At 47.3% G+C, this 288,358-nt stretch overlaps 2 protein-coding genes across 3 annotated transcripts; both read left to right on the top strand.

Annotated features, from left to right (window-relative positions):
- Positions 1 to 9,909: 9,909 nt before the first annotated feature.
- LOC143340224 (homeobox protein abdominal-A homolog) lies at positions 9,910 to 53,284 on the top strand. Of its 2 annotated transcripts, XM_076761914.1 has the most exons (4): positions 9,910 to 12,759; positions 21,280 to 21,312; positions 51,909 to 51,935; positions 52,050 to 53,284. In XM_076761914.1, the coding sequence occupies exons 1-4, from the start codon at positions 12,006 to 12,008 to the stop codon at positions 52,448 to 52,450; spliced, it is 1,215 nt and encodes a 404-aa protein (XP_076618029.1). In that variant the 5' UTR covers positions 9,910 to 12,005; the 3' UTR covers positions 52,451 to 53,284. The 2 variants fall into 2 exon arrangements, with proteins under 2 accessions (XP_076618029.1, XP_076618030.1); XM_076761915.1 differs by lacking the exon at positions 51,909 to 51,935.
- Positions 53,285 to 173,155: 119,871 nt separating this feature from the next.
- Ubx (ultrabithorax) lies at positions 173,156 to 281,264 on the top strand. The gene is made up of 2 exons (XM_076761916.1): positions 173,156 to 173,834; positions 280,904 to 281,264. Exons 1-2 carry the CDS (start codon positions 173,156 to 173,158, stop codon positions 281,218 to 281,220), a joined length of 996 nt encoding a protein of 331 aa, XP_076618031.1. The 3' UTR covers positions 281,221 to 281,264.
- Positions 281,265 to 288,358: the final 7,094 nt, after the last annotated feature.

The raw sequence follows: 288,358 nt of genomic DNA, 5'->3' as shown, positions 1-288,358 counted from the left end.
GGAGCTCGAAGGACGAAGAGATCGTTTGAATTTTTTCCTCGACGCGTTGCAAAGGTCTCGGGGGGTTCTTAAGCGAGGAAGCATGTGGTTAAAGCGAGGGGAAAACCTCTGCGCCATGTGCACAATGAGCATAATGCACCTAAAGATTCATGCATTCCTCGAAGGACACGGTAGCCGCTACTTGCGGTCAAGAACAGTGGAAACGACCCTCCAAGGCCAACTGCACAACCCTTACGTAGGTCGAGTTTCCTTCCATTCGACCCTTAATCGCGCTGCTTGAAAAATTGCAGTCTCCTCTCCTACTAAAATGCTTACACACCGCATGTATCCAGCTTGAAAATCCTAAAGTACTCGCACCAAATTAAAAATCACGAAAAGGGACCGTTGAATATGGCGCTCGCGTGCGGATTTTGTGTGTCGCCGCGTCGATGCGCCATGAAAGATGGCTCCAGGGCTCTCGACGATGACCCCTCGCGCGAGACAGTGGCTCGTAACGTTTTTTTATTAAGCAGTTAAAATTTTATGAACGCTTTGGTCGGTGCCGAGCTACCGTGCGTCCGCCTGCATTGTCGGGCGAGCTGGACACGCGTGATTCGATCCGACAACGAGAGATGTCACGAGTTACGCTCTCCTCGAATGGCCCCTCCTCCTCCGGTCGCAATCTGTCTTCGTGTCGTTCACTTCGAAACTTCGAGCGAATTGCACGCGAAGCACGCACCTTCTACGACCGCGATATTTTGCGTGACGCGTCTCCGCGATGGAGCTATCCACCTTACACCGAGAACCTTTACCTATTTCAACGTCCAATCGAGAAACAAGCTTGGGTAAAATCGAATTTTCTATCGCGCAAGAAAAGACTTTTCTCGTTGAAATAACTCTACAAAGTTCTGCTGTTTATCCCTCGTAAAATAGATCGTAAATGTCTACGGAACGTAGTTTTACAGAAGCGGAACAAATGTCAGGCTTTTTAATTAACTAAGTAGGTTACTCAGTCGCCTTTGTTTCGCAATAGGTGTGAGAAATTAGATGCAACAGTCGCAAACGTGCAGACGGAAGAATTTTAATTGCCAGTTCGTTTCGTTCGCGTCTCCCACGAGCATTGTTGAAATTGTTGGTCGCTTGATTTACGTTTTCCGCGTTGCGTGACCGGGAGCGATTCGTTAGGTTAATCGACACTGCGTGCGATCGCCCTGGCGAGATTTCAGGGAACTAGGTGTCTCCGACGGTATCCCGGAAGGTTGCTGGAAACCCACGGGGAATGGGGTAAGGGAGGGTTCGCCAATCGGTCTCTGTCTGATCGGTCGGTTCTGCAGAGGGGTTTGCGATGCGCTCGAAACAGGGTAGTAGCCAACGTTCGACCACCCCTCGTCAGATGACGCCACCGGATCGCACGGGGGTTCGAGATTTTCGCGGATTCCCGTGACCTCCATTGACCAGGATTATCGTTCCTTCCTGCCGACGCTTCGAAAACTTTGCTCGAGTTTTAAGGCCCTGGAAGAATCGTAGGCGAGAGAATAGCGAGCTTGCAGGGGAGGAAATTATTTAGACTCACCCTCGAGATACTTTATGAGGTCGCTAATCGGTCGTCGAGATCTGGTCTACCTTTTGCACCTAACCAGCTCGACCTTGGGAGTCAACGAACCAAGATTCGGACACGTTCGCACGTGTTCGATCGCGTGTAACGTTCTTTTGTTATTCGGAATGGGTGTGCTCGGATCTCGTAGTCATCGGCGGTAATGCTCGGCCTTCGATGGGCATTATTAAAAGCAATCGACCGATTGGCTAATTTCAACCGTGAAAGGGAATTACAAGGGCGATCGACGCTAATGAAGGACTGAATAATGTACGAAATTTACACGGGTACGTCTCGTTTTAATTAATACGCGCGGGGCAATTCCGAAACGGTATGCGATACGAATTCCTCGCGGTCGAGATTTCTTGATCCGCAGGTTGATTTAATCTGCCTTCTACGGCGAAGCCTCGTGAATCCCAAGGTCGACTTCGTTCTGCACCTTGCGAAATACGCTCGGAGGCGGGCAGCACTCTATTCGAATTACGAATATGACGAGCAGGAGCAATGTTTAACCGACGCAACGATATCCTCGCTAATTTTAATTTAATTCCCAATGGGGCAGGACTCTCCCGAGCATAATTTCAAACGAATTACTTTAAAATTATAAAGGAATATGTTATTATATCGAATATTGATTAAATAAGAATATCGTGCAACCGTTCTGAAGTCTCGAGAGCAACCTAACAATATTGGTTGCGAATATTTCGAAATCGGAGCTGAAAGTGCTTGCAACGAACTAGACATCTCGTATAGTAATCGAGGTTTTTCGGTATTTATTAAACGTAGAACCGATAAAAAGTGTACCTTAAACTTTTCATCCGGATAAGAATGGAGCCTATCTCCCAACAGACCGAGTCGAATTCCGACGAAGTACGAAGCCCCGGAATCGAAGGCTCGCCGTTTATATCGTACGAAACGGAAGCTGGAGAAAAAAAAATGGGAGTGTACGACGTCGTTTCGCGAGTCGAAACATCAATAACCACTTCTAACGGCGACTCGGTGCGTTATCGCGTTCGAAGTCGAGGGACGCGAGGTTAAAGATGGCGGCGGTTGGTCCCTCGGGGGGGACCAAGTTTCGATTAATAAAATTTGCGGCGCGCGACCGTTCAATTTACGGACCCCGCGTCCTTGTAAATTTCCCGATAGAGCGAGTTTTCGGTTCCGAATGTCGCCCCGATACCCCGTGGGCACGTTATCGCGTCGAAAACGCAAATCGCCCAGGGCCCGGAATGCGCCCGCCTTTCTCTTTTTCTCCGCCAGACAAAACACCATAATGGCGCGCGACATGCTCGACCGGCACCGGGCTTCGCCATTTTCTGAGATAATATTTCCTCCGACCAGTTCCCGTGGATTCCACCTGGGATACCTGCGAGAATCAGAAACCCTCGAGACGATCCTTAAGGGTTCTAATTAACTTTGCCAGATGGTCAGCGAATGTTTGGAAAACTGTGTAGCAAGTATATTTGTACGATAGTAAAATTGTAAAGAGGGCTAGGCTGTGTTGACATTCTCGTTCCAGTGCATAAGAGCTGGTAGAAACGAAACGTCTAGACTTAACGACTAACGAGGATTTAGAAAATCAAATTACGGCCAATACGGTGGCCTTAAGCTTAAAATACGAGCGTGGAGAAGATGAAGCCAGGAGGGCGCGAGCAGAATATAAGGGAAGATGAAACAAAGTCCCCGGTAAGGCACGTCGAGGGTGGAGGAGGAAGGAAAAAGGAGATCGGGAGAAGCGAACCGGAACGTTCTCCGGAGCAAGAAATCGGGAAACGTTGGCCGGTTTAACCGGCAGTCAGTGGTAAAAGTAAAGTGGGGGTGTACCCACGCGTGTGCTCGCTTCCCGGCCGGGCACATTTTATGTTTTGATGGCGCAATAAACCGCCGTAAAGCAGCAGTAAAACGCATCGAGTCACAAGTCCGCCCGGTCTGTCTTTCCCTCCCCTTCTCGTTGCCCGGTTCCCTCTGTCTTCCTCTTCGCTAATGTCGTTAAGTGGCTCCTCTCGCTGTCTCTCGTACACTTGTCCCTGGTTCCGGACCTTCCGCCACGTCATTACGTCACTAAGCGTCGCGTCGCGTCAGTTCGACCGTCGCGTGCTTGGCACATCCTCTGTTTACCGTCTCGGTTTGACTGAAACCTTTTCTTTCGAACGGCTCGCGAGTTCGCGCTTCCGCGGTTCCACGATCGGATTGCGCACGCAACGACGCGACGCCATGCTGGACCCAGCGGCCGCGCATGCGCGACCAGAGTAACGCTGGGCTAGCCACGAGGTACGTAAAAATTGGTGCAATGTGAATCGAAAATGATTGAAAAAGGTGATTTTGATCGCGCGATGCTTTGTAAAGGTAAACTTACTAGACATTGATAATCGTACTGGACACGCTCACTGCCAGATCAAACCCGTGCAACATTCTGCAAGACTACAATCTTGATTTCAGACCATCGACAACTGTCTAACCTAAAACGTGTTCCTGTTCCCTCGACGTCTCGACTTGAGAATTCATTTTTCCCGTTATGTAGCTGAGAATCCTGTCTCCCGTGCATGGGTAACGTAGCAATCAATGTGTTAATAACGAATTTTCCGCGTGAATGTCGAACGCGAAAGAATAAACTTGTCCGGTTTGCAAATTGTTGGTTGGAAATTTTCGACGCTCGAACGCGAGATAATTGTGAATACGTTTTAACGGAATGCCGGGAAAGTTCTGCAAGTTAGTCGCGTGCTCTTTTTGTCGGAACGTACCGCGTCTAATCGCCGATGAGAAACAAAAGCGTCGACGTCGCCGTTGGAACCGCATTCCCGGGCGGTTCTGTCGGAAAAATAATCGCGCCGCGGTCGGCGTCGCGGACTTCATTAAACGGAAAAACGATTAGCGTTGCGCGGAACGGCGAAGCCCAGGGAACGTTTCTACGTTTACGGCTTCGAGAAAAACTCGCGTTCGTAATAACCTTAAAAACGGGTGCCATAACCAGTGCCGTGTTTCTGGTGGGTCCGCGCTCGTCGCGTACTTCTTCGCGTAGAATCTACGATTATCCGGGCGACTTACGCAATTCCCTCGTATTTTCCCCGGGACGGGGAAAAAGTGTGCCAGCCGCGACTCTGGCCAATTAAATCGCGCGGAAAGTCGCGGCGAGTTTCGTATCTTTACGATCGAAGACGCGATATTTCTTTCAGGGAACCTGGACCTCGTTGGTTAGGGTTATTATCCGGGATCCTGATCACTCGAATCGGTGTATACGTTTATTATTTTCTATTTAATATGAGTTAGTCAGGCAACGCGTTAAAATCGCGGAGCGAAAGTCTCTCCAGCTTCCTCGTTTCGACGTTATTATTCATCAGAGACCCAGCGGTGTTGTTTTTAAGCAAACTGGACAACGCTATGGCGGCGGTTGATATTCTTCGATAGAACGCGGAGAATTATTATTACCGCCCCGGTTATGTCGGCGCGTTCCGAGAATTGGCCGACCAATCGCCGGAGTGCACCGTAATCACCGTATTCGTGCATCACGGTTTCACCAGTACTTTCTCGGAAGCGCTAATAAAATTGTTCGTAATGACAGGCCGTGCGTCCCTGAACGCGAGCTCGGCTCAGCCTCGACGGTCTTCGTGCGGCTTTTACAGCGCGAGGTTTGTTTAACAAATTACGCCCCATTTTTCCGCGGCGCGACGAGTGGAAACGTCTTTCGAAAGAAAACCTCGGTGCACGCGCGATCGCGGAGTTTCGCCTCGTTTTCTCGAACCGCCATTATTTTTCGTGGACCCGGAAACCTGCACTCGCCAGTTCGTTTTTCGTATACTACATTGAACCTTTTGGTATCTACGATCCCGACAATATTTCTCGAGTTAGAAGTTTCGTTTCAATGGCGTAGTATTCTTGTAAAAAAATTCGCGAACCCAGCGTTTGCTTTGTCTTCGCCAAGATGGCTCCCCGAGGGTTAATGGAGGTTAAGTTCCAGAAAAGTGCCCGAGTGGCGCCTCGCCATTTACGCAATTATAGATATCCTCGTTTCAATTTTACCATTCTATATACAGGGTGTATTCAAATTGTGTAGAAGTTTGTTACTCACGTTGTTCGACGCCACCGGGTTCCTCCGCTTGCGTCCTCGTCGAAAGTTGGAGGCGAACTTTGCACCTTGCTCGTGGCTGGACTCGAGGGAATCGGTAATCCTGTAGATACGGACAGAGAAAACGTCACGGGATTGCCTCTTATCTGTGCCTCGTCGGCGTTTTAGGGCCAATCTTTCTCCGCCGCCGCGTCCTCGCGATTTCTTCACCCTTCGATCGCGGCGTTTCGCTTTATCGCCCGAAACGAGAGAATTCTGGCGACTGTCGAATCGAAGATCGAGCGATTCGATCCCTTAAAGCGTACCTACGTCGATACTGGCGTTAATTTTTTGACACCATCACCATTTTTCAAGAATTTATTTAATACGATATTTATGTAACTTTGTAAAATGCACATGCACCGAGGAACATAATACAGATAGACGCAGTTTATAAAACGTATACGGAAGAAATGGGTCGTAAAAGAACAGATGTTGGGTATGAGAATATTTACCAGTAATAATACCGGTAAAATAATGATATATTGGTATTTTTGTGAACCGGTACGACGTCAAACCGGTATTTTCTTGCCTCGTTTTCTATAAGGGTTTTCTTGACGTAACGGAAAGGTAGTTTGCGTTTCGGTACAACTTGTTATCCTCAAAAAGTCGAAGAGTATTATTATTTTTTAATCTATTCTTTATCGTTCAACATATACCAGAAATTGTAGAAATTTGTGTTCTTGTAGCAAGACTGAAAGTTTCCAAACCAGAGTTCTTATATTGTTCCAAAAGTGTAAATAATGAATTTGTAATTATTTATTCGGATACAGGATTTTGTAGGTGGTACACAGTAATTGTTTATTCGATAAACGAGAAGTTTGAAAATGGACGGAACCGTTGTAGGTAAAATACCCACGAAGCCCTGGGGAATTTCCTCGCTAGGTAAACAGGTTTCGCGCTAGACAAAGCGAGTCGGTAAAACAGTCCGCAAGAGTAAAGCGGACCGTGACCTTGATCCGTAATCTGTCGTTACGCGCATTGCTTTTTAATTGTGCGTTTAATTGGCGGTACGTATACGACAGCTTAAACGGCATGTAAGCTGTACATTATGATTAGATAAACGCCCGACAAAAAGTGACGCGTAACAACTATTTGCATAATGGATGAGAAAGAAATCTACTCAGTTTTATTATCCTTTTACGGTTTACATTAATATATCCTACAACTTAACGCGCGTAATAGTTTATTCGTGCAAAAAGAGCTAGCCGGTAAACGTCGTCGACCCGTTTCCATCCTTCGTTTCTGTTGCTCGCGCCGATTTTATTCGTCCCAATTAATTTGCAACTCGTAGAGCAGCATCGGAACATAAGTGCACCGATTAATATTCAACGACAGTCGCTAATACGAGACGCGTGGCGGTAGACAATCGATACGTAAGAAATCCTACGGTGAAACCGTAATCGTGTGCTTTGAGAGTTTGCTACTTTCGCTTCTTGGCAATTAATCGAACGTTTCGAATTCCTGCCTAATAAACCGTAGAACGCGCGCAACGAGCAGTGAAAAGTGATCTGGGTTAACGTTGGATCTAGAAAACGTCGATCGAGAATTTCAGTTACATTAGAAACTACATAGAATAAAATTATGCCGTTCCAGATTTCCATATCTGATCGGTTTGGTATTGGGAAATATTATTTCTTGAGCTTTTTAAAGTATTATTGTTCCTTAGGAAGCTCTGATTTACACGATGGAAAATCACTGTGGCTGATCGTGTAAAGGTATATATCTAAGAATTCAAGTTTTATGAATAATATTTCGAAACGTGGTAATATCGTTGGGACGATATTTCCCATTTCCCTCGTCCATTCACTGTGAACATAGATTACGACAAGTCTGAAGTAACAATATTTCGTAATACCGCCTACGCGTACGTCAATATATCGACAGGGCTTCGATAGTATCGAATAATTACCGGTGGTTTCAATATATTGCATTAATCCACGATATCATCCCTGGACTATTACTGCCAATATTCTTTATTGCACAATAATACCGGTCGTGGGTGGGTGCCCTAACACGTTCACTATCAACATGTTGCTCAGGGATGTCTCGACAAATGTCACCTACGCGATTAAATGATCAAATACCACTACGCAGTCGTATTATTTATCCAACGTATATAATCGAATACTGTGCAAATGGACCAGTGTCCGTCTAAATAAATAAAATGGGAAGTTTGGCACCGCGGTCGCTAAATTTGAGAAGAGTCGGGCGAGGATGCCGGTACAAAGAGCGCGGCTCGGTTATTCCCTTTATCTCCTCGAAGATGGCGCGCTAGGTGCCTCCAGTTCTGATCGCCAGGGCGTCACCCCGGCTCACCCCCAGCCCGGAGCGATCCTGCAGGACCACCGCCCAATTCCTCTTCCCCCCCAAGTCGTTCCCGTTCCCTCGGGCCGCGAGATCATGCTCGGGGTAGCCCTGGAACGAGAACCTTCGCTCGAGAATTCCACGACACGTTCGTAGGGCTCCAGCAGAACCAGACCACCTCTTTATCCTCCGCGCATCTTTCCCGTGGTCCACGCATACCAACCGGCCTCCCGGCTCTCCGTCTTTGTCCGTGCCACGGACGCAATTTACACCCCGTGGTGCTCAAGACAGGTATACGTACTCCGCGTAGCGTGGCCGCGATCAGGACGACCGTGGACCATTCTGGCCCAGGACGCGTCAGGATCGTTCCTGTAATTGGACGGGCCCGTGTTTCGACACTCCGTCGACGACAGCCTTTGTCTCGAAGTCTGATCGGTCGCTTGCGTAATTATGGGATCGCGCTGGATCGTCCGTGGATCGACGATCGTACATCACCGGCTCTCGGGTTTATTGGACGCCGGCTTAGCCTCGAGGGGGACGATTGGATCGCGGCACGAGGAACCTCCGACAGAAATATGGGAGAAACGAGCCTGTTTCGGCGGTAGCTGGCCCTAATTAACGATATCGTCGATTGCCTCTAGCTTTGGGCACCTCCGGAATATTGCTTCTCCTAGACGATCTTAACAAACGTTCGATTCTTTTGGCAAAGCGATTCAACGGAGCGATAGATGAAGCCTTGTTCAGGGGATTCGCGAAAATCAGTGCGACGGTAATTAACGCTAGCGTGTTAATCGGCGATATCGTAAATCCCAAGAAGACTTCCCCCCTCGGGGTCGTAAATTATTCGTTGGCCCCCTGGGCGAAAGCAATTGTCGGTCGCGGAATATCTTCGTCGCCGCGGGGCAATAAACGGGGGGCGGTTGGTCGTCAAAACATCGTACAGTTTCCAGTCCCTTATCTTCCTCTTGTGAATCAGTTCCCGCGGCTGGCAGCAGATTAAACGAGTTCACGTGTCCCCCGTGTATAAAAAAGGGTATAACCATCCGGTGTTGTTTAGGTCGTTTTCTGTATCGTTCCATCTATCGAACCGCCCTGGCAACAAAGGTCGGCCCGGAGGCATTTCTCCTTTTGTACAACCGAGTTGCCACGTCTCGGGGTATCATCGGGCCAGGCGGTGTCTTTAAGGATCGAGTGGCTTCGAACGGGACACGGAGAGAGGTGGGACATTCATCTCCATAGATTAGGTTCCGGAGGTACCATTCGTATTTCGACGCACCAGCCCATTTTTAGGATACCTGCGAGGCCACGCCTGGCTCGTCCTGGGCCCAACATCTCCAGGAATTAAAGGATCTCGCGGGGATCATTTGTAATCAACGCGATAAATTACGGATCTCCGAATAAGTCGGTGGTCCGAGTCACCTGGACCCCGTGAGAGTCCGGGGTAGGTTCGAGTTTGCATATTTAACCCTGGACCAGTGTCTCTCATATTGTGGGGGAGGGGAACCTTTGCGGGGAAGGGGTCTCGGAATCGAGAGGAAATTTTTAATTTAGAAAGATTTCGTTTTATTAACTCCTTGCACTCCTAAGCTTGTCTGGAAACCTGGTGGCGTTCTGTGACCACTGTTACCGTTTATTAAAATCTGTCGATCGTCAAGATACGTAGCTCGTTGCAATTTTTAACCGGAGAACCGAACGCTTAACGCGTACTCTCTCTCGAACGGCTAACAAGGTCTTTATTTATGTTGTGTTTCAGGAGGGGAGAGAGTCGTCCAAGGTAAGTACGACAGCGTGGGTCAGAATGTATCCTGAAACCGATCGTCGTTAACCGGTTAATCGACGGGTTGTATCGTCCAAACAGTAGGTAATAAATCGTAAAATTAATCGAACCCTGAAATCTCGATTCCCTCGTCGTTAAAGTCCTCGTAAAATTCGCGAGACGAAGGAGCTGCCGGTTTGAGGGCGATCTGGCCGTTTACCGCGTAGCGTCGCGCTCTCAGCGATCGAGAGCAAGCATAAGTCGCGTTATATTTAAACATAGTAAGAGTAAGGAAACCCGCGATGGGAACGGAAGAAGAGGAATCAATTCGAAGCCTTCCGCGATGCAGGGAGACGGTCGCTGGAGCGATCGAGGACCTTTCCCGCCCCTGCACCTTTCCACCCTCGCGAGGCTTGCCCCTTCCCCGGGCCCCATCGACGGTGCCACCACTCTCAGAACGCTGGAATGCCGGCGCTATCCCGAGCGGGACGAGTTCAGTGGTTTCCAAGAGTCGAGCAGACGACGCGAAACGGGGGAGAGGCGAGAGAGACTCGCGGTTCCGACGGAATCGGAATCGAGAACGGTAGAGGAGCGCCATCTGGATCGTTGTTTCGATCGATCGAATCGCGAGGGTCGAGAGCACAGGGCGGGAAGCAAAAGAACGAAAGAAACGGGGAGTAGATAAGGCGAAAATTGGGAGACCCGGAGGAGAACGTACGCCGTCGGACCCGAAATCGGGAGCCGCGGGTGCGATTAGCAAGATCGATACGAAACTGCGAACCGGGAGAATTGCTGCGCGTTTACGAGCTGGCCGAAAGAGACGCGAGGGAGAAGACCGAGAAGTGTAAAAACAAAGGAGAAGGAAGCGACTCGTCGAGGGGGGGAGTGAGAGAGAGAGAGAGCGAGAGAGAGAAAAGAAAAAAAAAGCGAAGAAACGCGTGCGAGAGGCTAACGTTCGAAAAACCACGGTTGGCGAGGAGAAAGAGAGGAGCGGAGATTAGAGGAAAACAGAGGGAACGAGTATTCGCGCGAGACGCTCGAAGGCTGGCGAGCGAGGCTGTGTTGTGCAGAGGTTATAGGCAACGTGGCGGGCCAGGAGTGCACTGGCGAGAGAGAACACGAAGAGGAGAGAACCCGTGGACACGGACGAGGCTCGAGAGCGTGGCGTGGTGAAGCGAGAGCGGCCAAGAGGCGCCCTGAGCTGAAAAGAAACGAGAGAGAGAGCTCGAAGCATAGGCAGCAGCGAAGATCAGAGCGAGGCGAGCCGACCCGGAGAGAGAGAGCCATTCATCTTGGCGCGCCTAGGCGGCGCGCGATTGGTCCACCGCGGATAAGGGAGCGGCGCGATTGGTCGGCTCTGTTTACCAGCTGGTACCCCGGCGCGGCGCGCTCGAGGATCGTAGAAGAGAGGGGGGAACAGAACGGAGAGACAAGCGGCGCCATTATTGTAAGGGGTTACATTTAGCTGGCCGTGGGTTGTAGTACGCGGCGTTCGGGATAGGGGGCTATAGTACCTTCATGCATGGCCCATAAAGGATTCGTCGACTATCCGAGAAGTACGCAAGAAACGGCTTCTAACACCTGACAGGGGCCACGCTCTTCTCTTCTCTTCTCTCTCCGCGTGCCGTCGCCTCGTTCGCCGTCGCAGCCCAATTTCCTTCGCTGGGACCGCTGCGTTGGATCAGCTGGGTGGGCCCGAGGAACGACGAAAGACCCGCTGCTTTATCGCCGTGCGTCGTCGCCCCGATGTGGAAGGAATCGTAATTACCATAAAGGAATCGTAACGAGAGCCCCGGTCCGGTGGATCCTCGGGAGCCGAACGACGCGATGCTCTGAGAGACTCGGCCACAGACGAACGTTCCGCGGTGTGTCGTCCGCCGTCCGCCGTCGCGATCCGTCGCGGTGCCTCGCGGACCATCATCATATCCCTCGCGTCCGCTCTCGGTTCCTGTGATAATGTGTCAAGTTGCGTAAGTGGCGATCGAAATAGTGGGGGTCAAAGGTAAACGGATAACCGAAGGGAAAGGCCCAGGAGACGGGACATTGTGAAAGAAGGGTGCGGAAAAAGAGCTCGGAGGAATCGGTGTCGTCGGAATCGGACGAGTAAAAAACCCCGGTGCGAACGGTGAGTGCGCGAAAGATGAGGCAGCAGCTGGCGCGCTCGCCAGCGGCACGGTGTCGGTGTTGAGACACTCGACCCGGTCTCCGTGTCCGGGCGTGTCATCGGCATCGAGGCACCGAGAGATCGGCAACCGGTGACAGCCGATATGAGTTCGAAATTCATAATCGATAGTATGCTACCTAAGTACCATCAGCAGTTCCATCATCAACAGTTGTTCACGAGCGCGAACCCAGGCACGATCCAAGCGTGCACCACGAGCCCCGCCACCGCCAGTCTAGAGTCCAGTTTATCCGCGGCTGCGGTCGCGGCCGCGGCAGTGAATTACGCGCAACAGCACAATTCTCCGAGCCCTACCGGCTCCAGTCCCCAGCACTCGGGCAGCTCAGCGTCTACCTCACCGGCGGCACGCACCACCTCTAGCATGTATCCGTACGTATCGGCGGCGGCGGCGCATCATCATCATCAGCAGCAGCAAGCGGTCGCGGCGGCGGCCTTCGGTGCCACGTCCAGCATGGTGCCGGGGTTCGGTTCCACCGCGGCCTCGAGCGCCGCGTTGGCCGCGGCCGCGGCCGTCGACGCCGCAACCGCCGGCGACAAGTCCTGCCGCTACACCGCCAGCCTCGCGGGAAACGTCGCTCCATCTTCCGCGGACCCGATGGTCAACTACACCCTCAGCCATCATCACCAGAACGGCGCCACACCGGGCAGTTTGGTATCCTCCGCATCTGCATCATCCGCCGTCTCAGCGGCGTCCGCCTCCATGGCTGCCGCCGCGCAATTCTATCATCAGGCCGCCGCCGCGTCGGCCGTCGTCGATCCCTTGACGTCCTGCCAACAACCCACCACCGGACAGCCCGGCATCTCGGACATACCGCGGTACCCGTGGATGTCCATCACCGGTGAGTCCACCTTCGATCTTTGCATTTGCACGGAGCCAAACACTCACTAGTGACGCTGATACTTGACGCGATACATGTTTAATATTGTCAGTATTATCGGAGCTACAGACTTGAACCCATTGCTAAAACAACAATGCATCGTTTCGACGCTTCGAAATGGCGGGATTAAAGCCCGAATATAACGTATGAATTAGCGTATAGGCATTTGTTTCGGCTACGATTCGATATACCAGGTGGTGAGCAGAGTCTGGAGCAGAAGACAACAAGTTTTGGGAAGAATTCATCTAAGTATCGATGAATTCTTCCTAAAAATTGTTGTCTTGATTCGTTTTAATCAGATACCTATACGCTAATTCCTACATTGTGTTCTGGCCTTAATCCCGCCATTTCGATGCATCGAAATGATTCATTGTTGTTGTAGCAATGGGTTTAAGTCCGTAGCTCTCGTAATATTGGAAAATAGAATAATAATTCAACGTCGAATCAGTTATTCGTTTAAATCCATCCCTAGTATCACTGCCTGCATAGTCTGCCGACAGCGTAAAACCATTGTTTGTATCGAAACTTGTATCGCGACAAGTATCAACGTCAGTATACCGCTTTACAAACTGAATTCTGCATAAAGAACCCCGTTTAACCCTTCAGTGGACTCTCAATCTCAACTGGATTACTTTACTTAGTATTGATTTTTACGAAATTGGTAAATTGAAACCAACCTTCCTTTAAAGCATTTATTATTATCGATAATTGCTCAAAGCGTCTCCAAAAATCCACTTAAGGGTTAAATAGATTCTAATCCTCTGATTTTGATCCAATATTTGTGCAAACAGCCTAAAATTCGTCGAAGTTTGCTGGAATTTTAAACTTTCTCTTGTCTCGTGATAAATCTCCAGCAAACTTCGATTCTCCGATGTTTACATCGTGGTCACTTCTTGGGAAATGGACTCTCGAATGGCCAGTCAAATGTGGATAGACTAGCTGGAAATTCTAAACTCGGATTTTTTTCCTTTTCAATGCCCTCGAGCGACGGACCTTGGTTGTTGTGATCTAGCTTAACACGTTTGCTGCGCTAACTTTTTCGTGGATTTTAACGTTTCACGTTTAACATGGCACGGGACGAGCATGTTCCGTAATTTCAACTACACGTCTGTAATCTTGCAAGAAGCATCGAGTCCATAGACTTGTTATAGAGATTCTTAACATCCTTTCACGAAGCAAAGCTCGCAGCAAACGTTTTACGCTGCTTGTTTACCCCTGCGTCCCATTTTGTTCCTCGTAGATACATCCAGCTTCCCCGTAGTCGAAACCGGGATAAAATTCTAGTATCATCGAGCAACTAGAATATTGTTTAACGGCAAACGTACACGCTTGTGTCACTTGTGTCAGGGTCGATTAGATTAGGTCGTATCTATGAGAACATAGATTATCATTCAGCTGGAAAATAAGCATTTTTGGGGGATTTGTCCCTAAAAAACGGTACGATCGAAACGCTTGAGGTGTTCACCATTTACTTTGCATAAAACTATTCGATAATAATAGTTTTAAATTGAGCTAACTAAACAAATATGCCTCCAATCTGCACCACGAAGACTTCAAAACTACCCATAGCGTTGGCCTAAAAGTTCATTGTTAGTTTGTCTGCTCGTAGAGAGACTGAAATCTAATATTTTCTTCATTTTTTCGCTCCAAATTATAATACTCGTCTCATATTATAGAAATCATAATATTTTAGCTATCTTTATTACACGGTTCGTCATTATTATATCTCAGTCTTCTCTAAAATCTTTGTTCCGAACAATAAGTTATGGACACGAAAGAATTTTTATTCTTTTTTTAAGTCTTTCTGCTACTCTTCGAACAGACGGTACTTTGTCTATTATACCGTCGTAAATTTCGCACACCGATGTATTTTTCATGTCTCTATCGGTATTTCCAGCTCTGAAAATAAATTGGGGCTACTTAAAACACTGTAACCACATGTTCATTTCACCTTTAAATACCGTAATTAGTTGAACCCATTTATAATATAAAGTTTCGTATCTTCGAACGGCCTCATTAATCAACGTGAAGTTTGCATTTCACTGTGGAGCCTTGAAACAATGAATAACGTCCTCTAATGCCTACCTTCCCACACGCACACTGTCGCTAAAAGCTTGTGCAAGAACCTTATTACAACTCATCCTGATTAGGCTATGCAAATAGCCAGTGTCGCAAAAATTTCGCTGTATCAAGTTGCCCCTATATCTACTTAACCCATTTTCCTCCATACCGTTAACACAGAAATTCATAATCCGCGTGTTTATGATTTTCTTATAACGCCTACTATTTCTCTCCAATCCGGGTGAAATTTCGGTTAGGTGCTCTTCGTGCTCCGACGGAAAGTGTGAGCAACTTAGAATGCTGCATTAGGATCCAATGGACCCCAGTTTATATTCCTGCGTTTATATCTTTCGTAGACGTTTCGACATTCAGATAGTGATTTCCATTTCTTTCACGACGGTGTCAACGCGCTTAAAAACGGAGCGTGGTTAATTTGCGGAAATATAAGCTATAAAGCAGGTCACAAGGCTTGAAACGAGGATTCTTTATCAAATGACACTCGTGCCCCGTTCACCCTACGTGCAATAAAGCTCTAACCCAATAAAAGAAATTTTAAATCCAAGTAACTCGCGATTCAGCCATGTCGCGGCTACGACAAAGTAAATACCGACGCGAAATGTTTAAAAATCGCCAATTTGCGTAAGGACGTACTTCAATGCGTATCTTGGCCGTTGGTCACGCTCGACGGGAAAACGGAGATAGCGGTTTGAAAAAAAAAAATATTTAACTCGTTACTTTTAATCTCGGTCTATCGTACGCGATCGTTAAATGCTCCGTTTGCGTTTCCTCTTTCCGAACGGAAGATGGGAAATGGCCGATACGCTAGCCCGGGAGAGATAGATCCGGCGAACCGTCCGTGGCGTTTTAATATGGCGCTAAATTGGCCGTCGAGAAGGGTGAAATCAATAATAGAATTAACGTTATCGGCGATCGGCCATTCGTACGTCATTTCGATCGTTGTTACGCTATCGACACGCATTCGCGTCGGATGTTGTTCTTAATAATGCACGAGAGATAACGATAACGCCTGTAGGTTGCACGAAACGCACGATTAAAAAGTAACAAACTCGTCGTTTCTTCGGTGCGTTATTTGCAAGTCAAACTTCGTTTCCAGGAATAAATTAATGGCGTGGTAAATTGCTGTTCGGTGCTCCCCGCTGCGGATTTATCGGTACAATATTATCGTGCGATCGGAATCGTGCAAAACACGCGAACGGAGATTCGCGACTATTTATGCAGAAATTAGAATCCTCTTGTTGTCGCGTTTCGTAGTCCTTGAAAGAGCATTTCTACAAAAAGTATAAAATGAAACGCAGGAATAGTCTGGGATGGAGCACCTTGGATCGAAAACTGACCTACGGTGTTTAACAATTTTCTGAATTCCCCTGTCTACTTAAAACGCAGTCGTTCGTTAGATTACATTGAATTTCCTTTGTAAATTAATACCCATTAACGGATTCTTAAAACGGACGCGTACAGGCGAGCGGAGCCGCGGGCAAAAGCTATTAAGGCTGCTGGGAAATAAATGGCCGATTGAAACATGCTCGGATTTACCACGCTATGGCAACAGTTGTTGTACCCCTTTGTTTTCATGCGGCGATAAAGTCTAGTCTTCGCGGAATAAAATACCTTCCTTATTTTAGTATACCATGTTGTCCAAACAAAGTGTTGCAACTTGCTTTCTCGGAAGCCAGCAAAGATATTGACTCCATTTTTCTTAGTTAAACGGACCAGGTTAATTTCATGTCGAACTTTACTCTTCCATCGCTCCTGTAAAATTCGCACGAGGCAATTACACAAAGGGGGGCATTAATAATCATCTCAAGCCTTCTCACGAAGCTTCATTTGTTCCTCGATTAACACAACGTCTCAATTGATACGTCACGGAAGAAAATTTAATTTCGTCCCGTTCTAAGGTTCCAAGTTCAATAGTTAACGCCGACTGACGTCCATTTCGAATCGCGAGTGATCATTCCCGCTCAAAAGCGTTCGTTTGCTTACACGATCCGTTATAGATATCCGTCGAGTACGCGGTTGGAAAATAAACGGTTTTCGTTTCGCGTGCCGCGAGGGACGGCTAAATGAATTTTCCGCGACGAGCGTTTGTTCGTCCGATCTAACACAAGTTCCGACACGGTGAACAGCGATCCCGATTGGCGATTCTCGTCGATGTTGGGGATGTTCAATTTACGGGAACAATGGGCAAGCGTGCTCGAGGCGCGATAGGAGGCCTGAAACCTCGCGCCGTTTCCGCGACGAGCCGTGTTCCCTCCGTGTTTCGCATAATGCATTCCTCGCCGCGCTTGTACACGCTCGGCGCCTTTGTCCGCGGGGGCATTAGCGCGAACAAAGTGCCCGACGGCGTTTAACGCGTGTATTTTGCGCGAAACGAGCGTCAACGGCGACCTGTCGTCGCGCGAAAACCGCCTCGAGTATTTTTGAAGACGACCCGCGACACATCGGTTAACCATTGTTTTTCGGAGCCCGTTGTTCCTCGCGGCGACGATAAATTTCACACCCCCCGTCCCTGCCTCGCGTCGAGAATTTCGCGAAAGAAACGCGCTCAAGGTTTCTCGGGGGCCTGGAAGATACACAAAACCGAAATAATTGCATTTGCTACACGACAGAGCTTCGTTGCTACGGGATACGTCTCTCTTTTTTATTGTTATGCGTTTTACTAGTCCCCCGCCGTATCAGTTACGAGTTAATTAAAAACAATCGTCTGCTTTTCATTTTTCAATTATATATTTTGGGGTGTGGAAACGTCCCACGATATTAGTTACGTTTTCGCGAATACACGGCTAAATGTTGAGCTTGAATATCGTTTTGTTTTGCACGAAATTATTAAGATAAAGCGGGGTCAGGAATGAATTGTTCCTTGCAATTACGCGAAGGTCATCTTCGCGAAAGGCATTAGCAATGCAATAATCAGTAATCAGTGTTTACCGAATCGTAAACGACGAGTAAATTTAACGTGACGTATGTAAATATTTTTTTTTAACGAGTAGATAAAACTAAAAACTCCACTCAAGAATTTAATTAGAACATAGAAAATTTACCACGTCGCCGATGAAGGATTAAAAATATGAATTGTAGAATAAACGCCACCGGTAAATTGCTGCGCGTCGGTTTTGCTAGTTAGTTATTATTTAAATAAAATTTCGCCGGCATCTCACGGTTCAAACGCGAGTTAAAAATAAGTCGTTAACGCAAAATGAAATTTGTTTACGCGTGGCTTCGTTCCCGAGATATTCGAGTTTGAAAGTGAGGTATGCGGCGCACTCGACCATATCCTTCGTAATGTATGTCTTTTTAATCCATGCTAGTTACTTACGTCTGGTTTTATAAACATTGACGGTGGCATAATGTATTTCTTATCGGCCTTACTACCTTAATTAATTCTTAATTTCCAACATGTTATTACGATAACACGACGCAACTAAATATCGCCGAGTACAATTTCTTAATAGTTACTTCTCAAATAAATGAGTTACATTATTCGACGGTGGAACCCGCATATATGAGGCGATAAAACCTCCTACTATCGAGTAAAAAAATCTTATAGCCGCTGGGAAAATAAAAAATGGTGAATTCATTATGTTCAATTGGTAACTGCCTGTTTATTTATACAGATATGACTCTGTACGCAATAACAAGGAAAATATTTTTAGCGTATTTTCTGCTGTTAGACTCGTATTAATTTCGTGCCAGTATCAATCTTTTCGAACGCAAGTGCAAACGGTAAATCACAATCAGACTTCCCAAATTCGATCTCCTTCGATCGAAAGACAGATCTTTCGTCGCGGGGAATCATTTCTTCGTAACATCGTACGCGATAAACAGGATGCTCGAGGATTTCAAAGCTCGTCTCGAGAAATTCTCGTGGCAAGTGACTTCAGAATCTCGACCCAGGCTAACCCTCGTAGGTACCCGAGTGTCTCGGATACTCTCGCACCCTAAGACGTTCACCCTTCTGTATTCAAAATGTCAAATATGTGCGAAACTTTTGTCCAGGAACGGATACCGAATAAAACCAACGTAGTTAAATTTTCCAATTTTTATTCGACCCTTGAGCAGCGTTGGGGGAAGAAAATTAAATCGTCATTTATTACAACTGAAATCCTGGACGCTTGGTAACTTTGTTAATAGCGAAAGTGTTATAATATCGAGTATTTCATGGAACAATGGTAATAGTCCAATAACGATGATCGTACGATTTCGCGCGTACGACGTCCTCTAATAATTCGCTCCAACTATAACGATCTCATCGACCGACCGCTAGACGGGCGTCGAAACGAACGGCCGCCTTAAAATATCGCGTTGCATCCGGGGCTAACGCGGGAATATCCACGCGATCCGCGAATTAACGTCAGTTCTAGCCGATTTTAAATTACCAAGACGACGAAATTTTCGTCTCGGTCGCCCGGCGACGATACGGCCGTTCGAATATATCGCGATGAAGCCGTAATCGTCGAGTATGCAAATTATTTACCGTGGACCGTTCCGCTATCAACGCCATGCCGTGATGCTCCTATAAACGTATTAAACTGCTGAGCTTTCACGCGTTTTTTACCATTGACTCGAGACGAAAGAGAGATCCACGGTTATGTCTGCGAATAACGACGCGACTCTAGGCGTTCGAGGATCCAGGGTTACCGAATGCGTTTCGATCGTACGTCTTCGATTTATTTATTACCCGTATCGCGATAGAGATCGCGAGCTTAATTGTTTGCGTTCGATGATCTCGAGGCTACCATCGAACTGATTTCGATGGATTTACACGCTTTGGCTAGCATAAATTTTTTGTTAGAGAGATACTTAATTTGCTGTACAGGATATTAGCAATTGGTATATGCATATCCTGATAGATTGTTAGGTTTTAATGGCTTCACGGTTCAATTTGTTCGATGGAGAACATGTTAATTGCTGGCTTCCTTAGCGATATCTCATACGAGACTATAGTCGTACTATATGCTCACGAAAGTCGATCATCTTTAAATATTTTGGAATTAAAACGATACGTATATTTTTCTAATATTAATCTTAATCCCAAATCGTAGCAAGGTTTCTAAAATCGTGCCAGTGCGATTTATGAATTTACGCTAAACGCGTTCGCTGCCACGCATCTGGCTTATCACGTACATAGGTTATGTGACACGCATCTAGCTTATCACGTTATTTATGTAACACTTTATTTCTCATTTGAAACCGCCGTCACGGATGCGTAACATCGATGATTTATCGCTCTACGCAAAGAATTCGAATCTATTTTAAATTATTAGAGAGATAACGCAAGAAAAATCGAAAGAAAGTTATTTGTATTCCCTTCTTTTCGATCCGTTTAACAGAGAGGACTGGTTTTACTCGCTCTGCAACGAACGCGAGTTCACCTGGTCCACCTTCGTTAGACTATACCCCGCGAGCTTGAGTCCTTTTTTCCTCCGCGACGCGACCTTATCGGGCACCGTTCGCGAGAAGCGTCTATTCGTGATTCAATAAAGTCCTTATCTGGTTTACGAGTGCGTAAGAATAACTTTTACGATCCGGGAAACCTCCGCGCTATTGCTCTTGTCGCGGTAGTCGCGGTGTGATTTATCGGGACAAATGTTCGTCCATAGTCGGATAACGCCGCGATCGAGCCATTATGGTCGCTAACTCCTGGCAGCGCGGATGACCAGGAAAATTTGAGCACGGTAGCTGGCGTCGATGACGACTTGCTTCGCCATTTTACGAGACCTCCACGAAAACCTTCTGTTGACCCAAATAACGTTTAAAGTGTAGACGACAGGGGCTGGCCAAAACGTTCGAAATATTTGGATACCATCTTTGGGAATGGATTTAATAAATAATGACTCTTACGAGTGACTAACGGATGCCAAGCGCTAGAACCAAGATGGAGGTCGCAAGATGTTTCTCTCCGTTTCGAAACGGTTTGGTGTCTTTGATCGGGCGCGTTTCTTGTCGGGCGTCGCGATTACAGGAGATAGACGTCAGCCTAATCCGGCGACGTTTCTGTTTAATCGAGGGAGAACGGGTGGGGGGGAGGGCGAGGGATTAAGTCCCGTTACGCTCGAACGTTCCACGATCCGTTCGTCTAATCCTCGTTCCCAGGCTGGATAGAAGTTACAGCGAGAGCTTTGCGTGTCGGTCCGCCGCGAATTTCCTACTTTCTAATTGCGTATCCGGTGGAATAAGTTTCGACGCGCCTCCCCTCCTCCCCCGTTGCTCGATTTTTCTCTCCCTCCTTGCAACCGATGCTCCCTTGATGCGCTCCTTGGGTTTGTTCGCGTGTTGGGTAGTTCGTCCGTAGCCGCGTGCATGTTTCACGTACCGGGGTTAAAGAGCTCGATAATATCCGTATCGGATCGATTCGCCACGAACACTCTCTCTAATTACGATTCTTTCTATTTTTACTTGCAGATTGGATGAGCCCCTTCGACAGAGTCGTGTGCGGTGAGTATTATCTTGTTGCCGCTGGCGACGTTGCTGTTAGCTGAAACCTATCGCCTGGAAATTTTTTTCGTTTCGAGCATCGATATTTGGAGACGAGGTTTTTTCGCCTTATTTCGCGATCGCCGCCGATGTAGTCCGCGAGAACTGGCGGGAAATACAAACTGACTTCGCGTGGTGAGTAAAAAACAAAGAATTTTCTGCGAAACAAATCGCTATTCTGTACTTTCGAGCGTCCTTGAAAGAGTTAAAAATTTAATGTATGCGCGAAGATCGTCGGTTCGAAGCGGTCGTAGAAGTAAAAGGGACTCTCGAGTTCCCCGGGCGTGTGTGCAGCCCGCACATGTGGCAGCCATACTTTCGAGCGTAAAAGCCAGTTTCATTCACGGGGCGTAATCGTACGAGACGGTCGCTAGTTTTTCGTGGCTCCTATTTCGCTCGACGATCGAATTCCCGGCTTGGCGACGAAGTAGAAACTATCGAATGTAGCAGCGTAACGAGACGACGTTCGGTTATTTTTTTTAGCGATCGTACGAAGGTCGAGGAACGAGTTCCCAGAGTCCGCGGGAAGATTCGGTTGTAAAAGTTTGAAGTTCGGCCCGGGAGTTTGGCGATAAAAGCGCGCCGTCGTTAAACTTTACTTACAATTTCATCCGACGATATACCGGTTGAAATAAGTCGCTTTAGAGCTAATTCGCGCGCCTATTTCTCGTTCGAGGACCCGTCGATGACCCCGCTCTTGCTTTCGCCGCGATGGCGCCGTTCGCGGATTCATTGCTGCGTAAAACAAAAAAACAAAAAAAAAAGAAAAAGTGTCCTTGGTCGGATTGCGTCCCGAACCCACGTGGCTGGAATTGTGTCGGAGAAAAGTCAAGGCCACGAGTTCGAGTTCGAGTTCGGTCGTTTACTCGAATCCTGTGTGCCGGGTAGCACGTGCTACCATAACCCGTACCCTATTCGTTTATGTTGGTTGCGCATGCAAGAAGGACATGTATACGGCCAACTACACCTGTCGTCGCAGTGATAATGTTGCCCGCAAATTATCACCGCGACTATCTTTTATACGGCCTATTACGGCCTGACAATGACGCAGTAAACAGCGATTAGGTGAAATTAAAACCTCGCTCGTCGGACTTATCGCGATGGTTTGTTTACATTGGGCGGATCATAATTTCAAATAAGAGGAAGTCGCTGTGCGCGATGGGAACAGTTAACCGGGTATTTACACCGCCAGCAATTCGAAACGAAACACAATCGGGACGAGGGTTGCTCTATAGTTTGCTTACCAGGCATTTTAGTATAATAGAACAGGCAATCGCGAAAGAAGCGTTTTTTCGTTTACGAATCGATCGATCGTTTGCTTTTGTTTGATGGTAGGTGATTGGAGTTTACTTTAAAGGGCGGTTGAAATTCGAGGTCAGGTCGATATGGCGGACGAATCGGTGTTTTCGAAACATGGAGGCGTGCAAGGAGTTCCTGGCACCGTCTCGACGGTTCGTACATGCGCGTAACAAACGCAACTATAATGCGTTTCTGGCTGCGTCAGCCGAAATACCTGTGGGAATGTGTTGCACGAAGACCTCCAGGATGTTTGACTAATTGTAATCAAAGTTATGTGCGCGAATCAACGTTAGCCCCGCGGATGGGCGATGCATTATGCATACGGTGCTCGTTCACTGCGTATTCCTTTTTGCCCTGATCTCTTTTGCATCGATAATCGCGACGCGAAAACATCGCCACACTTTCAACAACGACGTACAGTCCAGGGATCCTCAACAGCCATATCCATCCCTCGATAAATCACCAGCGAAACATTTCAAAAGAAAACAAGTGGGATGTTAAAAATTTTTGTTGAAAAGGTTTGAGAGATTCTAGAGGCCAAAATAAGAAGAAAATCAAGGATACTAATTTGCTGATTGAAGCTTCCTTAAAAAGTTATAGAAACATTTCCGGCCACACAGTATATTTTCGGTAAAGAATTTTTTTCTCGAAAGTACGTAGGATTTCGAGGGTACGTGTATTCACAAAAAATGATTGCAATTGGCCCCCCTAGCTAAAAATAATTTTTTTAGAACGATTTGAAATTTTTTTTTTTCGCCGAGAAATTTAGGCACCTACCCCCTGTCGATTTTTCTTAAAAATTCGTTTTTCATTTTTAATAATTTTGTTTGACGTCCAACAGAAAAATTTTCTAACACTTTTTTGTAGGTACCCATGAGCTCTACTTCAGAAAAAGTTTCATTGAAATATATTCACTACTGTAGGAAATATGGCTGTTTGAAAATTGGACCATTTTTGTTGGGGTTTTCTCATATTCCGGGGTCAAAGACCAATTTTTTGAATATTTTTGCAATTTGTACATATTCTACATTAAAGTACGCGTAGTTTGCTTTTTTAAACATTAAAATCGTCCTATCCGTTCAGGAGTTATGGTGTTTTAAAGATTCGCATGAAATTTCAGGGAATGATTTCTGGCCAGAAATTATATTTTCGGTAATGAATTTTTTTCTCGAAAGTCGATAGGATTTCGAGGGTATGTCTATTCACCAAAAATGATTGTAATTGACCCCCCTAGCTAAAAATAATTTTTTTAGAACGATTTGAAATTTTTTTTTTTCGCCGAAAAATTGAGGCACCTACCCCCTGTCGATTTTTCTTAAAAATTCGTTTTTCGAAAAAAAAGAAAAGTTGTCTAATACTTTTTGGAGGTACCCATGAGCACTATTTCAGAAAAAGTTTCATTGAAATATATTCACTATTGTAGGAGTTATGGCTGTTTGAAAATTGGACCATTTTTATGGGGTTTTTCTCGTTTTGCGGGGTCAAGGACCAACTTTTCGAATATTTTTGCAATTTGTACATATTCTACATTAAAGTACACGTAGTTTGCTTTTTTAAACATCAAAATCGTCCTATCCGTTCAGGAGTTATGGTGTTTTAAAGATTCGCATGAAATTTCAGGGAACGATTTCTGGCCAGAAATTATATTTTCGGTAATGAATTTTTTTCTCGAAAGTCGATAGGAATTCGTGGGTATGTCTATTGACCAAAAATGACTGTAATTGACCCCCCTAGCTAAAAATAATTTTTTTAGAACGATTTGAAATTTTTTTTTTTCGCCGAAAAATTGAGGCACCTACCCCCTGTCGATTTTTCTTAAAAATTCGTTTTTCGAAAAAAAAGAAAAGTTGTCTAATACTTTTTGGAGGTACCCATGAGCTCTACTTCAGAAAAAGTTTCATTGAAATATATTCACTATTGTAGGAGTTATGGCTGTTTGAAAATTGGACCATTTTTATGGGGTTTTTCTCGTTTTGCGGGGTCAAGGACCAACTTTTCGAATATTTTTGCAATTTGTACATATTCTACATTAAAGTACACATAGTTTGCTTTTTTAAACATTAAAGTCGTCCTATCCGTTCAGGAGTTATGGTGTTTTAAAGATTCGCATGAAATTTCAGGGAACGATTTCTGGCCAGAAATTATATTTTCGGTAATGAATTTTTTTCTCGAAAGTCGATAGGAATTCGGGGGTATGTCTATTGACCAAAAATGACTGTAATTGACCCCCCTAGCTAAAAATAATTTTTTTAGAACGATTTGAAATTTTTTAATTTTGTCGAAAAATTTCACACCTATTCGAATTTTTTTCTCGAAGGTGGTTAGGATTTCGAGGGTATGTCTATTCACCAAAAATAATTATAATTGACCCCCCTAGCTAAAAATAATTTTTTCAGAATGATTTGAAATTTTTTTATAACTTTTTAACGAAGCCTCAGTGAAGAATTTGATATACTTGATTTTCGTCTTATTTTGGCCTCTAGAATCTCCCATAAAAATTTTTCCTAGGGGTGGCCGAACATCCTCTATAATCGCTTCAAAGCAGTATCTTTGCATTCCCTTAAAAAATTAAATTTTCCCCGATCCAGAAATGAGAAACACTGACATGGTGTTTGTAAAATGACTAGCTCGGGATACTTGTAAATCTTTGCGCGCGTTGTTTTATGGTCAGAGTAACGAGCAGGATAAGGTGGTCTATTCGCGTACGCGTTTTCGATTTCGAGCGTCGATCGATGGAAACGTGCTCGGGGCCCTGGAGAGTGGTCGATGGTTTTTCCCAGGAAGCGTGTCGTCGGTTCTCCAAATTTTAATATATCGATGGAAAGGGCCGGTTTTGGAATTCCGCGGCGCTCCGTTCGCGCTACGCTATAAAGTAATGCAAGATTAGCACTTTGAATTCAACTCAAGCGCGTCATTCTTTCTCCGCCACTGGCTGGCAATATCCGTCGCCGTGTCTACGGGCGTAATCTATCGCCGGTACGTGAACGTACTGCACCGTCGAGTTTTCAGATTGGCATCGGCGACTGGGTGGCTTCGAAGACCGCGGCCGATAGAATGGCCGTGCACGGTCTCGCCGTAGGATTCCAATTGGAGCGAAAATTATATACATTTTCGCCCGGGGAACGCCAGCGACACGGTATAATATAGAAAAGTGCCACGGTTGCGAAATTAGCTCCTCGATTCTTGAGAGATTCTGACTTCGACCTCTTCCGAGAGAGACTCGATCAATTTCCACGGTAAATAATACAATAAATTGCTCCTTCGACGAATAAGGAATTCCAAAATACGAAGTTCGAAGGTGTTTGAGAGCGTACGATAAACTTTTGTTACTTTGGGAACATTTAGTTGTAAAAGTACGAAAGAAGTACTTACGTACGTTTAGCGATACAATATTAACCGGGAGATACGCGTATCTAATCTTTCACTCTCGGTATGCAAACGCACTGCATTTTGAGGTCAGGGATCGGCGTTCTGCCCGATGGCTTCGCGGATATTATTCCGCGAGTCCGTTTCAGTAGGAGTCGCTCCGTTTGGATCGGTACCAAATTTTCGTAACTTATAATTTACGTGGAATCTGGTAACAGAGACGGGCCAAATGCTCGAATAAAAATTTTCGCGCTACGAACGAAAGATACTCCCCAAATATAAAATAAAAATTTAAATCGTTTAATAATCTCTTCTTTCGAAGTCGAATAGAATTCGTTGTGAGTTTTGTTGCGGGGAGGGATTAATGGTAAGTCGAAATAGCTCCTGCAACAAAAGGAGAAAAACCAGCGGAGCAAAATAGGATAATGGGAATCCATAGAACGGGTTACGTAACTCAGTCCCGTGACGTTTCTCTTTCCATTCTCCGACGGCAGCGAATGTTTGGCGCATTCGCGACAGAGTTCAGTGGCCAGTAAACGTCTAGCCGGGTTTTGTGTACGCTCGGCTATCACGAGATAATGTATAATTTATAAACAGTTCGATCTGCTGGCAGCAGTGCGCCGGCGAACATTCTTGTTGGCTTACTCAGGACTGTTCCAGGAGCGTTCCGTGCTCCACCACCCTTTGATTAACCCCCGCTGGTGTACTGCGTCGTTCCTGGAAACGTTTACCTCCTGTAACCGGGCAAAAAGGAACGGTAATGGTCGAATCTTCGAAATTACAGACAGAATTCGTTCCTTTCTACCTTATCGTAAAACATTGGCGGAACAAAATGTCCGTCGGTCGTGGCACTATTAGCCGCTCGATTTAGATATACGATCGCATTCTACATGGACGACGTAGGGCGAATGCTAAATGTTCCTAAAATCTCGCTACGGGACACGTTGGACGAATCGATTATTCATCGTGAAAGCAACTGGCAATAAAATGGACTTCGAAGTGTATTGTGATCAGAGATAGGCATATTTAAAAATCTAAAAATTGCCTTTTCCTCTGATATTTGCAAAAATTTTACAAAAATCTAAGTGACCCGTCTGCAACCCCCCTAATGGTCCACGATTTCTCAACAAGAAAAATTGGTAACCATTAGATCTTCATCGAGTCTAAGAATAATCGAGCCAGCGTGTATGCCTTTTATGTACCTTCTGGTCCCCAAAGCGCATAGTGACGAAGGGTGCAATAAAAAGGAAAGCGATCGAGGGTTGCCCCAAACGATACTATGGAGGTTCCGGGGTGGCGTGTAACGCGATTTTCGCTGGCCAGCTAGCGCGATAATGCCGCAACGGTACGGGCCAGTTTAATCTATCTCTGGTTCGCGAACGTTCTGCATTTTGATGTTAGGGCTCAGCGGCTTGGGTACGTTGGATTTCGGTGTGTACACGGGGGCTAGCACGAGATAATGTATAATTTATAATCAGACCGTTTCTCTGGCAACACTGCGCCACTGCACGGACTGAATCTTCCGCCCCCAAAAGCCCGCCAACCCCTCATTAGCATTCGATGATGGCTGCCGCGTCCTGCAGCGTCCGTATTATCCCATTTCATCGTTCCAGCCCTCCCCTACCTGGGCTTCTGCTCGTTTCCACCCGCCCTCGTCTCCCACTGTGTCTCTCTTCCTCGTCCCCCGTCTCTATTTCACACCTATCCCGTCTCTCTCGAGCCTGGTGCCATCAGGTACCCGACATTTTCCCCAAAAGACGACGCACGAACTTTGGGAAACTGATTGTTTCTTCCAGCTAGTGGGAAACTTGGACATTCCACTGCACCATGCGTCCTTCCATTTTGCATCAGAGGGTGCTTTTCAAACTTCTTCGAAATATTGTTAACGTTCTGATATTTTCGAGCACTACAAAAACAGTTAACGCTCCCCCCCCCAAGTGGTTTTCAATGTTTCTTTCGGTGAAGAGTTCACCCCTTCGTGGCCCAGGAAAGGAGAGTGTGGAGGCCAAGGGTAGGGAAGTTTTTGAGGGTGATCTTGCAAGATGATCGCGTCGAAGGTCGTCGCCGGGAAGCCCCGCTTCCGGGTAGGCCTTGGGAGAAGTCGGAGCCAGGTCAGAATCGTGTTGTCACCGAGATTATTGAAACTGCAGTTTTATGGGCCTTAAAAGCAGTTTAATTGCTGTTATATAAGTGTTTATGCGCCGGCGGGTTTGGCCTCCGCCTGCGCCACCCCGAAACGTTTATTTTATGGTCATACGGCGGCCGTGGCGGCACGTACCCCGTTTCGTCGCGTGCCGAAGCCATCATACCGATCAAATCCTCGGGACGACTGGGCCGATTCTAAATGTCACCGTAGATTCACGCTTCTGCCTGTTTCAAAATAAATATCTGCCCTCTCTGTCTCTTCTCCCCGGTGGAGGAGCTCGTGACACGGGTTATTTTCGGTCGCTCGAGGCAATTTCTGCGGAGACGCGAGACACCCACGCACCATCCATCCTTTCTTTTCTTTCCTCGCCCCCTCCCCCTTCTCGAGTCCCGGTCTCTCGCGAATATTTTCTTTATAATTGGCTTCGTTAACTGGTCGACCGGTAGATACTTTATCCATTTTTTCTCTCTCTCTTTTCTCTTTTTTTTTTTCTTCGTTTTACGCTTGTAAATTTCCGACGATAAGCGAACCGGTATCGTCGACGCGCTATCAACCCGTTCGCCGGCGAAGTACTATAGCGGAAGTGCATTCGAGAGAGTCGTTTGCAAATACGACGTGCCTTAACGGCGCACGAACCGGCCGTTTCGCCGTTTTCATTCACTCCCGTACCCGGCGACATGTTTATTTTGAGCGATTTCCTTCGCCCCGGAATCCTACGGATCGGCAACCGCACGTACGGCGCTCCTCCAGCCCCGACACGCTTTTATTCCCCCCCGATGATGATATGCAAACGATTGCGTCGCGTGCTCCGTTACACGTCGTTACGGATTTAAGAAACATCCATAGTCACGGTGCTGCGCGACCGGACAGAATAGAGCGATCGATTTGGCGAACGGTCGCTCCGGAATTTCTACAAACGCGATAAGACCCTGTAACAACGCCAGGGACGTTTCGTTTCAAACAGAGACTTTAACTCGACCTGCGCCTCGAATAGAAATTTCAGATCGTGCTTAATTTCCAGCCTTTTTTCACCCAATTAGCGATAACTTATCGAAACGGTATGCAATTCTTCATACGTCGTTGGCTCGACATAAATATTCGGGACAATTTTATTGTTTTTGTTAAAATAAGTGAAAAATAAACACAAAACGGCGGGAGATATAATCGTTCGCTCGGTTGCGTCTGACAGTAATTAAACGGATACATTATTTTCGCAAAGTGTGAAAAACAGGCCAATTAATATTAGCCCGACACTCGCTTCGGTGATATTATTGCAGGGAAATCGTAAAATGGCGTAAAGTGTACTGATTACGGTAACTGCGAACGTTAAGTGAACAACGTCACTATCTGTGCTCTTCTTTATGTAAAGTGCTTGTATTTGTCTTACGTACGCTAAAATTTATTCTGAATGTATACTAAATACGTTTGAAGGAATATTGTCGAAATACAACTATTTATTATCCATTAGCTAAAGAATTCTAATCATATTTTTCGATATCTCGCGGTTGTTACGCGAGCTGGTACGCGGAAGAACTTTTAACCTCGATGTTCGCGAGTTCTATTAAGAAAATAACAATTACCCATAAATAATGAACACTTCCACCGGTAGCGGATCGGTAAATCGAAGGTTAAATAAAATATTTATGAGTTGAACAAAGAATAAAGATTCGATGACTATCTACGCGAGCGTATAACGATCCTGTTAAGTTCATAGTTGCCGTCCATCTTTCAGACGATAAGATTAAACGCGCAACGTTCACGCTACGATTCTTCCGTCTCGGTTCAGACGCACGGAACTCGCTCCCGGGAGTCGTGATTCATTTTCTTATTCCTTTATCGCGAGATACTGCGCTGCGTTTCGGCGAACGTTTCGCGAATAATCGCGCGATAGGGCCGATGGCGTGCAAAAATGGAAAAGTTTCCACGCACCGGGGGGGGCAGCCTGCACTCGACTACATAACCAGCACGCGAAATTTCACCGGGGGACTTTGAATTTCACAAGGTCGACTTTCCTTCAGCCCTTTTTATGGTTCTGCCTCTATCCGTAGGATCGGTTTTTTCCTAACCCGGCGCAAACTTTCACCGCACCCTTTGTAGACAGTCGCGCGCCCCGCGTCCCTTAAGAAGCAATAAAGGCTTTACCCCATTCACGGGACGAGGAAAAAACCAGCCAAAATAGTCGATGCCTCTCAACGACGTTCGTAAATCATGACGTTTCTCCGGCAAGTGAAAGTAAAGGCTTTCGACGGTCGTGTCCATCCCCAAAAAATCTTGGCGAAATTCTTTACCCCTGGCGGGTTACAAACGGTTCGACGTCAACGTTAGATTAGACTTTCGTTCATCGCGAGCTATTTCTATGTTAAGAGTAATCGAAATTACCACTTTGGGAGCGAAAGGTCTCGTTTCAGTTATCCGGGGGGGATGGTTGTTTCGGTTATCCGGTGGTTGTGGGAAGAGACGCATAGGTGGGCGGACGTCGTGCGAAAACGCGATCCTGGAGCTTTGTCTGGAGTACCAGCGGCCGTCGAGTAGCCGCGCACGAGCGTTCTAATTTATAAACTCGTCCAACGAACAGATTACCAGGGGGAGTAGTCGGCGGCGCGCGTCGCGGCTGATCGTATATTCAGCGGTGCCATTTGCGCAAGCCGAGGGAGGGTCTGAAAAATCGAACCGTAGGTGAGCGCCACGACCGAGAGAAACACGGACTCGGCGTATCCTGGCGTTCCACCGGTACCGATAATTATCGGCAAAGGGGACGGCGCTGGGGGGACGAGGGGGGGGCCACGATTTATCGTAATTACACCGTCGGCGCTATCTGTTTCTCGATAGCTCGCGTGTTCGCCATTTTGTATTCGCGGTGCCCGCGAAGACGCGACGACCGTGATATTTCGCGTCCGTCCGCCATTTCGTCTCTCTGGATTTGACCAGTCTGCCAGAAAAAACGTACGTAATCGAATTAACACCTGCGAACCGTGCGATACTAAGGAACGATACTCGCGGGAGTACCTAAAAATGGTAGACAATGAAACGATGAAATTGCAACTTTATTGACAGAAGCAAATGCGTCTGGCGATAGCAGTATTGTGTTCCCCAAATCGACTGTTTACTTCGATGTTGGAATAATTGTTATCGCTACTTGGATCGTGCACGGTTGCCTAAATAGCGTGGAGAGGCCTACGAAACCGAAGAAAATTGCCCGACCACCGGGTCCTAAACAACGAACGTAGACCAAGATCCGATAAGGCTCGGTTCAAACGGTAAAAGGTCAACCTGGAAACAACGGACAAAGATAAAGCCGAGTGGAACGTGTGTCGATTGATAATAAATTCTGGAATAGATCTTGACTTACGGTGTTCCGCAAAAACGGAAAAATTTGCAACATTTCAAGTGTCTTGCAATCGCCCGAGAAGCCTAAAATGGCCTCTGGATCTGCGGTGAGCGGTTGGAAAATGTCACTGCACGGATAGAATAATATGACAATAGATCCCACCTTTCATAGTCGTACAGTTGCATATTGCAGACTGTAGTTTGCAGATAGTAAAGATCACCGGGGGTCGATTAAAGGAACGAACGTGTCCGTTGCAGCGACCTTTCGCGATTTCGGCCAGGTAGAGACGTTCCACGGGCTGAATTATGGTCCAAAGTCGGAGGCGTTCGCAGCTCGCGAAATTGCAAAAGGCTTGAGCCATTGTACAATGGGAGCGCGGTTAGGGTAAAATAGTGCGCTCGGCGCGGCTGTTCGGGCCGGCTCCTACGCTGCTAACAGGATTTCGTTGAAATACGATTATGCCCAGGGTGGAACGGGGATTGAGATAGCGGAACGACCGTTCTAATGAAAACTTAGGTTTAGAGGTTGGATCCACGCGGTGACTTGCATACCAATGCCGGCCAGGGAAATTCACGAGGCCGCCCACGCTCGAATTACCAGAAAAATAATCATGCACGCGGGCCAATTCGGAGCAGAGAGCGGGCCATAATTGCGCTTGTTTTGCGTCGCGAGATTCTTCATTCACGATCCTCTGCGTTTTACAACATTTCCAGCCCTTCGAGGCCCAGAAATTAAAACTAAACTAGTCAAAAAATTCCTGTTTACCTCAGAAGTGGTTTATCAAACGATCGCGAGATTTATTCTCCCGTGAGTCTTCCAAGAAATTAATCTCAGTTTCATAAAATTCTGTCGATTACAATGGGTAGCTGCTGAAGTGCAAAACAATTGCACAGCGAAAGGGTAAATGGCGATGCAAAGTGTTGCTAGATTTAACCTAGTACGACACGAACGTTCTCGGCGCATCTGCATACTTAGAAATGCATCCTTTTCAGAGATCCGAGTTACGAAATATTCTCCATTTATATCTGTCCAAGTTCGAATGTAAAATTAATTTTATTCGCCACTCCAAGTGCATACTAGAATTCAATCTTTCCTCCGTGAACTTTGGTTCCGTATTTTGTGGACAGGAAAAAAGAGTATCGTGTTTCAATTTATGTTTACTGTTATTAGAACGTATGCACGCGTCGCCTGGAGTTCGACAACGTTCGAAACCGATCTTTCCAACGTTGATCTTATCACAGGAATGTGCATTGCATGTGATACATAGTTGATGTGATAAAGTGTACTTTCTCTCGAGTTCGTTAAACCCGTCCATAAGTTCTGTTCTGTTGGGTAATTGTATTCCTGCAGTGTTTCTCTGTTCTTGGCTTCCTTAAAAGTTTTTATATTCCACCCTGACCCTCGTTAGAAATGTATTTATTCTAAATTAACCAGCGTTATCTCGTAACAGGAAATAGCATAGTCGAAACGCCCCAATATTTCAATCTCGCAGAGTTAAACTGTCGCCTCGAAGATAATTTTGAAACTGTACGTTGCTAATATATTTTTTAATCGATATAAATGTTAATCTTGGAGGCAACAAAGTTATTAGCTTGCCTGTTGGTGGCAAGACACCCTGTGTACACGAAAGTTGAACAGTTTCCTCGGCGGAGGGTTGTCTCTCGTTTGGGAGGACGTTGTTCGATGGCGCTCGACTAACTGTCGGATGCAGCAATTCCTCGAGATCCAGTTGCTAATTCGAGAAAACTTGTCTCCATCGACGGGGAATACATGTACAAAAGGAAATTCTCGCCTTTTCGAGGGAACGGGCCGGGTCACTATTTCCTCCAGAACCCCCATCTCGCGATTAGCTAAAAGTTCCCCTCTAACAAACATCTCGTTCCGAGTTTTCGAGTCGGATATCCTATTCTTCCGAGTCGCTGCTAGTCGAAACTTGTCTTCATCTCTATGCCCGAAAGTTTAAACTTTAGCGCGGTGTTTAAGAGAAAAATTGCTTCTCCCGACCCGAAACTTGGAACGTCCTTGCCCGTTTCTCGTTCATGCTCGAATGCACGACGATGGAACCGGAGGCGAAGTTTCTTGATTCAAAATGGAGATGGGGGAGGACGTTTTACATTTTACTCTAACCGTTGCCGAGCGAAAGGGACGGAGGAGGGGGCGGAGGAACGACGACGACGACGACGTCGTTGTTTTTTCCTCGATCCTGAAATCGACTACGAAATTTTCCCTTTTGAAAATGTAATCGTTTTTAGTGGTCGTCGCCGTTAGAAAACCGATCCTCCGGGGCCATAAAATTTATACACAGACTTCAACGTAACAAACGCGTTCGATTTCCACCTTTCTTCGTTACGTGGGCCCGATCGGGTGAGTTTCGAAAAATCAAATCCGTAGAAAGAAGGGCCAAAGGGGTCCTGCTGACAGATACGGAGGCGCGTGACGGCCGTTAAAACTTGGAGAATGTCACTTGGCAGATATAACACGGACAGAGTGTTATTTTCACGGTCGATAAAATTTTATGACAAGGATAGAACGATCCGGTGAAATATGTGACGAATAAGGATGTGCGAAGATCGTTAAATATCGCTGGAATCTCTCCACGTGCTGCGACAAAGCCTCCGGAACCGATCTCCGGATGATCCACGGTTATACAAACGTGAAATTTCACGGAAACGATTAACTCGATTCGGTATTAACGTTCCTCAACCCTTAAACATAAACTGGGGTAGCAGATTACAGTCCCGTGAGTTCTTTTAACTTCTCGAACGTCGCGTATGTTTCTTGCAAGTTCGTTTCCCACGACTGCCCGGAAACCTGATCCCCTAACTGTTTCGAGCAATTAAAATTCACTGGCGTCGTGGCGTTCACCCGTGACGAGCTAACAATGCAACAAAAGGACAGAGGCTATCGCTCTGAAAATTTATTCTCCGCGTTGTGCCGGTGTCTACCGTACCAGTGGATAGTAAATCAATCTGTTATCTTATTAAAGTGTCTCAAATATTACAAATTATAGTCTGGTTAAAAATCCACCCTCGCTCGTCTAAAGTGTCATCGAGGCTCTGTGCTCGGAGCAAGGGGACCTAGAACGGGTCAAAACGGACCCGCGTGGGCGTGGATCGTGCAATAAAGAGTAAATCGCGAGGCGTTCTCGCAGAACGGTAACGTTCAGCGGAAGGAACAGGATCGTCGTTAGGAAAACGTACCGCTGACACGCGGAACGACGTTGTCCGGGGCGAGAAAACGTGCTCACCGGACGGGGGACGCGATCTCGGGCTAGGGTGGATCCTAAGGCGATGGCTCTCGATGGCTGTGTTACTCCCGTAGCCGGTGCGCCACGGCGAGCGTAGCCGCGTCGGTGGAGAACGACCCCCCGGCGGGTACTATCGTAACAAATGTGCCCGTTTGCATAACACGACGACGAGCAATTCGGGTAGGTTTGACGGTGCGCGATATAGACCTTTAGCCGGCGCGAGCTAGACGAGGAGAGTATCACTGCGGACGAAGCGGGGCTGACCGTGGCTAAGGGAGAAAGAGAGAAACCTTGGAGGGTTGGAAGCTGGAGGAGCTCTCGTGTTCCTGTCCCCGGGGACTCGCCCGGTATAATCTATGTCTCCGGACGGCCAATACCGAACGGAGGGACTGCGTCGAGATCGCTCCTCCCCGATCCCCAGGTAGATTTACTACCGATCGGAATTACGATGTTTACGTTCGCGTAACGATCGAGGCTTGATTTACGCCGTCCGGAGGCCGTACGGTCTCTAATTGTCGGCGGGTAGTTAACGATTATCGACTCCCGCCGACCCCGGGATCGTTCGATAGGGGCTCGGAACGCGCGTACTCGTTTTTTTCCTTCTCTCCGGTCGTTGCCGGGAAGCTCGTGCACGAGAAAGCAAAGGAGGGACGCAAACACGGGACTCGTATCCCCCAGGACGTCGGGTATAATCTTGCGCTCTGAGACGATTGCCTCCGAATGGGGAATTGTCGTGTTGTTACGCGACCGTTCCACCCCCTCACGGTGTAAAATAACTTTGCCGCCACGGTCGGAGGGGAGTAATTTTTAATGGCTGGAAGATCGAGGGACCAATTAACATCGTCGATAACGCCAACAATGACGATCTTAAACGGGCTGTAGCGACGAATACGATCGAAATTAAACGAAGCTGAATCGTTCGGCAGATACGCGTGATCGTCGAGGGAAATATCTTTGGTTACCGATAGCCTGTCGAAATTTTTCGAGCCCACTGTGCGCCGACGTATCCACGCGCCGTGCTCTTTCACGGTACACCCCTGATACAGCTTATCACGACTTTTATCCCTCGATAAAAACTAAAGGCTCCATTTCCAGCTTTTGTACCGTCCCGCGGCTCCGACGGAGGATATTACGCCTCTTCTCTTTATACTTACGTACGCGAACAACCCGGCTGGTAGTCGTGTGCACACTGTCGCATGCAGGGTGTTCCCCGGGTTCGTGTGCGCGCCCGGAGAGCTCGATGCACGACGCACACGGACGCGCTGTCGTTGTCGTGCGCTTCGCAGACATATTCGGTGCTGCACGTTGGTCGTGGAAATTGCTTTCGGACTCCTCGCGTCGATAGTGATGGGTTCGAGGGGGGGAAAAAGGCAAACGAAACGCTGGAATTCCGCGTACCCGGTTAATTGGGACATAATTAAAGGTCCCGGTATCGCTTAAGGGCCCCTAAAAGTGACAATTCTTTGCTTCTGCGCTCAAACGCGACCCGATATTTAGCGGTGCTCCAAAATCGCGTCCGTAAAATTAATTCCTTCCTGCACTGTCGGTTTAACGAGCCTCCTCGCCGGAGGAAATTATAACTTCGTCGCGATTCGGTACCGTTTAATTCAATTTAAGCTGCGGAAAATAAGATCTAATGGACGATACGAACGTATTAGCGTCGCCATTAGGCTCCGTTAAGTCCTCTAGCGTGGTCCTATACACACGACGAACCCTGAAGAAGAGAAATGTATTTCAAATAATGTTGCAACCTCTTCTTAATCCTCGTTGCAATTCGAGCGAAATTCCGTCAGCCTCCAACGCGATAATGCAATGGCGTTCACTTCATTGTAGCGCGTTTCTGCTGGTCGTCAGCCGTAGCAGTTCTCTCCCGTGGAGGCGAGGTACGAAATCGAAAATCGGATCGTACCCATCGCCCGCGCCGAGCCAATACACGCCCGCGGCGAGTCGGTGTTCCCCTCGAGCCCTCACGGGCACAGAGAAACCGTGCGAGCGTGTGTGGCTCTCGTGGTCGTCGAACGTCGGGCGAGGGGGGACCCTGGCGGGGGAGTGGAGTCTCGTCGGGGGAGGGTGGAATCGTTACTAGGACCGGGCGAGGAGCGCGCATGCGCGGGGGATTCCCCTTTGTGCGCGGCGTGCCCGAGAAGAGCGCGAGAGCGAACCAAGAGCGACGAGGACGGACCGATAGCGGTCTCCACGGGGTGTGTGGGGTGCATCGGGGGCAGCTACAGCTCCCGGAGGAATTCGCCTATCTTGCGACTTTTATTACGCGTATGTTTGCCTAGCGAAGTCTTCTTCGTCGGGTGCAGTCAGCCAGTCTTGAGAGGATCGTGTGCAGATTTCCTTTGGACGATACGGCCGATCGTCGAATTAGGAAGACACGGTTCCGATGATTTCCTGCTACCCTCGGGGGCCATTTTTCCCCAACGTTCAAACTTCGATTCTTAGCCGGGAGTTAGGTTAATTAGAGCGTGAAGTTAACGGAAGATGAGATGTACGCAACCTTGAGAGACTCTCACGGATCATTTGCAACGTCTAATGTCCGGTAATTTGGTTCGAATTAAGTTGTTCGTATTGGCCTCACGCTCTCCTCGGAGGGAATTTTCGGTCTCTGTCATCGACCGTTCCGAAGACACGTGGGCGGACTATAAAGTGGCGAAGTTCGACGTCTACGAGAAATGGCGCTCGACGGAGCCGAGAGAGAAAAAAAAGGGGATCTCGCGATTCGATTCCGATTCTCCTCCGGTGATGCAGCGGCGAGGAGACAGATAAATGGTCGCGATAAAACCGCACCCTCGGTATTATTTGTATCAGATTTACGGGTGGATCTTTTTCTTGGTCGATCGTCCTCCCGGGGTCTATCGTCGACGTACGGTCCAGGCGCGGATTATCTGTTTAGCGACACGGTGGACGGCGTGCTCGCCTTGAACCCAATAACGGCGTTATTAGCCGCAATGAACTCGGGTGACCTTCAATTAGAAGCAAAATATATGTAGATAGAACGAGAGGAGGCAGATGCTTAAACTGGGTCTGCTACCGCTCGCGTTGATTGATAAATCAACCGAAAGAGACGTTGCAGGTGTCCGACATTTTTCCTCGGGAGGGAACCTTGGACGAGTATATTTAAACTGCTCCATAATCTTTTCCCAACGTTCCTTCGACCCGCGATCCGGTCGATTCGATAGAGCGATCAGGGTCTCGACCAATATGTACATCCCTGGACGAGGATTCGAGAGGGTAAGAGGCTGGCAAACACATTTCCTCGTCGAAGGTTAAACACCTCGGGGCTGTAAATTCCGAAATATCCGGAAGATTTCGCAAGGCGGTGTTCGGCCAGGAAAACGACAGTTGGGGGCTGAGATGGGGGTAGCGTAGGACGTAGAGAAGGGTGCCGAAAGGGACTAATGTCGTAAAGCCGCAACGTGCTCTGATTAAACATTACGCGGGCCTCAACGTTTTCGCGCCGCTGACGATGCCCACCGGCAAGATCTTATCCTTTCGATCGGTTCTTTCAATAAGGGGAACGATTCTTGTCGCTGTATATTTCGCTGGCTCCCTAATTAGTATGGATTAGGCGTGATCCGATGGGTGTTCGTATTGGCGCCACACGCCGTCGAGATCAGAGAGTCGCCATTGGCCTTCGCGCCATCGGCTCCGGACGGTTACGTTCGTCGAATGTAAAACGCGATTAGGCGCTCGAAACGTCGATCGATCGACTTTTTTATTTCTCGGTTTTTAAAGCAAAGATCGACGATTTTAAATGCAGAACTTTCTGTGCGAGCGAACGTTATTTACCGTAGATAAGAGGCGCCATTAAGAACGTACGGATATGTAATAGAAACACGTTTGTGACTAAGCGGACAGCGCGACACTCGGGAATAGTAAAAACGGTGTTCCTTTCGCGCCGAGAAACGAGCCTCGCAAGGTCGTGTTCGCAAAAGAGCCAACGTCTTTGTTAACAAAACGATAAATCATCCGGTTGTCGACGTAAACCAGAAATTCGCTAACAGAAACTTCGTGTAATAATTTTTATTATGCGGACTCGAGAATGCAAATGTATGCGCGTATAAATATAGCTGCGTGGCTATTTGGAAACCGTAAAAGGGAGTTTTCGTTGGATAGAAGTTCTTTGTTATTTTGTATAATATATATATTGTTTCTGTCTCGTAAAAAAGGAATTATCGAGGAGAAATAGTGCGGTAATAAATAAATTGCCGCGGAGAAATTGTGAAAAGCGCGACGGGATAAAAGCTTTGGCAGTACGTTTAAATGTAGGTCAGGAAATTTCGTGCATCGGGTGGAAGGGAATTATGGTTGGAGGCGGGCGCGCAGAAGAAAGAGGCAAGATACTTGAAATTTACGAGTGAAATAGACGGTGGATTGGAATAGATTTATGTGATCGGTAACGAGTGGAACGGACATTAATAGAATGGCGCGGAGGTGTGGTATGAATGAGATTACGGAGATACGGCAGTAAACGGGTGGATATTGTTTCCGAGACGAGACAACGCGAATGGAGGATCCATCTTTGTCTCAGCGTACAGCCAAGACGATTTTAACGGAGAGACCGTATTTACGAGCATGGCAGGAGCAACGGTGACACGAGTTTTGAATACATTGGATACAGAAGGCGAAGCGAGAAGATAGACGAGGGACCGTATATTATATCACAATGATCAAACCGAGAGAAATGACAAGTGATTGGCAGAGGGGTTTCTGCTCGTAGAACGAGACACGAGTGATATAAAACGGCTCGGGAACGAGAACAAGATGTTTCCGTATGATTTATTGGACGAATACCGATGCTGTGGGACGCGAGATAGATCGGGGCAGTTTTTCCACGCGATACCGCTGGCCAATAACGAGGAGGGGCTGTTTGGAGAGATTGAACTTTAAACCATGCGTGAAAGATCAATTTGAAGCGTTCGCTGCGTCTAATTTGTCTTCGTGAATAATTCGATAAGTTATCTGTGACTGCTGGAGATGTCAATAGACTGCAATAGTTGTGTTATTGAGAAAGTAATTAAAATTAAAATTCTGCATCGGATGCAGGCGTTTGGTCCTTGCTGTATTTGGGGCACGTTCGCCGTGTAATTCGAGCAACATTTTAAATAACAATCAAAACGACGCGCGGGCAGTGGCGGACATAAAACGCGGCGCACGGTCGTGTTCCGGGGTTCCGTTGACGAGCAATAATTTCCTCGGGGCGTCTGTACCTCCTCGGAACTTATTCCGTGTCTCGTCGAGTATCTTTCGGAAGCCGTGGCGGCTCTACGTCGGATGTTCTAAATTGCACGGGCACGACTTTTATTAGCGGAAAGAGGCAACCGTGGCATTTGCATGTAATGGTGCAAGGAACGGGAGGACCAGACCGTGAGGAAGAATGTTGGAAAATATTGGGGGGCGCGAAGGAGGGTCGCGAAAAGGGGAAGACGGTCGGGGAGGGAATGTAAGGCCGTAATTAGAGTTTTAGGGGTTCCATGGGGTAGTTGTTCGCGCTGCTGGCCCGTTACAGCCGTGGGCGTACGAGGGTGGCCTCCCTTACGACTCTTACGAGGGGCTGAATGTTTGCCAACGGCGTTCTAATACGTCATTCTTTATTGCAAAATTAAAATTTAATCCACGGGACCGCGTAGCGCGGGATTACGCGTATTTTCGGATTGGCGTGTTGCCGACCGGTTTATTTTCGCGTGGACCCGGTCGCCAACCGCTGCTCCGCGATACTTTTCGAAGAGTTACGCGAGCCCCGTGACACGCAATTAGCGCGTGTACTCTTTCCGCGGTAAAAAATGACTCGGGAGGTGGGGGGAGGAAATATTCCGATAGTATTTTCGGCGGGAAAGTAGCCGAAAGTTATTGCTCCGAGAGACCTACGCGTTGGGCGACACGTATTTCTTCCTTACGTGACATCCGATAGAAAATAAATACGTTGCGCATGGTAATTCGAGCATAACTGCTCGAGATTAGAGAAACGAAAGAAAGAGGAATGCTACTGCATCGTTCGCGTACAGGTTTCCCGCTTTTCCAATGAAATACGAGCCAATGTCCCCCCACGGGAGGGGAAAAGAAACGAAGAACGGATCATCTTTCTTCGGCGCGTCGTCGTAAACAACAATAATTTCTCCGGCGATACGGGACGAAACAAAGAAAGGTACGAAGAGTTCTTTTCTCGAGAAACCGTGTAACGGGGCGCGCTCGTGCCGCGGGTCGAGGCCCTCTCTTATAAATTTCACTCCCAAGGTGACTTTACAATTTCGTGGGAGATTAGAGCTCCTATTGCCGGCAGTGGAGGTAGGAGGAATAGCTGCACAGTCGGCCGCCATGTAGATACGATTCCACACACCGTGAAAGGCACCGCCATGTCGCGCATCTGGGTAGACCCGATCTCTCCGGGATTCTGCTGGCATAGTGTGCGTAGGATGTCCCGACAGGCTGTGGGGACGTGTGCGCGCGCGAGGCAGATACACGCCAGATAATGGGAGGCACCCTTATGGATGACGTTTGGGTTCCACCGGGAACAATGGAGCGAACTTCCCCCTCTCACCATCCATCCTTGTCGGAATCCTTTATTACTACCCGGTGTATATACGAACGGTGTACCCTCATATACAATTCACCCTCCTCCTTCCGCGCCCTTCCACGGTGTGCGTGTGTGCTCGCAACGAGCTGTCCAACCAATCGGGATTTAAGCCTATTGGCTGCCCCTGATGGAAGCTGTGCCCTGCCTACGCACTCGCGCGCCTGACGAACGAGTGCGCCAACACCTGTACGCTCGTTTCGTCGTTTGGGCCTTGTTTCTCGCGCCTTTATGCCCCGGGGCCATCAACGACACCCACGTCGACGCTCACGACCCAGAACGTCCGGAAGCGTTGGCTCGGAAAGAAGGCTCGCGTCGTTTTCCGACCGATATTTAAATTTGGAGTCCATTGTTTTTTCCAAACTCGATGATCGTCGGGTCTGAATTCCGCCCAAGAGCGTACGGTGCATTTTCCAATATTCGTTTTTACGGACCGTTTCGTTGGGACGACTTTTAGGTGCAAATGGACGAGTCCACTTTCGCGAGATCGTCGCGTTCGGTTCTATCTTTTGTCGTATTCCCTCCCATAAATAGCCGGAGGATGCTCGACCCTCGGATGGCTCTCGGAGCACAAATCTCGTCGCGTCGATGACGCGAACGCGCGCGACAATTCGAAAGAAGTCTCCTTTATCGTCGCCCACGCGTTGCGTCGCCATTATTCCTGCGTGGCGCTCGCCGCTGTCTAGACCACTGACTCTTAACCTCCCGATGCCCACAGATAAGCTTTTATTGGTTCAATATAAAACAATTATGTAATTCCGATTGAAACAGCGGCAGGAGTTTATCTTACGTTGGTCGGGAATTTTGCCCAGACGCGATTCCCGATAAGCCAGCAGATTATTGAAATAAATTACGAGAACAAAATACAGAAATATTCTAAATTAGTTTCCATTTAAATTAGCTGCAGAATATACTCGACTACATTAAAAATTTATCCCCGGTAGGATCGCATCCCCCCACTTTAGAAACACTATGGAAGACAGTAGACGTGTAGTTAGTGTTCTTTTTCGATGGAACTTCTATCGTTGTCACAATGATCGTACCATTTCTAGCCCTTTGACTACTAAAGGCGCTCAATCAATCGGTTCAACGATTAAAATTGACCGTAGTCAGAGGGTTAAAGCCCTGTTTTTCTGTCTCTGGAACCACAGATCGCACTCCCCCACTTTAGAAACACTATGGAAGACAGTAGACGTGTAGTTTGTGTTCTTTTTCTATGGAACTTCTATCGTTGTCACGATCGTACCATTTCTAGCCCTTTGACTACTAAAGGCGCTCAGTCAATCGGTTCAACGATTAAAATTGACCGTAGTCGAAGGGTTAAAGCCCTGTTTTTCTGTCTCTGGAGCCACAGATCGCACCCCCCCCCCCACTTTAGAAACACTATGGAAGACAGTAGACGTGTAGTTTGTGTTCTTTTTCTATGGAACTTCTATCGTTGTCACGATCGTACCATTTCTAGCCCTTTGACTACTAAAGGCGCTCAGTCAATCGGTTCAACGATTAAAATTGACCGTAGTCGAAGGGTTAAAGCCCTGTTTTTCTGTCTCTGGAGCCACAGATCGCACCCCCCCACTTTAGAAACACTATGGAAGACAGTAGACGTGTAGTTAGTGTTCTTTTTCTATGGAACTTCTATCGTTGTCACAATGATCGTACCATTTCTAGCCCTTTGACTACTAAAGGCGCTCAGTCAATCGGCCCAACGATTAAAATTGACCGTAGTCAGAGGGTTAAAGCCCTGTTTTTCTGTCTCTGGAGCCACAGATCGCAGAACCCTGATCTTTGGGAGCGCGTTTGAGGAGTAGCGCGAGTTAAGATGCGTCGACAGTAGAATCTCGGAGACTGTACGGTCCCAAGCAGCCCCGGCGCTGACTTTAACTTTTAATCACGTCGTCGTTCGTCCGCCTTCTAAAAAAAGCCACCGGTATGACCGACGGCTAATGTATTCGTATACGTGACATCATATAGCAGATATGCCTGCTATCCGGGCGTCGTTGGTGGAATTCCATAGACAATGTCTCCGGGGAGAGACGTGCGGGGGTGGGGGCAGAATCGCATGAACGAAAAAGCAGCAGCGCCTAGTTCGACAACGGTCGCAAATCGTGTGCGCGCCGCGGCGGTTTCGAACACGAAGACGCTGCTGGCGTCCCTCTTTGTTCGAGCGGTGCCCGCGCGGCCGGATCCATTCATAAATATTTCAAAACGGCTTAATTTCGCGGCACTGCGGGCGAATAAAATCTCGAGCCGGTGAAAAATGTAGACAGCTACTCCGCGAGGAGGGGGGGGAGAAACGGGAGAAGATACGGCCCAGCCACGACCCACGAATCGCTTGATCGCCGTCTCGGGTCACTGCAGCCTCCGCTAGAACGACTCCGGGCCGAACCAGAGGGGATCGAGCGAGACGGAGACGGAGATACCGGGAGACCCAGAGAGCGGGAAAAATGTTCGCGATAACTCCACCGCCATTCGTTTCTCTCTCTACCCGTGGCAATTCCAGGCTCCGCGCCGACCGAGCGCGATTTATCCGGCTAATCCCTCCGCACTTTTCGTGCCCGACTTGCCGCCTTTCGTCCCCGCAGGTATCTAGGGTGGCTAGACGATAACCCGCCTCCGTTCGCCGATCGCTACGATCCCCTGGAACCGATTAAACCCCCTTTCTCGCAACCACCGCCCCCCGATAAACGCTCTTCGGACACTCTTTCGTAAGGAGGCCATTTTACGACATTGTCCGCTGTTTCGGTGCGTAGATTACATCGATTCGACATTGTGTACGTGGTGTACTAGTTATTCTCTGTAACATTTAATCTTGGGAATTAATTTTGTCAACTCCTTGGTGGCAGTCAGTGTGTTAAGCAAAGAATAATCAAAGAGAAGCCCCTTTTAAAACTACCCTTCAAAGTTACATGAAAGTATCCCAAGATCGTGTTCCGTAGAGATGGTCGATGGATTCCCAGGGAGAGATCACCGGTATTTCGAGTGGTTGCGTGGAAATCGAGAAGGAATCCCGTAATGGCGGAAAACTCGCGTACGGGACCGCGGGTATGGTTGGAAAAGCGTCGGTTCTCGCATTCCTGGTCGGGAACGGTCGCGTCCGACATGAGATACCGGTGAGCGAGATTCATTTATGGTAATTTTATGCGCGGCGCTGATCGCTGGCGATTATTGTAATCGGTACACGAATGGGCTCGCCGATTAGATCTGACCGTTAATTTAAGCGTGACTCGGTGTGTAACGACGGTGGCTCGGGGCGGACATGTTTCACGGAGCCGCGCTGGTCGAGAGCGCCTTCGATACGTTTCAATTGCGCGCACGGTCGGTTTCAAGTGACGTACGGCCGTGTTCGTTGCCCGGCGGCGTGCGTTATAAAATTCCGCGATTTATACGCGGTTAGAGCGTATAAGAATCGGGCTTAGGTATCGGGTTTGAACTGGTCGCGTTCAACGAACGCGGAACTGCCTCCGCCGCGGTCGAAACGCGCTCTCGCGGTCTCCGCTATCCAATTACTCGCGTCTCGCCCCGGTACGATCGCGGACCGCTGGAATTCCAAGGAAACTTTAATGGATCCCGATCTCATTAGTAGTCGGTCCGATCAGCCGGTGCGCGCTACGAATTACGCGCAACTTTCGTGACTCATCCGGACTTTATTCCGCGAAACACGCGGTTGCTTTTAGCCGCGACGCGATGAGGTCGACCGGCGAGAGGGAACGGGCGGGCAAAAAGCGAGCAAACGGAAAACGCCGGGATGTGTATATGGGGGCGGCGGAGGTGTCGCGGGCAACGAGACGGCGTTACCGCCCGCGAACACCCGGCCGTTCGTGTTTTCGGTGAAATGATAACTCAGGGACGCGTAAATAATGCCGAATAAAACCGACAAGGTAAGTGGAAACGTACGACGAATAAAACTCGGGACGCGAATTTACCGCGCGATCGAAGCCGTTTCGGCTGTCGGTGCCCGTATCCCGTTTCCATTTCAAACCGTTCGCCTCCCTGACGTCGCTCCGTTGCTCCTTTCAACGCCAGTACCGGACGGTCTATTTCCAGCCAGCCCGATTGAAGTGGACGTAAACTGTGTACAATGTACTCCGACTTATATATTAATCGATTTACGTCACGCATGTGTGGTCCCCGCGAAAGAGCGTCCGAGTTGCGAAACGGGGTTGACGGGGGTGGGACGCGATCCAGACGCGGATGTTCCGATATTTATCGCGTCCTGGTAGCTGGAACCGTAAACTATACGCTTTGTCATCCTCGAACTGTCCTCAAAAATTACCGTTGTGTTTTCGAGCAGAGGCACGTGGATCCGGGCCGCTGTAGATAATTGCAAGAATGGCCCAAAATAGTTATTTCGGGTATTATTGGGGACCATGAACGTAACAACGTTTCGATTATATTCAAGATGTATGTTTACTTTAATTAGTCTGGTCATCGTCAGATAAGGAAGTTATTTCGAGCAAAAATGGAGTGTAGAAATGCCCTTTGGGGAATCGTCATTGAACCAGACGGGCCCTCGTGGCCTGAGTCCCATTCAGAACTCCGCGAAGCAACGTCCCCTCGTAAATGGCGCCGGAAACGGGAAGAAGGAAGGGGGAAAAGTTCGTGTAACGAAACAAAGACCCAGTGATACCCAACGGATGGTGAAAAAGCGTTGACCGATAACCGCGAAGTGGCCCGATAACGCGTCGAGCGAATGGAGCGACTTAAAATGGCCGTTAAAAGTCGCGTTATTGTTTGCGACCACGTTTCGTAGCTCGTTCGGAAGAACCGAAATCGCATGGAGGCGCGCGGTTGACGTTTAATTGCCCGCCTAGATTTACGACAACCTCGGCCCTATTGCCTCCGCTATTGCGGTACAGCGGAGGACTCTCTCCCTGCCATTTTAGTTGGACTGTCCACGCCACTCGAACCAAACGCCCGGTTACCTCCACCCTTCGGGCCCCCTCGCCCCATCACCGTCATTTTCCGATTGTAAATCGTAATCGCGTTCACGGCCTGTGTTTTGACAGCGTCCATTGCCCCCGTAACCCACCGGGACCGTTTCTAACATTATTCTTTTTACGACCCTCAACGACCGCCATGTCGAACGGAAGGGTTAACGTTGTACGAAAGGGTTCGCGATTACATAACCGGTATATTTAAAAGTGATATTCCACGAAATTACCACAGTGATTTAGACTTCGTAAACATAATTTTAATTACTCTATCGGCCATATGTTAAGTGCATGGATGATGGAGTAACGCATAAGCCGAGGCACGTGGTTGGGATTAATTATTATTTTTGCACGGCACACCGTACCTTTCTCTTGGTGATTGTGAATTCTCGGTACCTGCGTAATTCGTGCCGATTTCTACGCGTTTTTCGCGGGGCTGCGCAATCCCGGTTTCTTGCGTCAGGAGATATTCGAACGTATTTCGTCACCGTTCGTTATATTTTTCTCGCGCCGGGGAGGGAATAAAAGTATAACGATCGACGAGTATCGCTGGGATGGGAAGGCGTTGGTATCGTTTTGCTCGATTTTGACATCGACGCGATATAGGTTTGATGGCCCTGATGGTCAACCTGACGCTGACATTAACCGTCGCGGAAGCGATTTATTGCTTCCCCGGTTGTCGTGTGGGGGACGAAGGGTATGGAAAGAAACCGTGGATCCCTGGATACGACGATGGCGTGACGTTAACGTGGGGTGTGTCAGGAAAAAGGAAAAAAAAGAAGATACACCGTAGGAACTTTCTTGATATCCTCGATATTCTCATTTGCTATTATTTACGGGCTCTAATTTCTACGTGCACTACCGTGTTATAGATGCGGCAATAATAGAACATCCTTATTGCGCCAAATAAACCAAGAATAAGTGCATACAATGATCGAACGAACGAGAAAGATAAGGAAGTAATGGAGCAAAAACGGGGCACAATTAAGTGCCGTTACGAGTCTGACATTCAACAGTTTTAATTGCCATTTATCCGTATCTGCCAGTTTAAAATAATTGACATTTATGCCGCGGTAATGATTATTTTACGTCGCCGCGATTAAATTCTTCGACTCTGTCTTTTATCCGGATTGAGCAATTAAAGAAAGAAACGACGACCAAAAGTAGGCAATAAACCTTGTTCGTTCGTTGGAAAATTTTCAGCCGATAGCCACCGTTGAATCCTGCCAGAAAATACAATTTAAACTCAAAAGTAAACGCGTGAAAATTATTTCGAAACTCGCGGTTCCTCCGTCGGGAGAATCCTCGAGTTCGGTGCAACGCGATCCTCCGGGTTTTCCCTTATATTCGTCGCTCGCGGAGATAAGTTCCCTCTAATCTGGGATAATCGAAGCCTCGGAAGTTCGATTCCGCAGATTTCGAATAAATTCGCGAAGTTAGAAGGCGTCGTGGCGCATTGATAGAGAATGTCGGGGTCGGGGGGTGGCGCCTCGAGGAAAGGGGGGTGAGCAAACTTCCGCAATATCCCCGTCTGCGCGAGGAACGGCGAAAGCCGCGTGCGGCGACCGAAAGCGGATATTAAACTTAATATATAGCCGCAATTAGGCGCAGGCCTTCGCCCTTATCGTTTACAGGCTGCCGTGTTGCGCCACCGTGTCACTCTCCCGCCCTCGAGCAAACGGACCGCCGGGTGTCAACCATAAGCTCCCTTTGTCCCTAAATCACTGCCAACCGCTAATTAGCCGGAATTCTTAAACGGGAAATTGCAAGCAGCGAATCCACGTCGACGCGCTCGTTTCATCCTCCCCTCGCGCGTTCGCGCGGGCTTTTTAATTGGGTTCGAACGGACACGCGACCGCCATCGAAACGCGTACGCGCGAAAACAATTTACCCCGGCTCGCGGGCACGATACGTTACGTAAAAACAATTTTATTTACGACGCTCAATCGGTTTTATTAATTATCAATCGGTAATGGAGAATCAATTTATCGTGTTATTCGCAAAACATCGAACGTTCGCGATAAACAGGACGCAACGAACGACGGTGTAACGGTAGCGCCCGGAGGTTATCTGTCGCGAGACTCGTAGACGCATATTACACGCTTCTGTCGTCAGTTTTTTTAATCGCCGTTGCTCGGGGTTATCGGCGATTTTCGATCGAGGGTTATCGTCCCCGGCGGTCTCTGAAAATAACCAACTAATAAATTCGTATAAAGAATCCTTTACTCCGCGATGCGAGCGCTCCGAACGAAGAGCACGGTCGATGCCTTTTTTTTTTAGAAAACGCAAATACGTTTAGTATTGACCGTCACTCTTCCTATCTTCTTCCCCCCTCCCAACGGTTTGCATAATGCGAGATTTTCTTCAGCGGTCTCTCGTATTTTTACACGTCGATCATCGTTATTTCCAACATTCATTCCTGGCGAGCGCGCGTCATGCTAAGCAGACACGTTTCTTACACCCGTAGCCACGAGGAAAAAAAAGAACGCGACAAAGAAACGGAGAAATATTCGAAGGAGAGGAGAAGGTACATAAATTAAGCGTTCCCCGAGAGGAGGCTCGCCGGATGTTAACCCCGTCCGTCGAAATCCTGCTCGGACAGCTCCCTCCGGAGTAGGGCGCGGTGAAAAGGAGCGTCGGTTATCTATAAATTCCGCGCGGACATTAGTCTGATCCGACGAAATTGTTGATAATGCTCGCGCCAGCGGCGGTTGGATGGGCCACGGATATTTATGGCGACGCAATCGCTGGGAGAACCCGTAGGGCCACGGGAGGATGCAACCAAGGGTTTTCTGGCTGCTTGACTCGCCCCTGGCGTGATGTGCCGCCAGCAGGATGGAATGGTTTTCCCTCCGGTTGCCAAGGTAACCTATGGCCCACCCTTCCCAAGTTCAGCAACCACCCTGTTGGCGGTGTGGCTGCACCAACGTACGCGAGTCGAACTCACGCACACGGTTGCACGGTGAAACCACGTTGGCCCCGACCCTCGCACACCGATCCCACGGCTGTTCCCTCGTGTCTCGCGCACCACCACACCCATAAACCGGAGATACGTGCAACCGACAGGCGCACAAACACACAGACGCGACGGAGAGTCGATGAATCGTGGACCTCGCTGCTGCGAACGGCCATGCTGAATTCAATATCAGCATTCCCCGCGTTCCCTCCGAACATTTTTTTGCTCGGTTTTGAACGATGAGGACCGGATGGCGTACCCGAAAGCCTCCCTGCGCTCGCGAATCGCCCGTTCGCGGGAAACCAGAGGAAAATGGCCGAGCGCGCTCGAAGGCCGCTCGAGAATTCGCTTTTCGGGGATTTGCGTGCGCGAATTTACCCGGGAAATCGTTTCTGTTTATTTCGCCGCGCCGACTGTGGAATGAAAATGGAGTTTCTTTCCGGGCCAAAGCGAGAACGATTCGCTTTGAATATTGCAGAGCTCTGTTCCGGGGATTTTTAACGCCTAAATTTGCTGCATCGAATTTTATTTAACGTCTTTAAAGTTTAAATAGAAAATATTCTAATCTTCTTCGCGCGCATTGCCGCCATTTTGCGTCTCGCTCGAGGCCTTCGCGAACTGCTTCCTATTATTTATAGTAGGGAAGGCGCCAAGGTGGTATTCCGGTGCGCGAGACCGCGTGGAACACAAAATCTCGCTATCTTTTATTGGTCGGTAGCACGTATTTGCTTCATCACGAGGCAATAATATGGCCACTCAGCGTCTTCGTGAGAATGATGGTATTATGGCTGTCCGCTCATTGCACCGGAGGAACCGGTTTCTTAGCGACGAACCGAAAATACGAGTCCCCTCTCCCCCTACGAATGTGCGCCGGCAGCCAAAAGTAGAATAACGCTCGAGCCAATTGCGAAAATTGCCGTTGAGAAACGTATCTTTCGTCTTTGTTACAATTTGCTGCCGCCCCCTTTTGTTGTACGGACCGTATAAACGGTCAGCCACCATTTTAAATCATTCGCGACGCAACAGAAACGTCTTTTATCGCACAGTTAACACGTTCGCCGCCATGTTGATCATCGGTGACCGACGTTGGTCGCTTCTATTGAAATATTAATAACATTACGGCGATTTACGTCTGCCAGATTGCGACTACAATTGACGATAATATCGTCTTGTAGAATAGGATACACCAGGTGTCCCTCAACGATCGAAAATTACTCGAAAACGGGGAGCAACGATCTCTTGGTTTGTTTTCGGTTGCATTACGTACTCTGCGTTTATGGTGCAAAAACTGAAGTCACAATTTTAAAGGTCGTTAGGTACGTGTTGCGAATTTTGAAGAGATCGCAGGTCTAGGTACCACGAACGAGCTTCGAAATGGCTAGAAAGCAGCGCTTCCAGGTAAAAGCCAGATGACAAGCACGAGTTTTTACCTGGTTAGTGCGCCAACGCGGTTCGATAGCTACCTAAACACCATAAAAAATTCAGCGTACCCTGAGCGCACCCCATTTTACGACTTTTTGACTCGGTCGGAGAAAGTTAGAGGAGCAAAAGGTATTCGAAGAAAGGGTTCGATTCTCGGACAATGAGCCACGAGACTTTTCGGGAAAACTTTCCTTTTTTTTTCTCTCGTTTTGCTCTTCCGCCTTTACCTCCTTCAACCCCTGCAATAAACCGGCCATCCGAAAGCGCTGTTCTCTTTTTTTTCGTCCCCCTTCCGGAAAGAGAAAGCGAGGAGAGAGTTAAGATTTGTGACTCGACGAACGAAACGCAGGTCATTCTGCGGGAACACGGAAAAACTGAACTTTTTGCGTAACGAAAAAGCAACTCCCATAATCGGGTACCCTCATTCTGTCCGCCGAAAGGGCCGCCAGCGAAATCGCCGGATTCCTGTTCGTCGAACGAACGGTGAAATACGCGACAGTTTTACGCGCGTCGTTCGCTTCTTGCGATAAAATTAACGAACTCGATGCGCTAATTATTAATTAAGAATCGACTACACGCCGCTGCACAACGATCGTGCAATTAATAATTCAAATTAATAATTTCAGCGCTTAACCCTCGGGATACGGACCCGACTTCGGTTCTAAAAAAATAAAAAAAAACAATTCTGCACGCGTTCGTTAGCGTTCGTATCGTTTCGTTTCAAAAAGTATAATTTTCGAATCTTCCGTATTAGCGAATAAAACTCGTCTTCAAGGATCGAAGTATGCGTCAGCAACCAAAAATTTATTTTCGAACGTATCCATGGCTACCAATTGTCGTTTAGTCAGCCGACCCTTTGCACTCCTTTGCGCGCTTACACGGTAAGTCAACAGTCAACTTCTTTCGATAGGTTTTCAGTGAACGCGTTACCATTTTTCTTTTTCCTTTCACACATTACAAAAGTGTTAATACACGGGACGCCCCGTTGGAAACGATCTTCGCCAATGTCTTCGCCGTTTTAAATAACTGGACGGAGCTTTGCTCACGGAGGTCGCATAATTTCTGGGTGACACGATGAGGCCACAGTGATTTCTTTAAATTAAAATTGTGCCTCTGAGCAATACAAAGACTACTGTCGCCGTGTCTGTGGCTTCCCAGAAACGTGATCTTGCGATCAAGGTATCTTGCTAGGATTCAAAACGGCGAGGTGGCAGGTTGTTTCCATCGTGGCAGCCCGTATTGGAGATGCTGAATTGTAACGGATATCCTTTTATTTGTCACGTAGTTGTCCAGGACCCGTACGAAACGCATGGTAAGTGATCGACGCGTCGAATTGACTGTGGGTAGTGCAAAGGGTTGAAAAGGCAAGATCGTGTCCTACATGAAAAAACTAACCTAGGCAAATCTGCGTTTCTGACGTTTCCAGGGCCGAACGGCTGTCCGAGGCGTAGGGGTCGGCAGACCTACACGCGGTTCCAGACCCTGGAGCTGGAGAAGGAGTTCCACTTCAACCACTACCTGACGCGACGGCGACGAATAGAGATCGCCCACGCCCTGTGCCTGACGGAACGGCAGATCAAGATCTGGTTCCAGAACCGGCGGATGAAGCTGAAGAAGGAGCTCAGGGCAGTGAAGGAGATCAACGAGCAGGCCAGGCGGGAACGCGAGGAGCAGGACATGATGAAGAAGCAGCAGGCGGAGAAGCAGGCGAAGATGCAGCAGGACCAGCAGAGCGCCGCCCTCCAGCATCAGCAGCAGCATCACGTGACCGGGCTGGACAAGACGCAGAGCGATCTTCTGAAGGCGGTCAGTAAGGTGCCCACATAGGAGACTTTGCTGGGCCGGTTGTCTTTCTTTTAAAGAAGAAACGAGAGACTGGACGCGGCGGGCATCGACGCGAAGCGGTAAGGGTCCGCCAATCCGGGGAGGACCTTAACGAAAGAAGCCGTGCTCCTCTTCTTCCTCTTCTCGAGCCGACCCAGGACACCGCGGGGACTCCCCGTGGTCTTTCACGAACGAGGAGAACGGCGTTTTCGCGTAGGAGGCATCGCCGAGTGATCTCTGTTCTCTTTTATCCGTTTTGCACCGGGGGTGAAAAGAAAACGGGAAGAAACTTTCCGCGCTGTTTGGGAGAAGGACTCTGGGGTACAGTGAACACGATAAGGGTAACAAAGGGAGGAGGAGGCGAGGACGGCGAGAGAAACGCGTAGCCGCGCGTCGTACGGTGTTTCCGTAGCTCGTCCGTCTCTTTCGTCTTTTTCTTTTGTTTTTTGTTTCTCTGACGGAAGGAACAAAGGGGAGAAGAGCAAAAAGAAAAGAAAAAAAATGCACGGAAACGCAAGTAATCGTATAGACCGTTAGACAACCCGTAGTAGAAACGCGAAGCGTAGAAGGAAAAGCGATGCACACCCTCGAAACTACGTACTTATTTGGCTGGGCCAAAGGAGGACCTAGCCTGCGACTGATTCCTAGAACCTATAATGTATAATTGTTTAATCGGGCGCTGCGCGACGAGTCATCGCGATTGCCGGCCGACCAGCGACACCAACCAACAAACAACAAACAACCAAGACGAGCAGTTGGCGACCACGATAAAACTGCCAAGCACACGCGAGAGAACCGACGGCCTAGAATTAGTTTAAACGAGCGGAAGCAGAAGGATTACAACGACCCGGGCCTGTCGCCGACGGGACGATCAATTAATAACGACGGAGAAGAGCAATTAAAGCGAGGCTGTCGAAGAATTCGTCTAATTGCGCCGAACGATCGAGGGGGGAGACGAGCCCGTCGTCTCCGTCGCAAGGACGAAGCGTCGCGACCCCAACCAACCCCCCCCCCGGATCATTCCGAAAAACTACCTAAACCCATCCCAGAAGCATCCTTGGAGAGTCGTGTATCGTCGAACGGATTTTTTCCCTCGAGATAGAACCAAGATGGCGTCGCCGTAGCGGTTAACTGCTCGCGCAGCTGTTCGCGACGCTCCTCGTTGGAAGGACGAATGTATCTCTCGAGCGATCGCGGATATACGCATACCTTGTTCGGATACCGAGGCACGGATCGCCCGGGCAAAACAGCTGCTGGGGCACACGCACGGGAACACACACGCGCGCGCTCGAAACGCTGGCCAACTTCTTTTGCCCGGGAGGAATTTAGTGGTACAAATCGATGATGCCATTCGCCGAGCTCTCCTTTTACAGAGTTAATTAGCCGTGGTTTACGCTCGCGATTACCTCTCTCCGTGACTTCGCGTTGCAATTAGGCGAATTAACCGTCGCTACCGAGAATATCTCTCGGCGTTCCCGACGTCCGTACGAACCGCGCGGGAGTTTCGCCGCGCTGACGCAAACGTAACTTTTGCGCGTTTCGCGGCTGAACCTGTTGCGGACCGTTCTCTTATTTTTATCCTTGTTTTTTTTTTTTTCTTCGTTCTTCCCGTGACCCCGAAAGGCACGAGAACCGTACAGGGTGTCCGGAAGCGATCGTGGGTACCACCGACGAGGAAGAGATTCGTCCTTAAACGAGGCAAGTTAAAAGATACGAAATTTCTACGATCGGTTGTGTGGTTTTCCGGGACGATTGAAAGCGTGGGGTAATTGAAAAGGTAAGAACACAGTTTTCGTCAATTATTTCTGAGAGAAGCAGTTTTATTTCTGTACAGATCGAATATTTTTAGAAAAATCTATTAGTATTTACAAGAGTAGTATATTTTTGGGACGATCTAGATACATCGAGTTGAAGAGGATATTTTTCTTTAAACGTAACATTCTGTAGCTGCGTTATGATATTACTGTCTTATAAATTTTGAAATTCGAGTCACCTTTCTCGTAAAATACACAACCAATCCGGAAGAAGCTACTCGATTCTACCTGTCGCCAGCTCACCTGTTCGAACACCCTGTACGCTTGCTCCGATTGGCATCTTCGAAATTTTGAGTTACATTCTGCAGGTACTTTGAATCTTTTCGATATCAGATATCGTCGAACCGCCAAAAGGAGCAAGTAACCGTTTGCTAAAACTGTTTCGATGAACGGAACAGGGGGGCGTTTCGGAAACGTTTTTGGAGTACGATCGGTTCGGGACAGACTGACTCGTCGACGAGCATCTGCATTCGTTTTATATCGCTTCAGTTAGATCTCAGAGGATATCGCGCAAGGTATCGCTAAGGCTTTTACTAATACAAGATAACTTGTATAGAAAGCAGTACGTTTTCCATATTATCTAAGATAATTTATCGAAACGCCATCCGAGGATGTTATCCTTAGTTGCATCGCGTTACGATCCACGATCGTCCACGGGGGAACTCGGAACGCGACGTTCGTTGATAGAAATTTATTTTCCCCATTTGTTTTCCCATTCTATTATATTTTTTTTTTTTCTCTCTGATTAATGTTATTTGCTCACTTCGCGGGTGGTATGTTAATTATTTCTTCTGTTAATTTTACGTAGTGTTAACATAGTTTATATCGAGACGAACGAGATCGCCGAACGGTCGACGATTTTTATCCGTTTCGAATGAATGATTTTTTCCCCGTTCCGTGTTCGATCGTTTACGATTCTATTGTTTCGTTGCCCGCCAGGGGAAAAAGGAACGAAAACAGCAGCGCGAGAGAACGAACGACAGAAACTGCAGACTCTCGTACAAACAAAGACACATCACCGGACGAGTATCTCACTCTTAGTACATTAAATACGTAATTTGGTGTCAGGGTAGACCTTTTTCCATAGATATAGAAGCCGTTGTTGCTATTACTTACGGTAGAATTCGTAAACAAAGCGAGGAGGACGCGTGAGGGATAGAAAAAAGAAAAAAGCAGAAAGGAAATTCTTCAGATTATATAAATTATTACCTAATTATTTTTTGTCTCCTCCCCGTCAACGCGATTCGTACAAAGCATTCCGGACCACCGTACTCGAGGATTCTCGGATTCGCGGCGTTAGAAATATATTTTATGGTTAAGTTTTACGTCGATGCTTCGTGCTTTGGGTCTTCCATGGGTTTTAGAGGGGAAATTATCGATTCCGGGGAACAGTTTCCGTCAAAGACGGATCCGTCCCGCGATTTAATATTCATTGTTGAGCGTGTTTTTTTTGCCCGGTTGCTCGTGATTTTTTTGTTTTAATGGTGAATCGTTAAGTTTTATCGGAACTCGTTCGCCGAGGATTATTTTAATGAACGTTCGAGGGAGTGTTGCAGCGGGAAGATCGCGAAAAATCGTTGAAATATCGCGGAAACATATACGTAACTCGAGCCAAGAGAGAAGAATTCATATTCCCACGATGGCGGGGAATCCGTTGTACGAATCGTCCAGTGACTATCTATTTACGACATGTAAAATCATAGTGTACACAATACCATATTATATATATATATATATTATTAAAAATAACGAGTATATTATATATAGAAATATATATATATATGAACAAACGGGGAAAAGAATCTGTTGCACCGTGCTCTAAGGACAAAGAAACAAATGATTTTGATAGTAGCGTCGTAAGAAATTTAGGATACGTATGACGTACGTAATTAAAACGATTTAAAAAAACGAGGATAGCGAAACGTGGACGGAAGGAAACGCTAACTGAAACAGTGAAACTAAAAAATAAGACTTTGTTTACGTTTAAACGGGGGATTAAAAGGGGAGAATTTTTAGGCCAGCAGCTAAACTAAATAGTAAAGAGAAAAAAAAAAATGAATAATAGACACGTCCGTAATCATGGCGAGATAGCGTCGTTTTAGGGAAAATCTTATAAGGGGAAGGAAAAGTAAAAAGTGGATAGAAATTCATATTAATACTGTACCGCTAATTAACTAAAGTACTATTATAAATAATATTCCCGTACGTAAAGTTTAACGATTAAGCTACCGAGCATGCGAGTCTACGGACGAGATGTACTCGCGTAAAGATTTCCTCATCCCGATCCAAACCCCCCCACCCTTCCTCGTCCGACATAGCAATGTACCGGTGCATACCGTAATCGTAACGATGTTTTAACGTGTAACGAGCAAGATAAATCGAAGCAGAGAAAGAAAATAGAAATACACGAACGACGTAGAGTATATAATATATTACAAGTGCGTAAGGTACAAGCGTAGGGTACGATTTTGGCAGGATGATCGACGTTTCGAGGGAACAACTCGGAAAAATATATAGTTGCATCGACGCTGTTCGACGAACAAAGAAATTGGAGAATATTTAATTCATGAAAGGGATGCATGAGTCGTTAATTTTTGTTTTTCTTTTGTAGAATTCTCTATATCGACGGACTCCAAGTTCGTCTCGTTACAGTGACGTTCGAAATGTCATTTTCAATTCTTTATACTTTCCCCTTTTTTACGATTCTGAGGACTTCAGACGCGAGTCGTGCCATTTTGGAGCAGCCAAAAACGGTGTTGTTTAAATTTAAAATTTCCCCGATCTCCGAGAGTCCTGTTAATTTTATTTCGTTCGAAGGTTGTTTAAATGCTCACTGAATGTTCAAAGTCTGAGAAAACAAGCACTCCCGGAGGACTCGCGTCGCGAGACCTCAGATGGTGTAATTTCCCCGACGCGTTCGGGAGAAAATTGAAACGTATCGTACTTGGCAAGCTTCGCTTCTAATGTTCGTTCTATCATCGTACTTCGAGAGCTTCGTTTCTCATCGTGGATCGCGTACGCGTGTTTTTCCGTCTCGATCGACGCGACAACTATATCTTCTTCGGAGAAGAACCGTACGCAAGCCCAGGTATACACCCGATCGTGACACGAAACGAAAAGAAAACCGTGAAGAACGTCGACGAACAGTCGTACATCGGTTCCGTTCCACGTAATCTCAGTTATCGAATTTTAAAGGAACGATTTCCGTCGTTCCATCGAACGAGAGACGCGTGATCGCGCCTGAAACTTCTTCGGCTCAATGTATACGTAAAAATAAAAAAAAAAAAAAGAAAACGAAAGGAAAACGAGGGGAAATTAAGCGAGATGAAGAGAGAGAGAGAGAGAGAAAGAGAGAGAAAGTTTTAAGGGAAGAAACGCACGTGACGCGATGAGTCCCGAGAATCGGTGTAACTATTTGTAGAAAAGCTTTACGCGTGACTCTATTATACGAATTATTATTATTATCATTAAAATAGTATCGTCGACATTATTTTTATTATGTTTAATTATATAGCGTAGTTACGGTCTTTTTCATGTTAAATCTTCTCGCGTAACGCGGTCCGTTTCTAAACGAAAACAAACGAAAACAAACTACACAGACGCGCACACGGCAGCCAGGAAACGGGCCGGCGGAAGTGGCGGCGCCGATACGTCCGACAAATTAGAGATATACGTAATGCGTGAAACTGCTAATTAATTATCAACGATCAACGATCGAGGAGTTTGTACAGTGCTCGCTGAGGTGTGAGGTGATTCGTAGCGGTCGTGTTATATACGTACGTATGCATTAAGTCTTAATCGTTAGTGACTGCGGTTCGAATGAGAACGAAAGAAGAACTTTGGGGAGAAGAAACGATCAAGTTGAATGCGAGAGGCCCATTCGCGCGAGCTTTTCTTCGGGGAAAAGTGGCGTCGTCGGGTGTCGACTCGACCGAACGACCCAACGGACGATTTGGGAACCGTGGCGTTTCCGTTTCTTCCTTTCCTTTTCTCTTCGAGCTCCACGTTCCATTTTGTATCTACTCGAACGATGCGTCGCGACCACAGATGGCCCCTCGTCTCAAACATTCCGAGCGATGGACGAACTTTCACGCGTTATTTTCCCCGTTAACTATCTAATTAGGAGCTCTTTTTTTTAATGTTTGTGCTCACGATGCATTAAATTTCAGTATAATTTTATTAGCGTGAAGATTTTACGATGAGTGCCTCGTTTCTTGCATCGACTTAAGGGTTGTTTCAGAACTATCTCTGTTACTGTTTAGAGTGTGTCGAAAAGTCGATAAAAATTCCATAGCAATTCCAGAACAGCCCCCCCCGGACACCTCTACATGAAAAATGGAAAAATTGTTATATCGTTCGTCGCTCGTTTAAATATTCTGCCCATCTCTGGCCACGACCACTCGCTCGATCGTTGTTTCCAGTTATAATTTCATCGACGCGTATGGTTGAACGTTTATTGCGTGTCAACCGACTGTTTGCATCGCGTCCGCGTTTCCACTTTCGAGGAACGATCGACGTCGATGGAGTTTCGTGTGTTTTTTTGTTCGTTTTTGCACGCGGCCGGGGTCGCCAGTTTGTTACGGGAACGCGATCGTTTCTCTTTGTTGGTTTGATGGGATCGAAGAAAATCGGGTCGTTGCTCGGAGCTCGCCGCGTTCCCAAATCATTCGAGCGAGTCGAAGCGGATCGGCGCGCGGGACGAAACGAATTTTAAACTAAAAGAAAAGGAAAACGGAGGAAAAAAAAAGAAAAAACAAATGTGCGGGCGCCGTCCACATACGAAGCTTCACGTCGGCTTTACCATTAAGCTATGGCATCTACATTGTTATAGAATATTATTCCAAATAATTGACGCGTAATCATATCATATTAACGTTCATAACGCTTCCTCGTGCTCTCACCCGACCCCCTCCTTAAACATCCCTCCTTTCTTCCCTTTTTCCCCGACGTCCAAACGATTTACTCGCTCTATTCTTACCATTATTATAAATGTATCATATTGAATTTAAATAATATCGATTAGGTCTATACGTATACATATATACATATAGGTTACTGAGAAAAGGAAACGCGAGAAAAGGAAACAACAAAGCAACACGAACGAAACGTCGACGTAATAATGCGTTAGTAGTACAACTTTGCCCGACTTGCCAAACTCGCGTAACCACGAAATAATACATTTACTCGTCTCGTATCGACGGACACACACACACAACACGGGAAACGTGCGTGTGGGGCGCGGTGCTCTCGACACACACACAGACGCGCGCGCGAGCGTGCACGCCAAGACTTCTCTTATCCGAATTAAGGAAATAACGTTAAAACGAACACTGGTAGAGTGTGGCTCAAGCGTTGCTCGAAACGATACTTTTTTTTTTTTTTATTGGTGTGTCGGATTGATTATGAGAGAGCAACCCGCCATTTATGAGCGACGAGCAGACAGAGAGTGAGAGAGTTTGATCGATATCGTGCGAGTGGAAGCGAGAAAGAGAACGTATGCGTGTGAAAGGGAATATCAGCACTAATCGCGCCGTACTACATTACATATATTCCTAAGGAAATTAAACGAAAATTAAAGTTAGATCTATTCTTGGATGCGTACCGATCGATAAAAATTTTACGAGAAAAATGAACGAAAGGCGTTATTTAATAAGCGATAGGCACCGGAATCCATCTCGCGGGACGCAGCATCGACGATGCGAAATAAAGTAGGGGTAAAAACGGAGGAATTTGTTATATTTTCTTTTTTTGCGTGTAAATCTGATTGTTTATTTATGAACTGTTTATTTTACATATTTTTTCGTATATTTGTTTTTTGTTAATTGCGAAGAAAGAGAGAGTGATTAGAGGTACAGGCGAGTGTCTGTCTTCGTTTTTGCGATACGAGCGATTATCGTTTGCACGGTCTCGAAATTATGGTCGGGTCGAAGGAAGAATCGACTTGGTCATCGATCGAAACAGGATTCGATAGTTTCCATACAGAACTAGAACTATTTACCATCTAATTTCACAGTTATCATCTTCTATGTTTCAACCGGAGCACAAAAATTTTTATTCCACTTCCCAAACGGGTAGAAAAATATTGTTTTTTTTTTAATTAAATCACTGCCAAAGTACGAGAAATCTTTCTCCGGCCCGACTGCACGTATGTATAGATATTTAAACGTTGCGAAATCGAAAGACGACGATCCCGTCGCGGAAAAGTTAATTGTCAAACGATCGATCATCGGATCTCTGTTCTTTGGTGCCATAAGGAAAGTAGCGCGCACGATTCGATCGCCTTTCGAGATTAAAAGCGGAAAAAGGGTGCGTCTGGTTGTAATATAATTATTTTCTATTATACGGTATTTTCTACTTTGCGCGTTAGTGGATTTTCGAATCGGTGTTCGCGTGCGTTACGCTTAGAAACGGAATCGGTAGCGGCGAGACGAGGGACTCGACGGTCGCGGAAACGTCTTTTTATTATTGTTTTCCTTTTTTCCCCGGACGCGAGTATCCCTGGAAGCTCTCGTCCCTCGGTGACGTTCGCTTACAACCGATTCCGGTTGTCGATAGGCTGGTCAAGCGTGTTGGTGGTCTACAACTCTAAGTGTTGTTTCTTTTATTGGCAGCTGTCCCATTTTTTCGCACGTGCGTCGAATACTATTATTTTTACGACTGTTCTCTACGGTAGTTCCCCGCTCGCGAGCAACACAGCACCAGTATCCTGCCGGTTAGTTTCTTAGCGGGTCGATGACGCCTCGAGAATTCCACGCTCGAGCGAGGAGGGGGTGGCTTTCACCCCCGATTTGCTTTACCCGGTGTTTCCGCGCGAACGCGGAGTATCCCGCGGTACCCAGTGAAACGATCGTGCGGTTCTCGAAGCTCCGTTTTGTTAAGTTCGCCCGTCCCCTATTATTGTTCAGCGCCGATTCGCGGGTTACTTAAGAATATTGTTTATCGTTTCGACGCGATCGAGCGAACAGTGGTTTTTGTTATTAGAAAAGTAAGTCGAACCGAACGATAATTAAGAAAACAAAAAAAACGAGAAAAACAACAAAAAATACGAAGAATAACTAAAAAAAAAAAAAGCCACGTAGAGCCGGGTTTGTGCACATGTCGTATATTCTCTTTTCGAACGCTCGGACTCTTCGACGCGACGTACTGTGATCGTTATATTGTTTTTTCCCCCCCCTAACTCCCCGCGCAAAAACGGAAGCCATTCGTTCCTCGTTTTTGTCCCCGTCTTTTTGCAAAAGCAGCGCGACTCGAACTTTTCACGCACGGCGTTTTGTTCAGTTTCGTTCGTCGGAAGGATTCGTGCGCGCGCGCGTGTCCACGCGCCCTCATTGTGCAACCGTAACGATACATACGTACACAGAAACACACGTACACGTTGCCGTGAAAGAGGAAGGGAATGAAGAAAAAAAAAAAAAAAAAAAAATGAATAACGAAATATCGAATCCGAGAATTTAGGTCTTAATTATTGTCTCTTTGCTGTACCTACATTAAACGAATGGAAAGCCGTGTATTACTTCAAGAGTTTCTTCGATGTAAATATTAACACTACGTAAAAGGTTAAACGTTTTGCTCAGCGGGCGCGGAGCCGCGGCGAACGATCGATCGTGTTCGATCGATCGACCGGCCATCGGGAGGAGCCGCGGCTCGTCGTTAGCCGCTGGATGATACCTAATTAATGTAATAACTATAACGATAAGAGAGCGTAGCTGTCCTTCAATACCTACCTACCACGTTAAGTAATAAAAGTAACGGAATAATGGAGTCTCTCATGTCTACTGACTACTTCAAGATTAGTATTATATACCCGTACGATGAGAGGCGACGACGACGAGGGTGGCGATTGACGACGACGACGACTACGACGACGGGCGAAAAGGTAATCCATTGACAATGAATGTAAATGTATCCATTTTCGAAACTTGATGTAGAATTATACTCATAAGCTATATCTATGATATACAAACGAAATAAAAGCGTATAGTAAATTACGGACGCGTCGATCTCACTTTCTTCCGTGCGCTCCTTCGTCCCCCAAGCTGCTTAAAACCTTCCCTCATACTTTTTCGAGCATTAAAAGACACATGTTTCCAAATTCTCAGACATTTAAAACGATCGTTTGTTTGTTTTCAAAAATAACCATTTATCCCATTTTGCTTACAGAAACAAAACTCTTATCCTATCGCTGCTTCCTGTCCATCGCATTACCAAAAATCCTAAAAATGCTCCAATAGAGAAGCGTGTGTACCGTAACGAGGAAGCAACAGAGTAGAAATGGAGGATCCTGTCGAGAAAAGAGTGAGTTTCCATGGGGTTAGATACGAAATTTCGAACGGTTCGCGATCTTTGTCGACTCTACGGGGCTAATTCGAGTAGTATCGAAGTTTACGTCTCGATAACTCGTTCGCAGCCACTGGGGTATTATACGCCGAGGGGCTACGGGTCGCAGCCCTCGCAAAACTCACCCCATCCCGGCGCGTTTTCGCCACTTTTACGCTCGGAGGGGCGGAACATTGAAATGGAGGCATCGAGTGGTCGCGTATGGCTGCAGATATTCCGAAATAACCGTATCGGTTTATGCGCCATGGTTCCCCAGGTTCTCTTCCGATGCGCCAGTCACCCATTTGCCTTGCAATCCCGATGTCCATTCGATGATCTTAACCTGTACTGTTCGCCACTCGGTCTGCACGCTCGCCGCTGAATCCTTCGGGGAATTTTCTACGCTCTCATCCCGGCCATTCGACGCTGATAGCGATAGGGTTGCCACCTCCGCGATTTCCTCCGTCTCCAGTTCGCAGAAATTCGATACGAACAACACGGAACAAATGCAATTTCAATTCAAACAATTCTTTACCAAGGAATCTCCCTCAAGAATATTTCTCATAAGCAACGTGTTTCCACCAGTTACGGCAACAAACAAATATTTATCGAGGTCCCCGTACGACCCTTCACGCTAAGGGTTAATTGCAGTCGTTTATTCGAAACGAATGTTTTAGGTCGCCTATCTCTTTTCCAGGCTCGCATTTCGCGTATAAACGACGCAACCGTTCGAACAAAGAACGAAAAGGGAAGGAGGTTCGAAAAATTTATATAACGCGGAAAGTTTCGAAAGAAGGAAATTCGTTGCAATATGAAACAGACACGGTGAAATCCCGTTTTCCCATTTTCCCGGTGGATACGATCCGGAAACGAGAATGCTCTCGAGTACCAATCGCGCGAGGATCGGAGTCTTCCTTTTTCCGTTCGGAACCGTACGTCTAAAAATCGACCGAGAACTCGAGATCCACTCTGAGCTTTTTCGCCAGCTCGTAAGACGTCGAGGGGGGAAAAAAGACTACGGACGCAAACGGCACGAAAACAACCGCAAAATTACCGTGTAGAACGTGTAGTGTGTAACGTGGACGGGTAGTTTGCTAAAATTTACGGCTTTCGAGTATCGTTGGCAAAGGACTCGTAAACGCTATATAATCGAGTGTAAATGTTTTTGCTTTCGCGTTACAGTTCGCCAGTGATGGAGGGTGGCTGGGAACAGAGCCGGTACAGTCAAACGATTCATTTGCCGACGAGCCTTCGAGTTCTATCGATGATAAATTCTCGATCTCGCAAGAAATACAAAATTGATACAATTAAAAATCGAGCAAATTAATGTAGATACAAAGTTCATTAGCGTTCGTGCATAACCGGTCGATGACGTTATATTCGAACACAATGTTCCCCGATATAAAATAATGGAAAATTTTCAGCGTTTCTAATTGGTGCGTAGAAGTTAATGTACTGTAAAATGTCAGGACATGCAATACGAGGTTAATTTCTCTAGAAAAAATATGTTTGCAAACGATTTGTTCTCGATCTCGCGGTCTCCAATCGATCGTGACAGTTCTGATTTGTCGGTAATATTAATTTAAATGGGACAGAAAACACGAGATAAATAATCTGATATTCGTGTTGCAATTTACTGGAGGGATCTAGATTTCAAAATGCAGGCGAAATTAGAGAAGGCTTACTATAATTGTACAGCTCATCGAGGTCAGATTTAGAAACAGCTATCCCCCTTTTGCACTCTGTTAAAACGTGTTTAGTGTTGCAACGGACTTTTACTCGGATGTTTTTTCATCGAAAACCGAGGGTCAGGGAGTAAAATAAATAATATTATAACAGACACGGAAGTCTGTACCCCTGAAAAGTGAAATCGTGAATATTTCCCGACACGCGCGAAAGGATCCAGCTTCCATCGAGCGTTTCTCGACGTTCCCATGGTCTATCCAACTATGTCCATAGTAATGTTGCGTTTTACTCCGTGTCTGGCGATTAAAATATCGGTTGTTTCGGTGGCGTGGGATTGCTCGATTCAAAAACCGAACTAACGGAATCCGCGGATGGGGGGGGGGGGCTGCAGCCGAAGAATTCCGTGAATCACAGGCAGAAAGAAAATCATTTCTAATTGTATCGAATTATAATTTTCCGCGAACAGGTTCCGCGGTATGCGCGAAACGCGCTCATTATCTTTGCCAGCGCGGCCGGGAGCGCTCGCTCCTGCTATCGGTGGATATAATTTCCCATTTCCAATTATCTGTATCTCGTCAACTGTATCCTACGTTCTCTGCCTACGTGTGCCCGAACCACCGACGGAAACCGAGTTGACACCCACCCTTATCGCGCGTATATATCGAGGATCTTACGTTACGGGGGATTTATCTAACGCGCCTAGACGCCGCGTGTAAATTCTCGTCTAGCCAAATCAACATGGGAAAAAAGAAGCGGTTTAACTGGTGCGCCGATTAAGGGTGTCGCGACGGCCGGGGACGCTGGATTAATAAAACGCGGAATTTACGAGCCGCGTTCGGCAAGTTTAGTTTCGCGTCTTCGTCCGCCACCGAAGAATCCCTCTGTAACGACCAGCCTAATCGAGAACGTAACGGTCAGCCGCGATAAGGACCGTTCCCCGACGCAAAAATTCATATTCGCGTGGATTTCCCCACGGAGCTCGAATCGGCGTATTAATTACCATCGATGCTGTTTTACGAACTCCCGAGAACTCTAAATTCTGGCAAAATTGAACAGACTTGGTGCATTTTTGCGTTATACTAATTAATCTGAAAATGAAGTTAGATTTTCGAGCAACGTAAAATGTTAGGAAAATTCTTGCAACGCATTGTAGCAACCGCGATGGCTGCCCCCCTATCAGGAACGTAATAAAATCCTGAAGAATGTCGCGGTAACTCATGGGATCAGACGCGAAATTGCGTTCCAGGGCCCCGGAATCTTGTTTTCCACGGTGTAGAGGAGGCTGGACCAGGTCGAGGGCTGACGATCCTGTGGCTCGCGTCTCCTTTTGTCCTTCCACGAGGGTCCAGGACGTTCCCGCGCGGCGAACGGCATTGGCAATCTGCGAGACCTGGTGTAAGCCGCGCGGATGGAATATTAATTCGTGGGGTTAGGGTTACCCGAGAGCCTCCTCACCCGTCTAGCTACCCGACCATACATCCACGTCGCCGCGAAAATATATATGCTGCCGGCGTGCCAGCCTTCTATCCCGTTTTTCCTTGCCCGGGCTTATTGGTTCCGTCGGCCAGGCGACGAGGAAGCCTCGGACGAAAGGTGTCGAGCTCCCTCGGGGACTTTAACCGAAACGTATAAATGGATGGGAGGCTGGGAGGCGACCCAACATGCTTACTATTACGCCACCATAACGCGTGCTCCTGATGGATCCTCCGCCATACTTTCTTTTCTTTCCTTTCCGGGGCAGAGTTTACTTAGGAACATTGTATACTGGGACTGACCGTTAGTGAACATGATTTTGTGTACTAGGGCCAAGGAGTAGAGTCAGCAAACGAAAACAAACGTCCCTGAATGTGGCTCGTAAGTGCCTCCACAACGCTGAGCACTCTTTTTTTCACTGACTCGTGCCATTGACCCGAGTATAGACACAAATCTAATCGAAGGTGCGCAGCTGTTAGAAATATCGAAGGAACGTAGAACAGTAGTGATTTTTAGGAGAACATTTGAGAAACGTCTGTGCACAGTAGCAAACTGAAAGAGCAAGTGACACAGAACTTTTACTTTTCTGCTACGTTGACTCATTAGTAACCTGACATTGCCGGTCACGTATCGGCGTTCACGTTGGGACTTAGATAGCATTTCCACGAGCGGGGGGCGCCTACGTGACACGTACGGGAACAGATTTCCGCGACTATGTAACTCCCTGTATCTTGGGCCCCCAGAACATCAGCACCTCTTTCGAGACGAAATTAAAAAATTTCAAATCGTTCTAAAAACAATATTTTTAGCTAGCGGGGTCAATTACAGACATTTTTGGTGAATAGACATACCCTCGAAATCCTAACCAGTTTCGAGAAAAAAATTCATTACCGAAATTATCATTTCTGGCCAGAAATTGTTCCCTGAAATTTCATGCGAATTTTTAAAACGCCATAACTTCTGAACGGATTGGACGATTTTAATGTTTAAAAAAGCAAACTACGCGTATTTTAGTGTAGAATATGTAGAAATTACAAAAATATTCGAAAAGTTGCTCCTTGACCTCGCAAAATAAGAAAAATGGTCCCCATAAAAATGGTCCAATATTCAAACAGTCATAATTCCTACAATTGTGAATATATTTCAATGAAATTTTTTTCTGAAATAGTGCTCATGGGTACCTACAAAAAAGTATTAGACAACTTTTCTTTTTTTTCGAAAAACGAATTTTTAAGAAAAATCGACAGGGGGTAGGTGCCTCAATTTTTCGCCGAAAAAAAAAAATTTCAAATCGTTCTAAAAAAAATATTTTTAACTAGGGGGGTCAATTACAATCATTTTTGGTGAATAGACATACCCTCGAAATCCTACCCACTTTCGAGAAAAAAATTCGAGTAGGAGTGAAATTTTTCGACAAAATTAAAAAATTTCAAATCGTTCTAAAAAAAATATTTTTAGCTAGGGGGGTCAATTTCAGACATTTTTGGTGAATAGACATACCCTCGAAATCCTAACCAGTTTCGAGAAAAAAATTCATTACCGAAATTATCATTTCTGGCCAGAAATCGTTCCCTGAAATTTCCGTGCGAATCTTTAAAACGCCATAACTTCTGAACGGATTGGACGATTTTAATGTTTAAAAAAGCAAACTACGCGTATTTTAGTGTAGAATATGTAGAAATCACAAAAATATTCGAAAAATTGGTCCTTGACCTCGCAAAATAAGAAAAATGGTCCCCATAAAAATGGTCCAATATTCAAACAGTCATAATTCCTACAATTGTGAATATATTTCAATGAAATTTTTTTCTGAAATAGTGCTCATGGGTACCTACAAAAAAGTATTAGACAACTTTTCTTTTTTTTCGAAAAACGAATTTTTAAGAAAAATCGACAGGGGGTAGGTGCCTCAATTTTTCGCCGAAAAAAAAAAATTTCAAATCGTTCTAAAAAAAATATTTTTAACTAGGGGGGTCAATTACAATCATTTTTGGTGAATAGACATACCCTCGAAATCCTACCCACTTTCGAGAAAAAAATTCGAGAAGGAGTGAAATTTTTCGACAAAATTAAAAAATTTCAAATCGTTCTAAAAAAAATATTTTTAGCTAGGGGGGTCAATTTCAGACATTTTTGGTGAATAGACATACCCTCGAAATCCTAACCAGTTTCGAGAAAAAAATTCATTACCGAAATTATCATTTCTGGCCAGAAATCGTTCCCTGAAATTTCCGTGCGAATCTTTAAAACGCCATAACTTCTGAACGGATTGGACGATTTTAATGTTTAAAAAAGCAAACTACGCGTATTTTAGTGTAGAATATGTAGAAATTACAAAAATATTCGAAAAGTTGGTCCTTGACCTCGCAAAATAAGAAAAATTGTCCCCATAAAAATTATCCAATTTTCAAACAGCCATAACTTTTACAATAGTGAATATATTTCAATGAAATTTTTTTCTGAAATAGTGCTCATGGGTACCTACAAAAAAGTATTAGACAACTTTTCTTTTTTTTCGAAAAATAAATTTTTAAGAAAAATCGACAGGGGGTAGGTGCCTCAATTTTTCGACGAAAAAAAAAAATTTCAAATCGTTCTAAAAAAAATACTTTTAGCTAGGGGGGTCAATTACAGACATTTTTGGTGAATAGACATACCCTCGAAATCCTAACCAGTTTCGAGAAAAAAATTCATTACCGAAATTATCATTTCTGGCCAGAAATCGTTCCCCGAAATTTCATGCGAATCTTTAAAACGCCATAACTTCTGAACGGATTGGACGATTTTAATGTTTAAAAAAGCAAACTACGCGTATTTTAGTGTAGAATATGTAGAAATCACAAAAATATTCGAAAAATTGGTCCTTGACCTCGCAAAATAAGAAAAATGGTCCCCATAAAAATGGTCCAATATTCAAACAGTCATAATTCCTACAATTGTGAATATATTTCAATGAAATTTTTTTCTGAAATAGTGCTCATGGGTACCTACAAAAAAGTATTAGACAACTTTTCTTTTTTTTCGAAAAACGAATTTTTAAGAAAAATCGACAGGGGGTAGGTGCCTCAATTTTTCGCCGAAAAAAAAAAATTTCAAATCGTTCTAAAAAAAATATTTTTAACTAGGGGGGTCAATTACAATCATTTTTGGTGAATAGACATACCCTCGAAATCCTACCCACTTTCGAGAAAAAAATTCGAGTAGGAGTGAAATTTTTCGACAAAATTAAAAAATTTCAAATCGTTCTAAAAAAAATATTTTTAGCTAGGGGGGTCAATTTCAGACATTTTTGGTGAATAGACATACCCTCGAAATCCTAACCAGTTTCGAGAAAAAAATTCATTACCGAAATTATCATTTCTGGCCAGAAATCGTTCCCTGAAATTTCCGTGCGAATCTTTAAAACGCCATAACTTCTGAACGGATTGGACGATTTTAATGTTTAAAAAAGCAAACTACGCGTATTTTAGTGTAGAATATGTAGAAATTACAAAAATATTCGAAAAGTTGGTCCTTGACCTCGCAAAATAAGAAAAATTGTCCCCATAAAAATTATCCAATTTTCAAACAGCCATAACTTTTACAATAGTGAATATATTTCAATGAAACTTTTTTCTGAAATAGTGCTCATGGGTATCTACAAAAAAGTATTAGACAACTTTTCTTTTTTTTCGAAAAATGAATTTTTAAGAAAAATCGACAGGGGGTAGGTGCCTCAATTTTTCGGCGAAAAAAAAAAATTTCAAATCGTTCTAAAAAAAATATTTTTAGCTAGGGGGGTCAATTTCAATCATTTTTGGTGAATAGACATACCTTCGAAATCCTAACCAGTTTCGAGAAAAAAATTCATTACCGAAATTATCATTTCTGGCCAGAAATCGTTCCCTGAAATTTCATGCGAATCTTTAAAACGCCATAACTTCTGAACGGATTGGACGATTTTAATGTTTAAAAAAGCAAACTACGCGTATTTTAGTGTAGAATATGTAGAAATCACAAAAATATTCGAAAAATTGGTCCTTGACCTCGCAAAATAAGAAAAATGGTCCCCATAAAAATGGTCCAATATTCAAACAGTCATAATTCCTACAATTGTGAATATATTTCAATGAAATTTTTTTCTGAAATAGTGCTCATGGGTACCTACAAAAAAGTATTAGACAACTTTTCTTTTTTTTCGAAAAATGAATTTTTAAGAAAAATCGACAGGGGGTAGGTGCCTCAATTTTTCGACGAAAAAAAAAAATTTCAAATCGTTCTAAAAAAAATATTTTTAGCTAGGGGGGTCAATTACAATCATTTTTGGTGAATAGACATACCCTCGAAATCCTACCCACTTTCGAGAAAAAAATTCGAGTAGGAGTGAAATTTTTCGACAAAATTAAAAAATTTCAAATCGTTCTAAAAAAAATATTTTTAGCTAGAGGGGTCAATTTCAATCATTTTTGGTGAATAGACATACCCCCGAAATCCTACCCACTTTTGAGAAAAAAATTCCTTACCAAAAACATGTGAAATGTGATGCGTATGTTTAAAAAATCATAACTTCTGAATGAATCGAAGGATTTTAATGTTCTGTGAATGTTCGAATAGTTGTTCCTTGACCCCGTAAACTAGCCAGGAAGGGAATAGATTTGACTAAGTGTCCAGTGTTGTACACCTGATGGATTCCTCTGGTCAGGTTCAATTCAAGAGGCTATTTCAAAGTCTCCTTTTTCGGAGCGGGTTATTCGTGACGCGGTGGCTCGCGGGGCGTGGCTCAATTACCGTAAACGACGCTGTTGCGCGGATTATTAAAGAAATCGGCGACCTGGCGTCGTTACCCGCCTTATTACGCAAAGTAACGAACGGCGTAGCCGGTTTAAGGGATAAAATAAAAGGCACCCGCGCCCACCGAGCACTCGTATATCGTTCCGGCTGCTGACACAGGCGCTCCACGCAGATAGCGGATCGCGGAACATGTCCACCCCCGCGTTATTCGCGTCTATTCGATCTATATCGCGTTGTTAAGTCCAGATTGTCCGATCGCGCAATCCACGCCGTACACGAGCGGGATGACTCGCGTAAATTTTTTAGAAATACCCCATCCCAAATTCGTAAAATCCGTATCTCTCGATCGTGACAAATACTGCAAACAAAGGTCTTCCGTCTGATCTGCCACTGTTTGCTGAGTCCTCGTCGGTACATAGAATTGTACAAGCAATCCTGAAAAGTTTAGTAACACGAAGGAATAGTTTTTTAATAAGCTTTCATCGAGATAGTCATTTATTTTCGAAAATATTCGAGCGATGACCGAGTCCGATACGAGTCGCGATGGTAGATCTCGAAGAGACGGCCTGGATTCGGCCAAATTCGTTTATCGTCGCCGTTAATTCCACGATCGGGGAAGGCGAGGGGTGTAACCGCGGCTCACGGACAGATTTACCGTCGCGGTTAGTTCTTCTCGCGACCTTATCTGTGGCATTCGCTGCGATCCCGCGGCTCTGCGTGACCTCTTTCACAACAAGTCGACGATCTTCCAGTGAATTTGAGGATCCCTCGGTTGGGTTTGCCGCGACGGATCTCGAGACGACGACGAAACTTCCACGCGAGGGACTTTTACGAAGCCACGAGGACCGTGAAACGCGAGGGCCACGCACTTTCCCGACGGGGTAAGTCGAATTTAAAGTACGATTATAGGATCGCAGGCGCGACAATTTTTGGAGGGTGGATTTTTTAACGCTTTCGTTACGAAGATTATCAGGTTCTACTGTCCTTCGATCGTGCAAGCTTCCAGAAATCAGGAATGTCCAACGATAATCCTAAATATTTCTCCCCAAAGTGTAATAAAGTCGAAAGTTAAAAGCCCAGCGAAATATCAATCAGGGGCCGGTGTAGTCGCTTCTGAAAGTCGCAATCTCGGCGATTTCGCGAGAGAAGAAAGGCTCCGAGGGTTCTCGGGGCCAGCAGTTTCGGAGAATTACTCAAAAGTTCGGAGGCGGGCCGTAATTCAAGAGCTGCATACCCGTAAGTGGTACGCGCGCGGTCGAGTTCTTATCGCGGCCGTTTCGTAAGGTCCTCCTTTCGGTCCCCGGGGGACTAATTGAGATCGTATCTTTTTACTCTTTATGGTGTTTCGGTGGTCGCGGGCGATGCAAATCGGCGGGACATTTAGGCGGGTTTCGCGAGATCGGGAACAGGGTAGCCCAAGCGCGTTTGCTCCATTTGTTCGATCGTCGAAGACCAAGAGACTCGGACGCGGCGGCCAGCTTAAATGATTTCCCATTCGTACGTAAACACCTGCATTAACGCGACGGCTTAATAGCTATAATAGTCACCTAAATACGGATTATCAATTTACCCATAATACCGTGGAACGATCATCGATACATATTACCCGCGTAAACGGAATTTACGCCGACCGTTCGTTATTTACTTAACTCCGTTTGTTCGCCGCGCGCTTTCCGCGAGGCAGTAAAATCGCTTTGCGGCCAGCAGGGCTCAGCGACTCGCGAAAATTTTATTCACCCGTGCAATTCTATGCAATCGATGCCCCGTCAACCGGCTGGCATCGATAACGTTATCGATAAACATCGAAATATCCTCGATAAATACCTGTAATGTCGAGATATCGTCGACGCGGTATCGTGTTTTCGCAAGCGGGGCACTCGGAGACCTCGAAATACATTATTAAAATATACAAAACAGCCTCCTTTCGTCATTAGTGTTCCTTTTCAGCAGTTGGTTAGACGTTAATAAAACTGTCAAAAATACAAAAATGCGAACATGCATGAACGTATTTAAAAAATAATGAAATTCCATCGAAATGTAAACAAGTGTCAAGAGTACCAGCGACTAGATGTATTTCAAAATAAAATTAACCTGGGTTGGATAGTAGGTCGCAAAAGTTTACTGAGAGTAAACTGTTCGATCCTCGGTTTTTGACTTTATAAAAAAGTAGCGAGATAAAAGGTTGCCTGGTCTTCGTCACGTTTAGTCGAGATTTACTCTGGAACAGATTAGACGGGGTAGCTAAACAAAGAAGATAGGAAAATATTGCAGCTCAGGGCAGGGTTCATAAGTGCATTTAGCTGTACCTCGCCTCTATACCGTATCTCTAACCAAGTTACCATATCTTCTTACATTATTCACCATATTTACCATCGCTGCTTCTTGCTCGATTTTTGTTGATAAATAGTCTCCCACTGAACGTGAAATTGATCAGCATTTGCCGTTTAAGAAATCGTAGAAGTGAAATTCTGTAAGTTTGAGAGATCTTTGGCTGTAAGAGGGAAAAGAGTATTTCTGGGAAAGAATGGCGAGCTTGGAAGCGTGCGAACTACCCTTTGAAACAATTTGAATCGTTCCCCTCGACGGGCTCGAGAAAGTTACCGGTGACGGGACGGTGCGAAAGTGTGGTCATAAAAATTTCACGTTTTTAAAAAGACAGGGTTGAAGAAAGGCCCTTCGATCTCCGGGGCAGACTTTCCTTTTTTCCCCCGGTGCACGGGTCTTGCGTTTACACAACGGGAATGTTTTTCGACCAATGGCGGACGTCTTTCGGTGCGCCAAAGGGGCTATCTGATCGTGAAAAAAAGTTTCTCCTGTCAGTCTCGGATTAATCGTTCGAACAGCTCGTGCTTTCGAAACGATTTCGCTAACAGCGTTTTCGCGTGTGCTCCGCGATTCACGTGCGTGTGCTCGAATAGAAATAACCAATAAACCATAGCGATCGTGCGACGAATGTGAAAGTGGTGCGGCACCCGTACGATGACGATTAAGATACCGATACTTAAAAGAAGAACTATGTCAATCGTACGGGCGCTTAAAATGTAATCGTAGGATCACCTATTCGAACGACTTTATCGCCCAATAAAGCATCCGAAGCTTTAAAACCGTCACTATGGTGTGTACAGTGTGTTTTATGGAATACTTGACTTTCGATCACACGGTCGCCCAAGGACTTTTGTATTCTTTTACGATTTCTACCGAACAGTTAAGTTTCTACGTATAATTTGTTTCATTCATAAAAGTAATTTTACGGTCGCCCCGTGTTTTTGAGAACATAAAGTAAAGCGAAGTAACGGCCTAGCTGTTAACGGTGATTTTAATTAGTATGAGATTCAGTAGCGATCTTTATCGTTTACGTATTTCGTAACTTTCAATTTAATACGCGTGTACGGAGTGTGTTGTACGGGACTACCGATGGGGCTCGTCGATAAGGTTGATTCAGCAAACCTTGTCTTAATTTCGTACTCTAAAAATCTTTGAGAACGTTGCCCCTCGATGGTTCTAACCTTCCAGGTACCTGTCGTAATTCTTTCGATTAGTATTAACGCGTCGCTGCCGCGAAAGGACGATAAATAAATTAGATAAACGTATGGAATTTGATTGGAAACGGAATTTTTATTCGTGTACTTTTTTTTAGAAAAGAAAGGATCTGCTATTGAAACTCGAATTTTCGTGTAATATTAATGATTAAAAAATTTACGGAATCCTTAGTATACTTCATATTTTAAGTAGCGGAACATCGAGGTATTGATTTCACCCCCGTTATGGCGGCCGTCGCTCGCTAACAACGGAGGATGCGTCCCTCCTCTAATTTTACTTCCCCTTCGTGCGATCGTAATTCAAAACATAAATTACACTACACCGCGTAAAAATATTTCAAATATTAAACCTTAGCTTATAATTTAGAACTCGATCTACCGTACGACGTTGGATTTATTATTCCATCAGACTCCTCTCGTGCATAATCTGCCTTTATTTTCGTATAAAAACCTCTTCTCCGGAAACAAATATTTTATTGGCCCGATAAAAGATCCGTACGAGATAATATATCGCTTGCAGGAGTAAACAGTGTCCTTTTGTTTCACAGACACAGCCATCTGCTATTATTTGCCGCGATAAGATAGCCCGAATTGAAAATATATTTAGAAAAATTTAACGTGGCAATACATTAGGTCTGTCCTCGAGGGGTTTTAAGTGTCTTCTGCCTATTTCTTCCCCCCCGGGATCGGAGTGATCGCACTTTATCACTCATCCGACGAGCATAGGAGAATCTCCATTATCCATACGTACATCTTTGAACGGAACATTCTCGATCCCCGGTTCTCGGTCGACCGTCCCAAGTATGCGTCTTTTTTCTCTACCCTCTCAGGACGCGAAGATGTCACGGACAGATTCGGTTTCCTCTCCGGGAGAACATCACGGGTTCCGACGGAGCTTCTCCAGAGACCATCCTACCACCGTCTCTCGTAACTCATTGGCGGAATCCATCGGAAAGGCTCCGCATTGTCCGCGTAACGTGCTCTCGAAACAGCGTCGCGCAGTAAATCACGATTCGGCGAAGTGCAGCGCGCGATCTCTTAGAAGTTCGCCAGACGCGTTACGAAGCGGAGGATTCGTGGCCGCGACAGCGCGTTTCCTCTGACGTTTCGCAGACCCGTTCTCCGGAGGTCGAACAAAAAAGGGGTGCCGGAGTATCGAGCGACGGGGGAGGCTTCATCCCTGCCTGCTCGTAGCTAACAATTTACGCGTTGCTACTTTGGTCTTCGTTCCTTTTTTTCGTGCAATTTTCCCGGCCTCTTGGCAGGCCGGCGTCGGTGCGTTCGAACAGATAGAAAGCTTAGATTGCCTTTAACGAGCCCGTTTCGCGGGCACACGCGACTACAAAGTCGCCAACGCGAGGCGTCTCCACTCTCCCGCGACGAGTCGCAAATTCTTCGCCGCGAGGCGCATAATTGGCCTGTGGCCGGTCGAGTAAATTGCACGCGGCCAGATTACGGCCGACGGGTTTCGAAACGCGGGCCAAATGCCGTCCGCGTACATTTTCTGCGAATATTTCCCGAGATTCTTTCGATTTCATCCCCCCCAATCGAGCACATTGTTCCTAAATTGCGATCTAATACCTAAATTCTAGCTTTCCTTGGCCTCCCCTGATCACGAATTCGAAGTCTTCGGTAAAGTATGGTCGGGTCATTCTTGACCCACGCTGAAATTGCTCACTCGAGACACCAAGAAAAAAGTTTCACGTTAGATTTTAATGAAAATATTCACGGTGGATATTCGTGGTTGGAGAGGACGCGCGGTTGCCGAAAAGAATATTTTTCTTAAAATATTCACGCCCTCAAAGCAGTGCATAATGTGCGTGAAGTATTGGTTCGTATCGTCGCCACTAAAGGAGATAATTAGGTGGGCTGTTTCGTTTCGAACACCTTCTGCTCGGGGTCGACCGACTTTTATGCGAAAATTATTCCAGTGTTTTTAATAGGTTGAAAAATAATTAACTGTATTTGCATCTTCAAACTTATCGCCGCTTAATTGATAGAATATAAGGGAAATTTTGATAATTTCTTGATACCGTGAGCCTTTTCCTGCTCATGGAACGTGATATTACGCTAACGTTTCGTTTAATAACTTATCTAGCCAAGGATCAATGCGTAGTTTGTCTTTGCGTAGTCTTCGAGCCCATTAAAAGGTTAAATGCTCGACCATTCGAGCGCCCTAAAATTCCTGTAATATCGGTTTTCTCGTTGCTCGAAGTCGGGGACGTTTTTTAAGCGAACCGCCTCGCTAAAAGTAGAAAGTCGACGACTCGTTCGCGAAAGATCACTCGCGTTTCTTGATCTGCCCGCGTATTAATTAAACGGAGCAATGCAATCGTCTAATTAACGAAACCGCCTGTCGCGTTGCGAAATCGAAGGCGAACAGGCGAAACCACGTGTCCACGGTAATCGACATTTCTTCCTGCCGTTTCGCGAATGGCGAAACCCATCGACGGACGTCGAAACGGCGCAACCGCCGAGCTCCATCGCCTAAACGGCATAATGGCAATAACGATAATAATTGCAACGTGTAACACGAGACGACGATTAGCTCGGTAGGTACAAGCTTACGCTTTATAATCGTACGGCGTCCTTTCACGGAACATAAATATTTACTACCGGCGATAAACGATCGCTTCAAGATCCATAAACAACCATGAATCAAAGCCCGCGGCTCGTAGCCACCATATGATTAATATCGCCGTGTTAATAACTGTATTAAAACATCGTTCCAGAGATGACAGAGCGTGTCTCTGTTCGCCAATTACTGTCAGGTGTTTACGGATGAATCTATCAGCGAAGAATTCGCAACATTTACAAAGGGGGACGCCATTGTGATCAAATTTTTGCTTGAAATTTTGACGAAACGTGCATTTAGTTGATAGAGTATAACCAGAGACTCGTAAGTGACTGTTTGAAATAGCAATATTAAACCTTCGATCCATAGATGACAGAAGCTCTTCGTAGCTACGCACGGGACACGATTCACACGCCCCCGCCGCGATATATTCCATTATTGCGAACATTAGCGGTGCAACCGTTGTTCGTAAGATCGACTTAAATGCCACGGTCGCCATCAACGTCAGTCACAAAGCGTAAAAACGGAGATTACCAACCTGGACCTCGCCCATCGCGCTCACGCTACTACTAATTCTTTTAATTTACGTACGGTTCCTGCGGTTCAGCATACAATGCGCAATAAAGACGGCGTTACTGGTATCGTAAATACCGTTCCCTCCGTCGGGGGAGGAAAAAAAAGAAACGTCGAACGCGTACGGGGAACGGTTCGCTACAGAGTGTAAAGATAAATCAGGCATAAAGAGAAAAAAACACCGAGACCGAATACGCGATACGTTTCCCTTCCAATTCCGTTGGCGTGCGATGAAAAATTAATCTTTCGTTGCATTTTTTTATGCGTTTCGTAGATCCGCGTGTACGTAACAAACGTAATCGCCAGGCGTCGCGAATCTTTAAGGGCGCCCTGCGACACAGCGTCCGGTAGAATTCGTTTCTATCGCCCCCCCCCTCTCCCCCCTCTGGGCGATTGCATCATATTTTTTTATTCGATTGTAAAACAAACGCCGGGCGATAATCGCACGAAGACACGCGCGGTATCTTAATATGCTCGCAAATAATACGTAATACGGTTTATGCCCATAATCAACGTTCCATAATGGCACTTAAGCATCCACTTGTTGATACCATTTACGGCCATTGTGCGCCGTTACATGTGTAAAACGGTCACATCGACGCCGTACCAGCACGCACTCGGTAACTATGTTAACGTTAATACCGTGCACGCACGCACGCCGATTTACTAACTCAAAACACGCTCCGAAAAAACGATCGAAAATCTCGGGCTGGTCCCTTTTTGATTCATAGTGATCTGCCGAAGAAGGTAGCTATTCTGGGAGGAAATCTGGATAGCGAATTAACACCTTCGGTAGCAGCCAAAAATTTTATTTCACTATGGTGCAGCTACGAGAATCGAGAGTTTTGGAAGATCCCACAGACTCCAGTGTTCCGTGTTCCGAAATTGCTCGATAAAATCCGACAATAATTAATCTGGTAACGCAGACACGGAATCGTTAGAGGAGGCATTAGGATCGCGATAAAGCGAGGTTGAGGGTCCCCGATGTTAGGTGGAAGGATAATTTACATAGATTCGACTGGCGGGCAGATCCCTATCTCTTCCAGAACGTAATAACACGCCGGGGCAAGTTCTGTCATACCGCGAACGATAAGGGCGGGAGTTAAGAAAAGAGCATTACTTTCGTAGTAAACACACGAATATTTCTGGAACAATGGAAAACTACCGTCGCGATTCTGATCGTTCGGGACTCTTTGGCGAACCGAACCTCCCCCCCGCGCAGGGGTGGGGGATAGAAATGTTTTGCAGCTTTCGAACTTATCTCTCTGTTTTCTCCCGCACCGCCCCCGCCGCGACGTTTCCCAGACGACGGTCTCTCGGGTCCGAGCGTTTTGTCACGATTGGCAATTTCTCAAGGAATTTGCTTATCGGTGCCCGGGAAGAAGGATCGAGCGACGATTAACGTCGAAACACGAAACGAGAATCTCGTTCCTCCCCTTTGGATCGCTAAAGAGTACATCCAGGGAACATTGCGTCGAACAGCGTAGGTGAAGCAACGACGGCACGGTAAATTTATTCATCCGCGTGTGAGGAAGTGTCACGGTCGTAAAAGCTGAGAAAGTCACGCAGATAACGTGTGCTCCGTGCTTGAACCGCGGTTGCTCGCGCCTGGTAGTCGAGGATAGTCGAAACAGTAAAAAGGACAATATTTCACGAACGTCGCGATGACGCAAACTTATTTGTTCCTCCGTCAGCCCCGGGAAGCGTCTACTTCGAAACGTAACAGGATCCGTAGGCCAACGTTAACTCGAACTGCAACATCCCGGCCATAATTGGACCGTTATGGCCGACGTTCTGTATGCCTGAAAGATAAGACTAGTCTGGAGAGAAGGGTCTGTGTGTAATGGAAGCCTTAACTGCAACGTCTAGATAGGCGCACTTGGACCCAACGCCGCGCGTGGCTTATGTCTGCGAGAACACTTTGACGCCAACAGGTTAACACTTTGCAGCCTGCGAGGCGAGCATCGCTGCGCTCCAATACGCGGTGTGCTCGACATTTGAAAGCAAAGGTAGAAAAAATCCATCGAGATTGCATAATTGAGCGAGTAATAAAGCAGCGAAGGGCTCTGGGGTTCTAGCTTTCGGGTAATGGATCGTCGAAGCGTGAAATGATTATTTCGAGGGACATCGGAGTTGTAAGCGTGAACATTTGGGTATTTGTTTGAGTCGCGTCGCCTAAATAGATTCCGATGAAGAGGCGAGCCGGGCGATGGCGTATTGATCTTTTTAGTGGCGTGCCGTCTCCACAGACGCAATCCAACTGCCGGTGCAGACTAAAGGTCTACATTTCCCCCGAGAGACGAACGCTGGCTTCGCTGTTCCTATAACACACAATTTGGCCAGGGAATATTGCGTCCGCGACTCCACCCGCGCGTCCCAATAGCGAGAGTGCACCCCGATAAAACACAAAGTTCGCATTTGTCCTCTTGTCGTTGGACGCGAGAACTGGTCCCGTTTCACTGCCAAGCCGATTCCCCCGAATCTTCCCTGGCAACCGCTCTCGTGGCTTTTTTCATAATTCCTGCTTTTAACCACTAACTTTGCCCGAACTTTCCGCGGTACCCATTCGATATTTCCGCATGGCGTTACTCGTATTTGAGCACAGCAACATTAGTGTTCTTCAGATTTATACGACAGTCTGAAGGCAAGTAAAACGTAGTTTTCAACCTTGGTATCCAACGACGATTAATCAGCACACTGTCATGTCTGCTATTAAGCGTCCACTTGCCTGTCAGGTGATTTATCCTCGCACCTTAATTGCGTATTCGTGTCGAGATCTATCGATACACCGAAACGTCTCCTTGTCCTTAATGCCGAAGAAACGATGGAGTATAAAACATTGCTGTTCTCAGACTACCGAACCCCTTAAAATAAGATAGGCACAATGGAGAGAAGGAGGTGTAGATCGTTGAGAATTCCCCAAATAGTTCACGAACGTTACCATGTATCGTGAATGCTAATAGTTTGGCGACAGTTCGCGGACGAACTGTCGACTCGAACGATTAACGGGTTGCATACTGCACGGGCCACGGAGAAAGGCTGGAACGGGGGGAAAAAAACAAACAGTCGGAGAAGAGTGGAGCACCGAGTGCACGGTTTTCGAGGGAGGCGGAAGGAAGGCGGCCGTCGGACGTCGTCGCAGCTCTCGGCTAGCGCCACTCCGTCTAGCCCGACGTCTACGCTCTGTCAACTGTTTTATATTTAATCCGGGCCGCTTTAGCGAGCGGTAAACAAACACTGTATCGCATAAGCGCCGCTCGAATTAGCCTCAATACCATTTCAAACGGCCGACTCGCATTTATGAAGATGACCGGGGATACGCTGGCCCGCCAGAGACAGAGATCTCTGGGTACGTGGAAAGCGATGGAACGCTGGACGAGAGGGGCGGGAGGGGGCGCGCTGGTAGCGCCACCGTCCGCTGGGTGGGGGTCGGAGAAGCGTTGGAGGGGAGGTGTGGAGGAGATAGTCGAATAGTAGAGGGGCGAACCGCCAGAGGGATCCGACGGGGACGCGAACAACGTCACGAAACGCTTTGGCACCGCCTACCAGCGTACGATGGGCGGGAATCTCGCGAGGATTTATGACCCTCGAACCGGGCGGCATCTAGTGGCGGCGCTGGGAACTTGGCCAACTCGAACGGTGGCCATTACGCTGTCACGATTGGCTGCGTACGCGGCACAACGCGAATCAGACAACGGTTTAAATATGGATTTTTTTTTTCGGCAACGAAATCGCGGCGACCGTGGCGCATAAATCAGGATTGATTTTCGAGGAGAATCGGCGGACGTCGGGCCGCGACAACCCCGACACCACCCTTTCAGCCGCGCACTTGTTTCCGGCGGTAAATCTATATTTGGCTAATCGAACCGACGCGAGAACCTGCACACCACGCTGTTTCCGTTGCCTCCTCGGGCGTCCTTTAACGAGGGTCGGATCCGTCACCTTTTACTCGTTTCTTTGGCCCAACTTTTCAGGGGGTTGTACGTCCTCAATCTTTTAAAGATCATCAGAATTCCCCTATCCTCGGACGAGTCGATTAATTTGCATCTATAACAATTAGACATAATGTTGATAGCCTTCCCGAAACAGGCAATCGAGCAAATTGAAAGACTCAAATGTCCTATCCGTGTACTGTTCAAACGATTAAATTAATTACAAGCTGATATATACGTACAAATTAAATTCAGAAGTAGACAATATCAATTTTATGAACACGCAGGCGCACGTATGAATATTTAGAACACTTGCTCCAAAGAAATGCAATCGTTAAGGAATCGGTAGCTAAGCCGCTCTTACGGTCGATGCTTAAACTATACGGAGGTGACCTACTTAAGCGGTAAAATACTCTCTGTAATGTCTACAGAGCTTAACAGTCGTACCACAGGGTTCAATATCAGAATCATAAAATTACTAGCTTCGTGAAAATATTGTTAACACAGCGAATCTGATTATTCGACTTGCTCGATCTTACCAGACACGTCGTCTAGCGTGATTTCTCGCGTATGTATGATGGCAGACATTGCTAACAATCGCCTCCTAAATATCCCTAGAATGCTCGTTAGGTATCTGCGTGAATACCCTAACGACAGAGTGCCGTTACTCTTTTGGAATTTGATTTATATCGATGGAATATTTACGCTATCATTTTTCTTCGTCGGAAACATTACGCGTCGGATGTATGCATAATTGGCGATGACGAATTTATAGACTTGTTGAGAGTAAAAAAATTAATTGGTCGAGTGTAAAGTTTGTCAATAAGTAATGGTCCGGCGATTACTCGAGGCGCAATTCGAAGATAGACAATAGCGACAAAAGTGACGTTTTAAAAGGAAAATTTCTGACAGGAACATAAGATCACGAGACGTCGGTCGTCGCGGGACAGGCCACACCGCGGGCGGTTACGTCGGTTTACGGCTGTTTTAACGAGCGCTGTTGCACGCGACTCAGCACTAAACCAGCCTTACAAAACGCAGCCACACTAGTTTAACGTTTTACGGTCGAATTTATTATCTGTTACCTCCTTATATGACGGTACAATAACAATAATTGTCAGTTTTAATTCGATCGTAAATCAGCGGTAAAGAATTCGCACCGTTTCGCGCGGACCACACGACGACGAAGAATATTGGGCCATCTGTCGTCACGTTACTGAAATACTTTCTCCCCGCGTATCTGTCCGCGCTGCTTGACCGTGCCAGCCTTTGTTCCGTGTTAACCCAGACCGATCGTAGATGGTGCTGGTAGCGGCCGAATGCTGTTCACTGGTATTACCCGCGTTTTACGATTGCTCTTATGCTTCTGTTACTGCGTTTTATGTTATTTCTTACACTTGCCTTTGTACGCTTGTCCGTGCGCGCTCGATAAAAACTCGGTTTCCAAAACAAATCGTTTTCTTGTGCTCAAACTGTATGCACGAATCGTTAACTCGTGCTCGAAGCATTTATCGATTTGCCACCTTCGAACTATTACGCGACTCATTGGTGTCGCGATCAATTAAGTCAGAAAATAGAAATTAACTTTTCGAATCGCGTCTGGTTTCGTTTAAAAATGTTTATTATAATAACGTCGACGAATTATGGTTGAACCCACCGCTTACCATCTCAGTAGTTACTAGCTGTCGATGGCTTCCTTAATCTATGGTGTCCTGCTTTCGATTTCTTTTGTGAGGTGGCGCCACTGAATGTTGCGGTACATAGTGATTTTTTTATTTGCGTCGTTTAGAATTCTAGTGACATTATGCCCGTAATCGATACTCGATCGGAATTTGCATCGCGAGCATTCGAAACTAGTAATTCGAGGTAGATTCCGCGCGTAGAGTATTCTCGGTTACTCGGATATTTTAATTACACCCGAGGAGAAATAATTATTGATTTATCGCGACGGTAATACATGCCCCTGTGTTACGATAATGGCGTACCGTTGAGATAAAAGACCCAGTCGACAAAAAAGTAGAAACGTGGGGCAGTTAAACCAGAGGCATGACGAATGTCGAGAGGTGCGAAAAGTTAATCCAGTTCAATGGTCCTTTTGATTTTTACGAGCGGTAACGGTAAGTGGGGTCTCGTGCCGTTCTCATCAACACACAGAGTCCACGGTGTTTCTATGGGTGGCGGCGCTGTAAAGACGAGACGAGTCAAACGTATCTGGCAATGTCATCAGTTACATTTATGAGGCCGTCAAGGATAAAGTGAGCACCTTGAGGTTGCATCATCGTCACTTTAAATCCCGTTTACCCGCTCGTAAAAGACTTTGACGACTTTGCCGGAGAGCTGCCGGTACAGCACGGGCAAGTTGCCTGCCATAAAGTCAAGAAAAGAGCTCCCCCTGCGTCACCCTGCCGCCCTGCTCCTGAGCTTAGACCGAAACCGAGACGGAAAAGGGCTCGACATTTACTTATCCACTTTCCAATAATCGTCCCTCGTTATTTCGAAGTCACAACACGGAGGTAATGCCGATTCACCGCCCGTTTATTCCTCCACTGACGTTTCGGGGCTTTATGGGCTTGCAATTGTGGTACTACATCCTCAGAAGCAGTGATTTTTATCGGTCGCGGGCGGGGAAACTTTATTTAGCCTCGCGTTTATTTACTAGGTTATTGGGATATCTGAGTAATAACAGTTGGCGACATTGATGTATAGTAGACTGGGATAAATGAAACAAACAATTATCATTGTTAAATGTTTTTATTGCACGTTTGTTTAAGAATCGTTACGTACACAGCGGCTATATTATTCGTTTTCTCCGTCGAAAGGGTATTTTTATCAATAAATGCGGGGTCTAGTATTTCCTAACCTCAACTAACGTCGTTCCACTATCTATAGGGACGCAGTATTCGTTACTGGTTCAGCGAGCTCGTTCATGAATTGGAAATGCCGTACAGTGGCAGCGAAAGAAGTCATAAAACGAATAAAATCGCTGTGTATCGGAATATCATCGTATCGGTACCGTAGCGGCGCGTATGCCAAGCCAGTGCACTGTGTAAGTCAGTGGAAACATTTTCCCCGTTTACGTTCGAACGCCTTGCAAGCGTGTTAAACTCTTAGTTATATCATTTACCGGTGCGTTCTTAAACGAAACGATCCTAAAATTTAATCTGTATTCCGTAAAAGAAAACCGATGGTCAGGCGAGAGGTAAATTGCACGAGTCGAAGGATCGTGGGCGTAATTGAAATTATTCCGTGAAACCCAGGACGCTTAACGCTTAACGCTGTCGCGTAAAAGGCGCTCGAGTCGGGTTAATACATTTTCTTCCGGTGCTCAACGTGTGAGGTACACGATTCCTTTTTACGAGCTCTCTTAAAAGGCCGGGGGTATCCGTGATTGTCGTCGATGGTTCTCTTCGTCCCTGAATCGGGCCGCAGCCAACCTCCGAAACAGCGCTACGCGGGCACACAATGAAGCAATATCCCGAGATGCGTCACGGTAGCGCCGCGCGATCCTAGGGACATTTTTCCACGGCTTATTCAGCGTCTCCATTCGCCGATGCGTTACGAGCTGTTTATTAGACGCGTCGACAAAAGGATACTCGAGACATCGATTGTTCGAACTTTCCCACAGCCGACAGAGGGAAAGCGCAGAAAGTTCTGACCTGCTCTCTCCCCCCCCCCCACTCGACCTCGTCGGCTTTCGTCGCGTAAATCTTGCCCGCGACGTCTCATAGATGGCACGCTCTACGATTTTCTTTTTCGCCCCGTGGAACGGTTGCGTGGCGCGTTATTAAGGTCAGCCACCTGCCGCTCGATGGAGCTCACTTCAGGGATGAACACTATTATAACCCTCCGCGCTATATCTATACATAACCGGGCCAGGGTAGGTAAAAAAGGAACAGAAGAAAAAGTAAGATAGAAAGGAGCGGCCGCGGGAGAAGAAGAAGAAGAGGAACAGGAAGAGGGTTGCAGCGGGGGTTTGGTCTGGCTGAACAAAGAAAATAAGAGATGCGGAACGACGACGCGGCTGGTTTCTCCGCGCACGGGACGGAGAGAGAGGAGAGAGTCCCGGGACTCCTGGAGCCAAGAGAACAGAATAAAGGAAAAGCGAGAAAAATGTGTCTAACGTGGCAGAGGCAATTCTTCAGCCGGAGTTGCCGCCTTAATGTTCGCCGGAGAAAGGCGATTGGTTCTCGAGAAGAGCCCGTGGGAAAGATGGCCGCCATTTCCCTCCAACCACCCGTGGAAGTGTCCCCCCTTCTCTGTCGTCCTGTCCCGTCTCTCTTCCACTTTCCCGCGTCCGTGCGGCAACCTACGAAAGAAACCCCGTTCGAGGAATAAAGGGGGAGAACACGCTCGGAGACTCTTATTCTTATTAACTGTTTAATCTTTCCGCGTGACGTACGAGACGCATTAAGCTGCGCGCGGATCTTGTTTATATTTCGCCGGAGCGCCACACGAGGACGCCGCATCTTCGTTACGCTGAATTCAAGGGGGCACCGTGGTCTACCCTTTCCTTTTTACTTGCGACCCCGTCTCATAAAAATCTATCCTACCTTTTGAATAGGAAAATGGCGGCCACGACCCTCTGTTGGCGTAATTTTATCTTGTCCCTAATGTCGTCCTTCGTCCGTGGCCACCATCGACATCGCGGTCCCGTTGAAATTTTTTTTTCGTCACCGGGGGTAAAGAGTTGGAACAGGGACGAGGTCGCTAAAGAGACAGAATCGATCTATTTCGAGGGAGGTTTCGCGGCGGAAAGAGTGACAAGAGTAGGGGGCCACGGTGCGAGGGTGCAGCGTAGATAGCGGTGAGTTACATCTCTCAATTATTTGATAATGCCGCCGACACCGAGCCAGGGGGGAGCTCGTTAGAACTTAAAATGAGCTCCGCCGTAATCTTCTCAATGTTTATACTTGGTCCGTAAATCTACGCGAATCTCGGAGCGGGCATCGTCGTAGCAACGTCGGGAGGAACAATAGATGATACAAACTTCCCGAAGAGTGGCTCTCCTGGACCTCGTTTAAACATTTTTACGCGAGAACGGCCGAGCACGTCGCGATCCCGTAGCGTTTCAGTAAAAAAAAAGAAAAAAAACCACGCGGAAACCCGGAGCGTGTTCGTTGTTCTAACTGCATCTTAATTATCGTTCGTTTCGTTGTTTCTTTCGCGGGATAAACGAAAGCAACGCGCGCCGACGTACGGCCGCCATTACGAGCCACCGTGTATTCGTATTTATCGCTCTATTAGAGCATCCCGGCGGGGTTCGCGATAAATCCACTTTGACGCAGATTGCCTCGTAACAGGCGCGCGTAACTTACGCTTTTATACTTTCCTCGCGTGTCTCCGCTATCGGCTCGTAAAATCGAATCGTACTCGGCGAATCCGCGGCGTCTGCTCTCGCGAGGAACGTCGAGCAAACAAACGTAAATCCCTTCGAACGAGAGGTGGTTCTTCGTTTCGAACTCCATACATCGTAGCGAGAACGTCAGAGTGTGCTAGAAGGGGGTGCAGGTGCAGAAACGTCGTTAATGGACGAGGAACAGAGGGGCACGTGGCAGTAGGCATCCCTCGAATTGAAAAATAATTGAATTATTTCATTTATTCGTTTTTTAGCTTATCGAATACTTTTGACGTACTGTAGGTCGTAGTCTGAGCGTCTATCTTGAATCGTGACATGTTCATTTCGTCCAATGGCGAAGATGAAACGAACAAAGCAATTTAGATCTCTTCTAAGATGGGAATCGCGCCGCTCGGATGGTAGCTGGTCAGATCACTATGCACAAGGTAGCTGTGATCAAGATAAGTTGCACCTCAGCAGGCCTCGAGTCCGTGTAGTTTGGTAAAAGTCTTTCTAGTAATGGAGGAGATCGCTTCAGGATAGATGTAGAGAAGGGAATAATTATCCGTGCTTGCATAGATGCGTTCAATGCTCTCGGGAACCTGATCTAGCCTGGAGACGAGACAATCCGAGAGGTGTGACTATGGGGGCTTCGAAATGCTTGTGAACGTCTAGAGAGATAGCTTCTGAACCTATTAACGGGTGGACTTGGAGAGATCTAGGGGCCAGGGCTCGGTGACGAATGGCGAGGAACGCATTAGACCTTAGGAAAGTCGGATGGGAACAGCCGCTGTCGCCATTATGCCATTTATGGCCTCTCTAACACCGTTCATCGTGGGGCAGGCTGGACTATAGGGGTGTCGTAGGGACTTTAGTTCTTCTTTCTTGACCAAAGAAGTCTGGGTTGGACGATTTTGAAAAGTTTGATCGAATGATTTCTGGAGATTCTCGACCTACTGTTAGTGCATTATAGTAACCGAGGGGGTGTTTGTATTTTGGAGAGTGAACACAATAAAATAGTAGTAGGTCTTAGATCATTTGCATATCGGTACGATAATATTAGATATCGATGCTCGTGTCTAGGGGTTGAAACTACCTCGAAAATTGCGAATGAAAAATATGAACGAAATAGCGTTAAAAGACATTGTTGCCTCTCTGAGTAACATCGATCTGTTCTACTGAATATTTAAGAAAAAATTGTAAAGGGCAGCCCAGTGAATTCGAAGCTAAAGAATAAGTTTTTGAAGAGAACCCTGCCACGATGGGAGATAGGAGAGCGACGGTTAGATATTTGAAAAGATAGTTTGCAGCGACGGTTTCGGTACGAAGCGTGGAAGCGTGTCGATTTACGCCGGTTCGAAATCAAAAATGAGGTTCGCGACCGGTCGGGTTGGCGCAGATAGGTCGTACGAACGACTCTATTAACGATAGTCGTCGAGATTACTTCCCAGCGGTCCTTGTTCCGCGCGTCTGTCGGCCATAAATAGAGCGGTGGCATTCCCGGATAAAAGGAGAGGAGAAAAGGATTCGAACGGGCGAAACAACGACCGTGTCGTACAAACCTGTCGGTCCCGGTGTCCTCGGTGGACGAGGGACACGAGGGGCGAGGGTTCGCCAGAGAAGGTAGGGATGGTACGGGTAAGAAGATAGGATTAGTTGTTGGAAGAGAACGCGGAGGTCAGAGGCTGGGTACATCTAGATTAAGATGCGTCAGAGAAAGAGCCCCGGGGTAGGACAAAGGGGGAAGAGATGGACAAAGGGGGGAGCGGAGAAAGGGAAGCTCTCGGGGTCCCCTTGCGAGGCCAAGTGACGAACGACATCGCGGGACCTTGAATGTCTTTTGGTTGTCCAATGGCTCCCTCTCGATGATCTCGCCGGTTTCCGGGGGGCGAGGAGGACGGGGTGGAGAGGAGGACCGTGGACCCGCGTGACGTACGAGCGCACGGGACCACCCCTGGCGATCAAATCCCGCGTCTTCCAGACGGTTTCACACAAAAATCATATTTATCGCGTCGCCTACCTGCGGCCAACGTCGCGTCACCCTGTTCCACCTTTATGGCGGGCGCCGCGGAGAGGAGGAGACCTTCTTTTAATCTTAGACTATCGCCCGGTTACGGCCGGCTGGAGTAATTGCCTCGCAAGCCCGAATTTATTGCAAAGTAGAAACTCGCTCTCGGCTTAACCTCCCGAAGGGGGTATGAATGTATAATGATCTTGAACTGATACGAATTGCCGGGAGCGACGGGGGGACGTGGGAATCCGGTCTCGCTCGCACTCGCTTGGCGATCCACGGCTTCGAATCGTCGATTTTATCGTCCGGGGGGGTTATCTTTACGCGAATTCGGGAGTCGGGAAGGTGCGCGTCTTGTTTGGCTCCGATAATTGTCTGCTCGAACGCGTACGGAACCGGGGGCGGAGAAGAAAACTCGGGGCGAGCAGTTTATCGGACGGGAAAGGAGAAAGAGGAAAGTAAAGACTATCGAGCCTATTACCAGGAACTCGTGAAACAATAATCGATTGTTATTGACGCCCTACTCCGTCCACGGATCGATAGGAAAGGGCGGCTTGGTACCCCGTCGACCGCGAAACGACGGTTACGTCATCGTTACTCCTTTTTATTTACAAGTTTTCCCGCCCTCCTCGGCCCCGGTAACGGCGATAGATGTGTTGCGCGGAGGAGGGTCGAAAATAGACACGGGGGTTCGCCCGCTAGACCAGGGCGATTCCGAGGGACGTACAACGCCGTTCCCATAACTCAAATCCGACTCAATTTCCCGAGGAAGAAAGTTCGACGCTGGGAAGCTCCAGTCGCCGATCGGTTTATTAACCGATTATTGCGATACCCCGACGATCCGTTTCGTCTATAGCTGGCGATAAAAATTTCTCTGCCCTCCCGTTAATCGTCTATTGTTGCAACGTGCTCTTCGAAGCCGCGAAAAATGTTGGAAAAATAGTACGTTACGTTTCGGAGCAAATTATAATCCCGAATTTTATGTTATTACAAGTTTTTGATGTCAAGTTTCACAATCACGAGGCTACTCGCTATTCATCGAGTCTATTCCTTGCACGGAGAAATTTAAACAGAATTAAATGTAATGGCTAATGAACGTAAGTTGCTAGGATCGACACCGAAAGGGTTGGAAACGCCACAGATTCTGGGTGGACTGAGGCTCGCGAGGATTGGGGTTGTCCAGGTGGCAGAAGGAATCAAAACGCGAGGAATTCTAGAACCGCGACATCGAAGTCGGCGTATCGCGTGGCCATTAGCGGCCGGGGGTAAATGAGAAATGCCAGCAATGCCGGAGGCGCATTAAGAGGGCTATGGGGAACGGCGTCGTAATGAATTAAGGGAAATCAGAAATTGCTTTAAATAGCACCGTAAAAATAAAGTTTATTTAAAGAAGGGTAAAACGGGGAAAGACGCGTGGGAGGGTCTGGAGAGAAACGAGAAGGGGAGTGCAAGAAGGGGTGCTAAGTCGACGGCGGAACGTGTAGCAAGGAAATTGCCGAGAAACGCGTATTAAAATTGCTGGATTTAGTAGGGAGATAAGCCGTGGCGGGGGCTACGAGCCAAAGGAAAAGAAAAACTCTCTTTTACTTGCGCACCGGCATTACCGTCGCCTCTCCGTTGTCGTTATCCAAAGCTTAAAGCTTAGACCGCGCCATCATCCTCCACCGACGCCTCAGCCGCCCCCGACGACGACGCCGACGTCGACTCTTACAACTCTTTACTTCCACCCTTCAACGTACGCGACATTTAATTTACCGTTTCTTTTTTTCTTTCACTCTCGCGCTACTCCTCTCGATTGGCACGTTTTCCCTCGTCCACGTTTGCTTTTCCATTCGGGATAGGGGATGATCGACGCACAGTGAGACAACTAAAATTAGATGTTTCCCGAGAGTTCTTGAATTTATTATAATACAATAGTTACATTACATAACAGGTTTAGTGAAACAAGAAATGAAAAGCGATTCTCGTGGATAATTCTGCGAACAAAGCCCATGGGAATTGCTTATCAGGATTTAGAATAGGAATTAGTGTGTCTTAGAAAAATGTCTTGAGAGTTTCTATAGTCGAGATCAGTAAAGCTTCGTTAGAACCATTTTATTCTCCGGGTACGTTCAGACGAATGGAGTTCCACTAGAGTTTATAGAACATGCTTAGGAAACCAATAGCTCGATAAGTATTAAAGCCTGCCTCGTCTGCCCCTGTAGCACGACGCGCCGTTGTGCGAGCGTGGAGGACGTTAGTCGCGGACCCCTCGATCACTATGTCTCCATCGAGTATTGGAAATAAAAGTCGCAGTCCATTCGGCGGGTATTCGATTCTATGAAAACGAAGGCGATCTTTCGATTTTCGTCGATTCCGTTAACGTCTTAATAGATTTGCAAACACTTTAGCGCGGATGAATAATTCGCTTAATTATCGAAGCAATACCTGTCCGTTGAAATAAAGGTGTCGCTTCGAGTCTCACGATTGATTTATTCCCACTTGCTCGATCGAACCACCGTTTCAAGAATAACTTTGAAAAGGAAAAGGAACGAAGGAGACAGCGAGACGATTAAAAAGTTGTTCGATATTCGATCGGGCGCGTCGATGGAACAAGATCCCCCCATCGATCGTTGGAAAGCATAAAACGGGTCTTTACACGGTGCCAAAAGTCCGAACAGGTTCCCCGATTCATCCTTTTCCTCTCCCCGGTCGTCGACTATATGTATCTTGTCGGTCATTATATCGTTTTCCCGTCTTCGAATCAACAAGAAGATCGTCGGTGTCGTCGTGTGCAGCTATACGACACGCCGTATAGCCTCATCGGAGGCAATAATCCACCGGGGGGGAATCCCCCTTGCACCGTCGTGCCCACTCAAACGGTCGTAGACCGCGCTTTTATGCCGTCGTAAAAGCGCAGTAACAATTAATAAGTATCTCGTAAAAGCGATTGTCGTTGACACCTTTTTGAATGACAGGGGCGGGATGGGTGGAGGAAGGAGCGACGAGGACGCCCGAACAAGAATCGAGAGAGACGGAGAGAAGGCAAAATGTCGGCGAGAGTTCTCTGTTTCGCAAAGGCAGCGGTCGACGACGTAAAGTAGGTGGCCCCGTGATTGGCCATAAATTTCGTTTACGCTTTGAGCCGTTACTTTTAATCAGGCAGTTACGCGCGCTGTCGTACGAGCTACCTATCAGACCCGTGACGTTTTAACGTTCCCTGTCTCTCGAAGCCGGCGCTCGCCGACGCCGGCGTCCGCGCGCCACGAGACAAGGACCCGGCACGAATAAACGAGTTTTACGATTTCGGCCGTTCTGGCCCTCGGCTGCCGCTTTTCGTCCGTCCAGTCGATGTCCACCGCGATAGCCAACATTTCTCGATGAACGCGTCTCGTCGACGAACTCATTATCGCGATTTAATCGCCGGATTCCTCCGCGGTGATTTACGGTGTTCTCCAGTTCGACCAGCGTGGCGCAATTAACCGTGACACGTGATTGCTACTCGGAAAATGACCGTTGTGAACAGTCCAGCCGTCTTTGTTTTTGACACTCAAGACTCGACGAAATTCACTGTAGAGTTTTACAATTCAGATCGCATATTTTTGGGCCAAGTTTCGCTGATTTAATTTCCTTGGGGGAATCTTCGGGGTCCATGAATATTCGGCCATTTTGGCGGAAGCGGATTTAACCCGTACGCGCTTGCGTTACGCAACAAACACAATTCCTGCCGGCAGGCATTGCCGGGCGTTTCGCCAGTCGCGAAAGGGCGCGGGAGAGCAGACTAGATAATAATGCGCGAACCGGATATAGGGAAACGGTAGCCGCAAAGCCACGGTCAGGTTCGCGTCGTTGCCTTAATTAAGTTACACGCCGCTCGCATTGTTCCCGGGCGTATAAATGTCACTGCGAAAGAGGGGAGAATGATATTAATTAGTTTCAATAGCGGCTTCTCTCGCGTTCGCGAAACCACGCTGCCGGGCTCACTCTCGTATTTTTACTCGCGAAATACGCCCCGCTGCTCGCAACCCGTTCCTTATTCTCTCCACCCTCCGTACACCGCGAGGGGAAACGAATTTCCAAAGCATCGGGCTCGTTCAGACTGTTTGGACATCCCTGGAACCGTCAATTTGACGCAGAATCTTCTAAACTAAATTTAAAACACGACTTTTCTCGCTAAATAATGTATTTTATCATCAGTGACTGGTGGCGATTCTTTGAAGCCCAAGTGTGAATGCTATATAAACCTTGCTGAATGCATAGAATACCCTCTCCGCTGATCTCCAGGTCGTTGGGGGTGGTTTTCGGGCGATCGATTTTTCGAATATTTTCAACGTTGCGGCTAAGCCACGGCCGTAAACGTAATTTTTAATTATTGTTAACGCCTTTAAATACGCGGCGACCGGAATCGCGTTAAATATTGGCGCGAAATTTCGAAATATTTACGGAGATAAGAACCGCGAACGAGCCTCCCCCGGGGTGGAATTCATGGCCCCGCGATTAACTATACGTTAGCGGAGGAAATGATATTCGTCGATTTCCGTTTTAACGTCAGAACAATCGAACGCCGCCTGTTATCACGGTTATCGTTCCGGGTGGCGCGATTCCGCGTCGACGGGGGATGTATGTCCGCGCGGCTTCCATTTTCCGGGAATTAAATATTTACGGGGGCTCTCGCGTAGCTTCGAATTCACAATTTCTTCTCTTCTATTCCGCGCGAATTCATCGTTCCTATAACGTTTCATTAATGCATTAACGACGATCTTTCTTCGTTAAATTAAAAACAATGTCCGAGTAAACGGAGGGTCGGGGACGTTGCAGCTTTATCGAGAACCCCCAAAAGTAAACGGATGAAGCTGTTGGAAAGGTCAATTAATTACTCCGGGATCGAATGTGATTTCGGATCGAAGCAGCGTTCGATGTCGACGTTTCCAGGGGGTATAAACGAGGTGCGTATAGAGACAGGAGGGACGGGGCATCCTCGGGTGGCGCTAAGCCAGCTTTCTCGTGGCCCGACGGACGCGGAGGGGTTGGAGATACGTGGCTCGGGAGGACGGAGGGCAGAGCAATAGCCTTTACGACTCACCCATAGTATCGAACGATCTATCCGACCATTAAGATAGTCTCGAAACGATTCGGTAACCTTTGGGTCCGTGGAAAGCGATACGCTATCAAGTTGGTAGCCCGGTGGCGCGGCGTTTCGTGAACGTATAGGAAAGCCGCCCTTTTGCCTCTTGTCGTCCGTCCTTTCACCCACCGCCATTTTGTCTTCTTCCTTGCATGCCGTGACGCCCGATAGGATTACTTACTGTCGCTCTTCTCGATAGACTCGTCCCTTATCTGCTTCACCTCGCGATTCTATCGCCTCCGTGGCCATCTTGATTCCTCAGCAATTCGTCAACGACGTTCGAGGGTAATTATCGTCGCCTTTACGCGGTTTCCGGCCCCCCTCGTGGGCGTCGTCGATAGTTCCTGTAACAGATCCGTAATCGATAACAATTACCCAGCTATCGGTCGACTTTGAATTTTTCATCGGGTATAGATCAAAATTTGTAGGAAAAAGCTCTAAGGTAAGGCCATGTCAGCAGACCTTCGAGGCGATTCGATCGCTATACTGTCCTCGTGTCCAGGGATGAAGCGCTTAAAACAGCCCACCCGGATAATTTCTTTATTCCTCGAGATGAAACAAATGTTTCGGACAGATATTGTCGTGCTCCTCTAAGAAATAGCAGAATGACTCCGCTTATTGAAAATTTTATACTGTTTTAATAGGAGGGAAAGATTCGATAGTTTCGCTAGGGAAATCGAATAACCAGACCAAGGTATACTCTAATTAAACGCCTTTCATTTCGCCACGCCATTCATGGAGATTTCGTTTCCTCGGTAAATGTTGATCAGGAGAATCATTAGAAGCGCTATCAGATCGAGGCTAATACGGCAGTAGATTGTGGCACATTCGTGTACCTAGTCTTTGCCCATTACAACCCCCGTAGGACAGCGCCTCGAGGAAATAGAAACACATTTGTCAGGATTTTCCCTCCTCGAACGCCCTCCGGAATAAACCCGCAATTTCGAACTTTTTAATAGAGCAGACGATAGTCTATGGACTCGTTCTGGTTTTCGAAACGCATCTTCCCCAAATTCAATAGAACCATCGCGAGGGAGATCGAACATCATTCTTGAGAACCGTCTTCATTAAAAGGGGGAAAGGGCCGATTCTCGAAGAAAGCGATCGTTTATCCTCTTCATGAATATTATCCGTCTGCGAGCTGCTGCGGTTCTTTTCCCCAAAATATACACAAACACAGCGAACCGTGTGTCCCATAAATCGGACACGTCGGCCACAGGGGCAGCTTGACCTTTCCACTATTTTTCATTTCTCTTTTTACCAAGAAAATAATTCCTTTTAGTTACTCCGTGGAAATCGTACGTCTCAATTCCGTGCACGTTTTCTTGCGATAATGGTTGGCATGGATTTATTTTCCCTTTACAACAGGCTTAGAGGGAGCAGTTAAAACTCTCAGCAGAGCCTAGTTATTAATTAGATCATTTGGTTTAGTTCTTTCAACTCTTCTCGCGTTGTCATTATCGTTGAGATTTGGCACACTGTTTTACGTAGGCTTTTTAAAATATTTGCGACCAGTTATAATAAACCGAATAATTCGAGGTTCCTCCAGGTGGTTTGACCCATCGGATGGGTCATCGGGGGCGGTCCCCCAGGGGGGTTGATCAGGACCATTTAACGGAACGTCGGTAGAGAGGCGCGATTCGAAACTAGAAACGGGCAGATAAAATATAAAACGCAATATAAGAGCGTTCGGTTAAGAGGCGGCGGTAAAAAGACGTCGGTCGAAGGGTGTGGGTGTCATGCATATACATCGAAGGGAATGGAGAGCGTCATGCGCCAGAGGAAGCGGGGACAGGGCTTGCGCGGCAGCGTCGCCGGAAGCCCCGTGTTTGACGGGGGGGTTTCCCCTGCATGGGAAAAGGGGGGGATGGTTCCGTGAGTTTCTAGGATGGTTTCAGAGCGTGGAGAAGGGGTGGAATGGAATGGAATGGAATGGAGTCGAGCGTAGTGGCCCGTAGGGCGGCGAGGGGGTTGTCGAGGGGCCGAGGGGTCCGGAGATTGATAACGCAATTCCAAGACTGCCATTACCCCCGTCCACCAAACTCGCTCCAGCGCTTCTATCTTTTTTGCTTTTCTGCCTCCCTCTCGGTCTCTCTCCCCCTCTCGCCTCCTCGTTCCGCCAGCGACCGGGTACCGGCGAGTTTTAGAAATGTTAACTCCATAAATGCCACGCCGTTCCTTTCTTCTTCGTTTATGTTTTTTTTTTCCCTCCTCTCCTTTCTTTGGCCAAGATGGAGGCTGGAACGACCGACACGCAGCCTCGAATACGGGGGATTCGGTTACAGTAACGCGAAACTGAGTGACCCCGCGATTAGTACGCGCGATCTTGACTCTCGAATCGCGTTCGAACAGACCCAGGGACAGAGTCCGCGTAATTATTTATCGAACAGTTTGTTACGTTTAACGCTCTCCCGAGAACGGTTTCGTATTTCCCCGGTGAAGGGGTAATTTTTGCGCGCGGAAGCTCCCCCGGAAAGGAAACGTTGAGGAACGAAGGTCGTTGGAAAAAGCCGGGCTGATCTTAATTCTAAAGACGAAAGGGGAATACCTGCGCGGGAGGTCGAGGAGTCGCGGAGATTGATAATCCAATTTCGAGACTCCCATTATCTCCGCCCACTAGCTCGCTTCCAGACCTTCCAGATCCTACGGAGGTTCTTTCAGGATTTCCCTCGCTTTTGACTTTTTCCTTCTATAAGAGTTGATGAATTTTATGAATAGTCCTCTCCTTCCACGTACCGGGGGAAATGGAACGTTTGATCGAAGATTCTCGGAAAAAATTCGCTCAGATCGCCGGTTACGTTGAACGCTTTGCATGTACGATTTCTCAAGCCCGCCCTGGACGGGGTGGAAACGCGAGGCGTTCTGTAATTCGTGTTACAATCGAAAATGGGGCGATATCGCGAACGTGGAATAAAGTATCTGACCGCGAATTTTATTCCTTTAGACGAAAAATTATTTCTCCCGTGCCGTAAATTCGGAAAGTAACGTCGAATTGCTTGTTAACTTTTTTATCGCGGTAACAAACACTCGAAGGGTTGTGAGTTTCGATTGAACGTCGAAGTTCGGGGCTGGAAATAAAAGGGGTTGACCGAACGATTCCCGGGCGAAGATGTCCCCGCCCCCGGAATGACCGACGAGCCACCAACAGCGGCGGGAGTAAAATAAAAATACCCTGGAGAATTATGCGGCGCGTGAAAGCATGAGATTCGCGTTTAAAAATTGCAAACAATTCTGCGACCGAGTATCTTTCACCCGGAATGGTATTTCCTCGGGGCTGCTGGCTGGTTGCCGTCGGCGTTATCCCGGCGAAACCCCCACCAGGCCAGTATTTCCTCGGCAGGAAAGCTCGCGTTTTCGCCTCGCTTCCCAAATCCCGCCAGGGAAGTTTTCAGACGCAGACTGCGCGTTCGCCGTGTGCGAGGACGGTGCTGGCTTTCCGAAAAATAACATTATAACTATAATTGTACGCGGGGAATGCCGACCGTGGATCATCTTTATTCCCTCGACATGCACCCCCGCGGGCCACGGGGTCGCTGGTATTTGTTTAACACTAAACCTACCACGAATGGTCAAATGAAAGTTTCGTTTAGAATTTCTAAAGTGTAATATTACTTTAGCAGTATTTAACTTCACGACTTTTCTTATAGTATACGTACAATTACAACCGGTCATCTGATATAGCAAATATGAAAGGAGAAAAGCTTCAGTTTTCACTTAAAACTGTCTAACAACGCGTATTAATAATACTAAAACTTTAGACGCGTGCAGTTCCGAAGCTACTAGGGTTTTATTAATTATTGAACCACTGTTAGAAGGGGCAAAGCCTCCCCTTCAAAGTGGCTTTTGGTTTTTGTCGATCCGACTTTCCGTTTTCGAGATATCGTAATTTAAGTGAAAGGGTAATTTCTCAATTTCCACTATGATCACCGTCTCCGCCCTAGAAAAGGCTACTAACGCGCATTAAAAATACTAAAACTTTGGACGCGTGCAGTTCCGAAACTACTAGGACTTTTTAATTATTGAACCACCGTTGGAAGTGGCAAAGCCTCCCCTTCAAAATGGCTTTTGGTTTTTGACGATCGGACTTTCCGTTTTCGAGATATCGTAATTTATGTAAGTAGGTAATTTTTAGAAAATCCTCTTATGGCGCTTCCCGTGTTACGGCGGCCACTAACGCGCATTGAAATTACTAAAAACTTTAATTACCTGCAGTTTCGAAATTATTAGCATTTTCTCCATGATCGAGCCGCCGTTGGCAGCGGCAAAGCTTCCTCTTCAAAATGGCTTTTGGATTTTGTCGATCGGACTTTTCGTTTTCGAGATATCGTAAGTTATGTAAAAGTGTATTTTTCTTAATTTGACTATCGCTGTCTTCGTCTGACGCGTCGCGTCGTACCTCCTTGTCGCACGTTAGACGTGACTCTCGTGACCTAGTTCCGGGCGTAGTATTTCCAAGAATTTACTACGCGCTGTTTACTATTGTCACGCGCGCGTAATCAATGAACTCGCGAGCGCACTACAAAACGTAAACAAACTGCATCTCCGAAACTAGCCGTCGCATCGATGCGAAATTAAAATCGCTATATCTCCGGAACTAATAAAGCTATCGACTCTCACGAACGCTCATTTTAAAGGGCATTTCATCCCCTATCCAACGAACATAACTACAATTATAATTTATTTTTTTTTCTATGTTTATTTTGCAATTTACTTTGACACCATCGACTTGAAACAAAAATCGCTATATCTTCGGAACTAATAAAGCTATCGACTCTCACGAACGCTCATTTTAAAGGGCATTTCATCCCCTATCCAATGCACATAACTACTTTTACAATTTATTTTTTCTTCTATGTTTATTTTGCAATTTACTTTGACACCATCGACTTGAAACGAAAATCGCTATATCTCCGGAACTAATAAAGCTATCGACTCTCACAAACGCTCATTTTAAAGGGCATTTCATCCCCTATCCAACGAACATAACTACTTTTACAATTTATTTTGTCCTCTATGTTTATTTTGCAATTTATTTTGACATTACATACTCAAAGAAGTTTCAACAATTCCTATTGATTATATACGACCAATATGCGACAAAACTGAATTATTTATTAAAAAAAATTCATTTCCAAGGGCGTTTTACCTCCTATGTGTACGTAGTACGTATGCACGTGTTAGGAAAAAGTATGCCACATGAAAGAGGGAGATAATAATCTGAATTTAACAAATGTATCGATAGATTATGGGAGTAGAAATTAAAGTACGATTACAGGTTGCTTGCGGGGGTCGTAAAGGGCGGGGAAGCACGTTCGAGGCGCAACTGAACAACAAAAATCCAAGGAAAACGAACGAGTGGAGAGACGGAGAAGTTTACCGTGGAAATGGTCGCGCATTGAGTAGAAGATAGGAAAGTGTTAATCCTACCGAGCAACTTTGCCCCTGTAGGGAACTTGCACGCTTATGCCGAGAGGATTTCCATCCAATAAATTTGGAGCTTTGTATAAGCTTTCCACGCTTGAGTTTAAATCCCGGCGTCGGTGCGGGCTTACGTGCCGCTGTGTAGAGATAGCTATATATCTGTAAAGAGGAAAACCCTCTTTCCCTCTGCTCCGCGCCAGACGATTTCAAAAAGACGTGCGAAAATTATTGAACACTTTCCGAAAGCTCGACGCCATTACAGTTCTGCGGGCGTTAGTGCCGGTAAGCCGCTAAAAATATTAAATCGATACGCCGTCTTCCGCGATTTTTGTCGCTCGTTTTATACGTATTATATCTAGTACAGCCTAGCGTTACGAAACACTCGAACTTTCTATCCTTAGGTATCTTATTTTACTAAATAATTTTGTTACGATTACAGAATCGGTTGTAATCGTAATTTAGGCGGGTGTTGCGAGTCCCTGAAGTTTTCTTAAACCTTGTACTGGACCAAACGGTTATAGAAACGACCGGAAAACCAATTTTCAACGTTGTAAGTTACAAATACGGGGATACAATACCAGAAAAGCAAAGATTTCGGTGCTTTCCGAAATATCGTTTACATATTCTCAAAACGGTTCTCCTCGTCTCGCCAGGGGCGCAATAAGGGTTAATATGTATCCGAGGGGACGTTACGGGAGTTCGTTTCTCCGTGTCCGCCTTGTCCTTCTTCCCTGCGAACTTTCCACGCCGGAGGCCCAAGATTAGAAACTTTTTATATGAACTCACGTGCCTTCTACCCCTCATGGTCACCTTCAACCCCTCGTACGCTTTAACCGTATTGCCCAGACGTGACAGATGTAAAACGTTTTATTGCAGTCAAGTACCCTTTCCTCGTTCTCTCGAATCACGCATCCTCTCGAACTGTCCTCGTGCATATCGAATGAAACGGCTCGTGTAAAAACAATTATGTAACCATCTTGCATCTCGCCATTGCCCAATCGTCACGCAAGAATTACGTTCGAGTGAGAAACATGGTGAAATATGGTGAAATTCAATCGTTGAAATTCACCTTAGTGTCGAAGCAATTCGGAGCCAATAGGATGGACGGTGGGCCTACGGTGACTTTTGACCCCGTCGTCCCAGACAATGAGACGTTAGGAAAGGTTCCGATGGCGGGGCGCGAGATCGACGAACGTATGTAAACAAGGGATCGAATATAGACGAGAAAACAGTGCGCGAGAGGACCCGGGAACGAATTCCCATGCGGGAGTAAGATATTGGTTTTCACCCGGCTCGTTTCAGCGCTCGTAACGTTTGATAAAAATGCGTGTTACGCGTTCCGGGCCAGACCCAGCTCGGACCGAAAGGGCGCCAAGGGAATCGTACGCGAAGAGATCACGAGAATTCTCCCTCTGGCTGGTCCCTGTTCAGGTATTTGCGCATGAGAGGGTGACGGCCAGGTCTGGCCCTATAAATACCTATACGCGGGGATATCGCCACCTCCGGCAGATTTTTCGGATACCGCGAGAAGGAAAAACCGACCTTCCATTGGTCACTTTCCATTTGTCCGCTGGTCCTCGTTGTTCTCGGATTTTACGTATTTTTACGACGATAATGACGTCGACTATCGGCGAAAGTTTATGTTAAAATTGCGCGGGGCCTCGAGCTATCGCGTAGAAGCGTTTCGAGAGGGTAGAAGGAAACTTTCATTGTTGTTCGCGAGCGGATTATTAAACGTTGGACAGAGGGGAAGAAGTTCTGTCGCTTATGATCCGTTTTCCTCATTTTCTCCGGCTGGAATCGCTTCCGTAGTGCTGTCGCGAGATTCAGGGCGTAGTAATCTAGACGGCGGACGGAAGCCATTTTGGTTGCGCATACTGATGTGCAGCGGGCGATCATTACCCTGTTCCTTATTGTAAAAATTGTACGATGAACGCGTCGGGGTTTCTCGTGTCGTGCATCCTTATACCGTTCTTCGACACGGCTTTTAATTTTTATAATACGTCTCGGGAACGATTATGTCTCATTTACTTGAAACGCCGGCGCACGCTCGGCAAAGCAAACAGACCGATCTCGCTCGTCGCCATTGCCTTGTGACACGTAAACTCGTCGCTGATACGCGGTAACGAGCCTATTCTCTTAATAAAACCGCAAATTATCGCGTTCGGATTAATATGGCGCTAATTAAATCTCGCTCCTCCGAAGGCTACGGTTCTCAATATGGGCGTAACAAGGAGGCGTGGGTGTCAGAACACCCTACTGTTCAGGTTGGCTACTCCTCGTGCATACAGTATCGTATAAGCGAAGAGTCTAACTATCAGTTAACCGGTAGATTATTTTACCATCCCTCGAAAGCAGTACGATTAGCAATCAATTCCATTGTAAATTAATTTATTCCCTAAAAATAGCTACAAGCTACAGGTCTCCCTGCAAGTTCTTTCTTTTCCGATCCTAACAACGTATCTCGAGTTTTGCGCTTCGAAGGTGCATTAATCCGATCGACGGTAGAAATACAGTCGTACGTTTTATCAAATTAAGGTTAACGCGGCGAGTCGTTCTCCGCTACGCGTTCCAGAAGTTCCAGCAAGATTTTAACGAGCTCCGGTCGATCGGAACTCGAGGCGTTCCCTAATGAGTCGATTTTATAGTCGCCGTTCTAGTCGGAGAAAAACAGGACCAATTAATTACTGGGTCCCCCGGTTTCTCCGTGGCTTCTTTTATCCGGATTTATCGAGCCACCCTGAACCTTAACGGAACGAACTAGCGTCGGAGTATCGGTGGTTGTAAAAATTTATACGAATTTCGCGATTTATCGTACGGTATTCCCGGAACGGTTGACTCTCAGCCACGAAACGCGAATTTGCATTGCTCTTTCTTTTAATCGATGGTGAAACGCGTTTAGCCCGAACTCGATTAGGCACGGATTTATCCAGGTTTAATTGATATTCGCGAAGATTATGGCACGGTGGGCGTCCCGGGCGGGAAATGGTGGTATTCGGTGGAATATGAAATTTCCCGCAGGGAACGTAACCGGGTTGCAACAAGCGGCAATGATAGCCGTGGCAGTACGGTGGGATCACGAGGAGCCTCTTGGTCTAAGCGGCTGGATCGGGAGCAGAAGGTGGATGGGGAACGGCCCGATAAACACCGCATTACTCCACTGGAAGAGCATTTCTCGCGCCAACATACGGCCTACGAACGTAAGCTCGGTCACCTATCGGCCGGGTCGATCTAGATTAGGACACTTAACCGTAACAAATTTGAATCTGATTACTCGGAGCGAGATTGGGCGGACTTTACCCGGGAATTACGTCGCTAAACAACCGGGGGCCGTTTCGTGCATCTATTCCCTGAATATTTTCCAGACTCGTTCGACGATTCGTAGAGTGTTTTGCGAGTATCGTTAAACGAATGCTTCGAATCGTTATAATTCTACGCCACGCGATTTTTCAGGGAACCAAACTGCCCGACCTCGACGATTCTGCTTATCGTGCCTTTGCAATTGTAACGATAATTAGCGCGATAGCGTGGAACGCAAAACGTCCGAGCGTAGGGGAACAGATGAATCTTCGAACGGAAACGCCGCACGCTGATCAGTTTAACGGATCGAAGTGCTCGAACGCCACAAATCCGCAGCCCTCCATATGCATATTTTCACAATATCGCACCGGTGCCGTGTTGCCTCAGGATAGGTACACGTAGATCCCTCATAAGGGAGATATCGTTTCCGAATCAAATGACCCATTCCGTTTTAGTGGCGCCATTTAGCCGACATCTATGCGCCTCTGGCCATCAGACACGAGCTAACGTTACACGACAAACACAGAAAGTCTCGCCAACGGGCTTTCGGGGCTATCCCTCGGTAATACCGGGCGTCCATCGCGACCACGACCATTATATCTCTCCGCCAGAGCAATTAACAGTCTCTCGTTGATCATCTGGGGGACCATTCGTTTCGGATTTTATCGCGATCGCGTTGCTTATTCGTTGATTCCACCACTCGTCGCGCAACTCGACCGACTTTAAATCGCGACACCACGTTGTCACCACTCTGAATCCTATTTGTCTCTTGCAATAGGGTTCTGCTCTCTCCGGGGGTGGTAAAACAATGTATTCTGATTTGTCATAAAGGAGCTCTAGATACGCTTCTTCCACTTTGATTTATAATTAGAAATGGTTTCAGACTATCAACAATCTATAGAGTAGAGACTTTAAATTGCAACACCACGTTGTCACCTCTCTGAATCTTATTTGTCTCTTGCAATAGGGTTTTGTTCTCTCTGGGGGTGGTAAAACAATGTACTCTGATTTGTCATAAAGGAGCTCTAGATACGCATCTTCCACTTTGATTTATAATTAGAAATGGTTCCAAACTATCACCAATCTATAGAGTAGCAACTTTAAATCGCAACACAACGACTCCAGACTGTATTTGTCTCTTTCAATAGGGTTGTAATGAACATACTCTGATTTTTCATAGAGTGTTCTCTAGATTCATTTCTTCCACTTTGATTCGTAATTAAAAATAGTTTCAAACTATCAGAAATCTGTAGGGAGTTGGTTCGACCATCCCGGGCGCCCTTTGCACTAAGTTAGCGTGCCCTTCTTGGAAAATAAGAGGAGGTCGGCCGACGGGTGTGTAGCAGCATCTGGGACCACATCCAGCGCCTTGGGATGAGACGGTTAGGGGCAGATCGGTGGGGGTGAAACACGTGTTCGATGTTCCGGGCGGACTCTAGAATCTCCGTGGGGGTGTTGGATGGGCGGTGGTGGGTGGCAGAAAAATAACACGAGGCGAGGGCACCGGATGGAGTACGTAAGACGTCGTTACGCGCATCCGGCGCCCCAGCAGAATTCGAATCCGAACTCGAACTCGGCAACTGGAACGCGACGGCGAGCCTTCGGTCCGGGCTCTGTTTCCTACGAATGGCTTGCGAGGACACCTTATAAAAAAGTCTAAATCATCCCCCCGGCGAGGATATTAATGCTCTTTACGCCTGTAGATTCTCATTTATTCCCGTAGCGAGCTAGCGGGCCGCCGCCTTTCCAATCTGGCAACCTACCAAATTGGAAAGCGCCGCAGTTGCGAACTTTTCCCTCCGCGGTAGACTTGGCCCGACTTCGAAGCCAGCCAGGAATATGTATTACAGCAAAGTAATCCAATCCCGGTGAATGTTACCGTGGCTTCCATTGATTCATCGAACAATCTGCGAGAGAGCGCTTAGAGTACTTCCCCCGCCACGGTGAAATTAGATGATTTTCGGTTATACCGATTCGCTAGCTTGCGGAAACTGACCGGTCCCCGAGTAGAATCGAACCTCTCGATACTTTGAAACGAAGCGTCAACGATCTTAAAAAATACGTGAATAATCCTCCTACCGTTTAATCTAAAAAGTCTGAAACGACGGCCATTTTGGGAATTAAGCAGACCGGTAAACTTAACCTACGAGAGGACCCACGATGGCGCCACGTAGACGAGAGGTTTATCGAAGTTGGATTTCGCTGGGTGCGCGTTTTCTTCTCGCGTTTCGGTTACTTATTGAACGACGCGCTCCGGGAAGCTCTACGTCAGATATCGCGACGATCCATCGATCACCGGGAAAGGGTTCCCCTCGCGCGGGCTCCCGGCTGGCGGTGATCCAAATTGAAAAATACATTCACGACGTTTTCTTTGGCCTTGTCGGTGCAGGCGCGAGCCAGGATCTCCGGAGGGTACCGAGGGCGAGGGGGAACCGAATGATATAATAGATCGTGGAAAATGCGGGTTGAAAGTTAGGGGTTCAAGGGGCTCTCCGGTATAGCGGTGCCACGTCGGAAGGTGGGGGTGGATTTATAATGAAAGCCGTGGAGTTGGACTTGGATTTGCGAGGGTACTAGAGCCCTCCCAGCCTAGCCAGCCCAGCCAAAGAGGCAACCGCCCATCCAAAGAGCCAGTGATCCACGGCGAACCAGCCAGCCGGCAAGCCAGAGGGAACTGGGCACGGCTACCAGCGCTCAACAAGGAATCCAATCGCCACGTGATCTGTATAATAGCCGTGCTAAACCTTCCTACCCTCGACCTTCTCTACCGCCCCCGTTTGCAATCCCACGGGTGGAATTGCAAATAACAAACGTTTGCCTATCACGGACCGCCGCCTCTCTTTCCACCCCCCTAGCGTCGCGCGCGCCCCCCCCCTAACAAAAGGCTTGACGAGGGCAGACCCCGGCCGCGAAACACGGAACGAACCCCCGTAAATCCGCACAGGTTCACCGCTGCACCTGCAACCACGAGATGGCTACAGCTTAATTAACCTACGACGCGAGGCACTAGACCGAGAAGGGGTTTAACGAGCTATCACGGGATCGGTCGCTACGCGCGTGCAAATTTTGTAACGGGGAATTAGCTGAGAAACTGTCCTCTCCTCGAACCAGCGCACACAGGTTATTTTCGAGCCTCCGAAATAGGGACCGTCGAAGAGTAGTCCTCGTGGTTTTTGATTAGCTCGCGGCACTGTCAAAGGATCCGATCGGTGTTCGTCGCATAGCGTCCACGCGGCGGGGGCGGAGTAGTCGCGACGCGTTATAAACGTAAGCGTTGATGAGAGGACGGGTACATTCGTGAACCGAGACTAGGATGTGCTCCAGCAGTCCCTCAGTGGCTCGTTAAGGCATTTGCATTTCATTTGGTCCCTCTCCTACTGCCCCTCATCCCTTGGAGCCTCAGCGGCGGCAGCCCCTCTTCTCCCGTATAAATATTAATGCAACATCCTCCTCTCTCGGGTAGTTTTTGTTCCTCTTCTGTCCCGAAGTGCGGCGCCCTCCTTCCGCCGAGTACTTTGAATGCTGATGCGCTCGCGAAGCCTCCGCCGACGTCCTTTCTTCTCCTCTTCTCTGCTCGTCCCGGACGCGCGCGCGGCCCACGTTCTTTTAATGAAATACGATTTACGAATATTTCCGTGCCGGCTACCGAAAAAACGAAACGACGGAAACGTTCGTCGTTCGGCTGTTTCGGATCGCGGGCTCGGTTCGATGGCCCTGAAACGATCGTTATTTTCCACGAGCCCCCGGGCTCCGTGTACGCGACATAATTGCGAGCATTGGTTACGGGAGACTTTTCTTTACGAAACGACGCACGGAAAATTGTCCAGACGCTGCCGGGGAAACTCTTACGGTACTCCGTAACTCGTGCAATTCGATTACACGATCTCCCCCCTACGAGTTATGGAATCTTGAATAATATATTACGTTCTGCAAGCAGTCTTCCAGTTTAAATTAAGTAACCTTTATTATAACGTCCGTGTCGGGTCAAATCTAACCCGAATCTATTCATCGAAGGCTCATAGATCTATGTTTGAAAGTTAGTCTACGATCGTGATTAGAAATGCTTCGACGTTCCTGTTGTAACTTCCTAAAAACAGTGTGTGGCCATTGACGCGTTAGTGTTGCAAATAAAACATTGTTAAGATCAGAAAATGACGCCTAGGTTTCCAACAAGCAGAGTCATCGAACATCGTTGATCCCACCTTATTTATTTATAAAGAAAAGCCCCCCGTTGTAGGGTTAATATCAATGGAAGCGACGGGAGAGAAAGATACCGAGGAATGAAGGCTGAGAAAAAAGGTGCAATTAAAATGTGCAAGGCGGCGCGTTCCTTAAATCCAAGACGGTATTAGAATGCGAGGACAGGTCGAGTTTCCGTATTTTCGCGTTCGGATTTCCGGGCGTCCTGGGTGAATTTCTTGGAGGCACGTGACGGGGCGGGGGTAGGTCGAAGGAGAAAACGAGAAAGAGCCAGAGCGGAGAGAGGACACGGTTTGTGGAAGTACGGAGACAGTAAATATATACGGAATAGCCAGGAGGGGTAGGTATATGCAGGGCGGTAACGTGGTAAGATGGGCCTCTGCATTGCTGGCATGATTGCCTCTATGGCACATCGAGGCAATCCCCGCGGCTACGTGCCCGACATACATCCGCTTCCATCTTACTTTCTTTTTCTTTTCCCCTTTTTCCCCTCGTAGCCTCTTCCCGACTACCCAGTCTCCTCTCTGCACCGCGGTTTTCGCCGCTCGCTGGATCTCGAATATGCAACTGCACCCGAGGCCATTTTGTTTCATCCATATACGACAGAGTTAATTACACTGTTTGGCAAATTTTCTGGACCCCCTGATCGCGTTGCTTTTGAATTATAGACCCGATCACAAAGAAAAACAACCCTTCCAACGGAGATATGGAAAGCGTTGATGGTCCATTTGATAGTTTCATTCTGGCTGGAAGGTTGTCTTGTCATTCGTAAGGGTGGTACTCCTGCGTCTGTGTAAAAAAGACTCTTACTTTTAATGCATCGTCCACTAAGAAGTCTCTTACTCTTGATAGCAACTTTTTCCAGCGAGCACCGAGCATAAAGATGCGCGTTTGAGGTACCCCCGAGTAGTTGCACCCTTTTCTCGGAACTAAACGAACGTCTTTACTTCGCGCGATGAATTTTTTGCGGGCTTAAATGTTCTCTAAAATTGAAAATCGAAAGGTTCGACGACGACGAGAGAAACGTATCGGCGATGGTAAATGTAAAATCTGTCCTTGGTTGAAAATGGCGTCTCGACGAATCTCGAGAATCGTGCGATCGCGAATGGAAAATTGCGGCAGATTACCGCGGACCTTTTTCCCCCGGCTGGGATCGTAGCGTGCATCGCGTTGCAGACGATTTACATTTCCACGCGGAGTCTGATCCAAAAGAAAAGAGAGTTTACAGGCGACCTCGAGCACATTCTCACGAATTCACCGGTGAAAATAGCTCCCTCACGTTTTGCCGTAGATATCGCCTAAGGTGGTCGAATGGATGGCACCTTAAATTAGCATTAGACTACGTATCCGTAGTTACGATCGGGTAATTTACCTTCCGCGGCCATTGCGTGCCACCTACGTCACCAACTAGTAAGCCGAGCAGACCGCCGGGATTCGTTTTCCCTTTGCAATGAAGATCTAGCCGCGCGTTTAGATGCCCCAGCGAACACACGCCGCCTCGTAGACTTGATTTATTTTATTCCCGCTGTCCGTTTACTCCGTACGCAACAACAAGCAAACGAAAACTGCCCACGGTGTCGTCGAATCCATTTTATCTATCGAAATAGTTGCGTTTCGTTCTGGTCGAGATAAATTCTTGGGTCGAAATTTTTCGGCGAAATTGAAAAATTTCAAATCGTTCTAAAAAAATTATTTTTAGCTAGGGGGATCAATTACAGTCATTTTCGGTGAATTGACATACCCTCGAAATCCTAACCAGTTTCGAGAAAAAAATTCGAGTAGGTGTGAAATTTTTCGACGAAATTGAAAAATTTCAAATCGTTCTACAAAAATTATTTTTAGTTAGGGGGGTCAATTACAATCATTTTTTGTCAATAGACATACCCTCGAAATCCTACGCACTTTTGAGAAAAAAAATTCATTACCGAAAATACAATGTCTGACTATGACTGTCTGTTACCCTGAAAGTTCATGCGTATATTTAAAAAATCATAACTCCTGAACGGATTGGACAATTTTAATGTTTAAAAAAGCAAACTACGCGTATTTTAATGTAGAATATGTAGGAATTCTAAAAATGTTCGAAAAGTTGGTCCTTAACCCCGTAGAGTGAGAAAACCCCCATAAATGTAGTCCAATTTTCAAACGACCATTACTCCTACAATAGTGCATATATTTCATTGAAATTTTGAGGGGAAGTAGAGTTCATAGATACCTACAAAAGAATATGTGACAACTTTTCTGTACAACGTCGAACAAAATTACTAAAAATGAAAAACGAATTTTTAAGAAACATCGACAGGGTGCAGAAACTTTTCAACGAAATTGAATAGTTTCAAATCATTCTGTAAAAATTATTTTTGGTCGTTGGGGTCATACCTGGTCTGTGATTCTGTATTATCGACCACCTCTTCGATAAGTACCATCCGTCGGTTCGTTCCAATTATCGAATAGCGAATCATGCGCGTGCAATCAGCCATTTTGCGAAGCTAAGATGCGACGTCAGTCTCGAGAGTCGAGATACCGTCGACGAAAGATACGCGTCCTTCGATCAAAATTGATCCGAGACAAGTGTGGGAGGTGAGTAAATCCGCCTAATTGAATCCTCCTGGCGAGAGTGGATGAGAGATTGCGATTAATCGGTAGGCTTTTCGCGTCGGGCGATTCGATTATCGTTAATGAAAGGGCCGATAAAGCATATCGGTTCGGCTCGAGACGAAGGAAACTACGATATGATCCGTAGCGACGTCGTATCGTCGGCGGATTCGGTGGGTTGGCATTAGTGAGTCGCGAGGGTGATTCCAGGGAAGCTCTATGGTAAAAGCTGCCGGCACGAGGCGGCGGTAGCTCACCGGCGTTTCATTAGCGGAAGATGCTCCCCGCGGGGGCGTGCAGAGAGAGACAGAGGGGTTGGCGGGGGCAGAGAGAGAGACGCTAACGCCTGGCTCCGAGCTCGAAGAAGAAGGTGGAACGGGGTGGTCGGAGGCGGGAAAGCGAGATTAGAATCCCGTGCATGGTTGGAGGCGCATATATCGGTCAATAACTCACGTCCAACGGCGTGTATCTTCCTCCTGGATAGCTTTTCCTTATTCGCTCGATCTCGAAAATTGTGATAAAGTCGTTACGAGACCAGGGGCGAATCCATCCTGAAACTAATGAAGCTTCAGACCCCGAGAACTTCTTTGCTCGAACCCCGCCCCCTGTGTCGGGCCCACAATTTATTAAAAATGCAGCGTAAACTAGCGGTGAAACAACGGTTATTAAATCTCGAATGGAACGATCATTTCTATGTCTATAAACTGTGAAATTGTTTCCATGTTCTGTCACTTTTAAATAAAAATTGAGTTTGCTTCTTCGTGAAACACTTCGGAGGAAGTCTCGAAGTAGAACAAGTAAGCTTCAGGCCCCGATAAGTCTGGATCCGCCACTGTACGGGATCGTTTAATTTATCCCCCTTAATGGCCGCCTCGTTGTGGCCACCGAGGCGTTATTAATTACCGTCGAAGTTGTTTCGTACGAAGAAGAGTTTATCGATGCTTATCGAGCACAGTTTGTAATACTTTTAACGGTGGCCAAGTGTCCTCCTCGATAACTAAAGTTGGCTCGCGTTTAATCGAACCGCTCGCGAGATGACTATAACTATCGATCGTCTTAAGCGCGAAGTATATTACTCCGAAGAATTATGGCGGAGCTCTGGGGAAACTGTCTAATAACGGGAATAGAAAAATACAACTCGAAGAAGAACCAACGGACAATCATTTATTAATCTAGAGGGCGACATAGTTGCAAAAATTAAAAGAATTGAATTTTTCAGTACACATCGTAGCAATTCGCTACGTTAGTATAAAATGTATACGTTTAATAATTTTTAGATACGCGTTATTGCGTTTCTCCAACATTCGTGGCTCGACGATGAATATTTTCATAGCAATAAATATTCTATTCAAAATTAATAAGTGGAACGTTAGCCACCCGGAATTAGTTGCTACTAAATAATAATCAGCTTATTTAAATGCGATGCATAATCCAACCGTAACAAGCACAATTTAGGGCAAGGATTGCAAGGGTTGCAAATGCACTTTTTGTGAAAGATTAAATATTTTTAATATCCTCAAGCGTTAATTTCGTGGTGTAAAATTGCAATTAATTTTAAACCGGTTCCTTCAGATATCATCGAGTGAACTCGACTCTCTCTTGAGTTTTATTAATCAAACGACTTCGCGTGAGGGTAGATCGGATCCATCAGCGGTTTCTGCGCGAAATTGGGTAGGCTGCGGGTATAGCGAAGCAATTTAATCGGTGCACGACGGTACGGCGCCAATATGACATTTACATTCGCGCGAAGCGAGCAGACAGAAGAGAAACGCGACAGTCGAGATACGTCAGCAAAATCGCCACCGGCCGAGAGGCAGTCCGCTTTGATGGGGTTCCACGGTCGCCGGTTCGGTCGTTTCGCAGTAGCATAAATGAGAGGTGAGATTAAACCGGGGGTGACGTATGGGTACGCGTTGGCCCCACGAACGCCCGCGCTGCCGGCCATATTTTTTTCCCTTTTTTTCGTTCCTCTTTTTCGAGCCCGCGATTTTTTCCTGTTACGCGACCCCTCGCGCGCCCGGTAATGGAAGAAACATAGAGGGATCACGGATTTGAATGAACACGTTAAAACGCGGAAACAAAGAGCAACGACGGAGGGTGAGCGCGCGGTCGAACGACGGGAACGAGGGGAGGGGGGGGTGGAGCCGGAGAAAATGGGGAACGCGGGAGCCACGAAGCGATAAATAACGCGTTACAGGGGCATGCAAAAATAAACATGCGGCCAAGGAAGGTGGGAGCGAACGTTATGAGGCGATTCTACTTGCAACCGTGCAGAAAATTTCGCCAAGGAGGAATCGTACCGTGGATGGGGTAGCGGGCTCGCTGACGTTTAAACTATTTAAAGGGTTGTTTCACGGGCAGCTGTTGAAAACGTTGAATTAAAGTCTCTCCGATGTATTTAAATTCTAACTCTTTGGTATAGGACTTGAGCTTTTCAGGGAATAATATCGCGAGGGTTGTGCTTGAAATTAATTCCAGTCGACGAAGTGGTATTTTTCGTGTGCCGAAAGAAGGGAAAAAGGATCGTTTGCCTTGGCGTGGAACTCGAGGCGAGCGGTTGTAACTGGTCACGGGGATCAAGGATACCGGAGCAAGTACTCGAGCGGAGTCAGAAGAGGGTAGACAACGAGAGGACCGCATCGTTTGGTCAGAGGGTGTTCGTATATATGCCAACACGTGGGATTAACTTGTATCCCGTAAAGCCGCCCGCCGCCAGCATACAAAGGTGGCTCGTAAGTCTCTTCGGATACCTGGCTAACGAAAATTACGATCTTACTAGCACGAGATTCTACTGTACCGGGGCATTAGTTTCCTCGGCGTGTATCCTCGTTCCCCCCGGTTGCGTTTTCTCCTCGCCTACGCCTTTGGTACGCCTACCAGACGGTCCGTGGCGGCCGGTCGGCCTCTATCTTGCGACTTTTTCCTCGCCTCGTGTTCCCCGGCAATAACTCTACCCGGTCGCGTCGATATTTCAGTGGAAGCTATGACGAAGATCACGGGGAACAGCGGGGGGTTTGTTTCTCGTAGGCAGAGCGAGATGGTATCGGGACGCCCGGCATAGAAATAATTGCCCCCGCGGACGAAAGAGTCGGCGAAATATGGACGGGGGTTGAGAAAAGGGCGAGAAGCGTTCGCGGAGCTCTCGTAATTACAAACGGATTCCTTGGATTTCTGGCGCTAAATCACCGTGGAAAAACACGTTTCGTTATCGATGACTAAAGCGGCGTTCGCGATGTCGTGCCGCGGCCATATTGATTTTTACTGTCGGAATCTCCGGTGGTACGAGAGACGATACGATAAAGCCGCGATACGAATAGAAGAAACCGTTCGAAACTGGATAGGTTCGATCCTATGAAATTCGTAGCCAATCGGGCTGTCCAATAAATGCAGATAGACGCGTTAGGTACCTGTCCCGGTCGAAAGAAGGGAGGTGGAGGGTTCCTTTTTTTTTACTCTCTCCTCCGGGAAGAGAGAATTTAGCGTCGCCATTATGCAGAACGGGTTGTATTGGCAGAGCCTCAATCCCAATTCCCAGGGATAGCTAGCCGGTCGAATGGCAAAGCCAAACAAACCTTATTTATGTCTCAATTAAAGCCGGGAATGGGATGCACCCTCGATGGAGCGGCTCCAGACAATAAAGCAGTCGAAAGAGGGAGGTGGGGCATGGAGGAGAAGGAAGGAAGAGGAGGAGGAGGAGGTGGGGCAGGAGTAAGAGCAGAAGAATGGGGGCGGAGGGGTCAGGAGAGACGGGAAGAGGCGGTGGAAGGTGAGGAGGCGCAAGAGAGGGACAGAGGGCCAGCAAAAGGGATCGGGGATGGAGACGGAAAACTGTGGATCGTTGAACGCCGACCTCTGGACTCTGAACTTTCCGGGACTGCGGGAGGCACGAGGAGAGCAACAGAGAGAGAGGGTGGGTGGGTAGGAAAGGGACGAGGGACACCATTGGTTTTAGCCTCCGGATTCTGCGTATATCCGAAACTGAACTAAATACCAGGGGGACACCGAGGTACCGAGGAGATAACGAGCGAACTCGTGAAACGACCATAGATCAGCCGGCTTAATTATCTCCACGCATCGCTGCCTACCCCTTCTAATCGCCGGCCTACACCCACGCCCGTACGAAAGCCAAGTCCCTTTCCCGCTGGCCGTCGAACGCGACAATCCTTCGGTCACCCTCGGAATAATTTAATCTATGCATGGACCGCGCGAGTCCTCCTCCGCGGACGCCTCGTTGCAGCGAGGGGTTCGCACGAACTCGAAACGATTCGTCAGGGATCGTTGTTTCTTTTACTGAAACAAAAAAAAAAAAAAAAAAAAAACGAAAGGAAGGAACACGGTCGTTCGCCATTAATTTCCCGCGAAGACGATATTCGTACTTTTTTCGTAAACGCGCAACGTATCCACGGTCCGAGTTTTAAAACGAGTCCCGTCGACGATTTGAATATTTCATGCTTATCAACTATGCATCACGTACACTGTCTCGCCGCGTCTGTTTACAAGAGTATCACGAGGAATCTTAAGTTTATTCCCACTTCGGCTGTATGTTTGTACGCAATAAGATATGTTGATATTCCGCCCGTCTAACTCCTTCTTTTCCTCCATCATCCCCCTCGGCAACCGATCCCGAGGCAACACCAACCCTCGTTCCTTTTTATCTCCGCAAAGTTTCCACCCCATCAGGCTCACCCTCGTAACCCCCACACCTCCTTCGTCCTCCCACCCTCTACGTCGGTTCCTCTTTCCGCTACCGGGCACGAACCACCCTCAACCCATTCCCTGCCAACCCCTACCTCCTACGAAGCGCCACGGCAGTCATGGCGGCAGTTACGGAATCAATAAAAGTGGTGCTCATGCGCCTCAACTGCCGTCGCTACTGCCGTCCGCCGCCACCTCTCAGCCCCCCCGTTCCATCTTCCCACCCTCCTTCGGAGCTTCCCAGTGACGGTACTGCCGATTCACCCGCAACCCTCCCCTTTCGCTACCGCCGGACCACTCTCTGTCTCGATCCTTCTTGCTACCCTCTGCTTTATCTCTCTTTCTCTCTCAGTCTGTCTCTCTTGGCTCCCGACACGCACCACGACGCCCTTCCACCACCGTGGATTTCGTTCTTCGCCCTCGCCACCCCCCTCGGCTCTTTGAATCGCGCCAACTCCAACCTCTCTCCTCCTCGTCGTATCCATCCTTTCCGAAACTACACCTAAAACTATACACACCGACTATCCTCCCTGTACCGGGTGTCCCGATAGCAATTTTTGTTCTTCTTCTTCCCTCCCGCGGCGGATTTACTCGCGGTCGTAGGGCGGGGGGAGGCAGTAAATCGTTCCCGCGTTACACCGGCGAGTGTACTGAATTTTGATCGCTCGCGAGCTCGGAACGTCCATCTTCGCACGCTGTACGGTATCGATATTATGTTTTCGTTGCGTACCATTCGAGACTCTTTCGATTCCCTAGCTTATGGAGAAATTCGATCTCCTTAATTCGATAGAGAGCTTGGCGAAAGGAGCGTAGAAGCGTACAATTCTGCTGAGCTTTCAGAGGGCTAAAAACATAGAATATTTAAAGATATCGACTTTAGTCTGGCAGGAACGATAAACAGATACCTGCTCGCGAAATTTCAAATCGATCGATGGGGCAATTTCCGAGATATCGTGTCGACGGGGGTCGGGAAAATCGGGTCTAAAGTTCAAGGGGTGTCTTTTAGATAAACTTTTTCTTCGAATACAAATCTGAAAGGGTCAAGTAATCCTCGAAACGAATGCAATCCCAATGGAACAACCAGAAAAAGAAGGTATCGCAAATATTAGTGGTTGCCCAGAAATACTCGTTCGATAAATCTGTCGATTTCCAGGGCCCTCTGTTATTTTTTTTTTTTTACATAATCGAGTACGAACGGCAATTTGTAACGAAAGCGATCTCTCCCGTTGCAATTTTATCGCCGGCGCATCGTATGATAAACGACGCCCGATTATTTATACGGCGAATAAATATTTTTCGTTTCGGAGTAAAGCACATCGCAGGAAATCTGAAATAAATAAAAAGCGAAAAAAATACCGCGAGCGATTTCACCGAACAGACCTGTCGCGAGGAAGCAGATAAATTCGACGTTCGCCGATATATCGTAAAACATTTTCCAGAAGCAATAATAATAATGCCTTTATTACACGGTGAAAAAGAAAATCGAGTTTCGCGAGATTCTTTGCAACATGGCGGCTGGTTTGAACGACCATTTGCTTCGACAGTTCACTCTAAAACTGTTTACCATCCACCAGGAGCACGTGACTCCCAAAATTAAAATTAATTTATTTCCATGGAGATCTAAATGCCACAAAACTTCCACGGTGGCAGGATCAACGATAGTGCTCTAATTACTCTGCGATTCATGTCCTCCGGTATTGTAGATTGCCCGATACACACATCTTGCTTTAGTTTCCCACACAAGACGTCCATTAACGTAAAGTTCGAGTCAGACAAGCGAACGGAACGTGTTAATGTACCATTATATTAAATTCAGCGATCACAGAAATTCTCAACCGGGAATAAATTCCGCGTTCAACTTCAACTTCAAAGGTCGTTTCCATTCGAGTTCCCCAACCGGAGAAGACGTTCAGCCTCTCTGGATATTATTTAATAAATATTGAAAAAAATGAAATGCGAATAAAGTGGTCCAGCCGCGAAATGGAAACGAGCCAGAACGCAGAGACACGAACGTCCATAAATCCAACCGTGTTTCGGCGAACGTAACAACAGGGTTTCCGGTGGTTCGATCGTAGCGTGCGGTTGATCGAAGCGTCCCACCGCTAATTTCGCGGGTATCTGATTAATTAACCGGTAGAACGGCGCGCAGCCCTGGTCAGGGTGATTAATCATTTTCCGGCCGGTCCGGTAAACAAGGCAGTCCTGCGGCGGTTAGTAGCTTTTCCGCTCGCAGGATACCGGATTTTCGGGAGGGGGTGGACGGGGGTGGACTACCCGGGCACGTAATGGCGGAATAATGTTTCGCATAAACTGCGGCTAGAGTCGTGCGTGTACTGTGTGCCGGTGCATGGTCTACGTTTTGCCGCCGCGAAAACAAACGCCATACGTTGTAACGCGTACACACCTCGTTAGAGTCGCGTCATACGTTACGATCGGAATCGATTCGTCGCCAGCGGGATCGGTACTGCGCGTCTGACCGCCAACTCACCCCTTTTTCTGCCTCCAAACGGGTGCAAATCGCGGCAAACGTCTTCGTACATAAGCATGAATTATTTCGCAATAATCGCGAGCTTTATATTTATTTTCGTTATACCGGTTTCGAGGATTTGGGAGCGCAATTTAAGAAGGCGACGGAGCAGGTTTCGAAACGCAGCCCGCGTCTCGTGCAATTTTTCATAGCGCAACCGCGTTGAATAAACAATTTATCGCTCCCCGTTAGACTCCAGCGATTCGGTGGTGTTTAATTGGCCGCGACACGGCAGCCCGTGGACTTTCGTGTATTAATGCGACTCGTTACGCGCGCAATCTTGCTCCTCAATATGATCATCCATGACGCGAAACGTACAGGTGGATAATGGGGAATAATTTCGCGCGGCTCTGGCCGATGTAAATTTTCGAAGGCGATACGATCTTCATCGCGCGGCATGGCCGTCGCAATTAGCGTTTAATTGAAAAATTTCTGTAACGAGCGCCCATAGAAAGATACGCACTGCCCTCGCCCTTGTCTCGCCGAAGGATCTTTCTAGATCAGTGATTCTTAGCCTGCGGTCCACGGGCGGATTTTTCGAGGAAACGATAGATTAGATCGAGATACAGAAATAATACACGAATCGACAGGAAATATTATAATTATTATTGTATTCTAGGTCCAGGCAAACAGAATGTTTGAAACTACTTGTATACCATAGAAAGTGATGGTAAACTACCCCTGTCAAACCTCGGCAATATTTAGGTAGAATAAAAATCTTGAAGGCAGTGGATTAATCAGTGATGAACGCGATCGTAATCCTGCAGGGTGGTCGCATCGAAAGAAGCGTTTGAACGAGTTTGCACGGAGGCCCCTGCATTATTTATGAATCACGTGGTTAAGTAGAACGCCAGATTTCAGCTGTTCGAGCGCGGAAGAGCGTTTATCGTCCCGGATAGGATGGGATAGGCGGTTTCGACGGTGGCACGCGGCTAGTGGCGCAACTTGCCTCTCAAGCAGGGATCCCTGAGAGTTGCCCCAAAGGTTAAAACACCATATCGCACACCGTACAGACACCCCGAGCACACGTACTCGGGGTTGGATCGGCCACGCACACCGTCGCGTCCTCTACAACCAATACAGACGTGCTTACCATACTTTGGTACGGCTGCATCGGCCATTGGTTGCTGCAGCTATGGCCTATTTCGCCTCGAGAGTACGACCCATTCAACGCGAAAGGATCGTTCGTTTCGACCTACCTCCACTCGTTGGGTTCCGAGTATTCTTTTGTACCCTCGACGACCGAAAAACTTCTGGATCGCTTGTAAGCGTCCCGCGACGACCAACCCCTTTCGACGATTGTTTTCGATCGGCCGACCATTTCATTGGGTGGGTGCGTTACGGGGTGTGGGACGGTTCGTTGATTAGCTCCAGATTTTTATCTTTCCTTTTCGCGTACCGCGTGGAACTTTTTAAACGTCCAGATGGCCCCGGGGGTTGAAACCGGACAGGTGGAAACGTCTAGTATTTTAGTTAGAATATTCCGAGGGCGTTGGAAAGGGAATTTACGCTATCGTATCGTTTCTGCGTTGGACAGATACCCCGCTAATCAACCGTCGCGATAGAGGAATGATCGACGAGTCGAAGATACGAGTAACTAGTCGACGCCACGTTAATCGAGACACCGTGGTTTTTAAAGAGTTCGAAAGAGTCAATTAAGTCCGTCTGGCGCGATTTCGATTAGACGGTAGCCGATATCCTCGCGTTTTCTCCCCAATTAATCATCGTACCGGATATATTTCGCAATTTCCCCCCCGTGAAAAGATGCATCGCGTTCTTATCGAGACGTCAGATAATAGATCGTTCGCTCTCGCGTATGATTTATGGTGGAAATTTATTAATAGCGCGAATCGCGATAAACGACCGACATTCCCACGTTATCGCGACGCTAAAATAATTCTTATCGCGGCCGGTGATGTTAACGTCGCTAACTATAATAACACCGGGCTACTTTACCGTCGCGAGAACACCTTACGACCAGAAAACAACCAAAAGCCTTAACCGTTGTTGGGAAAAAAATTACGAAACTACCCCCGGGGGTGATAAAACCTGTCGAGCCACGGTTCACCGTTATTTAAAGTTCTGAAACTCAGGACCGAAATTCCTTAACCCTTTGCACTCGATTCTCCCCTCGGCAGAGACATCTTGAATCTAGCAAAAAATTCAGTCAAAAGGTCTACTCCCTGGACTCAGTTACAACGATAGCTTGTTTATCGAATATTTGTCGGTTCTTTTGGTAGTGTAATACAATGTTTGGAGATCGGTGGACCTATTGTTATCTGCGTTGGGTTGAAAAAAGGAGAGTTTTCTAGCAGAAAATGGATCGAACGTTGAGAAGAGGAAGGCAAAGTGGTTTGGAATCGGGGAACGGGGCAGGTCCTCCGCAGCGTGGCTCGGCCATGTCCTTTTGTCCCGGGACGCCACAATACAAGAGCGAACTGGCGATAACAGGGGCAGACATATTAGTCTCGCCGCGGCGAGGCCGTAAGATGTAGAACGTCCCTTCTTATGCAAACCACTCTCTCCATCGAGGCGACGGTATAAAAAATATCAACGACGACCCGTTATCGAGAAACTTCTCTTTATACGCGCACCTAAAACGCGTATACTCCTTTTTACCTACTACGTGTACATACGTACGTTCTTGCCCGGGCGAGCAGAGGTGGTGTAGGGGGCCGCTAATGTCCGCCGTTACTCACGATTCTCATTTGCAAGATTGCCTATACATCTCGTGGCATCCTACCACGACCGTCCTTCTATACAGGTTCATTTCGGTGTGTAGGTACATATAACGGGTGTATCGAGCGTTAAAGCTTCGCGAGGATATTTAGATACGCGTCAAGCGAACCACGAGTCGCGTAAATATCCGAGGGCTGGAGAATTATACCCCTCCGTACAGGTGTTTGAAACTTGACCGACGAATTACGAACTTACGCGAAAATCTTTCTTCTCCCCCCCTGCGCCACCTTTCGATGACGTGCCAAGGGAACGCGCGATTAGTTATTAGAGACGACAGGATTTATTTCAACGAGTACATAGTCGAATGCAAATTGCAATCGTTTCTTAGACGCTTGAATTTGCTTTTTAATTGCTCGAAAGGGAGACATTTGTTTCACGTTTCTATCGGAAGAAAGAAAAGGCAAAAAGGACACGGAATATATAACACCCTGGTCGTGTCGAATGGTCGAGGTTCAGCAACAGCTGTTTTACAACCTAACCCTAATACTAACCCTAATCACGTGGTCCCCTTGTAAGTGATGTTCACGATGTGAAAGAAACCCGTCCATTCGCCCATAAAATGTGTTTTCCTGATAGTAACGTTATTAACCCTCTGCAACGCAAATTATGGTACGAACGAAATTATGTGACAGGATCACTGATGGACTGCGGTAAATTGGAAGGCAAATTTTAATTAACGCGAACTTTCAATCGTGTAAATTGTAACATGGCTGCTGGAGATAAATTTCACTCTATCTTTATAGAAGGTGAAACAATATATTGCAACGATTCTAGTCCCAGAATTCTGCCCGGTACATTTTGTTTTTTACGAAAACGGCGTCACGGAAGCGTACGGCCTTGCCTATCGTCACCTTTTTTCCGACCTTCGGAGGAATCCTCGGCCGACAAACGGCTATCGTAAAACGACCAGCGCAGAAGTCAACCTCGGGTCGCTTAAATTGCTGTAAAAAAGTGGCACGGGTGGCGGACGGTTGCCATCGGTGACAACAATGCAAGAAGGGAATCGCCGTTACGTGGGCAGAGCAGCCCTTTTGTCCGACCCTGTAACCTTCCTGCTTACGAACAATGACTCGCTGACCCTTTAAGTTTAACTCTGTCTTTGCGATCTGCCTCACGGACAACGGTTTTTTTCTCTCCCCCGACCTTGGAAGAGTTCCTGGGGGAAGCGCGGAAGACTGATTTACGACCCTTCCGTCGCCCCCAGGACTCTGTGGCCTGCTAGAAAATTGCCTTCCAGCGCGGAAAGTAGCCAAAAGGAAACTCTAAACGAGTTAACGGTGTAAAGTTAATTGTGTGGGACCAGAAATCGATTCTAGATCGCTCGTTCCGTGACTTCCCCTTTTGGTTCGAAGCAAACTGTTTCTATTTCTGAGTCTTTCCCCCCCCCGGTTAACGCGTCCCCGGAATTCGAGATGCAACTCGTACCGCGATAAACGTTGGAACGGGCCCTAAAACGTTTTCCAGTTCGTCGTATTCCCATGCATGTTTTACCACCTGGACGTCGACCATTCCGCGATGTTCCTCCGTCGTTAGTTCCTTTTCAGCCCCGCGACCCAGGATGCCCGTACACGCGCGGGCACCAGCAATTCCACAGCAACGCGTTCAGAAGAGAATAGCTACCAATTATAGCGGCTGCCTTATAATTACTCCGGTGTCTGGCAGTAAGACGGCCCGTGCAAAATAGTCGCTCTAGATCAGCCGCAACAAGGCCTGGCACACGCATAGACTGCCGCGCTCGGCTTAATGGGAAGCTTGCTTCTGGAATAACGTACTGTTTCACGTGGGTGTTACAAGATCCTTGTACACCGACGTAGGTGTAACGTTACGTTCGCCGTTCGTTAGCTTCTTGCCCTCCCCTGCCACCCCCCCCCCCAACCGCGTAACTCTAAATTTGGTAACGGCGGCGGCTCTTCCGAGAAGCAATTACGGATCGTGCATGACGATTCCGTCGGAATTAATTCGTCAGACCGCTGAACCAGAGGTCTGAAATTAATTGTTTCAGTAGCTACGAATTCGTGGACCACCCGCAATTTTAACGTTCGGTGATCGTGTTCGTTTTAAACACCCTGTATGGGAGGTTGATCGTGATACTTCGCAGGTCGTCCGAGCGGGGGAGTTTTTTTTCGTTTGATTTTAGCGAGTATCACGCGCCTCGCGAGAAGGTGGCGCGCAATTAGCGTCCACGGTAGCGGTTAAGCGGCATTTTCGATGCCCGTCACGTAGCTTATTAGCAGGATATTTACGATCGGAATTTTTTATTGCCGTTAAGGGCGATGACTGAAAATTATTATTATATCGGGGATGGCGGATACGCGCGTCGTGCGTGCAGGGCGGCTCGATCTACGCATAGGGGAAGACGGTGAGGAAGGGGGGGGGGGACAGTAACGAGGCGCCGCGAATGGCGATAGATTAAATTAAGATTGCGCGACAGCCTCTTGCGAGATCAGCCAATTATGAATTAATTACGCTGCACGGTAGTTCTATGGTTTTTAATATCCGATTATGTCTTAACAGCGCGTCGACGAAACTTTTCACGCAGCCTAGCCGCCTCCTCTGTTTACGGTCTACGACTTCGTTATACAACAGATTAATTTAATATAGAATTTTACCTTTTTTTTTTTTTACTTCCCCGCCCTTTTCGCCGACCAATTCTCATCGTCGTGGTAATTATCGTGATATCTCGTAATTAAATAAGACAGGAGACCCCTCCTTTTGCAGTCGAATTAATTACTGGATGGCAGAAAAGCGAATCTTGTCAACCGTAGGAGATCGCAGATAACGATGAAACTTGTTTTTCGTAAATAGGGGACAAATTGACACGGGTACGAACCAGTGAAATAAATTTATTCCCTGCAAACGTTACTGCTCACTTAGTTTTGGAGTAGAATTTTTGTTTTGTGCAACAAGTAATATTTTCGAAAGCAACGGGGATTTTATCGAATATTTTGAACGCGGTGTTCTACATAATGCGAACAATGGTCGATGGTGCATACTTCGTTTGTTTCTACAGGACATAAAACAGACAATTGTCGGCTGTCAGACGCATGCGACGTTGGTCTCTGACGAGAATTGGCGCAGCACAAATACGTGATATATGGTAGCAAACGTGTTAACAAACATTCCATCGTATAAACATACATACACAAGTCTTTCTCTTGGTAGTTCAAACCGTGAGATTTTAACACGAAATTTCATTCGATTATGTGGATCTTTATTTCCTCTATTGTGGATCGAAAAGTAAAACTACCTCGAAAAGGGAGGATGATACTTCTTTTACAGCGGTCGTCGCTTTCGAGAAAATCGATTTCGAAGTACGGGTGCGTACGCGCTTGCCCAAATGTCGACTTCACGAATCTCCCTTTGTTGTCTGTATTGTACAAGGCCTATTACTATAGAGCCTACAGTAAGGGTGGGTCAGTGGGAATCATTTGGTCTAGGCCTCAAACTTCAGGGGTCTAAATTAATATAGAAACTTTGGTCCTTCCATAATCAGATCATTTCCTAATAGTAGGAAATTCGGTAATTGTTTTCTGATTCTCTACAGATAAATAGAGTCATTTTTCCAGCTGTAATGGAAATGTCACCGCACAGGACTCAATTATACAAACTCGATTGGCCTTTTATTGCATTCCCTCGCGATGCTTACGAGGTACCAAAAATTCTGTACCGTTTTCTTTGAACGTCCTGTAGAAACGCGACATTAACGAAACTCGTTCCGCGGAATACCGGATCGATTTATATTTTATAAATTGCGCGCGCGCAATTAATTCGAAACGCGTCACGCAACGAGAATGACTCTCGGTGCGTGGAACGGTGCAAAAAGCGCGCGCCGCGTGCCAGTAAATCAGCCTTCGGTAGGCGTAATTGCCGGGCACGGGAATAATTTCGATTGGTCGACGATTTTCATTCTTCTTCGACGCGCCGTTCGTTTCGAACGGAATCGAATTAACCGTGAAAGGTTATCGCGAGCGCCGCTAGATGCCGGCACAGTTACCAGCCATCGAGAGCCTTCTAGAGAGGATTCCCCGGTCGTTCGACGCCTCTAAAATTATCCATAGCTTCTTTTTTCTCCCGTCCTATCGACCTATACAGGGAAAGTTACCCAACCAACGCCATATCGCGTAAATTCAATCTCCTCGCCGATGTCTCTACGAAAAACTATTCCTTTCGTACATTTCGATACTCGTAACCTGGCTCGTCGCTTGGGCGGGAAATTGGTACTCGTTTTGAAAGTGGTATTTCGACTCGAAATCATTTTAATTTCTACCACAAGGTGTTTCCATTGCCTCGAAGTAATGACTAGCATCGAGGAAACGGTTAACAAAAAGGTAGTTCGTAATCGTCGATAAAACGGTGGGCTTTATTTCACCGTGGATGCCAATTTCCGTCGAGGAAAGCGACCTGGCAGGTTGTGAGGGGCCGCTGGTCGGCGATCCTTCAGCATTGTGGCAGAAACCTATCGAGCCCAACCCCTAACGAGCCCAGACTGTATTAGTTTCAAGGTCGAATCGCGGTCCAGAAATACTCGAGATCGTTATTTGCAGTCCATTAAGAGCAGGAGGTCTTTACCGGAGTCTGGTGCAGGGATTCCAAGGGCCGGGAGGGCAGCCACGATACGAAGTCAGTTCGTTCAATCGTACGAGCAATCTTTACGCGCAATTCACGGCAGAAAAAAAGGGAGAACGGGCGGGTTAGAGGAGGAGGAGGAGGAGGGGGAAACAGGAAAGGAACGAAGGCGATGATCTTTCTCCTTCATTTTGCTCTCCTCGGCTCTCGCTATACACGTCGTCCGGCTATCTATCCCTTCCGCGATTCTCGTTTGTAAGGCATTCTAGTTCGTTTTCTCTTTTGTCCCCGTTCCACGGTACGTTGGCAGAGCCACGGCAAAGCCAGGGAGTGGTTGTCCTCCCACGGTCTCCTCGGCTACGAGTTTTCGTTCGGTTAGAGGAGTCGGCGGGCGCCCATTGCCCGTCACTATCCCCAGTTTCCGCGCCATTTCTCCGTAACGCGCGCCATTTCCTCCCTTCTCTCGTACCCCCCCTGGCGCCCTTAATCTATCCCTCTCGGTCCCTCCTCGTTCACCTTTCAACCGCGATCCCGCTCCCGTTTCCCGGTTCGTCCCTTTCTGTTTTTCTTTCTCCTCTTTCGCCCACCCCTTGATGTTTGTTCTTTATTTCGGTTATTTGGCCCGCGCAAATACCACCCGTACCTCTCGCGCCGCCAGACCCGGGAATAAAATTTTCGGAAACGTAAACGTCCCGCGAGAAACGCGACTCCGGGGAAACGTTCTGACATCGAATTCCTCGCGACTGTCGACTGGGAGAACGATAGAAAAAATACAAACTATAAAGCAGTTTTAAATCTTGCGTGCGGAAAGGACACTTTCGGTATTGGAAACAATTCTTGGAGTGCAGAGGATTAATGTACTTTGGGTATAGCGTTATCCTGGCGACCAAACACTTCTATTTTAGATTTCCCGCGCCACTTCTGTTTCGTATGCGCGCGGCGAGGCGATCCATCACCGGGGTTTGTCGATTCGTTAAACGTTCGCGCGTGTCGCAGGGGCCTGGGAAAGAAGCTCGAAAGAAGTGGAAACGACAGGAGATCCGAGGGAGTCTTTGGTCGTTTCTTAGCTCGGGGGGACTCGCGTTTTGATCCCCGGTGTTGGCGAACGGTGTTCTCGCGTTCACGATTTTAATCAACGCGTCGGATCAAACCCGTGGCGCCCATGGTGCCCATGGACTATAATTTTGCGGTAAACGGTGCGACCGCCGGCTTAAGAACAGAGAACCGACGCGACGAACCCGTCGTTCTCCGCTCGGATACGCCCATTTTAAATACGATTACGTTCCACGTATCGGCTTTTCTTTGTACACGGTGGATTCTAACGTGTGGGACCCGGTTCGATGGCAGTGTCGGGGACCAAAAAGTAATGAAAAATTGATCGTATAAACGCGGGTACATGCCCTAGTGGATCTTGTTCCCGAGTTATAGCCATTTTCGTTCTGTCTTACCATAACGCGCGGTTGCTCGCCTTCGCGGGAACTGCTCGAAATGGCCACCTTCGAAACCATACTTACGAGACTCTGTACGCCTCGTACAGCTTATCTTTCAAATTTCGCTAGACACTGTTAGAACTCCCAGTAATTCGCAGAATTGGTGAAGAAATATAGAGTTACACAACATTGTCAGCTTCGAAAAATGTTTGCAACACGTACGTTGAGGCTCGTCGAGCGTTTCATCGAGGAAGATCGCTTTCCAAAGGGGCCCGTTTCGCGTTAAATTCGGCCTCCGGTCGTCGCGATCGCGACAATATTATTGGCGAGCCTAAAACCGCAGACCGCGAATGTGTCGACTGAAATATCGGCGGACGGGGGATCGGCGTTACGGATCTATTCGTACGGATTCATCTGGCAGTCGTCCAGGTTTTTCGTCGACCTAGGGCACCCCTGTACGCGTCGAGGTAGCGTTGACAGGGGCGGCGATAAAAATAAATATCAGAACAGTCGGTCGGACTGACGAAAAACCAGAGAAGGGTGGACGGATCGTAGCTGACGCGGCACGTCGTCGCTCGTCGATAGAAACGGGGACCCCGGAGGGCGTCCAGCTTCCGGTCGGAGAAATGGCTTCACCTCTCCCCCTTTCGTTCGCCTTTTCCGTAACCGACGATCGAGCCAGCGCGCGAGTGGCCAACGTCGAGGCGTTTCCATCCCTTCCCGATAAGTCGACGCCGAAGATAGGGTACGGTATTGAATTAACGATCTCCATCGGATACCGGAAGGAAATTCCCAATGGCCCCGGCTGGCACGTACGGGCAACCAGTGTTACCTTTTTCGCGTTATTTACAAAACGCTCGATCATTAACCCTTCAATGCACGGTGCCTCCAAAATGAAGTCTTTAACTTCTAATTGAAGTATTAACCGTAGTGCAAGTTTCACTTTTGGCTGTATGCCATGGTACCTTGGTCCATTCAAACGGAAAAGAAAAATATTAAAAAAGTATTCATGGAGAACCTGTGAGGGGTTCCAATAATCGACACGCGAATCAGAAAGTCACTTAAATTGCTATGCAAGACATTTCCGTCGTGCAACTATAATTCTACAGACAGTCCATTAAAACGAAAAAGAAATATATTAAAAAAGTACCATTTTTGTACTCTTCTAACAAAGTAACATTCATAGAGAACCTGTGAGAGGTTTCGATAATCGACACGTGAATCAGAAAGTCACTTAGATTGCTATGCAAGACATTTCCGTCGTCCAACTATAATTCTACAGACAGTTCATTCAAACGAAAAAGAAATATATTAAAAAAGTACCATTTTCGACCTCTTCTAACAAAGTAACATTCATGGAGAACCTGTGAGAGGTTTCGATAATTGACACGCGAATCAGAAAGTCACTTAAATTGCTATGCAAGACATTTCCATCGTCCAGCTATAATTCTACAGACAGTCCATTCAAACGAAATAGAAATATATTAAAAAAGTACCATTTTCGACCTCTTCTAACAAAGTAACATTCATGGAGAACCTGTGAGAGGTTTCGATAATCGACACGCGAATCAGAAAGTCACTTAAATTGCTGTGCAAGACATTTCCGTCGTCCAACTATAATTCTACAGACAGTCCATTAAAACGAAAAAGAAATATATTAAAAAGGTACCATTTTTCAACTCTTCTAACAAAGTAACATTCATGGAGAACCTGTGAGAGGTTCCAATAATTGACACGCGAATCAGAAAGACATTTCCGTCGTCCAACTATAATTCTACAGAAAGTCCATTAAAACGAAAAAGAAAAATATTAAAAAAGTACCATTTTTGGCCTCTTCTAACAAAGTAACATTCATGGAGAACCTGTGAGAGGTTTCGATAATTGACACGTGAATCAGAAAGTCACTTAGATTGCTATGCAAGACATTTCCGTCGTCCAACTATAATTCTACGGAAAGTCCATTAAAACGAAAAAGAAAAATATTAAAAAAGTACCATTTTTGGCCTCTTCTAACAAAGTAACATTCATGGAGAACCTGTGAGAGGTTCCAATAATTGACACGTGAATCAAAAAGACATTTCCGTCGTCCAACTATAATTCTACAGAAAGTCCATTCAAACGAAATAGAAATATATTAAAAAAGTACCATTTTTGGCCTCTTCTAATAAAGTAACATTCATGGAGAACCTGTGAGAGGTTCCAATAATTGACACGTGAATCAAAAAGACATTTCCGTCGTCCAACTATAATTCTACAGAAAGTGCATTAAAACGAAAAAGAAAAATATTAAAAAAGTACCATTTTTGGCCTCTTCTAACAAAGTAACATTCATGGAGAACCTGTGAGAGGTTCCAATAATTGACACGTGAATCAGAAAGTCACTTAGATTGCTATGCAAGACATTTCCGTCGTCCAACTATAATTCTACGGAAAGTCCACCTTTAATTAAAATCGGAAAACGCGGTAAAACTCGCCTAACATTCCACGGTTTCGTTATCTTCTTGGCGCGGTGCTCCAACGTTTAATCACGAAGTTAGATTAGCAAGCGCGAATTTCGAAAAGTTTTAACCGTGGCATTTTTCTTTCCCCTGGTCGTATCGGTTTCTCTGCCGGCGAAGGGCGCGGCGAATAATAGGACATTAGATAGATGGATAGATAGGTGTTACGGGGAGGGAGAAAGTGAAAACGATATCGGAATTTCAAGCTCGGACGGTATTAATGCAAAGCGGAGATTCGTTTTTCGTCCCGACAATACTTTCAGAGACCGTTTCGGCGGTTCGGGTAAAATCACGAACCTTTCAAGACGTCGTTACGTAGCTACGTGCCTTGCAACTTCAGACGCCTAATTCTCCTTATGATCCTGCACTATTTCGTAAACCGCAGTCGTTGTACTCCCGGGGACGATCGTGCAACCCGGGATTCTGCGGAACATCTGCGCCAAACCGGGGGATTCGACGCCAAAATTGCATTTCTTACGTCGCGGACGGGGATTCCCCCGATTCGACGACAACGCGAAATTACTAATTTCCCCGTTGTTAAATCCCACCTTTGAATTTCCACGCGCGAACGCCGCCTAAACGACGAAGCAACAGGATACGGACCGCGTCGATAGGCAACCAACAATTAAGGATTTTTTCGCTGGACTTTACGACCTGTGTTCAATTCAAATCTCTCGAAATACGCTTTGACAAAATTTGATTTCCCATTTGCGTGCTGTTCGTTCCCACGGTTCGATTTTTGATAAAAATTTCGAAGAACGAGTTCCTAGGGTCTGCGACGCGGCTCCGGAGCGTTTGTTGCGGATGAAAAGAGGAGGGAAAGGGGCGAGTGGGGCCCCCTCCACGCAGAGGTCCCACTTTGGGCCCCTTAAGCGGCCAACAGGTCGGCCTTGAATGGTCGACCCTACTCCCGCCAAGCCCCCATTACCATCATGGCTGGTGCTAAAGCTTCTCCATCAGCCACTTCTATATTACTAATATTATTCTGGTAGTTATGTAACGAGTCAACCAAACAGATTCTGACGAATACAGACGTAATCGAAATTCAAATGACGTCTTCATAACCGCGTTTAGACGTTCCGTTCGTGATAAAATAATCGCCAGGAGGGAACTGGAATACTGGAACGAAAGGGTTGGTAAATTTCGAGTAGACGTTGAAATATTTCGTCGCTTATTTACAAGTGCGCGCCGGCACGACGAACGGGGATCTCGACGCGCAGAATATTCGGCTAGAAAAATAAAATGAATCGCAGCGGCGATCCTGAATCATGCTTTATGCTCGAAATGCTTCGGATATTTTTGTGGACGTAGGTTCTGGACGCGTCGGCGGATCGAAAGTGCTCTCCGTTCGAGATTCGCAGCGTTGAACGTTTCAGAAGTCCTCCTCGATGTTAGATCTTGATACCCCACAGATTAATAGCGTCGCTATTGAATGGCCGCGCTGGTTTCGAGATGAAGATATGCACGCAGGTGTACTCATTATCTCGAGCCAGTATTTAATGTACACCGAATAGCAACGACGTGACCGTGATCGGAGATATTGCCCGCAATTCTGCATAGCAATCGGGGTTTCTTTCGGACGCTTGAATGGGAAACAGGAAGATCGATAGCGCGAAATGCAATGGACGGCCTCGCGCGTGCTGGTTTCGAGCGAACCGAACGTTTCGATGATCCAATAAATAGTCGAAAATAATATCGTCGTGTCCATTATCGTTCCCAGTTAGCGATTTCCGAATATTTTCGGTGCCCCCTCGTATCGATTCGCTGAGAACTCGAGCAGAACCTATCCGACGGATGCAGACGCAGCGGTTCAATCCGTACGATGGATCCCGCGAATAGAAAAAAAGTACGGTTCGATATTTTCTATTTAGTTGTTTTGCGTGGTCCGATGAGATATGGATTTGATCACGGAAAGTGCTACTTCGAAACGTTACGTTCTATTGTTATGACGGTTTCTACGGACGGTCGATCGCCGGAATACTTTGCTGATCAAGCAAAATCCTCCGCGAAGGTGAATATCGTTCCCGCGAATGTGAAATTTCATATCGCTATCCGTGGTAACTTGGGTCCATTTTTCAGCGAAACGATCCGCCCCTGCTGGGATTCCTGCCCCAACTTAAATTCGTTAACACCGGATCATCGATATTACTGTCGGAGTCAGGTTTCTACGATTTTGACGAACAACGATCCGCTTTGCGAAACGTGGAAACAAAGTTTGCAGATAAAATTTCCAACGAAGATGCCCAATTATTCAATTTAGTTGTCCTCGCTGAACATTATCAGACACGTTTTAAAAAATCTCCGGAGCAATTTAGTAAAATGGTGAGCACGATTTCGAAGTGCCTAAAATGCATGGTTGTTAAATGGCCGCCACGCGTACAACGAGAGATGTACGCGGCTTAAATATAAAAATAACGAAACGAAAACGGAAAAAATTGTTAAAGACACGGTATGGTGAATTTATTACGTTCGATATGACGCAGTTAATAATAATTTATCGTAGCGCGTAATCGATTTCCAATAACCACTGTGGAATTCAAGCTTTCACCGTACAAAGGCGCATAAAGAAGATAATATCACCGACATGGTGTTATAATAAGGTGGTATGTATATAATTTTGTTATCGATATCGAAACAGGTGTTCGTTATCCTTATGCGATCGAAATCCAACGGAAGCCTCTTCGCTGGCATAATGTTTATCTGGAAACCATTTTGCTAAACCACTCGGCCAGCGTGCTGATTTGCAGTCGTTAATTATATGAATTTTCGTCTCTACGATGTCAAATTCGAGGATAAATCGACGTTACGAACGATTAAACCTTGTTATACGTGTTTATATTTCACTTTGAGCGAATATTTAATGCGCCGGTGCTCTTCTGAATATCTAATTCGTGGGTTGTGGTTTAAAAACTTATCGTCGAACTCAAGGGAAGTATTGTAATTACGAAAATAACGCCGAAACGCCGAGTCTCTGGAAACGATTTTCGATTTCTCGAGATAGTAACGCGATTTTATTATAATACCGAAGGTTCCTACGTAGATTAGATTCGTCTTTGCCAGCAATCGTGCCACGCTGTTTTTTTAAAAACAGCAACGACGCGTTAAATCGAATTTTATTTCTTCGCTCGAACAACGGTGGAACGTTTCGCTAGGTCCACCCTGTATATATGTAGAATGGAGACTAGACATGTATATAGATATGTGCGGTATCTCTACTGCACGGCCAATGGGGTTTGAATGGCCGTGATAAAATGGTATGGCTTCCGAATGTTGACTAAACTGCATCCATTGCAGGTAGAAAACCAACTGGAAAATAACAACACGGTTTGACGAATGATCCACTATAATTTGCGCAGTTCTACTAGGATTAAAAAATAGTATTTTTACAGTATTATTCCCTAGGAATCGAATGCGAAAGCATCGATCGAGCCGCGTTAATTGGGCGGCGATTATTTTTCAACGAATTCGCGAAACGAAACGCAAAGTCTTTCGTTCCGTTCGCCGAACGGAGATTTAAAACCGAGATTCCGAGCGCCATTTCGTTCGAGCTCGTACCATAAAATGTTACATAACCTCGGTGCACCGAGAACCATCCAACATCGTGGCTACATTCGGCAGGCACCGAGAAAGAAACCGTAACTTCTTGCGACCTAAATCAACCACTTCTCGGTAACATTGGAGCATCGCAAAGGAAATACGCTCCGATCGTATCTCTATCACGTAATCTCCATAAAGAATAGATCTCCGGGTGCTCCTAAGAAGAACTTGACCGGAGGAGCATCGGAGCCCTTTTCTTTATCGCGAAGGGGTCAAGCATTGTTGTATTCGTAAGTTGTGGGAAGCTTTACGTAAGAATTTCCACTCGCAAGAACTACCTTGGGAGAATTTCTTCCACGTCGTTTCTGAATTTCAAAATGCCAATAACTTGACATTCATACCTTTCGTATATTTAGTTAGACGATGAACCGCAGGCTACGTTCATGAATCGTTCGATGAATACGCGATGAAACGATCCACGATTCGAAAACCGCTGCTAACGTCCACGGTCCAAAGACCTTTCGATTTCAGATCCAATCTATTCATAATCTTGGCGTCGTCAGATAGATTATAGGTTGCTTATTCCAGCATAGGAATTTAGAACCAAATCAAGCGCATTTCTGAAACTGGGAACTGCAAGTTTCATTTATGAATCGTTACTGAATGGTGAACTTGCCTGTTTCTGAATTTTGTTGAAGGACAAACGACACGAATCACCGAGCAATTCTGCGATGGTGAAGTTTGATTTCAAAGAGTACGTCGCTAACTCTAAGGGCTTTGGTCCCTTCCAAGTAAAGTTAATTTCAAAGTTCGCGGTCTTCTTTCTTAAATTACAGACCCGGAGGGCGAGGCGATCCATTGGCAGGGACGATGGGGGCCAGCGTTTTACCATTTTTGCTACATCGAAAGACACTTTCGTGCGAGAGAGGATCACGCGACAGGCCCGTGGTTCGGCCTCGCCCCTGAAAATGGAAGAAAGAACCCGCTGTAAACACGAGACGATGGAAAATCGGTCCGACCGCCGTGTTATTAAACGTTAACTGGACGTCGAGGAAGGTATCGGATCGCGTTTTTCTGCAGTGGCCGAGATATTAAGAAAATGAAGGCCGCTCGAGGGAGAAAAAGAGGCAGAAAATCGAGGAGAGAAAAGGATGAAGCGGCACTTAGCAGCCCAAGAGGCAAAGTGGCGAAGGATAGAGCAAAGAGACGCTGGAGTCGGGGGTTCGAAGCACGTCGTCGCTATTACGCGGTGAGTAGGTAATTTGCAGATCGGCGATCGTCGATCGGCGAACAACTCGGCGAGACCGATCGCGGATTAATCAAAGACCATCATCGCGCCACGAGGAACCGGGGAGGGGCGAGCAAAGGCAGAGAAAGAATTTCATTTTCAATCGCACCGTTTATCCTTCGACACGCAAAGACGATTGCTGCTCGAGTCGCGATCGAAACATTGCCTCCATAATCGCGCGGGAAGCCTAATTAAAGCAAACAAAAAGTAAACCCCGTCGCTGACAGTAAAGGAAACGCATGCAACTCGTATCAATTACAAAACAAAAATCAACAGAAAATTGTTCCTCGGTGAAACTGTGAAGATTATATAGTTGGTCGATCCTTCTAATTTTCAGATCTGGTGAGCCAACCTCGCGTTTCTTCCACGCGAAACGTCTCTAAATCACGTCTTTCGATTCGTGTTATTTCATCTTGTTTCTGCCGGGCAAATAACACGCCGTCCACCGGGGAATAATTTTCCAAAAAACTGGTCCACAGTTTACAATCGTTCGCGGAGCTCCTCGTTTCGAAATTTGCGCGAACACCTAATAAGCATGAGCCCATTCTTACGATATCGATACATTTTGCAGTCCATGCGTAATTAGGGGCAGGTTACGTGGTAGTTTCTCTATTTTTATAATCGTTTTTCTGCGAATCATCGAAGGAAGCTGGACTGGTAAATGAAATTCGAGAGTCCGGCGACGATTAAAGCTAATACTGTTTGTCAAACGCAGGCCAATCCGGTGGGGAACGAACATCAGGAATTTACATCCCCGATGCTGTTCCGAATATGCGTCGCCCCGTTATCGGCTTATTGTCGGTGGTCCGAAGTATGAGTTAAATCCGCGCGTTCACTTCGCGCCGCGGTTATTTATGCGTCGTTAATGCCGCGAATGTTTGTAGCGCGCTTAACGAGGCGTTATTCAGCCGTAATGACGGAAATTGAAGCGACCGTTTGCAAAGTACGATTACGGTTACCGTCGGAGTTACGAGGAACCAGGAAATTTTATAACTGTTCGCGTTTCTATGTTTGTAGCGCCAAACACGCGACTTCCCCCGAAAATATCACAGCACCCGCAGTACTCCAAAAAGCTCTAACACGATATTAAGACGTTGTCCCAATATATCATTTACTCCTGATAAATCTCTCGGTGGAAGAAGCACTATTCGAAATCTATGTGCTAAAAATAATCGATGGCATCAGAGCTGGTGAACCATCATCGTTAATCAGAAACATTATTATCAACGGAACAGCATGGTTTCGTATCTAACCTAGCATCATAGCATCAACACTACTAGAATTCCAAAAAGTATTTGGCTCTGTTTACTTTTTAACTACGTTATGGGCAGATTGATAAAGGGTAAATTCAGCACTGTGCTCCAACTGCTATCGACTCGACAACTACGGTTCGAGTCATGGTGGTTTTTGGAGGGGCGCGTATATTGGAGTATTTAGTGGCCAGAGGATGACCTCAGGTCTCCAGCTGGATGAGTAAGAGCGAATGCAGACTCTAAATGGGAAAGCGAGCACAGGGACGAAAAATACTCTGGAAGAACACGAACCGAGGATTATCAGTGGAGGAGTCGAGTGACTCATGGCCGCCGGAAGAACGATGACCCAACGGAAAGGCTAGATGGGGATCTTGGAAGAGGAATCTCGACGGGCGCGCGGAGATTTCGCGACAAGTCGAATTTCGAAATAAAGGAAAAGGCTGCAGAGAGACGACGGATAAGTTTATCTCGCTCGCGGTGTTACTTCCTACGCTGGAGTAGGAGCGCGTGGGGCCACGCACAATCAGGACAAAGCAGATACTCGTAAATATGCAGATGACGGGAGATAATCCAGATCTATGGCGGCCCAGATGAATCACGCGTAGGATTAAGTTTGTGTTTTCTTCGGCGATGCTCGTTTCGTGGCTCGCCTCTGACGGTCGTCTCGGCTCGGCTCGGCTCGGAACACGCACACGCACACGCACACACGGTTACACGAAGATAGAAACACACGCGAGCAGACTGGGAACGGGAGAAGGAAGCCCGAAGGAAAAAGGAACGGAGGGAGAAAGAAGGAGTGTAAAGTTAACTTAAGCAAAGGACAAGACGAAGAGGGGTTTCCCCTCGAGAGGAGATGTATGTCGGTACGGTGAACCCTGTAGGATGCAACGGGCCAGAGCATGGAAGATAGGGAGGGACGTGTAAGGGGGACCAAGGGGTTGGAGGGGGAAGATGGATGTCCTCGACCCCCAAATCCCCCAGCCTCCAGCGAACCCCCTCTCTCCAGCTTTCCTTATCTTTGCCAGCCGTTCATCCCGGACCCTCCAAACTCAAGGAGCGGCGGCCATAATGCCTGGATGCACCACCATCCCTGCCGGGCGTATTCTCTCTTTCTCTCGGACCCGTTACGTTAACGCTCTCTATTCCCTTCCTCCAATTTAAGTCTTAATAAGGCACGCGGCAACTCTGTTCTAATCCTCGCTGCCTCGACGTCTTATTATCGTCGTAGATCAAACCCCTGGCAGGAACAACGCTATCCCAATTGCGTACGCAAAATTGCCCCGCGATACTTTATGCGCTGCACCTGACTACGCGATGTGCCGGATGTCTTTGGCAGAGTATCGACGGCCAAATTTACCCCCGGTGACGTTTTATTAATCCGACCAGCTGCCAGCTAATGCAACATTCTATTATTCCTACTTTTTAACAGCTTTATGCTAGCTCATTACGATTGCTTTCCTTACGATTCATCCACCCAAGAATGAGTTATCTTAAAAAATTAGGAAATATTTCTTAGTTCCCAAGATACTAGTAGAAATTGCATACCAGGAGGAATTTGCATACGTCTCTGAGCGAATCCATCATCGGTTCAGCGGATCGATTTCGGGCGTTAGGCACGCGCAAAGTCCCGAAACTGGCCTCGGATGAAATATGGCGGTAAATTTGTCGTATCCTTTAATTTTATGGGCCATATGAATCCATTATCCAAAGTGGTGGCGTTCGCGTTAGCGGCGCAACCCCGAGCAAGGCGGCTTCTGGTATTGTGACGTCAGTTTATAGCCTCGTAAACTAACCGGCGGTACGCGGCATTAGAAAATAACCGGGGACGGTGTTTTCGCTACCGTCGTACCCCGGGTCCTGCTGTAAAACCATAGTACGACGCTGACCTAACCAAAGGATCTCGAGGAACGCACGAGAAATGGAAAAACTGCCTACGACCCTGCGGAAACTTTTTCCGTTCGTTAAAAGTTGCTTAACTTTAATCGACGTGCCGTGACGAAGACGTTAAAAAGTTGAGGGCTCCGAGAAAAACGTGAAAGTTAGGGGGTTCAACAGGTTGTAAAGTTTTCGCGAGACTAGAAATTGTTGGACGCGTCGTTGGAGTACGTTTTTGCTACGAACGGAGGAACGCCGTCTTCGACTGCCTTTTCACCGGGTCCATCGTAATGGTGCTCACAGTTCTCCGATTACACAGAAGAAGAAGAAGGAAGGTGTACGTACACGTACACGGGGGATCACGTGAAGGATAAATGGGGAGTGGATAACGAAGGTACAAGAGTACGAGAACGAAGTAAGTGCCCCCAACCCCCTGTAACATAGCGCTTTAGGACGGAGGGAGCGCCATGAGCGATGTCCTGTCGGTCCACCGCTTGCACGTAGGCCACTCTCGGAGTACGTACACTTATATGTATACACGGTACGTATACGCAGGTACGTAACCTACAGTGCGTTCCAAAGTTTCGCCTCTTAACGATATGGCTCGCGTGACCGACGCCGCGAAACATCACGCTTCGCGATGTTGGAGGAAGATCGATGGAGTTTCGCGGCAGTAGATCTGCTATGGATAACCCTACAGCGGGCGTTAACGAACCGTGGGTACTTTCGGAAGATGGATTTTATTCCGCAACGCTCAGGGTAACGCGAAACGCGGGGAATTACAAAATGGGTGGCCACTGGAACGAAATCCTGCAGGAACGGCAGACTAATTGGCAGCTGGAAGGGGTGGTGCGTTTGGTGCGCCCGGAGGACCACGTTGACCCCCAACTTTGGCGAGAACGGAGGATATAAGTCACGTGGGTACGTGTAGCGTCGCGCACTTCCTGGTGGGGTCGGATCATCGATATGCAGCCTCGATTCGCAGGGACGGTCGCCTCGTAGGAAGGAGAGGACGCTCTCGAGACACCCTGTACATAAGCGGCGCGCGTATATACCGATAGGTTTCTCTCGCGTATGCAAATCAGCCAACGTTAGGTACGTATTCATGGGATCTTATCCGCGTGCACGTGTACAGGGTGAATGATCTCCCAGCAAGCTACCCCTGCGAAAGGAGGAGAGAAATTCAAATCTTCTAGACTCTCGCGGCGCACGGAGAGAAGAAGCGAGCGTATCCGGTCGGAATTATGGCAGAGGCTGGTACGCGAACAGCCCCGACGGCTCGCGGGGGCCCCGCGGATATATATATTTGTCAAGAAAAAGGAAACGTTAACTGCTAACGAGGAAAAAAAGACGCGCGTAGCGCGGTAGGTGGAATACTGAAGAAAACGCGGGCTACCCGCTTCGTTCCCGATCGTCTTTTGTATGGCCGAACACGTAATCGTCTCATTTACGTATAATTGCAATAACGATGCGCCCGTACGTGTACTGAATTATCTCTTTATCGTATCGTGCTTCGAGCGAACGTCCCATTCGAATAAGTGGCCGGAGCCGCGTCGCGGGCCCGAAAGGGTTGATGAAAGCTTTCGTTCGCGCATAAAGATAACGCGACGCTGACGCGAAAGGCGACGTATTAATTCGTATAGATCGCGACGGTGGTCTTCCGGGGTGAAACGAGCCTTGAAATTGCTCTTAAATGGTGCAACCGCGGATGAGAAAAGTTCCGTTTCTATGAATTTAATCGTTCGATTGTAAAAAAATTGGCAACATCGAGCCGTCTTGGGCTTCCCTGGTGCGTACGTGGCCCCTTAAGGAGCCCCGAGCGGCGAGGAATTTAAGTCGTCGTCGGACTAATTCGTCTTCGAGCGAGTTCCAGCGAATCGGTCTTCGGGGGTTAGTTCTTTCGCTGACGCCGCGGGAAATTATGGGACGCGTCTTTCTTATAAATCCACGGTGTACTATTATTCTCGAGGCGTCTTTGGCCTCGCCGCGCGGACTATATAAGCGTACGTCGTATGTAAATAACCGTCAACGGCGTTAAAGGGGTTGCGCGATCGATGCGATCCGATTGAAATAAAGTCGAGCCGGCTACTCAATCGGATCCGGCTCCGGGGGGATCCGCGACAAGCCCGACGGATTCCGGAGTTGCGAAATAGAGAAACACGGTATGGGATGCAAAACGCTGTTCGTAAAGCGTTACTCTTGTTATCGGGTCAGCCTATTTCTCGTGAACGGTCATTGTCAAACACGGGGCGAGTCCTCTACTCGGGCCATTCCTATCGCGTCGTTCTCGTGCAACGTACACCGAACGGCGACAATTACAAACGAGCGAGATCTCCGGACGGACAACGCCCGGGACGATCGACATACACGCCATAGGTACAACACGCGTGATATCGTGACAACGCATAAAAAACCTAACCAACTATGGCGCGTCGTGGCGTGGTGTGGCGTGGCAGGGCTAAGTGCGAGATACATCACGGCCACCTTCCCGGGCACTTCGGGTTCTCTCGTTCCGTTCTTCCCCTTCCCTCAGCCGCCCCTTTTCGCACTGACTCCCTTTCGGTTTGGTCTTGGATAACGCCAACAACACCGCCGTAGATAAAGGGTCTTCTGATCGTAAAACACTCTCGTTAAGAATATGATCCGGGCTTACCTTCGACCATCGCGGACACGAGCACCAACACAGCTCGCCGGGGCCCGAGCGTTCGAGTTCGAGAACGGCGCAAAGGAACACACCGGAGTCGCCAGGACGAGAATTACGATCGCTACTGCCCCTCTTAGATACTGCGGCGCATATCTACCACCTCGTATAACCTCGTACACCTCGTCAGCGTATAACGAACCACCGTAAACAGCGACGAGCAACCACCAAGCCGCTATATACCAAACGCCTCCATACGTTTTCGCGGTCGCTGTCCCAGACGGATGAGCCTGCCCCGCTGGATTTATTCCCGAGGACGGCCATCGCGAATCGATTATTTATCAGATGGAGGAGAACGCCCCGGGGTTGTTGGTACTGCACGCTCCGGAGCGTGTACGTCTTCGCCGGGACTCTAAAGATAGAGACGTTTTTTTCCCCCCTTCGCCCCCCCTCCTCCTCTCTCCTTGGGGGTTTTCCAAATCGAAGTAATTTCGCGTGTCGCGGGCCCCGCGGTGCGTGCTCGGATCGCCGGCCTCTCGCCTTTCTTTTTCGCCCCGCCGCGGCGAAGAAATTGATCGCCGTTTCATTTACAATTTAAATCGCGCGCCAAGAAACGGACGAACGCGTTTCGGCCATTAAATCTCCGGGCGTTTTATCGAACGACTCCGGCAAAACGATCGAAACGAAATAAAGTTATAATAATTACCATAAAGTATTAGCGGCCTCGCGTTGCCGCGCGAACGATCCGATGGAATTTTATCGAATTATTGAATCTCGGGACGAGCCGTGGCCCCGGGACACGATACCGATAAGGTGGAAGCGCGAATCCAACGGAGATCGATGGACCAACGAAAGAATCACGATCTTTATCGAGTGATGATGGAGTGTCGGTGATTTATCGCGTAGCTCGAAGCGTCCACGCTGCGATATCGATTTCCCGCGAACGTCCCACCTGTTAAATCAAAATCGGTGCTCGCGATCGTTCCGCAAACGTACAACTTTTCCTTGGAACAAGTAACCTTCGATTTAAATTTCAAGCTACGTGGTTTCCAATTATCTGACGGCGAAGGTGTCGAAGGGTGCTCGGTGACGGCGTCAAGATGGCGTCGTGAAATCGGGAAAACGCGTTGGTAGCGGATCCGCGAGCGAACGAGCAACGACAAAGGTAACGCAACGAAGCAAGGTCGCGTATTTCATCGTCCAGTGCTCATTGGCGCATAACATCCACCATATAACCCCGCAGTGTCGAGATTTACAATCGCGAGCGGGCGAATGCGTGCAGGAATGCTCGAGGTTCGCGTCCCGCGCGCGCGAAAGAGCCTCTAGCATCGGGGCTGGTTGCGCGCCGCCATGGTGGCTTGAATTATTCATTCCGGGGGCCGCTGCGTTTGTTGCTGGTACCATATCAGACCTCCGCGTCACATTAACCTAAGACACCCGGCGTTGTTTCACGTAGTATCAGCAATTAGATTTCGCGGATAATACCGCGGGGCTGTGATAACCGAGTTTACTGTACGCTTCGTTGGAATCTCTTTGAGGTACAGTTTTGACGACCAACCGTACGTGCCGGTCGTTTGTAAACCACCAGTCTTCAACCCCTTCTCGCTCTCGCGTATGCACCGGGAACGTTAAAAAATTTTAACGTCCATTTATATGTTCGCGGAATAACCAGGATCGCCGGACAGCCCCATGAATATTTATCGTACGCCCGAATATACTTCAACGATTCCCGCGGATGCACCTTATCCCCGATGAGCTACGATTTCGAGGCTGCAGGGCCACGTTAAAAGCGTGCAAACACTCCAAGAAATGGCGGACATTTTCCTGTGTCGACTTCCATACGACTCCAAGTTTCGGTTTTTCCACGTCGGAATCGCGCCTGACACTTTACACGTGACCAACAGAGCCGAATAAAACATGTCTGCGACTTGTATATTCCACGCGACGAGCAATCGACGAAAAAGAGTTCCAACCATTATTTTTCGTGGACGCAGGAGGGTGTTTGTTCGGTTTTGGCGCCCGGCTGCAGGTACCAGCGCGCGTACAAAGCAGTCCTCGTCGGAGTCTTGTATTTTTGTGCGCTGCGTGACCGTGTACGATCGACTAGGGCTCGAAGGGAGCCGCAGGGAGGCGAAATGCAACTGCATGCTGCCGGGGCACGAGTGATTAATGCATTCGGTCAACGTAGGCCAGACACGACGAAAGCCACGAACTCGGTTTACCTGCACACCCATGATTTTCTCTCTTTCATCTTCTTGGGAATCTCAGCCGTGCTTCCACGTATACAGGCGTCTCGGGAGAGGCGCGTATATGCGTCTACAATCTGATTTCTGGACGTTCTTACGTGACGCTGGGGAGGCGCGCTCCGGAGACCGTTCGAGGCGACAAAAGAGCGACGGAAAACGGTTTTCGGGCAGCTTTCGGGGGGACCTGGCTCCACGGAAAAGTTGCTTTAATCGAACGTTCGAGATAAATAAAAGATTTTTTCGAGTAACGGCGTTCGACACGAATTACGCGCGACCCGGGCGTCGTGATTCCATAACGAGAACTTACGACGTATTTACGCCGCTTTCTTCCGCTCGAGAGTATCCGTGCACTTCCAGCGCGTCTCGATAAAATTTCCCGCGAGAAACGTACATCCCGGCGATGTCTATCCCGGTATAATTTTATACAAAGTTAACTCCGGCTGAGTAACGATTACAGCACTCGGAAGTTTACCGCGCGACACGTAGGCGGAAGATTTACAAATGCAGGTAAAAGTTTCGCTAGATATACGCGCGACGAGGTACTCGAAAGCATAGAGAGGACAAGAGAGAGAGAGAGAAGCTACAGCGTATAGGTCAGGGAACCATACAGTCGGCCAAAGTGGCCGTCGAGTGACGTTTCCACGAGCATCACGGAGCCGCCTCGGAGTTCGTAAAATGCAGAAACTGATGGCCGTTACGGTGACGGTAAGAGGGACGAAATGTTAACGAGCCATCGGTATCTGTAGCTTAAACTCCCAAGAATCACTTCTCGCGTGTGCTTACGGTTACATTCTGTATACATAACGTCGTAATTAACAAGCTTGTAATTGCCGATTCCGGTAGCGAGAGCGCTATTTTAATATTATTATAACGACAGAAGTGAAATCCCAGCCGATAGCGTCTCAATTAAGAGGCATTAGCCGGTCCGGGGACGAGCAAACGCTGCAGGCTAGGAACCGATAAGAAATCCGTATGAAACCGCGATTTAACCAGTTGCGTTAATTTGCATAGATAACGACGCGGTTCGAACAGGTGCGCCAAGATTGGTATTACGTCGCGATGGAAATTATATCGAGTACGCGTAGCCATTCCGTACGTAGCATCGACGCGGAACGGGAATTTAAGCTAATTTCTGTTGTTGCGTTTAAGAATTCCGAGGCGGTTTGATCCATCGTCCGATACACCGCCATTGCCCGATAATGCTAATCGACTGTGCGTTCAGAGTGACGCTATTACTTCCTAATATCGGTGCAACCGTACATCCGGCCACCCAAGGAGAACCGAATTGCTACGAAGAATGTCAAGTGCACGTACAAGAGATCTGACTAAGAGAGACACCTGATTATCCGACGATTTACACGCGCGCGGCGTGTTCGAAATGGCGATTTTCTCACGAATCAAAGGGCCGTTCGGATTAAAGAGTGGCGTCACGTTTGACACGGTTCCCGCATCAAAGAAACGGTGGCAATTCCGGGCGAACGGGTCTGGAAATGAGTCAGACAGCAGTCTTCGTCCCGGAGCACTTGTACTCCGTATTCGACGATTACGCGCGCGTTAATTATAGCGAGATCGAATCATCGACCGAAAACAACTCGAAAATTCGAGTAACAAACGCAACCACGCTTCCAGCGTTTTGGTTCGAGTACCGTTTGATTGGTTAACTATTTAAATATTCATTTATCCTGCGGAAAATTGGCGAAAAAATGCACGAGGAAGTTCGAGTTAGGATTACGCGACGGCGATACGCGAGTTGTAAAAGAACAAGAACAGTGGAGTTCGCGTCATCGTCGACGGACGTTAAAATACTCCGGAGTAGCGGAAACTGCTGCAACCATCCACGTGTAAATTCTCTTTCGCGGCGGAGGAGGAAGGGAGAACAAGTTGGTCGGACAACGCTTGTTATTAGCGTTTTAATTGGGTCCAGTCTCTTATCCTGCAATATTCCAGGAATAGGGGCTCGTACCTGCTACCCATATGGTTGCCCTAATCCGCAGCCACCGGCGATCCCAAAACTACTGGTAACGAGACACGTGTGGGCAAATTCATACTATTTCCCCGGCAACTTTTCAGAATTACGAGCCAATGGGAAATCGTGGTAATGAAAACCTTGAACGCCGTCGCGACGCTCCTGCGAACTCGAAGGAAACGACTGCTTACGAATATTTCGCGGTAAATGTTTAGAACGACTAGAAAGATTTTTAAAAGAAATCGCGAGCTGTCTTATTTCGCGGATTAATTAATCTTTATTGGGTAAACATTTGCTCGATTCGAAGGAAGAGTTAACGTATCTTTGAACGTTTTCGTTTGTTTGCAAAATACAGACGCTAATCTGGCGCATTAACGATAACGGTGACTACGCGGTGGGCCTAAAAACCGCTTTACAGTGGCGTTTCTCGCGAGTTCAAAATGGCGAACTGGTCCGACTGGTCCCCCGTTCGATTTTTCTTTATTTCGGGCTCATTCAACTTGTCCCCCTCGTTCCGGCGAAAAGTCGGCCCGGCGAAGCTTTTCAACGCGGCCGGATCGAAAGACGATTCCTGGCGCTCTATTTATACAATTAATTGGTTTCCACCCCGGATAACGTTTTCATTCGGTTCGTCGGGGCTCAGAAGTCGTAGGTAAATTTCAATTTAATTGACACTGATTTAACGGCCTCGTTGTATTAATTTTAGGCGGAACTGTCGCTACAAAATGGTCAGAAGTTACGAGGATGCCGCGGCACGTAATTTCACGCTCTTAGCAAATTCTGGCGACTATGCATTTTGCGAAACGTCGACACATTTACGAGGGTGAGCATCCAGCGGCAAAAGCGTGCGTGCTAACCGTGTGTCTATAAATAAACGGTGAAATGCGGCAAACGGTCGGCTTTAATTGGAAGGTTCGAACGCACGCAATGTTTGTTGCGATAGGTTTCGTTCAGGAATGCAATTAAAATGGTGATCTCATCGAATCGTAAAAAAAACCGTTTCACGGGACGAAGAAAACCTCGCTCGCGGCCGCGAAATCGCCGAATTGTCAATCTTACGCGCGATCGATCCAAAAGTCATCCCCCTTTGTCATCCATCGTTAGCGTTCAAGGATCAACGAAGCAACGTATCGTGTGAATTCATACTTCGATCACGATTGGAAAGTTTCGGTTCTCTGGCACGATAAAATGTCTAGTTTGTTACTTAACTATTCGTTTGAAGTTTTTCTCAAAATATCAAAATTATCTGAGAACGTTACATTAACGCGAACAGTGTCCAACGTTGGATTTCGACATTCAAAGTCACTGACGCGTCATTGGAAATTATGCCAAGCCGCAGACAAGGGAGTAAATAATACACTTTTCAGAAATATTGATGACGGTAATACGCGTCACATTATTTACTCTGCGGTCGTTTCTCATTTCTCACGAAAAATACGTATGCACAGTTGGCTTGAGATCAGAATGAAGATTTGATTAGATCAGAAACTACGTAGGTTTTCGTACTCTCTAGGAGATTCTCCTCCATTTCGAATTCCTCGAAGACAAGTTGCAGACTGGGATTTTTAGGGTTGACTCGCGACGTTTGGGCTCGCATTTGGGATTCGTGGCGTAAAGCAGGCGGAGAGCAAGTGCGTGTACCGGCGGGAGGAAGAGGAATAGGGAACACAGCGTGCATTGGCGTCGCAGATACGGGGATCGATGTCGCAGCATCGGGTGTCGGAGATCGTGCACGATCGCCGAGCGCACCGTCGCGTTTTACGAACGATCCTCGTGAAACTTGTACACGAAAAAAAAAAAATACGATAAAACGAGAAAAGCTAGGCGCGAAAAATATTTTCGGCGCCAGTGATCGCCCGGGGAGGGGGGCCGTATAGTATCCGTAAAGTGAGGAGAGCGCGTACAGAGGGTTATAGAGAGAGGAACCGCGGCGAGAGAGTGCGGAGAGACAGAAATTGAGGGGCACACCCGCTCCCTGCGGCCATCGTCAATCAGAATTCCGCGAATTAGCGTTAACGGGCCGTTATTGCCGCGTCCATTTGGCTAGTGTACAGTTTGGGTCGTGGATATGAGCCCATAGATTCCCCATATTCTACGCCGTATGGGGCGATGGTGCTGCCGCGCATAGCCCACCGGAATCCGGTTAGTTACTACCGCATGTTATGGACCGCCGCGCGCTATTCCCTCTCGTCGTCCCGTTTCCCGTCGCCCTCCCTCGATTCCCTCCCGGTTTCTCCTCTTCCTGTCTCTTTCTCGCCCCGTGTATCCGTGGAAAGCTCCACCCTGCCGACGGGCACAATGCGAATGGCCGCGGCCTCTCCGCCACTGGCTTTATGCATCTATCGATACCTATTTACCCATTCGCGCAGGAGCAACGCTTCCTATTTCCATGGATAAATGCGTGGAACCCGGGCTACCTACGATCCACGGTTGCGTGCCGCTAAGCCATCGTTGAAACTCTTTCGAATCTACGTTGGGGTGGAGGGAGGCACGATTTCGACCGTGGTCCCGCCGGAAACGCTTCGATCTAGGTTATACGGCCCGATTCGTGCGCGAAACAACGCGTCCGTTTCGAAGATTACGCGTACCTCGCGTTTAGATTGACCGCCACGCCTGCGTTTAGATTGACTTCATGAAACATGCACATGGTCGCATTCGGTATGAATGATTTTACAAATAACGCAGCGAACGCCCCCGGGCGGTTTATACTGGTCGAACATTCGGCGCGTCGCTAATGCGATGGAAATGATTACTATTTATGCGGTGACTGCGAGCGTTACGTTACATTGTAATTCCGTTGCATTAGAGTGAATTATTTATCGGTACTGCGGACGCGAATGCATTAGCGGCTGTTGCCAAGTGCCGGGAAGAAAAAGAGGACCCGGGACCGGAGAGGGTGGGATGGGAGGGGTGGTGGACGAGCTATCCCCGAATCGAAATTCTCGCCCTCCTAGCTCTGCCTTCGCAACCTACATTCTATTGTTCGGGTTCCATATACGGGCATCGCCTTCGATCGTTAAAATTAATTCTACCCGTCGATCATTATTTTATTTCCCCCTCTCCCCCTCCCTCAAATGAACGCGTTTACTTTTCTACCGTTTACGAGAAAGTGCAACCCCACTCGAAGCTATTCGGAACAGGGTCACGAGAAAAATGATATTGCAAGGGTTTCGTAGGATTTTTCAAAGTGTCTGTAAATTGGTTTCGAAGTATCTCGGATCAAAATACATGCTTTCTGTTCGAGAATTTGGGCTAAAATAGTGGACATTGCAACTTGTGACGTAAATACGGAGCGTGAGATCGCGCGTAACGGCGGAAACAACCAGTTTTCGATAAATGGAGGCGCGCGCGTTTCTTCTCCGAATATCGGGTTGCAGAAGAAAACCGAGATAGCGATTCTTTGTTCGCCGGGAGAGAAATTGCGCAATGAAACAGGAGCCAGCGCGCAACGGACGTCCAAAAGAAACCATCTGCGTCCCGCTGGGAGTCGTCGGCAATCTTAAGCGATCATTGCCTTGTTTAAACTTTTATGCAACGAGTTACTCTAGCCGCCGATAATTCCCGTCACGTCCTCGAGCTCGTATGATCTGCACCGTATGCGCGTCAGTCTCGCGTGGATGTCTCAATCCGACGTAACGGGCCGAGGGTTCAAGGCAATTTGCAACGGCACGTACGCGAGAAGAAAAAGCGATCGTATTGTACATCGGGACATTCTTCGGGCGAGAATGGCACGAAGAAAGACGCGAATAAATTCACGATTGCCGCGGAGGATCTAATTACCTGACGCGCACGAGCGCGTCGGAGGCTACCTGCGACCGTGATCGTAAAAGACTTAACAATCTTACCTAAGTGCCGTCGCTCTGCCGCCGGAAATCGAGGATACACATACTGGAGGAAAAGAAAAAAGGAAAAATTCACGCGACGAACGACCAACCGAGTCAGCGTCGGAAAGTAAACTCCGGAACCAGCGAGCCACGGGCCCCCCACTTTTTTAAAATCGAGCTTTTTACCTGACCTCATGAAAATTGCCTTGGGAATCGGTGTGACGGTCCACGCAATTTCCTTAAACAGCCGGATATTCTCCTGTCGCTCAAGGACTCGCAAAGGTCCGTGTTTTATGTACCCCCAGCCTTCCGCGTCGTTCTTTTCTCTCTGTCTGCGTCTCCGTTCGACGTGGCCACAAAAAGACCTTAAAAAAGCGTTCGTAACCCAGCAGCTAGGAGGGCAGTTACGAAATTGCAAGGAATTTCAAGGCTGCTCGTAAAAACCTCGGGAAAGAATAGCCCGGGTGCCGCGTTTCCTGCAATAGTGCGGCTTTTTTCTCCACGGCTGTCGTCGAGGCTGAAAGAGGCGAGGGTAGGATGGGTCCGAGGTCTCTCAAGGGTTGTTAAAAACGGGCGCTTTGGCTAAAAAAGCATTTAACGGGGTGACAGAGAGGGTGTTTATGGCAGGAGTACCCATAAAGGGTCATAGCCGACGAGGGGTCCGAGGGGGGTGGGACGGTAAAAAGGCAAACCTGCAAGGTCGTTGCGCTTCGACTCGTTGAAATCAGACGCCTCACGATTCGCTTGACCTCGTAAACCCTCGAAATTCCAGCTTTAAGAGTAAAACTTGTTGTTTCTTAACAGTCCAAACGATCCTCCGGACTTCCCTCGCTGACTTTTTCGCGTTCGAATTACAAATGCCAGCGTCGCTCGTTTCGCCCGTGATGTATAATATTGTAGAACACTGTTTATCGCGGGAATTAAACTGTTACGCGTCGTAGAAACGTTGATTATCGCGTACGAGCCGGTTATGGTTACGTTTAACGCGTTCTCCAAACGCGAGGAGTAATATGGCCGACTTGTTTCGACATCCCCTTATCGCGAAGTTCGGAGCAACCTTCGACGTTCGTAGAAATCGAGCTCTTTTTCTGCAGATCGACGATTTAGAGAAGTCAGTGCATATATTCGTTGTATGATATTTATACAACACAAAGAATTAGCTGAGAGTTTGCAACATGTAGAAACGTAAATTTAATAATATACAATATGTGCCATCGATGACGTGCAGTATTGAGTTTCATTATTTCCATACTGTTCGTGTGGATAACAGCACCCTCCCATTATCAAGTAGCAGTTTATATCGATAAATATTCGCCTCTTCGAGTAGTTAAAACATCAGCAAGCATACTCATTAATAGTTTAAAATATAGTTTATTCCATCATCGAGAATCTGAGATCAGAACTCAAATACAAATGCAAATCCCATGAAAATAACATTGTTTGCCATCAGATCCTACAAAGCAACGCGAAAGAGTGTTCTTTTAACGTTACGAAAGCGTAGACGCCGGTTACTTGGGCGACGAGGACGATTCGTGGAAAAAGATTGCCACGTTTTTTCGTAAAAAAGGACTGTGACAAAAGATCGGTTTATGACAAGGATACTCGTAAAGGGTCACAGCCGGATAACAGGTAAAGTCTACAAGACCAATCCGTCGGAAGTGGCCATGCCGAGCCGTCGGATCCCGCCTGTGACTGAAACTAACCGTTTATGCTCGGCTTGACCTCGTAAACCCTACAATTGCCCATTTTGGGGTTTCTGCTTTTTTTTCCCTCCCGTGTCCCTCATTGAAGCTAGACGATTTTTTTTCCTTCGTTGTCAAGGACAGGGTCCGTTTGACGATGAGCAGAACCCGTGGGGTTAAGCGAACTAGAGTTTAGTTCGGCTCTGGCCAACGCGGCTCTAACACCATCCTCGCGTCTGCTCTGACAGAAAAAGTGTCCATCGTGATCCGTGATATCGTTAGAATCGGTGTTTTCGGTGTGATTTCAACGCTAGGAGTTCCTATTGCTTCTCCAAAGTGCTCAGACTTTTAGGGGTAAGTTCTCTCAAGTTCTCTAAAAGATGCAACGTGAATCTCGAAGGTTGGTAGCAAATTTTAGGGTTGCCATGCTCCATCGATTGAAACGTGGAAGTCGATTCTCGCGGATGGTAACACTCGGTAAACTCACTTTACCGCTCCAATAACCGAGCGTGTCTCGGAATATTCTGGAAGGACAGTTTGAACTTTGAGAGTGGCAGCGCGGAGATAACGTGTTATTATCAATGACGTATGGTCGTCGACGAAACGACGCCGTTGTCGATCGTTCGCATCCGTGAAAAGTGTCCCACGGATGCGGAGACGATTATGGCCTCGCGTGGTAACGTTCGATGCATACGTTGATAATGGCAAACGATGGTAAAAAGCAAAACCTGTAAATGCACTTGCAAAAAAAATCAGAAAATCATTGGAATTACAGACAACGCTTCTGGGTTCGTTTGCTAAAATTGCACGTAACATCTTGATTATTAATGTTTAAATTTCAGTAGATTCTCTTGTAAAGGTGCTCTGTTGTAATTAGGAGTGGCAATTACTGTCGTAGAAGCGTGTCGAAGACTGCATAAAGCAGAACCCCTGACGAAAGCATGTTTGTACACGGCAGAAGTAGGTATAGCAGGACCGTTGGCGTTGAGGCAGGTCAAGAACTCGTTGCCATATCAATATACTTAAGTGAAATGATACGAGGCAGTCGTAAAACCCGACAGTAATGACGCATTAGGGGGTTGCCGGGCCGATTTAGTTGGCTATCAAACAAAAGGCAACTTTTACTGAATCCTGCCGAGGCGGAGGCGCGCGTTTTAAAAGGTTCGGTCGAAAGAGAGCGCGCCCGGCCATTTATACCTGACGTTTTATGCGTTTTATAGGTGCGACGTGCGTCTCGTGTGCCAAACGGCGCATAAAAGCGCAACCAGATTGCTCGTTCGCCTCGTTACCGCGTTACGGATTATTCTTAAAATTTCACGCTTCCAAGTCGACTGCTGAAACCATCAACCGACGATTTCGCGATTAATTTCAATGGCGGAGGAAAAAGTTCTTCGCTCGCGTTCACGTCATTCTATCTGTTTATTCGATACGACTGCAACCGGTATATTCTAACGACTCTGAGACGCGTTAAATTATTCGCGTATTTTATTAGACACGATTTTAACGATTTCGAATAAATTTCTGCCCCTAAGTGCTTCCACAAGTTGCTGCCAACAGGAGTTAAGTGATATTAAATTATCGGATGATCGCGATATTAATGGTCTTAGAAATTGACGGCTGCAGCCACATACCGTGAATAATTACGTACTTCCCGGTACTCTAATTCTATTTCACTTTTTCTCGTCGTTAATAATATATAAATGGAGAGTTTCCTATCGGTGCTAATTTGTACGCAAATCAAGATTGGAAATTATAGATTGATCTTCAAGACGTTTATTATTCTATATTAAAACTTACATCCAGAATAAATTAATTTGTTGTGTATCTTTCTGCTACATAATCTAAATGGTACAATTAAACAACCGGTTTCCTAAATTATACCTGTCCAATGAATATCAAATTTATGTAACGATAAAAAATGCGGCCAAGAAGCATAACTAAAACCAATATAAAATAATAACGATCAGCGAACGTGTATTTATACTAATTAACGCCACTTCGGGACATTAATAAATTCTGTGTGTTTTCTGATACTTCGCAATTTTGATGAACCCATAATGCAGATTTCAAGCACGACATATCCTTGTAGTGGTAGAATTTAGAAATTGAAAAACGTAATCCACTAAACCTGATATAAAATAAACGTAAAATATTACATACGAGATATTAAAACCGACTTTCTAACGAAGTCCCTTGTATCGCTTCGTTCTTTTTTAACGTCAATTTCGTCGACAGTGAGAAGAAAAGTTACTATCGCGGTAGCAAAGCGTTATGCACATCTCGCCGTAAAAATGTTTACACCAATGTTGTACTGACAACTATAATAGCGGTGCGCCACATACTTCTCCGGAGGAAAAAGGATGATGAATATTTAGTACGATAGCAACAATAGATTATCAACGCCGTAAAGCGTGACCCGGATAATGTTTCGAGCAGCATTCGGAATCATAAATACGACCACGGTATAACGCGAGTAAACGTGCTTTTCCTCTGGAACGAAAAAATAGTTTCAATGCACGGAGACGCCGGAACAACTGGCCTTCGTAAACCTGGCAATTATGCACGCGTGTATCACGAGGTGCTACGCAATCTGTTCTTATTAGTACCGGCTACTGGCAAAAAATCTTGCAAAATCATTAAAATCCCTGATTAGATATACTTTTTAAAGGCAGACAGCCACCTCGGATCTCATTACGTTCACGCACGCGGTCGGAGTATCGACCGTACGCGACGAGAACTTCTCGGATTTATGGTCGTTTCCGCGCGCGCGAAAAGGAAAGACAGAAGGGCGAAAGCAGCGGTCGAGATTGATGGGATCAATATGCAGTAAGTCTGAACAACGCGTTCGGGGCTAATGGCGGAGACGCGACCGGGAAAAATTGCAGCGTACTTCTGGCGGACAGAAATACTTCTATCTCCAGGGTGCAGTAACGATTATAACTGCGTCGAGTCGTACGTGGAAAAGAATTTAGTATTTACTCGCTTCGACGGCCCAAAGTGCGCCATCCCCCGGAATATTCTAACGCTTAACAATTTTCATTCGACCCCTAAAAAACACCGGCAGAAGCGTGAATAAATAGAAACGATTATCACGACGGATACACGATGGAAGTTTTATTAAAATGGGCCCGCGATCGTGGCAAATCATTCCCGGCGCTATTAATAGTGTCTTTGGGAAATAAAATTTTCGGTTCGCCGAGCGGCTCCGGCTGGATATATAACTCCGTTGCATCGTTTATTAATTGCTCGAAATGCGCGTCAAATTAGTTGTGCCTGTAAACGATACGTCACGTATTCAATTTACAACGATGGCGCCCGCGATGGAATAAATTAAAGCCATCGCGATAGTATCGTTCGCATAATAAATGCCGCGTTATCGAGCGCATACATCCGAGATATTAGCCCGATGTATATAGGCGAAACCGAACCGATTAATCGACGAAATTTTTCAGCGAGCTCGCGACGCGACGGCGGATTAATGAATTTATAAAATATAGATGCCATATTGAAAATCGTACATGTAATAACCCAGTGGGATTGATGCTCGGCACGCCAATTATGCGGCAGAAGTTGCAGAAAATTCACGGTGCTTTAACGGGGACGATAAAACTCGGGGCGGGTAAGGTGGAACAGGGGTGGCCAGCGTTCTTAATCCTTTAAGTTCTACGCACAGATTTATAGAAACGGGGGAGAACGCTGCATTTGCGCGCGACGTTATTTTTCTTTCGCTTTTGGGGAAATAAATTACTAATATGCGACGTTCAAGTCGAGCAAAATAAGGTAGTATTTGTTTGTTGAGGGGTTAAAAGCGCGTCCGTTGAAAATGAGGCATACGACGATCGAATATGAGGACGAAGGAGAAACGAATTCTCCGGTGAAAAGGATATTGCGGGGCGAGAGATTAAAGCACGCTTCGAATTCGAATCTATAAGTGTTTTGCTCCTCCGGGAATCGGGCGGCGGCACGTGTCAAAGGGTGGAAGAAGAAGAAGAAATTCAGCGACGCGGGAATAATGCGCAAGCGCGGACTGCGACGGAGCTACTCGGCGGGCGCGTGCGCGAGAGAGACGGATCTAACAGGCAAGATGGCTGCCGTACTCCCCCCAATCGGGTCTCCCACCGCGTCGTGCCGGTTGGCGCGCCTGTCTCGAAGGGAACCGAGCCGACTCGCACACCGCCGACCAGAAACGGGTACATACAATCGCATACTGTTTCGTCTACACTTACCCCAAATATTTTTAAACTTCTTCGTCTCTTTTCTCCCTCTTTTTCTTCGCGCGACGACCCTCGCCGCTCCGGCTTTTCGGCGGTTTCGGTGACTCCCGGCGCGCGTACGCAAAGCTTTCGGTGATCCTCCGTCATCCTTTCTCGTCGTCGTCGTCGATTTTCCCCGAAAAGGCACGCACGAAAATGTATCGTCGCGCGTCGCCGGCGACGCTCGCGGCGCGCTGCGCTGCTCAGACTCCGAGGGGTAGAGGACGCGACATAGAGAAGGGGAATGGCGACAAGGGCGGGTTGCGAGAAACGTATCATGGCAAGAGGGGAACGCCGAAATTTCGAATATCTTCCGTTCGTGCGGTAGAAATAACGCGACCGGGCTCCACGTTCCAAAATCTTAACGTCCAACAGCTTAGGAGAAACGCTTTGAGTAAGGATATCACGTGACTCCAATAAGGAATGTTCTCGCAGAACCAAGCAATTGTAGTTAAATTGTAGTTGTTGACTTAGGGAAGTATCCATAAGTTCTAAGTTTTTCGATCCTGCAGGAAGTATCGGCGAGTCCCGGAAGTCGGGTCTCGCAATAGAGGGCCGCGTGCAGAACGACGCAATATCGATCGTTAAGGCTATCGCCGAAACGATGGGTTCGCTCGTCTCGCGAAGGCTCGCGGAAGATTTCCTAAATCGCGGCGGCGGTAACCGAGATTCTCTACCTGAGAGTCAAAGAGGCGGTCTGAGGATAGGCAAAACTAAGGATAGGTGGAGGAGAAGATCACCGGGTGCAAGAAGGACGACGCGGCGGAGGCTGCGACAGATGGACCGTGCGCGGAACGTGGAAGGAGAATCCTAAGATGGCTGCCGTGCGGGCACGGTGGACGCGTCGCGTGCAACGGCAACGTGGGTGAGCTAACGGGTGCCCGAAGTGGAAGTGCAAGCCGTAACTCGGTGATTTTTCTCGGGAGTGAATTCCATTCTTGTCGACGAGTTTCGTTAAAAACGTTTTCGTAAACCGGCAGAAACGTAGCTCAGCGCACGGCCACGCCCTTGGCACGGGCAGCCATCTTGCGTGTCAGCTGAGCGCGATGCACCACGGTAGTCAGTGTTGCAACCTTAGCAACCATCGCGCGATTTACAACGCTAGCACGTCTTGCCAACATAGGCTCACGCTACTTCCCAGGTACTTTTATCATATTTTCACTCTTTTCTATCCCCGATTAAGCCTAATTCTACACTTATATCGAGGATTGCGGTAATATCTTGTAGTTTCGACGCTGAGATAGATGTCGTTTGTTGCGCGCGACCCTTAAGGAAACATGGAGTAGGTACTACTATGTACAAAATGTTTTCTATATTTAAGATTTCAATCTCGAAATTATTTCTAGCTTAAAAGCGCATTAGAGGATGAACCCATACGAGCGGGAAAATGGAACAATGAAATATTTGAACGCTAAAAATAACGAATGTATACGAAATAAAGCTCCCGCCGCTACAGATGTTTTTCCCTTAGCAGTTTTTATGCGCTCTGTACTTTTGCAAGTTTCTTTTTATGCTTTCTCTGGATATCGCGCTGGCCAACCGACTGCGTCGCTAATGCTTTGTAATGTAACTTTACCCTGTCGTCGATTATGCTGCACCGACCGTTGTCGCGCCGGAACAATAGCAAAAATATATTTATTAGGATTGCCCGTAGAATTTATTCGCCGACCGACTACAACGGCATTTCACAGACTATTTCTTCGATTGTATTTTTAAACCGTTTCTTTATCCTTATGGCGCGAGCGGCGTAGTTTTTAAAAATAAACGCGTTTGCGCGCTTTCATTTTTTGGTGAAACAGAAGCAAATAAGCACGGCATTAAGCCGGATTACGTTTGTTGATTTATCCATTTATTTTCACCGGCACAAGAGAAGCCCGATATCATCGCATTTTAGCAGACCACGAAACATATCCACTTACACTTCATTGCCTATCAAGCTGAGAGTACTTTAGCTTGAGTTTCATGCTGCCTCTCGTCTCCGTGGAACTTATAAACGTGTTATATATCAGATAAATGTTTTCCCCTCGAGTAGCCACCGTCGTGTTTGCTTACAAGTAGCAGAAAGTAAGCCTAGTAAATATTCCCCGATCGCAGATAAACTCATCGGTAAAATTCCGGTAAAATTACCGATTTTACGATACTTATCTTGCCTGCGCGAGAATTTCACACGGTTTTTTATCATTTTTGTGCGCGAATACAATGTAATGGCAACAAAGTAACAGTTACGGTCGATGTGCCTTGCATTCACCACGAAGGAACGTGTTCCTCTAAAAAAAAAAGACTGCTACACGATATAAATTAGAATTTGAACGTTTCCGCGATCGTCCTGAGTCACGGAAATTGCGTTAGCGGGCAATATCGTCAGAAAAACCGGCTAGAATTGCTTCATCCGAGCACGAACTATCTCTTACGGTGAATTTGTATATTAATCGACGGCCAGGTATGTACAACGCGAACAAGAAAAAGAATTGAAAGGGCTTGGCCGTGGTAGACTACCCACAGGGTCGACGAAGCGTACAGACCTGGGAGAGACTTCTGAAATTCGTTTCATAGTGAAATAGCAATTTGTCAAAGTACGCGTAGGAAGGAATAAAATTGGCTAATGGGAGCCGGATCTTCGCCTGCCTGGCGACTACTTTAACCAATTAAGCTATCTAGGCTGTTGACGAATCTCTCCCGAACCGCCTACGCAAATAACGCAACGTGAAATATTCGATTGATTTATACGAAAGTGGACGGCAAACCTGGTGAGAAAAACAGGTCGTTCGCAGTTAAATGTAACGAGTTATAAATGACATAGGGAAAAGTATGCAAAATGGCGCTTCTCTAGGTGGAAGTAACAGGAAGTCGAAACAGAAGGAACGAGAGGAAGGAAAGGGAGGTTAGTGTCAGCGGAGGCATGATGTTTTTGCCGTTTCTACGTGCAGCTTGAAGCTTCTCTCTCCCTCCCTCTCGTTTTGGCTCAATCCGGCGTACTCTCTCAGCACTTCTTTAGATCAAGCACATTCCTGAGGCTCTTCTTGGCCCCGATGAACCCACTTGATGAAAAGCTTACCAGCCCACGTCGCCACTCTTATGTATACCGCGTACCTCGGCACGACCCTGTCCAAGCCTACGCGCAGGATATCTAGGAGCATTGGTCTACCCCGATAATCCACGACTTCTGTTTCGCGATCCTATCTCACCTCTATTGTTTCTATGATCGCATGTACAGTTAACCGTAGAAGTCGTCTGTAATATTACAAAGTCTAAACCGGACGGTTCCGCGATATGCATCGCGTTGGTTCTTCAGAACCGAGAAACGAAACGCTTTGAATTTCCGTCGATAGTTTTCTACGGGATTTTATATATCGTCGTTTCGAAATCCTGCTACCTCGGAAACAATGCCCTTTGATATCGGAATCGCGTTACGAATTAAGGGCGCAAGCGGCGGGCTTCGCGCTGATATAATTTCCGATTAGAATTGTTATCGCGCGATGTGCGTGCACAGAAGTGCCGCCGACTCGTCGGTCGTCTCGCATTCCAATTTATTTCGTGTATCTTATCGGCGAAGTCGTCGTTTTTCAGCGTACGAGCGCCGTCGCGAATACAACTTTAATTCATAACTTTCTGTTCCGATAATACGACGGCGTCGAATTGGATAAAACGAATCGAGTATCAAAATTTTCAAGAATCGAACGATATTTAAAATTCCAAGGCTCGACTACCCCTGCTCGCTCGGTTTAGCATGCTCGGTAAAGCGAAAAGCTATCGATGTCTTAGAAATTTCCGCGGCCGCCATCGATGCGTGCAGGCGTTTCTGCAGCCCGGTACGTTATTCACACACGCACCGGAAGTTCGTTTACTCACCGACCTATCTCGCTAATCTGAAACGTTCAAACGTCAGTCACTTCTTGTTAGCGCCTAGGGTTATCGTGTATAACGCCGTTAACGTGCACATCATAATGCTACCGCATTAAGCAGGTAGGGACCGGGCAACGTGAAATAATTACGAGAAGTATCAGAGTTTGCGCCGGGTATCAGCGATGTTCTTTTCATTTAGTCCCGTTCTCGTTTCACTTTCGTACGCTGGGGCAATTTTGAGTAATTGGACGATGTGGCTGGCTGGCGTTCGCTGTACGAATAAGAAGCTCGCGATACTTGGGAACTGTCCTGCCAGTCTATAATACCGGTCAAACCTGTATTGTGCATCCCTGGGCGTCGAAAGTGAAATTATTAGTGATTGCCTTTTTACGTCGAGCGTACAATAAGGTCGTTTATGGCCGGGCTTGCTTCCCTTTTATTGCTTTTGACGGAAATATACCGCGTTGAATGGCCGTTGTACCGAGCTTCCCCACCGGGAGCTTTACCTGTTATGAAATTTCTAGTGACCAGAGTAAAGAGAAGTCGTAATGTCGCCGATTTGCATGGCAGATTAGGGAAATTAGGTGGGCGTGCCACCTGGTGGTAGTTCTGTCCAAACAGTGCGGCACGCCTATTTACCTTTGCTTGGCTTACCTACCTGCTTGCACTTACTTAAGACCATCAAAGACATGATTATACGATATCTCGTATTTGCCCTCACGATTGAGGTCACAAGCGTCCTGGTTGGATGTGTTCTCTTGTAATCCGCGATACGCTCTTATTGTCTTCTAAACGCGATATCATAGAAAGAATTATCAGGAACGTTTCTATTAAACTTTCGAACGTACCAAAGGATCGCGTACAACAACAGATACTGGCCGGCCTGTAACACGAAAAAAGTTTCGTGCCGGACCGTACACACGATGTGAGATAAGGCTCCCATAATTTAAGTCGACTTCAGTTACAGCTCGTAACGGTAAAAAACGGCATACACGACGGAATGAAATACGAGCGTCTGTATGCAACGTTGTAAAAGCTTTTCACTCTGAGGCTATCGACTTCGCCGGATGATCCGTCCTTTTTTGGGATAGAATTTGCGATTAGGGTCGAACTATGGCCCGGCTAAGCTTGTTTAATGGATAAGAAGTATCTTCGAATAGTCTGGACGGTCGTGTTGCTTGTTCGTCCGAAAACATCGTCGTTCTTATTACTGCGCCGTGGCGGTGCAAGGGAAAGTGATGGCGCCCCGTAAAAATGCAACGCGCCAGAAAAGTGCGCAGCTAATCGCGAGAAATATCGAGGCACTTGATAACTCCGTCCGCGATCGCGCAGGGATACAGAAACGCGTAATAACGAAGCGTTTACAGAGCCAACCGCGGCGATTTCATTATCCCTACGGTTCAGCAATTTACGGACCATTACGGCAAAGTCCTACAGGCTATACTGGGCACGAGATAGCCACGTCGTACCATCCATTATTCATCACCCACTTCTCTGGCCTCCGTACAGTCTCGCCCGTTGACTTGCGCGCCCTCGCCTGCATTCTCCCCTTAAATCTTCCGTTGCGACACAGATTTTTTTGCATTACCGCTCCTTTTAATTAGCCGCTGATGCCGCTATTGTTAAGACTCGGATTTTTGCTCCGCGGGATTTTAAGCCGCGTTCGACTATATCTCGCTGCTTATCATTTTATTCGACTCGGTTATCTCAATACGTTACGGCGTAAACTCTCGCGTTGCACAAGGAAATATTTAATTCATGAGATACGCGGGCGTCAGACGACTTTCTCGCGGTCGAACTCTAAATATTTTGGCGATTTTTTCGTTCGTTTTTTAATTTTTTTTTCCTCCCCGCCCTCCACACCGTGTTTCCGTTCGAAGATTAACGAAAACGCGATAAATATTGTTTAACGACGCAGATACAACAGAGTTCGATTAAAGATAAAATGTCACAGGGGTTTTTTAGCTAATTTATTTTTTTTAGGAAACATTCTGTTTTGCAGTCATATGTTTTGTCTCCGTAGTGATAGTTTATTTTGCTCTCGCGTGTGCAATATATCGTTGGAGAACCTGGCTGACGTCTGCGAACGGAATGTCAGGTTTTTAGATGTCCCGCCATACTAGATTTTTCTAACCAACCTTGTCCTTGATGGCGATGAAAGGAATGCCGGGCAGGAAAACCCGCAACTATTTTGGGGGCGGGGTTGTTAGGGTAGCAGGTATTTTTTGTACAAACCTCCGGGTCACTCCCCCGTTCCCTCTAGCGATTTTACTTCTTCCTCGTTTTATTAACAAATTTCGCATAGTTCGTAATTACTTTTTATTACTTTTATGCAATAGAATGTCGAAAAGATACACATTTTAGCAATAAGTGAATTTTAAATTGATGTAATGAGAATATTTTCTATATTCTTTAACTTTTTTTTGTTTCTAAAACACTCTGGATATTATTTTTAATACGAGTAAATAGACAGTGGCCTGGCGATTAATTTGATAAAATAGTTTTTGCAGAGTTTAGTTCAACTACAAAGTTAACGAAGCCGACCCGAGAGTTATTTTAAAGGCGGAGTTGTCAGTGGAGGCATCTCGGCTACAAAGACCCGAAGTCCTCCCCTTTTCTTTCAAACGCGTCCCCTTCCTAGAACGTCCTTAAATCCAGTCCTCGCCCCATCTAACCGACCACCATGAAGAAGATCATGATGGTGGACCCGAAACGATCATTCCAAAGAAAGACACTCGCTCAAATTCGGCACGGGTCGCTCTAATAAAGACACTTTTCATTTTTTTGTTTCCCTTGCTTTGTCCTTCAAAGCCGCTGACTGCACATTTGTTACAATTTCGTACCGCAACGGTACAGTTATTGTCTTCTAAAAAGTTATTTCCTTTCATTTTGAAATATCGCTCGTTTCCCGGGCATAAAGGGTGACTAGCGAGACGAGTTAACGCGTATTAAATAGTTACTTTACGCATCGAATATTCGGTATTGAAATTACGATCTTTATTTAAAAGCATACGATGTGTATCAATTATATCTTTTATTAACATGCAAAATCGTGGAGATAAAATACATTTCCAGATATTTACATATCTATGTTCTTCATCTGACGCTTCTATCTTGCACGCGATTGGCGGAGACGAAGTTGCTTTGAGAACGCGGTGACGAATGGCTAGTTACTTTTTTATTCACTGCAGAGATGCCAGATTCAGCACCCGGTGCCCTACTCACACATACCAGATCACGCGTACGTGAGCTCGTAGAGTTTCGGAAAGTCGACAAAGGCAAACTGACACATGCCCTCTTTCTCGATTATTCCGAAGCTGCCCGAAGTAATTTCAGACCGCCTCATGGGAGTCGAGAGAGAAAGGCTCACATTTGCCTTCTCGCTCTTAACAACTGAAATCTGACCTCCCGTCTACGGCATACGATTGGGAATCTCGACTGCCCAGGTATTTTTACTTGCCTTTCCTAGAGTTCATTACTGAACTCTGTAAATTACTCCAGGTTTCTATTTGCCTCTGATGACCTCTGATGACCTCTGATGACCAGTGCTGACAAAAGTACAGAACTCCCGACAACTTTTGACACCATACAGCGTCTGTTACTGACTGCTCCTGATTACTGCTTGCCTCTGCTGGACTCTGCTGACCATCGCTTATATTTCTGACAACCTATAACGATTACTACTGACTTCTGCTAACCTCTGTTAGTCTTTGCTGATCTCTGTCAGCGTGTGCTTGTCTCTGCTGAACTTTCCTGGCCTCTGCCGAACGCTACTGACCACTGCAGGTATTTCTGATAATGTATAACGATTAATACTTACTACTGCATGCCCTTACAAGTCTCTGCTTGCCTGTGCAGGCTTCTGCTTGCCTCTGCATGCCTTTGCTGGCTTCTGCTGAACACTGCTGACCACCCCTGAAGCTTCTGACATCATATAACAATTACTACATGCTACTGTTCGCCCCTGCTGATCTCTGCTTGCCACTGCATGCCTCTGCTCGTCTCTGCTGACCGCTGCTGACCACCTCTGATGCTTCTGACAATATATAACGCTTACTACTTGCCACTGCTGGCCTCTGCTGACCACCGCTTACATTTCTGACAACGTACAACGACTACTACGACTCCTGCCTTCCTCTGTCAACCTCTGCCAGTGTCCCCTGGCCTAAGCTGGCCTCTGCTGACCGCTGCTGACTACTACTGACCACCGTTTATATTTCTGGCAACGTACAACGATTACTACTGGCTACTGCCACCCTCTGCTGACCTCTACCAACATCTCCCGACATCAGCTGACCATCGCTGACCACTGCTGACCGTTGCTGACAACGTGTGACACGATGTAATATAATATAATATGTTTATATGTATTAAAGTGTTGTATAATGTAAATCTATGGCAATAAATGATATAATTTCAAAGAATTCTATGTGTTCCCATCATTTTTACCCTTTTTTTCCTATCGAAATCATTCCCTTAGTTATAAGACAATCTTTTAAAATTTTCTAAGTTCCCCGGAAAGATTTCAAATTTTTCGGAATCCCTGGAACTTACCGGCGTCCCTGAAACTTCTCGGAATCCCTGAAATTTCCAAGAAGTTTCAGGCAGCGGCTAAAATTCCGGCCTGAACTTTTCGCCAAAAAATTTAAAAAGCCGTTACGTAATATTACGTAATTTTTGCCGAAAAATTCCGGCCGCGAGAAATTTTGAAGGGCCGTTACGTAATATTACGTAATATTACATAATGTTACGTAATATTACGTAATTTTTGCCGAAAAATTCCGGCTGCGAGAAATTTTAGAGAGCTATTACGTAATGTTACGTAATATTACGTAATATTACGTAACGGCTTTTTAAAATTTTTGCCGAAAAATTCAGGCCGGAATTTTAGCCGCTGCCTGAAACTTCTTGGAAATTTCAGGGATTCCGAGAAGTTTCAGGGACGCCGGTAAGTTTCAGGGATCCGAGAATTTTCAGGAATTCTTAGAAATGACGTTATTTCTAATTTGGGAAATTTGGGGAGGGAAAGAGAGGTAAAAAATGATGAGAATACATAGAATTCTTTGGAATTATATCATTTATTGCCATAGATTTACATTATACAAAACTTTAATACATATAAACATATTATATTATATTACATCATCTCACACGTTGTCAGCAACGGTCAGCAGTGGTCAGCGATGGTCAGCTGACGTCGGGAGATGTTGGCAGAGGTCAGCTTAGGTCGGGAGATGCTGGCAGAGGTCAGCAGGGGGTGGCAGTAGCCAGTAGTAATCGTTGTACGTTGTCAGAAATATAAGGGGTGGTCAGCAGTGGTCAGCAGCGGTCAGCAGAGGCATGCAGAGGCAAATAGAGTCCAGCAGGGGCAAGCAGTAGCAAGTTGTAATCGTTATACGTTGTCAGAAGTATCAGGAGTGGTCAGTTGTGGTCAGCAGAGGCCAGCGGAGGATGGCAGGAGTCAGTAGTAATCGTTATACGTTGACAGAAATATAATTGGTGGTCAGCAGAGGCCAGCAGAAGCTGGGAGAGGTTGACAGTAGCCAGTCGTAATCGGTATACGTTGTCAAAAGTAACAGGAGTGGTCAGCAGCGGTCAGCAGAGGCTGGGAGAGGCTAACAGTAGCCAGTCGTAATCGTTATACGTTGTCAGAAATTCCAGGAGTGGTCAGCAGCGGTCAGCAGAGGCTGGGAGAGACTAACAGTAGCCAGTCGTAATCGTTATACGTTGTCAGAAATTCCGGAAGTGGTCAGCAACGGTCAGCAGAGGGGCCAGTGGAGACCTGTTGACGGGAGGTCGGATATTAGTTGTTCAAGAGCGAGAAGGGAAGTGTAAGTTCTTACTTACTTTGGGCATCTTCGGAGAATCGAGAAAGAGGGCATGCGTCATTTTGCCTTTGTCGGGTTTCCGAAACTCCACGAGCTCACGTACGCGTGATCTGACATAGTGTGAGAGAGCACCTACTGTGCTTCTTCTCTGATTCACTGGCGAACGTGTGGCGTTCTTTCTTCTCCCTCGGGGGCTCCTAGCGCGAGCACGCAGGTAATTACGCTCTCGTAAAATATCTTAATATTAATTAATTAATTGAGGATTGTAGTAATTAAACTGCTCGTAACGGCTTTTTGTCGATTGCTTCTCAATTCGCGGGACGATTCGTATTAATATACAGCGAAAAGTATTAAAACATAAAAAATTGGTTAGTTCGGCGTATAGGTTGGAACGCCAAGACGATTCTTTATCGCGACAATATATTAACCACAAATTCATTAAGATTTTCTTGTGCTTATTATTCGTATATTATGCGATTATGTGCATAATAATTGTTGTAAGCATTATAAAAAAGCTGTTAATAGCAGGAAGAATTTACATTTATGATAATTGAGAGATGAACATCCTTTTCTTTAATGTACTACATAAAATCTTTCACTTACATTCAAAATTTATGTCCAATAAATGCATATGAATTCTATATTGGACAGATATTATGAAATTCATTTATTATTCAATTATTGCAAAGAAATATACGACAGATTTGTTTGGTCAGTTTTTATACTCCTTATATATCTTACAGTTTTACATTTACAATCTTTATTTGATAATATTATACCATAAAGATATACTTAACAATATTATAGTCATATATTTGAGATTATTTTGAATATTATTACATGAAATTCATCTTATACTACCATGCATATAGGTTACATTTGTTTTAATCTGTCTTATCTTAATCAACGTACATTAAAGAGAAGGATAACTTCATAAACATGAATAAACATAAACTTTAATTACATGTTAACTGAATTAAATAGATTGCATTATTGCACACATTACAAATAGAAAGTAATATAATACAATGTGGGTGGCAAATGTGTGATATTACAAAATTATCAAAGAACAAGACATGTTCAGTTTGAAGTTAAATATATAATGTTTTTACTGATAGAACTTGTGCAATCTATTGTCAGTTTATAACCTATTTATCTAAATGTTAATATTTCCACAATTTAATGACTGCATCAGTTGAACATAAGTGAAAAGGATATAGCTAATAGTTTTGTCTGCAAGCATGGAAGGAAATATAATTAACATAATAATTGCATACAATTATAATTGTAATAGGTGATGATAGAGCATCAAATAGAGGAAATGAACAATTAATTGTTGTATAAGTGCATGATAAGGATATGCAGTATGATGTATCGTTTAAAGATATTCTCTATTGTTGTTGGTTAATATACTTCACATACATAAACATATAATTACAACTATTGGCATTAGATCTCTAATGAACAAGAAATACAGTTCTTTTTTTAAATAAATTTTAATTTAAATCATTTCATTCAATTATAATCTTCAGTAAAACAAGTTTTATGTTTTATTCTTCTAAATTTACAATCTTAAAGATAGGGGGATTTATTTTTCAACAATTGTTTGAAGTTGATACAAAAGCATTTGGATCAGAAATAACAGTAACTTGATTTAATCGCTATAAGCGTGATTTCAATCACGTCTGTTGTATTTGCGTGGCAAAATATTGTTCTTGTTAACATTCCAATGGCAAACAATCGTGTTATAGATCACTCTTTTATTTCTGTCTCGTCTTTCTTTTCTCAAAATCCTTGTTTTCCTTTCGTCCCTGCGCATTTTCGCAGTCTGCCCGTCCGTTTCTACATACCCCTCCCAACGTATCCCCCCCTCGATTTATACGTATTATGCTCATAGACGTTTGAATTGCAAATCCATGTCGTGCATTCGCCTATATAGCGCAACCTAAGCCACGGAGAAATGCATTATTGTTATTGCTGGCACGATCCTCAACAGTTCAACGACGTGCGGAGTATTAATACATACGGTCGATGTCTTTCGTTACGTAATACTTAACTCCCATAATCTCGGCGCGATAGGCTCGCTGATTGCAAGTTTGCTGCCTGTCTGTGTCTCCCTTCTCGTTATATGGGGCATAGGTGTAGCGAAACGTACTAAATTATCTTGCAACACCAAAGGCTTCCTTTTCGGAACGTCTCGTGGAAGCAAGTCGGCCGAGCGTTATCGGGTTCAAACTGGTTCTAAACTCCCAACGAGTCGTGTCTCGCGAAATTCGCGTAGTCCTCGGACCCCGTGGTCTTTTTAATTCGTTGTTTTGGCTACGCAGAAGGAATGCACGCGCGGTTCGTCGTCGTCGCGTTACCACGGTGGCTCGGGGAGGGGGGGGGGGGCAAAAAATTCCGACGGAATGAAAAACGGAAACCGATCGAGCAATATCAATACCCGCCGTTGAAACGCTATCACTTGCCGTGTGGCTCTTGGAAGTCGGGGATTTTTTTTTTTTTAAAGCATCAGAAAAACACGCGGAATTAGTTGCCGCGACAGACGAAGCTGAAGTCCGTCGCAACGAGAGCAGCGAATATGGCGTTGCACGGTCGTCTGTCAGGCCTCCCTCTTGGAATCTTAATGTCACGATAGCCGGAGCACAAAGACCATCAGTGTCCACCGTGAAACAGAAAATCATTGTAAACTCGAAACTCAATCGTTCGTTATTCGTACGGGATTGAACTTTGGGTCCGGTCATCGATTCGCTTCAATAGTCGCATTTATATGTACAAAGTAGAGGACCCTCCCCCTTTGCGACGTATCAATTCCTCGGATGGGAATCTTTTCAGACAGAATTTAATACTGTGCCTCTCTGTTTCAGGATGCTGAAATTGATGATAGGTACTGCAGTCACCTGATGATGAACAACATGGCTGGCGTGGCTGACATGGACGACATGGACGACATGGGCGACATCAACAGCGGCAGGGTGAGTGAAATTTTAATATTCCATTGCGTTAACTCATTATGTACCGAATTATTTTTTGCAATATTGATTTTTCATTTATAATTTAACTCATACGATGAATAATTGTTTCATATAATATTTTCTGTTTAAAGTTGTCTTGTAAATAGGACACTAGTTTTTGCAAGTATTTGTAATTACTACTCAGTTTCTAGAGTTTTTTATTCATGATACGTTTTAATTAGATCTTATCTTCATACTTCAAAACATCAAATAAATTCGAATATTAATAAACCAAATGTTATTTAAACGTCCTCCAAATGGGATACTAGTACATAATGGGTTGATGAATTTTCTGTCCGGTCATATGACAAAAATGGACATAGTTTTAGTCAAAATATCAGATCATCCTATCGCTAAATAATGCTACATGTACCATGCTTAGATAGTATACGCGTACAAAAGCTTTTGACGCGTAATACGAGTCCGAGAAAAAGCTCAGAGAATGAGTAAATAAAATCAAAATGTTTGAAAAATATCATACAGATTAATAATTATTACAGATCGATCTCGACAAATCGTTTTAAAAGTAAAGATGCAGTTATTAATCGTTTATTTTTTTAATTACACGAAATAAACTTTTTCGCGTATTACACAGTCACAGATGCATGCATTTAATAATTAAACGCTTGTATTTTGTACAAAGCGTGATCATAATTTACATTATGATTTCATACTGAACCCACATAACTACGTGCCGTAATAATGTACATCTATGAATACTCTGACAGACACGTTTACTTGTGTTAAACGTGAAAAATTGTTGGCAAAGCTTCAGAATTTCGAAAATGTGTTTTTGCTCTTCCTGATGGGGTAAGAACTGATCGCTGTAGAGCGATGGCAATTAGATGACACGCGTGCTAAACTTGGCACGTGAAATTTTCGGTGGTAGACCGAAGAATTTGATGTATCTTCACATTTTTATAACATAAAAACGTAGCAAGTACGATTATACTGACCATAGGAGCATGGAATACTATGCCAGATGCCTCTGAAAGTCTCTCTTCTTTGATTCAAAGACTAGAAATAGATTGTCTCGACAATATTTTACATATCAAGTTGATATATAAAATGTTGCGAACAACGTGAAGCAAAAGTATTATTCGTAATTTTAATACGGATAATATGATAAACCCATGAAAGGAGTTCTAAAGAATCTTGATATAGAACTAAACCTAATTACCTATCAAGGGTTTAGAAAAACGTGGTTTCCACGATCTCTTTATAACAAATAGTATTAGAGATTGTCTAGAAATAAAGAATGTGTGTTGTGTAACAGTTTGTGCTTTGTTGAAACTAACAATTTCATGAGTGGGAGGTTTGTTGTGTGTTTGGTGAATTGTAAGAAGTGTGTTTAGCGAATCATAAAGGAATCTTTCATCGCGCACGCATTTTTCGAGGCAAGGATGTCTCGAAAATAATAATCGTTTGAAATGTGATACAATTCCTGGATTAAAACCTACTCTTCTGAGCTGGAGCTCAGGAGAATAGTCAATATTTGAGTGGGGAGGTAGGTGTTACTATTTTTATATTGCTTTAATAACAATTTATAGGATGATCTGATATTTTATATTGAATATACAGATAAAATAGGTGTTATAGTACAAGTGTCTAAGCACACAGCATCACAGGAACGATCAATATTCCAAACTATTATGGAAAGATAAAGATTATTCATGCATTTATGATTATTTCACGACAATTACGACAATGATACATTTCTGAACCGTTAATATTCAGTATTGGCAGTATTAAACAGAAACTGACAAAAATAATGGCATTAAGATATCGATAAAAAAAACATCATTTAGAGAGAACCCACGCCAGTATTTCTAAAGGTATCGAGTACGTTCTCTTACACGTTCGCATAAGTAACGATCTTCGAGCAATAGCTTACCCGCACCCTACCATTAGGTCTAAGTATTTATGGGCTCATTCATTTCGTTTTATGTTTCAATTTGGACGCATTGATACTTGTTTGTTTACATGTAAGCTGCCACTCATTCATTCGGCCACTCAGTTACTTCTAACCAACCGTTATTATCCTCTTTGTCGTTGGAAACACACTTCCTTCATTACCCACGGCGGTTTTGTATCCTATCATTACCGATTACTTACTAGTCATTGCTATCGTGATAACATGCTAATGAATCGTATATTTCCATGTTTATACAAACGTACGCGTAACATTGCTCATTGTAAATTTTCCTTCGAACGATCCAGCCACCCTCCAGCCATTTCTATCATGCATGCCACGTAGACGTTTCAATACTATACGATCAATCCGCGAACCGGAATCGCGAACAATTTTCTTAGAGTAATCGAGGTGTCTTTGCAAGCTAGAAAATTCAAATTAATAATTCATAGCGTAAAAACTATGGCTTCTGAAATTATGCAAATTGTTATGAATTTCATCATCGCTTGATAGGACTTGTTAAGTCGACAATGTGATCTCAGCGTCGAAGATTATGATTTAACGCGTTACTGCGCAGAATATGTGTTATTAATATTTAAAGCAGCGATCGTATTTAACCGCGCAGCTGGCTCCTCCAATTATCTTTCATCGATTTATTTCTGCATGTAAAGTAACGTTTCCGATCACGACGGGATAGGATTCGAACGACGCCGTTAAATACAGGTGCTAGAGACGGCAATTTTGAAATTTTGTCCAACTCGCAAGTGCAAGATAGTTGCATGCGCTCTTGAATGGGATGTGTGAACGCGCCTTAATATTTCGTGCCCAGCTGAACAGGTTTCTCGACCGGTAAGGTAGGCCGCCATCAAGTTTAACGAGTTTTCAAGTTGTGTTTAAAGAAATTGGTGACCAATTACGTCTACGTAGGTGCTGTCTTCGTTATACCGCGCATTTTTAATATTTTATTTTTTCTTCTTTCTTATACTCGACTTCCTCTTGTTCCCCGGCTCTTTCTTACCCGTGATTTTATATTTTCCAGCGATATTACGTTGCGTGTAAAATTATAGTTAAGATTAGCTAACCAAAGACGCCAAACTGCTCCCTCATATTAATACGTTCAACTATTCGAACATTCACGTTCCACCTTACGATTTACGAGTGCAGCTGCACGAGGTTGGATTGGCAACAGTGGCCATTTCATTTCTCTTTAGTGCTTCTACATCAGAAGCCCGAGCAACGCTTTGAATTTCTATTTAGACCCGAAACGGGGCCAGAAAATATTTATATACCCTGTGTAAGTGTCGGGCGTGAATGCATTTTTCGCCCGGTGAAAATATCGGCAGCGAGAACTGCAGAGAGCTGCAACGTAATTTTGCAGTCAGGTGATACTGCAGGAAACCGCCAGATGGCAAAGAGGACTTCTTCCGTGTCCTTTTCACGCGATCCTGCCTTTCTCTCAGATATTTTACAGATCAATATACTTACAATTTATTTTTTTATTCACCAACTCTTATAATTTAATACTAAAATTGTGTAAAACACAATTACTTACCAGTAAGGCTATATAAGAACTATCTCCTTGTGTCTTTTGTTTGCTATGCATTCGACTTAGAAGATGAAATATACTCTTATTATTCCGGGGTAGTAACCAATACAAATCGAACTTTAAGTGAAGCTACAAGTAGTGTTTAAATTAGAAAAGTCTCAGCTTAAGAGAGAGAATTACTTTACGAAAATTTTTATTGGGTATTGGTAGAAATGTTTTCTTAGTTTAGCTTTGTTCAGTTATCGTAAATAACCGCTCTTCGTTTCTATCCCTTACATAAGTTTAAGCAATTTAGATAAAATTGCAGTATTCTGATAAAACTGGCGGAACGTAATTGTTCTTCGTAATCTATCACACATACATCGATGTGTCTTGTTCTCATGTTTTCCATTTTTATATTTTCAAATAATTTTTTCTGCCTGATGCAAAGTGTTGCGCTCTGCTTCAATGCACCGCCCAGTACGCCATTATCATCTACCGCCGCGAGTGCCTCTATATCACAGGTTGATCCCCAAGAGTTTCGATCCGTGCGAATAACGACGACGAGAATCGCGCTTATCTGAAATTCTGACGCTCGTTCATGATCGAATATTCATCCCTGGTCTCCCTGGGGAGGGGCGGAGGAAGAAGGTATAAGAAAGCAAAAGAGAAGGAAACGAGCCGCGGAGCACAGTAGGGTTAGGGAGGAGGGAAGAAAGAAAGACCAACCAAAATGAGAGTCCAAGCAGTGCGTTGAACCATGCTGGAGGAGACCAGAAGAGTCAAAGCCACCAGAGCGATGAAGAATGGATGCTGGTTTAGCAAGAGTGCAGATTTGCTCGAGTTGGGTGCAATGGCCCCTTTGCTTTCGTGTCCATCTTCTCGTTGCTATAGCTACGCCCTCTAATACCTCCTTCTACTTTCGAATTCCGCTTCTTCATTTTGGTTTTGTTTGAAATCCATAAGGAGAATGTCCATCATACATTCGGGTTACGCGCGCGATCATATTCTCCGATACGTAGTCAGATTTATTGTTGCTAATCTTTGGCTTCGAGAACATTAATGAATCTTTCGTTGCACCTGAAACAAAAAGGCGCATGATCCCTATTCGAAGCAATAAAAATAACATCGAAATAGGATTTTCAAAACTTCTCTTTCTGTACGTCAAGCTCGTTAATATTTATATCTATTTTATCGTTGTCTTTTCGAAATGAACATCGAATACAAGCGTTCGGTGCAATGAAACACAGATAGACATAGTTTGAATGTAACCAGGCTGGGAAAAAACTTGTAATAATCATGAAGCCATCAGGTAACTGTCGTCAGTAGCTACAGAGTGTCCGGTTCTGTGAGAACAACCTTGGTCATTAAATAAACCCCTTTTAGTGGTTGCCTGGTTATCTTCAATGGCGTTTTAAAAGGGGCATTTAGGCCCATTTTGGCTACCCACACAGCCCCTGACACCCTTCCCCTTCTTCTGTATTATGGTGGCTCTCTTCACGCCCCCACCATATTCGACACGCGTCCTACCATGCTATAAGCTTAAAGGCCCTGACTTTTACGATTCTGTTCAAGTGGTCATAAAACCGGAGTTTATTGCCGTCATGATTTTCAAGCAAACGGGCTGCCACCTGTCGGAGTCCCACAAAAGCGAAAACTGCAAGTCTCTTCATCAGGGTCTCTATCAAGCCGAGTATTATTTGACGATTGTCTCCATGAATCGGAATACTTGCTCGATATACTAATAAACATAACGCACGAGGTACATGTATGCTCGAGTGCAAATAGATTCCACACAGCAATTTATAGCGTTGCGTACAGATTTCTGTTAAACAATCTTCTTAGATTATACGTTCCACTCGATCGGAGTAAGCTCAAAGGCATTACCACTTATTCCTAAAACTGGTATTTGCTATTTTATCGAGTTGTGTAAAAATTTTACAGTCGGCATTTTAAGTTTCTATTTAACAATGTTACGATATGTCATACGCATACGGTATGCAACCAATAGGGACAATAGACCGCGAAGGTGATCACGAACAAAGAGCGATATCATCTTAAAGCGTAATAAAAAGTGACAAATGATGTGTTGTAACAATAACGTGTGTTCAAAGGCAACGTTTGAATAATTATTCGTAAACGATGTTGTTCCGTGAGGCGTGAAGCGCTTATAAACCCTTTTTCCGAAGCACGCTCGAAGTAGGTGGGTTATATCCTAAACATTCATAATGGCGAAAGTGAACGAGCAAATAGTCCGGTCCGGCCCCTGAGAGCAGCTTATGATGGGCATTACTCGGCTCGTTACGGAATAATTTACGAGGTGCGAACCGCGGGGGCGATAATCCAGCGACATTTACATCCCAATAAACATTCCCGATACTGGTGCGGCGCGCGCCACGGCGCTTGCTTGCCCGCTTGCCTCACGAGGCCCACTTTTACGGCGTTTTAATTGTACGGCTGTAGTCTAATTGGTCCGTAAAACGCCGAAGTATCTCGTAAAAGACGTTTATGATAACATTCCTGTCGTTCGTACTGGCAATCGCGTCGTCATCGAACGCCTTGGACAGGCTCTGTGCAACATCGGACCGGTTGTGTCTGAATCGAAGGCACGAAACTTGTTTTCCGCGTACGAAACGTTTGCTTTCTGTATATGCGTTTATATCTACTCCTTCTTTTTCTACCGCTTGTCGATCAAACGATCGCATGTAAGAGTCAATTCGCGAGACCGCTTTCGCCAATAACGATAATCGCAAGGTGCCTCGTTGATGTTGGTCGTTTGAACGTCTGAATGGATCTGGCAGCGTTAGTTCCCCATGAAACTCAGAGGTGGCGGTGCACGTATCCCCACGAGCGGGGCCGTCGAGCGCGGAGCAAAGAGGAGAGGAGAGGAAAGGTTGCGTGACGCGCGTGTGGCGTGCAGCTTTCGCTCTACCGCACGGCGGTCGACGTGTCTGTATCCGCGGCTGCTCGCGCGTTACCACTTGGTGGGGGTAACGCGGGGCGGCGCCTAGCCGGTCATGGGCGTCGTTCCAACTTGGAACTACTTTCACATGGCGTAGGAATTTTCGTGCTGTGCTGGCGCGGTACTTGTGACGAATTCAATTCTGATTGGTCCTTAAGCATAACCTCCTCCCTTGGCACCCTGTTTTCTTCCCCCCTCTGCTCCCGGTGGTCGCCGCGGCCTCGTACTTCTCGTCTCCCTCTTAGCTGCCGTAATTCCGCGTCTTACTCTTTCTCGCTCCCTCTTCGTTTCTCTTTCCCTTTCTCTGTTTCTTCACCGCATCTTGAACCTTACTCTAACGCGCGTGGTCTTGCCTCTTTTCGTTTTTCCCCGTCTCTTCCAGTCTTCTATTCGAACGATTCTTTTTCTATCCCTCGATCGTTCCCGACCTTCTTAGGTTAGTCTCGAACGTCTTATCTACAGTAGTGTTTCGAATGCGAGAGGCGCTGCACGTTTCGAAGCGGCGATCACGAATTTAATCTCGCGGCACGTCGTTGAGTTGCTCGAGCGCTCGACAGGGGGCGCTGTGGAGTGTCCAATCGAGAGAAAGAAAGAGCGAGTGTTCTGTCGAAGAGCATAGAAGAGGCGAGACGAATCGCGCCGCGGCGTCGAGAGGTGGAGCGAGATGGAATGAGAGGGCGAGAGAGCTAGCGTGGAGGGGGCGTCGTATGCGGGGGAGGGGAAGAAGAGCGACGACGGAGCAAGCGAGAGAAGTCGGTTATCGTATTGGAGAGGGGGACGACCCGTGAAAGACAAGGAGGAAAAGCAGCGGTGCGCGGTCCTCGTCGGCACATAGTACACCGTGGAAGAGTGTGCGCGCGAGAGCGAGAAGGAGCGGTCAGAAAGGAGAGAGCGAGGAGGAAAGTCGGTGGTGGAAGCAGGAGAAGCTGATGGTGAAACAGAGAGGCGAAAGGAGGCGAACGAGCGAGCAAGAGACAGAGGACGGTACAGAGTGGCGGTACACGGGGCGCGAGAAAAGCGGTAGTGTGCCGTGGACCACCGCACTGGCATACCGTGGTTCGTTACGATCCCCTTCGTACGTCGCTTCGTACTGAACCTCTCACAGTCATCAGCGAAGTCACATTTCGACTAGTGCTAGTGTGCAGTGCGGACAGAGTCAGCGGTTGCTTTGGTCCCTTTAAAGCATCGACCGACTTTCCGATACGGGGCCCCGGGCCTGACCGATCACAAATCATACATACATTTTGAAACGATAGAGAGAAAGAGGGAGGTGTTCGCGAGGGAGAGATCGTCGCGTGCCGGCCGACCGAACCGTCGACGGGCGCGCACGCGGTACAGATCCACACAGGCAGTTTTATAGCCCGTCTTATTACCCCGGTTTATTGCGTCGTAACGATTTAACGATCATCGCCTGTTTTCCACCGCCTAGACCGCCGGTTTATACTCTTGCCAGTAGCTGTAACCATAACAAACCCATAAAAGTCAGCCCCCGCCGCTGCCATGAGTCCCATTCTAAATTACAATCCCACGGCCTACTGACATTGACACTCTGGGTGCAAGCCGCCGCTCTATACCTACCTACCTACCGATGACTTTTATGACCTCTTAAAAGCGGTTTAATGCCCATTTGCTCGTCCCTCGTCGACTCTGTCACCTGTCGCCGCTCGCGTCAAACAGCGTATCGGTTCACGAGACGCGAGGCGTCTGCCACTCGCCTTTTGGCGCCAATCAGCTGAACACGGAACAGAAAACAGTAATCGTCTCCCGTGGAACGATCGGACCTAACCCGAAATAAATCGGGTCGGAGCATGGACTAGTATCGGTCGACTAGCCGCGTGTGCTCGACGCCTTTATTCGAAGCAACGAACAGTTCTCTACGGAGGTGGTTGCTTCCTTTGTACGCTTTGGTTATCCTCGAGTGCCGGTGTTTCAGTGCAAGTGATTCAAAATACCCGGGATAATGAACTCGTATTTTGAGCAGACTGCGGGTGGCTTCTACGGAAGCCACCACCATCAGGCAGGGGCTGCCAGTCAGCATCACGATCCAGCTACAGCAGCTGCCTATCGAAGTTTCCCTCTTGGCCTGGGAATGTCACCTTACGCATCCACGCAACATCATCATCACACCTCGTCTTCGTTGGGAATACATCCTGGCGGTGGTACCAACACGAGGCCACCGCAGGACTCGCCGTACGACGCGAGCGTCGCTACGGCTTGCAAGCTCTATTCAACGACACCCGAGGCGACTGGTCACACCACGTCCTCTTACTCGACCACAACAACGAAAGATTGCAAGCAACAGGATCAAGCAGCGGCTCATCAGAATGGTTACGCCGCCGTGATGGCAGCCGCGGCTGTCAAGGACGTTTGGCAGTCAGCGACCTCGGGGGCTAACAGCCAGAGCAATTCGGTCGTACGTCCTTCCGCGTGTACCCCAGAAGGCACGAGGGTTGGTAGCTATGGTGGTCTCGTAGGCGGTGATCCGGCATCGAGTCCTGGTAACAACAGTTCCTCGAGGTCCCTCACGTCGTCCTGGAACACCTGCAGTCTGAACTCGTCCGCGAGCCAACCGGTTGCCACGCAACTACATCAGCAAGCCACCGCGAACCATACCTTCTACCCCTGGATGGCTATAGCAGGTGAGTTTACATTCATAAGATCGTTCTCTCTCTCTGGAACGGTCTCTCTGTCTTTGTCGCGCAACGATTATCATAACAGCCGTGATGAAATATAGAAGCGACACGAGTGCTTAGGGGAGAGAGCACCAGTCGGTAGAGTAAGGCCACGTGGTCGGGAAAGGCGTGGTGGATCGAGTTTACTCGGGCTGTCTTCGGTCAGACTAAATCGTGTTCAATGTTTCACGGTCAACGCTCGAATTACGTGAAAGATGCACGTTGATCGAATTTTTTGTTTCTCCCATCGTGTACTTTGCATATTCGTTTCAAATTCCACTATATTTAACGAGAGATCGATGGGGATTTAACGGGGAAACTCGATGTTTCGCCTCCGCGTTCGCGGAGGGATCGAAACAAATCATTCCCTCCGCTGGTTCCACTCTGAAAAATGGAAGACACGTTGTATACAATCGTCGAATGTAAGGTCGAAACTGGTCGTAGTAATTTTTTTTTGGCTGACTCTATTTGTGCGTCGATTGAAATACGACGTATCCGTCATGAAGCGTAGCCGAGATAACGGATTTATAGTCTCCGGTGGACTAAAAATATTCCGTTGCCTTCTGCGCGAATGAATGCACTGCGTGCGTGTCCGCCTGCCTGCCTGCCGGGGGTTGTTAATAACTAACCCGCTCGTGTGAAAGCGACGTGCAAAGTGACACCTCGAGTTATCATTAATATGCGCACGTGACTCTGTATACTTCTTTTGAGCGCCGCGTTTGCCAGCCGTCGTTGAAAAATAACATGGTCTCTATTTTAAAATCGAGAGGAACCGTCTTGCTAAAAGAACCTCTTCCTACTTCTTAGCTTTATGTTACGAAGTTAGGCGACTAATACGTGGGACGTTCAAAGTAGAAAGACATTTGTTGCTCGTTACTTATGTCCGTTTAAAATTCTTCTAGTTTAAAAAGGAGGGCGCCAGAGCCTCGTTGTCGATCGAACGATTCGGTTTCACATATCCAAAGTTTATGTCCTTACGTTGTAAACGTCAAATCGTGGAAAATCGGTCGTGGAGCGCGATAAAGTTACGTCTGGTGGATAGGTAGAATGGAGTCAAGTGCGTGTAAAATCGTTGGGTACGTCGAGTATAATGGGGAAGCCCTCGTCCAATTGGGGTTCAAGTGCCTTCCTCGTCGTACTCACCCCTCCGGAACCCCGAATTCCGGTAGTCAGCTGTTTCTAGCGATGTCTTTGTCCCTCCCGGTGAAGAGGATCCCTAGTAGCCTCTCGCTTTGTCGTAGGTAGATATATAATCACTGGGACTTCTCTCAAGTTCTTTCTCGCTTTTCGATCGCCGTCTCTTTTCTACCAACTCCGCTGGATCCTTAGACTCTTCGTCTTGGTTCCTCGATCCTTTTTCTGCCTGGTCCCGTTTCGCTCGCTCCCGCGAGCTTCTTTCTCTAGCCTCCTTCTCGCGCCCTACAGTCCGGTTTGAGGCCCGCCTATATTTTTTCTTCCTGCTCGACCACGCGAGGTCCTCTCCCTTTATGCATACAAGGGTGTAGGGATTATTTTATGAGCTTTCGTGACGTAGGCGCGTGCTTATTCAAAGACAAGAAGAAACGGGATTTTATTGAACGAACCTTTATTCTTTACGTCTTCTATAAATACTAAATCCCATCGCCGAGAGAGAATTTAATATTCAGAAGGCGCGGTGTTCTTGTCTCGTTTAACACTACTTCTGGATGCCCGCGTTTCGATCGGGCAAAAAGATCCCATATTCCTTAATCAACTTCTTTGGTCTTTCATTCAGCATCTGAAACAGATTTACAATCAATGAACAGGCTAGTTGGATCGAGGGGAAAGTGGTTTTGCATTTCCCTGGTGTTTGCCAGAGAAACGGAAGATATAATCGTTTCGATTATGAGTTGCAAATCGTGTCGACGATGCGGCGGAATGCGGCGATCGTAGGAGGAATCGTAGGAACGGGAAAAGGCAATTGATCGGCTTGCGCTCTCGTGGAACAGGTTCTATGTGCTTCGCGGATCGAAAGTCGTTGACTCATTTCGCACTCGCGCCGGCAAGTGCTCTTCAGTGTTGCTAGTACAAGCGATACACGCGCGTAGGAAAATTTATTGATACAGGATTATGGATTATTTCATCGTAGATTAAAGTCTGCGGGTAAATATAGAGCCATCAACGTGTATACCGGCATTCGTTGCACTGGCCTATAATAAATAATTTGGTTTTATCGTCATGCACGCGGAGAACCAATCCGTCGAGACACTGTTACTACTACCAGCGCGTGTATAGCTTGCACCGTAAAAACACGAGGTCGGTACAGATGATAAACAACGATTTATAATGTTTAGAGCGAGAAAAAGTTCACCGTCCTCGTACCTCGATAAAATGTATACTTCGCTTACTCATACGATACTCCAATCTTATACTTCTGAAAGCTGTGATTACCAAAAACAGACTCGTTTATTTATGGATACGTACGATCTGGAAAATATATTCCAATGGTTTTTAAACTTCAATCGACGTATAAATAATCCATTTCTATATGTTACGCTAGTTTGAAATCCTACATATTCCTAACGTAATCGTTTTAATCGTGGGAGAACTTCGTTCCGTCTCGGATTATTCCGGTATGCGAATTTGTTTTTAATCGTTATCGGAAATAATAAACGCCACGCTGTATCTATAATATGATTTATTACACTTGTAACAGTATTTACGTTAACGTCTTTGCTAAGTGTGCAATAAGTGATTGCGGTAGCGATTATGCCGCCCAAATCGCACAAATCAGCGAGCGATAGACACGGTATCATTAAGTTCGTTTTATTGCAGATCGGTGTTACGGGAACACGATCTCGAGACACATTAACGGGCGAATACGCATGCGTACGAGCACGATCGTCGAAGAAACTTGATTACGCGGAATGCATTTGTATCATTGCTGTGATAAACATCAAAGAGAACACGCGGTTGAAATTCATTGTGATTTATGACGGCAGCGTAGCGTCGGTATCGCCACCGTTTTCAGATGTAAATGTCTCCTCCGTTAATGTTCGGTAATGAAGTAATATAATGCCATCGAGAGTGTAATGAATCGTTATAGATACGCGCAGTTTTATTTGAATAGACATTTATTTAGATAACATCGACGGGTTGCCAACGCGCGTACACCACGACTGTCCCGCGGATGATCGAGCGGTTGGTTAGTTTTATCGAATTCCTTCCCGTACTAGCGGGTAATTTTCAAGACGCATCGTCCGGTTCACAAAAGGCTTTTATGCCGTGCCGTATCACTTTCGGGGCTGTTTTCAAACGCGAGCGAAATTTATGGCCCCTCATTGAAGGGTCCGCTGCGTCTATGGGGTAATTAGAGGGCGTGAAGACGGAGCTTCGAATACTATCTCTACACCCCGTGGTTCATTTATTCCTGCGAAAGTACCTCGTTTCCCCGTGGCTTTCCTCAGAATGTTAATTCTTGTTTCGCGTTAACCTGTCTCACAACGTTGAGAAAAAAGCGACGTTCAATCGCTTAAAGAACTCGACCCTATTCTGTCGCGAAATTTACCTATTGGGAGGATTTTGTTACACCTAAATTGAGCCCCATCAATCGATCACAAAACTGTGTTAGCAAAGAAATTGATCGTGAATGTTAAATGAAAAGAATCGTTTAGTAATTCAAGACTACTCCGCGTTTGATACTTTCTCCGCAGCTAACAAAGTCCCTAAATTGATTAGAAAAATGCGAAGTACGTGTTGGAATTTTAACGACCCAGGCGTGTTTTCTTGTTCCTTTTTTGATTTACGTGCGTCGATATCGCATCGTTACGGCGATCTTTATTGGGCGGCTCGTCTAGCCCCGGCGCTGTGTACGAAAGGATAGAGCTAACAAACCTTGAACTCTTGTTCCGAAGCGGCGGAGGTTCCCGCGTAAAAGCCACGTGGTCTCTCCCGCCACTCTCTCGAGTTGGAAACGAGTATGGTGCTACTCCACGATACGACGGTTGCCAGTAGGTGTTACGTACCTCGGGGAGCAACCTCGTTCAATATAAACCAGCTAGGAACAACGCTGTAACCGTAACGTTGACGTTTACGACGACGAAATCGTGGCTCGGCTCGTTTACCCCTCCTCCTTATGTGCCTCCACGCTTACCGCTATCGTCGCTGCGAGGGCTCGTCGGTAATACAGAGCACATATCTTCGTGTGTATCGACCAAGATCGTTCCGCGTCCCTCCTTCGTGTGTGGTAGGAATGTTTCGCTGGAACAGAACACGGGCAAGTTCATTGTACAAATCATTTATGGGCTGGCGTTTTTTTACTGATTCGTTTCACGCGAGCTTCTAATTACCAGCAACCGTCTACAGGGATTGTCTCGTAAATTATACATTTACGCATTTTTTTCGCCACGATTTCCGCCCTCGTTTCCCCCCTCGTCGTCCATTATTCCGATCGGTTTCGTTACACGATGAGATTCTGAAAAATATTTATCGATCAATCGTGCGGCTCGTAGCACGCACCCGAAGGTGTACTTCGGCGCTTTGGAGGCATACCTTAATGGCTGACGAACATGGCCGAGTGTACTTTCTATCTTGATGTCCGATCCCAGTTTCTGACCGTGCTGTTTTCGTTGCGTAATCCCCACGACGTTTTTACGAACCATTTAAGGCGCCAATTTACAATCGGAAAATTGAAAAGATTGGTTCGTGGCGGAGTTGCGTTGAATATAGGCGTGCGTGTTGCACGCCCGTGACCAAGTGGTTCAGCCTCTACTACCTATAGAGGTGTACGAGTGAGTCTCGAAGTGTGTGCGTGTATGAGCGCGCGTGTGTCAGTGCGCGAACACCACCGCACCACGACCTAAAGAGGCAACCCAAGTAGGTAGGTGCGTTCATCGTGCATGAAGGATCCACAGACCCTTTCCATGTGTTGCTCCGTTGGCCCGGATGGAGGATGACGTACGAGCCTCTCCGTATGACTTACTACGCCCTTTTCCCTTCTCCACGCCCGCCGCTTCTGCGTACTGTTCGCTCGAAAAACATTCGGGCCTCGAAAAGTTATGTGCCCCATCACATTTGATCGGTCTTCCTGCTACTTACGCACCGAATTCCTCGAATACTATACGAAACGTCTTCCGTCATCTGTTTTGCGAGACGCTGTGAATTGTTTTCTTTTCTTTGGAAGTTGATCGACATAATGCATGCTGCTGACGAAACGTTAGGGTCACAAAATGTGCGGTACCCGCTTTTTAACGCGTTTGCCACCACCTGTTACGTACGCGTTTATACACCGGTTCCCACGAGTGACCATTCTCGCATATACACCACACCGATGGTGTTTTATTTCATAACAAAATTCTTGTATAGACAGTCTTTAGTTGGAAATGTTATGATGTGGCGAACAAGATCGTAATCAATAAAAATTAGACCCGTGGCTCAAATTGGTTATGGAAAAGGGTGACATTCATTTTGATGACTAGTACTACCAGTTTTTATGTTACCAGAACAGTCGATCACTCCGATATAAAGGGAAATGTTCTAGATAAGTAGTTCGATATTTCTAATGGTACATATTTGAAAAAATTATGGCCTTATTACGCACCATTTTGTCAATTGATTTTCAATTTATGCTCGTTAACGGGGACAAGGAGGACGTATTGTTGTAAAAAGTGGTGTATCCAGGCCGACACAGTGAGATAAATTGCTGAAGAACCGTGTCATTAAAACTAATTGTAAAGATCGATCAAAATGTATCGGGATATTTGCAATTTGCATAAACCCCGCCGCATAATTTCACCGCAACCGAGTATCGTCAATCAATTTTTATACTTTCGATGCGTTATAACGCGAAAACCTTGAAGGTACTAATCACGGGTGTTGGGGATTCACCGCATGAAAGTGTAATTTCTGATCGGCGGAATCACTTACATCCTGTCTCACGTTTTTCTGCCAACAACTCGACCGCCACTCGTAAACACGAGTAATGTTATTTCACGCTATTGGCAAACGGCAGAGCAATGTTAAGAGTGCGTTTTACGTGTGCAAAATAATTGTAATAAACATTCGACACGATCTACTGCCAGTTGCAGCTGAACATTGCTTCGTGGCTATCGTAACACATAAAAATCCGTTTACATTGGTTATTGCATATGCTTGAAAGGCGGCAAACTGTTCAATAATCGTGTTTACAGGAAGATGCAAATGGGCATCGAGTACACTGTAATATAACGCCGTAAAACCTCCATTCAACGAACAGAATTCATCGATCCCATATTAGTACATCAACGAATTAAATGCTGTTACATGCATTCATTTTTATCTTTCGGATTGCGATTGTTACGCTCCGAGCTTTAAATTACCGAGTACTCGGTATATCATCAAGTCCTTCGAAGTGGAGATTTTGAAGAAACGTTTCCACGCGAACGAGAGCACGAGGATGATGAACGATTACAAGATAAACGAAGCGATATTAGCGCGGCGATGTTGCGCCGGTATCTCGTGCTAAAATCGAAAAGATGATACTCGTTACACGTGTTTCTCGGTCGTAAGCGACGATGGAGTCCGAGAGTGACGAGGTCCGTGTCTTTATCGAGACGTGGTCCACCAGTGGTAAACAATAGGAATGGTTTATTCGTGCCTACGAGCTGTGAGAGAAGGAAAAGAAACCGTGGAACGTGAGTCGGCGCGTAACGCGCGCGAGCAAGCGAGGCATAGGCGGTGATCGCACGTTCGGCCGGCAGCGTACCGGCTGCCTGCCTATCAGGGTTCTCAATTTGATGGACGAGCTGTTCGCATGTACGAGCGCCGCGCTAGCTCGCCTTTATACACCCGGCAACGGGCCGTACGCTATCTCGCTGTTTTGCAAATTTCATGCGGGAGGAGTTATCGCCCTCGCGGCCAGGATTAATCCTCTCGCTGTGTACCGTTGTCGTTAGCGGCAATTTATCAATTACGCCTCGGCGTTTCTGAGATTGTTTCCGAAAGCAGAGTGCGGCTTCCCCCTTGTCCGACGGGTAAATTGTCATCGACGGCCACCGCGGACACGAGTTCTGGCGGGGAAAATATGGCCACGAGGAAACGGGAGAAATCCCGTCGAAACGATAAACGAGGAATTAAATCAGGGAGGAAATCGGCTCGACCGGAGATTTCAAGGCTGCTGACAGCAGAAACGCCGCGCTTTTGATTGGTTCGGCTTCTTGCTCGGTCTATATAGTAGACTGCCATTTCGCTGCTCCGGGCTGAGATAATGCATACTTTGGATCGGCCGCGCTTCGTAGGCACGAAGAACGTGTTTAGGTGCTCGACGATCGGAACGACTACACCGGCAGACAAAGGATACGTATACCTATGGCCGCAAGGAAGGATGGGTACAAGGCAAAATAATTGAATCGAAAAGTGTTCCTGCTCACGTTTTTGCGGAATACTCGCCCGTGCTCGAAGATGAAGATGTACCTCGTATATATCGAGTATTCGTTCGCTGCTGAAAGCCTGGCCGTGGCATCGGGATAAAATGATCGCGAAAAAAAATGAATACCCCGGCCACGGACGTCGACGATTCTCGAGGATGTTTAACAGAATCGCCCGACACGCAGTATGTTTTTTAATTAGGCGCTCATTAAACCGTCGAGGAACACGTTCCACCGATCGTCTGTCCCACGATAAAACCAACAATCTACATCGGTTGGCTAAACGTTTCTTCTCTCCATTGATCTTCCATCGCGCTGTTACTTAGGGATTCGACGCGATGCCCCGTCGTCTACGTGGAACTCGTTGAAATCGATGATCGGCGGCGCATCGGGCGGCTGTATCGCACCGTTTCCATCAACCGGCCACGAGAAAAGAATATGTCGCGCTGTCCGGAGAGAATATTCGATCCGTTTCTTCGCCTCCGCGCGGCCGTTCTTTGCCGCGTTCTAGCGCCATCTGCGCGACGTGCACTCGCCGCGATTGGCCCTGTATTCAATTAATACGCGTCGATGTAATCAGGGGCCCGTTGATACTGCAAATAGACTCGGACGTTCATAACTCACGCAACAGTTTTTGCGGCCGGAGACCTGCCTACAGCTCTCTACCGTCTGCCTGGATGGGCCGGCCATTACATACAGCACCTGCCACTCTGACTGCGACCCGGCCACAATGCTCTTACGCTACCGGCCTCTTGTCTTCTTCATTCCAGTCAGGTCTCAACGATTCCAAGGGGCACGACCGTAAGAAAGTTATGAATATCGAGCATCGGCTAATTGCCAGTGACACCGATACACTTTTATAAGCTCCGATGAGAACTGGGCGTCAAAATCGCGAAATTCATTTGTATACATAGGTAGCAGAACTAAGGAATTAGAACAATTAATTCTCAAGGAAGGAACTTAAGTTTGTCGGGTCCGAGGGACGCCATTTTCCTCCAGATCGTTACCCATTACTCATCGAATTGTTTTCATATTTGCCCAAGACAACGGTACGCCCGCGATTAATATTTATTTGCCCGCGACCGTGTTCGGCCCGTTTCCTTTCTCGTTTTTTACTTCATTCGGTCGATTTCACGCGCAAAAGTTGTTATGCGTCGAGCGGCATAAGTCACCGCGCGCGGCTTTATGCGAGAACTAAATCGAAACGTTTGCGTACCCATTTATTTCGTAGCTATTGACCGCCGACGCGGGTGGGAAAGGACGACGGGCATAACTCATCCACCTGAAACCCCTTGACCTTTTAAAATAATCGCTCGATCGTCGCTGCGCGGCCTCGCCGCGGAACGAAAATTTCTTAATTTTACCGCCTCTTTCCCGTCGTACGCGTCCGATGATGTACGATTCGATCTCACATTTTTTAAACGGTCGTACATAAACGGTTCTCGGGGCCGCGGCTCTCGCCCTCCGCGCCTAACCGCGCACAACCGTTATTACCTGCCGGCCATGTTAATCGCGTTGTTCGGACGTTAATAGAGAGACACGCATTCGACGATCGGCTGTCGTTTCGTTCGTCCGCCATGAATATTCGCGACGAGCGCGTTTTCATTGGCCCCGGGGACACCGCGAGAAAAAGGAACGGAGCGTCGGGACGCATGAGAAATCGCCCCGGCCGATCGACGAAATTTAATTAATTTTCTCGGAGCGCCACCGAATTCCAGATGCATGAATCACGCTCATCGACACTGCACTCATGCTCAATGAATACTTTATACACGGCGTATGGCGCCGTCGGCGGGGGTGGGGGGTGGTGACGGAGGAGGGGTCGGAGGGAGGGGAGTTCTAATCTTGGCGTCCTTTTTGTGCCACTAAAAACGTACGACGATCATTCGTCCGTGGCGAAATTACGCATTCGTCACGTGCGCGCGCGAGTCTACGCGTTTGTTTTATCGGTATGCGTAGACTGCGTGCATCGGTGGCCGAGCAAGACGGAGAAAGAGCACCGACAACATTATCCCGCGATTAAGAGTCTCGGTTAAGAACCGTATAACTCAGCGACATTACGCGGTAACCGTTCGACGAATATCAACGCAATACATCGTGTACGGGCGTGTTTCTCTCTCATAACCGCGCGTGTATTCGTGCGGGCGGCCGCGCGCGTTGCACGAGATCGCGACGCGTGGAAAAGTTATGACGTATTACCTTCGCGACGTATTTATTAAACGGCGGGAAACGATATTAGGCCGGCGTGAACGGACATTATGAGGTTAGGTACGGACAAGCGTTTGTTGTGCACCATTAGCTCGAGAAATTTACGGCTACTGTAACCGGTGTCGCTCTCGGCGCGGCCACGATTTTTCTCCCTCTCTCGCTCGCTCCTCCACGCCCCACCTTTTCCGTATTCCCCTCCACGATCGTCTCTCTCTCTCCCACAACCTTCCCCCCCTCTCTCTCTTTCTCTCGCCGATACTTTTCCACGCCGATTCGTTCCACATTGTAGTCCCGTTTTCCTGCTCGTAACGCGGCGATAAGCGCGAATCGTTCGGCCAGACCTTGAAGATTTTGTAACAAGAAGGCGCATGCAGACGAGATCGTGGCGTCGGTAATTCCACGTAACACCGTAATAATAGCTGTGTGCCATCAGGGGACGTGCGTGCCTTTTCGGAGCTTGCTCTCGCGCCTTTGTTCCGCGATCGGGGAATCCAGATTTCGACGAATCTCGAATTTCGGAAGGGAATCGCGATGGTGCAGCAAATTGCATAGTCGAGCAAGTTTTACTCGTCGTTTATTTTTAATATATTGTGGTGGTAGATTGGAATGAAACGAGGGGAGGGAGGGTGGATGCCGTAGAATTGGAATGATCGGTACACATTACTACATCGTAATAATAGCTCCGCGTCTACGAACGCGCGTGCTTTTTCCGAGCATGTGCTCCAAACATTTGTTCAGCGATCTCTTAAACTCTATTTCGACGAGCACGAGGTTCGACGATCGTTGGAAAGTGTAACGCGCTCGCGATGCAAATCGCGGAAAGAATCGATCAAACGAGTGGGCTCGATTTCCTTTTGCCCAGAGAGAGAGAGAGAGGAGGGGAGCTATATATGGGTTAATTGGACCGTAGCCCAAGGCTCGGATCGTCCGAGAGGCCCTCAAAGTCATTTTTGGAGGCCCTTACACGACTTTAATTTCCAATAAAAAATACTCCATATCCTCGTTAGGTAGTAACTTATTAAAACGCTTTTCGTAGAACGAATCACAATGTACTTCTGTGGAATGTTTATCTACGAAATCGTAGACGCTAGTTGCTCGAGGTTGAAGTCTATATTTTCTCCAGGATCGTAGCTAGGAGGCTCGGAGACGGGAGGATTTTTAGAATTTTCTTTATTAATATTTCCATTCGATACTAGCCTAAATAAACGAGTTTACATTAGTTATTTATTTGTACAAGCACATATTTAACATCGTTTAGGCGCGAAACGAGTAACAAACATACTTTTTGAAGATGTCATAACTCTTAGGGGGGAGGCGATTGCTCCTCCCTTGGATCCGCCTCTGCAATTTCTGACAAATAGTGTTTGATCAAGAACTGATACGACTACGGCAAACATTCGAGTATATATTACAGGTAGAAAACAGGTAGAATAGAATAGTGAACACGAATTTTATAGAATATCGAGATAATAAGAAATGTTTGTATATTGTATTTACAATCTACCTGTTGTCCCAAGGTAATAATACAAACGAATCGTCCGATTTTCTGACCCCTCGATTATGCGAACCAACCCTCGCCCCTATTTAGTCGGATCATCGAGGGTTGTACTCTTTTACTTGTCCATTCTGCACTTGGTACATAAACGAAAATTGTTATTGTGACAGTATTTTATTCAAGCAAAATTAACTCTATCATCCTACTGCATTTGCAATCAGTTTACGTTCTTCCCTTCTTCACTCAGCTTGGTATAATACTAATTAATTTTTCATATATGATTCTTCATCGTGATAACAAAAAGAGGTAAACGTGACAATACACCTTTAAATTGTATTTCTCCTTCGGAATGTTTGTACATCTGCTTTCCAAAATATCTTGGTAATTATGTTGCTATTCTAAATTCATTCCGAGTCGGTTTTCTCTTTCACGTTCTACTTGCGATCAGCGACGAACGTTTGCTTGACGGCAGGTACTACGGTATCGGCGCTTTGTCCGTCCAATGACGAAGAAGTCGCCTTGACCGGAAATCGTTGGTCAGAAACGTAATCGACAGTGTTTCTCGTTTTACGAGGCGAAGGTTCATTAGAACCGGCGAGATCTCGAGCGCGGCTGCGATTATTTTTCCACTCGGAGCAGGTTTTCTCTAGGAATGCACACACGCAGTCGGTTGTTTGATTTATGGCCGCGGTTAAAAGTAGTCTTGCATCTAACCGCGTATTATATATTGCGCGCAGCGAGCTTTACGCTGGAGAGCAGTCGCCGCGCGCACCGACATTATGACGTATTTACTTGTAACGTAAATCGAAACGCCGATGAAGAAATTCCGTTTCCGGAGACGAGCGAACACGGTCGATGCTTCTTCAGCGGTATTGTTAATTTCTTCGTTGATGGGACAGACTCGGAACGATTCCCGGCAATCCATTACGGGACGCCGGAACGTCCCATAATTCACGTGATCTATCGTTCGAACCGCGTGGAAAGGTTTTGAAAAATTCCAAAGTTCCGCGATGAAGAGATACTCGAATGTAACGTCTCAGGTGTTTAAAGATTCATACAATTATTTTCTTTGAAATAATTTATACGGTTACGTTAGTTCAATTTTTCTTGTATACAACTGAATACAAACGATTGTAAAGTGTAATATAAAACGAATAATATATATATTTAGGGGGAGGTGATTGCCCTCGTCGTTTCTCGTTTATATCCGCCCCTAAACGAGTGATAGTTTAGACATAGGCTTGAGTTTTACTGTTGTAACGAAGCCCTCGTTTCCAGGAAAGTATTTATTAAGTTTACGTTTCGAGGTATGAATAAAATATTACAAGTTTGAAAATAAACATGTCTGCACCTTAGTTAATTATCCGACGTTCGTATTAACGAAACAAGTATACTTAATATGACGGCATCACTTGCCTATTCTGCAATTTCGTGACTAGATGGGAACTAATGTTCATAACCTTACGTATTAACATCGGTTCGAGTATCAGAATTGTTCCGGGAACATAACCACAATAATACGGGCGCTCACGGAATTGCATTCATGAATTTTATTTGTGCGCCTGGGTTCGTAGACTTTGATATGTAGCATAAGAATAAGTATGTTTAATTAATTTATGGAAGTTCAGCTATCACTTTACTTATACTTGATTTTTTAATAAATATTTTTCTCGAAATGAGAGTTTCCTTAAAAATCAACAATGAATATTGAAGAAAAATCGACAGAAGATACGGAAATTTTTCGGCGAAATTAAAAAATTTCAAAGCATTCTAAAAAAATTATTTTTGGTTCCGTGGGTCAATTACAGTAATTTTTGGTAATTAGACATACCCTCGAAATCCTACTCACTTTCGAGAAAAAAATTCGAGAAGGTGTGAAATTTTTCGACAAAATTAAAAAATTTCAAATCGTTCTAAAAAAATTATTTTTAGCTAGAGGGGTCAATAACAATCATTTTTGGTAAATAGACATACCCTCGAAATCCTACTCACTTTCGAGAAAAAAATTCGAGAAGGTGTGAAATTTTTCGACAAAATTAAAAAATTTCAAATCGTTCTAAAAAAATTATTTTTAGCTAGAGGGGTCAATAACAATCATTTTTGGTGAATAGACATACCCTCGAAATCTTACTCACTTTCGAGAAAAAAATTCATGACCGAAAATATAATTTCTGACCAGAAATCGTTCCCTGAAATTTCATGCGAATCTTTAAAACGTCATAACTTCTGAACCGATTGGACGATTTTAATGTTTAAAAAAGCAAACTACGCGTACTTTGGTGGAGAATATGTACAAATCGTAAAAATATTCGAAAAGTTGGTCCTTGATCTCGTAGAGTGAGAAAACCCCCATAAATGTAGTCCAATTTTCAAACGACCATTACTCCTACAATAGTGCATATATTTCATTGAAATTTTGAGGGGAAGTAGAGTTCATAGATACCTACAAAAGAGTATGTGACAACTTTTCTGTACAACGTCGAACAAAATTACTAAAAATGAAAAACGAATTTTTAAGAAAAATCGACAGGGGCCTGTAGGTGCCTAAATTTTTCGACGAAAAAAAAAAATTTCAAATCGTTCTAAAAAAATTATATTTAGTTGCAGGGGTCCATTGCAATAATTTTTGGTGAATAGACATACCCCCAAAATCCTACCCACTTTTGAGAAAAAAATTCATTACCGAAAATATAATGTGTGGCCAGAAATGTTTCAGTAATTTTATTTTTTGTCTCACTTCCGCTTGTGTTCATTTCTGTAACCTGTTGTACTTTGAGATTAACTTTTACATTTTCGACATATTTTTGGACGAGGAAATACATACCTGCTTCTCGGTTATGCTATGAATTACAGCCTGTAGCGGTCGTCTACCTGAAAGCGTGCTCCTTTTTCGGAGTGTTATTGGATTTTATTGAATCGCTGAAAGTTCCAAGTTATCGTTTATAAGCAATTTTTAAATAATACGTTCTTGTCGAAGTTACCCTTTCACGATGTTACATGCCTGACTTTGGCGTCGGCAAGTTGAAAAATATTGCTCGGGGTTGCCTTGTAACGTAATATTATTATGGAAAACACGCTCGAAATGTATATTATTACTCTTATTACACGCAAGATAATAACAGGCTAGACTATATAAAATAACTCTTACCTTGAGAATTAAACTTTATACGACGTACCTCGAAAAATATGGTGTCCGTACGAGTTAGGGAGGTCAGCGTCAAGGGGTTAATCTGGTATTAATGCGAGTACAGTCACATGCAGCCTGATGGCGAAAAAGGGTCGACGAATTTAAGGGCTCATAAAAGTGGACAGGAAACGTCCAGTTAATGTAAACCACGTCGAAATAATTTATAGCTTTTCGTTGCAAATTTTGTTACGAAAATATACGACCTTCGGTTCAATTATTTGACCCAATTTTAAATTACAGTACTCTTACATGCTCTTATCCAACACCTGCTATATCTTATATTCGTTCGTTTTACACAGTAACGATTTAACGTTGTATACATTCGTTTTATTTGTTAACGTTTATCAGGGAGGGTAAATTTCCTAAGTATTTACGATTTAGAATAAAAACTTTCACGCGATAAATTAAGATCCCATCGGTTAGTCAGTGCGTTATTAACGCGACCTGGTTCAACATTTATTGCGTTGGGGACTGGGCGGGGGGAAAAAACGTGGCTCAAAAAGGGCCAGGAGAATAGACGCGAAAGTCTCGGACAGTGCCGTAATTTGCCTCGACCGGCAATAAAACTGGCAAACGGTCGCGCAGTCACGTTCGTCCTCCGATACGGACACTTTGCACAGAAGAGCGGCTCCGGGTACGAGGACTAAGCCCTCGTCGAGGCTTCCTGATACGCTCCAGCGTAGCACGAACCAATAAACAGGGCTTCTATAGCGCGGAGAGGAGCAGGGACCGTTAGCCTCTTTTTTTACGTGGAACAGTCATAAAACGTCCGGTCGAGCCGCGCGCGACAATGAACATAACTGTTACCTTTTACCTTCTTTAGACCCGCCACGAAACCCGGGGACCTGCTCTTCCGGGTTCTGGCGTCGACCGGCGTCGGGCCAGTCGGGCTCAATCCGTCGTCGATATCTCGTCTCGCCGGGCGCTTCCTCGAACGATCGCGACGCCGTAAATTCTACTTTGTCTCGGGCTAGATCTACCGCTCGTCGATTTTTATTACCGCGCGACAAATTCGGTGCATACGTTTCGACCCGATCCAGTTTGCCCGGGGAGGAGTGAACCAAAGTGGAAATATTCCGTGGAAGATGGCCACGTCAAGAGGAAGGAACGCGAGAATTCTCGAAATTCTGATATCGCGTTCCGAGTTTCTCCCGTTCTCGCAATAACGTGCGGCGTGTTCGAAGCGACTCGATCCCGTAGTCTCCCTCGCGCCTTGGCAAAAGGAAGATATCAAACGCGATCGTAATCAGAGGAGCGCGAGCGGGAGGAACGGCCGGAGGTGAATCGTACAAATTCGATACACTTTGAACGCTATTCTTGGACAGCATCAACGCAAACGCGTTCACGCCCCGCCCACGGGGATTTACGGAGGAAACTTGACGGCGTGCGAGAGTTTGCAGTTGGAAGCGTGCGGCGTTCGTCACATGCGCGACCCTGAGGAACGGGTTTCGCGAACGCCGTGGATCCGAATCACAGCGACGAAAAACGTCACCGGATCCTCGTTACGCGCGCTTATCGAGTCCATACTTATCGTTAGCCGTGTATGAGCTAAGCTAAAGGGATTTCTCGTGCGTCCTGCGAGTAACAATTTCCTCGAGTACGAACGGCCCTCCGGTTAGAAGAGGGAAACCAGTCCGGCTGGACGAGGAGAACGAAAATCCCTCTTGACGGATCGTGACATTCCCTCAACGAGAATCGCCACTTATTGATTAACCTTGCATCAGGTTTTGCTCGTTCAATTTCAGTAATAGCGTTTCGGTCGGTTTTCTCGTTGCGCGATTACACACACGGCCAAGCGAAAATTTCAGTCGCCTCGAGAACGTTTCCCGTCGGACGGCCATCGTCGATCCAACCACTGTCTTTAAGGGCTCGCCTGGCCACTTAGAAATAGTTGGTTCTTTCCGCTTTTTGCGTTTCCTCGTGCTATCGAGACACGAAGTACGCGTTCGTGAAATATTACATTGACGGCTGCATAAATTGACAAAGTTACGGAATATTCAGTACATCGACTCGCGGCGCTCGCGAGCATTTACTGAAATTATAGTTGCCGGTCTCCTCGCAACCACGTTTCTCGAGTCTGTTTCGTCTGCGATTCTTTGCACCTTCGAAACGTTTCATCTATATTCGGTCTACCATCTGGAATGTTGAAAAGACTCGAACGCATCGACTACCCCGAGTAGAGTATAAAATTAGCGAGGACCAGGTTATTAATATACTTTGTACAAATATACGTCTTAGTTGTGACTTTGTTTTATGACTTTATGTAATGTTGAACGATACTGTACAGAAACTCCGGCGTCGTTTATTGGTCCGTGCGGCTATTGGAGCTGCTCTGCTGTCGGGAGGTCGTTGCTACGATCGATTCCATCTGCAGATCCATCGGGACGGTTCCCGCGCGAGCTACTGAAATTCGTAACGAGTTTAATGGCGCGTTGGTCGGCTAGGACGCGTATCTCGGTGCACGCGCCCGTAGGATCGCCTTTGGCCGCTTTCGAGGCGGACGTCGGCGTTCCTGGACGAATATACGGCGGAGCAGCGGACATCGAGATTGGTATTCAGTCTGTCGATCGCTCATTACTTACTCTCCGTAACTAAAATTACACCTTTCGTCGGCGCGTCGTCTCCCACGTTCCCTCGGACGTTCGACTTGGCGTCTCTGCACGCGCGCACGCGGCGTTCGTGCCACGGAACACGCGCGCGTGCGTCTTCCTCCGCGAGTCGACGTCGTCGTCGTCGTCGTTGTCGATATCGTTACTGTGATAACAAGCACGTGGATCGACTGGTTAGTGTCCGGCGGCCGTTCCTCCTCCGGGTGAATGTAGTCCTCTGTCCGCGCCATTCGGCGTGGCTTGGCTCTCGGGCCAACAGCCTAGCAATTTATTCGTGAAACTCTGAAATTTGCGTGAAACGAAAGTGCCGGTTTCGATGGGACGCAGCGGCGTCGGCGGGACGCTCACAGAAATTCTTCGCGGTTTTCGTGTATCCCTGTGCCTTTTCGATTCAATATTTCTTCCTTCCTGGTTCTTGCCCCCATCGCTAACGCTTTTCTCTACGTTTTTGCTCCGTTTCCTCGAGAGGATTTCACCGGCGAATCCTTCTCGTTCGTCGTTGAATCGATTACAGAGTGTTATTTCCTCCGATGAAACGTTTATATTAATATAAAATGTGGGTAATGGTTATATAGAGCGATGTAATAAGTTTAGATTTAGGGGAGATAGCGCGGTAATAGCCTGAAGAGTTGCATTTTCGGGAATTTTTTTTCATATAATCAATTAAAGTACGTTAATTTATTGCTTATTACGGTTACTATATGCGCATTAAGGAGGGTGGAAAGTAATTTTTCAGTCCAGTTGATCGATCCGTTTCCGGTGTATTCATTAAAATATCCGCCCTGGCACAATCGTTGCTGCGACGTTGACAGACCTCAGACCGTACGGTTTATCTGATGTTAAGAACACAAAGATATTTAGAAATAAGAAGCTTACATCTGTTATTGCAAGCCAGGGATGTTTTAATTAAAGGCTCATTCATCACTCAGATAAATCAGTAGTAGAATTTATTCAATCTTTCTCTTACGACTTACGTTACTCATCACGTACAAACGTGATTTATACCACCGAACAAAAAGAAAAATTAAATAAATGTCATAGATAAAATATGGCTCGTGCGAAATGTACTGCATTATTAAATAGAAATAAGTTCTTCGTAGACTGATGGAGGATAGCGTTCGTAATTAGTAGAAGAAAAGTTGGTTAAGTCGTTAACATATTCTTCATTCTCTGTCTGAAAAGTAACAAGACGCATAAGTTCAGTGTATTGCTTTTAGATTTTCGTCATTTCACGCGCGAACTATCCCCGCAGGGATCGGTTTTCGGTATCAGTGCTAGTTCCACTCTCGACTATTTACCTTCGACAGTATTTGCCAGTAGATTCTTGGATCGGAGCACGACGGAAACTTTAGCACGGACCTAATACCTTCTAGGCTTCGTGGACCCGTAGCAAGAGCGATCGTATCTTGAAGAGAGACTTGAGGCGGCATGGTTTCCGTAAAAAATTTCCCGTGTAATGGGGGAGAACGGGGCGAAGCGCGGGAAAGTGAAAGAGAGACAGGGAGACCGCAAGGAAGGCGGCGAAATGTAAACCAGTTATATCGTGCACCCTTTGGTTAAACTGAAACCAAGTGGTTTTATAGCACCGATCCGTCTTGCCGTGCTATAACGAGTTCGTGACTCGACATAATACGATAACCCCCTAAATGTGTTGAACTTGTACAGAATCGCGCGGGTGCTCGCCGCGAGAGAGGCGGGAAAGAACGGGGTAATAAAGAGTGCGTGGCGGAAGACAGGACAAACTGCCGACAGTGGCTCTTCTTCATCGTAGAAGGAGAAATAGCGAGCGTAAATCGCGCGAACCTAAGAATCCGGACTCCGATCTTCGCAAAAACTAGGATTACTACCCCTTCCCTCGAACATTTCGCGGACCTTGAAAATCGCGGCAAGTAATTTGCAGCACTGCAAGACGCGACACCGAATCATGTTCAGTCGTCACGCTTCCGTTGGTTTCGACAGACGGTGCTATAATCTAGCTTCTCTGATAGCCCAAGCGTTTCTTAAATTTACAACTTCATTCTCGAGAAGATTTCTTGGCCTGAGAGCATCGCGCGAGTCGAACTCATCGAACGATGCGAATGAATCAAGCGGGAAAGTTACTGGAAGTTTCAGATAAAGATAAAATCTTGGCTCGAAAGCGAAGACGAACAATTTCTCCCACAAGAAGAATACCTTGATTCGTCAAATGAATTCTTCGGTTGAAATAAGACGAGAAGACTGCGAGGACGTAGCAGGACTTCCTGATCGATTTTCGAGGGTCCACCGGAGTCTTGAAATTCCGGACGAAATCGAGCGTGTTCGGGCCGTTCGAATCGATCGAGGATCCTCTTCCTGAAAAGCGCGCGCAGCGACTGTACGCGGCGATCCGGCGCTATCCGCCTCGATCTGAACGTAAGGAGCGATAAATTAATAGCCGATGATGACTATCTTAACGTATTATATTCGCACGAGACTATGGAAATTACTACAAGAAAAGGGAGGACGGGGAGTTAAAGTTAATGAAGAGTGTAGAGCGGAAGAGAGCGTGAATTAATAACGGTTGTTTTTCTTCGGCCGAATAAAAACGCAGGTTCGCTCGTATTTTCGCGTTTCGAGCAATAATTCCCTACCAAATCGCGTTTGGGACTTTGGTGATCGATCGTCGCGAATGAACGCAGATTACGCGAGCGATAAAAAGTTGAGCCCATTCCGTGCCCGGAACGCATTATAATTAAAACAAAGAAGAATTAAGTTACCGCGTTATCGCCGCGTTCGATCATCGGCATTAATAAACCGCTGTTATTATGATAATGCACGGCGTTGGATAGTATCTGTAGGTGTAGAATGTTTTGTAAAAAGTTTCTATACCCTTCTTATTGATTTTTATCTCCAGCTTTAATAACTCCTCTCCTATGGCTCGAGGCATTACTTTCCCGTGACATCTTGCGCGACGAGTAATGCAAAATAAATCATAAATTCTTGGTCGTGTTTCGAGTCTCTTTGCGAAGGAATTACAACCGTGTTTCTCTACACATTATAAGTTTGCTACACTCATTCTTCCGCACTTGTTACAAACGTTCCTCCTATTAGTCAGACCACGCTCTTTAGCTTCCATAATAATCATAATACGTTTAATCTGCAATCCAAAGAACTCTTCTTTTTGGATTAATTTGTCGAATAATCGCCTTCACCTAAATTTGTCTGGCACTCTGTGGTCAGAAGCGGATTTCGAACCACCATTGTGTCCTAGTTTCAACTTACACAAAAGACAAATATAATCGTTTTGACTCGAACATGGTTTACAGTGTTAACAGAGCAGAAGTTAAACGCTGCACTATAGTTGGGACAAAACTACTCGCTCAAGGCCAGTGATTGGTTATCCCCACCACGTTGTTCACGGTATACCCATCGTATCGCGTGCACGTTCACGCCCCCCGTCTTTCAAACGTACACCTAAACATACTTGGATAATACAAATTTCAAACAAAATATTTGTCGCGGTTTTCAAGAGCGAATCTACATATCCATTGATCCTGATGTTTTACTCTTGAACTACTCGACAAGTATTTTTTGTGAGGATGACAATCATCTCCGAACAGATGCATTGAGAACCACAATATCAACAAGCTTTTGTATCAAGTAAAAACGAAGAGCACTGCTCCGCGAGATTATTGAATAACGATGACTCGGCCTGGGGCCACGTCTGCCCGGGTTCTCGAGATTCTTCTCGATCGTGCCTTGGGAGAACTAAACTCGTTACTGTAAAAGAACGTCTTAGCCATACTCCCGATGACAATAATGACGATCATTACGATAACTGCGCGAACAATAATAACACGTTCGATCGCGGGAAGACGCTTTCTGCATAAGACATCTTCGGGGGGCTTTTACGCGCCCGGCCAGACAACGAGGTTTCAATTTCATCGATATCCGCGACTAATCGCGCGAAAACGCCGCTCCCCGCAATTTTTGTGTCGCGAAGTCTTTTCTGGGAATTCCTGATGCAACGATTCGCCATGCGGAAACTACGAGCGAGCAATTGTGGGAATTTTAAAGTCGTTCTTTTGTATTTCGTTAACATTTTACTCCCACCGACGTAGAAATCGTCCCAATTCGGGACAAGTTGTTTCTTAAGCGCCAACGGTGGATCGATTCGGGATTATTGAAGCGTGACAGTCGGAATCTGTTCGGGTGTAAATTTTCATTTAAGTTGCTCGACCTGTTCAAGTAATTCGCATTACGTATGGGACGAGACGATAAAGGAAAGTGAAATTGGTAGGAAGATCGTCTTCGGAGAGTCGGTTGGAGGAAGGCGCGTGCGCGTTTACAGCCGATACATCGGAGAAACACGGGCATAAACATTGTTGGAAGATACGCGCACGGGGGACAAAGATGCGCGGAAAGGGAAAGGGGGCCACGGCGGAGGGGCATTAAGATGGACGGTGCCAATCGTATGCTAATAAAGCCACCTTCTATTTGGTCTTTTATCGGCTCTGGGGGAGAAGTGGCCGGTGGATGTTTTGTCGCGCGACGACTTTCGACTCTGTCGATCGGCGTAAGGAATTGCTGCGTTTGACGAAGCGACGTGCTGGAATAAAATTTGAGTCGAAGATTTTGGAGACCCTAACGCTACGGATAGATCGGAGTAACGGACATTCGCGTACGAGTGCGTTTCCAGTTTCGATCGGAGAGGAAACGATTCCAATTCAATAGAATCGTCAAAAGGAGCAACATGAACGAAGGTAGCGATAGAACCATTGTTCTGCCTACATCGTGTCCGCGAGCGTCGAGCAAATAATTTTTCTAAATCCCCCGTTGCTGGCGCAGCGAGTGTTTGGTGCATTAACAATTCGAAGACGACGGCGATCTTGCGAAACGCGTGGACGTGCATCTAATGTACTCACGGAGTAGGCGCGCGAGTACACGGGAATACAGCGGACGCAGCAACCAGCAACGTATCGCGTTACATCGGGTCACGATCCCTATTATATACCTCCTTTCTTCTTTTGACGGAACAAATTATTGGAGTTATATCATTGCTAGTCGTTGGCAAGGTCGGAAGAGGAGGAACGAGGGACCCGGTTCGCCTCGATACGAGAGACGCATCCGTTCCGTCGACGGTCCCTGATAAATTAATCACATTTTTCCGCCATCATTGCTCCGTTCGGGTGCACTAATCATCGCGGACGCGAGACAGTCGCGCTCTATCTTCGTGCTCGAGTGCAAAGTTCAGCCATGGGAAACAGTTTTTCGACCCACTGTGCTCCCGGACTGCCTTCGGCGCGTTTTCTATGGCTTCCCTCTATAGAAACGAGTTTCAGTGCTTTATGGGTCAAGAGCCGTGCGAGCGTGTCCGTTGAAAGTGTTCCTTAACATAGGAAAACACAAATAACATTGAACTAGAGAAGTATAGACGTCCACGTAACTCTAAAGCTCCTTCCTTCGAAGCTAGGAAAAAGTTTCCACTCTATTTTCTACATACATACGTTTTTCTGTCGTTTATTAAATTCGAATCAATAACAAGCGGCTCGAATGCCATTTTCGGCCCCGGAAAGTTATTGGCGCGGCAGAACCATCCCGTGGCGCGGAGTCCGTCCATCACTGGTTTGCCCCCACTCTTTAGGCCGTGCGACCCTTTCTCCGGTGGGCCATAGGGCTACAGGCCCACGGGACCCTGTTCCTCTGACCGCAGCCATCGATCGCGACGCCGTTCGGGATCGTTGCCCGTTTTTTCCCTGGTTCGTCATTAAATTCGAATCCATGGCGAGCGTACGGATCGGTCCCGTAGCTTTTCCGCGATCAGTCGAGTTTCTCTTCGCCGTGTCGACGGTCGGGGACCACGGTATCCGGGAATCGACGCGAAATTTACGAGCGGATCGATTGAAAAAGTTCTCGGTGTCGAGCGAAGCGCGTTCCGTAAAAGGAGAAGCGTATATCGTACTTAACGTTAAAGGGAAATAACAGGCCATTAAGGGGAGCCGCGCATTAATGCGGCGAAATTTCGCGACGGTCGATCGTCGCCGAGTTTTCGCATCACTTTTCCCTTGCGAACGCGACGAAGGCCGTGAGCCTAGTAGGCATGAGCGATATTCAGACCGGTTGGCCGGAGGTTCCTCACTTGTGGCACACCACTTAAAGTCGAACACGCATCTCATTATCCATGCCCATGGATTTAATCGTATGTCTGGCTCTGCGTGCAGGTGTGGTTAAACCTACCCCTCAATCTGACGGAATACGCTCGATTTTTGCATAATTCTACCTCCGCGCGAAGTACGCCGACCGTAGTACAAGTACGGATTGCGTTTAAATTTTTATGTAAGTTACGTAAAATAAAAAAAAAAAAAAAAAAAAAAAATTGAGAGAACGAGGGAAGAAGAGGGAAATGAAATTTTACGGTGGAAACTCTTATCGTCCGGTGGACCGATTAAGCATTTAAATAATTGAAAGTAAAGGGTTCTCACATTTTAACCCTTTCGTTTTGCCCGGGCAGCGTTGCCGCACGGACGCAACATATATCAACGGAACGAACACTGTGTGTTGTTCCACGCTACATAATTCATCGTATCTGGGTTGCTGTAAAATACCAAAACATTTATGGCTTTTTCGCCTATGATCGTATAATAGTCTTAAAATAAACAAAACCGGGATTACAAAGTTAAAAGATGCACAAGCAAAACTCGATTTGTTAGTGAAAAGCCACTGTAGTGGCGTATCGTCTTGGGCGATCGTATAACGAGACGCCATTATAAAGGCGCGTCGCATCGAAAGGATTAATGGGTTTCTTTTGAAATGAAAAAAAAAGACTGTTATTGTCCTCGAAAACATTTAATTCTCGCGCGAACCATTTGTTGTGCAGTGGGTAATTTACGAGTAACTAGCATTTATAGATTGAAATCAGATAGCCTGTATATAATTTAAAAGGAGAAAATAAATTATAGTAATCGATAGTGTGTACGAGGTACGCGTAGTGCCGAAACATGATCCACGAAGATTATACAGATTTTCCTGACCGTTTTCAACTTCATTGCGAAAATCCTTTTACTTGATTTTATTAATTTTAATTGGTAAAGTTGCAAGCAAGTTATGGAATAGACGTGCCCCTGGGAGACCTCGTCTCGATATGCTAAAGGTTAAGAAGATACCTTTGCAGCGTTACGAAATGACTTGGCACAGATTGTCAGTGCACGCGAGTTGATAAGATTTATAAAGGACACGGTCAATCTCTTTTCTTCTTTCCTTTTTCATCGAGATTACCTCGTAACCGTATGGGGAGTGGGAGCATTAACTGCGCGCGAAGGTCGAGGAACTAATTTGCCACGGAATTTGGAAAAATCACTTCCCCCGAGCGGGCAGGACGCATTCCCTTGGTAAGGTTGAGGAAGGGACGAGGGCTGAGGCGGCATTATCAGCACGCGCCGACCCTTGTGTGCCCACTAAATCCACAAAATAATCGCCATAGTACATGTACTTAACCCCTCGGTAGCAGAGGCCGCGTTTCGCTATTCCGTTCGCACGAATCTGAGATTCAGGTATTTCGAAAAATTTGTATCAGCATAGATTACTTTCTGCCCAACCTTTATTAGAGTTCTATCGTATTACTACCTATACTTTCCGGAGTATCCGTTTCGTTGGCAACCTGCATCGATCAATATCATTAGCAAAAGGCCTGCAATCTTGAGTGAGATCCGAACCGCCATTTAATAACAGCACACGGATGCTCTCGACTTCAAACGTCGACTGTGCTTCGAAGATGTAAAAATTTGAAGTTTCACAGAGAACTATTTATAACTCTAACGGCGGATTAACACCATCAAACTTGTGGTCCTTTCGAAGATCTTGATAACGAACAATGGAAAGGAAAATCCAGAGTATGCACGTATATAGGCCGTCACCGATTAACTCGACGGTCTAATGATCCACGAGCAGTCCATCGAGCTGCGATCGTACGTTTTCCCGCATCCCATAACGTCCAACGAAGGAAACAACAGGAGCGCCCGCTGGAAGAGCGTAGAAGAGGTCGTTTTTTTAATGAAATTCATAAAACATTCATAAGGCTGAACAACAGGATTTCATTACGGTAATGCTATTCAATTTCCACGGTACTTTGAAAAATAAAATAGCTGCGACGGCGGTGGGGAGGAGGGCGTGCGTGATAAGATTAACGAGACCCGGAAGCGCAAACTGCCGATAATTAGTTCGAAAATTGTAAAGCGGGTTGGCGTTGGCGGATTATACCCTAGAAAAAAAAAAAATGGGGGGAAGAGGAAAGACGAAGTTTCAATACTCCGCGGTGTGTAAGTTTCAAGCTTAGCATTAACAGCTCGTTATCTTCGCGTCTGGTTGGTCGATGCTCGCGTATCTAAAACGTGCATCAAATCAGCGCCTCGGATATATAACCAGGCCGCTCGGGAACGATCGGGATGCGGCGAGTTAAAACGAAACGAAAACGCGCGCGAAAGAGGAGCGAACGAAGGAGGAGAGTGAAACGCGATACGTTACACCTTCGGTCACAATATTGAGTGCAACTTGGGTCGCTGAGATTTAGGTGACCTTGCTCTCGATGGCAGGGGAAAGGGGTGGATAAATGGCTGGTAGCTACACTACGCTTCTATGGACTACCGGGGGTCCCCTGAAATTCGTTAAAACCGATGCCGACTTTATTAACCTGCCACTCTTTTTTATTATACGAACGTTACGGGACCAAGGGAACACTCGAAACTAAAACTTTGAGTACTATTTGCATTAGAATAGAAATAGATGCGTTCTTTTTTAAAATTGAACGATTTAGGAAAGGACATTATATAAGAGAACGTCCCTTTTTAGAAGTCGACGCGCTCTGATTGCCCGAACGTGACGTTCTTTCTTTGTTAATTGTCAGAAAAGGAAAAGTTAGCTACACAAATTAAAGTTATATAAGTTATTTTATCTTTTGTTGTAACTTCGGAGAGCGGAACGTTTTCGTTCGGAAACTCAGGGCGTAGAATATTGTAAATCGAAACGAACATGGCACGTTCTTGCTCCAATCCTCGTCAAGAATTGTAAACTTCGAGGAGTTAAGAATCTCCCGGGTGAACAATGGCTAACACGACGCTGTTACGTTTCTCTGCGGCGGGCGCATTAAATTGCTACACGATTTGCGGTTTTTCGAATTGCATCGGCTCCTTGGGTGTCGTGCGATTCTTCAAAATCTCGTTCCACCCTTTCGAATTAGTCGATTTCTCTTGTTACGGGGCGCAGAAATTACCTAGAGGCGTTGTTTCGCGGTTTACCCTTTACATCGACCGATCGTGATCGATGGCAATAGCGATTGAGATCCACTGAGCCGGACAGTCCGCGGCCTTACACACGAGAGATCACGTTCTTCGATTCCGAGTTACCGATCGGGCCCGATCGACCGACTGATTACGGATAATTTAATTCAGTCAGTGATCGTTTAATGATTATAGTGCCAGACGGTCGACCAGTCGCATTATCCGGTTCGACCGTGTCTTTCGCCGTCTGGAAAATCGACGCGCGATCGTTCGTGCCGGGCATTTTGTCACTTTTCTTTGTCACTTTGGGCCCGACGCGAACTTGGGCTGGATTCCCTACCGGTCGGACGGGCGCCCTTACCTTGAGCAATTTACGAGAAGGGAACGGGAAGAAGATTGTCGATGATCAAATATTTATGAAGACGAGACGCGTGAGCAATTTTTCTTTTCCTTAACTCGCCCATGTCCTGTTGATTCTAACTTCTATTCGACGCGATTGCGGGGCCCATTTTATTTTAACTCAAGACTATAATCGCACAGTTTAGCTTATATAGTGTTAAGAACGCGTAAAGAACAGGCTTCGACGATTTCGAAAATGGCGACGCTGTAATTTGCCAGCTGGTCCCCAGCGGTTAACGCAATAATTTCGCTGCTTACGCAAGTCGAATGCGAGTGATTTTCTTTGGAATTAACATAACGTGTAAATAGGACGCAATTACATAATTTCTTGTCCACGGAGGCGCAAATACAAAGACCCTCGGAGAGTCCTCTCGCGTGGACTGTTGGGCGCATCGATAAGCGAGAGCATCGGAGGTCGGTTGGGTTTGTTAGTCGGTCGACGTATAGGGCAACACACGGTTCTATGGTAAAAGGGACTATAGGCAGCGCGCGGGCATATCAACTCCTCTTGGTCGGGGGCCGTCTCATTACCCGTGCTCCGATGGTACCACGCTGCGAGCTCGCAAACCCCCTATAGTCGGCCCCTGCATTATATTCCTGTATTCCAAGTATAGGCTCGCACGGTTTCGATAACCTGAAACGACGGTGTGTGACCGAGAGCAGCCGGAAGAAGCTCCGTGCAAAACGTTTCGAGGATCGGTGCCTCGTATCGAGCCTTTTGGCCGACAATTTATCGTCCCTGCTTCTGACGCTGCTCTTTGTACTCTTAATTGTATTGGTTTTAAGCCATCCACTGCCAGGTTAGCCATGTACGGTCCGTTCGATTGATTTCGGAATGGGCTATAATGGTCGAACCGAGCCGGTAGAATCTAGACGGTACCATTTGAAACACTTCGTAGCCTTCGTAGCCTTCGTTTTTACTATTAGACCAGCCATACACGACTGGATTGATTTTGCTCTTCATCGATTAACAGATTAGATTGATTTCGTAAGAGGCCTCTTAAGATACGATCGAAATGTAGCAGTCTGCAACAATTTTCGGTGTAATAATTCGTGCAATTAACGTCGACAGGACTGCTCGAACAGGTAATTATAAAGCGCGAACAACTCGGCGTGCATGATTTTGCAATACGTCGACGTTCCGTGCGAACCTTCGAGTATCCATTGTCTCGCGCAACGTTGAGTTACAGCTTTCTGTGCCTCCAATTTTTCACAGGTTCCTAATCAAGCGCCGCGTTCTGCCTATGTAACTCTAGAATCCCGTGACGAACTCGCATTCAGCAAAACGAACGGACGCGGTGGTATGTGCAGCGCGAAGATGGTTTGACGAGGGATTAATTTAATTCCGAGGTCGGGTACAGGCGATACATTCTAAACGCCCGACAACCGAAATAAATGTTAATGGTACCAACTCGAACGATATTTATCAATTCGTTTAAGAAACTCGCGTGACTACGGAGCGAAATATCTAACGTCAGGACTGACACGATCGCGTTGGAATAATTAAAAAAAGTGGAGTCATTTCGGCATTGGGCGAATTGCATCGGTATTTTGAAAGTATTCGGATATTCCGGAATGAAACGCCCGGCGTTTTTAGGCGCCCATAGGCAAAGCAGCTAAGGTAACGCACCCCGCGGTGGCCTTTGGTTTCTCGAACGAGCGAAGGATGATGCATGGCGATACACGCATATATCCCTCTCCTCTTCTCTCCTTCCGTCCTCCCTCGTCCTCCGTCCGTCTCCTCCGCGGCCCGTTTCGTCCGAGTCGCCCTCCTTTCCGCTCTCCTATCTGGCATGGGCGAACTCCACCTTCTGCCAGGCTTATAAGATCGGACCGCGACCGTCCAAAAATAATAACGATAATAATAACAATAAAAGTAAAACGGCGGGGGCAAAATGAAAGAGGGGAAAAAAACCTAGAAGGAAGACTAGAGGGACGATTTCTGTTACGTTGTTGCATTCCTGCAACAGAAAGTTGTCGGACCACCCTGAACCGCACGGCTAGCGCGGCACCCATGGGGCTTCAACGCGGCTGCCATTCGTCTTTCATCGGCCGCTTAGGTGTTTTCGAGTCCTTTCTCTCTATCGTTGCATCTTTCTCCCGTGTACTTTGGCCCCGTCGATCGGAAAATCAGAATACACCGCGCGGTAGCAAAAAAAGAAACTGTTAGGGTTTTTGACTTCCATCGAATCAGCAAAAACTGTTTCTCCGCTTTTGCAGAGATTCGAGTATCGTTAGCAGAACCAAGTGGAGCAGACTTATGTTTACACTGTACGCGAAGCTCGTTTCTGGTGTCTTCCATCGCAAAGATAAGGCGGTTTTGCATTTTTCTAGAACATATTCCTGGCTGCGAGGCTCCGCCGCGCACCCGGGCTATCAGTTTCTTTTTTTTTAAACCGTTGCACCTCTTATTTTGGATCTTAAACTGCCAACGAGAACGGGCCCCCGGGGGGTAAGTTTCGCACATTCAAAGGGGGTTTGGACGTCTTCCAGAAGAGTTGGAATTATTCCAATTTCTGGGTAAGTTAGGGCTCATTCGGTTGACGTAAATATGTCATTCGTCTAGGATATCCTAGCTAGCTTCCGGCGAGATCCAGGCGGTATTAAATTTGGAATTCGATCCCGATCGATCCCGGGCAACCTCGGGCGAGCGAACGTTGCAATTTGATTACTGTTGTTTCGTACATGCAAAGTGTCTATTCGTCAGGCAACCGTTGGATGCGTTCGGTTCAGATCGAAACGACTGGGCGGAACGATAACGGACTATGTGAATAAATAATTGAATACAATGTTCGTTGGTGGATGTTTCGAGGAACGGTTTTTTTTTTGACGGATACAGCGCGAACCTAGCCTAGCGCGCGGGATTCTCCGAGCAACGTGATTTCCACGTACGTTTCGCATCGGAGAATGTAATTTATACGTATCCAGCCAATTTAGTTACCAACAGTCGAGCAACGTAATCATTGACGTAATTATATTTGCAAAATATATCGTGGTTAAACGTGTAATCGCGCGTTTGTCTGGCGTATCGTAAGATGTCAGCGATAAGGATGAAACGAAACATACGTGCACTCAACGTAGAATCCCTTGTTTACAGTTGCCTCGGTCTGCAACCAACCCTAACCCCGATCCTTGTACGTTAATAATTTACTCGTATCGCTTTTCGAACAGTGTAGCGAGCAAATAAATTCAAAAAAATCATTGTTCCGCGTTGCACGAACAGGAATCTCGCATAGCATTAACATCCTAATGTTTGCTCAGCGGCTACCGGCGTGCCTCTGACTTCACGTCGAGGATGGATCACGTGAACGGAATATCTTATTACTCCGAGATCGCGAGATTTCGCTAATTACCGAACATCTCGATCGCGTATCGCGATGTAGATCGAATTTCGCGAGATCTCGGCCGCCAGCAATTAATATCGGCTCTCGACCGACATTTGTCGATTCGCCATTCCGAAAATTGATCGCGTAGCGTGGGCGGGACCAGGTGCGAGAACTCGCGTAATCGCGCAAAAATGCCAGTGCCGCGAAATTGCAAAATCGTAGAGCGATCCGCGAACTAGCGAAACCTTCGCGGAAATACCGGTCGAACAATGGGTTTAAGGCCCGAAGAGGCACTCGTACTAGGCGAATCGTGCGTTACGACGATAGTTTGTCCCCCCGTATTTATCGTTCTAAATCTCGACTCGCTTAATGCGGCCATAAATCCAAGGGCACGGCCCCGGGCGTCCCATCAAAAAAGAAAACGTCTGTCCCCGGTGAAATATTTCCAAGTTGCAGTTTGGCCGACTGTGCGCCACCGTCACCGACGCCGTACGTAGCCATGAGCTGTGTCGGGATCATTCGAGGAGGAATTTGCACATTCCTGGAACAGTCACGATATAACGACGAACTGGCAACGTGTGTACGGACACGTCTTCGTCCGTGGCCCGAGAGATCCGGTCGAAGGCGGACAGAGAAGCGTTGGCAGGCCCTTTGATGTCACGACATATCGGCCGGTCGATCGGCCGACGCACCCTTATAAACAAGGGTTACTCGAAAGAAATCGCAATAATTTATACCCTAAGGGCTCGGGCTACGGATCGCGTGTCTCTCGGTTACTACCTACCAGTCGTACGTGCGCTCTCTCTACGTATGTACACACACGTGTTCATGCTGTCACGTGACTCGAGCATTTTCGTTCCACGCGAAGACAAGGTATGCCCTCTGCGTCGCGTTTGAGGAATCAATCGACTGTGAATATACAAGGTGATCCTAGAGGGAATTCACGAGTATTATACCGTTTTACTCTACGTCGCCAGATAGGCACTACTAGCCCACTAATTAAAGTTACGGAACTCAAAAATACTGGCTAGCAAAGATATAACGATACATGTTCTAATCAAACGAAATACCCCATTCGAGTGCAATTGTTAGCACGAGGAGTTTCGATAAAAATATGCGCAAGGAGTAAATTGAAACTAGTTACTATAATATTACCATTAAGATCGGAGCGTTAAACACACGGGTTACAAAGTAGGCAGAATATTTATGGCCGTGAATATCTTATCGTTTCTGGACGAGCGGTTTGCACGTCGGCAGGCGTGCGAATGCAATCTTATTGCAAAGGGCAACAACCCCTAAGTGGACGTAAATAGAAGTACACGGTGAACCGAAATCTTCGAATTTGGGACGTTGGATCGCGGTGGTTATCGATGGCATGAAATTTCAAGAAAGTCTCGCCGACTGGCGGCTACACGTGTTCCTTGGAAAGGCACACGGAGAAGCTGCAGGCCGAGTTTCGCCCGCGTACTTTGCGCGCAAGGCACGGAACGTACTCGCCAGATGGCACGATACAATGAGTGGCGTATTATTTACTGCATTTAAATGAACTCTCGCCGTGTAATTGCGGTATGATGCATCCGGATGATTTGCGAGCCGTCTATAGGGCCGCCTTCGACGCGTACGCTCTCCTCCACCCCTTCCTCATCCTCCTCGTGTCCGTTCCTCTCCACCTTCTCCACCGTGTGCGGCGAGAAGTGATTCCAGGTACACCCGGGGTACACGTGTCTTCTTTTTCTTGGACGCCTATCGTTCCCGTAATGGCAAGTTATTACCTACGATGTCGTCGAATGGCCGCGATGCGTTCGTTGTTTACCCTCGGGTCAGCGGCGTCGATTCCCGACGAAACGCCGTTAATCGATCCCGGGATTAATGGGACCGATACCCACTCCTGCCGTTTGAATCCCGACACAGGTGTAAACTTTTACGGGCAACTGAAAAATGTCTCTGTTTCGTAAATCACTTTAATTGTCGCGCCTGGAGAATTCTGCCTTCCGAGCGGTAGCCGTGCGGTTTAACTATTTCTACGCGGCACGCGAAAAGGTATGCGAAAGATCGTTGAAATGTCGTTCACCCTCTTTTCGAACTCTTTGAAAAAGCACCTCGGTGTTTAAAAAACGCGTTGAATTTAGTGCAATTTAAATCTGTTACTCGGGAAGCGCGAGAAAGTGTGTAGGATTTCTGAATTAAATATGGGCGTTCACTTATTTGCGTTGCCTACTGGTATACCTATGGGCGTTTAAATCGTGTTTGTCTTTCGCGCGTTGCGTAAGATGGGCGTTATCGAATTAAATTAATTAAACTCGGCTTGAACTTCGGAACAGCCCTGATCGATAGCTTAAGCGAAGGAATGGGAACAAAAATCAACGGTGCAATAAATTGATAGCGATCTCGCTTCTGGATCAACGGCCTTTTGGCCTCACAGTCCTCGAGTGTATCGCGCGCAGCACACATTCTAACGGGGGCGCGAATGTTTTTAAATCTCCCCGGAGCCCGCGCGAGCGATTTATCGTCGCGGCCGGTCCCTTCGGAACGAGCGTGGCTGGTCGCGAGCGCGTACGTTAATTGCGTGACAGAAAGCGCCGGGAGAAGCGGAGAGGAAGCCATTGAAATGATTCGCGAGCTTGATATTCCATGAAATCCGCGGAAGGTCAAGGCTGGCGGGCGGAGGATCGCTGACCCCAGGTTACCTTCAACCTGGCCAACGTCACGAATTCGTCCCTAGCTTTCTCGCGTTCGCTGGAATAATCTTCCGATCCCCTTGCTTCGTCGAGCGTTCACGAAAACAGCGAGGATCAAATGTTTGAACCCCAAGAGCGAAGTTGGAAAATATCCTTTACGGAGGTGAAGACGTATTTTACGTGGGAAACGATTCAACGTTATGGTTGACGAAGACCTCGATGAGCTAAGCGTACGTGTGTAGCGTCGCTCGAAGGAATCAAGGGTTAACGCGGTCGCGATTAGATACACGCGACACTCGCTCTCAAACGGACGATCGATTCAGCAATGTCTCGAGCTAGGTTAACCCATTCTTACAGTGGATTACAAAAAGCACAATTTTTGACAAGCTTGTCTTGTTTAGTCCCGAGAGACGGGGCTAAAATGGAATTGGCAGTGGTCTTGCTCGAACCGGTAGTTAAACGTGAGTTAGGTCAGGAAAGAGGACGAGGACCTTGGGCCGTCGATTGAGAATAGTCTGCTAGAATTTCGATTCAGCCTTGAAGGTCGGTCAGCCGACCAAAAGCGAAGAGACCGGCAGCGGCGAATGGTTCGCTCGATCTGCGGAGGGCCGCGTTACGACGGGATCGAGAGGGCCAGAGCTTAGAGAGAGCGCGGAGGATCGTTCGAAATAAGGATCGATGGAGGGGCGGCCGGCCCCGAAGAAGAAACGTGTGCCGAGGGTGGACGAGAGAGCGTGAATGTGGGTGGATAGAGGAGAGAATTAGTGTTGTGGGTATGGAGTTTGGTATGCGTGAGAGCTCTGGCCGAGTGGATAGCCGGCGTCACGCCACGCGGGCCCACGAAAAGTTATGGTTACTGCCGCCGGTGAACAGGGAAGGGCGGCCAACTAAAAATAATATTACATTTTACGGACAGCCTAATTTCGTCGCAAGGTGGTGGGCCGGGCCGCCGCCACAGCGAGAGCAGCAGTTTGTTATCGGCGGGGCACTTTCACGAGCTTCGAAACACCCGTAACAACGTCCGTTACGCGACCGCGTCAACCTGGTGTAATCAACGACCGGAAGACATTCGATGAATCTTCGCGATTTTCCGTATGAGCTTCGTTATGGGGGACGAGTACTATGACGATCGTCCCGCCGAGGAGCAAAGGCCACTCCCTGTCTCCTGGTCTTTTCCAAGACCTTCAAGACTTACACGGAAGGACATTTATTTCGTCAGGGTACACGGTACTGTTTCGCCTATCGAAATCCCGCGCGTCAATCGTGCAACCTTTACCGCAAACGACTTTTAAAGGGCACGAAGCTGCTCCGAGCAGTTGAAAGTTGGTCGTGTGTCTTTGGGAGTTTGTCATTTCGCTGGGTTGTATTATTTTGGCCGTCCCATAGAATTAGACTCTGTATCTATTTATAGATTTCAATTGTTCGCATCGTTCCTAACCTTTTACGAGTCGTGTGTGTCTGCAAAGCTCACAGGTATGGCAGGTTTAGGAATATTTACTCGTTTAATTTCTTCTAAGTTTGAAATTGGTTAGAGCAGCTATGCTCTAACCGTACCCGAGAAATGAGCGGCACGTGGCTACTGGGTTGTCAGCCGTGAAAGGCTCTCGAACAACGTATGGGGATCTCGGGTGTGGCATAAAGATCTGAACGCCATCGTTGCGTGGAGGCGCGCACTGCAGGGACCTCGAACGTCCCGGTGCATTCGGTCGGTAACGTCGAATGCACCGGTAACTCCGCGCTAAGAACAAAGGCCGAAATGAAACCAAAAGGTCGCAATGCACGATAACCTGCGTGGACCGTGTAAACAATCGAGGATCGCTTAATTTTCATTTTTGTGTGGCGCCCGGCCGGAAGATTTAATGAGCTCGATGCGAAATGCGCGCAAATTCGCAGGAACATTATACTACTCGTTCGATGTGCTTTTCATGCGGATGAAATTACTCGACGCGCGAATGCCTTTTATTAATTTCACGATTATAACAGAGGCATAATTTAGAGGTATTTTGTTAAATATAATATCTCACAGAAGCCAAGTTATTATGATGTTGTAGAATTTCCAAAATTTGTGCGTTGCAGTTTGTCCAAAATGGCGTCCATTCTGATTTTATCGTTGGACTGTTCTACGCTGACGAAACTGTCCCATAAATAAATAAAAAAAATCGTAACTTAACGGACACTGTACAGCCGTGGAATGATATTTTTGCAATACGAACTTTTGTTTTTGAAACGACGACGTTGAAAATCAATAGAGTACGCATACACTCGACCGACATTCAATTTAATGGATTTTGCTTTAAACTTGGAAAATATTGCCACTACGGCGTAAAAACAATAGTATACAATAAAAAATACTATGTTATTTATTGCATATTTTCAAGAGTTACAACGATTTACGGCATGTAAATATTTGAAGACCTAGGGACCATTCGTTGCATGGAATCTTAACAAATTCGATAGCGAAATTTGTTTGCACCATTATTTTTAGTTTCGGGTACACGACAAGAATTGTTACTCCGATTTGCTCGTTTTACTTTCGCCAATTCTTCCCATGCAATGTTCAATAACAAACGGCTAGACTGTACATCAGTGGGCTCAAATACGACGGTTATATCCCCTCCTTCGACGCTTAGAAGTCCCCAAACAACAAGATTCTATGGAAGGTATGCAACGGAGCAGATGCAGCAGCACCGGCTAGAAGAAAGTAGGGATCGGCCGTCGTCTCGGAGCCATTATGGTCGTCGCGGTGAGTGGCAGAAAAATTTGGGACAGGGGGCAGGTCCTACGTCCGTGGGAAACACCCTTGCGGCCATAGCCGAAGGCAGTATGGCTACACGGCGTGCGTTCGGGCGTGTTTGCTGGCATAGGACCCCCGAAGAAGATGATATCCGCCGGTAGGATGATCAAAATGTAGCGCGTACGGAACGGAAAGGAACCGTTGGAATTCGAGAGGTGAGAGAGGAGAGGTAGTTGCGTCTTGCCTCGCGAGGAATCGACACGGCGCTTCGTTAGGTGGCTTGTTTCGCCTCGAGAACGAGATTTATATACGTACATGTTAAGTGGTGGTGATCGACTATCGCGCGAGCGTTCCATTAGCAAGGTTCAACGGTCGTCATGCGACTCTCCAAGACGATTACCGAGCACGTTCGTTACTGGCCCCTGCGACATCCTCCTCGACGTCTCTTTGATCCACTTTTTGAGGTACGCTCGATCCTTCGATTATAAGAATCGCACAAAAGATAGCAGATAAACACTCTTTACACGATATTTTTAACGACTCTAACATGCTTCGTAAGTGTAAGTGAACAGATAAGTGTTCGTAAAAAAAGATGCATCGCAAAATCTCGAAAGTTGCGTGGAAATCGCAGTCAGATTCGCACACGGATCGTAACGATAACAAAAGAAGAAGAACGATCTGCTTTGTACGCGAACACGTGGAAGGGTGGAAGGAATTAATAACACGGTGAACTCGCGTGGAAAAGCAGAAACAATGATTGGTATGCAAAAAGCAATTGATAGCCGTAGCGTTATCAAAGGTTAATTGAGATGATCACTCGCTTGGGAGGTCCGTTATCTAGTCCCACTGCCCACCTTCGTTTGCTTTACGAACACGCTAACTAACTAACCGCCATTTACATTGCTAATTGCACGGCCATGTGAGTGTAATGGTACCTAACGTGGACAATGCTTCAAGGGAATTAAACCCTCCCTTTGGATGCACGAACGAGCCAACGAGCGAACGAGCTTCGCGTTTCCCGGGCCGAAAGAACTGCCCGCCATACGATAGACCGGGTCCGTGTGTGTATTTTTAAGAGGCCGCTGACGAACGGACTTCGCGCAGACAGAGAGGAGACGCAACTTTGCCACGGAGCATCCTAAATTCGGCGCGGGCAGAGTCGCGATCGTTCCGCGCTCTGCGATGGTCGTTTGATCGAAACACAATCTGCTCGGGACGCGACACTATCGGAAATAGCGTGGCTTTATTTTTAAGATCGTCGTTCGATATTCCCGGAACTTTCGATACGTATCGCGCAGCCGCTGGACCGGCTCTCTCTTCCTCTCTCTCTCTCCGTGGACGCGCCATCGCAATTCCATCGGACGAAACAGTAAAAGGTTTTGCGAGTCTAGAAATGGACGAGATAGCTTCGGTTAGATTCCGCGTGTCAATTGGAATTGGAATCGCTGTAATCTCGATCTAGGATTATTGATCGTTGACCACTGTGTTTAGTTGGTCAACCGAACGCTCAAAACAGTGGGAGGAGGTGGTTGCGGATGACGTTTCATCCGATGTTAATGTCTCCCTTGATTGCGATTGGGGATTCCCCATATTTCCCGAATAAGTGTCTTCCGGGCTTGATTGCTTCGTCGCTTTTGTCAGACGGTGGTTCGTTGTTGAACGTTTTGCCCGACAAATTGAGTAGATGGACCCTAAAGCACCGTTTGCAAAGACGGATCGCCGAGGAAATTGAGCAATTAAGGTGGATGTATTTTTTCGAGAGGCGTCAAACGCAGTTTCCCGCTTAATTTACTCGCGCAGGCACGCGAAACAATGTGACCATTTGGTAGGATAATTACGGAGGGACCGTCGCGAAGGAAAGGGGTGTGTATCTAGGAACGTTTGCGTCTTGGTACGGAGGGGGAAGGCATTCGGAATTCACGACGCATAAATATCCGGGGCGTCCTTAACTTTTGGATATCCTTCCGGTGGCAGGGGTTAAAAATACGAGTGGAGAGAATGCCCGGCGACGCTCGCCGTCGCATTTGGAATTAGTAACGGTGCGGTAAACGTCTGAGCGTGAAGTACGTAGAAAATAGACAAAACATCGTCTATAAATACGTGCCGCGTGGATAGCCGCGGCCCGCGGTACGTTGAATACGCCGATGAAATTCAGCAGACGTGCGTTAAATACAGACCGATTGAAAAATATACCGATAAATTTCGGGATCGGATAGATTCGAGGGAGGCAAGGGCTATGGTGTTGGCGAATACACGTTCGCGTGTGAAATCTGGGAGGAGACGATGGCGAATGGATAGAAAGTCATAGAACGCTCGTGAAATAACTCTGCGCAGATTGAATCGCAAGCCGCTCTAAAATTGTTCAATCTCGCGTTCCCTTTCTAACATAACTGTTCATGAGCCGGTAGTTTATTCGTAAAAAGCGTGAACGCCGTGCGCAAAGAAAAATATATCGCGTTTCGCGGTGGATACTGTTCGGTCAGCGATGTTTATTGTGGAGTTGTTATGGCCGAGCCATAACGAGGTTGCCTTTTGTTTGCTGCGCGGTTGTTCCTCGTGCGCCCAACGTTTAGTATCGCTTGAGATATCCTTTCTCCGATTCCAAATTGGGTTTTCAGACGTCAGGTGGATAGAGAGATTATAAAGCAGTGTGTGCTATTACAAGGTAACCGCCATTTTTTGGTATTAGGCCTCGGGGGAAAGAATTCGTCGACAGATCTCTCAATTAGGTTACCAGAGAAAGTATCTTCGAACCTAGAAATTCGTCGATGATGACCAGGATGTTACCTAGTTACGATCCCTTTTAAAAGTAGATTTCCCAGTAATTCTTGTTTCGTTACCGAGCGGGATAGTAATCTCGGGGTGGACATGCCAAAGAAAAGGGGTTGTATCCAACGTAGCCAGAGGTAGTGTCCTAGGGTAAGTAAGAAGACGCCTACAATTTACGATGACGCGTAAATATCCCGAGCGTCCCCAACTTTTACGAACCCTTTCCTAGGCGGTATGCGTTAGGCAGGGGTTTGGGAGATAGGGGTGGGAGTTTGCGGTGACTGGGCAGGGGCCTTTATACACTCCTACTGCGAGTCTAACGTCCGCCACTTACTCGGGTATATCTTCGCCGGTGGCGGTGGATGCGAGCTTTAACTCTACCACTGCTTGCACCCGGCAAATAAAACATCGCACGAGGAAACTTCCTGCTGTCGCGGAGCTTTTTCTTTTCGCCTCTTCCCCCTCCCCTTCAGTGTGCAGTATTATGCGCGGTTTTCTTGCTCCGCGACGAAACCATGGCCGAGCGGTTACTCTTCTTTAAACAAGTCATAAGAAATTTCGAACACCAGCCGCGTTATCAAAGTTGTTAACGATCCGTTGATCGTAGCGTTCTATTCATAAGGCGGTAATCGTATTCGAAACGCATTATCCTCAACATCCCGTGAACGAGGTGCTAGATATCAAAGTCCCGTTTCGCGTTCGCCGCGTTCGGATCATAAAGCGTTGCTTAACCCCTCGGACTCGACCCGACTATTAATCGCTTCTGGTGTGGTATAGATAGCTATTTAAATCCTGGCGATCTTTACTAAATATAGAATTGAAACGATAGAGTTTTTTTTTTCGATCGAGCGTTTCCTCGCTCGATTCTTGTTGCTCGAACGAGACCTCCGTAGTTTCGGGATCCGCGTAGAAAGCGGATCGAGGCGGAATACAATGGCAGAATATCTTCCGGCGCGCGGTGTCATTTGAACTTTTCCTTTGGCCGGTGATTTACGGCGCGTTTATTTGTGTGCCATTTCACCGTCGGACAAGTTATCTCGCGGTCGTTACAGTAGAGAGAATAACTACCATGCCGTGGCTCCGGATACATTTTTGCATAGACCCGGTAGAAGTTTCAGCCATTCGAGCGTAGACATTGCTTCGCTCCGTTCGCGCTCGATATACGAGTCCAGGGGCAAAAGAAACGTCTGAGCGGTCGATCCGTGGGCAAGTCGGAACGGAGACGGGAAGCTGAACGACTCTTTGCGATATGTACCGTGGAGGCGGGGGAGTTGTACCTAGGCTGCCATGTAGTCCAAAGTAAACTGACTTTTATATACTGGGGAACCGTGTAGCGCACGCATAACATACTCGATCCGGCCGTTATTATGTCGAATGCCGTTTTCAGTAGTTTCTCTAGACAGCGTATATGGCCCCCGGATGCTGGTAAATGTATATACGGGGATGTTCAGCGACATCCGAGTGCTGTGCCAAAATTATATCGACTCCGAACGCACTCAGCGACGTCAGATGCTTTTATACCTCACGCGCTTCCTATTTACCGGACTTATTGTCTCCTCCGCGTGCGTCGGTGTCTCCTTTCTGTCTGTTCAATGACCAGGAAACTTTAGTAGCTCGCGCATCAGACATTCTGGACTATTAGCTTTAGGGAGACGGAATTTGTCAGGAGCCTGAATAGCTCCGTTTCTAGAACGGTCGATTCAGAAACGGAATATTCGCGTCTGGATAGATGGAGACGAGAATACGGGGGGCCAGGAAACCCTGTTAACGCGTGTTCCTACTTGATACTCTGGGGGAGACTTATAAACGGTCGTAGAACGTGAAACTAGTTGTTCCTTCTTTTTTTAATCGTTCTTTAGAGTCGACACAAACATGTAAATGTAATTTGTTCATTATTGCAGCGTATTCGGTGGCATAAAAACCCATTTGGGCTCAGGTTCTCCCGCGTATACGGGGGCAGTGTGTTGCGCAAACACCGAACGCTCCGAGACGTGACCGCGTGGCAAACAGAGTGGCACGCGCTGCACGTGCAACGTCAATTCGCGTATTTCTCGTGTGTGCTTTTGACCTACACCCGAAATTATAATTAGAAATTGCCCGAGACGAAGTCGATCGCTCGTAAACAGTTACGCGAATTATTGTTGCGTCTTAGCCACGCCTCGTGCGTTATATTTTAACCCCTTTAACGAGTCAGACAGCAAATAACGATCGTGATTTAATAAAAATAAAAATGGCACGGGAAGGGGTTAATCGAGACGGAAGTTTCGCATTAAAACGGCCCCAAACACCGAGAGGGATCGTTCGTTGATGCCCAATTATCGTCATCGGTAACGAGCAGTCGAATCGACGGCGTTCTCGAGTCGTTTAAATGCGCATCGGGTACAAATTTATTAGCCTATTTGGAAACATTGTGATAAAAGACAGAGGGTGGTACACTCCAGGCAAAGAAGAAGAGGGTGGTATGTAAGGATATTTCAGAGAAGGGATCGGATATAAGGAATGGCGGTAGGGTGGCGGTATCATGGGGGTTGAAGCACCAGCAGCCAACCCCTTATAAGGGGTAGGAAGCAATTATAACACTAAATTAAGGGCGAGGAAAATTTGGTAATTAGAGGGATTCAAAAGGGATAAAGTTGCAGGATGGCCGTTTTTCCTGCACCAGATTCTTCGGGGGTGGTTACCAGGCATTAGATTCCCGCGGCAGTTAAAAGAGAAACTTTCAGAAACGGAGATATCCCGACTGTCGCAAGATGTCACGATAACGATTCTGAAAGTTAGGGCGATTTTTTCCGGAAACTTCTTCGTCCTACCCCATGATTAATTCATACTAAACACAGTCACAGATTTACAACTCCCTCTTCAGTCATTCCAACTGTAAAAGGTATTCATTAGTCCTTCGAGCATTGTTCTTGCTTGCCATTAGAACGTTGTCAGAGTTTAATACTGCCAATACCACGCTGTTGCATAGAAGTACTTTCATTTTAAGTAGCTCCAGAAATTACAAACGACCAAATGTGTGGTCGTAGGTCTGTACAAACCTGCAGCAATGTGCTACATAGTGTCTAACAGGCACACAGAATTTATTCCGGGGACCTTGTTTTCCGACATTTAAGCGTGCTACCGTCTTCACTCCCTACTGCTTTTACGATCTCGCTATACTTCTTTCACCGTCTATACGTACTAATCACCAACCTGGGTGGTCGAGACGAAACAGAATACCTAATTATCTGTTCCGCCATTAAAGGTTACAAGCGAGTGCTCGTGGCAGAAATCGAAGCGTTGCACGACTGAAGTGTGACGAAGAATTAAGATCATCGGTGTTCCTACAAACGTCTTAGTAGAATCATGAAATCTTTTTACCCTTCGAACCTTAGAGAAAGAGTTTATAAAATGTGTGAACAATAAGTGAAATGTGAAGTAACAGTAATGAAGTGAGCATCTAATATTCAAGAAATAGTTTCTTTGACGAAACAAACGTGAATGAAACTCATTCAAGGAGGAGTTAATATGGATTCAGTTTCCACGCTGAACTGTATTTTATTTCTCGATATCGTCTGTCACCCATCAGTTTCGGGGAACGGCGTGATATTTGATGGAGCCGCGAGCGTTGTTGCGTGCCATTTTAGATCCTTGGACCATTGTGACCAGCGAAACGTACGGCGAGCGGTCGCAAGCCGCAGAAACGCGATGATGCTTTACGCGCTGACGCGGCGCTGTCCGTCACGATGGGCGCCGCAACGTGGTTCACGGAACCCTGCCCGAACCCCCTAGACACTGCGAATATATATCTCCGTTTGGATTACACTGGACTACCAATAGGGTAAACACAAACACACCGACCCGTGGAACGTTTCGAAATGGGAGGAAGAGAGAGATAGAGGATGAGCATGAGTGGGACAGGGAGGAGAAGATAGAGGAAGGCACGGGGCGGAAGGGAACAGCGGTAGGTGGTAGAAATGGCGGTGCGAGAGGGCGGGGGCGGTTGAACCACGACAAGGGGGGAAGGGTGGCTAGGGAGGTCGACGCGTGCGGGCATTGCGATCCGTCAGAGCGGGTAAACCGAAAGCATAAATTTAATAGGTTTCACCCCCTTCTTCGAGCTTTATGGCGCCACCGAATTTCCCATTAAATAAACAAGCGCCATGTTCATTACGGGGCACCGGATCTCGACCGATCGTGCTGTATATGCGCTGCCCGCTATCGTAGATTATGTTACGTAGATGCATCCAGGGCTTAGACCGCAGCTTGCGGTTTCCGGATACGTATGGGTCTGCCGTAGATGTGCAAGAGCTACGATGCCGGCCTTCGGAATTGAACGTAAGGGAACGAAGATTACTTGGCTGCTTTTGTGCCGAACGATCGTGTTCCTGTATCGGGACCGCGCTACGCGTTCTCGTATCGTCGCGTTCGGCTTAACGTTATCTCGCGACCATCGAGCAGTCCCAGGAATTTTTCCAACGATTTTTACCCCGATACTGATTTTCCGACCGCGCGTTTCGAGGATCGGGATAAAACGTTGCCCGGGCCCGGTGGATTCGCGAATTATGCAGGGCGGTTTCATCGGGTGTAGCCTCGGGATTTGGTCGGGATGGAACGCGCGAAAACAGCGACGCCGCCCAGAGCTCCAAATAGGATCGTTCGAATTTTGAAACCGCCCGTCGCGATTCCGGATTTTCCGGTTGTTGTTATTTTTTTTTTTTCTCTCTCTCGTCGCTCCCTCGCCCCGCTCTGGCGCGTAATCTCTTTTTTCACGATGGTCTCTATCGGAAACGCATAGTCATCGCGCGTACGGACGGGTACGCGAAATACTGTAACTCCTGCTTGCTGATAATTAGCGCATCCATCAGCCGCAGCAAGCCGCCAGCTAATGCCGATCGTACGTTATCGTTATCACGGTCTCCCCATTTTGTCCCACCGCCGCTGGCCCCCTCCCCGCCCCCTCTGCCGCCTCGTTGGCCCACCGTCCACCACGGACCCGTCTATATTTGTACGTGGTCCGAGCTCGACCCACAACCAGCGCGACGCACCATCACCGCCACCAGCAACCCCCTGGCCATCCTCGCCCGCCCTTGTCTACCCTATATCGGCAGCCAACGCATGAGCTGTCGATACGACCAATAATCTAATAACCAGTCACCGGCAATGTGTCGTAAGTCACCGGGTCTGCAGATTTTCGCCGACGCCGGTCACTCCGACGGGAACCAATAACGCGTTCCCCCTTAAATTATCAATTCATCGGTCTGGAGGCTGCGATCCGGACGAAAGAACGAACGGCGGACGGCCTTCGACTAGGAATATGAGATTTCGTCCTTGATTTACAACCGCGCCAGCCTCGCTCGAGATCCGTGCCAGATCGGGAAAAAATTTTAAATCGACCGATCGTCGAGAGAGAAGGGTTGCTCGGGCGACGGTCGGGGGCCAGGTTTCGTTGGGAAAAATGCTGTCCAAGAGGAATGTTAGGGGGTAAAGTGAGCCATCATCCTTCCGACAGATGGTGTCTGAGACTTGTTTGTTTCCACCGATCCCCCGATGCGTTGTATCACCGTGTAAAAGCTGCGTAGAGTGGTCGTTGGTTTTTCAGGACGTACGTAGAGTAGATCGAATTACGGACGAATTACTGGATCGCGATAGCGCGTCGTTGGCGGTGCATGCGCGCATCTCACGGCCGCGGGCCGCCAAATGATCCAGAACACCGGTGGGAATTGGTTCAGCATCGAAGGGGTTAGGCGGGGGAGGGCACGGGCGGCAGAGGCATCGTTATAACTAACCGAGCTGATCTACGACCTGTTTAGTAGTTCTATATCAGCGCTGCACCATGCTTCGGTACACGCAATCGAATTGCCTCCTCTGCCGATAATATCTGACTTAAGTAGGTAACCATCGCGCGTTTGGGCGAGCGCTCGCTCACCACAGACGCATAAATAGAGCTGGCGGCCGTGCACGTGCGCAAATAACTAGAATATGGATGACAGAGAGCGGCCGTGCAGGAAAGAAGTTGTTCGTAGATGCCAGATTACACCGGTCAGTACGTTTGTAGCCCGCGATACGTGTAAACGGCTCTTTCTGCTTAATGCCCCGGCTGCCTAACCTCTTCTACTCTCCACCTACTCTGCACACCCGCCCCTCGCACGGCTGCATTATACTTTCAATAGGTTGCTTTACGATCGTGACTAACTAGACTGGTTACACGATAAACGAGTTAATGATCGATGTAACTGAAACGCCGTAATTCCGAGGCACCCGGGGGGCAGAAATTGATTATACTATTCTGTTATTGCGGTGAGTTACAAGCGGCGCGCGCATAATTGCCGCGTCCTGGAACCGAGTCGTTCGACAATTGAAATTTCCCATTTCGTGCAATTAACTTAATCCTTTTCGCTGATGATCGCGCGCATTAACAGTCCCCGTTGCGATTTACGGGCGCCGATTTATCAATCGATAGCTCCAGACCGCTCGTAGACGCGGCGCTGTCAGACCTTGTCTTCGAGTTATGGCCGCTATTGCGTTCCACCGATTCATCTGGCGAGCAACTGGTTTCCTTCGACTTGCACCACCGGGCGTTTCATACCTCGCGAGTATGTTCTCAACGAATCTTCTAACAGTAATGAAGATCTGTCTTACGGAAAGGGTATTCGATACTAGTTTCTTGGTATTAGTAACGTCTAAACGCTTTCCTCAAAGGGCCACGGCTTGCATCCGGTCATCTAGTATCGGTTATCGGAGTATCTTAGAACGCTTGCTCGTGTTGATCGTTATCAACAGTTTCTAATTGGTTGATCGAATGAAAAATTAAAGGGGTGATTAAGTAAATGACTGGTTGTTGGCGATGTATTATTCATAACACGAACGAATGGCGAGTGGATGTCAACCCGAGGAGAAACGCAAGCGACGTACAGATTGGGTGTAGAGTTAGCCTTAATCCGAATAAGGTTTTCGAGCGATAGAAACACGTCGATGGACGCGGGATTTACGGGAAATACTTTCGAGGTTTGACGTCGAATTCGCGTCGGAGGCGTCATTTTCACTTGACGGTAGATCGAATGTATAATGAGGCAAGGAGATTAAACGCCGACTGTCGTTGAAACACGGCACGCATTTGTCGATGTCTAATAGAATATTAACGAACACAATCCGTGGCGTTCGACGGCCGTGCGCGCGTACAAAATGCATTCAGTAGCTCATCGATCGACGTTTCATCACGCGCGGGGAATTGCCAGCGAAATGAAAAACAAGGGCGAAGAGGGAGGGGTGGTCGAACGATGGAGGAAACGGGGGCGCGAAGGGGCACGGGGGATCGTTAATTGTTTAATCCCGTCCGATTGGCGCGGATATTTTTAAATATGAATCCGCGATCTAGAAATTGAACTATCCGATAGAAAATTGTGTTGTCCGATGGCCGAAATATCGCCGTGCCCGGCGAATGACTAAGTACGATTTATGGCTTCATTTATGACGGGCCGCCGGAGTTATTCTCATTGGCTCGGTTTTAAAATGTTTCGATCGATCGTGTGCTCCCGGCATTATACGCCCCCGGGAGCTGCTTAAACGTTATCCGCGATTTACGGTGTTTCGCGCAGTCTGCGATCAGCTTCCCGGACAAATAACTCCACAAACTGACGTCCCTTATTATATGCACGCTCGGCTTCTTCGATCGCGACGCGTGCTCGAAATTTTTACACGTTCGTTTCGCGTGTGTGTCCTTCGTGCATGTGACTACAGTGTGTGTGACAAAAGTGTTTTCCAAGTGTGTGGTAATTGTATCCGCCGGTGCTCCGTTACCCTTCCGCGACCGAGAAACCACTGACTCTACATGCAGACTTTTCTCTGTCACAGGTAAGGAAGATATTGCTAAGCCGCATTGGACATGGTTGCAAGGTGAGTTGTGCTTCCTTAAAACTTCATTAAGGCCCGCGAACGCTTCGTGAACCCGAGCTTTCTCGACGGTCGAACGCTCACGATGAAAATGGCGACCGAACGAAATCATCTTGCGAGGCGGACGACACATCGAGGACTCGATGAAGCACGTTTCCGTGGCTCTCTGCTCGAATTTCGGATCGCGCGCGTCAATGTTAGATTTATGCGGGGGCGAGGCATGCTAGCGCAGATGCTGCCAAAGGGGGTAGGATCCCGAAATTTCCTCGAATTCGGTTTAGTTGCGGCGTTCTCGGGCGACACGGGAGGCGAGCTTCCAAGAATAAAGAGTCGTGGGGTGAATTTTCATCGTCGAGTCTCCCTGTCCCCTACGAAGGTGCCCCCCTCCCCCCTCTGTGACGAACTCCTTCCACCGCGTGGCTCGGGGAGAATGATCGCGAGGAACAGCTGCGATCGTCTCTCGGCGACGCGACGGCAGAACGTATGTTTCTCTTTTTCTCGAGAAAAAGGGGCAAAAAACGTCGAAGAAGCAGGTTCGCCGCGAGAGAACGCGAAACGGAATCGCCCGGTGGAATGGGAGCGACGAAGAGGGAGGAAGTCGAGGGAGAGGACGCGAGAGTGAACCGGAGAGAATACCGAACGATGCCTTCGAGGGTGATCAATAAATATTGGCTCTCGGGGGTGAAATTGGGGTAGCCGACTACGGACTATGGCGACGGAGGGTGAGAGGAAGGACAGTCGTGCTGCTGCGGTTGCCGCCCCTTTCCTATGGCACACGACGTATGGCAGATATAACCACTTGGTATAGGCAATGGAGAATCGCTCATGGACCGTAATTCCCTCAGACTTTCTGATCGATACTCACTTTAGGCCATTCCGCCGCGAAAAACGCGGAAAGGGTCGCGCGACCGGATTTACGAGGTAAACCTGGCTGAACGGTCCTCTGTCCCCGTAAAAATTCCATGGCAGCGACAGTTTCGCGCATCCACCATACGCCATAAGTTGAACACTGTATGGAAATTCTCCGTGGAATAGATGTGGCGTCGATATCGGGGCAACGTATGCTGTCGATTCGATTTGGGGGTTGTTCGTGGTCCCCGACGCGGAATTTTCTTCCGTTCGTTTGTCTCCTCGCGCGGTGAAACGATTTCGTTGATCGTTGATCGAAGCGCTTAATCGAGGATTGGCAGTTTTAAGGCACCCTCTTTGGTTCTCGCCACCGAGCGACGAAGGATTAAACGTCCGGAGGGGTGGGAAGATCGCATCGATGGAGGGTTATTCGGGTCGATGGGCTGCATGATGGAAACATCTCGATATTTGGCTTATCCGTTCGCGGATCGTTTTGACTCTTTGTCAGCGAATTTAGCTTTAAATTGTTCTTCCTATCGTGTGCAAATTGTGCCCGAGAAATGGCGTCGTGAAAGATTTCGTAACGAGAAGTATTAGCACGGAGTCCTTCCTGTAACAGGATTTGAAGAGTTCACGAGGGCGATTGCAAGACCGAACGGATTAATTCGCAACGGCGAGAGAAATTTCTCCCCCGAAGCAGCCCCTCTCAATTGTCTCCGCCATCTTCCGCTCTTTGCTAAATAGAAATCCTCGTACCTTGTCCGTAGAAGTGGTTTCCGTGAATTCGGTTAGAATTCGGATGAGGAAACTGGATGCTTCCCGAGGCGTGAAATGGCTGCGTTAACCGCTTGCACGAGCTGAAAACCCGCGCAAGGAAAGGGGCGAACGCTTTCCTCTTTCTCCTCGCTCGTCCTATCTCCTCCCCGAACCGTTTCTGTCTCTCTTATTCCATTCTTTTCCAGGCTTCCGGCCAGAGACAACGTTGTTTAGTAATACCATGCTTCAGGCCGCGCCGGAGGGTCGTAATAGAATTTATGCGTTTTGTGGTTTTTCGTTATTTTTTACAACTGTGTCTACGCGATAGTTCGCGTTTCATTAATCGTTCTACGATCGTTCCTCTTCTTTGTGTCTTCGTTAGATTCGTCTGCAAAAATTCTTTGGTTCGTCGCCTTAACCACGAAAACAGTTTTTCCTAAGCTGTTCCAAATATATTCCAAATGTCAAACGTATCAAGACTAATCGAAGGAGTCAGGTTGTATTTTTGTTGAATTTTAACAGAGTTGTGGGAACTCTTTAGTCAAACGACTCTTCGAACGATGCAATAAATTTGTCCATGTATATAAATACACAGGGGAAATAAAGCGATCAATTGCATTAGGCCTGTTAGACTCGGAACATTCATCGAAGGTCTAGCCTATCAACTAGGGAGGACAAGTTAATTTCTCGCTCACATTTACGAACAACGCTGGTATTTATGCAAAGATCTCTGTTTTTAATTGCATCATTAAATGTGTACGAGTAATAATTTACATCGGTGCTTGCTGCGAGTAAGACAAGTTAACTACTTTTTACACATTTTTAATTGCACGCACGACGTGTTTCTGACTGAGAAACGACCTAGCAAACAGGTTAAACTGGATGCGTTTGATCGAAATAGTTTCACCGCGATATTACTGATTCTGACAACTGACTATCGTTAGTGGTATCGCTCGCTAAAATTTGAAGTAAAACAAAGTTACAAATATCTACGTCGAGGCCTTCATAGAGTCCCAAGTTTCAGATTTAAACTAAGTCTAGCAAGAAGTTGATAAAAAGCACGAATTCTCCTATAATGGAATACATCACTGTTCAGGGTATATCTCGTCGTCGTTCGTACATTAAATTACGCGTTATTGACTTTTTTCCACGTTCATACGGCGAAGGCGTGTCCCACGATAAATGGCTGGGAACTTTATTCACCCTCTCAAGAAACGTCCAACCGCCCGGCCACCCCCTCTTAAATTTATTAACTATAAATTGACCGGAATGTTATCCTGTTTGAAATTCCCGGGGAATATTTTATCCAGGCGGAATGAGCGGGCGGATTTGCCACCCCGGGAGGCGCGAGAGCAATCTTTCCTGTCCTCCGTGGCGCGGCCCCTCTTTGTTTCCCGGATGGGGTGAATTTCGGTCGGATCGCGCGCGGTTCGAACACGCGGATAAGCAATATCATCGTCCAGATCTCACCGAGAGGTATAAGACGAGAGTTATGCGGCCCGCTATGCGCGAGGGAATCGTAGATCAGCGGGGACGTCTGCAGGGACGTGGAAGCGAACGCGAACGAACGGAGAACCACCGCCATCATCCCGAGCACCAACCCCCTTTTCGTTCTTCCCAGACCCCTACCATTCTTCCAAACCAACCCCCCGCTGTCCTCTTTCTCTCTCCGGCGCACCATTTTCTCACTTTCTCTTTCCTTTGTCTTTCCCGTCTCTCTCCTCGTGTCTCTGTAAGTCTCTTTCCCTCGACGTTCGTATCTCGCTATCTTGGAGACCCAGCCACGGGTCCTCCACGGCTGCGTGTTTGCCTTTATACGTTTACGCGTACACGCTGCTGTTTGTACACTTGCAACCGGGGGCGTCTCGGTGTGCGTCGCGTGTGTCCAAGATAGAACGTGTATATCATCGATACGTATACCTACGTAAAATGCCAAAGCAAGCGCATAAGGCGACGCGGGGAGGTCTAAGTACGAGTATACACACAATACTGGGTGTGGCATCCAGGCTGAACTATTATTTCACCCGACGGAGGTGTATTATGGCCCCCGAGACGCTGGGGGAAACTCGAGCTCTCCTCCGGGCGTAAGTGTGCGCGTACGTGTGCGCCGAGTAATTCTTTCTATCGGGAATAATTGCTCGAGGAATGTCACGGGCTGACCCTGCAACCGGGAACGTGTCTATTATGGCCCCCGGTCGTTTCGTTTCCGGGCGAGAATGTCGCGTTACGGGATTTTTATTTTATACCCCCCCTGGCGGGCGGACGGCACGGGGGAGTTTCGTGTTTCGCGAATGAAATTCGTTTATCCGGAATAGTTAATAAGCTTAGGTAATTGGCCACGGATAAGAGAGCCGTTCGCGTCCGTAACGAGAATTAAGAGCAGCGAATGAGCTGGTTCCGTCTCCGTAGTAGCGGTTCTATCCTATTTTTTCGCCCGGCGGAACGTGAATTAAGTCCCTTCGCTATCTTCAGTCCTCGCGTAAATTACAGCAGCTCCCATGGAGAGAAATGGCCGCCTCTTCTTTTCCCCTTTCCACCCCCTCTACGCCCCTTCCTCTCTGTCTCGCTTGTTCTCTACTTTATTTACATATAGATACGAAAGCCATTGAGCTGCCTCGGAAAGCACTTCCCTTTTTATAGGTTTATTCATTCAGCATCGATAAAATTTGCCTCGAATTATCGTCGCAGTCTCGCGTCAACCGACGCTTCAACGTAACTAATTTCACCCCCTGCATTTTTAATACTTCCATCGCGTTACCGCGAATCGATGGGACCTTAAATTACCGCCCTAAACCTCGCGGCGTTTTAAAATTCAAAGCCTCGAGACTTTTCTCGCTACGGAATATTCATCGAACGTGCAAACGCGTTTTTTTAATATTTCTCGCTCGCCAGACAAATTTGATATTTGTATTTGTTAATAAACAGCGCGTACTCTGAAGGAGAGCGGCAGTGCGCGCGAAGACTTGAAAAAGTAAATAAAAGAGTCCATGGACAGAGTTCGGCGGTAATATATTTTTTCCCCGACCACGCCTCGTCCATCGATTCTCTCCCTTCTCGACATAGTCTTCCTACATTTCGTAATGTTATTTAACAGTACGTTTCCAACAATTTCACGTCCCCGTAGTTCCAAGTGGTTTCACGGTTTAGGTCTGATGCTTCGATGCTTCGAAAGGGTTGGGCATAACTCGAAACATATTATGAACACATACATAAACATCCCTTGGCGTTATCAGTTGTCGGACGCCGGCGCGCCGGATATTGTCGCATCCTCCGTTTTGCTCTCCCTATTACACGGCCCAGAGCGAGACACAAACGCACAGCTCGAACAAAACCCGGGAAACTCGGTGGAGGGTGTAACTGAAACGAAACAAGATCCTTAACGATTCGCGACGCGAGATATTATCGGGAAGATGTATGAAAGTAATTTATTTTTCGCGCTCTTTATTCGATCGTTATCGCCGATCACCGAATTAAACTCGAATTAAGCCGATAGAAAAATTACCGCGAAGGTCGTTCCGCCTCGAAGGATCGATCTGAAAATTTATACGGAGCGATTCACGGCAATTTTCATCCACGTGGAAAATAAATCTTGCAATGAAGCTAGTTTCCAGCCGTCTGCAACCTTTTTACATCGAACGGGAAACAAAGTGCACGAACTGTTTTTACGATCGCTTCCTCGCGGCGCACGTGCACGAAGAAAATTTCGATTTAGCTTTCGCTTCGGACGCCAGGGATTCTTGTTTTCCCTTAGCCGTCGAAGAATGTTTTATGTTGTCGCGCGCCCGGCTACAAAAGACTGGGACTTTTACTTTTTTATTGCCCCGAAATTGCACCTTTCCGAAACCGAGGGTGGGTCTGCCGATGGGGGGGCTGTAAAAAGCAGAGAAACCGACTTTCCTCGGTGAAAGTCATTCTCTTACCTATTAGGGATCCGTGTACTTTGTTATTTTTCGTAGAAAAAAGCAGGCGACGCTTTTCTACCGGTGAAAGTTTTGGGACACGGTGGTCCGCACGTTTTTCTACCATTTGGATAGGATCTTTTTACCGCTCGTCCGATCGCTTTCTAAATTTCGAACGTTCGTAAGGCCAAAATACACCGGCCTCACGATAAGAACCTCGTTTCGTGACCAGATAACGTTCGAATATTTATCGTTTTTATTTTGGAAATATCTTCTCGTTAATACGTCTTTGTAGCTTTGATTTATTCCTATATGTGACTTAATAAATGTTCGAATAACGTTTTCTCGGTGCAAGGGCGCGGAGGAATATGAAAACGATCCTTAAATTTCGTCGTGTACACAGATATTTAAGCATGGTCACGGTGGTGTCGTTTTATTACCCGTAACAACCACATCGTATAAACCAGGGGAGGACCGGAACTACCTGCTGCACCTTAACCTTCTCCTACAATGCAAATTCTCGAGCCAACCTTAGACTGAATTTTCTGGCCTTTTTCCCCGACGAATCTTAAAATATATTCCGAAAGAATTAAATTGCCAGTTGACTCATCGCGAGGAACAACGCATCGTGAAGATCGTTTCCCCGATGTTTCTTAGTCGAACGTTAATTGAATTTCGTCTCCAATTAAACATTCGCGAGGAATGCGGCTCGAAACGAGCGAGGAGACGATCGCTGGACCGGCAGAATCAAGTGGAAGGATATTGCATCGGACGAATGGGTGTGCAAAGGGTGCCGTTGGGCGAGCGTGCGGGGCTCGAAAGAGTTAAATCGAGGCCGGTGCGGGGCAGCTAGCGACGAGCAAATAATCGAGTTTAATTGCAAAACCGTCGGCATGATTTAATTACGCCGCGCCGCGCAGTTAGATATATATTATGTACCACCCCCGTGCTACATATATACCCTTCGCCCTCGCCCCTCTCCCCGCCGGATACGTAATAATAAGTGAAGTCGCGGGCGTTGCGCGCGCCCGTATATTTGTTCAGGTATCGAGTAAAGATCGTGACAACGCTTGGAAACCAATATCTCCCCTTTTTGCCGCGATACACCACGTCGACGCCTTTGGAATAATGTTTTCAACAACTTGCAGGGTGTAATCGATAACTGCGATTTTGACCAAAGTGCACGAACAAGTATAATTGTGCGTAGTGAAATCGAAGAGTGACAAGAAGTGACAAGAGTGAACATCGCAGAGAAATGATTCACCACAGCTCAAAGTGCTGTAGATCGAATCTCAGCAAAGTTAGCCCCAACGTGGGAGGAGTTCTACCAAGGATAAACATTGGCATAAGATCGAGACGGGGTACAGTAACCTTTTAAACGCGAATTTCGTCGCGATAAAAAGGTAAGCTGGAGGTTGGCGAACGTGTCGCGGCGTCGCGATTAGTTTGACTTACTCCGACGCGCGCACTTGAACTCGTTAACGATCCCCGGTTTTTCGGCGCGGTCAGGCGTTATCTGATGTAACAGCAACGACTCGCGAAGAGACCTCTTCGCTACCCGCGAAGAAGGAACTGCATTTCTGCATTCCCACGCGAGTTTTTGCGCACACCTCCGACTAGCCACGGCCGTGGTTGCGGATCTGCATAAACGTGTGCAACGTGGAAGCGCTCGACCCGAAGAATATCGCGGGAGATCACGAAAGAGGGAACGCCCGGAGTTTCGTCGAGTGCCGGACTCGTTTGCACCGATGCATTCGAAACCCGGCCGTATCACGCGGCCCTTCCCCATCCCCCCCTTCGTTCCACCGACCCGATTCAGCCCTTCTTCCAAGAGGCGGCCTTATCTCTGGTTGGTTTTTGTCCGACCGCAGTAGCATGGCAACACGCGATGCAACGTTTCGCGCGAGACCAACCTGCGACAGGAGATTTCCGGCTGATATCGTCAGTTTGTAGCACGCGAGCACGCCGAATCCCCTTTTCCAGACTGAACCGGGATTGATGGCGCCCGCATCCACCCCGATCCGATTTTATGAGCTGTTGACGACACCTTCTGCTCGGTACACGGCCCGGATAAATGATAGAGAATAGCCCCGAGCGTCGACACGCGATCCCTCGAGGACTCAATCTCTACCTGGACGTCCCCGGAACGTCCACTTCTCGATTAGAAACCCAACCGTCTTGCTATGGAAACAATAGACGTTGGCCTCTACCACCAAAAAATTATCTCTTAAAGATTAAGACCATGCAACGCGCGTTCGTGTTTACGTTCGCTTCCCGAGTTATTCGGTTCCGACTGAAGATCTTTTCAGAGCACGAGTACTAGACGTAATTAATGTCGAGTAATCTTCGTGAGCATCATCACGGTTGTGATGTCTTAAGCAGAGAGATATTGAAAAAAACGCTTAACGTCGAGGCGGCCATTGTAGGAGCCGATAGCGGGGAGGAGAACGATACGATCAGGAACGCGCAATGTGCGGCATCGGAGGCTTAAGCAGTCTGAAAATGTATTTATGGTAATTTTATCGTCATAGCGCGCAGACGGGGTCGACGTGCGTGCAAGAATTAACGGGAATCGCGAAAGACGTGAGTTTTCAGCGCGTTTCAGCGATCGCCGAAACATCACGATCCGTTGTAATTCACGGTGCCGTTTTCGCAATGGCGTCCGCGAGCTTCGCGACGACGGCGATCCCGGATTTCACTTTGAGGTTAGATCGCGCAGTCATTAGTTCCCATGCGCGTAATTTCATCCCGATAGCGAGACTGGTTTCTTGCACAAAGGATTTTGCACATCGTTCCCGGATTCACGTTGCACGACCGTAACAACGTGCTCGAACTGGCAAAACATAGCATAAAGTAAACGCGGAGAATTATCATCGAGCCGCGGACAATGGGGCAACAAACGGACGCCTTGAATTATGTAATAAAGGGGAGAATTGATTCGGAAGTAACTCGTGAGGGAACGATAGAAAATTGCGAAGAAAGGCGAGACGCCTCCTAAAATGCTATTATTTAAATCACCAGCGACGTCCAGAGCTATCAACGACTCTAATGGGTCTGTCGCGTAGGGGAAACGAAGCCAAGAAGTCAACGTCTCCGTAGCGAACTATACTACCACGTATGCACGTCTAATCGTACCGTTAACTGGTCACTTTCACCGGGCTCCGGATGAAATTTTTAACCGAATTCGACGTTTCGAAAATCGCCCGACGGCAAGAAATTCATCGACCGCTCGATGAAGTCATTTTCACCGCAGCCCAAAGTATCGGGTACCCTACAGCGCGATGAAGTCGTTCCAAATGACTCGTAGCGCGCGAACATTGGCGTAGGTGGGGCGCAGCATCTTTAGAAAATCGCGTCGAACGTGAATCCTCGGGAGCAAATATGAGATAGCGCGGTGTCGGGCCGTTCCCACTGAAAAGCCCATAATGTATCGGGTTTTTCATTTGGACGACGGTAATCACCGTCCTTTTGGTAGCCGTAGCCGTTATCCCCGATCCTCTCTTTCTCTCTCTCTCTCTTTTTTTTTTTATCACGGCCTCGCGTAAATCGGCGGTAACGGCGATAAACCTGTGAAGCTGTGAACGTCCAACATTTGTTATTGCTCTCGCGTGTGAAGTTTGATATCCTCGTGTGCACACGCACATATTAATCCCTGCCGTGTAAGCATATGTATGCGCGTAGAATGCAAAGGACGATGTTGCCGGCGCTGGTGGTGGTTTGGTGAATCGCGCGCAGGGGATGGGGGTTCGTGGGGGTGTTGTAGCAGGGACGGAGAGAGAGAAACGGCCGGTTCGGGCGCGAAAGAGCGACGGAGAAGCGTCGAATGAAAGGGTGTAGAGGTGGGGAGGGATCGGTGGAACGGGGTAGGCGGGGGTGGGGCGTGCGCGCCTGCACCTCATAAACTTAAACCCTAATTAACCGGCGCTACGGCTACTGTTGCGCCCTACGTGCGTATGCTTCTCGTTCGTGCACACGAACGCACTTTGTCGCTTTTCCCTCTCGCTCGGTTCTTCCCGGGCGTGCGTTTGTGTTGCACGTTCGGCGGTATTCTCTAGCGAGAGACGCGATGTTTATTGCTCGACTTCCCGTAAATTAGCTCCGCCGCGAAACTATCCGGTGGGTTTCGTTCGCGATGCAGCCGCCCCGTGAGCACCGTGAGCGCAACCGAAGACGAGACAGCTTCTTAGCATTCCGCGGGTGGCGTGATCTCTCAAAAGTTTCAGGCGCGGATAGTCGCGCGTTCGCGGAAAAGAACAGACGACCGAACGATCGGGAAACGCGAATGGAAAGCGACTTCTCGCGATTCGGAGGGTAAAAAGTTGGGCCGTCGAGGAGAAAGCGAGACGAGTCGGTAGGAAGAAAAATCGTACGGTTCTTATTTCGGTCCGGGAACTCATTGGGAGTTATATCGGTTCGCTGGAAGTAATTTTTGCCCGTTTTCGTAAAAGCGCGAAGGTAATTGCGAAAGTTTCGTTTCTCCAACTTTTGATACGAGTTATTAACCAACTTCGAACGATTTATTCTGCTCGTTTCTTTTTTTATTTTTTTTTTTTTTTTTAAGTCACGATAATACAAGGCAGGCGTTGTATTATTTCGGGTTCTTCGCGTGGAAAAAGTTGCTTCTAGATGATGACTTATTTTCAACATGTGGCGCTGCTCGGGGCCTACTTGTTTTTTCTTCTCGAGTAGATTCCGTGCGGCGGTATCGTTTCCGGACGATTTATTTATGATTCCAAATTCGTCTGCCGCCGCTGTTCGCTTGACGGGTTGTTAGAAGCTCGCGAGACTTCGAAAAAGAATCGCCCTGTTGTTAATAGCATTATCTATTGGGGGGTTTGTAATTATATTATAATAGAGATTTTCACGATAATGTAATATACGTATGCGCGCATTCGTGCACTCGAGGGCGTCGTGTAACATGCGCGCGTTTATCGTGAATTATTCGCGTTTCGTGCACGGTATCTATGTTTTCATTGCAGTGCTTTTTCCCCGACCGACGAATGGTTCGTTTATCAAACTTTTTATAAACACTTCATAAACGTTTACGGTTTACCGCGCAAGCACAAACACGCCTGCAACGCCAGAGCACGCGCACACTCGTTCATATATAAGCGAGTGTTCGTGCAGACAACTCACGCGTACAATACATAGTAAGACGTCCGCTGAAACTACGTCGAATGTGAGAAACCGCATAATTTCGTAACCGCAACGATTCTTACCCGGCTCGCTTCAGTAAACCAGAACTAAAGCGAAAATCAGATATTTACTCTATCGATGCCATTATGGCCGCCGCACGACGCACCCGATTCTTCCCGTCATTCGTACACTCAATGTGACCAAATTTACGTAATAAAATATACAGTTTAATTCGGTATTCCCTAAAATTTCGGATACAACACTCGAAACGTAGCTTGGGTCCTAAAAGTTTCTCGCCACATGGGATTCCCAAAGCTTAATTCTGTTGTAAACATTAAAAAATGCTTGCAGTCTAGACTTCTTAAACATTTATTTCACGTGTTAAAATCTTTGGCTGAGCCACACGTGGAGTTCTTGATCAGTCGGATACTTAACAAATTATGTATCATCCTTTACAACATCTTTTCTACGACACAACTCCTCCAAGAACAAGTACAAATTGGACAGAAAGCTGTCCCCTATCGTTTTAAATTAAAAGTCGCGTAGGGGATTAATTCGATCGGACAGACAGTGGTCGTAAAGTCACGAGGACCTAAACAATCTTACGCGGGCAAGAAACTTCCGAGATCCCGACACTATCGTATAAATACCCGGATGGCGTCTGACCCTTGATTAGGTACCTGTACATAGGTACGCAGTAATTATTGCCGTAGTAGGTACAGGTCGGATATGTAAAATCCGAGATGTCTGGTCACATTGCTGGCACACATACACATACACACGCGCGCGCGCTGTCATGCTCGACGGCTGAACGTACCTAGAAACGCGAGCTCGCGCGTCCACGTGCTTTCCTCCCCGGGGAAACCCATCGTTCCCGGGCTAAACGTACGTGTATCACTCGATGATCGCGCACTCGAAGCCGCTTCTAGCGTCGAATCGATCATGAAAAATGCGTATCGACGAGTGGAAAATCTAATAGAGAAATACGCGACGTGGGTGTATCCGTGGCGAAGGTTGCCTCCGCCGTATTCGACCTGCGCAGACCGCGGCTGGAACTCGTCGGTTGGCCAATATGGCGACGCCAGGCGAGATCCAGCGGCGTGAGAGCATGCTGGGGCATGGGAGTCGAGCTCGGTGCATGGCTATGAGAACCGGTCGATGCGAGCACGCGAGCGCCGAGCCTCCAAAGGACGGGACAGAGGCGCCACAGTCGTCCGTGTTCGCGGCCACTCGCGACCAATCGGGTGGGGCGGGAGATCAACATGGCCGCCGTGCCGCCGCGGTTCACTTTTCTCGGTTGCGATTTCGGTTGAACCGTGTTCCCATTGTTTTTCACGGTTTACGTTAAACGATCGTTGCCCAGCTCTCGCGATGCCACCGCGGAATGGACGCAGACAGTGGTACGTAATCAGCCGCCGGCGATCCCGTGGGCTCCTCGTACGAACGACCGTGAGGTGCATCTCCGTTGGAGCCATCTTAGGATTATTCATACACGTGTGCTTGTGACGCTTGTATATATAGGGTGTTCCGGAGCGGTTGGTCAAAACTTCTGGCACGAATATCGCGAATCGAAACGAAGTTCGCGGAAACTTGTGCACGGAGAGGTTCTCGAATTACGGTTTAGTGCGTTAATTGTTATCGGCGCTTGGTGAGGAGAGGGGGGGAGGGCGGTCTGTTTACGCTCGATTACGGAGCAACACGTAAGCCGAGATTGTGCTTGACATTTTGTGAACAGAAATATTTTTTTCCTCGATCCGATACGAATAGCAATTGGCGATAAAGAGAAACGTGCTATTGTTAACGCGTTAACTTGTTGAATTATGCTCGCCACGATCGAAAAATATACTCGAGAAGTCTCACCCACCGTATGGGCTCTATGATTATCTGGTTTGAATTCTGTCGAGTTGTTTCACACGAGGTTACGTGTATCGAGATACACGTCGGGAACTTTGATCCCAGAGTAGACGAGAATGCCGTTTGAATTGAGTTTACATGCACGATCTGTATCCATCGTGATACCTCGTGTGAACCAGTCCTCATGGGACATTCGATAAACTCTTAGATGTACAACTTGTACTTTTTGTTATTCGTAACCATAAAAGCATCGAATACTCGGAGTATATGATTTCTTTAATAGAATTAAAACACACGGACCTCGATGTTTTGACCAACCATTTCGAACTATCCTGCACGTGCACGTGCCTCTATGTGCAAGTTCATTTTGTGCACGGATTTTCGTTTTTGTTATTCATATTTCTTGCTGTGCTTCTCGCGAGAGCTTGGTGCGATCCTTGTTTCCCAATCAGTAATTCATTCAGTGCCCGTTTATTCCTTGGAATTGAATGTCCATGCATCATTAGCGATTCGATGAAACGTTTAATTTAGCGAACGATGTTACACAAAGCGAAAACCTGAAATAATACATTTTAGATGCGTCTAATTGTTGCGAAGAATTTGGGGAATAGAAAACGGGGTGATGAGTTACATTAAAAAATGAAATAATACCGAGAAGAAAATGGCCACAAAACGCGGACCTTCGGCATCCGTTCCACGTGCAAACTCGCGTTGTTGTCCAACAGTTAGCTTTCACCTCGTATAAACTATTCATACGATTTGTGTGCGTCGATTAGCATTTTAATTGCATTGTTGTCTTGGTAGTTTCCCAAAATGTAAATAGGCCGAGATTTTTGTTTGGCAATTCGGAGTACGCGTGCGCGACAACTTTTTTACCGGCGGTCCGGCAGAAATTTCGACGTTAATTTTTACAATTGCCCCCCCCCCCGTATATTCCGTCGCCGCCATTCGGTCGACGATTCTCGTTAAGAGGGAAAAAGTGAAAAAGAACGCGCGGGGCAAATTAAAATGCACGAACCGATTCGATCTCGCTTTCGCCGTTAATGGCGAACGCGCACGATAATTGCGACACTACGGTTAATGATCGCGACGAAGGAATCCGTCGAAAAATGGTCGCGCGATAAATTATCTCCGGCGGAAACCGGTGTCGCGCCGAGTAAGATTCCAAAGCATTTCTCTCCGCCTCTTTCTTCGCTCGTAATCATTAGGCTGGTTTGCGTGACTCGGGACGGTGCACTTAAGGAAAAATGGTAATCATAATCGAGCCGTTTGTCCATTCGCATTATTCGCCAATAACATTTTTACAACGCGGCGTATAATTTCCTGCGGCCCAACAATCAAACGTACAGTCAACTGAGAAACCGTTTCACCGCAGTGAAATTTACTCGACGCTGTTGAATTCCAAATTAAACTATTTTAAAAGAAATTCACGTTCGTTTGTAGTTAAATATACTCCTTTGACCGACTGTATATTCGATAATCGTACATTACGAAACCCGCCTGTCGGTAAAAGTAATTTCGACGTCTCGTCGAAGGCTGCTGACAGGTCTTTTTTAATAAATAACTCGAGTGCAAAGATCCAAGAACGCAATATTTATCGGGATAATTGCCAACGTTTACCGAAGTGCGCTGTTGATTTTATGTAGTCGGACCTTAATTGGTCAATCGCTATCGTCCTCATCCGACTAAATTATACGTTGCCGAGTCTTACGTATCATTCAATGGTGGTTGAACGAGTTTTTTACGAGATAGTTTCTTTCATATATTTATTTAAACGAGCAGCGGCGCTCTTATTGCAAACATTACGATAAACTAACAACGAACAAGCACATTTTATTATAGTTACGCGTTGAATTGAGATTTACGAGAAACGACTGTAAATAAAGCATGATGCGGCAGTCGGGTATTATATGGTGCCATAATATGCAGTTATTAAACACTATTATCATAATTTCACAATCTAGTAGCAGGATCGATAGAAGAATTGTTTTACAATTCAAACATCACGTTAGAAGAAATAAAATCCTTCCTAACGTTTATTTTCCTGATTACTTCAGTGATGTTTATAGCAATTTTTAGAGTCTTTCAATATTGAATTTAGCAGAAAATGGTTCGTAATCATCGTGGATTTAGGGCCCGCAAAAACGCCTCCTAATGGCTGCCGTCGGACACTTTGATTAAGTTATTTGCCGCGAGGTGTTATTCTCTCCGTTTCCTATTTAATTAAACAAGGATTACGACGATTGTTTTCATTCCTGACCGCCTTTCGTGTCCATAACTCCTAGTTATCTTACCGAAACAATTCTTTCGCGTTATGATTGGCGTTTTACTAGTCGTTCCTTCCCGCGTCGTACAAAAGAAACACGAGCTGTTTAATTACGTCGAAAGGTTTTCATTCAAGGGTGACGAGCTCATTTGTAAATTATCCACCGTGTCGTAGGCCACTAATCTGAAGGCATGCATCGTTGGAGTGAGTGAAAAAATGACCGAGTGCGCGAGATATGGCAAATTCCGCGCGATAATGTACAAAGTTATCGGGCCAGTGACATGTATGGGCTGATAAATAATTAACTGCCACGTGAAACCACATAAAGTAAAGTAATCGTGCGTACACGTTAATTGCGCATATGCTTTTACGCCCGACCGACTTTGTCGGATTGCTTTGACGCGGTTAATGTAACATCGTCGACCAGTTTTACGCGCTTAATTAGCCGCCGCGTACAAAATAAAACGTTCCCGAGTGTAGCTCTAACCATAATTTCCGTGCCTTAAAATAACTGTCGAAATGAAATTAATTAAAATCCAGTAAGAATCGTTATACGAATAATCAAACGGCTAATTTTGCCTCGCGTTATCTGTGTTCCATAACGCATTTTATTATCGCGTATAAACATGAGCTAATGAAACATCGACACACGTTTTTTTGAGCGCGTGGTAACATCGTCGGTGGCTGGTCGAACATCGTGCAAGAAATCGTAACGATCGGATCGAATTGCTGTCATAAAAAACAACCGGACAACGCCTTTGTGACTTTTAGCGTATCGCTTCTAAAGAGGATCGTCCATTAGCGAACCGATACTATCCGTTCGAAACACCAGACTCCGTTGCTTGAAACTGTTCGCAGTTACATTTCTATCAATCGACCATCATCGAAGATAGCATACTGCAGCCGTGCTCTTGCACGTTTCAAATCAGTAGGTACCGTGAATGGCTAGTAAGTTGGCAATCAGAAAAAATGTTGGTCCCATTGACGGTAGTGGAGGCATAGAAGAGCTATTACCAGTAGACCTTGCACCTTATGGAAATTTTGTGGCCCAGTCCAACTCCCATACCAATGTGAAAATTCAGAGGTGATTTTAGTGACCATATCTCATGTTTATTAACAATAAAAAACGAATTTTTAAGTAAAATCCATAGCAGGGTAGGTGACGAAATTTTTCGGTAAAATTAAAAAATTTCAAATCGTTCTAAAAAAATTATTTTTGGCTAGAGGGGTCAATTATAATCATTTTTGGTCAATAGACATACCCCCGAATTCCTATCGACTTTCGAGAAAAAAATTCATTACCGAAAATATAATTTCTGGCCAGAAATCGTTCCCTGAAATTTCATGCGAATCTTTAAAACGTCATAACTTCTGAACGGATTGGACGATTTTGATGTTTAAAAAAGCAAACTACGCGTATTTTAGTGTAGAATACGTAGAAATTATAAAAATATTCGAAAACTTGTTCCTTGACCCCGTAAACTTAGGAAAACCCCCACCAAAAATGGTCCAATTTTCAAACAACTATAATTCCTACAATAGTCAATATATTTCAATGAAACTTTTTTCTGAAGTAGAGCTCATGGGTACCTACAAAAAAGTATTAGACAACTTTTCTGTAGAGCGTCAAACAAAATTATTAAAAATGAAAAAGGAATTCTTAAGAAAAATCGACAGGGGGTAGGTGCCTAAATTTCTCGGCGAAAAAAAAAATTTCAAATCGTTCTAAAAAAATTATTTTTGGTTCCGAGGGTCAATTACAGTCATTTTTGGTGAACAGACATACCCTCGAAATCCTACCCACTTTCGAGAAAAAAATTCGAGAAGGTGTGAAATTTTTCGACAAAATTAAAAAATTTCAAATCGTTCTAAAAAAATTATTTTTAGCTAGGGGGGTCAATTAGAGTTATTTTTGGTCATTAGACATACCCCCGAAATCCTATCGACTTTCGAGAAAAAAATTTTTTACCTTTTCATAATTCCTGCAATAGTGAGTGTATTTCGTTGGTCTTATCTTTTATCATTTCCTTGATCTGTTATTGGCTCTGTCGATCTCGACTACTAATCGAAGACTACTGCAACGCACCCCCGTTTGCCCCGATGCCAACTTACCATCAACGCGCGATACATTTTCCAACCGACGAGTTCCCAAATTGGCGGTTCTCGTTGAAATTCCATGGAAACTGTACGTTTTGGGAACTCGACAAGCGTCCGAATTTCTGGACGAGACCATCGTCCATGTCCGCGGCGTGTCACGTTTCTACCACTGCGATAACGAGGGCACCATATTGTCGGCGGGAATTAATTCGCAAGCAATTCGCAAATTGACCGGAGCCGTTCTAAACGGTGTTGTGGTAAATGAAACACTTCAAGATAGACTTTTAACAAAATTTATTGTTATCGAGGGGCTACAACAGGATTAAATTCTTCTTATAACGGTTGCTGATTTATTCTCTGTAAATTACATCATGAGAAAAGATTAATCCAAGATAGACATAGAGATCTGTTATATTGGGGACCAAGAGAGCTCGTCCGTTTTAAAAGAAGAGTTTCTTAACACATTCGAAGCAACGGAAAGCGATTTCGGGCGGGGAGTAGGCGGATCGAAGACGCGTAAGGGATAAGAGGAAAACGAGGGACGTCTGGAGATAAGGGGCACCGAGTTTGGCTTTTCCGACGGGGACGTTGCCGTTCGAAGGCCTCGAAATCAATTTAGGGAACCGTCGAGAGATAACCGGATAACATCGGCGGCGTTATCGATTACTTTCTCGTCGGTTGGCGTCCCGGGCGTTCGTACTCCGCAAATCGAACCGTTTCTGAGCCGTTGGAGAGGACGTAAATCGAGCGTCGCCGTCGCTCCCTCGGTTACGCTTTCAGCGGGACGCGGATGGCGCGGGAACACCTGGCCATCGTTTCAAGAGTAAAGTGGGCAGGGCCTCCGAGAGCTTGGTCGTCGCGCCACGAAACGACGCGAAGGTAGAGATCGAGAGATTCCAGGAAAACAATTATCCGCGCACGAAGCGCATTTCGAGCGCGTCGAACGGAACGAAAATTAAGAAGATAGCGTCCGACTCGCGAAGGTGTTGATCATCGGAGGTAACCGAGCGACGCAGGCATAGAAGGACGCAGAACGCAGAACCTTTTGAAACATTTCGCGATAACGACCCGCATAAAAGACGTCCACTTGACGGGGAGTATCGTACGACCTGTATCTGCCGTCGTACAAAGTGGGAGGGGAGGACCAAGAAGGGGAACGGTTAATTATCGCGTTCGTGGTGAAATCATACAGACGCGTTAATTAACTCTTTCTTCTTTTTCATTTCCCTTACCCCGTGCCCCTCGCTGCGTTCCTTTCCCTCGGCCCTCGATAGGTTTTTGCGCGTAGACGATGCCCGGTGGCCGTGAGTCTCCCGTATTAATTATTAATCGAGCTAATTAAGACGCAGTTCCCGGCGAGGCAGCTTGGCCGAAATGCATAGTTAATGCGAGTCCTTTACCATTACGTCCGGCCTCCCAAAATGAATATCCGGCCATCGGGGGAGACTAGGGTTATTTTGACGTCTGACGCGTCGACTTATCGCGTTCTACGAAATCTCGAAACTCGGGGAATTTGCAAAGATTTCAGGCTCAGCATACATACCAATTCGACTCGTATATCTTGGTCTGGTGAATTTGTATTCCGTGTTCATTGGTTGCTGGTAATTTCAATTTACCGCGAGTTAATTGGTACGGCTCGTCGTCCACCATTTTGTCACCATCTGTTTGTGCTATTAGTTTTCAATAATTTGGAGGGCGACTAATTCGAGCGCATGCAACCGCTCTACAAATCAAGATTAGGCTCCTGTGGTCGAACGTTCGATTAAGCACCAGTGTGAATTTCTTTTGGGGAGGCGAATGTTTATCGAAAATGGCGTTCGGAAGGATGGAAAGGCACCGAAGACGGGTCTCTTCCGGGCCGGTAGGACGCGTATCGGCATTATTTTGGGCTTCGAGTGGAAAAATGGCGTCGGCCTCGACACGGTTTCGAGGACGCTGGAACGGTCGGCCGTTTCGCATCCCGGTGCTTCGTCTCGTGGCGTCGAACGCGTCAGAGGCGAGTAAGCCGGTCCCTCCGCGGGAATATAAATGCGCGAACAGTGTCTTTTGAAGGAAGAAAGGGGGTCGAGGGAGGAGGGTAGCGAGCAGAGGAGGCCTACGCGCGTACATACGCTGGTACAACTGGTCCTCCTAAGGGAGAGAAACACGCGACGCGAAGAAGAGACCGAGGGATGAAGGGAGAGGAGAGAGATAGAGCGCGAGGGAGAGAGAACGATAGCCTCGAGGGGCCTTCAGGAGGGCTCTGCATTGAGTTGTAAAAGCGTTGGTTCGCTCTCGCCGCCAGGCGGCATGGTCGCTTATGTAAAGGCCGGCTACACGCCGCGTGATGAGTGGACGCTGTTCCGAGCGTTTCTTCTTTTAACTCTTTGGTCTCGCTTTTGCACTCTTACCTGTCGTTGCTTATGTACGCAAGTAAGCGAGCGCGCGAGCCCGGCCCGTATGCGTGAGTACTTGGCCGCATGTCCGCGCCGGAGTCGCGCTCCGTACTCTCCCTCCTTCCGAGAAATCTTTTTTTCCCTCCGTCTTGCCGCTACGAGCGACGAATCGACAACCCCCTCGTTCTCGTCGCGAACGCGTTCGTTTGCTCGCGTGCTCGCGTGTCTTCTATACAACCTCTTTTTCGTTGCGCGGCGAAAACGAGTTTCGCAAATTGGACCATTCTTTTGGCAGATGATCGATGTCGCCGGTCGGACCGCTTTTTCCCCCTCCGCTCCTCCCTCCCTCCCCCGGAGTACGTGGAAATTACGCGCGAAAGGCGGCCGCAGGTGTTTCCTTCTCTCTCCGTCTCTCGCTTCTTTGTAACCGAAGCAATGGCGGTATCATTACGGCGCATCGACCAAACAACTCGTCGCGGAGATCTTAAGGGCCGCGGCATGAGCGTCTGTCGCGCGCGGTTCGCAGTTAAACGATTTCACCGCGCCGGAAACCGCGGACGCGATCGCGAATGTATGTCGCGCAACGGTCGCGATCGAGCAAGAGTTTATTGGGTCTCGTCCGATCGTGGGTACATATCTATGTGGATCAGGTAGGTAAGTTAGTCGGTTGCCGGTTAGTCGAGGCCCGGAGTAGAGGAGCGCGATGACGAGAGAGAGTGAACCGGTTATGGGCGAGGCCCTTCGACTCTTCGTATTCTTGTTCCCGTTCTTGGGCCCAACGGGGAGCGCGGCGGGTACGGCCGGTGAGACGAAGTTAGGGGAAGGGAGACGGCCGGGAAAGAAGAGGGGTATACCAAGTATGGTGGCAAAGAGGATGATGGGGTACACCGAGGCCCGCGAGAGGAGAGGAGGCCGGGCGAAGAGGGAAAAGGGTGAGCCGAGGATGGGATGAGGAATTCTCGTTGGCTTTCGCTTCGATGTCTTTATACGCGCGGCTCTTGTATGGCCGTGGGACATATATCTGTCTCGCGAGAGCGAGGCGCGCCGCCAAAAAATCAGATCGAGTGTAAAAATCGCATAAACTCGTCCTGGAGAGTCGAGAGCTATGTCGGCCCGGTTGGCGCTCGTTCGGTCCTCTCTCTCCCTCCCTCGGCCTGGTTCGCCTCGGCCCTGTGGCTTTCTCTCTTTCGCAGAGGCGATCTTTTTTCTGCATCTTTCTCTTCGCAGCCAGGGCTACACGGCCGCTCGCATGACTCCACCTCGAGGAGAGGCCGATCACCTCCCATATTTCCTCTTATTCTGCTTGTCTGCCGCACGAGAGTTATGCGGTTTGCCGCGCTTATGAAGGATCCGCTCTTTATCGACAACCAAAGCGGTCGACCGGCCACGTTCCGTGGTGTACGCGAGAGGGAACCGCGAAATAATTTCACTCCGGATACGGATTGCCTCCACGACCAGCCGTGCACGTGTTAACGCTTGACGTTAATGAAGCGGTTGGCATTAATAAGGCGATATTTCACCGTTCGGGTTTTATCTCGACCTTAAGGCTACCGGTCTCTCTTTCGTCGAGCGTCTCCTCCTCGACGGCGCGTTGCAAAGCGGATGAAAATTTCCGCCACACCCGCCGCCCCCCTCCCTGAGAGATCTATATTTTCTTGCGCTCGTATCGTTCTTCGATCGTCGAGCATCTCGTGGCCCCCGTCCGCCGGGAATAACCGAACAAGCTCCGGCGAAACAATTTCGCGAGTTGCCGGCGTTCCTTTTTGCTCTCGACGCGCGCGAAACTAGTAGCTGTCTTATCTCTGAAATCCTAGGTGGACTGGGCTGCACCGGGCAGCCCTATATCAGCGACTCGTTCGCTGACTGCCGTGCAGTTTACACGATCGATCTCACGGCACGATACGCAATTCCACGGTTTACCAAAGGGATCTCTCGAACATTGCCGAGAGACTCGAGGCAATTACCCTTTCCTCGGCAACTGGTACCGAACCCACGAACAAAGCCAAAGCGTGTTCGAGTATGAGTTTGTTCGTACTGGCGAGAAACGGCCGAAGAGGAGGCGAGTCGAAGCCCGAGCCGAAGTCGGCGGACCAGGCCGGCAGCAGGATGTACCGGAGAGCAAAGAGTGCAGAGTCGTTGCAATGCACCTCCTAACGAGCTCGCTTTGTTTTGCGGCGCATGCATGTGCATGCTGCATGCAGGTATGGGCTGCGGTATATACGCGGCAGAATGTATGCACATACGGAATATAAGCGAACTCCACATGTACGGGGTGTCCTCTACGGAACCGTATCCACCATTTTCCTTTCTTTTTTCCATCTGGAAAATACTCGTCCATGATCGCGATGTTTGTTCCGCGAACGATTGAGCTGTCGTCGGAAAAATTGAAATGCAAAGTATAGACCGAACTCGTGTTTGGTCTCGGGCGTACGGAAGAGTGGAGTTATCCTCGAATCTCGACGCAGAAGTTCGCGGCTAGGTCGAGTACGCCGTGTCCTTCCTTATCCTACATGTCCAACGCGTCCTCGGAGAGCGTGGTCGGCGTACGCAAGAACGTCAGATCCTTCGCAGCTGTCCCGAGCGCGAGAAGAAATACGAGGTACGTGGGCGACACCCGGTATATTCCCCGGTGGAGTATATACGGGTGTATAGAGATAGGGAGACAGAGGGAGACCGGTTCCATACATGGCTTCCGAACGCTTCTTCTTCTTGCGCTAAGACCGCAAGAGAGACAAGCATCAGCTGCCGTTTCCCTCCACTAATGAGATGGAATTGGACGTGGCCGAGATTTTTCTAGACTCGTCCCCGGGAGCGAATCAACCGTGGGTCCCCTGGCATCGCCATCTAGTTCGCGACATTCCCGCGAGCGCGACTGGCGGTGCTCTTTGATACCAATCGTTTAATTGCGTCCCATTAGCCCCTGCCTGGGGCCTCCCCTTCGCTGAATGCGGCCAGGAACGAAAGTGGCTGGTTGAAAGAACGAGGGCCCTGCTTCTCGTTCGTTCTGTGTTCTTACTCCTTGGTCTCCTCTCTCTCTCTCTCTCTCTCGTTCGTTCTCTCGACTCGTCCTGCTCCTCGGCTTTTCTTCTCGTCCTTCTTCCACCGACTAGGCAACGTGGATGGTGCTACGGTATACGCTACCAGGCATCGTCCAACTTTTTCTCGCCGGCACGCCGACGACGACGACGACGACGACGACGACGACAACGGGGACGTCGACGGTTCTCGTTATATCTCGAGCCCGCCATTCGGGGCCCGCTACGTGATGTGACGCCGGCAGAGATGGCGACTCGACTCGACAGGCCCAACCTACCACTTTTTCCAGACCCGGGCACCTGAATACCGCGTTTCCTAAAGGGCCCTCCTCGTTCCCTGCAGCTCTTTCCTTTTTACCGTCGACTTTCTTCCTTTTCGTCTCCTCCCCCTGCCACCGCCTCCCGAAACTCCTCACCCCCCCCTTTACGTTCGGCGGACGGAACGTCGATCAAACCGGAACGGCCTCTTCTGAAATTGCACCGGCCCGTTTCGACAGCTCGTCCTTCTCCGTATTCCTCGTTAAGGATTGGCTACGCCTTTGCCGAAAGACGAACGTCGATGGCAGATTGACCGCCGGTCCCTCCGATAATTGCACGCCATACATCGCGGCCGAATTCCTGTCAGAATTCCTGCGGATTCCCGCGGGACGCGTAAAAAAGATTTCGCGGGGCTGGTTTCGCGATTTCGATGCTCGCGGGACGAATAGAAAACGCTCGCCGCCGGGTTATCCGGTTTCACGAGGTGGCAATGAAACGTCGTAGACTATCAGTCTTTCTAGCAGCTTCTATGTGTCGTCGTCCCCACCTACCACCTACCCCCCCTCGAGAGGCCGTACATCTTTTTCTCCATTCCGCGGCGACTTTCTTTTCCACCGGTATCCGACAACTTCGTTCCTCGAAATTCCCGAACGCCAAGGTAAAACTCCCAGCGTCCGCGCCGCAAATGGCGCGCGCGCATCGCTCCGAGACCGCCTCGCCGGGTTGATTTAATCGGATCGCTTCGTTTCGACTTTCGTCCCGCGTTTTCTTCGTTAACGACGACGTCCGTGGCTCGCCGCGCGATGAAGCTATGCGCCGTGGAACGCGTAATGAGCGTACGTGCGATCGAGTCGAGTAATCTGCCCTACTTCGGTATACGTCGCATTAACTTTAACGATCGTTGAAACGACGCGACGAGGATGAAGACACACGGAACGCGTTCCCCGATGCCCGGTGCAAACCGGGGAACGACTCCGGACGATTCGACGTCCAACCGGGCAGCTCAGACGTTTCAGTGATCGTTACCCACCCGCTGTTACCGCCGACGATCGTAAATTTCCGACCTACGAACCGAATCGCGTGGAAGTTGTCGATCGCCAACGGAAACATTTGCGAAACTGTATTTGCTCGCGCGATCCGCGTACCCCGTTACTAATTCGATGCTTCTGGTTTTGTTGCAGGTAAGGGACACAACCCTTGTCTACTAGACAATGAAGAAACGAACGTTGTCGCGGTACGAGTAAGTAGAATTTCCATCTACCCTTTTGAAACCGCTGAGAGCGACCCGGACGCGCAAACTTGGTACACACGGGCGACTTCCTTTTGTCGTCCTGTCGTAGCCGCTGGCATAGGCTGTCCTCGACCTCGAGCCTCGTCCGGAGGATTCTCGGGAACGGGGCACGATAAAACGCGGCTACGATTTTAATGACACGCGCATAGGTGGACGGAACGAGCGTTCCAGTGTCGTTCCTCATGTAGTTCGATGGAAGGAACGTCGCGGCGACGCGGATAGGCAGTCGGCAAGGGGGGTTAGGCTTTATAAGGCGCAAGGGAACTTAGCTCGTTGGAGTCAGCACGACGGTAGCTAGTGAGGATTTACGACCCCCTCTATCTTAGCACGGTTTCGTCGAGCAGCGCAACACGTCGGATCCCATCGGCAATGGGATTATATCGCATAGAAGGTGGCTGCTTGTATCGCATCAAGATAGGTAGATACCACTCGGGAGAGAGAGAAAGAGAGAGAGTGAGAGAGGTTGGCTCGGTGCACCAGCGGCGGCTGCTGCAGCAGCAGCAGCAGCAGCAGCAGCAGCAACGGTCAACAGCAGCAACAGCAACAGCGGTCGTGCCTTAGGCCCACTCACGTTGCATGAGTTCCGTGACGCCCCCCTCCTCCATTCCCATCCCCTTTACAACCCTTTCCTCGTTCCTCGTCCGGCGTTCTCCGCGTCTCCGTCTCTCTTTCGCCACCGTGCCGTATTCTTCTCTGAGTTTTATTTTCCCTCAATTCCGGGAAGCATCGCGCGCGAACCACGAAGGCGAAGGGATAACGGGCACGGAATGGTGGGAAGGCCAGGGAGGAAGGAACACGGTACACGGAGGAGCTGTTCGAGGGAACGGGGGAGAGGAGCGGAGACCGCGTAGTCCGAGCAAAATGAAGAGAGTCGACCGAGACAGCGGGCAAAACCGTAAAACATCGTCGTGATTTAATTGCGTCCGTATGGCGTCAAACGGCACTTCTGCCTCTCTATAATTTCCTCGTCCGTCCGCTAGGAAGTCGAGATATATACGCCATATTCGGGCCTTAACGAACTCGCGTGGAGGCTTTCCGCGACATCTGGAACGCGTTCCATCGGCTGCGGATCTACTTTTCATAATTGGCCGAGCGACGCGACGCGCGGGCTCGCGGTTAACGAGCTTCGCAAAGCGATTTATTTCGTTCCTGGTAGTTGGTAGCTGTCCGTTTTCGTATCGACTTTCGCCAATGGCCGGTCGCGATCGGCGAACGAGCTGCGCGCGCACCTGGCGGGATGTTGCGCGGGGGCCAGCCGCACGTACGAACGTAATAAAGACATTTTCCTCGGGCGCATCACCGCGGATGGTTAATTAATGCCGGGGCACGAGACTCGTTCGATCTCTGTCCGCGGGGTATCGCAATATAAATAATAATAATTTGGCCGAAAAATGCCGGAACATCCCTCCGATGATTATCTGCTCGTAAATTCCGGCATAAAGATATCGCGAGTAAATTGCGAGTGCCGGCGCGCGGAAGGGTTTCGAGAGGTTCAGAGAACACGAAGAAAGAGACGAATCCCGGGGTTCGTCGGCGAGAGGGGGCGTGGAGGGCGGGCAGGGAGAAACGGATAGAGAAGCAGATAAAGAGGAGTAAGAGGAAAAAAGGTGAAGGCGAACGCACGCAGCCAGGCACGCACGCAGGCACGCACGCACGCACGCATGCAGGCACAAGGGGGTACCAAAGCGTTTGGCTTTGGGCTTCGCGCTCGGAAGTATTGCGGCGTGGCTCCGGTGGTTATTGCAATATAGACGGGGCGGCAACAGACCAATCACGTGCCGGCTACTAATTTGCTCGACTCAAACAGCTGCCGTTCTACCGCCTATACGAAAGCCCTGGACCCCTGGCTTATATTCTCTCCCGAGTATATCTACCTTCGATCCCCGATCGAGGATTCGATCCCCCTTGGACTCACGCTGCGATATTCGATCGTTCCTTTGGTCTCCTTCGTTCCTTTTCGTGCTCTTATTCGATTCCTCTGCCTTCTCCTTTGGTCCACCTCCACGTCCTCTTCTTCTTCTTGCTCCAGTACCCACTACCTACCCGCTAGCCGGACAAAACATTTCTTAATTGGGTTTCGTTCGGAAGGAACGTCCATCCGGCTCTTTCAAGAGGGATCCGGCTACTTCTTGGATGCTTCTGCTCCCGCTGCTGATGCTGCTGCTGCTGCTACACGATTATTTATTTCTCCTCGTCAAACGCCATCCCCCGGGTTCGCGGTACGCGTACGCGCACCTGGTCCGCGCGTGGAACCAATACAAATAACGAGCAAGTTCTTCGCGCGATAAGGAATAAACGGTCGCGTTTGTACGATTGCGATCGGTCGCCGCACGGCCCCCGTAATTCTATAAATAAACGCGCTGAAATCGCTGCCTCGAAGCGGCCGCCGCGGGTATAATGCCCCAAGTCGCGCGATCCGTCGTCGAGCGTCGCTGATCGGTCGTTCGAGACCCGTTCCGAGAGCAAGGGAAAAGCGTATCGTTATAATCTCCATGTAATTACAGGAAGGCGTATAATTGGTCCCGCTTTACGTAGATTACAAAATACGCGACGAATAATTGCGCGTCGATGTTGTCTGGCCGTGTTATCGAAATGATTGTTTCCTGCACTCCCGATAGGGATTAACGATGGCTCGAGCTCCTCTTATTAATACTCGAACCATATTTCCTTTTTGCCATTATCGAAACACAGGTTACGTTGGCAATGCTTTTCTATGCATAGCAATTTAATCGTTCTAGCACCTTTAACGCTCGCACGGTGGTCGATGTTCTTCTCCGCCTTTTTATACGGTGCTAACGTGCCTTCGACCGAATGAATCATATTATTACGGAAAAGGAATAAGAGTGGTTTTAATTCGTACTATTTACATTTCTAATCGCCGCAATAGATAAAAATCGTCGAGTTTCTTGGAAGCGTGGATTCTCTGTCCACTCGAGGGACGATCTACTGGGGAGATTGTCGCGACGCGGCGCGTCGGTTCGCGCGTATGACTCACGTCGTGCCGTCGTCTCGCGTCGTCGCGAACTTGGCCGGAACGTTCGCGATTAACGACCATTAACAGCTCCGCGTCCCAGCGCCCTTATAATTCAGCACGGCTGACAGTAGCTCTTGCGCTCCGCGGGCCCACGCAACTGGAGGCGCGTGAATAATGGCACCGCGACGCGACTCTTGCGATATAATGAAATCCCGAGGCCGGGAGGGCTCTGCTTTCTACTCGTGAATGACCCTCGGGCTTCTATGATGTACAATGCATCCTGCACGCCACCCTGACCGTTCGCAACACCCGTCGACCTCAGACGACTCTACCGCCTTAACGTCGCGATCTCGACGTCTGTATTCCACTCTACCCCACTCTGCGCAATTTCCATTATTTATCGCGTCGTTCGATTTCGAATCTGCAATAGAACAATAATGATAGAATGTTTTAAAATCGCTCCCCAGTTGTGGTGTAATTACCGAGACATAAATAAGCGTAATGTATAACAAAGGTAGACGGTTGATAGGATCAGTCAGATGCGAGAACAGTACACATTACTTTTATTTCAAAGGAATAGTTTGAATTACTTCGTACCCCACCCTGTTGGCGGAGCGTTAATAAGGCTCGGAGGTCGTCGACAGCGGTTGCCTAGTCGCTTCTTCGAGCAATTCCCATCCCGATAACAGCTTCATTCGTTCAAAGGCATTCCAGGAGGCACGGAAAATACCTGGTCGGTCGTCAAGGTTCACCACGAGCTCTTGACACCATATTTTTCCCGTCCGGCAAACTCTATGACTAGCTTTCTCCTTTGTTCCGCATAGTTTTTTGCCCCGTGACTCCCCTCGTTCTTTCTCCTTACAGCACCGACGTTCCTTGCATTGTTTCGCAACTTTCACCCGTATTTTCGATACGCGTTTCTCGGCTGCGCCGGGGCACCGGGAATTCGTGAAACGGTGGGACAAAAAACGCGGTACAAAAGGATCCTATTTATGGGAGAGGCCACGAATGCAAGTACCGCTTCCGCAACCTCCCCCGGTGTCTTTCATTCCGGCGCGTGTCTACGAATCCTAAGGATTTTTCCAAGATCAACCCCTCCAAACACGGAACGCTGAACGAACGATCGACCGACGCAGTCCTTTTCTCCAACCATGCTAAATTTCGCAGAAACTAGCGTTAGTCGGATTAAACACGATAAGACTGGATATCAATTATATTTTTACCCGCTCCGACTCTCTTATTTGTATTTTCCTTGCTCGCTGGTTCCACGTACTAGTTAGCTTCTCGATCGGAAACGCCCCTCGAACGCGTAGTTGAAAAGTAGCAAGAACCAGTTAGCTCGTCTTGCCCACGGCCGAACGCAAATTTGTTTTTAATACGAGTATAATGATACATTTAAAAACTGGAATCTTTGGATAATGAGTGAGGAACTTGTTCCAACAGCGTTCGTGATTAAGGGTACGATCTTTTTCGTTTCTTTAATTGCGCACGATAAAGAGAAATGGAGTTGTATATTATCGCGATATATTTATACTGCAAAGTACATGGTACTGCTTAAAGATACAGGCTGGACTTCACTATCTTGATTTCTTACGACATTCTGGAGTTACGTGAACTTTCGATGATATCTATTCGGGACACGAGTTAGAAAATGCTCGACAGATTTGGGGTGAAACTTTTCGAGTCGTGAAGGCCGTTTGGGCCCGGATTTCGTCGAGCTAAATGCCACGGGAAGGGGTTGAAGAAAACTCTTGTCAAGATCAACGTTGTACACAGTCTTTGTCCGGTGATTCAACCATTCGAGCGTTCAATTATCCGAGTCGATTAGATCGAATAACGCGAGATTCCAGTTTCTTCTAAATTTCAAAACTATCAGTTTGTACTTGGAAGATCGCGTTTCCTTGGATGGCGGGAGGCAGTAGGTTGCCCCGCGTACTCGCGGACGCAGGTAATCCAATAGCAGCATCGATCTTCCGGCCACTCGGACCATTAGACTCCGCGTCAGTTTATTGGTCCACATATCACGCCATCGCCCAAGAGGATTCTCGTCTCTCTCTCTTAACCTTTCCCCGCCGCAATTTGATTTCGCTCTAATTACCAGACGACGGGGCAATGTTTCTCGCGTGCGGGGGCAAAGCTCTTTGAGATAAATTCACCTGCCGGATATTCGACGGCGATTAACATAATTAGGCCGGGCGACGCGATCACAATCGCATAAATTTCTCTCCTAGTCCGTTTCTAGCCGCTCGATGAACTCGCTTTAACTGTCTCCTCTTTGACCGTATCTTCGACGATGGGTCGCCAAAACGAAAACTACGGTCAGAACGAATGACCCGAGAGAAAACGTCTTCGACGATAATGCTTGCTGAAAGGGGTAGTTATTCCCAGGGAGTACAAATAATGGTGATCTACGGATCAGGAAACGGACCTAGGAGATAAATTCTTTATGCCTATCTTTATTTGTATCCTGATACGATAATCTCGATACTCCTCAACGATGCAACGCTGACCTGACACGCTCTTTGGAATTTAAAGGTCCTGTCTCTGGGGGAGTTCATAGACTCCTGGCAGCTAAAGAGATCCAGGGAGAAACTTTCTTGCGTCAACTAGAGTGTGACACAACCCCTAGCGAGACACAGTTCCTTTCTGAAATTCGAAGGCCCTATTTTGATCAAGATTCGCGAGTGACAGTTTCAAAACGACCCAGATTCGACGTGCAAAGGTTAGTAGCCCCGATACACCTTGGCGGAATGGCGGTGAACACTCAATTGCTGTCACTGTTGGAAACGGCACCTCGGCGGGTGGGATATCGGTTTCTGGTACGGTTGATCGGTTTCAGTCAAACGCGGGCAGCATTTCGGGCCGGGCTGAAATATAGCCAATCTCGGGAATGCTCTCGTCTGACTTTAGACACCCCCTTCCTTCGCGGCACCGGGTCTCGCCCTCGCTGTTACCGCAGGAACAGGGCCGACGTCGGTGGCGTAATGCCTTCGCCGGATATGCAAATCAATCCCGCAGTTTCCAATGATTTATTCGGAGCGTGCAATTCGTTTAAGTGTATCCTGATTCCATTTGGATTAGCCGGCCATTTTGGTTATTCGAGTACTTTCGTACGGTCGCGCGAGAACGCCACTCCGGAGACGTTCCCATCGTTCTTCCACCGCCGGCGGGGGGTGGGTTTCGGCGCGCGCGAAGGGCAACGTGTGTTCATTTGTCCCTGTTCGTCCGTGTATGTACGGTCTCGTTCTCGCGCGACCTTTCCATCTTCAAATTTAAATATAAGTAAAAGGGTCTGCCGGCACAATCCGGGAATAGCGCTTCGCTTTCCGGAAGCGGGGGCGGTTGATTTGCCTTGCATGAAGCTTAAGAAGCTGCCGCCGCTGAAAATTCGTTGCACCGTCGTAACGCGTCGGACTCGACATCCTCTTCTTTCCCACCCACCCTCCCCGAGGGCTTCTTCACCGGGAGAAGAATGAGAGAACGAGGGAAGAACTCGAACTCGAACTCGAACTCGAGCTTGAGCCAGGCCGTCGCGACGCCACCGACACCCTCGCCGCTCTTTTCATTCACTTTTTTGTTTCTTCAAACAACCCCCGGCCCATTCTCTTCTTCATCGCCGCGTATCGTTCTCTTCTCACCAGACCACCCCCGAACGACCCCTCTCGTTTGAATTATCTTTCTTTTTTTTCCCTCTCGGGTCTCGCGTTCCACGTTGGCCCGGACGCTCACGTATCAACGCTGTATTCGCTGGCACGGTTTTATGCAAATGTAATCAGATTATTTGCCATTTGCTCGGGCGTTTTGTATACGGCGTTTTCGGGCGTACGAGGTAGGGGGAGGGGGGTTACGTTAATAGGGGCGCATGCGTTCCGACGTTCCCTTGCCCGGAACGAACGCCTCGATTCCTTAATCGATCGTCCGTTCGCGTTTCATCGTTGATAAATTTTCGCTCGCGACCATCGTACGCGTATTTTCGATTATTATGTTGTGTTGCGGGGGCGTGTGAATTTCCGCGGGACCGCGCGCGAAACAAGCGTACTCCAAGTCGGCGAAACACCATCCCCCCCATCGTGGATTCGCCTCAAATTATCCTCGACGATCTACGTTCGATCAAACTGATATCTTTTCCGAGATAGAACAGAAATAATTATCTTAATTGTACTTGGTTTATAGCTCTTTCAACCGGTATGAGCGGAGGCACTTTATAGTTTTCTCTCGTCTCGTGTTCGTGGTAACGAACTTGACGCGGATACGTGCCGTGACAGAAAAATAATGGCGTAACTATTCCAAACACGTTTTGTACAGTGTTCGTAAAGTTCATTACATGGGAAATTGTACATATCTGTTCCACGAGCGGTTTGGAAGGTTCGAAAGTACAAAATTCTCTTCAACTATTTTTTCGTTTCGATGAACATGCGAATCGATTTTACGGGGAAATGTTCGCGACGCAGCGGGGTAGTCCGCCGTTCGCCATTTTGGCTTGTCAATTCGGTTGTTAATCAACAGCTTTGAATGTATAAGCTGTACGAAACTTTACGACGTTTTGGCGCGTTTGAAATTTATTTCTAAACCCCACACCCCTCCCGTTCTACCGATAATTTGTTTCTTCGTTTACGGGATATATCGTAAAATATATGGTGCGTTTATTTGCATTGTTTACGGTTAACGCGTATTTCGCTATTGCGTTATTATGGCTCTGTTCTCCGATTGTTTAGATTATTGTATTTTGTTTATTCGCAGAAAGCGAATCTTTTAAATTAAATCTAAGATGAACAAATGATTAGGCGTTGCAATTAACATAACAAATTTATTCAAATATTGCCCGAGTGGGGCAGCATTTAATTAGCAATTATTAAAAAGTTAACCGGTGCTCTAGAAATGAAGACGCGAGAGATTATTAAAGCGAAAGGAAGGTTAACCGACCGTTAATTGTTACATTATTTATTTTATTTAGTATAAATTATTCATGTTTATTCCGATACAAATGTTACATTTCTAATTAAAATTATGAAAATATCGTTCGTTTACCAGCATTGTGGTAATATTATGCAATTCTAAATGCATTCTAATGAGATGCATACACGCTTCTTTGACTGAGTGTACCTACAATGTAAGTCCGATGTTTATGTTTCGCTATCTCCGACGAAGAAATGTTTTTAACCATACGAAAGGACTCTCGACTGCTTTGAATATTCAAAGTGTGGCATTACGAATGGAAAGCGAAATGCCTTTGGTGTCGAAATATTTTTAAAGTCGGTCGAAACATCGTACATTCGATGCTCGCGTATAGTTCAACTTTGAATCGAAGAAGCCAACCTAGATATTCGTTCAGGTTCTCAATAACGACAGTTTATTGGATTTAATCCGCGGGTTTAACCAGATATTATTCGATGCAAATATTAATCGACGAACGAATTTATTTCCGACACGTTAAGTGAAATTCGGGCAACGGGGGGATTTATTTAATTTGATCAGCGAGTTTTTCGAAGTCTTTTTAATGTTCCTTGCGCCGATACAGTACGGTTGTATCGACCGAAGGGGCTGGAGGTCGAAAACCCCGGGACATCCAGCAACGTCGGAGGATCGGACCTGGTTGTAAAACCCTAACGACGCTTCGTGTAATTGGAGTGACCCCGTTTGACCGCGATAATGGCATCCCCCTTTGTCGGTGACCTCTCACCCCGTCTAGAGGTATCCAGCAACAATATCGTAACGACAGTGGAGAGCTCTCGACACCAGAGACACCGTTAACCGATTAAAATTTTCAATTAATCGACGCAAAAACAATTTAAAAAGAAATGGCGTTCATTCGGCGCAATTAGCATTAGGGGTCCGATAACTCTAGATCCACACCACCGTTGGATCTTCCTAATCCGTTTCGACGAATTTTCGGGGTCGAAACGGCACTGGAGCACCGAGATAAACTCCGTGGGTTCCGTGGACGAGGGTGAAGATCGGATCTAAGGAGAAAGTGGCGCGAGTTTCTGTAGAAAGACTCCGAGTGTAAGTTCCCTCGCTGCCTGTTTCGATCGGTTGGCACCGGTTTTCCACCGGCTCGTGGCGAAAACTTTCGCGCGACGGCTGTTGGCCGAGGAAGAATCGGCGTGGTTCGGTCGCCGGGTCGGTGAACCGGTCGCATATTTTCGCCCCCTGTGGAATTGAAACCTCAAACATTGTCCGGGCGTGTAGGATCGCACGGTAGGGCTTTAGATTGGATGTCATTCCGGCGGCCGTTCCCGCGGATTCGCATTTATTATCAGCGATTTAACTACTTCAACATCGCCATCGCCGGCACCGCCATAAATATCAGCTACCGTAGCCCAGGAGAACGATCGTTGTTGCGATAGGGATGCACTAGATCGCGGTTGCACGACTCGACGACGAGGGAGAGCACAATGAGACGGTCGGTGGGAGCGAGCTGGACGGAGAAAGAGGGTACACAGAGGGATCGCGGTGCAAGAGGAGGAGGGATGAAGCCGCCTACGGGGTGGGGGTTGAAAGCAGGGGGTGGGCTCTCCGACGGCGGAACAAAGAGCGAGACGGAGAGAGCGAGCAGCCAGGTCGAAATAGGACGGGTAGACACAGCGGCTACGAGTACAGTCGACGGTGCTCTACGCTAGAGGCTATACTTATATCTATGGGCGGTGGTGCATGGTGTGCCATGATGGCAGTAACTCCGGAATCCCAGGGCTTAAACTCACCTCGCACCGAGGATCAGTGGGGAAACTTCCCGTACCGCGGCTTAAAGGCTTCGCGGTTGCTGCTCCCTTGCTTTCCCGGGACTGAGAGCAACTTTTCGCCATGTTAATGGGCACAATATGATCATACGTGAAGCGTTTGCGTATTTATACGCGTCCGACCTGACGCTACCGAGCGAACCACTTCCGTTTAAACCCTCCGCCGAGGGCCCAACCGGCCGGAAGACGCTTCTGCTTTTTGCCGGAGAACTGGTCTCTCCGTTTCCACGCTATCCGCTCCTCGCCATACTTCCGACACGTCCGATAATTGGACAAAAAGAATTCACTTCTTGTTCGATACAAAATTAACACTTTGGTCTACCATCGTTGGAACTAGTTAAATTAATTCCCAAATTGAATTTACGATGGTCCAAAAGTTTTTAGTTTCCCCGTTGGCGATTGCCACACCCATGCGCCCTGGAACATAGTGTTGAGGTGGTGGGGATGATTCAGTTTCTTTAACCTGCAACACAACCGGGATATGTGGTAGCCCGACGCTGCTGCTAATGAATACCAGGACCGCTTCGAACGAGTCGGACCAGCTACTGGATCTTTCCCTGCCAGAGGATCGCCAGAAAGCATAAACAACCTCTTACTAGCATCTCTCACTGCAGCGTTCGAGCGTTAATCCCGTGCTAAAATTCAAACGCATTACCGTGTCCCCCGAAGATGGTTATCGTCGTCCCAAGCACGGATCGATGAATATTACATATTGTCGATTCCCTCCCAACGCGAACGCGCGATCGGCTGCCACATTTCCGGTGCCATGCGCGTGTAAAATTCTTGAACACCCCGTGTGCATCGTACGAAAACTCCCGGTCGCTCCTCAGGCTGTATTTAAGGCGAGAAGAATAGGGTTTTCGGAGCTGATCCCGCTTCCAAAGGGTGCACTAACCCTTGACGTTCGCGTACTTTAGCGAATTCCTTTTTATAGAGAACGATTCGTTTTAGGTATGTCTGAAAAGTTAGGGAACTATTCAAGGCAAAGGGAGATATTGCCTCGCAGAAGTTAGGTATACGCGCTCACACGCGATTGCACACACGTATGATGTCGCGGAGGGGTCAAAGTTCGTACAAGTATAAAACTACCGTTTCGAGGCGGTGTATATACCCCGACGACTCTCACGACTTTCTTGATTCTACTTTTGCTTTTCCTCTGTTTACTTGAGCCACCCGGTCGCATCCTCCCACGCTCCCGGGGTCCGTGGTTCTCGAAAGAGATACACGATCGCTAATAAAGACATTAATATTGACTGGCGAGTATATCTCGATGTGCCGGAAGGGCAGACGCGATTCGACTTTGGGATAACACTTGGGAATAGAATGGTCGGTCACGACAGGAATAACATTTAAGAATAAAAGATGAGACCACAATGAAACTGCCTATTGCTTATTCATAAGGTGCACGAGACGGTGTATTGGTATCGTACCGGTTTTATACACCGGAACGCGTACATAACGAATCGGGATCTTGCGTTTTGTGTGTTCCGTTTCGCTCGGGTACCGCGAAACTCCGCCGGCAAATAAAATAAAACGCGAGAATCGAATGCTCGAGCGGCTCTCGATATTTTGATTCCGTTCCTCTTCCGTGCTCTTTGCCAAAAGAATTCTATTCTCGTGCCGCTGTACGCGCGGGGAACTTGGCGCGAAAAGATTGTGGAAACAAGCGTTCCGTTTTGCTTTACGCGAGCAATTCCACAATCGACGATAGTATAAATTTCATCCCCTCGATGTGGCTGCAGGCGAGGTTGGGTAAACTTCTAAAGAACTATCTAAACTTCTTGCGTTATAAAAAAAATTCAATTTCCTTTCTTTAACTTGTGATGCTTTGCAATTGTTGCTTCCATTGTCTTTCGATCGAGTTTGAATTCACAGAGCAAAGCAGGGCGAATTTACTCGTCCATAGACAGCATGCTCGAGACTAGAGCATTAACTTAGCTTTAATAGTGTTTTAGAAGCTGTAGAAATGGCAATCTCGATGCATGCCACTTGGAAAGCTAAAGTCACTTCTGTTTTATGACGTAAAAAATACCTCTTCTGGGCGTCCGTTTCGAAGAAAGCGAGGTTTCCTCGGAAACGAGCGGCAGATGTCGATGTCGACTCCATTGGAAAAAACAGGTTCCATGGGGAATTCTGGGCGAGCGTCCATAATGGTTCCACCCCTAGGAGACCCATGTTACCGTTACAAAAAGGGCGAGAACGCCACGGTCGAGAAACGAATGGTCGAATATCAGGTTACTCGTGTACCGGCGGTCCGGTAACAACCTCCCACATCCGTAACAATTCCCCTGATTACTTCCCCACCGGCTTACAATTTGCCAATTTACTCGAAAAACTCGTAAAGCATCGACGCGGTGCCATCGCGGCCGTTCCGCGCTCTCGCCATCGCTATGCAGTCCCGCCATATGCAGCCTGCGCGCTTCACATTTATCTTTTCCCGTTTTTCCATGGCTCGTTTATTTCTGCTGCGAATCGGGCCCACCCGATGATACACAATGGTTCTTTTGTGTTACGCCACTCTTCTGACGAGCTCCGTGCTGTCGTCCGAAAATTTCATTCCCTCTCGTTTCACCGACCAAACCGTTGGACACGTGAATTTTATCCAACCTGCGGCATGCGTTCTTAAACATCCAGGACAAATTGAACGATCCACGTGGTATTTTTTTTTGGAAAGAGTCGGCCCTGATAATGCACGATGGCCACCGGGAAAACGGGGGAACGGAATTAGCCCTCTTCAGCAGCTTGCAACCCCGGCCACGTTTGTTTGTCATCCGTGTTATAACTTCGTTTGCCAGCCATTGATTACAGGCCGGGTACACGGTGCCTTATCTTCCCCTTACACGCCTGGGGATCAGGATCCCCCGGCCTTTAAATGTCTCGTACATCCCCGAAATTAATATCTGTTGGCCCAATATCATCCGTCGAGCGCGCGAGCCACGAACCTTCGCCTCCCGGAATTACTTACGAACAGCTTTATTAAACGAAACGTTCCGAATGATTTCGCCCATTATTTCGCCCAACTTCCCAGCTTTCTTCCAACCGCGCCGAGCTCCTTCTGCTTTTTCGTCCGCTGGCTCCCGTCCAGCGGAACCGTCATGCGGTTAGCGGATCGTTGGCGATCATTAGGCGACTTTGCGTCGGATATTTTATCGAACCCATGAACAGGTCTTTACGTAAATTGGTGGCTGGTTCTTTCGCTTGGAGAAATTTATGCTCGATCGTATAAATCGATAGATTTTCGAGCCTCTTTACGATATCGTTACTCGTTCGACTTTCGAATAGACGTCGTGGCCGTTCTACGACGAACAGCGAGAACGTCCAACGTTTCGTTTCTGAATTCTTGTCCACGTTCGACGGACGACGGGTGTATCGAACGCATCGAACGTTTCCTTTTACCGACTAATTATACGATCGACGCGAGTCTCGGTATCCGAGCGATCTCGAACGGCCGAGAAAAACGTCCAAAACGAAGGCTACCGGCGGCAAATTGCATCTAAAAGTCGATCGTTGCACGCAAGTAAGAATTTTCGATACTCGTCCGGTTCGGTAATTTTTTAACGCGCGTACCCGTCCGCCTTGCACCCGTGTATCGTATGCTAATAAACGAACCTCCCGAAGATATTCGGCTCACGGATGATGCGACGATGATGATGATCCGCCATCTCACCGCAACTTGGGAGGTCCGCTCTTGATATCCCCCCTCCCGATCCCCTCGCTTGGCCTTCCACCCATTTCTTCTTCGTACACGCTTCACTCTTTCACCCTACCTCCCCCTCCCTGGCCATCCGTGTCTCTCCCTGATCCCCCTTCAACCTCCCTGGCCGTCTCTAGATCCTTTGCCTCTTCCCTCCGATGCTTCCATCCCTCTTTCTTGCTCCTCGGCGTTCTCATCTTGCCCGTGGCTCACCAATCCCTCTTCCTCCTCTTTATCTTCGTCGGTCCTCTTTTCCCGTCCCCTCGCCCTCCGCTCGCCCTTTCCGTTTATCCTTCGCCGTCTTCCGCGCGCCAGCTAAAACGTCTATTCTCCCGATCGTCTCGAGACATACCCATGGGAGCGTCGATGGGCTCCGATCATATTTTTTGCATCGGGAACGGCAGAAAATAAGACGCCGGGAACGCGAGCAGTCGCCAGGGTTTCGTTTATTCGCGACGTACACGGTACACGACATAAAACCGAGGACACAGTCGACGTTCGTCTTCCGGCTGGGTCCGCGTATCCGGGGTGCCGTACCACCTCCAAGAGAACTCTGCATTTTCTCTTCGGGGACCAGACAATAGACGAAATTGATCAGATCTTAACCCTTTGACAATTGATTGAAAATTCGTACAAAATTCTACACGATTCTTTGACCATGCTACGTCGATTAACCCCTTCTTGACATCAAGAACTTATAACGAGTCAGGCCCTGTTAGAGCATCCACCACGATCGATACAGGTGGACTCGTGCTGGGTGAAATTGATCGAAAAGCGGACGATTATAAAATTTCCCCGATTGTAAAAGTCTCGTTAGGCGTCGCGCGTTTCTAAGGCCTCGTTAGTCGGCCGGTTAGGAAGTCGCGGTCTCGTAATTCGAGCGAAACGAGCCACGATTTCGATTCACCTGACCGGTAGGATTAATAGCTACTCGTGTTCGTTGATGAATTCGCGAGAGGCACGGCTTTTGCGCGAGGCGGATCGGAGATTCTCGGGGGCCAGGTAAAAAGAGGCCGAAAGGTATGTCGAAAGCCGCAGAGAGAAAGAGTGGCGGTTAAGGAGGGAGGCAAAAGGGTATCCTCCGGGGGTAATCTGCGAGGGGGCCGGGCGAGAGTGAGGCCGAGGGACTTCGAGGGGGAGAAATGGCGGGTCCGACGTAAACGCAACCGCTGCATCGATAAACGTAACGTCGGTAATAACCGGCAATTTGCGAGAAGGACTTTTAGTTAGGCAGTACGCGTACTTCGAGAAGACGGGAGCGGCGGAACCCGTGCTCGTGGGGGCGAGGGGGGGCTGGCGGGTGCTGGAGTGGGAAGAACACGGGGTGAAGAGTGGCGGGAATGGTGTGGGTCGCCCTCGACTCGATGGGATGGGAGTAATTGCTACGAGAAGGGGCTGCTCGCTCGCGTCTTACCGGGATTTCGCGACGATATTGCTGATATAAAATTGGTCGCTTCGGGGGATGCGGGGTGGCGCGGGATGGCGAACGATCCCGGAGACCGCCTCGCTTCGGAAAATAGAGAGTAATGCCCAGAATCAGCGTTAAACAACTCTTTCTTTATTAGCTTCCTTCCTTCCTCTTCGTACCCCCCCGTCGTCACCGCTCGTCCACGCGAAATTATTATCCTGCTTGCCGGATACGTTTCTCGAAAAACCGTCTATATTTACTCCCTCCAGAGCAATTATTAAAGTTGTTCATAATTTTTTTTAAAAGCATTCAAGGATATCGAAATTACATAGACTGCTCGAGTCATGTACTGTCAATTATACAGTAGGCAGTGTTTTTTTCAATTTAACGCAATTCCACCCTTCGTGTGCCAAAGTTCCACCGAATAGTTAAACCCATAACCCTATGCAAAAGATCTATGGCGTAGAATATTTGGTATCTAGGGTCTTTCTAACACCCAGCCAAGAATTTTCTCTGATGGACCCAGCATCGAGGATCAAAAACTTCCAGCGCGGAAACTCCTCCGCTTGCCGTTGGAACTCTCATTCCCGATAGTCCCAAGAGTATGCTCTCGCCATAACGATCGCGACGAGTGCCCCGGCAACGTCCAGGGGTGAGGGGGGGTTGAACGGAAAAAAGACGAAAACACCTTGTTTGTTCCGAAGATAACGTACCTGTACCGGCTATTATTCCGGCGAGCCGGAGCGTGTTTAGAGAACCTCTGCTGTCGGTGAGAAAAGGCTGAAGATATCTTCATAACGACTTAATGTATTGGGCGTGGGGCGGCCTAATGACTACCTGCGCGTCGACCTTTATGCGCTAGTAGCACGTGCATGTTGCTATTATCAATCTATAAATGCACCGATCGTCCTTGGCGGGATCCCCGACGTATCTCCGTACCCTCCGTCTCTGCTGGAACGAAAATTGTTGATAAGCCGTAAACGTGTGCAACGGGGTGTAATAACTTTTTAGATCGCCCAGGTACCAGTTTTGTCCTGCAATTTTCTTGCCTTGTAATCGCTCGTACGTGTCGCGACGGACAGTCGACTTCATTGAAGGTGTACTTCGACGAAGGCTAGTTGTACTCTCGATGCTAGAACAATCGAAACATTGTAATACGTCAGTTGGTGGAGGTTCTTCGCGAAGTCGTGAAGATTACTACCAAATGGCGGTCTCGATATGATAGAAATCCGTCAGATAAATGATCAACCGTGCCTCGTGTATCATAAACCGAGGATCTTCATGCAAATACATATTTTTATAAAGAAGGAGCTTTATAGAGGGTTGCTTCGACTCCTAAATATAATAATTATATTTTTAATTTTAACTGTCATTTCTGGAGTAACAATAGACAATTTTTCTTTGCAACGTTGCAGAAAATGAACACTGCCGAATTGCAAAGATTCTCTTTCAAATATTCCATGCTAGAACGATCTCTGTTGCTGTTCCGTGTATTATCATCCCCCTCGACGGGGTGTTGCGTCTCGATCGGAGGCAGTGGCTGGCTCGTTAGGCGAAACGCGACGCTTTGAAGGGAATCGTCGCGGTTCGCGTGCCCGCGTACGGAATCGATTCATCTTCGAGCCGCAGATAAAACCGTTCCCGTGGCAAATTGCTCGGTTTTACAAATTGCGCGAGCGATCGCGAATGGCACGAGCCGAATGGCGCATCCCCGCGCGCGCGGCGACGCGGCTTATCCGGGACGCTTCACCGAGCACCGCCTTTCACGCGTAATCTTAATGCATTGAGATACCGCCGGTTTTATTGACGCTCGAGCACGAGCGCGAATTAAGTCGATGTTAGTAGAGAACGTTAATAAAATCAAATCCGGTTATTAGCCGCGTGCACGGTTAATCTACGTCCGGCGACCCGGGGACCGGAGGCGTCCCGTTCGCGGCGCGAGCTTCGACGTTTCGATAAACTGCTTTTGTCCCGCGATTTTCGCGCGAACCGACCTTTGTCCCTTTCCGCCCGTTGTATCGACCGAGGCTGAGATTCATGGGACTCCCAGCGACGCCCTAGATCGCCTTACGATTTATTTTCAAGCAACCGTACTTAGTCCATTTATTTATTTATCGCTGGATGTTGATACGTAATCGTAAAGTGTACGGGATAAATAATCCTTCCTCTTGGCGGTATCCGAACGTCATCCGTGCATTTCATCCCCCGTCCTATTTCCAATTTATTTATCTCGTATTATATTCCCGGTGGTATAGTTGTCGCTGGCGAGAAATATAGATTTCCATTGATACCGAGCGCCGATTTATATCTGTTTATTCGGGGTTTCGTGGGTGTCTTTGGCGAGGTCGAACACGCGTCGCTGTGTGCGGAAACTAGAAACGAATTTCGTTGGAGCGTTTGATCGTCAATCGGCCGCGGACTCATAGACAGGACAATACTTCCGCGTGGTTTATACGACCCCTGCGGAGAGTATTTGCCAGCCGTGTGCACCGGCAAATATCACCTCGCTCTCGTATTTCGCGATTCCATTTTATTTACGATAAAGTCGCCGCGGCGGCGCGAGGGGTGGCAGCGCCGGAGCCCGCAGAGAGAGGGGTGAGTGTCGCTCGGTTTTCGACGGGGCGCGAGAGTTGAGTTTTTGCCGCAATAAAACGCGCCTATCTAATCAAGCCCGGGACCCGAAATTGATGGGCCACCGACCATTATCGCCGTTATGGAACGCGCGCATCTATCAGCGGCCCCGAAGTGCCGCTCGAAAGATTTTCCTATTGTGACTGGCTTTTCCGGGGGCTTCCTCGTTCCGCCCTACGATATCCGACATCCGTTTTCCCCGCGCCGGTCGATAAGCCCGATCGCGTTAAAATGCACTTCCAGTTTTCCAGATTTTTTTCCTCCTTTTCCGCGCTGCCTATTTTCCCTCCCCTTTGGCGTCGCTGGACGGACGCATTATCGCGGCGATTCCGTCGACGACGAGATCCTCGCAGCCGTTTCGGGAACGTTTGGGTCGCGCGTTTAAGCGTTTGAAATACGACTGGTTTCTAGGCGCGCGTACAAAAGGACGCCCTTTCTTCTTGGGACTACTCGCGGCGTTTAAAGGGGAGCTTAGACCCAACAATGCTTGTTTATGCGTTCTTCGCCGCGTACGTACGCGTTCCTAGCGATGGGGGGATTAACTCGATTAACTTCGAACGTCGTCCTCCAAACTGCTTCGCTCCTCCGAGGCGATCAACCCTTTAAATGCCTTGACAGATGCGGATAGTAGCTTCTTAGCTTCGTAGTTAAAATTGATCGATAATTAGCCACGGATAAATTGCAAATAAGAACTCAGTTTTTTATACGGTGAAACAGTGCCCCGATAAACTCTGCAGTCGGAGAATTTAACACCCGAAATGTTAAAATTCGAGCAACGAAACTTCAATTTTTCCACCACGCCCGGACACGTCGAACCGAGTATCTCCGGGTTCAAGCTATCCGTCAAGCAACTGTCCGTCGAAACATTTTCCCAGTGAGTGTCCAGATAGTCGTACCGTCCGTCACCGTTTCGTTTCCCCGTCTCAATCCAAAACGCATCGAAGAATATTTCGACGGTTGTCGCTACCGGAAGTGGAGAACCTACGCTGTCGTCTAATAATCCGTCGCAATAACTGATTACGTAGGAAAATAAATGCGTTCCTCCGGAGTGCAATCAAATTGGAGACCCTGGTTATCCTCAGAGTAAAATTTAGCGTAGCGTTCGAGTATCGACTGCGTGTTTTCCAAATTCGATTATGGTAGCCCTTCGTATCGGTTTCGGAGAGAAGTCGGTCGCGCGCGGTTGATTTTGACATCGTTAATCAGCGCGGTAACGATCCGGCTGCGTTAAAAATTCGACGTGTATCGGACGAAAAGGCCGAAGGCGGAATTTATCGGCGGAACCTGCATAGCGGCCAATCTGGCTGGCAACATGGCGCGTTCGTGAAAAAGAGGGAATGGCGCGGGGCTCCGAGGGGGACAACGGTCGAAGGGCGAGAGGTAGAGAGAGCGAGAGGGCATAGTGGGGGTGGGGTGGGCAGGAGGCAAGGTATAGAACGAAAAAAGAGTCTGGTCGCGGGGGCCGGCCCCGCGGGGACTAATTTTTATTTTCCCTCTTTTCCTGTAAGTGCTCCTCCGCGTCCACCTATTTCTCATAAATTTGAATTAATTTACATGCATTTGAATTTAATGCACCGGCCATACTTTATCAAAGCAATTAAGCTTTTAAGCGCGCATTTGCATTAATCCAATGTTTACAATTACGGGTACGGATCTCTTCTTGTCCCGGGGACAGGGACGGAAAGGAAGGGGGAGGAGGGGGGCTCTTCTCTCGACGTCGGTCGCGTTCCGTGCGAGCGGAGAATAGATCCTCTAGAGTTTCTTTTCCTGACGAGACGAATGGCGGAGGGAAACAGCGAAAAGAAGCAGAAGAAAAATATTCCGCGATAGCGTACTCGGGCCGGCGTTTCCGACGTCGTTAAGTCGACGCATCGGATTTACGGTGTTTCCCGGCATAAATGCAAACGAATTCCCCGGACGTTTCGCGGAAAAACGATAATTCCTCCGCCCCCCCCCCCCACCCGAGTATTTAACCGAGCGATTAATTAACACCGCTGTTAATCACGGGCGAGTCGTTGATTGTTCGACGAAGGCTCCAGCGCGCGTCAGAAATCGGGAGAGGTTATCGCTAATCGACTGGAGCGTGACGAGGGAAAAAGCACGACCGTAAGCTCTTTTGAATCGTAAATTACGTACGTTTACATGCTCCGCGCGAACGTTGCGAGGAGCTAATTGAATCAGGCGCGTGCAACGTGTTAACGAAGTCGTCGATCATCCGCCTGATCAATATTAATGATTTTCTAGACGCTGCCCGGTGCACCGGCTTTTTTTTTCTTGATCTAATCTCCGACAAGACGGTGCGCTATGAGTAATGGCGCTTGGCGTCAGCGGCTCGCGCATCTTGCGGTTCCCAGGGACTCGCGTTGCTCCTTCTGCTAATCGTGTTTTCCGTTGTAACGCGCGTTTTTAGCAATTCAAAACCAGGGGGAAGCAATATCTTCTTCGCCACTCGTATTTTTCCGCGGGTCAGGCGTCAGGCGAAAGGAGTCAAGTAGGTATTGCATAAACGGAGGATGCAATAACACTCGAAACATTATCAAGTTCAGTTAGCAGAACTACATAAAAATTCGAGGTTTCTTCTCGCTCCTGGATCCGCCAGTGACCCAAGGTTAGTCCTGGGAGAGAAATTATTCCAGGGAATGTTTTCTGGACGCAGAGGATCGACTTTTGCGGTAGATTTCATTGGCCGTTCGTCGGAGGAGGCGGAAGGAAGGCTGCAATTTCGAATTTACCCAGAACACGGGATTCCAATGGCGCTGGGTTGAATAAAGTCGATGGAGGGGGAGGCAGGGCTATTTGCAACGTTGTGATTTCACGCGTAATGACCGCTGGTATCGATGATGCGAGCCTACGGGGGCCTTGTGCGCGGTTGCGGCGCGATTTCGGTTCGAAGGAAAAGGCCGAGTGCCGGGGCGGCAATCTTGCGCCTGCAGATGTACGACGCGGCCATAAGTTTGCCGCGCGCGTGCTAATCCCGTCGCATTTCTCTTGAGCACGAGCGTCTGCGGCCATTTTAAGATTATATGACACTTAGGATCACATGCTGCGGTACACCGAGTATTTCATGCGACTTGAAAGGACGCCTACTGATTTCGGATTTATTTCTGAGAACGTTCTAGCTATGAATCCCTCGTTGGATTCTGTTCTCGCTGTCCCGGACAGCCTGCAAACGTTTGACGCTCTTTTAATGCCCCATTTCTGCGAAATAAAATCGAGAAAGAATTGTACAACCCCTAATCTAAACAATCTTATGAGGATTTTAGTTTTCCAATTACAATTTCCCTGTAAACAATTCGTTGTGTTCGTAACACCTGTGAGAATGCAAAATTATTCCGGAATTCCGGTTCCTGGGAATCCGAGGCGAGAGGATCGATTCACGATCCTCTAGGACAGGTATGGGGGAACCTGCTGCCTTCCCGCATGTTCTGTCAATTAACGAGTGTGTTTACTCCATAGAAAAGTGTGTATTGTGAATTGTAAACATAAATTTTTTGATGGGAATAATATTCGATCGCTGCTGGGAAGCCCGACCTTAATTCTATCGACGATTTATGGGACCTAGATCGTTTGAGGACACTATTAATAGTTTGGTCAAAAATAGGTGGGAACACCATTACCGAACTTATTGAATGTATGCCAGAAAGACTCGAGGAGGTAATATTGATCGAGGGTATCGAACGTATTGCTAGATACGTGTACTCGTGTTTATTACTTCTAAATTTGGCCGATCGGTCAATTTTTCCAGCGAGTCCAGCCATGATTAAATAGACAAGAACACTCTTCTTACAACGTATAACATGGAATCGTAATTGGAACCGAAAAACAAGTTATAGAATCGACATGAAACCGGATGTGGTTCGAAATAAAGGTTCTCCAGCAATCATTTGAATCAGAAACCATGTCGAACCAGTTGTTTTCGAAACCCTTTCCAATCTCTGGAAAGCATAATACCAGTTGAGGGTGAGGAACCATTGGCGTAAGGTCTGATACAGAGTCGGGGGGGCCCCCCGTGGAAACTCGACCGATAGCGACCAAGATCCAGGCCCCATTTTCGCGGGGATGGTGGCGGTATTCAAAGGCGGTCAGTGCCGCATTGTCGGTATGATTTATGCTGATTAAGACTGTGGTAGCGGTCGCTATCGCCGACTTGTAAGTCATGAGCAGGTAGAGGGCGACTTGTGAGTTGCAAGGTGGCTGGGCTGCGAGCGTCCGCGGTAACGGTGCGACAGTGTCGTGCTTGGTAATTTAGTGCACACCAAGGTTTCTGGGCTGTATAACGCGTTTATACAGCGCGAGGCGGACTCGATCTCGCTCGCGTCCGTCGTCGTTTCTCCCTCTTTCTGTCCCTGTCCCGGCGTCAACCGTTTCCCGGGGTCCCTCCGTTTCTCTCGCTTCGGGAGACGACGCTATATCGTGCCCGTGGACACAGGCGCGGGCATAGGTAGAAGGTTAGTACCTATAGGTATAATATAGGGAGTGAAGCGAGGCCCTATTCAAAGCGGATGATTCAGTGGCCGCTGCCGCGCTCGGATAAGATCTCGTACCGCGCCGCCTCGTCCATCTTAACCGCGAGTCTGACCAACCTGTAACTACGTAACCCATCCGAGAACAGCCAATCCCTTTCCGTGTCTTCCTCTTGTTTCGAGAAATCACGCCGAACGCGAACGAGATCTCTCGCCGCGGATCCTTCCGTCACGATTTCGCTCCGAACCGATCATCGCCTCCCAGGTAGCTCGGGCAAGAGGATGCAAACTATAGGCTAGCTCGGGGGAGGAACCGAGATCCCATGGTATTTTGACTATTTCCGCCGGTTACACCCGGGGCCCCTCAGAAAAATTCTATTTTCATAAGGGTTCCTTTTGCTTCCTGATTCCCGATTTGCATAGAACACCGTACGCCAGCGTCTATATCACCCGGCCAGCAGATTGTAGATCGGCCAGGCCGTAATATATCACGTCGAAAACCAAGAAAGGTTACCTACTTTCGTTCTACCCATCGAGACGTACCCGAAATGCCCCCGGTGCCGGACGACGGCCGTGTTCTATCTGCCGAAAAAGACCAATTGTTCTTCCCTGGCTCCGGCCACGGTCGTGGAAATCGTTGGGAAAGGGAGGTTCGCGTGGGCGGGGGGGTGAAACGAGAGCACGTTGCGACGCGGAGACTAATCGGTGTCGCGGAGACCGGATTCCCGGGATTTTCGAACGAAGCCAGAAAAGTTGCCGCGGCGAGAGGAACATTTTTGGCAGCCGGCTCGCATATCGCGGCACGCGGATATCGTTGAATGGAGTAGCCGGACGGAGAACTAGTTCCCTCGAACTTTCCTGATTTATGCGAGTTCATTATTATTTTCGCGCGACGGAATAATCACGCCCTTACTCTGCCTTCTGCTCCCGCGGCCGGCCCACGCGAGACTCGAAAACTACAAACCGGAGAGTACGTTGAATAATGGAGCCGATTTCTTTTTTCGCCGACTCCTCGTTTCGCCTCGATTATTAATGGGAGTTGCCGGGGCCGCTGACGCGCGCGGGGGCGGCTGAAAAGGACCGCCGATCCCCATTCCACGCGGGGTGCAAAGATGGAGGAATCCTCGGGTGTTACACTCTCGCGGAAACATCGGTTCTGGCATCGATTTGATAATCGTTTGCGTCCTGGAGCACACGATATTCGAGGAACAAATTTTGCCGCAAAAACCACCGGTGTATTTTCATAATGTATTCACGCCCCGGGTAGTTTTCGAGCTCCCCGTTCGCCGGGGGATTTTTGCATAACGTGTTTGCGCAGCGCATTGGGCCCCGGCGAATGATCGATGCGCCATTATTTCGCTCCACCCCTTATTCCCACTATTTCCCGAAATGCATAATATCGGACGCAATTTGCGGGCCCTGAAATCTTTGGTCTCGCGCGAGGGGTGAGATTCGTCCGGTTATTGAACGTCTGCGGACGTCGCGGACCGATTTTCGAGGAGGGTTCTCGACCGAGAGTTCGGCGAGCCCTCGGTAATCATAGTTTCTTGCCGTTAAGCGTGATGGCGTCTTGGTCGTTGAAACCGGCTCTCCCCACCGTTCCCGGTCTCTTATACACTTGCGCTGGTGGGGGGCCCCCCGTCGGGGCCCGTCGAACTTCGAGTACCGAAGACCCACGCTTCGTCTCCGACCCCCCACCATCCCCAGCGGTTCATTCCGGGTATCGTGGTGGTTTCGTAATCCGTATTGCAAATTATCGGACCGATTCTCCGTTGCTACCATCCTCTCGATTTCGCGATCGAAACGCTCTGCAAATCGGACCATTTCTCCTCGCTATTATTATTAACAGCGATACACCGAATCTTACGAATAATGCCGGACTTCGCGGAAGACACCGGTCTCTCGGTTCCACCGACGTCGTTCGAGGGGGATGGCCGACTCCGGAGATCGGCGAAGTTGATTCGCGGAGGTACCGGTCACGGGGCTCGTCGTCGTCGGAGCAAAAAGAAGGGCTCACGCTCTAGCGACGTATCGTGCGCGCGAAATGCACCGACACGATATAACTGATGAGACGAGGAATCGTCGATTTGCATTCGCCGATTCGTCGTTGAAAGCCGCGCAGCCGGAACGAGCAAAAAAGAAACGGCAAATCACGGTCGTCCCGGCTTGCAAATTATCGAATCATCTAGCCCCGTACTTGTTAACCGGTACAAGTTAAGTCATTACTGCGGAATGCAGTCGCGCAGGGGCATGCATTATACATTTATGCCTCTCTACCCTGTTATAAGTCTACGACGCGCTACCGAGGAACTAGCCGCCGTGCCCTCTGCTGTCCCCCCTCGATGATCTATCGATATATTGTAACCTTTTCAAAATTATGGGGTTCCTCGGGTTTACGCAATACGTTCAAAACTATGTTAAAAATAACTTTGCGACGATCTACGAGAAACGTTATTTACGAAGTACGTAGATAGAAGAAGCATACGATGGATTTATTATTAGATCGCTGAATGTGTCCGACTCTCTCTCGCGAGGCAACAAAGAGTTTCATTTGCTGACGCGTGATATCTTACTTGAAAGGTTAGGCTCTATGAATTACTGCCAGTCGTATTCGCAATTTATATTTAACAAATGCGGTTTCGTTCACTTTCGCCGTAACTCTCGACCTGGCAAGGAAAATGAACGAACGCTCGCTCCGCCCACTGTGCTCGCCATTTTTTGGCGGGAAGAGTCTCTTGTCGCGGAAATTGCATTCAAATAATAAGATCTTGCCAATACGAACCGTGATTATTACACACCTCCGCGACAGATTCCAAACGCAGTCCCTCATCTCCCTACCCAGGCAATTACAAGCGTGGATAACTGTCTCGAAGTTTATTACGCTAAACGGAATTTATCTGCATAGTTTTAGCATTAGCGCGGCAACACGAACATTTCGGAACGCATGAATCTCGCGCAGGCCACGTGAACGGATCGCGTCCTCCGTGCCCCGGCGGGTTTAAGGTTAGGATTCGAAATGGGTAAAAAAACTCACTGGACAACCTAATAATTTCGCTCGGGCATCGAGCATAGAGGCCTTAATAAGAAACCACGAATCACGTAGGGATGGTCTGGCAGCGGTCGTCAGTCATCCTCGGACAGTCGTCAGCTGGGTTTCTTGCGATCGGGGCTGTCGGATGTACCTACGAGCAATCGATGCTGGAAGCCGTTGGTCCAAAAAACTGGCATCAGGGATTTTCTCCTTCCATCGAGACGGGGAACGGGTAATCATCCCGGGAACGAAACGGACACACGAAAACGCGGAGAAAAACGTATCGTGTTGGCGAGCCTCTCTCGACGTCCTTTGTGAAGCAGAAAGTGTACGCGCGTGCACCGGCTCTCCTCCCCCTCTCTCCTCTCCGGTTCTCCGCTCGGAGGTCTGTGCCCATAGAGTTGGAAATAAGGCGGCAATAAAGCATATGTAAAATATATTCTGGAATTCCTTTTAGGACGCAGATATATGGGTGGTTGGTGGGTCGGTTGCCCGCTGGTAACCGCGTCCCCCATGCACGTCCGATGGGGGATATACACGCGCGTCCTCCTTCGTATGCGTGTACCGACCGCGTGAGTTTATAGATGCGAGGCGATGTAAGTAAGACAGACGATCCGTTTCGTTAGAGGGTGTCGCGGGGTTACCCACCTGTATCAAACTCCGCCACCTTCCTCCCTGAGCCTCGGCTCTTCCCCCAAGGCCCCCATACTTTTTCGTCTTTTCGCTCGTCTTCTGCGCGTGGTTCTTTCTTGTTTTTCGACGGCCACTTATACCCGCCGCGTATTTGCATCGGCTACGGGGACTCCGGGATATATGACGTACAGGCTGACTCGCCAAAACACGCGGACAAGGACGAACGGCCACCCGAAACGAGGGAAAGAACCACCCCTACGCGACCTACGCACACGTCGAGCGACGGGAACCCGCGTTTTCAATTTTACCGGCCATTTTCTTCAGGAGAAAGTTTCGGGTAGACTTTCACCTCGCAGCATCCTGGAAAGGCTACCTGAGGTGCTTTTCGTAGAATCGGTCCTCGAGTTCGAAGGGAAAGCGTGCAAGGGTGGATTCGTTCGGGGGCGAAGGGCAGCACGCGAGAGAGAGAGGGAGAGTGTCTGAAAGTGAGTCAGAGAGTAGGAGGTGGAAATCTTCGACGGACGAGAGGAACAAGAAGGAAGGAGACCGTGGTGGCGTCGACTGCTCGGGGGAGAAAGAAGGAGCAAGATATATGGAGCCGCGAGGTGTCGCCTTACAACCGGCTCGGTTCGCTTACCTACGAAGCCTCTTTTGCATGCCATCTCCTCCACCATCTTGGCTCGCGTTGCTCCTTTTGCGCTCCGTTCCTTGGAACGTCCTCCTTCCTCGTCCCTTTGGTTCGCTGGTTCGTCGGTCGGCTCGTTCGCTCGCCTCGCTCGCTCGCGATGCACCGTTGCGTTCGGTCTTTGCATAATTATTACAGTTACCGCGAGTAGCAGCTGGCTCGTTGTAGAAGAGCCACCTTGTCTCTTGCTTCTGCCTGCCAGGTAGATGTTGTCGTCCTCGGGCTGACCGCGGGACAACGCGACGCGACGTCCGCCGTGGAACGAGCACTCCTTCGACTCGCGTGTACGCGTTAATTAAATTTCTGGACGGTACACGCGATCGCGTCGTCGCAGTTTCTTTCGGCCACCAGCTATCGACAGCTTGCGAATATTTTTAATATCGACGCCCAACGACGTCGTGTCGAGTCTATTCAGCTCCTTTCCAGAAGAAGATGTCTTCGCCGCATATGGAACCTCGTATCGATAGCTTGCTGAGTTCAGAGAAGAAATGGCCAATCTTTCGCGCCGAAAACCGACCAACAGGGCGCGTCAACTTCTTCGAAACACACACAATGCGCGTAATTAATGTATATAACGAGAATAGTCTTGGAAAGGGACGTGTTTATAAATCGTTTTGTACTATATAACGCGTCCACGTTGTCTTGACGAGTGGTCTTCGTCAGAGTCTTTGAACCCTTCCAAAATGGATGCCCAATCTGATTTAACTCCGGGTTTATTTGCTCCATGAATTTAAGATCTGTCCGAGAGCTGCAGAAGCGTCTCGTAATTCACTTATATTTAACCCTCTAATGCAAAGTGTGCCTAATCGGGGACCCGATACGCGCAATCTTATTTAGTTCAGCCTGGCAATTTTATGGGATTCGACCATTTATTGTCCGTGTCTTCTAGTAGCCACTAAATAGAATACTGTGCAAAAGAAGAAAATTTATTCAAACGCCTCTTAATAACAGCAATCCAGGTGTGTTTCGATCGACTTTTTTACCCCTAATCGTAGCAAAATAAAGAGTTTACCAATGACTTAATACACTGTTTGCTTCGCTTTCTCGTTAAAACCGACAAGCCTCGTATGCAACATGGCTCGGGGCTCCGTGACGCGACTTTGAAGCGACAGAGTTCTCGTTTTGTTCAATTTAATAGTGCAACTTAAATACCATGTCTTCGGCAGATAATGTCTTTGAAGTAGCAATTACCGGTGCGTTTATCCTATATTATACTGTTTTTATCGTCACCTAACAGCTGCACTTAGAAGCAGTTCAGTGACACGCAAATATAGGTTATCGATGGTCGTTAGAGATCGCGTGCGAGCGATTAGACTAATTAACCGAGTTAACAGTCTAGTCTGCTGTTCCAAATTTGAAAAGCCCAGAATACAAGAAAGATACAACGAAACAAAGTGGAATCGAGGCTCGCTGGTGCGGTAATTGGTAGATTTATCGAGAGGTTGCTCGGTCACGAAATTCCAGGCGGATCGAAAGGGATAAAACGATCGGTTTGTTGGCGATTCCGAGTAAGTTCTTGCGTCTTGTTCGTAGGAGATGCTTAAAGGCGAGCTTCGAAGCGCGGGCTGGCCGTTTCCACCTCGCGTGCCTCGACCTTTAGGATATCATTCAACGCGACGCAGCAAATAATGCTGTACATTTAAATGAGCCGCCTCCCATCCTGCACGAATATCGTAGCGCGGAATAGTTAGGCGACTACTGATCGATGCACGAGGACGTGAGTTACGGTCGACCTTCGCGCGATTTCGTCAACGTTCCCGCCGCGTATTCGGTCGGACTACTAATCGTTTCACCGAGCTAATCGTTCCGATGCCCATTACGGTTCGTTGCCGTTCGATCAGCGGAGGCATGAAAAACGCGTCCTCGAGCAGCGGGGTTTATTTAATACCCGATCACGGCCCGGTCGTTTCCGAAGAAAGAACACGGGACACGACGATGACAAAAAAGGAGGCAGACGCAACACTGTATCACGGTGGGATTATAAACGGCCCCGTGTATTATTATACCGTGCGGGCAGCGTAATTTTCAGAAGTATGCAGAAAACATGGCGGGCGCGCACCGGTCGTCCCCGCGCCGAGATCGCTCTCATTTTCCTCCGTCGATCCATCTTGGACGCGGCGTGTACGCGTCCACGCCCATCGTTTTCAGCGAGTTATTATATCGATGCGGTTACAGATATCGGAGCACGGGGGATGCACGAATACTGTATTATGCAGAAACGGACGGAACAAGCCCGTGTAATCACCGGGACAAGCAATAGGGCTCGGTATTAAGGGAGTCTAGCGCGGGGTAAACTCCTTCATTCTTGTCCGTGTATGGCGGCGTTCCGCGCGTGGGAGCAAAGTCGCCACCTTGCCCGCGGCGCGGCAGTCACGCTTATTCAAAAGTGGCTGCACGTAAAGCCGATATCTTATTCTCGAATGCTCCATTCGTTCTTCTTATGGTATATCCTGCTGGCTGCCGGCGACATTCTTGTCCGCGTCGCGTAACTTCTCCCGCTTCGCCCCCCCTTTTCGTATCCTACGCGCCCGTTTCGCCCGATCGCGATTGCACCGCGTAACGACGAGTTTACCTCGATAGGCCAGAAGAACGTTAGCCTCGAACCTTTCCGCCTCGAATAACGAGATCCCCCCCTCCTCTTTTGTCCGTGGGAGCCGCGCTGAAACGTACCCCGAGCGTATTGCTCGCGTTCCGATATCCGCTTAGCGATTCCTCACCGTTTATCCGGTGCCCCGCTCGGTTTCGTGTCTGCCCCGATCGCGACGATTTCCTGCTCCACTCCCACGCGAACGTACCGCTCCACTCGTTTACCGCTTAATCGACTTCCGACAGATACCTGGAAAATTGCTTTCGACGGCTCCGATGCTCGTCGATTAAAATATTCCAATATTATTCTCACCGTTCTGACCTTTGTTACGAATATGGTAATTCTCAGGGAGAAAAAAGCTTAAGGCACCCCTGCAGAAGGCTTTTGCCTTATGTAAAATAAGCTTTGAATATTGAGAGCTAAAGGAAAGCTCGGGAGAGAAAATTGATCGACCGATTTTAGCGTTCTTCACCGCCAGCAATTAGGAATAATTATAGGTGCGTGGCTGATGCGAAGGAAGTTATATGGGCAACGTATTTACATGAACGTTCGACCCATAAATGGCCATGGAATGATAATTGTCATTCGGGAACGTCTGGTCTAGCATAAGTGGAGGAAAACCGAAGCAATTGCCGAAATACCGGTACGGGCAAGGCTTAGATGCTTGTGTCGCCGAAATTGTTCATCCTGTATATGCAAATTTAAATGAGGCTGATCTTCTCGATCGTTGTTTAAACGAATATCGTGAAATTAATAACGAGAGTTAACGACACGTTTGTTTGGAAAATAGCTTGGAAGATTTTATTCGGCGGAACAAAGCCGTTCGAATTATCACATACATCGCTGTCTGCATTTTAAAGACTTTGAGTATTCTACTGCTGTTCACAGACGTAATGGCTATAGTTATTGATCTGATACCGTTGACATTGCTCGGAACATCGACCAAGCACGCATTTCTGTCGTGCCGCCATTTTGGAGTAAATTGCCCATTTATTATGCCTTGTTTGAGAAAATACTGTTTACCCATTCCCTGTCAAATATGACACACGTTCGTCTGCCAAATTCAAAATGCCAGCTTCGATAAACTAATCGAGGATAATTCACCGTTTCTTGTATTTTCTAAAGGAACAAACATTCTCGTTTATCTACGTTTCGAGCTTAAATTTGTATATACATTGATTTTTTATTGAAATCAGAATCGCGTCTACGTCGACGGCCATTAGCCAAGCATTACCTTTTAAGAAAGTCGGGAGCTAATTCATTTTTAAGAGACGCGACGCGTTTGGACAGTCTTTTGGGTTCGTCGCCCACCATCCTGCTCTGACATAGCCCCTCGAGGAATTAAGTGCCCATTCATTCTTGGGAGGTGTGACACTCGCTGTGCTAATACAATGTTACTTTGGGTTAGAACGTTCGAAGTATCACCCCACTGTCGAATGGAATACGTAATGAGTAAGTAGAAATGCGTTCTGACACGCGAAGAGGAGCCGTCGTCCATCTTTTCGCGACTCGATGCAATCTATTTCTGAATTTCAAATTACTTCTCGCGTTTCGAGGAAGCGTACAACGTACAAAACAGTCTTTATCCCTAAATGGAGCCCACGAAATCATACCGGTCGCCGTCTCCGTACGCCTCTTCCCACCCCTTTGGGGCTCGCCACCCTCGTTTCAGGCGTCTGGGAAACAAAGAACCGTGCAAATCGTTCGAATTCGAAATCGTAGATGGTCGCCGCGTACCAGTCGAACGGGAATTGCTCCTTATTTCCGTGCACCCCCCTCGGTTTATTCACGTTACAAGGGTTTGCCGCGCGCGTGCGTGTATTTATGGTCGTCGCGGCTTCCGTCGTCACACCCTGAAAGCGATTCCCTCCGAAAGAGAGATAACAACGTCGCGGCCGGTGTTCGTTAGCCTCCGTCGTACATAACTTATTAATTACAGTTGACTAATGCCCTCCAGCTGTGGCGCGGCGTACGCTTTTGCCTCCCTTTCCTTCCTTCGACTTTCTCCCGGCAGCCCTTAACGGTGGGAAAGAGATCGACGAGAATAGGCCACGTTGGTGGAACGGAGAAGGACGAAGGTCGGGAAAGACGTTGCCTGGGAGGGAGGAAAAGAAAAGGGTCGGGACCGAAGAAGAAGAGGAAGGTGGGACAGGAGAGAGTACAGCGCGAGGGACGCCAGGCAGTAACTCACGCCCCCGAGAGGATTACCTACCTTGGCAAGCCTGGAGGAGGGTGTATCCCACGTTGAGCTACGATCTTGCTGCGTAGCTACGCGTTTCTCATACCGAGTGTCCCCGGGACTCCCGTGCCTCGCAAACAGAGTTCGCCTCGCGACCGTGAGCCCCGCGTTCGCGTTTTCGGAGGTGCTGCAAGGAAGTCCGAGAACTTACGACACGCGAACAGGACCCAGGCTCTCGTGTTTCGAGGCTGGACGCACCGAGAGGCCTTCTAATTGCGTTCGCGATTTATGCGGCCGACTACGCTCTCCTTCCGGTAAAGAATTTCTCGATCCAGCGATGTACCGATCCAGCAAGTTGGGCGCAGACGAGGTATACGAGTAGAGCTCATGGACATGTACAGAAAAGTATTAAACAACATTTCCGTAAAGAGTCAAATAAAGTTATTACAAATTGAAAACGAATTTTTAAGAAATATCGACAGGGGGTAGGTGGTAAAATTGAAAAGTTTCGAATTGTTCTAAAAGAATTATTTTTGGTTGCAAGGGTCAATTGCAAGCATTTTTGGTCAATAGCCATACCCCCGAAATCCTACTCAGTTTCGAGAAAAAAATTCATTACTGAAAATATAATGTCTGACCATAACTGTCTGTTACCCTGAAAATTGAAAAGTTTCAAATCATTCTGGAAAAATTATTTTTGGTTGCAGGGGTCAATTACAGTCATTTTTGATCAATAGACATACCCCCGAAATCCTACCCACTTTTGAAAAAAAAATTCGAGAAGGTGTGAAATTTTTCGACAAAATTGAAAAATTTCAAATCGTTCTAAAAAAATTATTTCTAGCTAGAGGGTTCAATTGCAATAATTTTTGGTCAATAGACATACCCTCGAAATCCTACCCACTTTCGAGAAAAAAATTCGAGTAGGTGTGAAATTTTTCAATAAAATTGAAAAATTTCAAATCGTTCTAAAAAAAATATTTTTAGTTGCAGGGGTCAATTCCAATCATATTTGGTCAATAGACATACCCCTGAAATCCTACCCACTTTTGAGAAAAAAATTCGAGAAGGTATGAAATTTTTCGACAAAATTAAAAAATTTCAAATCGTTCTAAAAAAATTATTTTTAGCTAGGGAGTTCCATTACAATCATTTTTGGTCAATAGACATACCCCCGAAATCCTACCCACTTTTGAGAAAAAAATTCGAGAAGGTGTGAGATTTTTCGACAAAATTAAAAAATTTCAAATCGTTCTAAAAAAATTATTTCTAGCTAGGGGGTTCAATTGCAATAATTTTTGGTCGATAGACATACCCCCGAAATCCTACCCACTTTCGAGAAAAAAATTCGAGAAGGTGTGAAATTTTTCGACAAAATTGAAAAATTTCAAATCGTTCTAAAAAAAATATTTTTAGTTGCAGGGGTCAATTACAATTATTTTTGGTCATTAGACATACCCCCGAAATCCTACCCACTTTCGAGAAAAAAATTTGAGAAGGTGTGAAATTTTTCGACAAAATTAAAAAATTTCAAATCGTTCTAAAAAAATTATTTCTAGTTAGGGGGTTCAATTGCAATAATTTTTGGTCTTTAGACATACCCCCGAAATCCTACCCATTTTCGAGAAAAAAATTTGAGAAGGTGTGAAATTTTTCGACAAAATTAAAAAATTTCAAATCGTTCTAAAAAAAATATTTTTAGTTGCAGGGGTCAATTACAATTATTTTTGGTCATTAGATATACCCCCGAATTCCTATCCACTTTCGAGAAAAAAATTCATTACCGAAAATATAATTTCTGGCCAGAAATTGATCCCTGAAATTTCATGCGCATCTTTAAAACACCATAACTCCTGAACGGATTGGACGATTTTAATGTTTAAAAAAGCAAACTACGCGTATTTTAACGTAGAATATGTAGAAATTCCAAAAATATTCGAATAATTGTTCCTTAAACCCCGTAAAGTGTGAAAACTTCCATAAAAACAGGTAATGAAGCTCTAGAGCCCAGAAAAATGCCCCGAAAAAATACATCGGATGCAAGGTCTACTCGTATACCTCGTGTGTGATTTAGGGACACCAGTCGGTAAATTAAATAAGCCCCGCAGACGGGGGCAGCGTGTTTGGACGTGGGGAGATAAGAACCCAGGGTCTTAGACGGCGAATAATTCATACGGTTGTAATTGTATTTTATGTTTCGTCTAAAATACGATTATCATCTCGGTGAATTAATATTCGTAAAATTAGATAAACGTAAATGCTAAACGGAACCCTAACGAACGGCAGGGAACGTTTCTCGATTCGGAGCCGCCGTGGATGTCGAATTAGCATACCGTTTCCGTATACTTGCTACTCTACGATTGTAACTCTTCGTCTTCCCGATACGTCGATGGATGTGATTCAGAAACGGCGAAGCAAACACGGTAATTGGTGTTGCATCACCGTTGGTAGTGGGTGGAAGACGGTAGCTAAATTGGCCGCGTTTAAATTGACCCCGGGGCCGAATCAACGGAACAAGAAACACTGGGGTTAAGGATTGATGCGGCCATCAGTAATCGTCTTGGAATCTAAAAGCCTAGCACGCGCCGGGGTTTGCAACGAGCCTACGTTGGTCCTCGATGCTTTCGAGCAATTCACTTACTTTGATTTGATTGGCTTCGCGTATGATCCAGTTTTGGCGTGCTCGCGCGATCTCCGGGCAACAGACAGACGGGGGCGAGCCGAAGGGAGGCTTTGGCATCGTGTTTTGCGAACCGCGGAGGAGAGTTATACCGGCAAATCCCCGGCAGCAATCAACGTATTGGCTGTTCTTATTAGAGTTGGCAACAGCCGAAGTCTCTCCCCTTTCCGACCTCTGTTTATGGTCGGATACGTCGATGCTCCGGCGGTTCCTTCCATTTCGTAGGATCCCTCCTGATTCGGGGCTGCCTAAACGAGCCGTGAGGGTATCCGGTTAACCCCGCGAAGTTTTCCACGCTCGTTCGAGCCCGAGTTCGCGCTTTAATCCACCCCCCCCCCCAGTCCGCCTACAGCGACGTTCTCTATTTTCTTCGAGACGTACAGCTTCCCAACGTACCCCCCCTCGAATCGAAAGATACTTTCGGTAAATTGGCACGAGGTCGATACCTTCTGCCTCCGTCCATTATCATTCAAACTTCGAACGTTCTCGATTCAGCCTTGATCGCCGCGGTTACGAAACTATATCTTCTAATCTGCTTCTTCTTTTTAAGATTGTTCTCGCGAAACGCCATAGATCATAGGGCGGAACGGGTGGAAATTCTTATTTCCCCCCCCCCCCCCCCCCCCCCCCCCCCCCCCGAGAGATACGGGTGGAAATATTTTCACTCGATCCAAGCGTTTCCACCCCTAACTCCGACTGCCACCCGGCGAGATCGTCTTTCTCGTTCCCCGGATGAAACACGTTTCACGGTCTCAGCATAAAATTTATCCACCCCCTTGGTTAAACAGCCACGCACGCCTCTTCTTACTTTCCCGGGAGCGTGGCAGCCTCTCGGAATTCTCCCCCTAACTTCGTTTCGCTCACGATCTCCCACGGGGCGCGCGTAACCCGGGGGTGAGAGGCTACGATGGCTGACCGAATCCCGGGGAAAAGGAACGACGAACGGAGGAGGATTCGACGGCAGACATCTAGAATTCGGAAAGAACTCGCGAGATGAATACCGCGACGAACCCCGGGATTCCCAACTCTTTCCCTCCTTTCTTCGTCCACCCCCTCTGGAGAATGGGGGTGTATCGATCGCGAGCTACGAAGGTATTTCCTTCTTTACGAAGCTGCATCCCCACTATTTCTCGAGCCTACTATGTTTTAATTAATAAATTACGTAAACAGTATGTCTCGTATAAATCTGTACAAGGAACATCGGATATTTTTAGGCTGGAGGGAAGAGGGACGCGAGGAGCACGGGGGAGACGGATAGAAAATTAAAGAAGCCTCGAGTCGAGCGCGGAGGGGGTGGAAACGTAACAGCGGACACGTAACAGGGGTGGCTGTCGCATTTTCTACTTTGCGGAGACGTACGAGGTCGGCTTAATTGGCCGAAGCCCCGGTTTTATTTATAAGTTCGAGTCTATCGGGCCTGAGAAAAGCCTGAGAGGGTGGGACGCGCCGATATAACTCCGGGGGTGGAAAGGAGACCGGGACGACGGGGTCCGCGTGACAAATAACCCTTATAAACGGTGCACCATAACTCCGCGAGGCCGCATGACAACCGGGAATGAAAATCATGGGGATGTTGTGCAACGACGAAGGGCGTGGATGGGGACGAGAGCGCGAGAAGAGGCGTAGGCGGGGGGTGGACGGGACCGAGCCACTTGATTACGTTGCGATAATATACATGACGCCGATATGAACTCTCCGGTTCGCCGTGTTGTTGCATCGTACGCGCGATATTGTGTAATGGCCAACTGGAAACGGTCCAGTGTGCGGCGGCACGACCACGCTGGTGACTTTGGCCGCGCGCGTTTCGTCGATAATAGATCGCCGCGGATACGATTGTAAATATGACGCGTTTATTGCTCGCCGTTTCGATTCGCGCACGGCCGTGAAAGCGCGCGCCGCGCCGGCCCGATACCGAGACACCGACATCCAACGTTTTGCAACAGCGTAGTACAACGCTCGCAGCTCTGTTCCGTGCTGTGATTTCTATCGAAATTGTCCCCGGGAAATTTGTCCCGTTCGACGGGGACCCTGTCGACGGTCGGAAAAATGGCCAAAAAACCACCGACAGCGATCCAGTACCTTTTATCCCGGGGGCTATCGAAGCCCTGAAATTTTTTAACTGCTATCGTGGCTCCGCCAGGTACATCGAACTTGGTATCGCGAGATCGATGGTCTCTCTTTTTTTACGAATGGACGGAATCTAGGATTTGGCCCCCCTTGTTGGGGCTCCCCGTATCGGTACGTCACTTATATACGGCGTAGGCCATCCCGGGACGCTCGGATTAATTATTCATAACAATTAAACCCTTCGAGTGAAATTAATTTCTCGGTTTATCGCGTAATAACCGGGCGCGTGGCGTTTAACCGAAATTAATTGTTCCGAGCGAGCGAGTCCGTAGCGGTCCGGCGCCGGAAAAACCAAAAGGGGTTGCGTCGACCGACAGAAATCGTATTACGGCCGTTTATATAGTTCGATATAAACCGTATGCGAGCGAACCGTGGTGCGAAAGGCAGAGGCGGACTGCTTACGGTCGTCGTGCAGGGGTTGCTTCGGCCTCCGGTGCTACGGTGCTACGGCAGAAGTGAAACGGGAGGGTTTTTACGAGGCAGTAACGGCCGATAAGGTGAGCTTGCGCCCCCACAGACGGGTTTATTCCGGTACTGTACCCAAGTGGCTGTTCGACAGTGCCTATCCTGCTGTCCTACACTCTCTTACTTTCTCTCGGTGGCTCGCCAGCGACTCCGACGCTCTATCTGAAACCGTTTACGCGCCTCTTCTCCGCTTTCTTCTCGCTTTTTCCCGACGCCCACCTAAGAGCACGATGCTCGGTGGCGTTATCGCGAGCGTTACGGGGATTTCGGAGTTCTCCGCCACGGAACCGTGAACGACGCCATTCACAATTGGATGGCCCCCGTTCGTTGGGAGCAGATGGGATTACGAGATCACGGTTCGTTCGAAATTGTGTCGCGCGTGGATGTCTACTCGAGTGTACCGAATTAGGTAATAAGCCAAGTGTACGGGTTATGGACCCATTCCCGAGCGAGTTTTGTCTCTTTAAGACGGGGTCGTATCCACGAATTAAAGCAAAGAAAAATATTTACGGGTACACTTTTGTTCAGCTCCCGTTGCAACAAATTGCCGGAATGGCCAGCGTTTCTTCGGGAAGTGTTGTGGAAACTGTAGAACGCATAAAATTATCGTAGAATGTCGCCGCGCTGCCAAAATAAACTTCCTGGTTCCAAACATTCTACCGCCAACGTTCGTTTCTGACAATGTGTCTTCTCTCTTGTCTACCGTGGTCGCCAACTTTTATTTCCAAATGTTATTCTACCAACGAAATACCGTGTGGCGAGAAGTCAGCTGTTCGAAGCCGGCTGAATCGCGAACGTTGCTCGCCGTTAATAAGCCGTGTGTTCGCTCGTGAGTTTTTTTTTTCGAGAACGGGACCCTTAGCGTTGGAATCGGTTGTTATTCTATGTACCGATCGCGGGGAGTGAAACTCACGAGCGGACAGGAGGCGTTGGTGTACGCCGGAAGACCGGGTACCCCGATAGTCGGTGCTCGGGGAATCGGGGGGCCGGAATCGAAACGAGCCCGAAAGACACGCGATCGAGCTCGTTTGAACGTTTGGTGCTTTTGTTGGTTGCAGGAGCGAACGGAATGCGCAGGCGCGGCCGACAGACCTACACGCGCTACCAGACGCTGGAACTGGAGAAGGAATTCCACACGAACCACTACCTCACCAGGCGGAGGCGGATCGAGATGGCACACTCGCTCTGCCTGACGGAACGGCAGATCAAGATCTGGTTCCAGAATCGGCGGATGAAGCTGAAGAAGGAGATACAGGCGATCAAGGAGCTGAACGAGCAAGAGAAGCAGGCGCAGGCGCAGAAGGCAGCGGCAGCAGCGGCCGCGGCTGCGCATCAGCAGCAAGCGGCCGGTGGGGGACCGGAGGGGGCCAACTAGGGGTACGCCCTGCACCGGAGCCCCCCTGACCATCCCACCACCAATCCACACCACCCTCTGCTAGCACCACAATGTACACAGCTATATTAAAGGTGAGTGACTTCGATACCGATGTTTCTATTATCCATCATTTTTTTTTTTCTACCGCTCCCTTCGTCTCTCTGGTTCGATGTTCCTCCTTTGGGACCGTTTAACCTGTTCGACGGCCAATTTCGGCCCGGGCGTTTCATAAGTAACGCCGTCCTCGCGGCCGGCTCGAGCACGTTAAACAACGGAACATATCGTGTTTATTAATCAAGACCGTGTCGACCATTATTCTCGAGCACTCGCGTCTTTTATCCGGAGTACCCGACGATGGAAGAAGCGATCGTCGGCTCGTGGAATACTCTGTATCAAAAATGCAAAGTAGATTATTCCTCGACGTCTCTTCCGCAGCCATTGTTTTTCTTCTTCGTGGACTGATATATTGCACCCACTCTTCATCTCCGGTGACACTGATTCTGAACCAACCGATTAATTTCTCTTTCTCTTGGCGCGGTGCAAATGTTCGTTGGATTCCGGCATTGATAATTCCCTGTGGAATCCATTTTACGGAGCTTGGTCGCTATCCAAATTTCTTATAAATGACGATCTATCGTACTAATTGCACGACTTCGTTTATCGTTTGATGATGTATTTAATAGTTAAATTTCAATAGAAAATATTTCTTAAACTCTTCGCAACGCTGCTCAGAGGAAAGTCCGGACCCCTTAGCGAACTACATACGCGAGAAACGGACCGCGAAACCGTGCGCAGTTGTATTGTGCCACGCCAAGTGTGTTATTATCATGTTTTCTTTTTCTGTCACGTATCAAAAGTGATACAGACAAAACGATGATTATACGGTTGCAGGGTATTTTTCTACCTCAATGTGCGCTGCGGTTGGAAACGGACTATACAAATCGACAATCATCTCAATTGCTTGCTATTACGGGCCCCTTATAGTGCGGGCCACGGTATAACCAGCTCGTAAAATCGGTTAGGCGTTAAAGCAAACATGTTTCGGCCGAGTCAAACGAACTGACACATACACGAAAAGAGTGCACATGCATGCGTATTATTCCAAATTTTTCAGCGTTTTACTTTACAGCTTTTAACCCCGCAATTATATTAACGCGTTTAAACACGAAGTGTGGTGTTCTAGAGTTAATGTACTGACCTGAGTCGGTGAAAAAAGATCTGATAAACATGTGGCCATTCGACCCTGTTTCCATGTTAGTCGTTTTTGTGCTCTAGCAATGCATAACTGCTTCCCTGCATGCAAAGTGCTCGAAATGGCCACCTTCGGTCCGAATGCAAGACTGCAGTCGTCGTGTCATACGATTGCTCAATCCTTCAACAATTCTAGATGTTTATCTGACTCGTTGGAAGCATTTCAACACTGCCAGTGTGTGTTGAATAAACAATTCTTTTCGAGTTTCCCCAGAAATAAAAACTAGGTAGCCAGTAGAGGCCCCTGCACCTCTCGCGATAAACTCTTTGAAAATTTGAGGCTGTACTCCTTTTCTCGCCCACTCACTTTGCAATTCGAGATCGAATCAGCGATCGTAGGAAGTCTTAAGTCGGGTGGAGGCCCTTCGTAACCTAAATTCGAAGGGGTTGAAACGACCCCGAAAACGTAATGGATTTTCTCTGGGCGTCGAGCAACCCGTTCCCCGCGGCTGGGAGCTCGCATTACGCCTTGATATATCATCAGCGGAAAGTTACGGGATCCTGAAGAAAATGTTGGGACTAAAGAGTGTTACAAATGGCGGGCGTGTGGCTTTTAGCCGTTCCCCGGCCTTTAAAATTAAGTTTAGCCGGTACACTTAATGAGGATAAACCACCTGCGAGCGTGCGCCTTCATAATTCCCTAAGTTATTCTGTTTGCGTGCATTTAACTCGAGCCCGTTGAACCTTCTTGCATCTCAAGGGGTTGCCGCGGCAACGGCCGACCTCTGAAATGTTGCTCCATCGTGATTTTAATATTTTCGCCCTCCGCGGATATCGCGGACGTTAACGAAACGCCCTGCAATTTCCTCGTCTCGATCGTTAAAGAGCATCGTAGACGCGTCGACCGGGGTCCACGGGCGTTTAAACCGCCCTGTACACGTTCAATGCACTCGCCATTAATTTACTAGGACGACGGTCGTCCGAGGAAAAGTTTATTTAAACCTGTTTTTCCAAATCTATGAGCTACAGACACGCTCGAAACTATTGGGTACGTATATTACGTATTCTTAGCGAACCACTCCTTGGTTTTCTTTGGTGCATGACAAGAAGCATTGTCTCGTTGAAAACCATAGTCCTCATACTCCGGTTCGAACGAGTTATGTATTGATGACTTCAAAGCTTCTTGCAACACGCTTGTATGCGTTTCCGTATTCGTTCGACCATAACATATAAACATTTCTGCGACCATGATGCTGCCATGCGGCTCGAAGTCATGACACTTGCACTGCCATATCTCTCTCTGGGCATAATACAGTCGGAATAATACGCTTCCTCGATCCAAAGTCTCGTACGTTTTCGAAACAAATTCGGATATTGTTTTCCAGTGGCCTGAAAAAGTGAAAACGCCACGGAACGATCTCAAAGGGGGTGGTTAGGAATGGAAAGTAGAAAGTAGAAAGTTTTTGGTCAGGTACGGGAAAAAACGTGGCTGCCAATTTCTATATCTGGCGGGGAAGGTTCGGTATAATTTGTATTTTAGCCCAGGGTGCGACCATTCGTTCCCGAGAAACGAACGACCCTTCGAATTGCTCGGCTGTAAAAAAAAAAGGTCTCAGGTTTTTCGTGCGCTTTCACGAAAGTCCCGGGTCGAGGCTTTTATGACTCCTTCCGTGTTTTCGAGAGAAAAGGATTCCCGGGAAATGTTCGCGGATGCTTTGTGTCGACTCTACGAGCAGGCGACGCGCTGCTTTCGCTTCGACTCGTTATTTCCGTCCCCCCGCGTCGTCCAGCGACTCTCTTCCTGGCCCTCGTGTTTACTTACCCGCTGGTCGAGATTGCTTTCTGTCTAGAATAAAAATTTCGCGACAGAAACCGTGGATCTAGATTTGAAAGGCACGAGTTCTTCGAAGTTTCAACCGTTTCGTGACTCCTAAACTTCGTTGATTAATGCTTCTTCAGCGCCAAAGAATTAGCGTCTGTTTTCACCGTTGCGAATTTCCACGCGAGAATCGGAGAAAGAGTTTTCATTAATAATATCGTGCACGGCTCCTGTAAGCTCTTTGGGAGCAGGGTGAATTTATTCATGAACGATAAAAGCTGTGAACGTTGCATCTAGCTAATCTTCCTTTTACCATTGTATATTACCTCGTTGTGCGTGAACCTTGTGAATGTTTTTACTTCGTCGACGCCGATCTTACGTATGAATTTACATGGAACTTTAGAAATCGAACACGTTGGAACATCGTATGAAAGGTGAACTCTAATAACAGCGTGGAAGCGTAATTTCCTGCGTGTTTTGTTCTTTAATAATTCGTAAATAACGTGCACTCGATTCTCGTTTTACACAGTTTCTAATAGAAAACACTGTAATGGCTGTATTTGGATTTATTCTACCAGATAATGAACAGCGAACAATGAGGCAAGAGTATGTTTTGCTCAAGAATTTCTATCGTTACAATAAAAATTGTTAAAAGTGACTTCCGTCTACGAGACTTATTAGACACCTGGAATAAGTGAATATTTCTTTACGAAAACACGTAACGCGTATCAACCGAGTGAACACTGGATTTACGGAGCCCATTTTGACGGGTTTCAGATTTCATACTTACAGTTACGGAATTCATAAATACCATTTGCTAGCAATTTACGTTGAGCTTGACCGGCGTAATGTATATCCTAATTAAAAGAAAAAGCGTACTTTGATGCAACAGTCGACGTACGACGAGTTTCGACAGAAATATGCGCCATTAACATCCGCGAATCGGGCGTTAACCGTTCTTTATTTTCGGTAATTTTAGGGTGCACGCGTTTTCCGATGGCCTCGTTCAAAATCTCATTATCAGTCCGGGCGACGATTAACGCCCCCTCCCCGCGGGGGAGAGAAATTCGCGCGATAATTCGCGTTCCTTCCAAATCATATCTCTTCGGTGGCTCGCTCAGATAAACGGAAAAGTTTATAAAGTTTCTTTCGCCCGGTGCGCGGCAGTATCTCACCGGCCAGTGGAATTCGCCAATTAACTCCACGAACTGCATCGTAATTGTAGGCTGCTCGGGACCTGATCCGATGATACTGACCCAGCCGTGATGTTTAATCGATGCACTCGTTTCTCCGATTGTCGCCCGTTACTGCACGTTTGTCTTCCCCGAAGCCAAAAGGAATTGCAGATTTTTACGCCGGAGCAACCGAACGCCGCCTTCATCGAGCATCGAAGTCTCCACGAGACGGGATTGTAAACACATTCTCTAAGAAATTTAATACGAGAACTAAAGTAATTTCGTGGCATTGCGATGCGAATTAATTCCTACGTAGCGCTCAGGCCGATTCAGAGTGTTTATTTCAGTGTCGCGAAGCGATGTTTTTTAATAAATCACGATGATAATAATAGTAGGCGAGAGTGAAAAGAATTATGTAGAATGTCCGATAACTGGGGCACGTTCGATCGCTCGGATGGCTATCTTACTGGATATATTGTAGAAAAAAGGCGCGAGGCGGTGGCGAACGATGCGGGATAGTGACATAAATAATGAACAGCGATGGTGATTTTATCTCGTCGATAGACTGGGAGCGAAATTATACGCATACAAATAATTTGTGCTGATTGAAATGTCAGAAACGTCTAGCAAGGATTCAGAATTGTAATTACTTGGTACTCGGTTACAAATAAGGTTGCAATGCATTCACGGCGTGATGTATATTGCCCCGCCGCGAGAGCAAAGTTGAAATTTGCGAACGGAACGAAGCCATAATTTGATATTAACTCTGCAATTCTACACCTGTACCGAATTTTGTTAACGTTGTATCAGAGAACTGCGTATAATCGTGGAAATAACTGAAAAGTAATGTTTAAATGAGTTAGGAAACAAATTATTATCGTTACTCTAAAGTAGTTTCCCAAATAAGATGCAATTGACGAAGAATCGTACCTAAAGGACGAGCTGCAAACAGGGCATTCTACTCAGAAGTGCTTAAAAAGTTATTGCATCGCATTTTCCGAGAGAAGCTGCAATTTCGAGAAAAGGGTAGTTGGTTCTTGTTGCGCGACAACTCGTCTGCCCATTTCCATTTACCTGACTTAACACCAGCCGACCTTTTTCTCTTCTCTAAAATGAAAACTGTCCCCAAAGGACGTCAGAACTTCCCCGACTTCTCTTTTTTATCGTAGGTAAGTAAATCCTCCAGAAATATTTTCGACTTCCGACTCAGCATTTAACGAATTTCTCAAAGGAATCTTAGAATTCGAGTGAAATTAAATGGCGACTGCCCAGCTCCAATATGGACGACCCGAAACTAGGTTTAATGGACTGTTTCAGTGTGGTACCACATTACTACGTGATCCAAACCACAGAAAGCCCAGAATCTGGCCATCAAGTATGAAAAATATGCGAAAGTATGAGCCTGCTGAGGGCAAATCCCAGGCCTAGCCTAGACCTAACATGAGTTATCCTCTAAAATATTGATCGAGATCAGGTTTAATCGACTGTTTCAGTGTGGTCCGGAAATTAAAAAATCACCTTTGTCGTTTAATCGATGGCGATGGGACGGGTCCGTGTAAACCGATTCGAAAGATAATTACTCTAATTTCATCATAGCACCATTTTCGCCAGATAACAACGATGGCGGCGCGGGACTCGTCGGTCGGCCCCGAGCGGAAATAATCAGTTTCTTCGCTCCTTCCTCTCGTTTCAGCGATTATATCTCCCTTCTTTCTTTATCGTCCGCGTTCCTCATCGGCGCGACCGCCGCGCGCGGTTTTTACGACGCAAAGTAGATCGTTAGTCGGAGCATGGAATACTGCCAGAAACTATAATCGCGTCACGCTCGAATTGTAGCTCGCGGTGGAAGCAACGTCGATGGTTGTATCGGGACGGGAAATCGATTAGCGCGACGATAAATACCGATTTGAGTTATATTACCGTATTAATTACATATTTATGACGTTATTTGTTGGGGTACACCGGGGCTCGCGCACGCGCTCAACGTTTCTGTTGCATTGTTTCGCGCGCTCATTAAATCGCGCATTGATAGCGGGGGCCCGCCATTAAATTCGCGACCGCCTCGCCCGTGGCCTGATAATATAATGAGATATAGGTACATTTCTGGGACGGAAGGGACGGGACGGGGGCATTTTTTTCGGGGTCGGTTCTCGTCGAATTTGCGTCCCGAATTTACATTTCATTGTCGGCGGACGGGGGAGCCCCCGGGAGGTTTTTGCCGTGCCCGCGAACGTGGAGGACGGCGTCCAATTAAGAAAGGCCTGCGCGCGCTATCGTGTGCGGAGTCACGGCCGAAGAATTTGACGGACCTCTAGCGGCGCGCTTCCATATGTCACCTTTTTTTTCTCCCCCGTCGCCTAAATAAAGAACGGGACAACGCCGAGCCCTCTCGCGGCTCCGTCCCGTCCGCCGGGCCCGATGCCACGGCGCAGATATACGCCGAGATAAATTTTGACAGTGAACAAGAAAAGGCAATTTAAAGGAATTTCGGCGATCTACTTTTATATAGGAAAGTTTGTCCGTATATAGTGGGCGATAAATCGGCCCCGCTACGGCCCGGCTCTAAAAGCTAGAAATATTTAAAGGCGTCCCGATGCCGATATCGTGTTTCCGCGCGCGCTCTCGCCCGGGTTTCTGTCTCCCGGCTAGGGAAGAAGTTAATCTTTCACGGTCCGACTTGTCCCGCTTATCTAAAAAGAAACTGGGGGGGGGGGGGGGGAAAAAAATGTCAACCGTCGTGCGAAAATTGCAGGAATTCGCGACGATTCGGTCGTCGGTGGATGATTAACTCTGAAATAAATTAGCGCGCGATCGAAACCGAACGAAAGCACGGAGGCAAGGTACGCGAAACTTTTGCTACGAACCGCTGGTCGGCAAGTAATATCGGCGATTTTATAGGATCCGCGATTTGGTTCAGGGTATTGCGATGCCATCTAGTGGCTTTAACGACATC

The sequence above is a fragment of the Colletes latitarsis genome, chromosome 3, assembly GCF_051014445.1.
Source record: "Colletes latitarsis isolate SP2378_abdomen chromosome 3, iyColLati1, whole genome shotgun sequence".
NCBI classification, from domain to species: domain Eukaryota; kingdom Metazoa; phylum Arthropoda; class Insecta; order Hymenoptera; family Colletidae; genus Colletes; species Colletes latitarsis.
Note: the sequence above shows the minus strand (reverse complement) of the source record. Positions and strands in the feature narration are given on the sequence as shown.

Bases quoted from the DNA above. Each gene is read 5' to 3' on its own strand.
- LOC143340224 (XM_076761914.1), top strand. From the start codon at position 12,006: ATGAGTTCGAAATTCATAATCGATAGTATGCTACCTAAGTACCATCAG. The intron at 12,760-21,279 runs GTGAGTCCACCT...TTTTACTTGCAG, and splicing joins CCCGTGGATGTCCATCACCG to ATTGGATGAGCCCCTTCGAC. The intron at 51,936-52,049 runs GTAAGTGATCGA...TGACGTTTCCAG, and splicing joins GGACCCGTACGAAACGCATG to GGCCGAACGGCTGTCCGAGG.
- Ubx (XM_076761916.1), top strand. From the start codon at position 173,156: ATGAACTCGTATTTTGAGCAGACTGCGGGTGGCTTCTACGGAAGCCAC. The intron at 173,835-280,903 runs GTGAGTTTACAT...TGTTGGTTGCAG, and splicing joins CCCCTGGATGGCTATAGCAG to GAGCGAACGGAATGCGCAGG.